The sequence below is a fragment of the Amborella trichopoda genome, chromosome 10 (genome assembly GCF_054954075.1).
Source record: "Amborella trichopoda isolate Santa Cruz 75 chromosome 10, AtrichopodaSantaCruz75HAP2 v2.0, whole genome shotgun sequence".
In the NCBI taxonomy this organism is placed as follows: Eukaryota; Viridiplantae; Streptophyta; class Magnoliopsida; order Amborellales; family Amborellaceae; genus Amborella; species Amborella trichopoda.
Genome location: NC_142345.1, coordinates 38,573,159 through 38,861,516, shown reverse-complemented (window position 1 = coordinate 38,861,516; position 288,358 = coordinate 38,573,159). Strand labels below are relative to the sequence as shown.

The 288,358-nt window shown below is 35.0% G+C and overlaps 10 protein-coding genes, 2 long non-coding RNA genes, 2 other non-coding genes and 1 pseudogene across 33 annotated transcripts; 11 read left to right on the top strand and 4 right to left on the bottom strand.

The window, feature by feature from the left end:
- The first annotated feature begins 17,772 nt into the window (after positions 1-17,772).
- LOC18434085 (splicing factor PWI domain-containing protein / RNA recognition motif (RRM)-containing protein) lies at positions 17,773-31,698 on the top strand. Of its 9 annotated transcripts, none has more exons than XM_088849561.1 (9): positions 17,773-18,335; positions 18,432-18,530; positions 18,810-18,898; positions 19,747-20,003; positions 20,149-20,301; positions 27,673-28,096; positions 28,699-29,379; positions 30,075-30,655; positions 31,053-31,698. In XM_088849561.1, exons 4-9 carry the CDS (start codon positions 19,779-19,781, stop codon positions 31,302-31,304), a joined length of 2,316 nt encoding a protein of 771 aa, XP_088705687.1. In that variant the 5' UTR covers positions 17,773-18,335; positions 18,432-18,530; positions 18,810-18,898; positions 19,747-19,778; the 3' UTR covers positions 31,305-31,698. The 9 variants fall into 9 exon arrangements, with proteins under 9 accessions (XP_088705687.1, XP_088705689.1, XP_020522646.1 ...); XM_088849563.1 differs by having other exon boundaries at positions 18,810-19,602; positions 28,714-29,379; XM_020666987.2 differs by having other exon boundaries at positions 18,810-19,602.
- A 12,210-nt stretch (positions 31,699-43,908) lies between these two features.
- Positions 43,909-45,199, top strand: LOC18434086 (protein HYPER-SENSITIVITY-RELATED 4). The gene is made up of 2 exons (XR_016043451.1): positions 43,909-44,324; positions 44,479-45,199. It is a non-coding gene; the product is annotated as a protein HYPER-SENSITIVITY-RELATED 4 (transcript).
- A 10,168-nt stretch (positions 45,200-55,367) lies between these two features.
- On the top strand, positions 55,368-67,352 carry LOC148780217 (uncharacterized). Its single transcript, XR_016042617.1, has 2 exons — positions 55,368-55,692; positions 66,480-67,352. It is a non-coding gene; the product is annotated as an uncharacterized LOC148780217 (long non-coding RNA).
- Positions 57,484-60,498, bottom strand: LOC18434087 (transcription factor MYB8). Its single transcript, XM_088849559.1, has 3 exons — positions 60,258-60,498; positions 59,975-60,109; positions 57,484-58,180 (listed from the first exon to the last, which is right to left on the bottom strand). The coding sequence occupies exons 1-3, from the start codon at positions 60,383-60,385 to the stop codon at positions 57,667-57,669; spliced, it is 777 nt and encodes a 258-aa protein (XP_088705685.1). The 5' UTR covers positions 60,386-60,498; the 3' UTR covers positions 57,484-57,666.
- A 7,904-nt stretch (positions 67,353-75,256) lies between the features above and the next one.
- LOC18434088 (glycosyl hydrolase family 81 protein) lies at positions 75,257-82,218 on the top strand. Its single transcript, XM_006844163.4, has 2 exons — positions 75,257-75,379; positions 80,256-82,218. Exons 1-2 carry the CDS (start codon positions 75,268-75,270, stop codon positions 81,917-81,919), a joined length of 1,776 nt encoding a protein of 591 aa, XP_006844226.4. The 5' UTR covers positions 75,257-75,267; the 3' UTR covers positions 81,920-82,218.
- Positions 82,219-90,806: 8,588 nt separating this feature from the next.
- LOC110007228 (disease resistance protein RPM1-like) lies at positions 90,807-92,943 on the top strand (annotated as a pseudogene).
- A 2,556-nt stretch (positions 92,944-95,499) lies between these two features.
- LOC148780216 (uncharacterized) lies at positions 95,500-96,489 on the top strand. Its single transcript, XR_016042616.1, has 2 exons — positions 95,500-96,120; positions 96,216-96,489. It is a non-coding gene; the product is annotated as an uncharacterized LOC148780216 (long non-coding RNA).
- An 18,959-nt stretch (positions 96,490-115,448) lies between these two features.
- Positions 115,449-118,601, top strand: HB-1 (homeobox 1). Its single transcript, XM_006844166.4, has 3 exons — positions 115,449-116,232; positions 116,736-117,046; positions 117,922-118,601. Exons 1-3 carry the CDS (start codon positions 116,154-116,156, stop codon positions 118,282-118,284), a joined length of 753 nt encoding a protein of 250 aa, XP_006844229.1. The 5' UTR covers positions 115,449-116,153; the 3' UTR covers positions 118,285-118,601.
- Positions 118,602-141,597: 22,996 nt separating this feature from the next.
- Positions 141,598-173,049, bottom strand: MBD9 (methyl-CPG-binding domain 9). Of its 3 annotated transcripts, none has more exons than XM_020667034.2 (10): positions 171,812-173,049; positions 163,134-163,896; positions 161,810-162,925; positions 160,774-161,457; positions 159,277-159,582; positions 155,124-155,459; positions 153,146-153,244; positions 150,245-150,679; positions 146,036-148,428; positions 141,598-142,879 (listed from the first exon to the last, which is right to left on the bottom strand). In XM_020667034.2, the coding sequence occupies exons 1-10, from the start codon at positions 172,294-172,296 to the stop codon at positions 142,876-142,878; spliced, it is 6,621 nt and encodes a 2,206-aa protein (XP_020522693.2). In that variant the 5' UTR covers positions 172,297-173,049; the 3' UTR covers positions 141,598-142,875. The 3 variants fall into 3 exon arrangements, with proteins under 3 accessions (XP_020522693.2, XP_020522692.2, XP_088705684.1); XM_020667033.2 differs by having other exon boundaries at positions 146,071-148,428; XM_088849558.1 differs by lacking the exon at positions 171,812-173,049 and having other exon boundaries at positions 146,071-148,428; positions 159,277-159,572; positions 163,134-163,778.
- Positions 173,050-195,636: 22,587 nt separating this feature from the next.
- Positions 195,637-209,989, top strand: LOC18434093 (uncharacterized). Its single transcript, XM_006844168.4, has 6 exons — positions 195,637-195,802; positions 200,659-200,936; positions 201,061-201,167; positions 201,357-201,489; positions 201,638-201,832; positions 209,321-209,989. Exons 1-6 carry the CDS (start codon positions 195,796-195,798, stop codon positions 209,609-209,611), a joined length of 1,011 nt encoding a protein of 336 aa, XP_006844231.2. The 5' UTR covers positions 195,637-195,795; the 3' UTR covers positions 209,612-209,989.
- Positions 209,990-213,873: 3,884 nt separating this feature from the next.
- On the top strand, positions 213,874-215,583 carry LOC18434094 (E3 ubiquitin-protein ligase ATL6). The gene has a single exon (XM_011624992.3). It carries the CDS (start codon positions 214,527-214,529, stop codon positions 215,133-215,135), a length of 609 nt encoding a protein of 202 aa, XP_011623294.2. The 5' UTR covers positions 213,874-214,526; the 3' UTR covers positions 215,136-215,583.
- A 4,288-nt stretch (positions 215,584-219,871) lies between these two features.
- Positions 219,872-228,239, top strand: LOC18434096 (putative receptor-like protein kinase At4g39110). 10 transcript variants are annotated; one of them, XM_020667113.2, is made up of 9 exons: positions 219,872-219,992; positions 224,131-224,881; positions 225,079-225,123; positions 225,406-225,516; positions 225,605-225,718; positions 225,955-226,188; positions 226,308-226,423; positions 226,976-227,236; positions 227,897-228,239. In XM_020667113.2, exons 2-9 carry the CDS (start codon positions 224,242-224,244, stop codon positions 228,125-228,127), a joined length of 1,752 nt encoding a protein of 583 aa, XP_020522772.2. In that variant the 5' UTR covers positions 219,872-219,992; positions 224,131-224,241; the 3' UTR covers positions 228,128-228,239. The 10 variants fall into 10 exon arrangements, 3 of the variants coding, with proteins under 3 accessions (XP_020522772.2, XP_020522773.2, XP_088705683.1); XR_016042615.1 differs by lacking the exon at positions 219,872-219,992 and having other exon boundaries at positions 222,166-224,881; positions 225,975-226,188; positions 226,995-227,236; XR_016042614.1 differs by lacking the exon at positions 219,872-219,992 and having other exon boundaries at positions 222,166-224,881; positions 225,975-226,215.
- Positions 228,240-228,293: 54 nt separating this feature from the next.
- LOC18434097 (U-box domain-containing protein 19) lies at positions 228,294-230,861 on the bottom strand. The gene has a single exon (XM_006844172.4). The coding sequence runs from the start codon at positions 230,614-230,616 to the stop codon at positions 228,523-228,525; it is 2,094 nt and encodes a 697-aa protein (XP_006844235.2). The 5' UTR covers positions 230,617-230,861; the 3' UTR covers positions 228,294-228,522.
- A 15,122-nt stretch (positions 230,862-245,983) lies between these two features.
- On the bottom strand, positions 245,984-256,181 carry LOC18434098 (aldehyde dehydrogenase family 2 member B7, mitochondrial). Its single transcript, XM_006844173.4, has 11 exons — positions 256,001-256,181; positions 251,404-251,535; positions 250,624-250,766; positions 250,341-250,494; positions 249,785-250,014; positions 248,667-248,756; positions 247,683-247,856; positions 247,472-247,609; positions 246,696-246,833; positions 246,519-246,580; positions 245,984-246,437 (listed from the first exon to the last, which is right to left on the bottom strand). The coding sequence occupies exons 1-11, from the start codon at positions 256,071-256,073 to the stop codon at positions 246,164-246,166; spliced, it is 1,608 nt and encodes a 535-aa protein (XP_006844236.2). The 5' UTR covers positions 256,074-256,181; the 3' UTR covers positions 245,984-246,163.
- Positions 256,182-267,729: 11,548 nt separating this feature from the next.
- LOC148780215 (U6 spliceosomal RNA) lies at positions 267,730-267,837 on the top strand. The gene has a single exon (XR_016043470.1). It is a non-coding gene; the product is annotated as a U6 spliceosomal RNA (small nuclear RNA).
- The last annotated feature ends 20,521 nt before the right edge of the window (positions 267,838-288,358 follow it).

Genomic DNA, 288,358 nt, shown 5'->3' with positions numbered 1-288,358 from the left:
AAAATCCATACAATAGAAATACTTGTGCGTTGGCTATAATGATCACAAGGCATTTGTGCTGATCCTAACTAGGGTAAACCCCTCTTAATATGATCCCTTATACACTCACCTCACAATTCGGAGTTTTGTGACTTTATGGAAACCAACTCCAAACACATGGTGCTCTTGTTCACTCCTACCATGAAAATGACGGTGTCAAGGCTTTATAAGGCTATAATACTATCATTTGAAAGCTCTTAATCATGGTGAGTCCATGTCCCCTTTATGTTAACTGCGAATGAGATTCTAGCCAATTATTGGGTCAGGCAAATATTATGTCTATCAAATAAGCCGAAGTTGAGCCTTCTCAATTAACTAGAACCATTAGTCATAGTTCATGGTACGCGACTGAGCCTTCCTTGCAAATTGCTAATAAAGGATGACATTGCAGCTTTTGAAATTTTTTAGTTGTGTTTTGACAAGATTCGAAGTCATGGGATGTTCACACTTTCTTTGAAGTATTAGACATCTTTCGGATAAAATATCTTTGTGAAGCAATCGAGTATCAATTGAATATCCTCCCAGGAACAAAACTTCTCAGAATGAAACATTCATTAAATAACTCTTAAAATTTCGTAATTTAGGAAGCCTTCTGGGGCTACAAAACCGTTAACTGAATTTCCATATGATCGAAACTAATAGTTAGTTTGCTGAAGATCTTAAAGAAAGAATTATTGATGAAAATAGTTGAGAATACACTAAGAAATCTCGGTTTCTTAGTTAACCATGCCAAATACTCACAGAGCAGATTTCTGCCTATTTGAGTAAATTTTCATCCAAATTTTACTCTAAAATGGGTTTTATATACATTTGAAGTTTATTATTTGTGCAATATGGATAAAATAAAGCAGGTGGGAGTGGTTAGGAAGAACGACGATATGTCACAATCTAAAAACATGAAGTATAGAGTAAGTATAGTAAAATTGCCATAACTGCAGTTAATGATCACATGCTTCTTCATAACTGTGATGAATAGCCGCTAGGGAATCTGTCATTCTAAATTGTTCCTAAACAATTTTAGGCATGAAATTTGAATTATTTTAATCCAAACATTCATCTTTGTTGATCAAGCATAGGTTAACCTATGATTATTCACGATTCTTGCCCAAACATTGGAAACTATGGTACGTTGGTTCGAAACTCCTAATAATTCAGTTTTAAGTTCATTTGAAACTAATCATAACCACTCTCCACATGTTTCAAAACTACTTTAAAAATGAAGTGACAAATCAACAAAGATAATGCTTCCTTGAAAATGTCTGAGAAACTTAAATTTTCATGTAGTTCAATGCTGTGTCTCATCCAGTACAGTGAATGATGAACCTAAAATTATGCCCTTTAATGAGTTAACCTGCCGCATAGAACGCATTCCCTTTCTGGCTCTAAAATCATTCTCTATCTACTTGTATGTGCCGATAAGACGTGTATCATATCCCAATTTTCATGAGCTAACTCTAGGAAAGCCTATTTCTTTAAAAATAAAACATTACCGGACAATCATAATCGCGCGATGAAATTTGGATGGTGATGAGGATAGACGCAATCACTATTCATTTTTGCCTATAGATGTTGGAAAGACTATTCCTATATATATATATTCAAAATATTAATTATATACACGATTTATTTAAAGAGTAATGATCTTATGAGACCCTCCCACACCTATGTGTGTAGGATCTCAAAGGATCACCATTAAATTTGGCACAGATCTATAGAAAAGTCAAGTCTCACACCCATGTGATAACTTTTCTAGAAATCAGTGCCAAATTTATAGCTGATCCTTTGGGGTCCTACACACATGGGTGTGGGAGGGTCTCATTGGATCATTACTTTTATTTAAATTTTATAACTTAAAATATTTAATTACATTTAGTTAAATATTATTAAAATATTATATATATTAAATATTATTTAAATTATAACACTATTCGGGTCGGGTCTACATGGACCTGGACCTAACCCACCAAGTCTAATTTGAAGACTCATACCCAGACCCAGGTCGGATCCGATCGTCGGATCCGGGTCCACTACCACCCCTACAACCAAGCAAATGATTACTTTATCTATGTAAATGGACTAAACCAAGCAACCCACCTAGGATAACTTTATGTATGTAAATGGACTAAAGGGTTAAAGATTGATGTCCTAACAAGATTATGTCTATGCGGCATCACAGCTAAGGATGCGGCAAGGAATAATAATATCCTCCAAAATAAGATATTATAGTGGTGCTATCACAGGTGACTTATTATCATCCATTGAATTTGGAAATTAGGATCATGCTAACTTCAAGATTTACTTTTAGGGGCCATTTCGGTACCTGAAAATCTATTACGTGACAATAGATTACAAGGAAATATGACATTTCCACTGTTTAGTACACTTTAAGGGGTCGTTTGGGTACATGTAAATCTATTACGTGACAATAGATTATAAGGAAATATGACATTTACACTCTTTGGGTACACTTTAATAGTAATGAAATAGGCCGTTTAGGTAGATGGAAATATATTATGTGACAATAGATTATAAGGAAATATGACATTTACACTCTTTGGGTACACTTTAATAGCAATTAAATGGAAAGACATTACCGAGATTACTGATATTTCCCCAAACATCACGAAATCCATTACGCGCGGTGAGGGGTGAAAAATCTATTACAAAGTTGACGGGTAATCTTTGGAAATCTTTCACATGCATCTCTTTGCTCTATCCCCGCTTAAAAAAAACATTTCCCTCTCTCAAGTATACGCTATATTGTATAATTATTAAGGTAAGTAGAAAGTGAAAGTAGGGGATATGAAAAGGGGAATCTAAATTGATTTGAACAGGTGTACGAAAAAAAACATTTCCCTCTCTCAAGTATACACTGTATTGTATAATTATTAAGGGAAGTAGCAAGTGAAAGTAGGGGATATGAAAAGGGGAATCTAGTATTGTATAATTATTAAGGTAAGTAGCAAGTGAAAGTAGGGGATATGAAAAGGGGAATCTAGTATTGTATAATTATTAAGGTAAGTAGCAAGTGAAAGTAGGGGATATGAAAAGGGGAATCTAAATTGATTTGAACAGGCGTAGGGGATTTGGGTTGTAGCCCTCATCTGACTCTCATTTAAAAACAAAAAAGTTTAATAATTGGTAAGCGAAAGTAAGGGGAAATCTAAATTGATTTGAACAGTTGCACAACTTGATGAGGGATAATTTTTTACTGTAACGTTAATAAAAAAATTTCTACATCCCTCTATCCTCAATTTGGGTTGTAGTTGCCATCAGCTCTGGTATAAAAATAAAAATAATAAAAATAATAATTGGTAATTGATAAGAAATTACACAACACAATCATAATAAAAAATTTCACACAATATAATTCTCATAAGAGATTGGTAAAAGCTCAATTGAAATAAGATACATCTTTAGTCTCCTCCAATGCTTCAAAATTTTCTACTGCAATTACCAAACCTTCTAGTTTACTAATCAAACTTCTTCCCACTTTTGAACTTGTACCATAAATATTTTGATTTTGGTATTATAAATTATTGCTTATTTGAAATTATATATAGAGCGACCTTTGAAAGGCTTCTATAAAAAAAAAAAAAAAATAAGACTTATCACAATAAAAACATGTTATTCCAATAATATTATTCCAATGACTTATCATGTTGAAACCAAAGTCTAATCATGTTAGTCAAACATAGCCATATTTTTCATATTTGGATGATAATGCATTTTTCATATTTCTTCCAGACATAACTAAACAATAGTAATATATTTCCCAAGTTGCATCTAAATACTACCCAAACAGTGACAATCCATTTGCAGGTAATGTATTAAGCAGTAATGTATTACGCCGTAATATATTTCACAAACAATATATTTCCTGGTATCCAAACGGCCCATAATAGTAAGGAAATAGAATGAGATTACCGAGATTACTTGAGATTTCTCCAAAAATCACGAGATCGATTAAGCGGTGAGGGGTGAAAAATTGGGCCTTCACGGGTAATCTTTTAGGAACTCTTTCGCGCGTGTCTCACTGTGCCTTATCGGCCGCTTAAAAAAATGATAAACCGCCATTTTCCCTCTCTCAAACTCGTCTGAGTAACTTAGCAAAGCAATGCTTCTCTCTTTACTGGTAAGCCATACTCTCTCTTTTTTTTTTGACAAAGGTTCCAACTTTTATTAATGAGAAACTACTAAAAAAGGATTCTATCAGAGGAAAACAAAAGAGAAGGCAGGGAACCCCACCTTTGGCTAGAGAATTAGCTAAAGCATTAGCCTCCCTATAAACATGAGAGAAAGATATAGCTAAGGGGGTTAAAATGTCCATAATCTCCAACCAGATAGACCTGAGCTTCCAGGGAATGCACAATTCCTTCTTACACTAGTCAACAACATTAAGCGAATTACCTTCACAAATACAACAATTGCCAATGCCTTTGGAGATAAAGAGCTTAAGACATTGCAGCAATGAGGCAAGTTTCGGATGATTGACTGTAGCAGACCCTAACAGACCAGCATAAGAAAAGATAACCTGTCCCTGATCATTACGCAACACACCCCCAATTCCAACAAGGTCAGGATTACCTAAGGAACTACCATCAAAATTCAATTTAAAACGACCAGCCTTCGAAGGAGTCCAGAAGCATTTAGGTCACATCTTAACTTTCCCCACGATAAATAGGTTTTGCAAGTTAAATAAGACATCTGGTTGAGAGACGCCCCAGCCATCCTTAGTGATCGAAAACCAATGCCAAATGGAGAGCTTAACATTATCAAGCACACTATCTGTTGAAATATACACTTCCTCAGAAGTGTGCCTATTCCTTTCCTTTCACAGCTCCTAAAGCACTGCCCCTCTTGCAATTTGTCAAACCAAGATTCCCCCCGTATGTAAATGCCCAAAAGATAGCTGTGACACTAAGTCCGCTACCGAAAAAGGAATAGGAGCCTGAACCGTAAGAAGATCAAAAAACCAATACCAAATAAAAGAAGCAATCTTACAGTGAATGAAAAGGTGATTCCCAATTTCCTCATCTTTTTTGCACATCAAACAGATATTGGGTAGCATCTTACCCCTCTTAACCAAGTTGTCAATAGTTAATGTCTTGTTAAGAGCTGCTAACCAGAGAAAAGCTTGCACCTTGTGGGGAACAGGCCATTTCCATATCTTAGCCACAAGAGGTAATGACCATCTCCATCTGTCGTGGAAAAAATGCTTGTAATAGGACTTGACCGAGAAGACGCCATCATTCTCAAATTCCCAAATAAGTTCATTTGACGACCCCTGGGAAATATAAATTGAATCCAATAGCCTCAATAGTTCTAACCACTGAAGATAAGTGTCACCAGAAAGTCTATCTTAAGGAAAAGATATATTTCAAACAATACGTGAACCATTGAAATCCACTAAATCCGCTATCTTGGCGTCCGGGATAAGAACCTTTGCAAAAAGATCTGGAAAAGTAAGCTTAAGAGGGGTGTCAACCATCTACTTATGATGCCAAAAGGAAATGGAGGCATCATTCCCCACCAACCACCAAAAATGTGTCGCTATCATAGGATGACATCTAGAGATGGGCTTCCACAGAAAGGAGAAGTCACTAGAGCGATCAACACGTAGCCATAAATCATGCCGATCTCTCCCATATTTTGAAATTAAAACCTGACACCAAAGCTGATCCGTGCAATGGAAACTTCACCACCACCACTTAGAAAGCAAAGCTTCGTTCATAAATTTCAGCTTGTGAAGGCCCAAACCACCTTAACATATTGGGGTACAAACCCGATCCCATCTTAATAAATGATATTTCCTCTCTACTCTAAAGGAGTCCCAAAGAAAATTACACATCATCCTCTCAATTTCCTTAATTACAAAGACATGCATCAGAAGAAGTGATATGAGATAGATCAGTAAATTTGCTAAGCAAGAGCGTAGCAAAGTTACCCTACCCCCCAAAGAGAGATATTTGGGCTTCCATAAGTCCAACTTAACCGGCACACGTTGTAGTACATTGTCCCAAATCGCATTAGGTAGCCTAGAGTCAGAAATCGGAATGCCCAAATAGGAAAACAGGAAGGCGCCAACCGAACAACTCAACTAAAGAGCGAGGGAATGGCACAAGTTAGGATGGCAATTAACTCCAATTAAAAAAGTCTTAGAAAAGTTAACTTTGAGCCCCAAAGAAGCCTCACAACAATCAAGAAAGCAGGATATATTGGATAGCTGAGTCGAAGAAGCATCACATAAAATAAGGGTGTCATCAGCATATTGAAGATGCGAGACTCTCGGACCCGAATCAGCAACCTGAAAGCCAGAAAATCTGACACAAGCTTCTACTTTCTGAATTATAAGGCTAAAACATTCCGCATAAATAGAAAAAAGAAAGGATGACAGTGGATCTCCTTGATGAAAACCCCTAGTGGCTCTAAAGAAGCCAGAGGGGCTACCCTTAACCAGCACTGAGAAATGGGCCGAGGACAGGCAGTCTTAAATCCAACTCCTCTACTTCTCCCCAAAGCCTATATTTTTAAGAATCTCCAACAAGGCTCCCCATTCAACACGATCATAGACCTTCTCCAAATCTAACTTCACTACCACACCAGGAAGCTGACGTCTCAGTCTAGAATGTATACACTCTTGAGCCATCAAACTACTATCAGTAATCTAACGGTTTAGAATAAACGCAGATTGATTGGGGGAAATAATGCCGGGGAGAATGAGTTTGAGTTTCTTAGCCAAGACCTTTGCTACAATCTTATAGAGGCTTAAAAGAAGACTAATGGGTCTTATAACAGATAAATTTGCAATCACCAAATTTTTGGGGATAAGAGCCATATAAGTGGCATTAATCCTTTTGAAAATAGAGCCGCTTAACATAAACTCTCTGACCATCTCCAGCAGTTCGGACTTAACCAAGTTCCAAAATTTATGGAAGAACGAGAGAGGGAAACCATCAGGACTCGGAGCCTTATCTTCAGGTAATGCAAAAACAACCCTTTTAAGCTCTTCCATAGAGACCACACACTCCAAAGAATTATGCAACTCTACAGAGAGAGGTTTGAAAGGCAGTCCATGCAGAAGAGGTGTGAATTTGACTTATGAAGAAAAGGCATTTTTAAAATGGTCAACAATAGCCTTGGTCCACTCTTCACTATTATCATTATCGACCCCTAGGATGACGAGACCAGAGATATAATTTTGTCTTCTTCTCGCACTAGCAATAGAATTAAAGAATGTAGTATTCAGGTCTCTCTCCTTTAGCCACTTTACCCTAGATCTTTGCTTATAATATAACTTCTCCACCTTCCGAAGATCAAGGAGGTCTTTTAATTTAGATTTCCTAGCTGCCAGTAACTCCGGTGTCAAAACCCCATCAGCTTGAACCTGCTGGTCCAAAGCTTCGACTTCCCCTAAAAGCTATCAATTTTCAACTTAGCATTAACATTTCTTTCTTTCTTCCAAGCAATGAGCTTATGTTTGATATTGAGAAGCTTTTTATGAAGTTGAAAATCCAAAGAACCAAAAGAGATGGAATTCTGTCAAGTAGAATGAATGAGATCCAACACTTCACGGTTCTCAAGCCATCCAATTTCAAACCTAAAAGGTATCAGCCAAGTACTAGCCATGCAAGTACTCAAAAGAATGGGGGTATGGTCAAATGAAAGCCGTGGCAGAGCACGGATTGACACAAGAGGGAATGCATCTACTCAATTCGAAGAAACTAAGAATCTATCCAGTTTCGATATAGCAAGAGAGAAAACAATAGTGTTGGACCAAGTGAATTTAGTCCCCACAATTGGAAGGTCAAAAAGAGAATTCGACTCAATAAACCTGTTAAAGAGCCTCATTGAAGAATTAATGGCCGAGAGTGCAAGGCATTCACTTGGCCACCTAATGAGGTTAAAATCCCCACCAACACACACAGGAAAGCCGAAATTACTGATAACATCGTCCAACTCATTAAGGAAACCTTCTTTAGAGGCAAAGTCCACCGGATCATAAACATTCAACAACCCCCATGAGAAACCAGGATCCGGTACATGAAAACCAATAAGCATAAACCGTTTCTTAAATACAGTCATAAAATTATGAAAAATAAGAGGGTCCCACAGCACCCATAGTCCACCAGAGGCACCGATGACATCAATTTTAAAAAAAAGACATAGCACCTGAGCCTCAAACTTCCCTCACCCCATAGACATTAGGCCGAGGAAGTTTGGTATCTTGCAAGAGTAAAACCCAAGGTTTATATTTAGAAACTAAAAACAAGATATCCCTTTTACGATTGGGATTACCCATCCCCCTAACATTCCATGAAAGGATGTTCATTTTAAAAAAAGGAAGAAGAAGAACCTGAGCCATTAAGGCCTGCACCAAAATAAAGCTCCTCTAACATCATAGCCTCAGCTGCAGCCGCTGAATCTAGAGAATCCGAGGGTTCAGGGAAATCAACAGAGGGGTAGGAAAGGTCGATAAACATTGGTGCCTTCCCCGCCTCCTGGGAAGGCTTGGCCGTCTTCTTGATGATGTCTCGGGCCTCCAAGCGTGCAGAGGATCTGGACCCCACCTCAGGTATCCTCTTTAAAGAGGCTTCTTCGGATTTAGTCCAGTAGCACTCTGTGGCTCCTTAGCAACCTTCCCTGCCTCTTGTGCCACACTTGCAGTCTCAAGAGAACCTCTTGCAGACTCCAGACACTTTACTTCCTCAAAGAACACACCAATGGAAACGTTAAAATTCATTCTCGAAGCTACTTCTGTCTCCTCAAGAACCACATCAACAGTCTCCCGCTCAACACTAGTGGGAATAAACTCATTCACAGCAAAGGAAAGGTCCTCATCAGGCAGTTGAGGCTCCAACAATCGAACATGTTCAGAATTAGTTACCACAATTAGAGGGTCCACTCCCTCTGACCCAACTAAAGCAACAGAGGGATCGAAAGAAGGGACTCCAACCTGCAAATTGGGAACCTGATCAGGATAACCAGCGAAAGAAGGTGCTTCTTCATCAAGCACAGTCACCACCATTGTCAAGGGATCGATGGTCAGCGGATTAAACCGCTGCTTAGCCTTTGACACTTTAGGTTTTGCTCTAGCCATAGCTGCTCAGTATGGTAGTGGGTACATGGTCAGCCACACACACCAAATAAGGAACCAGGTCTAGACAACTGCCTCCACCCAGACATATTTCTTCACTGGAAGAGAAAAAAATCCCCTGGCTAGCAAGAAAGGAAGGGCAGTTGGTTTTTGGATAGAAAGGGATAGAGGCAGGGAAGGCGGCTAATGTAGAAGATCACCAAAGATCTTTGTACAGTGTGCAATCATAGCAGGCACACCCGTCGAGCAATTCTCGAAACACAACGAAAGTGGTCGCGCGGGACCACTTGAGCAGAGTGGATGCGCAGAAGAAGTCCCCGCTTCAACAGAAACATCAGCCGGAACAGAAAGGACGTCAGCCTAAAATCCCTTTGTACGAGCCTAAAAAAGGCCAATAGAAATCCACTGTTTGGAAATTTTCAAATTTGAAAAGCTAGGGGGTTGCGGAACTGGTGACCAGGCGTTACTCCGGGCTTGAAAACGATTTCAGGTCTGTTTATGAGGGTGCCGTAAAACACCAGGAGGAGCTACAACAACAGTTTTAGGTGGAGGAGAGGGTAAGTTCCTAAGAGAATTCACAGACCCTGCGATGTTAGGAACCATGGCTAGAACCTCATTTGGATTGACTTTCATTGCACAGAGCCACCATTACCCTCCACAGAGACTTTGATAGAGAAAGAAAGATTGTCAACTAAGATAAAAACATGATTAGGAATTGCAAAAGCAGGGAAAGTTGCAATCTGAACACGAACAAAGGTGCAATCCTGGCCCATAAAGGAACTCCAATCCAACTCACAAAAAGAGCCACAGAAAGAGGTAATCTTTTTAATAGCTTCCAATTTCCAGATGTGTAAAGGGATTCCCCACAACTTCATCCAAACCAAATTCTTAAGGGCCAGGGACCCATGATCTGAGGGTTTCCAACGATCAAGGGAAAGAAGCGAGCCACTAATTCGACAGAACCGAACATGCAAAGCACGAGAAACATCTTTAATCGACTGTATTTTCAAGACAATCTTAATACTTCCTATTACCTTAACATTAGGAGAGTAAGACAGCCCCCAAGCCCGCCTACTCTAGTCATCGAGGCCAAAGAAATCCGAAATGGGTGGAGAAAAAGAACTTGTAACAAAGAGCTTTAAAGGAACCTCAAACTGGTTCAAAGCAACCTTATAAAAAATTACGGCAGACCAGATAAGCCTTGGTCCATTATCCCAACCTCCACCAAGCATAGAATTTACCGCTCTCCTTCTCTCTGCACATTCTCTTCACCCTTCAAACTCCTCTCTTCTCTCTCTCTAGCATTATATTTAGTCCTGTAAACCCAAAATCTCTCACTCTCTCTCTCTCTAAAGCCTGTAAAAACCCTAATCCTCTAGCAGAGGCAAATATTAGAAAAAGCTCTTTCTCTCTCTTTAGCAGAGGCAAAAATCTCGCACTTCTCTCTCATTAGCAGAGGCCACTTTAAACCCCAACATTTTCTTCTTTCCTGTGGCTCTCTGCTGTCCTCCCAAAAGTTCCCCTCCTCTCAACAAACCCTAAATTTGTCTCTCTTTTCGTAGGCCTTACTTTCTCTCTTCTTGAGCCATAATAACTGGTTTGCATAGGTGCTCCTTCTCTCTCTAAGCACGCCCCTCTCTCTCTTGAGTCATAATAATTGATTTGCACACCCTCTCTCTAAGCCCGCCCCCTCTGTCTTCAGCCCTAATAACTGATCGATTGACAATTGGAGGGAGGATTCAACACCATTGTCTCCCACAATAAATATGATCCTGCCCTGCGCAATTTTGTGAGAAGAGGTGTGTCTCAATTTTGATTGACTCTAATTTTTAATTAATAGGTTTGATTCTTAGTTGATTTTATGATCGAAAAAGTTTATATAGAGCTGAGACTCTAAACAATTAAATTAGAGTCCACCCCAAAACTTTCACTAGAAGAGGTTGTTTTGATGCCCAAATACCCTCAAATTGATCATCTCGATATCAAGAAGCATGAATGTATGAAACAAATGGATTTCAAGTTTTGGAAATATTGCATCTTGTAATGCATTTGTGGACTGTCAATTTCAATATTTTCAAGTTTTTATAGATCTGCTCGAAATACACTATTTTTTAAGCTTTACTTTTTTTAATTGAAGATGAAAATATATTTTAAGGTTATCACAAAGATTTCCAATATTGAAACCACATTTCTCCACACTATTTGGAGGTGCACTGTACTTTGATTGTCTAGAGCCTCGGATCTATACAAGCCACATTCTTTTATGATATGCATCCTTTTTTATGTAATTTTGGGATTTGTTTTTGGGTAATTTGTGGGTTTTCTAGGAATTTGAAATTTTGCGGAATTTTGGATTTTTGTGGTTGTTTTTGGTATTTTTTTATTTGTTTTGGATTTTTGACCGGGGGTAATTTTAAGAATTTTAATTTGTTTGCCACACTAAGATTAGTCTCTCTCTCTTTAGCCCCTTACAAATAAGCCGTTGAGGGGTAATTATAGTAACACTCTTGGAGTATAAATAATAAAAATTTGCGCCGTCCTTTTCAAAATGGGCAAGTTAGTTGTGCCCAAAGTTTGGAAATTATTACCATTTGCCTTTGTAGAACTTGTGTTACTCTGTCTTCATCCAATCCTCCACTTATTTCATGGCTTTTTCACCAATTTCATGACTCCATAGATTTTTAGACGACTCTACTATGATTCTTTTGCATTAAAGTTGAGTTAGGATCATATCTCCAAAATTTCTACTTAAAACTCCTCATGGACTGGGAGTTATTGATAAAAAACGGATCTAGGTTGTATGGACTATTGCTCATGAACACATTTTTTATAGGGCTGTAGTCCTATCAAAATAAATAAAACGTTATCTCAAAAACTCATGAAAAATTGGAGTTTTGTAGGCATAAAATCTTAAAATCAATCATCTTGACCTTAATAATTCGGGTTATAAAAAAATAGGACTTCAAACCCTAGAAATAATATATATTATAACACATTATCTAGACCTTCCATTTTCAATTGTTCATGGATCCACAAGATCTGTACTATTTTTTGAGTTATAAATTTTATAATAGGTGGTGGAAATTGATTTTAGAGTCATCATAGAGATTTCTCATGCCCAAGTGTGAATGCAAAACAATCTGTGAGTCAATAATAACATACCAAAATTTCATCTCATTTGGATTTAGGGTTTAGGTGATATAATCAAAACTTCATAGTGAAATAAAATCTTCACTTTCTTGATTTTAGCCCACTATTGACAATCACAGCTACAGTGTAATCTTTTATGCTAAAAGATTGGTGGACCGTTCGTGTGCCATCGAAGACCACTTCCAAAAATTGTATTTCGGGAATTAGACTCAGCTCAAATTTGGCATAGGACCTTTACAGGGGACTGCCTACCTTCTCACAAAATTTTGGGTCCTTTAAACCCCAAGATTTAGGGGCTCCATTGTAAATTGGAAAATAGTTTCATGCAAGCTTGACCACACAACTACATATGCGGTTCAAAAAGTGTAAAGCATCCATCTTAAAGATGGATGCAAGTATGTGATTCATCTAAAAACAATGGAAACTATCCGTCCAAATGTTTTCTTGCTAGAATTATTATTTTTCATTTTTAAATTTTATTTATCTTTCATGTTCATGATCTTCATGTAGAGATTACATGTCCTTAAAAACTAAGTTTTAAAATCCATCTTAAAAATAGATTTATTAAGATGCCCACATTTCTACACATGCGGGCTTAGCGGCATGGAAACACGTCCTTGTAAATTTGCCCTCTTTTTTAGCCTACACTATACTCCCTCAATTTTGAGGGCCCATATCTTAGCCATCCAACACCAGAATGCCTTGATTTCTTAGAAGCACATTTATGGAAAGCTAGAATAAAGTTTACTACATTTAAACATATATTTTATTAGAAACTCAAAATACTGCAGAGAACTCCCTCTTTATTTAATAATAAAGAATATACAAGATCCCATATAAATATAAAGCCAGTAACAGCTAAAGATAAATACGGTTATAGATAATTACTAGCTAATCTTATCATAATCAAGACACACCGAATTAAGAGATATATACCCATAAAGATACGCATCATATGCATTCATAATGATGTATATAAATATAGATATCCATACGCTAACATATTTTTGTCCTTTTGATTCAGGTTTGACTCAACTCTATTTTGAGCCCTCTGTCATTCCGTTTGGATTCACAGTGGCTTCTACACTTTGATGTTTTCTGCAATGGGTCCGTTACCCCAAATTATGAGGATCACCAAGGTTTGTTACTACTTCGGTCATTTATGGTGGCTTCCGACTAGTGTTCGTAACTCGGAACTAGCCACGGCTCTATTCCACTTTTGGTGATTCGACCAAGTATTTAAAAAAAAATAAAAATATTATATAAAATTTTTAAAATAAGGGATTTGTTCGTAATGCAGTTTTTTTTTTTTTTAATCATTTTGACAAATATTGAAAAGTATTTTGGTCATGAATATTTATTTTTACATTTTCTTTTCATTTTTTTAAAATTTCAAAAATACCCCTGGGCGCAAATCTACTTTTTAAAATCCAATTTCAGCCCATTTGGATGTCTTTTATTTGATCATGCGTTAAATATACTTTTCATATTTTTTGAGATTTGTTTTTATTTTTTTCAATACTTTTTTGACTGCATAGGACTTGCCCGATTAGACCGGTTAAATCGGCTTATTTATCGATTACTAAGAATGGGCCCATGACCAGTTTTCGAGACCGGTTCGATTCCAAACACTGATTCCTACATATTTTCGTGCATTTCCATCCACCATTTTGGTGTGCCACCACATTGCCACGATGACGGTGCCATATAAAGGCTCTTAGGGTCCAAATCAATGTTCGTAAAATCGAACCAGAACGGTTAACCGGATTTGGGACCGGTAGTGGTTTGAACCGGAACCGAACTAACCGGGGTGGTTAACCGTTTTAACCGGTCAAGTAATTCTTTTTTTTTAAAAAAAAAGTAAAAAACATCCAAAAAAATTGAAAAAAAAAATTGAAAAAAAATAGAAAAACTTAGATTAAGTGTACTATTACATTACATACATTTATCTTACAAAAAAAATTGAAACAACTTTTTATATTAATTAATATTTGAATATTATGAAGATATGTAAGACAATTTAGAATTTGACATTAATTCAATTAATGAAGTTACAAATTCCAACTAACAATGCTAGTAATAATGAGAGTGGCGAGGGGGATTATGATATTGTTGTGTTTCACTATCAGGATTTACGGGGCGAAAAATCTGAGTAAGGCTTGGTGGAGTTTGTAATGCCGCAGTTGTACCCCCTCGCCAGTCGGGGCGAAAAATCTGAGTAAGACTTGGTGGAGTTTGTAATGCCGCAGTTGTACCCCCTCGCCAGTCAGGAATATATCTTGTGGTACCCCCTTGGCCAAAGTCTCATAGACTCGTCTAGCCTTCATGCTCTCCCCCACCCTGTTCTGTGTTACCCCCACCTTGTTCTGTGTTACTCGCATCTTGTTATGTGTTATCCCTACCCTGTTCTATGTTATGGCCCTCAACATCTTCAATATTGTCATCATCATGAATAACTAGGTTACGGTGACAGCTACGACTTCGTCTCTCTCTTGTTGAGTAACTGCTATGACTCAATGCCTGGACTTCCTCCCGAGCCAATCTCATTAAATCTTCCTGTTTATCAGGCACCGCATCATGTGCGCCCCTTCATATTCCTGGATGACTGGTTCTTGCCAATTGTTTTCCATTGTCCCATCTGTTTCATCATCATGTGCCTCATCTTCATCCTATGTATAATCATCATCCATGTCCATTATCATGTTTCCTTCATTGGATGCTACAACATTCACATTATCATCCATATTGATAACTGCCCCACTAAGAAAATATTGGTCTAGTAGTGAGGTCCTTAGTGACACCCACTCATCGGCAAGGTCCCTCCGAAAGATGTAATCAAGTTTGATCGGCGTGTAGTCTGTGGGGGTCTTCCTTATATGTTTCTCTCTCAATTTCAAATTATAATGAACGTACACTAAGTTGTGCAGCGTTTGTGTCTTTAACCTATTCCGCATCAGGGTGTGTATCCACTGAAATGTACTCCAATTTCTCTCACAGCCCGATGCAGTACATGTTTGACTCAAAATTCCAAAATTCTAACGGCAATCTTTTGCAATTGTTTTGTTCAAATTTATCATGCTTGGGATTGTAAAGATAATTGAAAATGCAAGAAATAAAAAGAAAACGCTGAATATTACCTCAACCGGTCTTATTACATCCCGCATCGAGTCACCACGGCACGAGTTCAACTATCAACCTTCAATCTCAATGGGAAAGCAACTTCAATCTCAATGGGAAAGCAAAGTTTCAAGACAACCTCTAATGAAACTATGAACTGCTATTGATCACAAAATTCGAACTTAAATACAAACCCACAATAGCATCTACTTGCTACTACCCAACATTTAGGTTCATCAAACCAATATGAATAGCATCTACTGGCTACTACCCATTCCTTAGGTTCATCAAACCAATATAAGAGAGATGTAACAACTTCTAGGGTGTGCCAAATAACATCCACTTCTAGGGCGTACAAACCCACAATAGCATCTACTTGCAACTACCCAACATTTAGGTTCATCAAACCAATATAAGAGAGATGTAACAACATCTAGGGCGTGCCAAATGGCACATACTTCTAGGGCATGCCACATCAACCTCGAGAGACAAAATCCAAGAGGTGGGGCATGCCCCCTATTGTTATCAAAGAGAGATAAATATTTAGAGATAAGAGAGATATATTTGTATGTAAAGAATTATGGGCAAGGCAAATAGAATAAGGTTTTTTAGTATTTTTATGGCTTGCAAATTCTTGTGGATTGAATATAAACCGTTGATCATGGGCGACTTATGAGGTGAGAGATTTGAATTGTCCATTCCATAGATGGGCCATCAAAAGGTGCTAGAACCTTTATCCTCTTTTTCGTTTTACCGAATTAAATAAGATAACATTAATTATGATATTGTACTTTTATCCAAAATACTTTTAAAAAATTCATTCAAATCTTCTTCGATATAAAACACTTATCAAAATCTCATAATAACTTGGCATCTAAGCGAAAGCTATTACTCTTATCAACTCAACCCTACAAAATACGAAAACCCCACAAATAAAAACCCCTTAGGCTTGCAGATAAAAAGTCTTAAAATTGGAGTGTGCGACCATGTGGTGGCTTTGTTGGGCCCACTAATTTAGGCCATAGTCAGCTCATATTCACAATGCCGCTAAAATTATTTTTTAAATATTTAAAAATTTTAATAAAAGATTTTAGAATTAATTTGAATATTTAAAATATTAAAAGATCAATATCTATATTTTTATAAATCCAAATTTTATAAATAAAATATTCAGATATCTAGAAAAATCAAATAATAATTCGAAAATCATATTATCATAAAATAAACACAATTAAATTTATTAGATGGGATAATGATCTATATGGTCTAGGAATAAACACAATTAAATTTATTAGTGGGTCACCAAAGTCTGGTTGATGAGCTAAGGGGTTATAATCCCAATATGTGGATTTTATATTGTGCCTAAAGACGTGCTAATGTCGTCTAGACTTGATGCGACAACAACTCCTATAACGGTATCTGTAGAAGATAGTACATAGATGATGTTTTCATTATCACACATAAAGGTTTCATAGTCCATCGCCTCACTCATCTAGACATACTCTAACCTTATCAACAAATGTTATTTGCTAGACCACACTCCCACTTAATTCATGTTCTATTATATCAAATATTTCATTACAAGCACTAATAAGGCTTTTAATGGCTACACTCACCCAACAATCTTCCCTCGCTTTTTCTTTTTCCAAATAGTTCCATTTAGAAATTTACAGCCAAACATGCACAAAAATATATATATCAAGATAACATATAATTCAAATATATTAATAGATTGACAATGTCTTTATTCATATTAAAAAAAAGAGAAAAAGTTTATATAAAGCCGAGGCTCTAAATAATCAAATTAGAGTCTACCTCAAAAATTTCACTAGAAGAGGTTGTTTTGATACTCAAATATCCTCAAATTGATCATCTCAACATCGACATGCATGGATATAAGAAAAAAATGAATCATAAGTTTTGAAAATAGTGTATCTTGTAACTCATTTTTGAATGGTCAATTTTCAAGATTTCCAAGTTTTCATAGATTTGCTCGATCTACACTATTTTTGAAGTTTTAAATTTTATAATTAAAGTTGAAAATATATTTTAAGGCTGTCATAAAGATTTTAAATATTGAAACCACATTCCACAACGCTATTTGAAGGTGCGCTTTACTTTGATTGTTTAGACCGCACCCTTTAAAAAATTTGATTGTTCATGCTCTATGTCAACCTGAAATTTTAGATCAACAAATTTTCCAAAAGCAGGTTTTTCAACCCGAGGGAGTAGATAAACAATCGCTCCCGCGTGAGCATAGTATACGTGCTCCTCTCTCTCTCATTCTCATGACTCTACTACCTCCCACGTATCCGTGGTAATCGTTTTCGGAAACATGTTTATACTCCCGTGTTCCAAAATCTGGCCTTACGCCATCGGACTTTAGGGCTACTTCCCCTCTGCAACCTAAAACCCGTAGAGCCAACAAAAACAAGAAGAAAACGGTAGAAACATTCATTTTACAGAGCTTTCATGGCTGTCTCCCCGTCTTCCCCCTCAATGGCGGGAGTAAAACCAGACCCTCAACCTGAATCACAAATCCCTCCTCTCTCAACAAATCCAGATCCCCTTCTTCCTACCCCTTCTTCCTCTTCTTCAATATCTGCAACTACCCCATTATTTCAGCAAAACCCTAACCCGAGCTCAACTCCAAACCCTAGCCCTATCCATTCTTCGATTCAGGCCGTTACCCCATCTCCTGCGGCCTCCGGTTCTCTTCCTGCTGTTTCTCCTTCTCCGCCTGTTCCTCCTGCTCCATCATTTCGCCCTATGACCCCTCAATTCTCGCCTATCAGGCCTCCTGGTATCTTCGCCATGACCGGTACCCCTCAGTTTCAGGCAAACCCTATGCCATTTGTGCAGGCACCTAACGGCTTTATGCCTATGCATGTTCCTGTTCCTGGTTCTTCGGCCCCAGCCATGGCTTCTGCAGGTGGGTTTTTCACTCTATCCATGTGGGTTAATGGGTCTCTGCTGCTTTCTTCTTCTAGTTTATTTGTTGCTTGTTTTTTCTCAAATGGAATTGCAGAGAGTCCATCTTTCTTGTGGTTTGGGATTTTGTTTTGATATGCCCGATCAATACTTGGATCACCGTGAGAATTCTTCGGCTTTGGGTTTTTGATTTCTGGTATGAGCTTGTTTTTGGATAGCCATTATTTATTTATTGTTTGTTGCAAATGTCAGCATAAATGATACAAAAAATTAGTAGTTTTGGTAATGGTTAGACTGATTTTGGTGGATTTGTTGAATAGTTCATGCTTGACGTTTGATTTCGTGGCGTGCCCAAGTTGTAAAAACTCTCTGCTTTTGAAAGAAAAATGAATTAGATTTCTAGGTTATTGTGTTGGAATGGAAACCGGTGTTTACTCGAAAGGAGTATGGTTACTGTGGATGTTTTCTCCTACAGTGTCTTCACTGGTTATGGTGAGAGCTCGGCTGCCTCCTTGTTGCGGTTCGTTTAGAAAAAAGTGCCCACTTCATCCTCTCTATGTATTGGTATGCTTGAATTTTTCGTAATTTGTGAGTATACATGCACATGAATATGATATGCAAGCTTACTTGTCAAATAAAAAAGAAAACATGTTGCTGATTTCTTCAATATTTCAAATTTTCAATTGAGAACTTCTCTAGAGTAGGGGTTGCTGCCCTTAGATTCGAATTCGTTCGACTAGTTAGTTCGTTATGATGGGGGAGGTTTAAGTATTCAAGTTGTGACATGGTTCCTTCAAGTAGGTCGATCTTCTGTAAGTTTTAAGATTGTTTTCACATTCATGGAATCTCAACTGAAGGCCATGCTAAGCAAAGTGAGTTTAGTTCTAGACTTTCAGTTTGTGCTTTGTGATATTTTGTTCTCCTTTTGTTTCATGCTTAATTTTCTTATATCCTTATGGCTTAAACATAAGGTGCCATTCAAAGTGTAGATTTTCTAATGTCATCACCTAAGATGAGATATTGGGTGTCTCTTGAATGCCATGTGTCACATAATAGCACTTGGTGTTCTGAAGCTTGATTTCAGAAGATGACTAAGGTAAGACGGGCTTATTCTACTATGATTCATGGTAGATGTTATTTTTGTTCTCTTAATTTGTGTTTTGTCTCTCTTCAGCATATCACAATTGTAATACCTTTTTAGGTTTTCTCTAATACATCTATACCCTTTTCTTGTGGCGTAAGTGGCAATGAATTGGAGAATCAAAGAGGTTATGTTATTTCCATCAATTTATTATTCAAACTTCACTTGTTGTTTGGAAGTCGATTGTCAATTGGCAGGGGAAATTTTGGCCCTTTGATTTTCTATGATCTGGTCTAACAAGCTTCCATAGCCATTGTGCCCATTTATGCAGGCATTCCTCGTTATCCTACTCCATTCGTGACTATGATTCGGCCTGGTTTCCCTCCACGCCCACCCACTGCAATGGGTGCTATGCCACCTCTTTCACGGCCCCCTATGCCAGGGATACGTGTTGTCCCTCCTATTATGAGCCCTCCAGTTAGGCCTGCCGTTCCGATTATACCCATGATGGAGAAGCCACAAACAACAGTTTATGTGGGCAAGATAGCGACCACTGTGGAAAACGACTTTTTACTCTCACTTCTTCGTGTAGGTAGCTTGACCTAGCTCGTTTATTTTTCTTTTTGGAACAGCTTGTACTATTTTCTATTTCAAGGTCGTCTATTTATCTTTTTGTTCATTGTTTTGATTCTTTGATTTATTGTATATAACATTATGTTTGTTTGCATCATAGCTTTGTGGGCCAGTCAAGAGTTGGAAACGTGCTCAAGATCCGTCCAATGGGGCTCCAAAGGGTTTTGGATTTTGCGAGTTTGAGTCTGCTGAAGGGGTGCTTCGTGCGCTGCGTCTGTTGAGTAAATTTAATGTCGACGGTCAAGAACTAGTGGTATGCTTTCTCTTTTAGTCTCTTTTTTTTTATGTTTTTTGTTCTCTTTGAAGAATTATTGGAAGTCAAATGTTACCATGGATTATGTTGTCAGTATTTTGGGGTAGCAGTCTATGCAGATTTGTAAGAAATGAGATTTTCAATTAAGTAGTGCAGCCGGTTCCTGGGCTTGGTACCAATGCATTTAATGACTGATTGACTTATCTATAATCATTGAGTTGCCTATTGTGTGTTTTCTATGTGCCAATAAATTATCATAAAGCATTGCATTCTAATATTAAGAAATATTCTCTTATATATTTCTGTATCTTGAAATTTGCAACTTATAGAATGATTGCGTTTTGCAAGAGGAAGAATTCCTATTGAGTTCATAGGCCATTAATTTCTTTCTACTTGACATTTTCTTGCAAGCTTTGTGGTTCTACTTAATTGTTTGGATCAATTTCCTTGTATTATCCATCAAAATAAAAAGTCTAACTAGATGATATTGATGTTGGTTTGGAAATTCCAATTGAGCTTTGAACTTTGCATGTCATGTTGTCCATGTGGTGATGCGGGTATGATAAGTTAGGGTACTTTCCATTATTTTATAGTCTATGTGTTCCTTAAAAACAAAGTAAACCGGCACTCTGTGTACTTTGTTTTGCTCTTTCCTCAACTTTGGGAAGCAAATGAGAATCATATGCCTACTATTATTAATTGTTATCTATTATATATGTGTTTTAACCAGTGTAGGAAAAATCGAGCCGGAATGGTTTACTGGACATGGGCCTAGGAGCCGTTCAACCGGCCTAACCGGTAAAGTGTCCGGTCCAACCATTCTAACCGGGCAAGTCTAGGGCGATCAAAAAAGTGTTTAAAAACATACAAAAAAACTCAAATAAAATATGAAAAGTATATTTAAAAAATTAAACAAAGTACTTCCAAATGAATTTGAAAATTAATGAAAAAATGGATTTTAAAGAATCGATTTGTGCCCAGGGGTATTTTTCAAAAAAGATGGGAAAATGTAAAAATAAGTATTAATGGCCAAAAAAATTTCCAATCTTTGTCATAATGATGAAAAACATTAAAAAATGCATTACAAACAAAATCCCTTATTTTTTCGGATTTTATATCATTTTTTTAAAAAATACCTACTCAATCACAAAAACTGGTCGAAATAAAAAACGACCGAAACTGGAACCGGCTTGTTCCGATCTAATCGGGTAGTTATTGGTTAGACCGCCCGTTTTTTCCTTCCATGGTTTTAACCAACCTTTCAATGGTTAGCAAAGTATAACACATTTTTGGTTTTGTTAAGATTTTTTTTTTTAATGAACTACTGGTATGCTATCAAATGATATTTTTAGTTACAAATTTAATGCCAGTATACGCAAAACTGGGCGATCTAACCACTAACCGCCCGTTTAGATTGGAATCGGCTAGCCGCCAGTTCCGGTTTTGGGTGGTTTTGGTTATCAATCGGTGTTTTAAACTCTAAATAGAATACTACGTGAAATTTCTTTCAGATGTATCAGAATGTTCTACTGGTTAGCTTGGGCATTTAAATTGTATCTTAATCATGGTTCGAATATCATGCTAGCTTATAACTTCAATGTTTTTTGTTTAAGACTTCATTTGGTTGGAGTTCTAAAAAATGCCTGTTCGCAAGAATCGAACTAGAAACTCTTTATAAAGTGTTCCTTTAGCATGATGCGCACTAACTAGTATGCTATTTACTACTTTCTTGACAAAAGAAGGGCCCATATTATGTATAACTTAGTTTTATCTTCATTTTCTTTTAAAAAAAATGAGTTGGACCCTAGCGAGTTACTCGGACTCGCCCGAGTAACTCGGCTTGGCCAGCTCCCGATAACCTTGGCCGAGTCAATATTTTTAACACTGTTTTAATATTATTTACATTATGGTAAAGATTAAAAATTGTTTTGGTCATTAATACCCACTGTCATATTTTCCCATCTTTTTCAGAAAATTTTAAAAATACCCCTAGGCACAAATCGATTCGTTAAAATCCATGTTTTTCATTAATTTGAAACTTCATTTGAGTGTGTTTTGTTTTAATCATTCTTTATATGCTTTTCATATTTTAGTAAATTTTTTTTATATCTTTTTTATTTTTTTCAACACTTTTTTGACCGCCTAGGACTTGCCCGGTTAGAGTGGTTGAATAGGCCGGTTTACCAGTTTGGCCGGTTAAACCGCTTTCGGGCCCATGTTCTATTAAGGTTCGATTTTGTGAACACTGTTTAATGCTACCAAAGATGTTGCCATCGTGTTAGATGTGAAATGTATTGGAGAAATATATGGGCCAATGTGTAGTGAGGTGTATATTTATACTTGAGAAGTGTGAGATGTTTTGTAGATCATTATCATCATCATCCGAGCCTTGTCGCCCACTATTTAAGGAGATTTTTTGTAGATAAAGTAGAAATATTAAAATCTATGCAGAGTGAGAAAATCAGTAATGGCAGTAAAGTGAGTAAAGAATAAGATGTGAGAAACAGAAAAAAAGGAAAGTTACGTATTAAGGAAGAGTTGTATTTTGCTATCATGTTATTTCATTTTGCAGCCATTTGTTATGTACAAGACTTCTTTTTCTATACTCTTGGGAAAAAAGGCTTGAGCATAAAGTTGTAAGCAGTTATGCGGGTTTTAGATTTTTCTAGTGATTCAAAATGCATTTTTTATTGAAATGTTTTTTTACTTTTGAATAATAAAGGAAAAAACTAATGTAGTACTTGTCCAGTCTGTAGACCTATTTTTTCATCTACATGCTCCGCCTACTAGAGCACTTCTCATGCACGAAATTGTGAGTGTATAACTAGAAATATTAAATCTTTGTATGCCCAAAATTGTTTTCTGTCAGGAAGTTCCCACACCAGCACATAGTTTATGCTACCCATCCTATGACAGCTTGATTCACTTATCTACACTTGCGTTGAATAAATTGCATGTTGAATCTAAGACTTTTATGTACACCTAATATGTCTGGTAACCGTCATTTTGAGATACCTTTCTTTAAATTGCAGTCTGATAGATCTAGATCATTCCTCCCATCACAAGGAGGGGCACCAAGTGCATGAGCTTCTCATGGAGAACTAGACTTGCAGATAGTCATTGAAACCTTTAACGAGTTAAGCAACATAATGTTATAGATCTTTGGGAATGAGTCATCAACTTAAAATCACGAGCGCATTGCTGTAGCATGGTAGTCAAATGTTGCAGGTTGCTTTTAACGTATCTATGAGATTATGTCTTCCCTTGGGATACAAAATTTTGCTCGTGGAAGGCATGTCGTCCTTACATTTATGCGCGTTGTCATCCAGGAAACTACAATACTTAAATTTAGATGATGTTCCGAAGCAACATACCCTCTGCCTTGCAACTTCATGATATTTCTTGAAATTTAAATAAAAACCATGAACTTTCTTGGAATTTCTTCATGCACTGAACTGCAATGTCTATGGGATCCTCATTGAATTAATTAACTTGACTTAAAACACCTGGTATCTCTGGTGCATTAGCATAGAAAAATACTTCCCAAGTTTCCTATAATTCTTGTTTCTTTAGTTGCCTTATGTCTTTAGATCAGAGCTTATGATTGAGTTCTTGTGGGCTATCAATTTATCTTGCATTTAACCTGTCAAAAAAATAAAAATAAAAAACAACAATGAAAATCATCCTATCTTGTACTAGGGGGACAGAAACTAGCAGGTACAGTTAAAATAGTTTATGGTATGAGGAAAGTTTGCATGTTTTATGCTTCAATGCCAAGACAGTATCTTTAGTTGCTCCACACTTTAAATGTGAATGAGTCTCTTAAGAAATAAATTAAAAAAGGTATCTTTTCACCATCTCCATTATCCTGGTGGTGTTTTCTTATTGGAGAAAAAGAAGGTCAACAATTAAGGTAGCATGAAGTCCCATGTTCTTAACCCCATTTACTCCACTTATCTAACCCCTCTGCAACGGTATTTACTTCCCTAGGAGTCAAAGATGCAAAATTCTGAAAATCTACCCTTCCCTAAGAGCTAGTGATATCTGTTTGGTCATTTAGTGACAGTCAAAGAATCGACCTCAATTATCCTCTTTGTATTTTAGTTAACACCTGAGATAGAATGATATACATTTAATTTCACTCATTATAGACAAATGCTGTTTTATATAATGTTGAAAATGAAAATGGCAATAGAAACATTCATGAATGAGCGAGGGAGAGGAGGTAGTGGAAGTGTAAGGACAAGAAACAATAAACAAAGGTGTCAGGATGCAAGAGAAGAATTGAGGGAGGGGACCGTTGAGGGGAGAAGAGGGATGGAGATGGGATGCTGGGGAACATGAGTCTGAGGTTGCCGCATGGTTTTGGGAATGACTCGTTAATCAATAAAAAAAAGGTTGTCCCCCCCACCCCCCCCAAAAAAAAAAAACAACCAATCATCTTGTTCCATTGGCCTTTGGATTGGTTTCATAAAGGGTGCATCAGAAAGAAATTAACCCTCGTCTGTCAATAAAGGAAAAGAGGGAATTGACCCTGTGTCTGCCTTTAACAGCCATATTTCCTTCCATGATATCTACCAGCCTCCACAGATATGGAGAAGTGTCTCTGGCCCTCTATCATCAAGGGCCCACTAATTCGTTAATCTTTTGCATGCCTTTTTTAGGTAGCTTTGGTCCATGTGGCATCTTCATGCCAAGAGATCGTGCATAATACTTTAGAATCTTTGATATGCGTTTTGTATGATGCCTCCAAAGCTTGTAAGGCCTTGGTTTTCGTCGGCCAGCTCCATTGAATTAAGTGTTACATGCCCCGTGGGGATGGCAACTAATTTACGTTATTGTGGTCTCATGCTCTAGCTGAGTACTATTCAATTCTAATAACCTTGTCGGTCCCGAACTCACACCATTACCGTGCTTTAATATTTCCAGGAGATACCAATCTTTTGAATAACCATAATCAAGAATAGGGATGCCTTCTACAGTCTTTAGAAAACTATGATATCTGTTTACTATTTGAAAAAGTGACTAGTGTATCAAACAATAAGGTGAGCTTTCATGAGAATTCCAATCTAATTTTTCATACCAATGGGAATTTTTAGTCGAGCATCCTATACTTCTCTAGAGTTATTCAATTTGCACAGAGTGGACTATGTGGCAAGCAAATGATTGAGAAAAATTTCTGTAAACTTTTGATGAGGTGGCTACAATTTACCTTACTTAGATCATGTGTTTCCCATTTCCATTTTAACTAATTGCATCATAGTGCATGTTTTCCTGTATCCCGGTGCTGAACTGGTGTGTTGAGATAAAATGTTTCAGGTTTGACTTAGTGAGAATTTACACTGGTAGGCATTTCTAATATTGATGAAAGGGTGCCATCCATCAGTATTTTGTTGTTTTTATCATTTTACCTTCCTGTGATTGTTCATGTGATTAATTGGTTGGTTTTCGACAATCTAATGGTGTCATTTTATATGCAATGTAACATTGAAAATAGTTGTATGGATACAAATACACATGAAGGATACCTAAAATGCAAATTGTAATCTGACACTGTGGAACAACTAATAATCGAGGAATATCCAGATAAGCTCTTGATTGAGTTGGTATGATCTCCAACTCTATAGATATTGCAGTCAGTGTTTAAAAATTTGGCCAATGGTCCCCTAGGCAGGCAGGCACAGCTATGATGGGCACCTATGTGGGCCAAGACACCCACGTAGTGCCATCCCCTTAAAAAACTTAAAAAAAAGATTAAAAAAATAAGGCATAAGCCCCCTTTTAAAAAAATGTTAAAATTATTAGAAAAAGTAGGTAAGCCTCTTTATCAGAAGAAAGTAAAAAATGTGAAAAAGGCAGAAGATGATGTAGAAGGCAGGTTCAAGAGAGAGAACAGTCTTGAGAACAAAAACACTAACTGCCATTGATGTTGAAGAGAGCCACTCCTCTCCTTTGCCCCTTCTCTTTTTCCTCTCTTCCATAAACAAGAGCAGGGTGTTGCAAAAACAGCAGGAGAATAGAGAGAGACAGTAAGAAAAACCATAATTGCCATTAAGATTTTAGAAATCGTCTCTCTCTCTTCCCCCCCCCCCCCCGCCCACCCCCACCCCCACCACCACCCCCACCCGGTCCTTTATTTTCTCTCTTGCCTGGCACCTTGAGACTGAAAATGTAACGTATGACTGACTATAAAATATTCCAAAGGTACCCTATTTTTGCTGGTGAAATTTCTAGTAGTACATTTCCATCTTCTCTTCACACTATTCTAATTTCCACTTTAGGGCCGCCTAGGTTTCTAGGCGGCAGCCCAGCCTCCTAAGTGGTAGGACCCTTGGCTGCCTGGGCAGCTGCATCCAACTTTTTAAACACTGATTGTAGTTGCTAATTGTATCCTAGTTACTTATATGTGTTACTAGTGTCTGTATGTGGAAATCTAATGAGTTTCTGACATTCTTTATTAACTGGTAGCTGGCAAGGGTTTTTAACATGGATGACGGAATTGCCATATAGATGGTACTTAGCTAGTTTTACCATCCCATGAAATGTTGCGTATGATTAATTATAGCTATTCTCCAATTAATTGGTTCCAATTTCTACACAATACAGTGTTAAACATAATAATCTGAGTGAAATGCACATTTAGAAACCAATAATATGCAGTTCACAAACTCAATAAATATTCATACCATATCTTATCCTCTATAAGCTTTGAAACGCCCCTCTGTGTCTTTCAAACACACTTGTCGTGAGGCTTGCCTCATCCAAAGTGGGGCAGCAAGCCGAATTTTGTCTTTAGTCATTCAGCTGTCTTAGCATTGTTTATTCGTGGCTTTTTTCTGTTTGCTTGTAAGAGCACCCGAAATGTGTGGCACAAGTATTTGATGTCATGTACACTTTGAATTGCTATACTTAATCCGAAGTGTCAATTTCTTCAAAAAGATAAGCTTTGAAATTCATCATGGTGATGAAATCAGCTGATACATTGAACTTGTCTAATGTATGCATCATATATGTACCTTATAAGAAAAAGAAAATGTAACTTTATTCATTGGCCATTTTGCATAGTACTTGAATTTTAGTAAATCATCACTTGTTAGGTGGGATGGCAGTTTTTTGAAATTGAGGCTTTCACAAAGAGTTTAAATGATGATTGTATTGACTGTGATGTGGTGTACCAACATGGTGGACAGTGGATACTGCTTTCTTTCGCTCTGTGTCTGTGCGGGTGTTTTATGTGTGTGTGTGTGTGTATTTGCTGACCAGAATTTACAAGTCTTAAACCTTAAAATATTTTTCCTCTGTCGACATGAACTGCTGATTAAAAGCCAAAAGAATTTTGCATGTTAAACTCTGACTTTGGTCTGTTGGCAGCTAAATGTGAATCAGGCGACTAGGGATTATCTCGAACGTTACGTCGAGAAGAAAATTGAGAGGGAGAAACAAACGAAGGAAGCTGGAAATGGAAATGCTGCAAAAGAGGAAGAGACTGCGCCTGGTGTTGAGAAGAACGATGAGCAGAAAACTTTGTCGGAAGAGCTAAACAAGGAAACTGATGAATCAAATGACAAAGCTAATAAGCAAGACACTGCCAACTTTGGTATTGTGACAGATGAGGATCGTGAAGGTGACAAGGATGCTCTCGAGAAGCTCGCAAATATGATGGAGGAGAGGTCCAAGACCAGACCCCTCCCCCCTCCACCCATTCCAGCTCCTGGAGATCCTTCTGGCAAGTCAAATTCCGAAGTGCCCACGAGGTCCCGGGATGGGGATTCTGATGTAGATATTGTGAAAAGTGGTGAGTTCTCTGAAAATTGAAAGGAAAAATTCCTTTTCTGGTGTACCCTTTGGTAAATATTATTTTCTTTAATAACTTTTTCTACCTATCAAAAAGAAAATTCTTTCGGCTTGATGACTCGAATATTCATATTTCAGGATGGTTTATCCTGGGTTGCATTAACTCTATGTTTAACATCATATTCGAGCAGAAAATCATTCGAATCTTTAACTTTGAAATGTTTCTTCATTTGGTTGTCAGTTGAGTTTGAAAGATTGGTTATGGTAGAAATATAATTATGTTTGGGTTTTCAACTATATATGAAAACTTAAAGCTTGAAGGAAATTGGGCATTTGAAGTTCTACTGGGAATTTAATCTAATGGGTTTTCTGAACTTTAGAAAGGAAAAGTTGCTGAAATTTGGGTTTTCAACTATTTTTGAAATGGGGGCTGAATTTGTCTTCCGAATCCAAACATAATTATAGGGAAAGCAAGCAAAAAGTTATATTTCAGATTTCGGGCAAAATCTGGTGGAAACTTACTCAGCTGAAGTTTACTGGAAATTTACCCTATTCATTTTTTGTTATTTTTATTTTTTTGCATGGCTTGTGATGTGTGTATAGTTGCTTCTGATGCAGATATGGCTGAAGACAAGAATGATGATGAGACAACTAGTGAAAACAAAACCCATGACCATGAAAGGCCTGAGACAAGCTCGTCAGATCGGGGTAGAAGGCATGATAGGGGCAGGGAGAGGGACAGGGAGCAGGACCTCAAGAGAGAAAAGGAGCGAGAATTGGAGAGGTATGAGAGGGAGAGGGAAAGGGAGAGGTTAAGAAGAGAGAGGGAGAGGGAGCAGAGGATCCGTGAGGCTGAGCGTATTTATAAGGAGCGAGTGAAGGAGTGGGAGTCTCGAGAGAGAGAGAAAGAATATCAACGGCTGCATGAGAAGGAGAGAGAAAAGGAAAGGGAGCGAGAGCGTCGAAGAGAAATTAAGGATCAAGAAGAAGAGAGTGATGAGGATGATACAAGGAAGCGGAGGCATAGGAGCAGTGTTTATGAGGAGAAACGTAAAAAGAGGCAGCGAGAAAGAGACGACGATATGGCCGATAGATTGAGAGAAGAGGAGGAGATTGCAGAAGCAAAAAGGAGAGCTTTAGAAGAGCAGGATAAGACAGAGGAACCTGTCTTAGTCAATGGTAGTGAGAATCTGCAGAAGCCTGTGGAAGAAAACAACATCAAGGTCAGAGGAAATTCTGCTGAGCCTGCTGAAGAGAACAGCTTGGGGGATGAAAATCGCACGGGTATGTAGTCTATGCTTCAATCTTTATACGTTTTTCTTATTCTTAAACTTGGTATTTTCCTCCTTTTTTTTTTTTTTTTTTTGAGAAGTGTAACTCTTTAAGCAAATAAAAACTTATTTGAATTAGAGTGTTAGTTTATACTATAAATATGTGTGTGAGCAGTTCATTGCAAAATAAGAGATGCACTATTTAACATTTCACGTATTTCTTCCCCCCTCCCCCCCATAATTTCAAGAAGCCCTCAAAGGACATGCCATAATGGATTGATAATGAATTAGAAACTTTTGGAGGGGTAGTGTTATAAGTTTTCCTCACCTTCAAAGCAGTAGTACTTTCTAGAAAACTGCCTCTTTGAGGTATTTCTGAATATCAATATCTCACTCTAAACACCCTATAAGATATTACGATTCTCTAACATCATACTATCCTTGAGCAACTTACCATGCTATTGGTATTTTCAGTACTGATATCTTAAGTAGTCAATCCTTTGAGTATTGGTGGTTTCTATCCAAACTCTGTGTTTTGATAAGCATAGATCAAAACGACCCATTAGAGATTCTCAAGAGAGCTAAATTATCAATGATCTTTGAACAAATTTCCTCGTGAATATTTCATGAGAATGAAATATATATATTTTTTGGTGACTAACTTTTTTCAATTATAATTATTGTCTTAAACTATTTTTTGTTTCCTAGGGGATGTGGCTCCGAGGAACGGAAATGTAAGTTTCTCCGGTGATGAACCGATTGTGGATTCCTCTAGTGCTTCAGATACAAGGCAGAATAGCATTGCTCCTACTCGAAAACTAGGGTTTGGGCTCATGGGTTCTGGTAAAAGGACGTTCGTTCCTTCTGTTTTCCATGAGGATGATGATGAGGAAACCCATAAGGAGAAGAAGATGAGGCCTTTAGTGCCCATTGACTACTCTACTGAGGAATTGGAGGCTGGTCAAGCATCAATGACATCAGGGCCATCCCCAAATTTGGCAGCCGCTGCTGAATTTGCTAAGAAAATCTCTAATGTAACCCCAAAAGAAGAGAGAGTAGACTATGAGAAGGACAGGACTCGACGTTCCAGTGATAGGTCAGGTCAGAGAGACAGGGAGCGAAATGAAGATGAGAGTAAGGAGAGGTCGCGTGACCGGGAAAATGGTCTTGACAAGCCGAAGCCAATTGAAAACCAGAAGCTATTGGATGCGAAGCAATTGATAGATATGATCCCTAAGACTAAAGAGGAGCTGTTCTCTTACGACATCAACTGGGAGGTTTATGACAAGGTGAGACTGCAGGTCTCTTTTATGCATGTCTGCTTGCATGTTTTTGTGTGTTAAAAAAAGGGGGGGGGGGGGGGGGTTGGTTATATGACATTGCACGTGTGTGTGTGTGAGAGAGAGAGAGAGATTGTATATGGTTATATACATGGTGGTGGTGCTTTTTCGTTTGTAATGTTTTATGTGCTGGTGTAATGTGCTGCAGGTCTCTTTTATGCATGTCTGCTTGCATGTTTTTGTGTGTTAAAAAAAGGGGGGGGGGGGGGGGGGTTATATGACATTGCACGTGTGTGTGTGTGTGAGAGAGAGAGAGAGAGATTGTATATGGTTATATACATGGTGGTGGTGCTTTTTCGTTTGTAATGTTTTATGTGCTGGTGTAATGTGTTATGTGATGGTGTAGCACGAGCTGCATCACAGAATGAGGCCATGGATCTCAAAGAAGATCACCGAGTTTCTTGGGGAAGAAGAAGCCACTTTGGTAGACTTTATTGTTTCAAGTACCAGGGACCACGTGAAGGCATCCCAAATGCTGGAGCTGCTTCAAGCCATCTTGGATGATGAGGCTGAGATGTTTGTACTAAAGATGTGGAGAATGCTCATATTTGAAATCAAGAAGGTTGAAACTGGCCTCTCCATGAAGACAAAGGCCTGAATTAGATACGAATATATGTTCCTTACCCAGCCTAACTCCATTGAGAAAGCCAAGACACCTTACCTGTAATTTCTTGCCACAAAATGAGGTAAACCAAGAAAAGCCTATGGCGAAAGTGTTCCTTGAATCAACAGTATGCTTTGGGGAAGGCTTCTCTTTTTTCTTTCCCCACTTTCCTTGTAAATTTAGATGCAAGAGAACCTCTTCCCTCTTGGTCTATCTTGCAGCACCAGCACATATGATGGAGAAGAAGTGAGGTGACTGGTCTACTCGAGTCTCGGAACAAAATGTATGTTTTGGAATTTTGAGTTATCCTACGAATGAGCAAAACATCAATAAGTACCTTCCTATTTTACAGTTGTGATAATGGAAATTGTAATTCATTTTGTTTTAATTGGATCCATGGTTTTTGTTTGGTGATTTGTTTGTTTTGTTTCGACAAATGTGATTTTGTATGGTAATAAGAATTAGATTACTGCAAGTTGTGCTCAGAGGCTTCATGCACGTAAGAGCCATCTCTATCTGCACTAGGCGGATGTCCTGTCCTTGAAGCCCAAAAAGGTCAAATGTTCAGTTTTGAAGATGGTTCTTGAACCATAAAGCCCAAAAAGGTCAAATGTTCAGTTTTGATGATGGTTCTTGGTTCTTGAAAAATAAGTATCCCTTTTGGAAATGATCATAGATGCGGGAATCTCGCTTTGATGATCCAAGAGCTAGAGCAGCATGCATGGAACTCGCTCCTTCCATTGAGGAAGCTCAATCTCTCGGGACCAAAATTGACCAAAAGGGATCTCGAATGTTCTCGAAGGGGATTGTAGCCTAGCTATAAATGGGGTGTAATCATAGTTTGAAAGGATCTTGATCCTAGGGAAAATTTCAAAGTTCCTTAAGTTTTAGTATTGGTGTCTTTGATTTGTGGTTATTTTTTTAATTTTTTAGCCGGTAACTGCCTGAAGAAGATTTCTATTTCCGTCTTCATGGCATGATTTGCATAAGTGGTTGGTGTCTTTGATTTGTGGTTATTTTATTATTTTTTTAGCCGGTAACTGCCTGCTGAAGATTTCTATTTCCGTTTTCATCGCATGATTTGCCGTAGTGGTCGAAAATCGGTGTGCAAGCTTTGAATCATTGTTTGCAAAATCGCCTGATCTAAATGTTAACTGCCCGGTTAGATCGGAACTGACCAGTGGACGGTTTCGGTTTTGGGCAGTAAGGGTGATCAACTGGTATTTTTTTTTAGATATATATATATATATATATAAATTCTCAAATAAGGAATTTGATTTGTTATGCATTTTTAAATATTCTTTACATAATGATAAGATTAAAAATTGTTTTACTCATTAATACTCACTTTTATATTTTTTTCATCTTTTTTATAAAATTTAAGAAATAGCCCTTGGAAAATATAAAATGGTTAAAATTCATTTTTTTTTATTAATTTTCAACTTTATTTGAATGTGTTTTGTTTTAATTATTTTTTATATGTTTTTCGTATTGTAGTAGATTTTTTTTGTATTTTTTTAAATAAATTTTCAACACTTTTTTACCGTTCAGAACTTGTCCGATTAGAACGGTTGAATCGGCCGATTTACCGGTTAGACCGGTTTACCGGTTAAGCCGGTTAAATCATTTCCAGGCCCATGTTCGGTTAATCGCTCCGGTTCGATTTTGGGAACACTGCTTTGAATAGCCCGAGTCGGCTGGAAACTAGGGGCTCAGTGATTGTTGATAGTCCCAAAGAGGGGAGTTGTCAAGGTTGTCGAACTTGGTGGCTATCACAATCGCACCATAGCGAATCGCCCTGTCTTGTTCAGTTAGGGATCTAGGCGAAGTTCGGTTCTTATCATGACCTTCCAATCTCTTGTTTTGTTTGGTTTTTGTTTTTGTTTTTGTTTAGGGAAGAAACTCTTTTGAAAATAAAAAACTACAAGTTTTTTTTTAAAAACTTGGAGTTCTAAACATATTTAAATAAGGGATTGTATATAATGAGACCATTTACCTTTATACATGCAAGTCACAATTACTTAGAGGAAAAAGTTTATAAAAGGATACCGCCTTTTAATGTACCTACGGATGCCCCTTAAAAATCCATTGAAAAAAGGTAGTTTTAATGTTGAAAAACCTTTTGATTGATCATCTCGACATCAAGATGTATGACTATGAAAAATAAAAAGATTTTAAGTTTCAGAAATAATGCATTTTACAACATATTATCTACACCGTCTATTTTCAAGATTTTCATATGTTTATAGATCTACTTGATTTTAACCATTTTTAAAATTTAAAATTTTATAATTAAATATAAAAATAGATTTTGAGATAATCTTAATAACATTTTACATCAAAATTATATACCATGATAAAATTTGAAGGGCGCCTTACCTCTACACCTCCAGAGGCGTCCGTAAGCCAATTGCACCCTTACTTATAACCATCCAATGGGAAATCTGATAGGTTGGATGTGTCCCAAAATTCAAGAAAAGGAAAAAGTTTATATAAGGTTGCAACCTTATATGTAGAACTACGGATGCACCTCAAAAATTCATCGGAAAAGGTGGTTTTAATGTTGAAAAACCCTTTGATTGATCATCTTGACATCGAGATGTTTGATCATAAAAAATAAAAAGATTTTAAGTTTCAGAAATAGTGTATTTTACAACATATTATCTACACCGTCCATTTTCAAGACTTTCATATGTTTATAGATCTACTTGATTTTAACTATTTTTGAAATTTAAAATTTTATAATTAGATATAAAAATAGATTTTGAGATAATCCTAAGAACATTTTACATCAAAATTATATACCATGATAAAATTTGAAGATGCACCTTACCTCTACAGTTACAGATGCATATGTATGTTAACTGCACCCTCGAGAAAATGTCTTTTCAAGTTTGAGCTTCATCAAAGGAATAAATGCAGCCATCTAATTTCACATCCAATGGTCAAGATTAATTGTGACCACATTGTACCTAAAATAAATTGTCTCATTGAATATTTTTCCTTTATAGAAGATTTTTTTATTACAAATTAAATTTCAATAAATCCCAACCGATTTGCTAAAAAGGTAGTACATATATTAAGTTGCTTCCCAAGCACCCTCAAGATAGGGAGCACCATGGTAATGAAAAACAATAATTAAGTGGACCATTTCATGCTTTCTTTTTTCTATGCCTTTCCTTCCAAGATTCTTGAAGTCCAATGTCTCATGCGTAGTCGTCTGTCACATGCTTCACTGGCATAACATGTAACTATTGAAATTAATGATGGTCCTTCAACTTGTTAGTGATGGTCTAAGTTAACTTCCCCTCAAATGCTCAAACTGTGTTTCACTTGTTTCTCAATTATCGGTCTTTTTTTTCTTTTTTTTTTCCTTTTTTATTTTCCACTGTAATATTGTACGCTATTCAATTTTTTCTCAATTGTTTTGTTCTTTTATCTATCTAAATTGTGAGTTGCATGTAAACATATTAACCTACATTATTATAATAAGGGTATTGTTTATGTAAGGTTGCACCTTAAACAATCCAATTAAGGTAGGGGCAAATATCCCATTACCAATTGTATCATAACATTTAATCGGTATTGTATCGTAACATTTAATCGGTGTAAAAAATTCTTAGGATTATCTCAAAATCTATTTTCATATCTAATTATAAAATTTTAAACTTCAAAAGTGGTAAAAATCAAGTAGATCAATAAAAATATGAAAGTCTTGAAAATGGATAGACTAGATAATGTGTTGTAAGATGCACTATTTTTAGGACTCAAAATCTTTTTTTCTTTTTCATATTCACTCATCTCGATGTTGAGATGATTAATTAGAGGGTTTTCCAACATTAAAACAAGCTTTTTAGATGGATTTTGGAAGTGCATCTTTAATTCTACATTTTAAGGTTGTAACTTTATATAAACTTTTTTTTATAATAATATTTGGACATAGTTGGTTGACAAAACATATTGCATTCTTTTTTTTTAGTCATTTTAAATGGAATTATTTTGGTTTAATGTGGTTTAAGTGGCTTAAAGAGATAAGTTATTGAGAGTTAATAGCTTGAAACATGTAGCCTATTTTTAGTTGGATACACACAGAAACAGAAACACAAACAGAAACATGGATACACACTCACTCACTAGGAAAATTCAAAGGCATTTTGAAAATTTTTAAATAAAAAAAATTCGAAGTTGGTGCTTGGGGTGCGAAGAAAGTGTATGGTGTGGTCTATAGAACCACCATACACCCACCCCTAACAGACATGCTTTTTGGATGCATTTAACTCTCAACTTAAAATCACATGTTTCAACATGTTAGGATTCGGAATAATATGTTTATTTTGTGATAATCCTTTTTTATTTTTATTTTTTTTATTTATGGTTACAAAGTCCTTTCAAACACCTCTCCACAAGATTATTGCGGGATAATTTGTGATCCCAAATTAAAATCGTAAAAAGATCGTTTAATTAATAGAGCATACACTTGGCTAATACATTCATCACGAGAAAATATGTTGGGGACGAGAAAATATGTTGGAGCATTGGAGGATATTGAAAAGATGTTAATTTAATTGATTTTTATTGATATCTTACTGTAATTATATCTTGTTTTTTTTTATTGATTAGTTGTGCAATTTTATTTAATTGTGTTTTTATTTTTATTTTTCTCTCTTATTATTTAAGTTGCTGTAGTAAATCAATAATAATTATTATGTATTCACCTTTTTTTTAGTAGAAAGAGACTCTTTTAAATGATTGATTTAAGATATGAGGAATTAATCATTGTTTGTTGTATCTATATTTATTTGTTATTGTTGTAACATTTTTGTAGTTTTGCACAAATTTCCCCCCTTAGGGTTATTTATTTATTTTTTTGTAAATATATTTATTTATATTATTTATCTTCTATAAATGCATTTATTCTTATTTTAATAGGATCAGTACTTAATATCATGTAATTCTTTTTTAACATAAAAAGAGTATCAAATAAAATATTTTTGTTTAATTTCAAGTAACATTTTTTAGTTTTGCACGAATTTCCCATCTCAGGGTTATTATTTATTTTTGTACATACATTTATTTATAGGGAAAACTTGATATAAACCCTTAATTCCTCATATTATTTCTCCTAATTCCGTTTTTCTTTCACCGTACCCTTTATCTCTTATCTCATTCTTTTATTGACTTTTGATTATAAAAATTAGCCATAATAAATCTTTTTATATCATTTCAATTCAAAAACTTTTTAATCATCTTTTTCACTTTATGCCCATTAAAAATGTATTTTGAATTAAAATAGTATAAAAAGATTTGTAGGGGCTAATTTTTATGGTAAAAAAGTCAATAAAAGAGGGAAAATAAGAAATGAAGGGGTACGGTGAAATCCTTAAAGTTCCTTATGCTGTTTGAAAAAAAAACAGAAGAAAAATTTACCATGAAATAACATGAAAAATTAGAGACCTATACGAAATTTTCCCTTATTTATATTATTTATCTTTTACAAACGTATTTATTTGTATTTTAATAGAGAAAAACACAATGATACCAAAGCTAACAAATCTCATGTATATAGACCCTAAACACAGCAAAAACTCGAAATTTATTTGTCTATAATTCGAAACAAGACATACCAATTCACACTTGCCCTTTTTCTCTTCAAGTTATAAGCGGCTCTTTCTATTTTTGTCACTAATATCGTTGTCATCGACTCTAACACACTGATTTACAAGCCTTTAATAAATTCATCAATAAACTCAAAAAACATAAACTGTGATTGAGTGCAATAATTACGGGAATTCTGAGAATAGGTGTTAAATAACCGTCTGTTAACGAAAATAGAAAAGGTGAGTTTCTAAAATACGACACCATCGTTATGGACAAATTAACATTTTGGGCAACATTTTTCCTATTTCTTATCTCTCTTTCCATTTTAAATTTAGAGGTAGAAGTTTACTTTCTGTTCTTGTTAGTCACAATCATTATGGACAAATTAACATTTTGGGCAATATTTTTCCTTTTTCTTATCCCTCTTTCCTTTTTAAATTTAGAGGTAAGAAGTTTACTTTCTCCTGTTGTTGGTGCCGCCCGAGTAGATGCTCTGCTCTATCTTGAATCAACAGATGATTGAGAGATGTAGAATGCAGCTTCAATAATTGCTCTATCTCCCCGCATCTATCTTGCACCACCAAATGTCTGATAAATAGGTTGCAGCATCTGGAAAATGGCCCGATCTGACCGTTAATCGCCTAGTTAGATCGGAACCGGCTGCTAGTTACTTCCGGTTTTGAGCGTTTAGGATGATCAACAAGTATTTATTTAAAAAAATTCAAAAATATATATATAAATTCTCAAAAATAAAGAATTTGATTTACAATACATTTTTACATATTCTTTGCATTATCGTAAATATTAAAAGTTGTTTTGGTCATTAATACTTATTTTTATATTTTTCTATCTTTTTTTAGAAAGTTTTTAAAATAGCCATAAAATTCATTTTTTTCATTAATTTACAACATTTGAATGTTTTTTTTTTAATAATTCTTTATATATTTTTCATATTTTAGTAGATTTTTTTGTAATTTTTATTTTTTTCAACACTTTTATGACCGTCCGGGACTTGCTCTTGCCCGGTTAGAGCGATTGAATAGGCCGGTTTATCGGTTAAGCCGGTTAAACTGCTTCCAAGCCCGTATCCGGCTAACCATTACGGTTCGATTTTGCGAACGCTGATTCGGCTATGAGTTTTGAGTTATTATATAAATGAGCAAAATGTTTAATTGGATGAATGAATTATTGAACTAAAGGGTGTGGTTTCCATAAGGGTTGCAATGGTAAACAATCCCATTATTGTGGACCTTCAAATTTTATCATAATATATAATTTTGATGTAAAATGTTCTTGAGATTATCTCAAAATCTATTTTTATATCTAATTACAAAATTTTAAATTTTAAAAATAGTTAAAATCAAGTAAATCTATAAACATATGAAAATCTTGAAAATGGACGGTGTAGATAATATGTTGTAAGATGCACCATTTTTGAGATTCAAAATATTTTTAATTTTCATAGTCATACATCTCGAGGTCGATATGATCAATCACAGGGTTTTTCAATATTAAAACAACCTTTTTCGATAGATTTTTGAGGTTCATATGTATAAGGTTGCAACCTTATATAAACTTTTTCTTTATATAAATGAGCAAAAGGTTTAATTGGGCAAAAAGTTTAATTGGATGCATGAATTATTATATAAATGAATAAGATCTAAGTGGGTTATAAAATGTTACGCTGCAAGTAAGACCTGTTGATAGATTTCTTTCCTCAAATACCAAAAAGTGTAAAGCTATTTTAGTATGATGTCTTCCGTAAAAGCCCATATCTTCCTGAAAACCCAAAAATTCAGGTTCTTCCTGAAAACCCAAAAATTCAGTTTTGAAGATGGTTCTTGATTATTGAAAAATAAGTATTCGCTGACTACTTATTGAGAAATAAGTATTGAAAATGGAATTAAAGGTTTTAGATGTGTTTAATCCTGCAGGCAATGATCATATATGTGGGGAGCACAGTTGGGGGATGGCGATCCCCTTGGATTCTCGCTCTGTTGATCCTGGAGCTGTCAATTCCCTGCGATTCTCACTCTCGTGACCCCAGAGCTGGCAATCCCCCTCGGATTCTCGCTCTGGTGATCCAGAGCTAGAGCGTGAACACGATCTTCACTCTGGTGACCCAGAGCTGGCAATCCCCCTCGGATTCTCGCTCTGGTGATCCAAAGCTAGAGCATGAAAGTTAGCAATTCCCCTTGGATTCTTGCTCTAATGATCTGGAGCTAGAGCACGAAGGTTCTCGCTCCTTCCATTAACAAAGTTTGATCCTTATAAGGATCTCACTCCCCCTCGGATTCTCGCTCTGGTGATCCAGAGCTAGAGCATGAAAGTTACTCGCTCCTTCCATCAAGGTAGGTCGATCCTGATAAGGATCTCGCTAAAAGGGGTCTTGAAGGGGTTTGCAGCTTCCCTAAAAATGGTGGAAGGGGATTGCAGCTTCGATAAAAATGGAGGGCAATCATGAAAGGAACTCGGGGGTAGTTTCAAAAGTTATTTGTATTTTAAAACTCGAGTATTTGATTTCTCGGGAAGTTTCAAAAGTTATTTATATTTTAAAGGGTGCGGTTTCTATAAGGTTTCAACCATAAACAATCCAATTAAGTTGCACCTCAAAATTTTATCATAACATATAATTTTGATGTAAGATTTTTTTTAGGATTATCTTAAAATCTCTTTCATATCTAACTATAAAATTTTAAATTCTAAACATGGTTAAAATCAAGTAGATCTATAAATATATGAAAATCTTGAAAATACATGGTGTAGATAATGTGTTGCAAGGTGCATTATTTCAAGGACTCAATTTTATTTTTCTTTTTTCATATTCATACATCTCGATATCGAGATGATCGATTAGAGGGTTTGTCAACATTAAAACAACATTTCCAATAAATTTTTGAGGTGTATTTGTGATTCTACATTTTAAGGTTGAAAATAGACAGTTTATTTTTTATTTTTTTTGAACTTTTTCAAAAGTTTTTAAATTTAGGCTTAGTTTGGTTCTTATGATAACCCTCCAATCTCTTTTTTCTAAATATTTGTGGGACTTTAAGGCGTGCATGTGTAATTGTGAGAACACTAAAGTTTCAAAGTCTAATAAAAATTAATTTTTTTATATTGAATATCTCATTTTAAATCATTTTTAACAAAAAAAATTCAAAGATATTAAATCAATAAAGAAAAGCGAAGTTTCAATAGAGTTGGAGGGAAGAAGTTTAGATAAATACAGTTTTTTGAAGATTGTTTTACAAACATGGAGTTCCTAACAGATTAAAATAAATAGGATATTTTTTTAAAAAAATTATATTTTTATTAGAGACTAATCGACTAAAGTGATCCCAACCGATTTAATATAAACGTACTACATAAATCAAGTCCTCCCAAGCACCCCAAGATAGGGAGCACCATCGTAATGATAAGCGACATGGGTCATTTCATGGCTTTTTTTTATGTGCCGTTTTTATTACATGTGTGAAGCCACATTAAGCATGTGATTTTTTTTACTTTTCATCTCGTGTTCGAGCCATTGGATTGTAACTAATCTAAAAGTTGTGATGTTGTAGGAACTTTAAAAATTGAACGATAGGGATTAAAACGGTATTGTTTAAAGAGAGATAAGGGAAAGCATTAAAACGCCATTGTTTAAAGAGAGAAAGAGTGAGAGAAAAACATTGAGAGATTAGGTTGCAATAAAAAATTTGAGAAAGGGCCTCCATATAGAATCACCTTATGAGTTCATTACAAGCATTAAATAATAATTTTGAGTACTTAAAGACTTAGATCCACCATTTTAGCAATTGGACAGCCGGGTTCCATTAGAGAACTGGTCGGTTCTAATTGAGAACGGCCCGATTCCCGATATATAGAGGGCCCTAAAATTAATTTGAATTAAGCGATTTTGATTCGGATCAATAAATTTTCAAACCGTAGTTGTGTTGGTGCTCTTTGCACTGGCCAATTAAATTGTGAAACACGTAGAATTGCACGTTTCACGCCTCTCTCTCATGGATCACCCAGACTCTGGTTCGAATAGAGTGCTCTACTGACCTGCAAAGGTTAGCACCGGTGTCATTCTGGGTTTATTTTATAGATGAAAGTATCATGCTGATGGAATCATTACAAGCTAGAGCTTTAGTATTTACTTCTGATTATATTCATCACTGCACCATCACGAACATGAAGGTTTGGACTAATTTCTGATACAACTTCCTAGCCAAACTACACTGTTGTTACCATCTGTAGAATGTTTATTTCTTGAAAATCTGTTTGAATTTGAAATAATCCGTACTGTTGAATTTGTTTGTCTCTTTAAATTTTGTTAATCTTGAAAACAGTTAATTTGTGTCTTTATATATTAATAGAATTGTCTTTATATTATTAATAGCATTTTAAATGCATAAAGCGGTTTTATCACTGAAGCATTCTTTGTCCCCTGTGCAGTTTGATATAAAGTACACCCTATGAATCTGGGATAGGAAACACTATATATTAGTTCTCTTTTAAAACTCCTCCATGTCCATGTGTTGGTCTGGAGGTTCCGTACTTATTGTAGCTTATCAGTTTATGAAGAGATAGAAGCATTTTGGCATTGGCTTTACCATTCTTTTTCGGAAATTTGCAATTTATTTTACCTTTAAAAGAAAAGATAATTAGAATTTATGTATTTTACTTTTAAAAGAAAACATAATTAGAATTTATGATAAACATCATAGGAAGAGGTTATTTAATGGGTCGACGAATCAGTACATGAGAAAGAGTTCCTATGAGCAGAAAAGGCTACCATTGGGAGACTGAAATTTTGAATCTGTTAAGTATGGGATATAAAGAAATCTGTAAATAATTTGGGCCTCTAGTCCAGCGTTTATAAAGATGATAGCTAAGATCCGAAAAGTATGAAATATTAAATAAATCTATTTTATCATTGATGAATCTTGCAGTAGCCACATGGTATGTTGCCACATGATCATTCCACTCTCTTGCATATGTGCATTCCTACATAGACACTGACTGATAATGGGGCCAAAATAGGGTCTACAAAATTCATCTTTGGCAGTACCTTCTTCCATTATTTAAAATTTTTTACAAATTCATGGCCTGGATGGGAATTGCATGGCTTTTTTTTTGTTTGGGTAAATAAAAAAGTTCCCCCGAAGAGAATGGAACTTGATATCTCTTGTGGAGAGGTTTTTTTAGGATTGTATGGTTTTAGTTTGACCTTGATAATATTTGTTTTGTTGCAGACAAATCATAGATAGATTTTGGTTTCTAACAAAATGCCTGACCACCATCAGGCCAACCCAAATGAGTGAATAGTTATATAAAGTGTTTGAAAACCCGGACTTGGGATTTGACTCTTCAGGTTCCTGAGCTCATGTCAGAGTCCAATTCTGCTGGGTTGAATCGCCCAATTCTGTAAGGTTGGGCTGTTGACTCGGCAGAGTTTCAATGAAAATATATAAGAAATTTTTGGCTCGGCTCCAACTCGCCTGGTATGGACCGGCATAATGCCAGTTCTGAGCAGCTCGGAAGAGTCTGAGCTTGAGTGATGATTTTCTAATTGCTGGTTCTATGTCAGACATTTCATATGCTGATAATTAACCATCTCATGATAATGTTCAATTGGATACACAGGGAGGGTTTGTTCAGAATTGTGCTACCTATCAAGCTTGAATATTTAGAGCATCCAATCAAGAGATTGATTTTTGTTCCTAAAACTGTGAGTACTTGAGATCTATATATCTCCTCTTTGGAAAAATGTTTATTCAGTAATTAGTACTTTGGGTATATGACACCACAGCCGCTAAACGTATTTGCTTTGAAGAAAGGGGAAGTGAAGAATGATCCAATGGTGAGAAATCTATGGTCCATTAGGTCATCACCATCTAGAAATGGAGTGATTTACGACATGTTTTAGGTCCTAAATCCATGGGAAACCATTAGACCGGGAGCTGCAAATTCATGATCGGATTGGACCAGCTCAACCGGTGCCTTGGCTGATATGTCCAAAGCAAAATCGGGTCCGATCGAAAACCAATAAAATCAATATTTGTCCAGTTTTTGGCCATCAAACTGCGTATTTTGAATGATTAGACCTGATAGGCAGAGTTTTACAACATTTTTTTGTAATATTTTAAATTATTGTCTTATCCTTTTTATCTTTCTAAAATTCAGTGGAACTATTTCAATCGACAATCCCATTGTTTTGACTGAACCAAATTCCTTACTAGTTCGAAAGCCAATCCGGTTTTGATAACTTTGCGATATATTATACCGGGGGGGGGGGAGAGTATAAGTATAATATGCTCCCTCCATCATGTTTTGAGCATATGCTTTTTGCTTTATTAATAGGAAAAAGTGTATATAAGGTTGCAACCTTAAAATGTAGAATTAAAGATGCACCTTAGAAATCCATTAGAAAAGGTTGTTAATGTTGGAAAACTCTCTAATTGATTCTCTCAACATTGAGATGCATGAATATGCAAAAAAAAAAAATTGAGTTTTTGAATCTAGACCGTCCATTTTCAAGATTTTCATATGTATATAGATCTATTGGATTTGCAACCCTATAAAAACCACACCCTTATTAAAAATAAAAAGAGCAAAAAAATTAAAAAAAAGGAAAATGTGTAACCTCCAAAGGAATCTTCGTACTGAGACATGCGGAACATCGAAGGTAATCTTCGTACTGAAGGAACATAGACATGGACATTGACCAAACTGTCACATAAAACAAATGGTATGGGTTAGGACCTCCACACAAAAATAATGTCCATCAAAAATAAATAAATAAAAAAATTCCCCTTCAAATAAGCCTCCACTTCCCTTTTGTTACATCCAGAAAGCAGCAGGCTTTGTTCCTCTTTTTCATCCACAAAGCAAAGCAATTGTTTGAGCAACAATGGAGTGGCAATCACTAGGCTCAGTCTTAGCTTCCATTGTCTTTCTAAGAGAGATTTTACGGAATTATCTCCCACCCCAAGTGAGAGATGCAATAAATGACATGGCCAAGAAGCTCTTCACCTTCTTCTTCCACCCCAATATCTCCATAATTGTTGTGGAACATGAATCAGACCACTCAAATAGGCCCTATGAGGCCATTCAAACCTACCTTGCACCAAAGTGCTATGCTTCAGCTAATGTGTTAAAGCTTTGGAAGGGTAAAAATTCTAAGTCCCATACCTTTTCAATGGATTCTCACCAAAAAATCACTGACCTTTATAAAGGTGTTCCCCTTCAATGGAGCTTTCACTGTACCCGGAAGAATAGTAGGGACCAAACATCTTCTAAGACCTATGAGAATCGGTGCTTCGAGCTCTCGTTCCATCGGAAGTATCGCGACTTCATGAATGATTCCTATATCCCTTATGTTATCACTGAGGCTGAGCAATTAGCCATGAAGAACAGAGAAATGAAGCTGTATGTCAACATGATCAGTGATTGCTTGTACTGGTCATGGTCCTCTGTGACTGTCTCATCCTTCTATGCTTGATACGTTAGCCATTGATCCCAAGCTCAAATCCGAAGTAAAGGATGATTTGACTAGGTTTGTTAACAGAAAAGTGTTCTATAGGGGAGTTGGACGGTCATGGAAACGGAGCTACTTGCTCTACAGGCCTCCGGGTACTGGTAAGACTAACTGGATTGCAGCCATAGACAATGTCTTGGGCTTTGACATATACGATCTCGAGTTGAGGACTGTGACGGACAACTTCCAGCTGAGGGAGCTCCTCATTTCCAGGAAGAGCAAATCGATCATTGTCGTTGAAGACATCGACTGTTCTCTGAAACTCATGAATAGGAGAGTGATGGAGAAGGAGACAAGAGACAAAAAGCCACGGCAAAGAGAGAAAACCAACACAAAGAGCAGGGTGAGCCTCTCGGGTGTTCTCGACTTTGTCGATGGGCTGTGGTCCTCCTGTGGAGGGGAGAGGATAATGATCTTCACCACTAACCATAAAGAGAACCTTGATCCAGTTCTGCTTAGGCCTGGTAGAATGGACAAGCATATACTGTTATCTTATTGTGGGTTTAAGGCATTTAAGATTTTAGCAAAGAATTATTGTGGTCTCAGTGGAGAGCACCCACTGATGAAGGAGGTGGAGGAGGCTTTAAGAGTTGTTCAAGTGACACCAGGTGAGATTGCAGAGTTGTTCATGGGCAGTTGCCATGATCCTGATTTGGCCATGGAGACTGTGTTAGAAGACTTGCTAAAGAGACAAGCTAGTAAAAATGAGAGCCCCAAGTTCATTGTCGAAACTATGACTGCCTCAAGTTCATTGTCGAAACTATGACTGCCCCAGAAATTATGTAAATCACTTATGAATTATGATTTAAGTTGCAGTGTCTTTCTCAGTAGGCAACTAAAATTTGCTTAACTGAGGTACTTATTTCTTGCCTTTTTTTTTTTTATTTCTTTCCTTTTCCCTTTGATGTCTTCTTTTTTTTTTATATCTTTTGGGGATTATGCCATATGCTTCATGACTAGATAAAAGCAATTAAATACTAACCCTAAGATGGATTTAGTTCTATTATCAGTATCCCTTCAGGAAAGTGTGATTGCTGCAAAAGATATTAATTTAAAACAATTATGATTTCTGTCTTGGTAGGCAACTAAGTCTAGCATAACTGAGGATTTATGATTCTACTTCTTTTATGGTGCATTTTATTCGTGAAAATGCGGCCCAAAAGTGGCAGCTTCTAATGGGTAACAAAGGAAGCCACGCTTTCTGTTTATTACACTATTTAGGAAGCTGCAGGGAGCAGCCACTTCCAAAATAACATAGCACTTCCGTTATGAAATGCACACTAATATCTTGCTTTTCTCTTTTGTCTACGAGATGCTTTTAGATGATCATCATCATTTGAACTTTTTTTTTCTGAACTATGCTTGATAGCTAAATAAATAAATTAAATCTAAAAGTTAATGGTGTATTTATGACCACAATATTATTGGTAGGATTTCTTGTGCATATTCAAATTCTATTGCCTTTTCCCCTAGGAAATTGATTATTATTACAAAATGATAGGCTGAAGGCATGACAAATAATGAAGTGGGAAGTTGGGTTTTGTGAAAGCATGTTGTCTTTTATTTACTTTTTCCTTTTGGAACAAAATCATGCTGTGGGATAGTTTCATTACCATGGTAAAAATATGTCCATTTTCTTGGAGTTTTAAAACAAATGTTTTAAATTCTCAAAAAGGTTTTCTTCATATTGAACTTGGTGGTTTTTCACTTTATTTGAAAATTTTCCTTGCCTAATTTGCTTACTACATTATTATGACCAAATCCAAATACCGGTTTGCGAGAAAATTACCCATTAGAAATTTATAGAGTAACAATAAAGAAATGTATATGCTTGTAGAAATCAGTTTTCCTTTATTTCAACTACTCATTTCAGTGTATTTGCTTGTAATCCTTTGAAAAATTCCCAAAAAACAACAATCTTTTTGTAATATTTCTAAGGAAAATATATAATAAAACCATTTATGCACGGTACAAATGATTCACATTTACTCTTAGCTATTATATGTGAAATTGGGCAGCCGGTGGGGTAGCATTGACCATGCTCAAACTTTAGATTTTGTTAAGGGTGCCCCAGCCACCCGATTTTACATCTAACAAATTGGAGTATTTATGACTTTTGTGTACAAATAATACTGGTCTCATTGTGCTTAATTCCAAAGTTATGGATTTGTTGATATCTATAAGATGGCAAGACTTGTTGCATTTGCCAAACGCTATTTAAATTAAGGTTCAATAAAATGTTAGTATTTTAGTTACAACTCTAGCTGAGGCCGTCCATTATCAGGGGCTAGTTTTAATTGATTGGTAGTTGACATTTACGACACTACATTTTAGGTTATATTCATACCACTGAATTACCACCCCCAATAAAATAAAAAAGAGGCCACTTGTTATCGCCAATATAACGCTACAGTCTAATTTTTGGATTGCCGAATCCAAACTATTGAAAATACTCATCTGGTGATTCTAAAGTGGATCCAAAACAATAAAATTCTTGTAAGTAGGTCATTTGCCTAACAAGAAAATGGATTGTTTGCGCCAGCCGAAGCACAATATACATGACAAAATAAAACCAAACCTTTTCTTTCAAATCAAGGATAAAGCAGGTGGGTATGTCACCATGACACGTCATAAACCACAGAAGCAACAAAAAAAAGCCACCATTAGAAGCCAAAAAGCAAGCTTGTGTGCCAAAACCCGAATTTAACTTTACAGTAGTATAATACTAGTTGAGAGAAAAAAATAAGAGAACCTCACCATTAAAAAGAGAAAAATCCACAATTAATGTTTTTGCTAACTGAACAATTTCGGTAATTTTATCAAAATACACTTGATATAAATAATTTAATTTTTTTTTATTTTTATTTAATGTCAAAAAGCCCTTCAAAAGATACATGATTATAAGTTGTAGCAGTTGAAAAATGGTAAAATTTCAAATAGTTGAAACTGTAGGTGCATTTTCTTAATTTTGCATAGTTTTATGCTCCCACGAGGTCCAGATCCACATTTTCAACCTAAGGCCAAACACTACTTAGGGGTTTGCTCCAAAATTTTGAGGACCTAAAATAATGATACAATCATCCGTTTAAATCTATCCAATATTTAGACAGTCAAATCTAGGTGTACAAGAGCACAAAATCCATCCAATTTCTTTTTTCAATATTAAATAAAATCATTTTTTTTTTTTAACTGATATAATGATTCAAAATACTTTTTTGTTTTTTGCTTTTCATATTTTGCTCTCTATCAATCTTTCATGGATTATATTCCAAGTCCCAAGGCATTCATATTTTTATTTTCCTTTATTTTTTCTTCCTTGACAACCTATTCTAAAGGGGTATAAACAGTTGGAAAACTACAATGAAATTAGGCTAACACAGTATGGTGAATGTAGTACCTAGTCAAGTTGTTTCATATATATGACATAGGATTTTACTGTCCATCAGTCATTTTCCCACGTCCTAGGCCCTTAGGGGTGGCAATGGACCCAGACCTGACCTGGGACCCAGTATGGGTTCAAAAATTAGACTTGGTAGGTGAGGTCAGGGTTCCACATTTCCCGATTTATAAAAATATATGAGAATATGTTTTATATACATAGATATTTTAATTTTTAGGTTTTGGGTATGGATCCGATGACTTCGGTCCCATAATAGTTTTCCAGGTCCGGATCCAACGTGACCCGTTGGCACCCATATATGCCTTCTTAGATTAAAATAACTCCCATGATTATTCAGTGATATTTGTCCACACCAAAATATCATCAAGGATGAGAAATTGAGAACTTCCTAGGACAATTGTCTATTGTGTTCCTACTAGGGCAAATTGTACATTTGCTCCTTCAAATAAAAGCCCTCAACGATTTTTAAGAGAGCCAATCTACAAGCCATGACTAGGAGTGGCGATGGGCTGGATGCTTCCGTCAAGTCCGGTCTACATGGCCGGAAAAAAAAACTAGGGCCAAGCCATCATGCCATGAAGTAGGGATGGACTGCCTTGGGCCAGGGCCTCTTTGGCCTGGTCAAGACCGCGCCTGGGACAGCCCCATGTGAATTAGAGCCAAGGGTGGGTTGGCCCAAGGGTTGAAAGAAAAAAATTAAAAAGGGAAAAAGAAACCCTTGAGAGGAAGGAGAAGTTAAGTAAGGTGTTCTACCTTTTGAAACAAATAGATTAAAATGGTGTATTAGTTGGGAAATATATGAAGGAATAAAAAAGCTACCAATCGTTTGCCTATAATAAATAGTAATATAAGTGGAATTATAGTCGTGTGATATTTATCGACTGAATCAAAATACATATAACTATCTGAATTTTAATATTTTATCTATAAATCGGATCGAGATGAAATTTTGGACATACGTACTAAAAAATAGGGCATACAAGAAAAATATAAAATAAATTTTTCTTAAAATATAGAATGACCTACATATCCCATAAAAATGATGGGGTAATTTGGTTATTTTAAATTATTAAAATATATGTTTTATATATTTTTTATATAGTGCAAGTTGGTGTCAAGTACATACACCAAAATTTCATCTCAATCAAATTTCTAAAAAATGATTAAAATTTAGATAGTGACGTATATTTTAAACTAATCGAATGAAGATATGATGGCTAGGATTCCACCTGTCCGAGCGTTCATTGCCACCTTTTGGACAGCATATACGAGTATTCATTGCCACCTTTTGGGCAGCATATATGAATAGTGCTATGATTAACAAACCTAAAGTTGGAAGCTTTGTCCAATATGAAAAATCAAGCTAGGTTTTTTCATATCGGGGACATTTATTGGTGTAGGGCCTCAAATCTCAACACCAAATTTCAACAATTATTATGAGCCTTCAAATTTTACAGTGAAAGAGATTGAAATAAAGTAGAAATTTCTGGCATGGGACCGCATTTTCGCAATGAGGTTCTAAATGGACTCTATTTTTTATCGTGAGCCCTAGGCCTTACCAGACCACCTTGCATGTCGCCGCTCTATTTATTGAAGCCAACAGATTTCATACTCCCATTTACTCCCCTCTTGTAAAGCCTAGGAGTAATTTTAGGACCCCAAATTTTGGGGATATAACCTGTTCAAACTATAGACAATTTTTTTTTTTAAAAAAATAATCTCAATTGTGCTCTTTATACACTTGAGAACAATTATGTCTAATACTTGAACAGAGACGGTCTAATTTTTAGAAGGTGAGATCTAAGTGTTAAAAAACTCAAAATCTAAATTATTATTATTAGAAAAATAAAAATCCATCTAATGATTCTCATATATTCAAAATTTCAGATCGAAAAAATCTTCCCAAACAGGTCCTCAACCGAAGAGAGTAGATATACAGTATATGCTCCCAATGGAGCATAGCATACACGTCATAAATTGAAATTGGAACCTAACTTTGGCCTGGAATATGGATTGGATATTTGGATTTTCCCATTCGTATTGAGGTGCGTGCCCCTTTATCTTAAGCCATTTTCCGTTTTTTCCTCTGGATTTTTATGAATTTTTTCTTTTAAAGCTATGCCTTTTAGTGTTTTGCATTAGCATACATATTTTACTCATAATTACAAAAATGCCTTCACATCCTCGTGGTTTATGTTGCTGCTTGCATGAAAAAATAAATAAAAAAGAACATGAAAGAAAGGGGAAGTATACTATATGAGTTACGATCATTTTTAAGCATCAGATGTGAAACCAGGTGGTTGTGTATATATTATTGATTGCACTCGAAATCTGACGAAACTTTTTATAAATTTTTTATAGCTTGGGGTATTTGTGATCTTTGAATATAAAAGTAACAATTTCATTATATAAAATTCCCAAAAGAAGAAACAAGCATTAAACGGACACAACAACCATACTTGCATTTCAATCAAAGGGGAGGATTTCATGTCACCATTAATATATAATGAGCGTGGTTTGTATAAGGTTGCGACCATAAATAATCCAAGTAAGGTGACTTCCAAATTTTATCATGAGATGTAATTTTAGTGCTGAAAATTCTTACAATGGCCTTTTTATTTATTTTCATCTCTAATTATGAATTTTTAAACTCCAAAAATGGTTTAGATCAAGAATATCTATAAACGTATGAAAATCTTGAAAATGGGTAATTTAGATACTGTATTGCAAGATGCACTGTTTTTAGGACTTGAAATGTTGAAAGTCCAATAATTTTTGTCTATATTTTTGTACAAAACAATGGCACATACCAGTTGTTTGTTTTCCAGATCTGACAGCTTGGAGTGTTCATAACTTGTGTGCAGAAATTAATAGTACCATTTTATAGACATGCCAAATTAAAATTTTCCATATCCATACAAACTATTTGTCTTTAAAAGAGAAAATTTATGGTAAATTGCAATTGGGAATTCATGAAATTTATGGAACTTAGATTGGATTAGATTTTAAAACTTTGAGCCCTACGATTATGTGAGAACAAGCCCCATTATCGGTTCTAACTGAGAACTGGCCTGTCAACAATTCTCAATCTGGATCAAGTGATTACAATCTGGATCGACATTTTTTAAAAACAATGATTTAGATGAATGATTTCATTCCAGTGTTAGACAATACTTTTATACTATTGCACTAGTCGTTAACAATTTTTATACTATATATCCGCTTAGATGGAATAACCTTTGATATCTCTTCGGTTTAAGATATATTTAAATTTTTATTTAAATCTTCGGTCTCATCGGTCCATTTTCACAAATTTTAATTCCTCCGGTACCCTTACCTTCTACCTTTTTGCAACGCGTAGAGAGAGAGATTGTGGAGCTGCTAATTATATCAGTAGTGATTGTGGACATGACAATTGAATAAGCTTGTCAAAATTTTGCTTGTTCCTCATCAAAATGTTAATGGATTTTTTCGTTGATAAATTTTCTTGCCATTTTTCTGATAATAAGGGGTCTAGATTTTGCAAGATCGATTCGTGTGACATTGATATGGAGTTTCCTAGGTCGATACTAGAGTTTGTACCGTCGATTCCGGTTTTTCAGAGCTTATAGCTTAGCCTCCATGCTTAAAGCTTCCTGTTCTCTTCTCTGTTAAAGGAAACACTTAGCTGAGGAGAGACAGAAACTTCATTGAAATCCAAACGCAAGTATACGCATCTTGTACAAGTTATTTTGCTGTCAAAAGTTACATGCACATGAAGTCATCCACTTAGCTTGAAAAAGAGAGAGAAAAGTTAGATATGGGATTCTTAAGAGAAAATATACAAGAAGATTGTTAATCTTGCTACAAAGAGACCACACGTGCACTGTGGCCGACGGATCTGAAATTGGTCCACTAGGGTATGATGTTGAGCATGTTCAAAGTTCCAAAAAAAAAAAAAAAAAAAAAAAAAAAGAAAGAGGCTTCTCGAACGTGTAAAGATAAATAATATACTCTTGTCTACCTGATTTCACATTGTAGAATAAAGGTACTATAACCTTTTTGTAACTAAATATTTTAATGGTATACAATCCCACTTTGCCCAGCCCTTAAAAAGTAGGGCTGGGCAACCATGACTGGAGGTTGAGGTTGGGTTGGGCCTGAGTATAGCCTGCCTGACCTGGCCCTCTTTTCTTTGTTTTCTATTTTAATTTTTGTTTGATTTTATTTACCCTCGCTTTGTCCAGTATAGGTAGGGTTGAGTTGGGCCTGGGCCGATCCTATGAGAACTAGGGCGGGGCTAGGGTCAGGCCCAGCCCCTTGCCACCCTTAATGAACATAAATCAATTGAAATCCAATTATTATGGGGGAGCTCTTTATATGTCTCCTTCACCTAATTTTTGCATTGAATGGTTGAAAGTAAGCTATCGCTTATTAATTAAGACATTACAAATTATTTTGAGCACGCTACTAGCCGTTTGATCAAAGATGAGATGCCTACAAATCACCAAACAAATGTAACATATATGTGTGGTGACATATAGAAAGGCTTTCCATTGTTTATGGGGGAATTTTTCTATAGAAATATTTCTTTTCGCTCAGGAAAGAGGGTAACCATACTTTTTAAAAAAGAAAAAAATTAATTTTGTTGGAAATTCATTTGATTACTTTGAAAGTACCCTCAAATCTTGGGATACGATCCGATGGGTGTAAACCACTCTTATAATAAACCTTGGCAAAATTGTCAAAATTCCCCATAGACAATCACGAATAATAATGCTGTATTAATGTCTTTTTCTTTAATTTAAAAAATTCCATCAATAATTATGAATAATAATGTTGTATTCATTTTTTTTTTATTTAATTTCAAAAATTCTACCAAACAATCATGAGTCCGAATAGTGGAAAAAAGAGTAAAATGTTAAATAATTGATAAATTAATTGTATTTAGTGGAAAAAAAGAGTAAAATGTTAAATAGTTCAAAATTAAGTGTATTTTGGTAAGTTTCTTGGAATATATATGCAACTCTCCTTTTCATTCGGATTCAGAATTTACCAAGCCGGATGGGGAATCAGTAGGAGTCGACTCGTTCTGAATTTAACAACTTGCTCAGTTCTATCAGAGAACCAAGCAAGTCTGTTGGGAAACAAGGTGATCCGGATTGTCATAGAATCGCCCAATCCCTTCCTTTTTTATTTTTTATTTCTCAAAATTGAAATTATTATTTAATTATTCTTTTGCATTGATTCTTATATTGGAGAGCCATTCCGATTACCATTATGGATCACCGGTTTGTCAAACCAAACTAGATTTTGGAAGGCCAGTTTTGTCGAGCTCATCCAATAGTTAAAACACGAGATTCAAATGCCAAAATATTTTAGGATTGTCTATAAAGAGAATTGTCTCAATTCAATTCTTGGTCTAGTAATTCCTGTTTGACGAAACGTACTTGTTTTTTCTTCCTTTTATATAAGAAAAATTGTTTCAGGCGAGCTGGACCGCATTTCTACATATGCAGTCCAAAAAGTGTGAAGCCCAAAAAGTGTGAAGCATCCATCTTAAAGATAGATGCAAGTAGGTGCTCTATCTAAAAACAATGAAAACTAATGGTCCAAATGTTTTCTTACTATAATTGTTATTTTTAGTTTTTGAAATTTATTTATTTATTTCATATTTATGATCTCCATGTTAGTGATTACATGTCTTAAAAATTAGGTCCTAAAATCCATCTCAAAATAGATTTATTAGGAGGCCCGCATTTCTACATATGTGGGCTTGCCCGCATAAAAACCAGGTCCTTTATATAAATGTGTGGTTTATAGAAGGTTGAGGCCATAAATGATCAAAATAAGGTGCACCTCAAATATTGTTGAAAGATGTTGTTTTAGTACTGAAAATCTTTGTTATGGCCTGAAAATTTATTTTCATATCAATAAAAGCTGAGATGTATTGTATAGATGGCTTTATACCTTAATGGCTGGAATTGTAGAGATTTTATGTTAAACAGTAATATTGTATACAATTTAAAATTTTAATTTGAGTTTTTCTCAATTGTTTTGTTCTTTTATCTTATCTAAAATTTGAGTTGTATGTACACATATTAACGTACATTATTATAATAATAATTGGATATAGTTTGTTGAAAAAACACTTTATTGCATTCTTTTTTAAGTAATTGTACATTGAATTCTATTTGGTTTAATGTGGAAATAAGTGGCTTAAGAGGTAAGTTATTGAGAGTCAATAGCTTCATGCATGTAGCCATATTCATATTCTTTTATAGATACACAGAGGAACAGATGCACACAGAATCATGCACACACACTCACTCTCTAGGCGAACTCGAAGACATTTTCAAAATTTTAGGTGTTTGGGTGTGAAGAAAGTGTATAGTATGGTCCATAGGATCACCATACACCAACCCCTAAGTAGACATACTTTTTGGATGTTAAGATTTGGAATAACATGTTTATGTTGTGATAAGATTTTTAGTTTTTATTTATTTATTGTTATAAAGGCCTTTGAAGGGCCTTTTGACAGGACATCCGTAGATAGTTTGTGATGCGAAATTAAAATCATAAAAAGCTGGAAATTTAGCTACTAAGTAACTCCATTCAATACATTTATCGAAGAGAAAAATATATTAGGGCATAAGAGGAAATTGAAGAGGTAACTTAATTTAATGAATTTTTATTAATATCTTATTGTTATTATACTGTTTAGTTTTTTTATTGATAGGTTGTGTAATTTGCGTTGACTTGTGTATTTAAATTGTTTTTCTTTTTATTATCTAAGTGGGTATAGTAAAGAGAAATCAATAATTATTTTTCATAAACGTTGTTTAGTTTTAAAATTAATATTTTAACAATTTTATTATCATTTTTTATGATTGATTTGGTATTTGATGAATTAATCATTGTGTGCTCTATCTATATTTATTATTTATTATCATTGCATATAGAATTAAAGTTTTATTTCTTTAGAAGCATAATGAAATTAATACAAGTGCATTCTACAAGGGGTTAGTATTAGAAATTGGTTTCGCTCTTGCGGATGCAGCTTCGTTTTAACACTTTGACTGGGACTTGTGTATACATTGTAAATTTTTATTTTGGTATTATTTAGTAAAAACACTATAAGTAAATTTTTTAGGATAGTTAGTGTAAGAAATTGGTCCCGCTCTTGCCGACGTAGCTACGTTAACACTTTGATTTGTACTTGTGTATACATTATAAATTTTTATTTTGCTATTATTATTCACTAAAGTATTTTAATTTTAAAATTTAAAAAAATATGTAATCATATAATTTAAAAAGTTAAAAAAATATGATATACATATAAAATGAAGCCATAGCCCAACTAGAAAAACAAATCAAAGCCGAACCACTGCAACAAAGCTAACGTCTTTCTTGCAGTAAAAATTCAATTCTTAATAAATAATTAAATAGATACATTAAAGTTCCTTCCACTCGTTGCTCGTATTACTACCAGAATTAAAGAAAATGGGACGATCGGTTAGCGATGAAAGTTGGCTCTTCATTTTATTTTATTTATTTATTTCTTGACCTTGGCTATAAAACTAAACATTTTTGAATTATAATTTTGCAAGTAATATGGTTTGAGTTGATTTTCTAAATTTTTTAATTACGTGCAAGTAATGTGATTTGATTTGATTTTGTTTTTTAGTCCGTGTGTTTCCTAATATTCAAGCTCCCACATTGGCAAAAAAGCTCCGCTAGAATTGCCCTCAATTCAAATAGAAGGAATCAAAGAACTAGAATTCAGGCCGGAGCTCAACTAAAATTACCCTCAATTCAAATAGAAGGAATCAAAGAGCTAGAATTCAGGAGAGTTCAAATAGTAGGAATCAAAGAAACTGGTATTATGTGAACTCTTCATTTTTTTTATTGACATGCTTAAAACTCAAAATTTTTGAATTACAATTTTAGAAGTGATGTGATTGAAGTATTACAATTTTAGAAGTGATGTGATTTGAGTTGATTTTCTTTTTCTGTAAAATTTGATGTGGGTTGAGTTGATTTTCTCACTTATGTATATTTATATATTTATAAATGTCTTTATTTATATTATTTATTTTTTATAAATATATTTATTTCAATTTTAATGCAAACAAATACAATGACACCAAAACTAACCGTTCTCATGTAAACACCGCAAAAACTCAAATTTTATTTGTCTATAGATCGAAACAAAAAATACCAATTTACACTCGCCAGCGGCTCTTTCTATTACTGTCACTGATCTTTAACATTGATTCCAACCACACTGATTTACAAGCCTTTAATAAATTCCTCAACAAACTCAAAAAAACATAAACCGTAATTGAAAATTGCAGGAATACAGGGAATAGGTGTCCAAATACGAGTAAGAGATGGTTCTTTGTAGTGGAAACAATAAAATAAAAAAGAAAAGGAAAGAAATGAAAGAAACTAGAAAACATCAATAGAAAAATAAAAAAAAGAAGCTGGGAAACATCAATTGAAATTGAAAGGGGATTGTCTAAGAAACTATTTAGTTTTAGAAAAAACTTATATAAGGGCGAGGCTCTAAACAAACAAATTAAGGCGCACCTCAAAAAATCACTAGAAGAGGTTGTTTCAATGTCCAAAAATGCTCAAATTGACCATCTCAACCTCAAGAAGAACATACATGACAAAAATGGATTTCGAGTATTGGAAATAGTGCATCTTATAATGCATTTTTTGAACGTCAATTTTTTAGATTTTCAAGTGCCTATAGATCTACTCGATTTACACTATTTTTAAGCTTTAAAATTTTTAACTAGATAAAAAAATAAACATCATCTTTTGACCCTATTTGATGGTGCACCTTACTTTGATGGTTTAGGGCTTGGGCCTTATACGAACCACACCATTTCTTTTTTGTACAAGGTCACATTCATTCTTGTCCTTTGAATTTTAAAATGGGTAGTTGTGAGAGTTTCATGGAGTAGACACAATTCCAACAAAATTCTTGGACTTTATGACTCAACCCAAGCCATCCACTTTGACATTTAATGAATGGGCATAGTTGTGAACTCAGTGTAATAAAGTTAAATAGACTCTTTGTAGACAATCCCATAGAAAGACTTCTTAAATTCCAAAGGGTGTGTTTCTATAAGGTTGCAACCTTAAACAATCCAATTAAGGCGCACCACCAAATTTTATCGTAACATCTAATTTTAGTGTAAAAACTTCTTAAGATTATCTGAAAATCTATTTTCATATCTAATTATAAAAGTTTAAACTCCGAAAATAGTTAAGATCAAGTAGATCTATAGACATACAAAAATCTTGAAAATGGACGGTCTAGATAATGTATTGCAAGATGCACTATTTCTGGGACTCAAAATCTTTTTTATTTTTCATATTCATACATTCCGATGTCGGTAGTGAGTCAATATAATATGTCGTCTTGGGTTCTATTCCTTCTATAGTTAGAGTACCCCCTTCCGCATTGAACTACCCAAAAACTTATAGGCATACGATAGTTTGAAATCTTGAACTATGATGCACAATTTACATCGGTTTTCATGGCAAGATTATACCTCGATTGCTAAACAAGATAATAATCTCACAAGAAGCATTCTTTGATATTTGGTCATTTATCAAAAATTTATTCAGCAAATGGGTTAATGAACACCCTGATCTTTTACTGACAAAAGAAAAGAGAGCCAAAACTCACACCATTTCATTAGGAAAAGAGAAGATAATAAACTTGAACAAAACCCCCCTAAACAAAAGTTAGTTAGCTTTGTGTCCTCAACAGTTGTTGTACATAGCACAATCCTTTGATCTTCAGGTTTTTGTGCCACAAGAGAGAGAGAGAGCAATCAAGTCTTCATGAAACCACCAGGCTTCATGACAGCTGCAACACACTTTAATAGGCCACTCCAATATTGACCCTTGCCTTCAATGCATCCATGCCCTATTCTCTCTCCATCTGTAGGCCAAACCTGCCCCATTGCTGTCTCACTCTCAAGTTCTTTACTCATGGAGCTGGCCATTGTCCCTAAGTAACAACCATGGCCTTCCATGAACTTACTCAATCCACTGTAATTGACTTGATCTCCATCATGTATTGGCTCTTGCAAGCAAAAACCTCCACTCATATTCATTGGCCTAACACTTTGTGAGCCAAAATGGTTAGTTGGAGTCCCAGCTTGGCTCATGATGGCTGAAAAAGATAACCCTTGGTCCATGTTTGGTGGGTCTGGACTTGCAATGGATTCATGGGTTAAAGGATCAATCCCCATTTTCAGAAGCCGTTTCTTTAGATGGGTGTTCCAATGGTTTTTTATCTCATTATCTGTTCTTCCGGGCAAACGAGCAGCAATGGCAGACCACCTAGCTAAGAAAAAACAGTTAAGAGAAAAGAGAGAGGAAAAATTATGAAGGAATCCATAGTCCTGTATACTTCATAATTCAAATGCAAAGGATTCTCTGATAAATATATTCTTTGATGTAATATACTATAGAAATACGGTTATAATTAACACTTTGATAATGTTAGTTTAGGGGTGGCAATGGACTGGGCTCGAATGGAACAGACCAAATCAAATTTAACTAGGCCAAGGTACGTAAAGAATTGCCTGGCCAAGCCCAACATTCCAGGACTAGATTAGCCGACCTTCGCCTACGAGCCCATTGGAACCTTTACAAGTTACTTCGAAATAATTTAATTTAATTGGTAAATAATCTGATTGGAAATCCTCATATCTCAAATGCAATTTCTTCCAAAAACATAACAAAATCGAAAATTTGTACTAAAAGAGTATTACAAGCTACTTTTTCTTTAATGTTAAAGTATTACAAGCTACTTATACTAGATTTCATAAAATCTACTTTTCTTGTTCTAAAAGCATTAATAATTTGTCAGGATTTACAATTTTTTTTCTATTGTTAACTTATAAAATACATTATATTATAAAGGACCCAGTTTCTATGGTATGCAGCCAAGCCTGCATATGTATAAATGCGGGTTTCTTAATAAATCTTTTTTTGAAATGGATTTTAAGCCTTAATTGTTATGGACATGTAATCTCTAGTATGGAGATCATGAATATCAATAAATAAAAAACTTTTAAAAACTAAAAATAATAATTCTTGTAAGAAAACATTTGGACCATCAGTTTCCATTGTTTTTAGATGGAAAGGACTGCATATGTAGAAATGTGATCCAGCCCGCATGAAACAATTTTCCTATCATAAAATACATTACATTATGTCACTAATATTACAAAACTACATGGTAATATGAACTTCAAATGAAAATATTTCCTATAGAATTATAAATCCATACAATGAGGATACAAATTATTATAATTTTTTTAGCATTTTGTTTTAGCAGAAAAATAAAGCCAATCTTTTAACATGAAAGAGAGCATAGGAGAACAATATTTTTTCGTCAATTTATATTACTTTAGTTGCTATTTAAAAAAGGGTTGAACTCATGAAAGTATATAAGAAGGACAAAATACCTAAGCCTCCTTTTTGAGGCTCTGAATTGCCCCCTATCTTAGGGAAGAACTTAGGTAAAAATAATCACCGATAAATATCTCCTCTTTCCTCTGCTCTCTATTTTTGCACACTACGAATAATTTCGAACATTTATAAATTTTTTTTTGGAAATTCAAGTAAGGAGAGAAAAACAAATATCGAATGAACCATAGTTTTTATTTATTTTACTCTTAAGATTTTTTTTGGTCATTTTTTAATTCAGTTTTGCCCAGTTAGATGTTGCAAACATTGAACGAGATCTTTCGTTAAAATTTTAAATTTTCAAAATTTTGAGGTAGTTTGATGCCCCGCCCATACTTGTACTTCTTTTAAGTATTTTTATCAAAGAATGGAGTGGGTTGCAGAGTTTGTGTTTGTGTGCGCGCATGTGTATGATTCTAAGCAGATATATATGGATATATGGGTAAAATATGTGTATCAGTGTGTCTATGAACACCTAGGCATATCAAGGCAGCAAACCTAACCGATACTTGTATTATTATTATAAGTATACGTTACTTATTATTTTATTTTTATTTTTTTAAGACTCGCTCCGGCCAAAATCCTTGTATAAAATATTTTTCTAATTAAAAAAGGAACAATTGAAAAAGAAAAATTCTGATTGTGTATGCATGTGCATACTTGTTTCCGAGGATGGAATGTAAAGTGATGATGGCGGTTTCCTCCTCTATCGAGAAATTGCCTCGTTTTATATCGGGCCTCAGATAGTTAGTCCATCTCAGTCTGCAACTCTTGCCGCATCGAAGCAAGCCTGTAACAATTCAAAAGGAAAAGAAAAAATAGAAAAAATGGAGAGAAAAACATTAGGAAAAGAATCCTATCTAACTTATTAAGAGACATAGGTGGATAGATAAATAGATTAATGAGTTAGAGAGAGATAGAGTGGTTTGGTTAGTTATCTGCTTTGTTGGGCAAGGCTCTCCAGCTGCCATGGCCATTCTGACGTATGTATTCAACCAGCTTCTGATCTTCTTCTGGTGTCCATGGCCCCTTCTTAGTTCCACTCTTATCACAACAAGGAGCTCTTGTCATCTCTCTCCCCTCTCTTTCTCTCTCTCAATGCTGCAAAACATCAGCATGGCCCCAAAAAATGAGCCCTCCCTTGCATCTAAAGAGAGATATAATTGTTATAACCGTGAAAAGGAAAAATAAAAAATAAAAAATCTAGCACTTGCAATAATAACGAACTGTTTTTTACTTTCACTCTTTTATTTTGACTTTTCTTTCGTTTTTTCCATTAATTTTGTCACGAGCGTAAATACAGTTCCGTATGCATAGGGTAGCCTGGTTCCAGCAGTGGGAATGTCGGTTACAAACTACGTGGATTCCTTCATTTGGTAATAATACAGCTTGGAATTTAGGAATTTTTGTAATATCCTTAGCTCAATGAAGATGCACTGGAGCCTCTCCGGACTAGTATTATCAAGATCGAACTTGACAATAAAGTATCGGGGTCTCGTCTAATTAAAATCTATTTCATCGTTGATTAAATCGATTGGATTAGATTTTTTAGAAAATAAAAAAATATCAATAATAATTATAAGAATAAACTATATTTAATAAAATATCCAACTTCGTTTAATTGGTTTAACTAGTCAAAATCCGTTGGTTTGACCCGTCCAACTGATCGAAAATTAGTTTTGACTAATTTTTTCCTATACCAAATTTTTTCTTTAGACCAAAGTGGCCGAGGCACCAAATACTAGTTTGACCAATCGAACTAGGCTGCCTAACCCAGCCCGACCCGGTCTGGTCGGGCACAATATTGATAATTTTGTTGTTGATTACTGTATAATTTGTAAGTCAATTGAAAAGTAGGAAAGATCATATAACCGTGATCGATTTTCACCCTCCATATTTTTTATGGAGGGTGATGGGGAGCGAACAGCACCTTCAGATCGGTCTGTCAATGTTCTAGTGCATCCACTCTCACTGCATCACCATCAATCACTTGATCGGACGATTTAGGGAGCGATTCTTTAAGCTCTTACATGATTCATGTCACACACAGGAAATAATTTGACTAATATTATGAATTTAAATTTGTTTAGTTAATTGCTAGTGCTTTCTTTATAATCATAATTATTGAGAAATTTTGGGACATAAAAATGTTTGGGCGGTTGAAGAAGTCAAAAGAAAAAGAGGGATCTTTTATTGATGGGGATAAAATGGAGAGAGGGGGGCACCGCCCAAGAGTATCAGTTGTCATTTTCTTTCTATTTTTAAAAGTTTATAAAGTAAATAAAATAGTTGTGTTTTACAAAGAGGTCCAGATCACATTCAAGAAAGTTATCCTAATCCCTTGTTTATTTAACTTGCCCAAAGGAATCAAGTTAATGCACACATTGATGAAATAATTCAGTCGTTCAGAGATATAGTAGGGCCGGTAATGGCCTAGGAAGTGATCTAGAACTTAAAAAATAAGGCATGTGTGACAAAATGCATTTTGAGGGTCGTGCTATATTGACAATGAATTTATTAAGTAGAATTAAAATGTCGTTTTAATTGGCAATAAGATGAGAGAAAGTAGACTTAAGTAAGCTGACCATGCGCAGACCCAGTACAACACCTATTAGGAGGTGCCAATTGGTTCAAGTGGAATGCTAAAAAAAAGACAAGAGGTAAGCACAAAAAGATATGGTTGGAAGTAGTAATAAAAGATTTAGGGACTTATGGCCACACTGAGGGTATGGTCATTGATAGAACAGAATCGAAAACTGTAATTCATAGAATCGACCCCAAATAGTTGGAAAAAAGCTCTGATGATGGCGATGATGATTGTGCTACATTCAAGCCAGGTCTGAAGTAGCCAAATCTAGATCACGGCCCCTTCGGCATACACTGAAAAGGCTAAATCTATCGCCTCTTGTGACCCAAGTAGGCATGTCAATGGGCCGGGTTGGGTCTGGGTCGGTCCTGAACCAAAAATACCCCAAATGGATCCAAACATGACTACGGTTCAAGTCATTTGGACCCGAACTCTGGTCTAGATGGTCTAGAAATAAAAAAATTAATTTTTGGATTTTACAATGTATTTTTTATATGTTTTATACTAGGTTGAGGCAATCCTGATCTGAACTCACCCCAAACCTATCGGGGGTCCAACCTAGACCCGGACCTGGTTTCATCTTGACTCAATTGCCACCCCTAGACCCAAACTAAGTTGGGCTACGCCCGGCCTGACCCGGCCCACGCCTGTTGTCAGCCATGGCCAACAGCTTGTCTAATGGCTTAAGAAAGGGAGGGACATGTCCAGGAGCTTGCATTGTATGAAGCACCTCTTGATATACATTCCCCCTACCTCCGTACATAAAAAAATATGGATTGTATACAATGAGACCATTTACCTTTGATACAAGAAAATCATAATTAGTTACAACTATCTGATATGAAATTTAATGGCTTGGGTATGTCACAAAATACGAGAAATTTCTTGTGAGGTTTGTGCTTAGTCAATAGATTAAATGCAGTCATTTAATTTCACATTCAATGGTCAAGATCAATTATATTTGTCTTGTACCAAAAGATAAATAGTCTTATTATTGAATATTTTTCTAAAAGATAATAACGAACAAAAAAAATTGGGAGTGGAACAAATAACATTATATTTATATAGTTTTTCGTTTGAAACCTTATAAATCATGATTAACTTTGTGACAAACAGATTCAATTAAAATTAACAAAAAGAAGTGAAAAAACTTTCTCGTGAAGGGAAGGTGCGTGAACCGCCGTTAATCTCGTGTGTGCTGTCCACATCGTCACATGCCCCTGGACCCACACGTCCCGTTATGTCTGTGCTTTTTGTGCAGAGCACCTCTATGCGCCTGCGAGAGCATAGAGTAGATCTACTCCCTCATCAATAGATCTGCGTGGGAAATATATATATATATATATATATATATATATATATATATATATATATATATATATATATATATATATATATATATATATATATATATATATTTCAATATTAAATTTGAACAACTGAAAGCACTAGATAACTATTTTCAAAACAAAAAAAAAATTGAATTTTAAATATGTTAGCACTTACATCTCACCATCCACAAATTAGACGATCTCTATTTGAGACATTTTATTTTTTGCTTCCCGAGAGAGCAATTTGCAAATTATTTTTAATGAATTTTGAGTCGCCATCCACAAATTAGTCAGTCTCTATTCCATCTTGACTTAGGGACCTGAAAGAGAATTTCTCATACCCACTATTCTAGAAGGATTGAAGAAAGGATGTCTAGTTTTTCAAAAGTTAGATCTAGTGTAAGAAATTCAAAGTTGATTTTTCCCTAAAATACTCATTAAGCACGTATCGAAACCATAGAACAGTAAAATCATCTAGGGAAAAATAATCAACATGAAAATTGATCTTTTCCATGTTTGTTTTATGGGAAAAAGGCCTTTCACCATAGCAGTTGAGATAATAGTTTCTCATCTCACTGTTGAGAGGCGGGCTACTCCTTGTGACCTACTCATTTCGTACCCTTTGCACGTACATAAACACGAGTTCATCTCTCGACATTTGTCACATATATGAGAGTAAAGAATAGTAATTTCGTTATCGGGTTTTCAATCACAACATGCATGTACTTCATTTACAAAAAAGAAAAGTTGGAATTTAGGTCCATTAATTAATTCCATCGTGATATTTTATCTCCTCCACTCATTTGTGTAGAAATTTAAAGGATCGTTTTTAAATTTGACTCAGGTAAATAGAAAAATCAAATCCCACACCCGTATGATAATTTTTTTAGAGATCCATGTCAACTTTAATGGTGATCCTTTGAAGTCCTACGCACATGAGTAGGAGAGGGTCCTATAGGATCATTACTCTTTTAACAATAACTAATAAGAATGGGAAAAATTTATATAAAGTTGCAACATTAAAATGTAGAATTACAAATGCACATCAAAAAACTATGTGAAAGGTTGTTTTAATGTTGAAAAACCCTCTATTTGATCATCTCGACATCGAGATATATGATATAAAAAAAAAAATTTGAGTATAAAAAATAGTGCATCTTGTAACACATTATCTAGGCCGTCCATTTTCAAGATTTCATATGTTTATAGATCTCCTTGATTTTAACTATTTTTTCAGTTTAAAATTTTCTAATTAGATATGAAAATAGATTTTAAGATAATTTTAAGAATTATTTACAAAAAAAATTACATGTTATGATAAAATTTGGATGCGTACTTTAATTGGATTGTTTAAGATTGCAACCTTATAGAAATTACATCCAATAACAATTAATGTCTAAGTTTTTAAAATGTCAGATATATCGTTATTTGAAAAAAACGAAAATACGCATGGCTATGTTACATAGCTCCCTTGCCACACGCATTTCCAATGCATTACCTTGCTCTCTCTCTCTCTCTCCACCGACGCTCCCTTGATTTGGTTCCCCATTCTCGCCTCTCTCCCCATCTTTGCAACCACTCTCCCTGCCCTTACCTACTGCTCTCTCTCTCTCTCTTCACTTCAATATCTACAATGATCCCAAAAATCTCTTTTATGTCAGACATTCGAAATGGAGGACCAAGAATCTGAATAACTCTATAACATACGATAGAGAACCAAGGAGAACTAAGGCATATTTTAAAACCATTTCAAATTTTCACTATTTTATTCAGTCATTCTGGTTGTAATGAGACAGGTTCTCCATCTTAGAACTTAGAAAATCATGGTTATCATATTTTGTCTTGTGAATTCAGGTTGTAAAGAGACGTGTTCTCTAGTGAGCTACTTTCTTTTGTGTACTTTTTTAGTTTTATGGATTTCTATGCTTGTTTTTTGTCGAGTACTCAACTAAAATAAAATAATAAATATGAAGAATAAAAGAAAAAAAATAAAAGGATAGAGACTACATTCTCTCTTAGGGTCTACAAGGGAGTCAAGAACCATAAAATAAATTCTTTCTTCCCTTCTTTATTGTTGTCCTAGCTCACTAATTACATGTTTATAGACGAAAACAACGCCAAAGATATTTTAACAAGATTCATAAATAAATTCTTTTTTCTCTTCTCTATAGTTTCTCTGGCCCACTGGTTACATATTTGTAGAAGGAAATAACTCTAAACCATAACTTTCACCCTAAGAAATATCAATCAATACTAAATTCTCCCTTCATCTACAATAAATAAATAATTAAACTCCCAATTCTTAAATCTCTAAAACTTAAAAAGATAAAAATAACTCTAAGCGAAACAAAAAAACTCAAATGAACCCATGCCTAAAATCTAGAAAACAACGAAATAAAAAAATTAAAGAATCCATTATATGATTCTCCCAAGGTTGGGAGAAGCTTGACTGAGAACTTCTTGAATCCTTTATAACCACTGAAGGCCATTAAATAATTGGTGATAGAGTTCCACCATTTGCTTGTTTACATTGTCTTATTCAATGACACAACTGACCAAGCACTTAATATCCAGCTTGTAATAGACCTTTGGAATACCCAACTTAATCTTGGGTTTTCCTTCACGCTCAAATGATTGTATTTTACATACCGTAACTGGCATATCTTGTTCTTCATAATTGATTCTTGAAATTTGTAGCACTTTTGGGATGTCAATATCTTTTGCATTGAGATTTACCTCTTCATGTTTTTGTTCCTCCTGTTGCACTTTACTAACTAGATCTTATAGACCTTATTGTGTTATTATGCCAAGAGCTTACTTAAGTCTCTCAAATACTTCATAATAATCTATCCTAGTGTATGGATTTCAAGGCTATGATACACTTCATGCATGGAGAAGAGAAGAAAGAAATTTGTTTGTATATCTTTTAAAAATATCTTTGGAGTAGATTCCCATATAAACCCTAAGAAAGGGTTATTCTTTTACCTTTTATTTTTCTTTTATTTTTTCTTTATTTTTCTTTTATTTTTGCAGGTTTATTATTTTCTTTCTCCCTACGCCCTACATTTCTTTTGCAACAGCGTGGTGTTGATATTGATTGTGTATGCCCTTTTTGTGCGAACAATGATGACAATCTTTGTCATCTATTGTTTGACTGTGGGTTCTCAAAGGGTATATGGAGATTTGCCACATGACGGTGTGGCAAGCGATTCAATGCTGATATTTCTATTCGTGTTATGTTACAAAGATGGTTAGGATTCAAATTTAAATCAGATGGCCTTCTTAATATGGGGACTTCTATTTTCTTCACAACAATTTAGTTTTTATGGGAGGAACGAAATAGGAGAATCTTTCAATCCAGGTCTACAATAAGGGATCAAATTGTTCGAGTTTCTTATCATATTATGGAGATGGCAGATGTGAAGAAGTGGGCTTTTCATTTGTCAAAGAAAGTAATTATTGATAATTTCCATATCACATGGCATCAGTAGAGACCCCGATCCACTATTCCAGTGGCCTCATCTTTTTTTGATCCCCAATATTTCAAATTGAATATCGATAGAGCCTCTTTGCAGAATCCAGGTTTAACAATGGTGGTGATGTTATCAGAGATAGTAATAGTGCTTTTGTCACTGCCTTTGCCAAGTCATTTGGTAATGCCTTTAACAATTATGCAGAGTTTCTTGCTCTTGAAGAAGACTCTGTCTCACAATCCAGCTCAATTGCTTTTCTCTCCAAGTATAAAGCAATTCATCTTTACTTGTGAATATCGTTCATAAGCGTTGACGTGCCATATGGAGTTTACATACAGTTGCAGCTAATTGTTGGAGCAGACTTTCCACTCACACATGGTCAATTTTTTATAGTTTTCTTTAGGCCAACATGATAACTGAGCTAAGAAAGTTTCTTTTAGTTCTGGAGCAACTATTTGGCGAGCGAGACTTTATTTCTCTGCTTTTATTTCATGATCTAGCGCAACTGCCCTATTATAGAGTTGTAAAATAATGAGCTTTTACTTCCTTCTTTTTCACTATAAAAGCATCTAATTGGTTGTTATACAACATACGATTCGTTCCCCTCCCTAAAACTTGTTTATCAATGAAGGCATTATTGTTTGTCCACTGCAAGAACAATAGGTGGGTTGATCACAGCATATGATATTCAATTGTTTAACGATGAACACAGTAAATGTGTCAAAGATGAATATGAGACATTTATAATGCAAGTGTAGCTTATCATTGAGTACCCTTTGTGTCAGGGCATTGATTAACTTATTATAATCGGTGTCGGGCATTGGTCCTCATTGGTCCTCTATAAGGCATTCCTAATTTGTGTATTTTCTTGTATTATTCATGCAAAGGAACCAAAAAAAAGTTGGAAGTCCTTTTGATATCTATGGATGATGCAATAGGAACATCTATTGTTATATGGACTCCAATATATGTGTCGGTGTCTAGTACGTGTCAAGGAGGTTAAAAAATCTCATACTTTAGGATGCATCCTCCTCATACTTTTTACTCTTTTATTTTTTCCTTATATATTCAAATTTGTTAAAGTCATGTGGCCCTACTAATGAAGTGTGCTTCACTTGAAGGACATAGGCACTAGTTAAAAACCAACAGGTGGGGGGGCTGCTCTTGGCGCTGCATATTATTGCTTCATGTTTTCATGTGGCAAATACATCCTATGTATATGAAAAAGTTTATAGAGAGCCAAGCCTCTAAACGATCAAATTAGAACCCACTTCAAAAATTTTACTAGAAGATGGTGTTTTGATGCCAAAATATCTTCAAGTTGATCATCTCGCAATCAAGATGTATGGACATGAGAAAAAAAAAAAAATGGATTTCAAGTTTTGGAAATAGTGCATCTTTAATATATTTTTGGACCGTCAATTTTCAAGATTTTTCAACTTTTTATATATTTGCTTGATCTACACCATGTTTAAAGCTTTAAATTTTATAATTAAATATCAAAATATATTTTAAGGCTATTTCTAAGATTTCCAATATTGAAACGTCATTTCTCGAGACTATTTGAAGATGTGCTTTACTTTGATTGTTTAGAGCCTCGGCTCTATACGAACCGTATATTTATTTATTCATAAACCATAATCTTTACAAGGTCTCATTGGTAGAGTAGAGATCACTCTATCAAGTCTAGATCTGAGTTGAAGAGAGGCAAAAATTTTGTTGGATGGAAGACATTAATTTGTTAGGAAAAGACTTTGACGATAATGATGATGCATTTATTATTACTTTTACTATTGCATTCTAACAAGACGTCGTGTCTTTTAATTGAGATTGTATATTATGAGACCATTTATTTATTTTACATGGAAGACACAATTACTTCTAGTATTGGATGGCTTGAGGTGTGTCGTGAAATTCACACAAGAATTTCTGAACTTTGAGTTTGGTCAATGATGTTTTTACAACCACCGGATTAGAAATCCGAGAGAGAAAAGTAATTGTGAACTCCTTATACTAAAAGTAAACCATCATTATGTGTATTTTTCCTTTTGGATTTATGCTCGCAATACCCTTGGTATTCCAATTTCATATTCTAAGGAAAATGAGATTGAGATCAAAATATTGTGTGTCAAAAGTGAATTTCTTTACCTTTTAGAGACAAATCGGTCTGCCCTTAACTAACCACTCTTATGTATTTTATCTACATCCCCTATCTCACAGTCGTCCGATTTAAATGGATGACTGAGAGAGGTTCCCTCCAAATGTCTTATAAAAAGTATGAAGAAACTGGCTACGGGCTCTCAACTGTTGACCTTAGCCCCGAAAATCAAAAGCCCACAAACAAATCTTAAGCGCACACCTCAAGACTACAGCGAAACTAGCGATCTGGATTGGGAGTCAACGCTAAACAACCCCATTTTTTGGTCACAATCGAGAATTGGACTGTTTTTTAGATAATTGTCCATTTTTGTCAAACTATGCTGTTCGGTAATAGGGGAATCCAGATACGCTGAACCGCCCAGTCCCTACCCATTTTATTTTTAATTATTTTCTCCTTTTTTTATTTTTTTCAAATTAAAAAATATAATGTAATCTTTTTTGGTCGGACTCTTAAACTGGAGAATTGGTCCAATCAGGCATGGACGGGCAATCCAGATCAATCCAGATTTGGCTTCCATACGGGGTTTTGAAACACTGACTCTTAAGTGCTTTTAGAGCGTGATAAGTGTGATAATGAAATGAGGGAAATGTTTCCATGCTTCCCCTACAACATAGAAGTTCTATCCTCTCTTTACAATCCAGCCGTTCAATTTTGATCAAGAGAGCCACTCACCGTTTGATCTTAGATCTAACGTCTCAAAGTATTTTATTTTTAGTTTTTTTTTATACAAATTATATGAATATGAAATTTGGTACGTGCCATCTTTTCATTGGGGCGGACCTAAAAAAAATATCAAAAATAATTTTTCGATAAAATATAATGATCAAAATACCTGTTGAAACTTTCATAGGTATTTTGCTCATTTAATTTTATTGAAAATATTTTTATATATATATTTTTCGCTAGTGCGAGTTTAATAGAAGCATGGACGTCCAAAATTTGGTGTCAAAATAATTTATAAAAAAAATTAAAAATAAAATAATGTAGATACGTGACATTGTGATTGGGGCAATCTTTGCCCTCCATTTAGAATGGACGGTTGGATAAAGGGGACGATAGAACTTCTATGTTGTAGGGGAAGCATAGAAAGCTTGCCCATGAAATAAAGCATGGGAGATCATGCGATCCAACAAATATTTATAAATATTTTGATTTAAGGAATTTAGAAAATAATTTGAGACAAAAATATTTTACTATTTATATTCAAATATACTAAAATCTATATTGTCTTGTACAAGGGAGAATATTTGTATTGCTTATATTGATATTGTCTCCAGTTCAATTTTATTTTTATTTTTTTATTATTTATTTATTTATTTATTTTTGTAGCTTGGCGTCTCTTGCCCAGTGTAGAAATGGAAGTTAAGATGGCATATTTGGCACCCCGCCACCCTAACCACTTAGGCCTAAGTTGTTATCAATGTTCAAAAGAACGATTAGTCGGACTGATTCCGACTAAATTAGCTGATTTTTTTTTGAAGAAAATTCTATAAATTTTATTCAATTATAAAAGTAATACAATATATTAGGAAATGAGAACATCATAAACCAACAAATTAGCAAGGGATCCGTCATGCCACTTTCCTCCCTAAAGACATGAACAAAGGAAAGGGCTAAAAGCCTAGAGAGATCCAACATTCCAACAAGAAAAATCTGAGTCCTCATGAGACTTTCTTCTCTCTTTTGCACTAGCTGATAATGTTCAAAGAGTCCCCTTCTACAATATACCTCGTCCCAAAATTCTTATCTTGAGATGAAGACCTTGAACAAGAGCATAAAATTCAGCAAAGTATGATGTTTACCCCTAACGACCCTACATAAGAAAACAAGATCTGACCCTCCCAATCCCTAACAGCACCTCCATAACTCGCAACCCCTGGGTTTTCATATGAACTCCCATCAAAATTCAATTTAAACACCCCTCTGACGGGTAGAGACCATCTTCCAATGGGTCTCACCGTGCGGCAACCTAACTGGAAAAAAGTAGTTAAATTGAACTTTGCATCAACCTCAACAATGTCTTTCCCCACCTTATGAACCGATAAGTACTGAAAGAAAGACCTATGTGATCTTTTACTGGGGAATACATTTTTTTTTTTTTTTTCACCCCTTTCTTTTGGCAAAAGATCACTTATAGGTGGTCTTTATTATAATAAGATAAATTTCAAATTAAAATCAACATAACAATAAAACCAAGATCTTAACAACTTGATGCCATTAAAATAACTATGCACTATGTTTGAGAATAAAAGATAAGATTGCAAGAAACAAATTGAAGAGTGCCGGAGATTACCTCAACCGGGCTAATTATACCCCACACCGAGTCACCACCATCCGATGGCACGAGATCAACGGTCTAGCTTCAATCTTGAACCGAGAAAGCAAATTTCGGCCAAGCCACACCAATGAAACATGAGCCCCTTTGATCACAAACTCAAACCCTAAGTGAATTCTTTTAGCAACCTAGTTTGAGAGAGATGGATTCTCTTTTTACTGAACCTTAAAACCCTTTGCCATAAATCCATATTTGAGAGATAGGAGAGAAGAACTCCATAACCTAAACTCTTAGGTTCTTTCATAATGTGGGAGAGAGAGATCAAACATGAGAGAGACAAACTTTCTTAAGAGAGAGAGATAGAAAGATAAGGTGTAGACATTTTTTGGTAGAGACAATCCATTTTTATAAGCTTTGGAAAAATTAGGGTTTCTTAGGGTTTTCTTTGGCTTGCCTCTTCTTGTGAGATTGAACATAGACCGTCGATCAATGGTGACTTATGGGGTGAGAGATCTGAGTTATCCAATCCATAGATGAGTCATCAACATTATAGAAAGTGCATGAACCATTATCCCCCTTTCTTAAACTATTTTCCCATCAATAGAAATTAAATAAATTAAATCTAATCAAAATATTGTACATACCATAAAATAGTACAAGTTTACTCAATCTTTGTACAAAATCTTTCAAATATATATCAAGTCAATATTTAGTCGATATCTTCCAACCATATGGCTATATGCCATATCACCAAAAAATAAGAAAGAGTATAAGGGTGGGGCGTGCCACCCAAGAGAGGCCCACCTTCTAAAAACATATGGCGGGCCCATGTGCACAATGAGCCCCTATGATATTTTTATATATTTAAAATTAATAAAAAGATTTTATAATATTATTTAAATATTTAAAAAATTATAAAATCAATATATTTAATTTTATAAATCCAAAAATTATAAATAAAATATTCAGGGGTTCAAAAAAATTCAAATAATAACCTTAAAATAATTTTCATCATAAAACAAACACAATTAAATTAATTTGATGGGAAAATGATCTATATGGTTTAGGAATCAACAATCATGGGGCACTCTACCTTTAACTGTGGACTACAGACCACACTTGCTTTATCAGACCGACCCAGTGTTTCTCATGACCCATAGTCCAAGCAGAGGCTCATTAGCGGGTCACCAAAGTCCGGTAGATGAGCCAATGGGTCGCAATCCCAGTCTGTGGATTACAGGTCATCCTCTAGAGACAAGTCAATGTCACCAAGACCTTATGTGACCATAACTCTATGGCACATAAGGGTATCTCTCGTACATGCATACGTTTCACCCTAAAAGGCGGATTTCTGGCTTTCCCGAATGATCTATCGATATGAATGCTTAATGGAATATGAATAAGGTTTTAACCCCCGTCTCAATAAGCCACCATCACACACAAGGGTCACACAGTCCCTCGGCTCACTCATCTGGGCATGTTCTCCGACCTCATCAAGGGCTAACCCATAAACCCTCATCGATTTGTTTTTTATGCCTAGTTAACATGGGTTTTTTCCAACCGACTGACCTAGATCGTTAAGCCCAGATCCGTATCAGCAAACCATCGTTTGCTTAGTATGGTCCACGAGGGACCACACTCCCACTGAGTTCATGTTTCACTATATTATTTCATTTTATAGTTACTCATAGGCCACATAAACCCAACAAGTACATCTAAACATTATGGAGGATCTTCTCCAACACGCTATTTCAAGGCAATGAGGGCCCCTCAAATACTCTTCGGTTCATTCATTCCAAAGTTCCCAAAGAATCACCCCTCGACCTATTTGCCAAATGATAACACACCAGTTTAAGGCAAAGAATGGACCGAAAGAGCATGCAAGACTCCCATAGCATCCACAGGTAAGACCAAAGGGGAGCCTAACTGTCGAAAAAACCAACACCAATTATCATGAGAGCAAGGGCAATGCAAAAAAAGATGGGAGCCGGTTTCCGCATCACTCTTACAAAGAAGACATATATCAGGTAAGATATGGCCTCTTTTGATAAGATTGTTGATATCAAGGACCTTATCGTGCATAACCAGCTAAAGGAAAGCTGGCACCTTTAAAGGACACTTAGTGCCCTGATTTTCATTGAGAAATATAATTTGGGTAAAACAAATCCCCAAAATTTTATAAAAAAATATTTAAAATTTACATGTACTATTTTTTTATATTGTTACATAAAAAAAGCAAAACAAAAAAAATATTATAGACGTAATTACGTTTCAAAAAAAAAAATTTAGGCACCAGAAGCAATACTTTTTCAGTGAACTAGTAATTGAAGGAGATTACATAATGGGAAGATTTATATAAAGCCAAGGCTCTAAACAATCAATTTAGAGTGCACCTCAAAGTATCACTAAAAGAGGTTGTTTTGAAGCCCAAAAATCCCATATTGATCATCTAGACGTCAAGATGTATGGACATGAGAAAAAATAGATTTCAAGACATGGTGTGTTTCTATACTTCCCCTATCAATTTTTCAAGCATTTTCGAACTATCAATTTTCTACACTATCAATTTCGGACTATCAATTTTCGGACTATCAATTTTCTCAAGCATTTTTTGGACTATCAATTTTCAAGATTTTCAAGATTTTCAAGTAGTATTCATTGATATGTTCGATCTACAATACTTTTGAAGTTTTAAATTTTATTAGCAAAGATGAAAAATAAAATTTCAGGCTATCACAATGATTTTTAGTATCGAAACAACGTCTTTCGATATTATTTGAAGGTGTGCTTTACTTTGATTATTTTAGAGCCTTGGCTCTAAACAAACAACACCCTTATAGACAAGTTTGATACCTACGGTTGAGCTACCCATGAAAAACGAAAATGGATTGACTTTATTTATTCAGCCAAAAGAAAAAAGGGTAGGACAACTTCAAAGCAATGGTTGCACTTTTTGTTTACTAGTAGAAATTAAATCCCGAATAAAGATGCCAACAATTGAATTGATTATATAAATTCAATAAAATGACTGACGCAAGCTAGTTGTTGCAAGGCCATCTATCTTTGATATAAGAATATTACCATCATCCCTAGCCGTTAGATGAGAAATCAGTAGGCTAAGGGTATGCAGTAATATTAAATAAAGTTTTTCTTTGACTTTGAGGATAGTTAAAGGTATGCCTCTTGATTATTCAATTTTGCATCTAATGGTTAAGGGTGATTGTTAATATACTGTACAAAAGTATACACTTTTATTATATATTTCAATAATAAGGGTGATGCGCTAAACAATCCAATCAAGGCACACCTCAAAATTCACTAGAAAGAGTCCTTTTGATGCTAAAAAATCTTCAAATTGATCATCTCTACCCCAAGATATATAACCATGAGAAAAACTCGATTTCTTGTCTCGAAAATAGCGTATCATGTAATGCATTTTCTGGACCGTTAATTTTCAAAATTTTCAAGCGTTTATAGATTTGCTCGATCTACATTATTTTTCAAGCTTTAAATTTTATAAATAGATATATAACAAATTTCATGCCATCACAAAGATTTCTAGTACAGAAATATCTTTCAACACTATTTGAAGGTGCATCGTACTTTGATTGTTTAGGGCCTCAGCCTTATACAAACCACAACCCTTAAAATCCATAAAGAAAAAAATTTATTTAAGGGTGAGACCCTTAATAATGAAATTAAGGCACACCTCAAAAATCCAATAGAAGATGTCATTTCGATGTCCAAAATCCTCAACTCGATCATCTCAGCCTCAAGATGTATGGACATGAGGAAGAATGGATTTCAAGTATTGAAAATAGTCGATCTTGTAATGTATTTTTAGACCGTCAATTTTCAAGATTTTTTAAGTGTTCATAGATTTATCACTGTAACAATACACAAATCGGGCGATCTTTACAACAAATCGCTGATTAGTGCACAAATCGGATGATTGTGCCGATTAGTACAATAAATCAGGTGATTAGGGCATTGTATGAAAATTTTAGAATATAAAACCTTTGGAATCGGGCTTATTCTGGAACAGGCGATGACCAATCCCGATTTAGTTGGCCCGTTTTTTGAAATATCGGCTGATCTTTTGATCACCGGTTATTATAAGCAGAATATGGGGGGGTATGTGCTTGTTAAGAAATTGGAGCAAGTTAAGGCAAGCAAAGACAAGGCAAATTTAACGCGCTCAAGGTATTGGAATGGTAACATGCACTGTTCCTTACAAGGTAAGAAAAGCATTCTTCCCATCCAAGCTTACAAGGCAAGTTAAAAGCATTCCATTCCTCCTCAATGAGAGAAAGAGAGAGAGATTTAAATTTTTGTTAAGACACGCTCTTTATGCAATGATATTGGAGAACGAATGAAGAATTAAATCTCTTTTTTTTAGATTATTTAAAAAAAAAAAAAAAAGAAGAAAAGGGGAACATGCTCTTTTGGTGACAATTTTGGTAGGGCCAGACGGTTTAAAATTCTTACCGTTCAAATGAAAGAAAAGAAATGGTGATTTAAAAATGAAAAATAATTATATAAAGTTGCAACCTTAAAATGTAGAATTACATATGCACCTAAACAATCCATTTGAGAATGTTATTTCAATGTTGAAAAATCCTCTAATAGAGCAGTTCAACATTGAGATGTATGAATATGTAAAAAAAGAAAAGAATTCAGAGTCTTAGAAATAGTGTATTTTGCAACACATTATCTAGACCGTCCATTTTCAAGATTTCTGTATGTTTATAGATCTACTTGATTTTAACCATTTTTGGAATTTAAAATTTTATCACCAGATATGAAAATAGATTTTTAGATAATCCTAATAATTTTTTACATCAAAATTGCATGTTATGATAAAATTTGGAGGTGCACCTTAATTGGATTGCTTAAAGTTACAACCTTATAGAAATCACACCCTTTAAAAATTACTAATTGGATTTAAAATTGCCCGAGTTAGTTCGGGAGGTGTGGCTTCCATTATATGTTTCCCATTTTTTCAGGTTTTTATTTTTTTTTTTAACTCTAGCCTGATTCAACTGGAGAATCGCCAAATTCAGACCGGACGAATCGGGATCAAGCCCAACGGTCCAAGACCCGAATCTGAGTTTTCTATCACAGCCAGGGTCCTAGAAAATAATAAGAAATCGTAGGCAGCCAACTCATTTGAGTCTTTAAAAAATGAAACTACTAATATTTTGCGAGGTATTTGGCCACGTCTTCCCAACCACGTAGTGTTGGGTCAACTGCGTCACACACTCTCTTGGGTCCTGAAAATAAATTAAAAAACTAAAATAATCGATTTTTTAGGAAAGAAAAAGATTGTTGCGAATATAGTTTTTGACCCAGTTGTGAGTATAGTTCTTCTACCTTCACAAAGAGAAAAATGATAATCGTTTGAGGCTAAGGGGACTCGGTTGCCTTTTAATTTTTGTAGACTGTCTAAATTTGAGTTCTTAAAGTTTTGGGTTGAGGTGCTTTTAAAGTGACTGTATACTAAATGGGGTCGAGGTCGTGGTCGTGGTGGTAGAACCACCTGAGCTTTTAGCTATCGGTTTAAGTTTCCATTCCCAATCATCCCGAAAAGACCACTTTATTATGGTTCGCAATTATCCCGAAAAAACCACTTTATTATGGTCACTTCATTGGGAATAAAAAGTAACGGATTTTGCCTTTACTCCCTCAAAAGAAAACTAATTTCGCAAAAGAAAAATTGATTCAAAATTTTGAAACCACCTAGAAATTACTAGGTGATTATATTCAAAAGAAAAATATATGCATTTTAATTTTTTTCACACTTAGATCTCCTTTATAAAAAAATTGGAGGATTTCTATTCAATCTTGATAATTTTTTTTAGGGAAAGTATAGAATGAGGCCATTTATTTACCTTTAGGTGGTCACAATAATCTTTACCATTAGATGTAAAGTTTGGTGGCTACAATTATTCTATTGACCAAACTCAAACTTGAAACGAAAATTTCTCGAACTTTATGACACATTCAAGCTATCAAGTTGTACTTCAAATGGTTGTAAGCAATTGTGACCACCTTGTACACGTAAATAGTAAAGAATCCCCATAGATAATGCAAATGGGATTTTTTTTTTTTTTTTATTGATTATAGCATATGGTGGGAATATATCAAATCCCTAAAATACAGGGTCAATGGGTTTTGCAAGGAGGAGTAAGTGGACTCCTTTTGGAGCATTTTTGGCCAGGAATTAATGCATTTACTAAAGAGTAGTAGTATATATTGTGCTCCCGTGGGGCCATGTATAACCTTACTCCGTCAAGTAGATGATCTATTTGGAAGGACATTTTAATAAGAAAAGTTTTTGAACCACACGTAAGAATTTATTTTTAAAATATAAAATATAAAATTTAAATTTTAAGTTTTTTAATACTTTGATCTCGTTTTTTAAAAATTAAATGGTGTTAATTCAATCTTGAGATATTATTTTTTCAATTGCATAGAAGATGAAATTTAATTTTTAATTTAAAATAGAGATTAATCTATGGATTAATTGCATCCCTAAAATTCAGTCCTATAATTACTCCTAGATTGTTTCATCTAAGAAAATAAATATATAATATGCTTCCGTAAGATAATGAAATCTTCAGGCTTTTACTAGAGATAACTTGTAGATAAGGCAAAATGTGAAGGTTCGAAGCATCTTCCTTGGCTTGACTTTATGGTCAATTTAATGAGTTTTCAGTTTTTCAATGTTCCAAGGTATCTCCCCATTTAGTTGCGCTTAAGACTCATTCAATTGCCAGGATTGTATCTAATGAAATTATTTATCTTTGGTATAAAGAGGTCACAATTATTTATAATCATCTGATAGTTTAGGTTTGTTACAAAGTTCAAGAAACTTTTTTTTGAGCTTTGAGCATGAACAATGAAATAAATGTAGCCACCCAATTTTAAAACCCATAGTCAAAATTAATTGTGATCGTCTTGTACCAAAGATAAATGGTTTCATTAGTTACTTTTCCTTAATTGTCTCAATGTTTATCTATATGGTCCAAGATGTGCATTCTCTCCATGCTCTCTCTCTTTTCTTTTCTTTTTCTTAAGCTCAAGTTCTTCTTGAACTTCTTGAGGGTAGAACCTTCATATTGCATTTGATCTAAGGTCTAAACAATTCCACTTTGTAAAACTCGTGTGGATTAGAATGATAAATCAAATTCTATCACTCTCCCATCCCTTTTTTCGATATTTTATTTTTTACTTTATAAGAATGGATTCATAGTAAGAGGACATATCACATTTCTGATAACAAAATAGAAGTATCTTTATTCATATCTGAACCAACCGATCGAGCTGGATCAGGAACTGGTCGACCAATTTGGTTCTTGTGAAATATCGAGAACTGGCCAGTTCTAGTTGGCAACAAGTTGCTTCTTGGCAACTCTCTAACATAACCTGATTCCGTCAGAAAACCGGCCATAACCAGTGCTACCTTTTATTTTCAAATTTTTGCAATGCTTTTTGTTGTGGACATTGTTTATTTTTAGCTTGAATCAGCCCTAGATTGTTATCCATACCTCTAATCTGTTGATTTGGATTGATTTTTGATTGGGGATCTAGGTCACTGATCCAGGATTTTCGGTATTTTCAATCGATAATCTATGAAAATAAAGAGATTGAGGAAGATGTCACACACAGAATTGGATTTGGGTGGGTGAAGCGGAGAAGTGTAACTGGAAATTTATGTGATCGCCGTATGCCAATGAAGCTGAAGAACAAGTTATAGGATAGTTGTGAGACCAGCTTTGCTCTATGGGGTTGAATGTTGGGAAGACAAAAAACGATATACCCATAGAAGGAATATAGCAGAGATGAAGATGTTGAGATGGATGAATGACAAGACAAGAAAGAATAAAATTCAAAATAAATTCATTTGGAAAAATTTAGGTATAACACGAATAGGTGATAAGATGATAAAAGAATAGATTTAGGTGAGCTAGCCATATGTGGTGCCGACCGAGTACAACACCGATTAGGAATTGTGAGTTACTTCAAGTACAATAATCGAAGAGGACAAGGGGTAAACTCAAAAAGATGTGATTGGAAGTAACACGAAAAGATATGGAGATTTATGGTCTCACCAAAGGTATGACATTTAATAAAGCAAAATGATAGATCCAGATTTGTATTGCTGACTCCAATTAATTGAAAAAAAATTATAATAATAAATGAAAATAAATAGATCTAGATGACTGATTTTTTGGTTAAGCGATTTAGATGACTGATATGGTTTTTAAACATCGATTGTTAAATGTCCCTACTAAAATCGGAGATTATTATTCTTTGCCTCAAGCAAACAAAACCAACAAATTGAGATTCGAACCCCATACCATTCTTTTCACTGACCACGCCAAGCAAACTACCTCTCTAAAGCCCCCCACCTTCCCCAACAACGCGTAAACCCCCCCGCTCCTCTCTCTCTCTCTCTCTCTCTCCTCCCAAATTTTACTCCCCCTTCTCTCTACCCTCTCTCCCCAATTCTACACCCCATCTTTCTCTAAAATGCTGAAACTCTGTTTCTCTCTCTAAAAAAATGTTGAAAAAATTTAAATCCCTAGCTCTCTCTCTCTAAAAAAATGTTGAAAAAACTAAAATCCCTAGCTCTCTCTCTCTATAAAATGATGAAAAAACTGGAATCCCTAGCCAGGCTCAAGCGTTTCCTCACTCGCAAAGGCAAAGGCAAAGGCAAAAGCAAAAGCAAATCCGAATCCGAAACCGAAACCGAAACCCCGATGGCGAAATTCCGGCCCTTTCTCTTCCCTGAAACCCAATCCGCTGTTCTTCCTGATCCCCCTCCCTTTTTCTCCCCCCAAATCCGAAACCCTCCTCTTCCCACAAACACCTTTTGGCAAAACTTTGCCCTCAAAAATGGCGACCAACCTGAATATATGCACCCTTATCTCGTCAAATCCTCAAATTCTTCTCTCTCTATCTCTTACCCTTCGCGCTTTGTCCAACCCAACTTCATATACCAGGTCTTCATACCCAATATCACAATCTCTTCTTCTTCTTCTCTCTCTCTCACTGTTCACCATGAAATCACTTCTTTTGATGACCTTTCTCTCTCTCTTGCCTTACCAGGAGGTCTGGTCTTTCCTCTGGTTCGTGGGTCGCCGTATATCACCTGTTTGATTCGTTCTTCGGATACCCAATTCACCATTTCCTCCTCAAATGCCATTTTGAGCGTCACCTCGTCGAATCATTCGACGAAACATGTAGTGAAGCTGAACAATAACCAGACATGGGTGATATACTCCTCTTCCTCTCTCTCTCTAGCCAATGATCTCACGGTCTGCAATTTCACAGGGATCATAAGGATCGCTCTCTTGCCTGACCCATCCAGCGAGCCGATCCTTGATAAGTTCAGCTCTTGCTATCCTCTTTCTGGAAAAGCTGTGTTCTCAAAACCATTTACTCTCTCTTATGAATGGAAGAAGAAGGGATGGGGTGAATTGCTCCTTCTCGCTCATCCCCTACACCTGCAACTTCTCTCCAATGAATGTAAAGCCACCGTTGAACCAGGGCTTTCTTATCGAAGCATCGATGGAGACCTAATTGGAGTCTCTGGTGATTCATGGGTGTTGAGAACCGATCCAATTCCAATCAACTGGCATTCAATTGGTGGTATCAAAAACCCTGAATCCTCAATCCCAGCTATAGTTTCAGCTCTGAAACAAGATGTCGAAGGCCTAAAACAAGGCTTGCCTGCGACTAGTTCCACATATTTCTATGGAAAAGCGATTGCTCGGACTGCTCGATTAGCATTGATTGCAGAGGAAGTTGAATTGCCTTCGGTGATTCCAACTATTCAACAATTCTTAAAAGACTCCATTACTCCGTGGCTCGAAGGTAACTTTGCAGGGAATTCATTCCTTTATGATCCGAAATGGGGTGGAATTGTTAGCAAAGTTGGGTCATCAGACTCTGGAGCTGATTTTGGATTTGGAATATACAATGACCACCATTACCATTTGGGCTACTTTCTTTATGCCATTGCTGTTCTTGCAAAGCTTGATCCAATTTGGGGTAGAAAGTTCAGGCCTCAAGCTTACTCAATTGTAGGTGATTTCATGAGCCTCTCACATCAATTTGGGTACCCAAAGCTTCGAAATTTCGATCTATGGAAGCTCCACTCTTGGGCAGGCGGGCTCACTGAATTCGCAGATGGCCGAAACCAAGAGAGCACAAGCGAAGCCATTAACGCTTATTACTCCGCTTCTCTTCTTGGATTGGCCTATGGAGATGGGCAATTGGCTTCAATCGGGTCGACCCTCACTGCCATGGAGATTCGAGCTGCTCAAACATGGTGGCATGTGAGAGAAAGAGGAGGAATGTATGAGAAGGAGTTTAATGAGAAAAACAGGGTTGTGGGTGTGTTGTGGTCTAATAAGAGAGATGCGGGTTTGTGGTTTGCACCACCAGAGTGGAGAGAGTGTAGGCTTGGGATTCAGGTGCTACCATTGTTGCCTGTGACTGAGGTGGTGTTCTCTGATGTTGGCTTTGTGAGAGAATTGGTGGACTGGGCAATGCCTGCTCTAGAGAGACAAGGGGTTGGAGAGGGGTGGAAGGGTTTTGTGTATGCTCTGGAAGGGGTTTATGAGAGAGAGAAGGCATTAGAGAAGATTGGGAAGTTGACGGGGCATGATGATGGGAATTCTCTCTCTAATTTGCTTTGGTGGGTTTATAGCAGGCAGGATGGGGAAGAGGGATCAGATGGGAGGTGGTGCTGGTGTTATACCCACTGATAGTATTGCTAGGCTTGTTTGAGTTTTGAAAACATATATAATAAAGATTTTATTTTTAGTACAAGGAGGTAGTGGTAATTCTTGGCCATTTGATGTGAAATCGGAGAGACTCGGGGAGATGGTATGTGTTATTTGTTAGAAATAATAGAAAATCTTTCGAACTTTGTAACATTTTTAATATTGGGTGAATTTCATATGTGATGGTCGAGGATGATAGAAAGGTGTGGGGATATTGTGTGTTACCCTAATGATGTTTTGTTTAGGATATAATTACTTAATATGAATGACCTGTTCTGAAAGTTGCAGTGAGAACCAATAATCTTGAAGGGAACCAGATCCAAAAGGTTATTTGAATTTCTTATCATTTCCTCTCTCTCTTGGTGGAATTGAACCACTTGAAAGTTGAAACTAATTGTTTAACCTGCATTTATCCTTTGAACTTTGAACTTTTGTGGTTAAAGGGCTCCAAAAGAGTATGAAGAAAAATCAGATATGAATGAATGACCTGGTGTGAAAGTTGCAGTGATAACCAGCAATCTTGAAGGGAACCAGATCCAAAAGGTTATTTGAATTTCTTATCATTTCCTCTCTCTCTTGGTGGATTTCAATCACTTGAAAGTTGAAACTAATTGTTTAACCTGCATTTATCCTTTGAACTTTGAACTTGTGTGGTTAAAGGGCTCCAAAAGAATATGAAAAAAAATCATATACTGGGAGTAAAGCGAAACAAAATTATAAATGGGTTACTGACAACTAAAATTGTAAATTTTTTATTGTGAAGTGCAAAATAATATATCTATGGCATGAAAAGCACATAAAAAAAATGGAGGAATTTATTATACGGTACCTATAGGTTGAGGTAATTTAACGTTCTAACTGGTGATGATAAATTTCAAAATTCCGATTGCTTTGTTTGAAATTTGATCAAAAGATTGATGAACTTACTTGGGAAATTGAATCAAATAAGATACATAATATGTTATGGTCCAACTGTCATGTAGATTTCAGCACCATGTTTTAAGGTTGTACATTTAATTGGTCCTAATCACTGATTAAGTCATTAAACCAATAACTAACCTCTATAAGCAGTCCCAACATGTCGAGATAGGCTCCTCCTTAATCTGGATTGAAAATCCAAGTTTACCACCCAAATCTTCTCTCTATATCTCTCATTTGAGAATTATTAACAGAAGGGTTATGTTAGGATACTCATAAGTGTTTCCTTAAAGCACTCAATATTTTTTAATATTTGATACCCTTATATATTATGTAGTAATTTTTTTATCTAAAGGTATTTTAGGTAATTACATGGGTACCTGTATTACCATTATGAGATAATGGATTACAAGGAGATTTACCATTTCTTACGTTTGGGTATGCATATAGTATACAGGAAATGAAAATGTGACTCGTTTCAAAAATCCTGAAATTGATTACACGTCTAGAGGCTAAGAAATCGATTACCCACGGACCAGCCTAAATTATAAACTCCACGTCATTCACTTAAGGCCTGCTTAAAAACACCCTTCCTCTCTCGATCTGCTAAAAATATCTGTCCCCTCTCATGCATACATTGGTATCTGTCCTCTCTCATGCATACATTGGGTCATTTTGTGTTTCACCAACCTTGGCATTTTGGGGTTTTCAACAAGGGGGCTAGATTGAAATGAGTGGGGTCATTGCTAACTGGCCCAGTTTTGTTATTGCACTATAAGAAGAATGTGGATTGAGATTGTAGGAACAGCAATGAACCCAGACCTGGTGCCAACCCGGAACTCAACGTTGACCTGGGTCTGGGTATGGGTTAAGAGTTGGACCCAGGGGGTCGGTTTCGGATCCAAATATTGGACCGATAACACTTCTTAGGTCCAGGTTTGGGTCCATGTGGACCCGACCCGGATCCGACCCAAATAATATTATTGTATAATATTTAATATACAATATTGTAATAATATTTAATTAATATTTAAATAAATATAATTATATATTTTTATTTATAATTTTGAAATAATACATGTGTATATTTAATATAACATTTAAATATTTTCATATTTACTTTTTTTTGGGCCAAGTCCAATCAAGTCTGGTGGAATTTGGGTCCCATTTCTTTTTCGGATCTAGGTCTAGGTCTAACCGGACCCAGACCCAACCTGACCCGTTGCCACCTCTATGGGATTTGTATCTGAATACAGTGGTTTAGTTTCAACTGATATTTTATCTTAAAAGATAAAATATTAAGAACTGTACAAAAAAAATCACATTATTATAGGAAAATTTTATGCAATATTTTCAAGCCAAAATTACAATAATATATTTCTCAAAATTTTTCTGGATGTAGCCAAACAATAGCAACGTACTTCACAAGATGTATCCAAATACTACCCAAATAACAACAATTCATTTCCAGGTAATGTATTATTCTAATAATATATTGTGCTAGTAATGTATTCCACAGATAATATGTATCCTAGTACCCAAATGACTCTTAAGAAAGTACTTAAAAGTATGAGTACCCTAACATAACTCCAAACATAAAATACTTAAACGTATGAGTACCCTAACATAACTCCAAACATAAAGAGATATTTGCTGGACTACAAAATTGTTGGGCTGACTCGTGACTCAACCAAATTAGCAGATTGGCCCTAGCAATTCTGAAGGTTAACTTAGGGATCGTCCCGAGTCTTTGTTGTTTTGCGAACAGATTTGGCCTCGCACAATGATTGGAAGGGTACGAAACAAAGCACCTTCATAAGCAATGTCTGGTGACTCGTCCGATTTACACTGCCTTGGCCTATAGCCAATTAGGGATGAGATGATCGTACGCCTCCCTGGAAAGAGGGAGGTGCACAATACTCAGGTAAGTATTTTAGGACTCGACCCAGTAGTAAGAAATTCGGGAGTCTTAGCAAGTCATATTCTTGGCATGCAATATTGCAGGCATCTTGGCAAGCAGAGCTACATTATTGGTTCGATTATTATTTTTAAATGGCATGCACCATGCATTACAAGGGTGCCCATTTATGAGGGGGTTACACCCACATAAGTGAGATGACCCTTTCTCTTTTATTATAAAAGCAGAAGAGGTGGAGGTCTCTACAAGACTACAACATACACAAGCAAATGTGAGATCTAAACTACTGAGAAAAGACAGAAAGAGTGAGAGAGGGTACAATACCTCTCTCATTTGAGATCTAAGGAGAGATCCAGCCTTGAGAGATAAAGAGTTATCAAAAACGTTGGGCTTGTACTACTTCTATCGCAGTTGTGAGAGTGTTCATGAGCTTCTACCACGTACGAGATTTATGGTGTGAAACAGATTTCGGCAGCTCTAGTAGTTATCAAACGTACATATATGAGTTGATCATTTATCTCCACATTCGTTCGTTAAAACTGTTGTATGAGTATTTAGGTATGATACCCAGCTTCCGATTGTTTTATTTTGCTTCCGCTTTGGCCGTTGGACTGTGTTTTTCCAACATTTAGAAAGGGTTTTGATGTTTGTAAAAACATACCAGATCACCAAATCAATCAATAGAAGCTTTGATTTGGATTAAATCCATCGCTTTTTTAGAGCTTTTTTGCAACAAACACTATGTCCTTGAGCCATTTCGGTCTTCTTCTAGACATCTCATAGTTTACTCATCCAAATCTCTTGAAATTAGGTCGTGAAGTTCTTTGAGTCCTCTAGGAATTCCTGAACTTGATTTATTCAACTATAGAAAAAAAAAACTGAAATATTTTGCTCTATAATGTTCCATATGTTGAAGAATATGATGCCCTTGTTCATATTTTTGAGTCATGTCTGCTTTCTTCTCGATTTTTTTCGTTTACTCATTCAATTGTTTAGAAATCAGGTTTAATATGTAGCTATATGAATCCTCTACACATTCTATATTTTGATTTGTTTGATTATAGCAATATTGATAGATGTGGCTCAAAAATCTCGGGCTTGTTGAAGAACATAGTTTTCTTGAACCCAATCTGCATTTTTCTTGATTTTTCATCATTTTCTCACTCAAATTTCATGAAATTGGACTCATTTTGAAGCTGTGTATGTTCTTTTTTGTATACACATTCTTTTTGCTCAATTTATCTTTTAATTCATTAATTTCACTTCACAATAAGAATTTTTTTAAAAAAAATTCCTTTTTCTTTTTGGATTTTTTATGTAGTTCAACCAAGCGCATTATTTGGCCTTGAATATGACTCAGGCAAGTCCACTCAAACTCGACCGAGTAACTCGCCTCATCTAAGGGCCAAATGCCTTGGCCGAGATGAGTCATGAGTCAAAGAATACTCTTCTTTAGGTCCATATCAAAAATCAACTATGGGTTCTATTGCAGGGTAGTTGGCATGCCTAAAGTGCCTCCTTTCCTCATCAAAATTTTGGTGTAGTATGATTCGAGCATTAACGCGAAAGTTAATGCCCCATTTACTTGTGCACTCTAAGACCCTATTTTAAAGCATAGAAATTGACCGTCCTTTCTATAGTGATGGGTTCGAATTTAAGAACCTTTAGATGTGGAAACAAAAATATCCAATGGGATTGTATACTTTTTGTACACGGAGGTTACAATTACTCACAACCATCTTATATAAATTTTGATAGCTTGGGTATATCATAAAGTTCGAAAAAATTTCTTTTGAACTTTGAGCTTGATCAAAAAAATAAATACAGCCACCTAATTTCACATCCAATAGTCATGATTAATTGTAACTACCTTGTTCCAAAGGTAAATGGTCTCATTATGTACTTTTTCATATCTAATAATGGGATCCTACAAGTATTGTCGACTTGATCAGCTAGGAGCAAAATAGGCAAGTACGAAGTAGAACATGAGCTTGAGAAATAAAGCCAAATCACACATTATAAGAAAATAAATATATACATGGTTTGTCTTAGAAAGATCCATAGCATGACAAACTGAAATCTACCATATTGCTAAGAGTTACATCACATATTTTAGGTTGTAGAGGTATCTTAGTAACCATTGACGAAACCTTTTTAGACCAGCTCTCCCAACCGATATTATCCATTAATCTCCCATATGTATTCCACACTTAAACCTTTATTTAGGAATAGAACCTTGAAAGGAATTAGGTTTTCTTTTACTAAAAGGCGGTACTACTAAGTTCTCTATGCAAATTGTTTTTTTTATAAAAAACCAACCTCTTATTCTGTAAAAAGCACAATTATATCAATTCTTTCCATAAGATGCTCATTTTTCTTTATATGAAAGCTTTGCTTTTTTATGCGCGAAGGTCCCTGCTTCTCCACTAGAAGAAGCCACATTTCTCAAATGGTGACTCCAAATAAAACGTACCTTCGTTTTTTTCTTTTTTTCCTTTAAGAATTGATTAATGAAATACCATGTTCTCTATGTCGATTTCATAAAGTTCATGTATATTGTTTTCATTGATACCCAAATCCCAATAACTACATGCCTCCAATTTATAATCGTCTTGCCTCCCCATCAGCAATCTTACATTGCTAGTGACAAAAGCCTTTTGGCCATTGTGGTTGTAGGCGGTTGCACTTCTCTTAATGAATAAAGGAGATTATGCTCTAGTTCCACCCTCTAAAACAAAGAAACTATTTTTTATTCTAAAACATTTTTATTTTTAAAATAAAATATCTCCATTGAACAATAGCTTTTTTTAAATAAAAAAAAAGTCAAAAAAAAACAGACATTCTTCTGGAAACTCAATGACAGACACCATATTCATTTTTAGAAGTGTTGCTTGTGTGCACATATCATCAAGTGTCAACACTTGATCTGACCCTCAAACACGTCTATCTGTATTTTAGTTTCAAATATAATTACATATTTGAAGAACAAGGACATGCATAAATCATATGTTGCAGAAAAACGTGCAAAATCCTAAATAAAACGATACAAGGCCAAGATGAAATTGAAAACCTGTAAGACTCACAAACAAAATGTAAGTGAAGAAGAAAAAAAATAAAGAAATAAATTATCCATCAAACATATATTAATGAGAAATGAAGTGAAATTTCAAGTTAGAAGGAAATCAATGAAATAATAGAAGATCTGGAAGAGAAGAATAACTACATAAAATTGTAAAAAAAAAGATGGCAAGAAACCAAATGAATAATATATCATTTTTTTATTTTACCTGCAGTCTGAGTTGTCCTATATTTTCAGGCAGAGACATATTTTTGTTTCTACAATGTATTTGAAAAAAAAAAAAAAAATCAAACTAAAATTTCATTTAGTTTTTTTAGATTTTTTTTTTTTTTTTTTTTAACTGTATTAGTTTAACGGCACGTTGGAAAAGATTTTTAAAAACATATTTTCAATAAAAAAAAAAGAGGGACACCTAAAGTAATATTTTATCAGTTCATACTCCGGCCTCTCCCTTTAACTTTGCCGATCTTCCTAAGGGAACGTTTACCCCCCTTGTGAAAGATTTTGAATGTCGTATTGGAGCCGATCTATCCAAAATCTTTCTTTTTTTTTTTTTAGAATTGTATACAATGAAATCATTTATCTTTTGTATAGGGAGGTCACAATTACTTACCACCATTCAATGTGAAATCTGATGGCTTGGGTGTGTAACAAAGTTCGAGAAAATTGTTTTTAAACTTTGACATTGATCAATGAAATAAATGCAGCCACCTTATTTTACATCCAACGGTCAAGATTAATTGTGACCACTTTGTAGCAAAGGTAAATGGTATGATTATATACTTTCCTTTTTTTTTGTTGGATCTTTAGCGTATCTAAAATTTTTTAGGAGAATTTCTACTTTAGATCCTTGAGATTTTTGTGGATTTATTGGGCCATGAAAAATTAAAATGAAACGCTAATTGATGATCCAAAATGGATTATTGGTACAGTTCAGTATTTTTTTTTTAGATGCCAATATTTGTAGTTGAAATCACTATACAAAAACTCACCTCGACCAGAGGGAAGGGGACTTGGCCCCTGCCGTATTGAGTTACTTGGTCTGTTCCAACAGAATGGCCTAAAAGATATAAGAAAAAAAAAAAAAGAGAATAAATTTTTGCAAAAATAAAAAACATATATATTCAAACCTAAAACGCTTTTAAAAAGTTAAAACATGGTTAAGAATGTAGAGAAAACATGGATTTTAAGTAAAATCTAATTACAGTTTTGGATATTTCTAAAAATTTTAAAAAAGAAAATTTTAAAAAGATGATTATGAAAAAAACACTCACTAATCTTTATAAAAACTATTTAAATAATGTAGGAAAAGCTTTATTTTTTACAATTTTTTCATTTTTTAAATCTTTTAAGTACCTTGAGTTGTCATACCACTGAAGGTACCCAGCCTCGCCCAGGGTTGTTTGACTCAACGGATTCCAAGTGGACTCCGCCGAGTCTTGATACACTAGTTGATATTATCGACCTGGTGAAATTTTATGGACAGAATGAGATGGATTTTCTGAAAAAGACAAAATTTAAGTAACTCCGGCTTACCGTCCAAAATCCTGTCCTGTAAAATCAAGGCAAACTCTTAATTACGGGATTTAGAAATCAGAGGATACCAATTTTATATAAGGAAGCAGTTTCTACAAGGTTAGGTCTTATGGAAAAAGGTAAAGCCTCACCTCATGACCACGTCCAGATAACACTTTTTTAGTGTAAAAAAACCATATGATGCTCTAAAATCTCTTTCCAGTTTCCACCATTGATAATAAAATTCATATCTCAAAAAGTGGTATAGATCTTGCAAATTCGTGAACATCTAAAAAATGGACGGTCTAGATAATGTTGAGATAATTATTTTCTAGGTTTTTGAAATCTTTATGGCCTAATCTCATACATTAAACATGGGCAAGTGGCAATGTTTTTTAACGCTTCCCCGGCCCTGCCACCAGGGAACTCAACTTGGTATACCCGGCCAAAAGGCACTAAATATTTTTTTTTTTTTAATTTATTTGAAAGTAAAATAAATATTAAAAATAGAACAAAATCAAAAGCATAAAAAAAAGTCCAAAAAGCTAAAAAAAGGTACCTAACACGTAATTTGAAAAGTGATTTATGGTTAGAGATATTTTAAAAAATTCTAATATACATAGATTACTATATATATATATATATATATATATATATATATATATATATATATATATATATATATATATATATATATATGGAGAATGATTTCATGCAACGTTTTTATAATAGTATAATGCAACGTTTTTTTGGCATTTGTATGACCTCAAAATTTGCACACTCATTCTCTTCATCTTCATAATCAATCGTACAGGAAACAAAAAAAAAACAAAAATCAATTTGCACCCTAGATATGGTCAAAATTGGTACCCTCCAACAATGACTCTCAACCATCCATTTAGTGAATTTCAAGTTCTAGGCCCTAAAAAATTCAAAATTATTTTTTTCTTTTTTAGTATTATTAATCTAATGATGATAGCGCTATATAAAAATTCTGGGAATAAAAAAATTCTTCTGATGCCTCTATCTAATTATCTAACTAAAATGGACGGCTTATATTAATTGGGATGGAAAAATACTTTCTATGCCAGTTTTTCAAAATTTTATTTTTTTGAGATTGTTCATTAGAATGAAAATAGTGTACATTTAAAAATCTATGTCAAACAAATGTCTCTAACATGATTTTTTAAGATGGTTGCATCATACTACTATACAACTGTTGCATCATATTATTATTTTATATATATATATATATATATATATATATATATATATATATGACAAAAAAAACACGTTAATAATTATATAAAATGCTAAATTACATACATAATTTTCATACATTGATTTGTATTTTTATGATTCTTTTAATCCCGAGGCGGCATGAAGATTAATCCAACCAACTCAGCCAAGTTTTCAAATATTGACAAATGATCGTACGGATGACAATCTAGCATATATGATTTAACAATAGGTGCTCAACAATTTCTTGAAGCACACCAGTTGGAATAGAAACATGTTTTCACAAACAACGTCCAATCCCTTTTATAATAGCCATCCTTTCAACTAGAACCACTACTTGCAGCCCAAAGGAAAACCTAATGGCTCTCTGACTATTTGACACAGTAACATATGCAACTTAATGGACTTCTGACTATTCGACACAATGACATATGCAACTTAATGGCTTTTTGAGTATTGGAAACTGTGACATATGCCTATGATTTCAATGGTGTCCACAAGACCTTTCTAGCTTTCTTTTGTTACAGTTTACTAGTATAAGGACCTCTCATTAAACCAGAAGCTAGCTTTCAGAGAGAGAGGTGAAAGTTCTGAGGAGCCAAGTAATGGCAGAATTTGCAGCAACATTTGCTTTGGAGAGATTGAACGATATTTTGGGAGAGAAAGTGCAGCTTTTATTTGGAGTGCGAAATGACACAATTTGGATCAGAAATGACCTTGAGAGCATGAAAGCATTCATAAAGAAGGCAGATAGAATACGAGAGGGAGACGAAGCATTGAAAGCATGGATGAAACAAGTGCGAGAAGTAGCCTATGATGCAGAGGATGCCCTCAACAAATTCTTTGTCGAAATTAATGGTTTACAGCGTCGCAGTAGACCTATGAGTGGATTGAATTTTGCGAGGAAATGGATAGTCCATCACAGGTTTGCAATTGAGATCCAAAATATTCAAAAGAGGGTACAAGAAATCTCGGATGCACAATCCAGGTACGGATTGGATGTGGAACCAGTTGAAGAGATGACACCAATTGATGGTTGGAAAGATCCTCGTCGATCTTTTTCGTATATTGAAGAAGCTGATATAGTGGGGATTGAGAAGCCTGCAGGTGAATTGAAATCTTTGTTATTAGAAGGAGAGCCGAAGCGTAGGGTACTTTCGGTGGTGGGGATGGGTTGGGTGGGGTGGGTAAGACCACTCTTGCTAAGAGGGTCTATAATTCTATAAAGAGCCATTTCAGTAGTTGCGCATGGGTCACTGTGTCACAAACGTTTAGAATTGTAGACTTACTTGAATCCATTCTGAAAGAATTTGGTGTTATAGGGACTGGCGCAGGGGCTTCAAATGAATCAGAAACTGATATTCAGTGCCGACTTCTAAACAATCTTAATGATCATGTACGGAACAAAAGCTTTCTTGTTGTATTTGATGATGTATGGCAGGAGAGAGTGCGGAATTTCATCAATGCTGCATTGCCAGAGAGTGAAAATGGAAGTCGAATAATCATCACCGCCCCGCAACAACCACATAGCAGTTATGGTAGATGGAGAGAGTTACACCCACTCACTTGAACAGCTGAAACAACCCGAAGCTTTTAATCTTTTTTGTATGAAGGCCTTCCGAAATAGGCCTGGCAGGAGGTGTCCTGATGAGCTCAACGATTTGGCAAATGGCATTGTGAGGAAATGTACTGGCTTGCCTCTTGCTATTGTGGCCATGGGAGGCATCATCTCAAGGAAGCGCATGACACCGATGGAATGGAGAAAGGTTCTGGATGATCCTCATTGGGAAGTTCGTGAAGGCGTTGCCGAAGTCTCTCGTGTCCTCTCACTCAGTTACAATTGTCTATCTCCCAACCTAAAATCTTGTTTCTTGTACTGTAGTCTATTTCCAGAGGACTATTTGATGGGAAGGAAGAGTGATAAGGTTGTGGGTTGCTGAAGGGTTTGTTGAAGATAGACAAGGGAAGATCATGGAGGATGTAGCCGATGAGTACTTCGAAGAGCTTCTTGACAGGATAATGTTGTTGGTAGGGACATTAGCGGATGATGGAGAAATATTTGCTTGTCGAATTCATGACGTTCTGCGTGAATTCGCAATCCCTTATTGCGAAGGAAGAAATATCAGGAGTATTCTACAATGGGGAAGATGACTTTGAGCCCTCAGAAATAACCCGTCGCCTCTTTCCCTTCCACAATGATGAAAAAATTCTTGCAAACATTTCTGAGAAGGCACCTCAGCGCTCCTTATTGGTTTTTTCAAGTGAGAATTTGAATCATTCTTCCTTACAGCAACTGCTTTCCAAATTCAATCTATTGAGAGTGTTATTTTAACAAACCTATTGTGAGAGCTTGTCCATTTAAAGTGCTTAGAAGAATGGGGATCTAATTTGGGGAAACTTCCACACCATTCAGAACCTCCATCAGCTGCAAACCTTGGATGTTCGTCGAATCGATAATCAAATTTTGCCTGAGGGAGCATCAAAGTTGCAAGGATTGAGGCATCTTCTATGCGATTATGGAGGCACGAGAATTATGGAACCTAAAGCAACCTCAACTTTTAAAAATCTTCATACCCTTAATTTGTAAGGGCAAGAGATGCGAGTTTAGTTGACAAGACTTCGCGAGGTAAAAGTTGAGTGGGTGACATCTGAGGTTACCTCAGAATTTTCTGCCTCAATTAGCAAGATGCCCCACCTGTTATCCTTGCATATTCTTGGAACAAACATCATAGTTTTTTAACTCGAAGAATTGCAGCTTCTGCAGTCTCAAATATCAATTGTATTAGTTGTGCCGCTAAAAGGATTTCCAAACAGTTTCTCTTACCACTTCAATATCACCAAGTTAACATTGAGGAGATCTTTCCTAGAAGAAGATCCAACCATTGTACTCCAATCCCTTCCTAATTTATCCTACCTCAATCTATATTTTGCTTATTGTGGGACCAAAATTGGAGGTTCTGGTCTGGGATCATTTACCTCACTCAAAACTCTCATTATCTTATGGTTAAGGAACTGGGAAGAGTGGTCCTCTGCCTTATATTCTTAAGTATCTCAGGTTGCCTAAAGTTGAAGAAGCTCCCTCACGGATTTCATCACCTTGTCGCTCTCCCTGACTCGCAAATTTGTGGTATGTCTGAGGCCTTCATGGATAGGATCAAATCTGAAAATGGTGAAGACTATTTCAAAATCTATCATATCCCCCGTGTCCTGTTGGACTAGTCTATTATTGATCATCTCTATAGAAGGCCATATAAGAGCAGTTCTTGCTTGACCACAGAAGTAGCTCGAAAACCAATGGCAGCATGTGTCGGTATTCTTCAAGCTCTCACTGCTGGAAATTCTCTCATCATACGATAGTTTTTGGGAATTTGTTGTGGAACATCTTCTGCATCACGAACAATGTCTCTCACACTTGAGACCAGATATTCAGTACCTCTTGCACGACAGGCTCTTCGATGATCAATTAGCTAGAAACATTTTCATGCTTTATAGCTCATTTCTATGTGACTGAACATCGTCGTGTACCCATACAGGAGCTTATCTTGTCTAAGCTGTTGATCTGATTTGTCCATCAAAAATAGTAACACTACCTCAACCATCTCAGTGTGTGTGTGTGGGTTACGGTATATTTTATATAATAGCAGTCACAAAAATCATTCAAACTCAATTGTCCAGTTGCTTTCCATTTACCCTTTTCCCATATATGCTCTTGAGCCCTTAGTCATTGTAGCAAACACTAAGTGCAGTTGTTGAGAACTTGAGAAGTATTTCTAACAGAGGATGAGGCCTATTGGTTAAATGATTACAATGGAGTTCTGCATAGATCGAAACGTAATATACCGGTTTATGCATTTGTATGATTGCCATGAATGCATGTGCCCTGCTCTCACATGACGAATAGTAGCTAATATCTTTTATTTTAATTTGCAGCCAAGCCCAAATAGTTGGGAAAGGCTAAAATTTTCTCCATATGCAGGGAAACAAAAAATCTAGAAACTATCACACTCCTTCAAATGCGCAAGGGCAACACAATGTACAATGAACCACAATCTCTTTAGAGTAAGAAAAATGAGTAAAAATGATTGTTTCGAAAATTCCATCTTTTGAATGAGAGATTCTTGTTGTTTATAAAGAAAAGGACCCTTTTATAGCGTGACTGTTGAATACAAACTGATTGTTAAATAATCACGTCTCTTGACTATTTAACGGTCAAAATGGTTAATCAGTTGCATTCATGAAATTTGGTTGTTAATAGTTGAGAAATTATAAAAAAAAATCTTTTTTTTCTCAAAAAGATTCTAGAAAAAAACACCAATTTTTTTTTGAAAACTAGGAAGTGCATTAGATCTTTGATGCATCACAAACCTCATAGGACGGTTATGCATTCTAGGAATTGTATTAGGCATCACCGTCCTATGAAGCGTATTAGGTTGCCTAATGCCTCTTTCTCTCTAAATCGCTTTGCAAGAAACCTTTCGGCAAGAGTAACAAAATAGATAGGTCAAGTGAGGAAGTAGTTTTGCTTTTAGTGCAGTGCCCTCCTCTCTCTAGCCCAGGTTTCACGGATACTGCTTTCTTCCCTCTCTAACGGGGATCGGTTAGAGTGTTTGTTTTCTCTTTAGATTCTGAAATTTTTGGGCTTCTTGATGTGGAAAATATAGAAATATGCATTTATATTTTGGTACAATATTTTTGTTCATTATGTATGTTAATTTCTTTTTTTTTTGTTTTTAGTAGTGTACTACTTTATAACCTTATAAATTAGAGCTCGCATATTCTATAAGTTCAATAAAACGACAATACATAAAGGCTCACATATTCTATAAGTTTAATAAAACAAATATATGGTCTTAAGTCTCAAATATGTTGAAATACAGTTTCAAACCTAACATCTTACTGGAGTTTGAACTCCATCGATTTTTTTTGTGAAATAATTTTCAAGAATCTACAATCTTGCAAAAATCTGGTTACTCAATATTCTCGACGTTTTGTGGTTGTTGGTGTTCGCAGCGGGTTGGAGATTCAACCATGGCTTGGCTTTCCTATCGATATCGAAACCCTTTTACATAGCTGACCCTTTTATTGCAAGATGGTTATTGAGTGCTTATTTTCTTGGACCGGATGGAAATGGTTATCGCTGCCAGTAAGTGATGGGCAGCGGGCATTCCTCAAGGTTTGGTGATCAGTCCTGCTACTTCCGGCCATATCCCTCCCGTCCCTTTTATCTTGGTGTCCATGAGGGGTACAGGGTATGTATACGAGTTTAGCCCTAGAGAGATATAGTTCATTATGAGACCAGCCCTTTTGTTTCTCTCTCTAAAGTGGCTATGGCTTTTAAGAATCTCCATGGCCTCTGCCTTCTTATGTGAAGGCACCTCATCTCATGGATCCTCATCGATCGCACCTCAAATTACGGATCCCTTCGCCTCTCCATTGAAGAAGCTCGAGACCATTAAAACCACCTCTGCAAAGAAGCCCAACTCCAAAAAGATGGATCGATTCGGAACCTCTCGAGTACAGAACTTCCTCTCTCTAAATTTAAGTATAGTGGGTTTGGGGCTTTGGCTTTTACCATGGTTTCTGAGCTATTGAATTCTCTCTTTGACAAGCCGCCGCAGACGAATCAGAGGCTCCAAGGCATGAGCCGAAGCTTCATACCAACATCTGTGGAAATGGATGGCGATCGGGGCTACTTCTGGGAATGGATGGCGATCAGTGCCCTTTAAGGGCCCTGCAACTTTTGAAACCCTCTTTCATTAGCTTGCCATCCTCTCTCTCCCTACTTCAGACTATGTGGGGGACTTTTGTTGGGCAAAGAGTACACATTGAAACAGTGTACGTCTAAGTTTTTTATTATCCCAAAAAGCATGTCTTTATTTGATAGATGGAAGCCTTATTTGGGTAAATAGTTTCTTTTGTTGGGCATCCTCTCCTTCATTCTACACGTGTGGAAGTGCACCTTGGGCAAGTATACTCTTAGGTTTTTTATTATTTTATAAAAGGTAAATCATTGTTGTTGTGCTCCATCTAATGTCGAACCCATGGTGATTTGGATCCAAACCTGTCTTTAAATCCACTTCTGAAAATGGCATTTGAAAACGGTTGATCTGTACTATCTGCAAAACAGCCATCGAATCGTATTTTGACTATCTGATTTGTATCTCTAGCAAGTCGTATTTCGACTCTTTGATCTGTCTCTCTGCTGAGTCGTGTTTCGACTCTTTGATCTGTTTTGGATCTTACTGTTCTCAACTCCGAATCCAAAGTCCAACTGTTTTTGCTTATCCACCGCTGACTTCTGTTGGCTCTTCCGAGTGCCTCATGATTGATGATCGAATTTCTCAATCCTGGTTGATAATCAAGTTTTCGTTACTTGATTATATTTAGTGATTGAGTTTTCTATTACTCAATCTTATTGAATGATGGAGTTTTTCGTTATTCCATCTTGAGTGATGATCATGTTTTTTTCGTTACTCGATCGTATTTGTTTCGGACCGGAAGCCTGATGTTTTGATGTTAATTTGCGACTGCTTTGTTCGTGGCGTCGGTTTCTGAGGATCGTTAATTTACAACTACCCAATTTTCTTCTGTTCCTGGTTTGGCCTACTTAATGTTTTGATGTTAATTTGCGACTGCTTTGTTCGCGACGTAAGTTTCTGAGGGTCGTTAATTTGCAACTACCCAATATTCCTTTGTTCCTGTGTTGGCCTGCCTTCAATTTTTCCAAACTCAAGTTGCCTCTCTTAACTCATTTGAGGGGGAGTGTGGAAAATATAGAAACCTACACTTATTTTTGGGTGCGTTTTGTATAGAGCCTTAGAACCTACCTTCAAATAGAGTCAAGAAATGTGGTTTCAATACTGGAAATATTTGTGATAACCTTAAAATACATTTTCATCTTTATTTATAAACTTCAAAGCTTCAAAAATAGTGTAGATCGACATATCTATGAAAACTTGAAAATCTTGAAAATTGATGAGTGAAAAATGCGTTTGAAAAGTACACTATTTCCAAAACTTGAAATCCATTTTTTTCTCATGTCCATGCATCTTGATGTCGAGATGATCAATTTGAAGATATTTGGGCATCAAAACATCCTCTTCTAGTGAAATTTTTGATGTATGCTCAAATTTGATTGTTTAGAGCCTCAGCTCTATATAAACTTTTCCCTTTATTTTTTGGTACAATATTTTCTTTCTTTTAATGTGTACCCATATAAAAAAGGTGGTTCATTACATATGTTAATTTTAATTTTTTTAGTAGTACACAACTTTGTAACCCTATAAATTGAGACTCTTGTTCACATATTCTATAAGCTTAATAATACATATGGGCTTAAGGTCCAAATATATTGAAATATAGATTCTAACGCTTGAAATATCATTCTTCTCTCTCTATGTTATGATTTTCTTGGGCTTTTCAAGTAACTATTTTGTGAGGAACTGGCCCTAAAAGATGGACGATCAAAGACGAGGGGGTATTACGGTTCTAAAAAAAACCATGGTGCCCCTTATTAAATCCATTAAGTTGATGCGACACAATCCTAAAGAGGATTGTGATGCATCAAAAATGATGGCGAGGGTTGAGGAGGTTTATGGGCATCACAGTCTTGGTAGAACGTGATGACCTTTCACGGCACTATTAGATCCATAAAGGGTATTTCAAGTAAAAATTAATGACCAATGAAAATGGGTATAGTGTAACTTTCAAAAAAGCCATGTTCTGTTCATATTTTTTGAAAATAAAATGATAGTTTTAATAAATTACCTTAATATTTTCACGACATGTTATTTTTAAACTTCCGAGTACAAAAATTGAATCTTTGCAAGGGAAAATTGCATTCAAAACTGCATGTTCAATATAGGTGATCCTTTTTCAGCCATATCATAATTTTCAGGGAAAATTTAATGAGTAGGAGTTAAATGTCCCACTTTTATATTTGATATTATCTTGTGGAAGCTGTAAAGTGGAAGAGCGACATTCCATACAGTTCTGTTTTAGTATTAAAATGAGTTTATTTTAAGAGACCTCCTTTCTATGGAAAAATAATCTTTATTATTAGTGGGAGAGTCCTTCGAGTCCCAAAAACTCCACGTGTCAAACACACCTTAAATGGGGCCAATCAGTACATAGCACTAATTGCATTCCAATGGACCAAAAATTGATATGATATGATATTTCTCGAAACTTATTCGAAAAATTTCATATCATATCGATTTTGGGTAAAAAAAGTAGTACCAGCATATTACCATGCAACTGCGTCCAAATGAGGCTATCCGTATGTCTTTTGCAGTCAAAATAGCAGTATCAGTATCAGTCTATTGTGCTGATTTGAGAAAGTGTAATGTATTGTTTTGCAGTTAAAAAAGTACTATGAGGACTTGGCTGAGGTTGGGGGAGTTTTAGGGCAACTTGCAAAGCCTAAAAAAAACCTAAAAAAGATACAAAAATATTAAAATATTAAAAAAATGGAAAACAACAGTTAGAAATATATTTGTTGATGATTTTTATGGTTCTTAAGATGGTTAGGGACCTTTCATAATTTTTCTCTTCTAAATTTTCTAAAAAATATTCAAGATCTAAATCAAAATTTTCAATAATCCATCGTTTAATATGTAGATCTCATCCTTCAAAAATTGGAGGGTCTCTATTCAATCTTGAGACTATTCTTTTAAGTGCGTCAAGGGTGCAATTGGGAAATTGTTTTTTCTGTGGTTAAGTTGTGGATTGAAGAGGTTATATCCTGAAAATTTGAGGTCCTGACATTTACCTAGTTGGTCTTATCCGAGGGAGTAAATAAATAGTATACCTTGAGGGAGTATAATATCTTTTGATTTAAATGGTTAGGGACCTTTCATAATTTTTCTCTTCTAAATTTTTTAAAAAATATTCAAGATCTAAATCAAAATTTTCAATAATCCAAATCGTTTAATATGTAGATCTCATCCTTCAAAAATTGGAGGGTCTCTATTCAATCTTGAGACTATTCTTTTAAGTGGGTCAAGGGTGCAATTGGGAAATTGTTTTTTCTGTGGTTAAGTTGTGGATTGAAGAGGTTATATCCTGAAAATTTGAGGTCCTGACATTTACCTAGTTGGTCTTATCCGAGGGAGTAAATAAATAGTATACCTTGAGGGAGTATAATATCTTTTGACTTAAATGGTTAGGGACCTTTCATAATTTTTCTCTTCTAAACTTTTTAAAAAATATTCAAGATCTAAATCAAAATTTTCAATAATCCATCGTTAAATCAAAATTTTCAATAATCCATCCTTTAATAAGTAGATCTCATCCTTCAAAAATTGGAGGGTCTCTATTCAATCTTGAGACTATTCTTTTAAGTGCGTCAAGGGTGCAATTGGGAAATTGTTTTTTCTGTGGTTAAGTTGTGGATTGAAGAGGTTATATCCTGAAAATTTGAGGTCCTGACATTTACCTAGTTGGTCTTATCCGAGGGAGTAAATAAATAGTATACCTTGAGGGAGTATAATATCTTTTGACTTAAATGGTAATGGGAGGGGAGGGGCTGTTTATATTTCCCTAAATTACATAAAAAGAAGATGAAAAAAACAAACACATCATCTACATCAAAATTATGTTCTATTACTTAAAAGGAAAAAATTTATAAAGATCCGAGGCTAATAACAATTGAATTAGAGGCCACTTAAAAAATTTCAGTAGAAGAGATTGATTTGATGCCTCATCTCAACATCAAGATGCATAGACATGACAAAAAAATGGATTTCAAGTTTTAGAAATAGTGTATCTTGTAACGTATTTTTGGACCGTCATTTTTCAATATTTTAAAGTTTTTATAGATATGTTGACCTATATTATTTTTTAAGCTTTAAATTCTATAATTAAATATGAAATATATTTTAAGGCTATTACAGAAATTTTCGGTATTGAAACCACATTTCTCGACATTACTTGAAGGTGCGTTTTACTTTGATTGTTATAACATATGTTATAACAAAAAATTTCAAAAATTCTATTATAATATTTAAAAAACTTTTGTATTTTTCAAAAAATTCATCAAGCAAACAGAGAACCTAGCAAAACAAAAAAAAAATGAAGTTCAAGAACTTCTTGCAAAAATAATATACCTGGTTTTGATCCATCCCCAAAGAAATTGTTGCTTGAACCTTCAAAAATTACCTTAAAAAATTATTGAACCTCAAATATGAAACAAATTTCAAAATTTTTTGTGGATATTTTAGGTTCAGAAAATACGATACAAAAACCTCACCAAAAAACCGAATTTTTGTTTAGATGGCCTTTCTTATGCATGTACAATGGATCCATTCATGATGAAATAGAACAATTGGGAAGGCTTTATAGTGGAGGGTCTCCGAAATGGGCAAAAATAAAGCTCAAAATTGGTTTTTCAAGTTCTATTTTTCCCCCAAAAATAAAGGTTATTGGGGCGACTTGCCTGAGTCTAGGTGAGAATTGGCCCAATAACCACTGGGTTCTGAACCGATTATGGTGATTCTAGATCAGCTCGCCGATTTTTAAAACATTGTTTATAATTATATGAGAAAATGATGTATTAGGTGAATGCACCATTTTTTCATATATTAAAATTGATTTTTCTTAAATGAATAAAACATATTATACCCTTTTTTACAATCTTGGGGAGAATTACGAGGATATAAATTGATATATTTTAAAAAATAAAAAAAAAGGAGGAAACAAAAAAGTTTATATAGAGTCGAGGCTCTAAACAATCAAATTAGAGCTCACCTAAAAAATTTCACTAGAACAGGTTATGGACAAGAGTAAAAAATGGATTTCAAGTTTTGAAAATAGTACATCTTGTACGCATATTTGGACCGTCAATTTTCAAGATTTGTCAAGTTTTCATAGATCTGCTCGATCTACACTATTTTTTAAGCTTTAAATTTTGTAATTAAAGATAAAAATATATTTTAAAGTTATCACAAAAATTTTCAATATTGAAACCACGTTTCTCGACACTATTTGAAGGTGCGCCTACTTTGATTGTTTGGAGCCTAAGCTGTGTGCAAACCACACCCTTAAAACGGCTTTTCTTTAGAATCAAAGGGGGAAATCTAGGTTTTCCAACTAAGCGAGTTAAACAGTGGAAATATAAACTCGTGGTTACATCTAAATGCTATCCAATGAGCATTTACCCATCTTCTAGGAGATGTATCACCCAGAAGATTCATTTCTAGATTTTGAATCAATTCTAGGAATCCATTGAATCAATTTTAGGAATTTAAACGGGCCCTTAGCTCATTGGACCAAGCTTCGTAGACCTTTATTTTATTTTATTTTTTTATTTTTTTATTTTTTATTTTTTTTTGGAGGAGGAGTTCAATGACAAAGGCTTTCTCAACTTGTGGTAAGAATAAAATTTAAAATGTCTAACATTATAGCCTTGCGCCTCCCTAACCGCCTAACCTTGAGCCTAATCCTAAATGAATTGCCATTGACTCATCGTTGTCATTTTCTCCTTGTCCAATTTTTATAGTTACTCTTACATTCAATCTTTCACGCCTGGTGTTCTTCACACTATCCAATTTAGCTTTCAATTAGTTTATTGAAGGAAAAGTATCCGTCTCTGGAAGGGTGCATAAACACCCTTCCGATCGTTGAGATCCCCATAGCCAAAGGCCAAAAATTATATCGTATTTTATTTTAGTTTTTATTTTTTATTTAAATAAGATACTTATTTGAATTTTGGATGAACATGGTTCAATCGAAACAGTTATGTACCCAAACCTTGGAGTCCTTTTTCTGTTACAGTAATTTATGGAATGAGTTTTATTAGTTAAAAGTAAAGGGATTGTATACAATTAGAATATTTAAGTTTGGAAAATGTTGAGATCACTAGCTCATATAAACATATGAGTCCAACGGTTCAGATTGAATCTAGGCCAATTTGACGGTCACAACTTTATTTCATATTTTAATTTTAATTTTTTTGTACAAATCCAAATAACTTGAAATTTTAAACGTCTATCCTTCTCATCAAAGTGCACCTAATAAAAATATTTTAAAAATAATTCGTAAAAAATAAATTGACCCAAATACCGTTGAAATGTTTTAGAGGTATTTTGGTCAATTTATTTTTTGTAAAAAAAATTTTGATATTTTTATTAGATTATCCTATTTTTAAAGAATACACACCTAAAATTTCAAATTACTTGAATTCGTAAAAAAAATTAAAATTCAAATACAAAATGAGGTTGTGACAGTCTGATCAGTCCAGATTTAATCTGGGCCGTTAGGCTCATATGAATACATATGTTCATATGAGCTAATGGGTTAATCTCAACATTTTCCTTTAAGTTTAGTACAGGGAGGTCACAATTACTTACAACTATCCGATGTGAAATTTAATAACTTGGGTGTGTCACAAAGTTAGAAAAAATTTCTTTCGAACTTTGATCTTGGTCAATGAAATAAATGCAGCCATCCAATTTCACATCTAATGGTCAAGATTAATTGTGACCACCTCTCCTCATATACTTTCCCTAAAGTAAAAAAGTCTTAATGATGATGATGTAGTATTCGAAAATTTTCTTTATTTTGCTTGTAATTTATTCGTTTAACTAATACACCATAGATAAATTCCACCAAAAACATACACATACATTTTATAAGTGCAAATATCCAAAGTAATCGCATCTTCTTTTCTGGGTATTTTTTAGAATTGCAATTTTTTTTTTTTTTTGTGACAACGTTAAATTATATTGATAAACAATTTTTCGATTTGTGCGTGTGCATGGAGCATAGTAAACTTCTCTGTATCATTCCAATTTTATTTGATGTCTCCGCACTGCAATTTTATCCCGCTTTCTGGATAGTACCGATTGTCTTGCACAGGGGTTAGTGATTAGCTGACTATGAGCATGACAGTATTAGGGCCAAAGCCATTTTTCAATTTTGCTAAGGAAAAGGTGGTCCCGTCTGTGAGGAGAAATGGATTGCCATGAATGAAACGTTCGGTGGAAGAAGTGGCCTCTTTTGAGGAAAGACCACGAAAGAAAGCTAAATGATGAGAGTCCAACACTAAAATAAAAGAGGGACTGGTGACTTTAGAAAGAGAAACCCTTAAAAAGAGTGGTTCATGAGAGAGACAGAGAGTGATTGGAAAGAGAGACAAAATAAACAGAGAAGACTCTTGAAAGACTGGTGTCCATGACACTGACCAAAGACAAAAGAAAGCTAGAGGAGTGCTTTATTTTAGAGAGATAGAGATAGAGAGAGAAGAGGAGAGAGAGTGACCAAAGATAAAAGTAGAACTTAACAAGAAAGCAAGAGTTCCATGAGAGAGAGAGAGGACAAACTGAAGAAAACAAGAGGAATGCCTCATTAGAGAGAGACAGACAGTAGAAAGAGTGGTGTCTAATGGAAAGAGACTACATTAAACTTAATACGAAAGGAAAGAGTCCTCCATGAGAGAGAAAGAAGTGAAAAGGAAGAGAGAGAAACCAAGGAAAGGCAATCAGCCTTCTTCAAGCATAAGGCTAGTATTTGTCATATGGGCAAAAGGACGTGGCACTATAAATAGCATCACATTACATTCAATGGTATGTTTATATTGTGGGATTGTATGTAATGAGGCCATTTATTTTTATTATAAGAAGGTCGCAATTGTTATTGGCTATTAAATGTCAAATTGGATAATTTGGAGTGTTTCATAAAATTAAAAAAAAAAAAAAAAAGTTTCAGTCTTATCAATGATATTCTCATAACCACACAACTTGAAATCTGACGAACAAATATGATTGTAACTTTCATATAAAAAGTAAATAATCTATTTGTATATTTTTCTTTATATTGTACGCATAAAGTATATTTTTTGAAAAGAGTTTATATAAGGGTTAGGCCATAAATATCAAATTAAAGCGCACCTCAATATTTCAATAGAAGGGGTTGTTTTGATGCTCAAAAACCTCAAATCGATCATCTCAACCTCAAGATGCATTGACACAAGAAAAAATAGAGCTCAAGTTTTGAAAAGAGGGCATCTTGTGATGCATCTTCTAGACCGTCAATTTTCAAGATTTTCAAGTATTCATATATATGCTCGATCTACACTATTTATGAAACTTTAAAATTTGATAGTTAAAGATAAAAATAAATTTCCAAGCTATCATAAAAGTATGGAAACAACATTTTTCGATACTATTTAAAGGTGTGCTTTACCTTGATTGTTTAGGGCATCAGACTTGTACAAACCACACCCATATCTACTCAATCATATCTTAAAGACATTGTTCCATCCCCATGGATATTTGAATCGCAACGAGGACGTGAATTACTACTACCCATACGCTTTTTTGAACTTTTTGAAAAGCAAATATACCAATATGGAGCACTACACTTCAAAAAATGGCTTCCTCTCACTAAAGCTATGCACAAAATTGTTTTGGCCTTTGGATAAGTGCACTTTATTCCTGTGATGACTCATTCCCTGTAAAGTATCACGCTCCATTTCCAGAAGAAACTTGCAAAGTAATTGTTCTACGCAGAAGAGAGAGGGACTAAAGCACTATTCTTTGATGAAAGAGAGAGAGAGAGAGCCCTACAGAAGACTGTACAGCACAATTTTTTTGATTTGGGGGAAATTATTATTTCAAAAGAGAGGGAAAAGGGGTGCGAGCTTTAGTGAAGATGTCGATGTTTATACAGGGCTCGGCCGAGTCAGTCTGCCGTATCTGAGTAGCCTCGGCCGAGTTAGTCTGGCGAATCTGAGTGGCCTCGGCCGAAGTCTCATAACACTGCTTTAGAGAGAGAAAAATTATTTAGAGAGAGAGTGCACTGTCCAACTGCTTCTAAAGTTGGCTTGGCTTGGCCCTCAGGCTACATTATTGGCTTAGGCTCATGTTTTTCAAGGCTGTGCCGTTGGGGCCTTGCCGGGTTCATTAACACCCAGATATGCTCATTCAAAAGTTGGACACTCTGTTTGATCTCAGGCCCTTCTTTTTTCAGGCATGTATAAATTACAGATTAAATTTTTTTTTAGTTGATTACTTGGTTAATGAGGTAACATCCCAAAAATAAGGTCCTCAATATGTAAATTGGTTGGGTTCGGTCCACGTTAACCCGGACCAAGATCCAACCCAGCCAGGCCTGACTTAGACCAAAACCTAAACCACCGAGGCTGAACGGGTCCAGATGTAGAAATAACACAAACTTATAAATTTATTTTATATATTTTATAGTGGGATGCTCTACAGAGACCATTTATCTCCGGAAAATTGCTTCATGTGGGCTGGACTGCAATTCTATCTCCGGAAAATTGCTTCATGTGGGCTGGACTGCAATTCTACATATGTGGTCCAAAAAGTGTAAAGCATCCATCTTGAAGATGGATGCAAGGTGTTCCATCCAAACACAATAAAAACTAAAGGTCCAAATGTTTTTTTATTAAAATTATTATTTTAAATTTTTAAAATTTATTTATTTATTCATATTCATGGTCTCCATATTAGAGATTACATGTCCTTAAAAATTAAGTCTTAGAACTCATCTTAAAAATAGATTTATTTATAGGCCCACATTTCTACATATGCGGGCTTGGCCGCATAGAGACCGGGTCCTTTATCTTTTGTGCATGGAGGTCACAATTTAAATACTCACCCTAAGCCATGGAACTAGACATTTAATGAGTGGGAATGATAGTGGCATCCATATACAAAAGATAAAGGAAAAAACTTATATAAAGTCGAGGCTCTAAACAATCAAATTAGAGTCGACCTCAAAAATTTTACCAAAAAAGGTTGTTTTGATGTCTAAATATCCTCAAATTGATCTTCTCGACATCTAGATGCATAGACATGAGAAAAAAATGGATTTCAAGTTTTGAAAATAGTGCATGCATTTGGGACCTCAATTTTCAAGATTTTTAAGTTTTTATAAATCTGCTCAATCTACACTATTTTTGAAGTTTTAAATTTTATAATTAAATATAAAAATATATTTTAAGTCTATCACAAAGATTTCCAATATTGAAACCATATTTTTTTCTCGACACAATTTGAAAGTTGGACTCATTGTTTAGAGCTTCAACTCTATACAAATCGCACCCAAAGATAAATGGTATCTTTGTAGACTATTCTTTTTATAATATATAATTAATACTATTTGTATGTATCTTCTATATGCTAGGTCAAGTCAGGTTGATCCAAGCCAAACCTAGACCCGAACCTGACCAGGGTCAGGTCGAGGTCAAGTAGAGCCAAACCAATCCATCAGGTCCAATTTTTTGGGTCCAAAACGGAACCCAGGTAGGTCGACAATGTCGGGTCCACAGATGGATCCGACCCATTTCCAACCCTTCCTACAAATACCCCTGACCCGGTTTTGCCGAGGGGGTCATTGGATGATATACTCCCGCAGGAGCATAGCAACAAGAAAATAAATGGGTACGGTGAGGGAAGTTGTTGGGTTGTTTCCATCATGGAAGAAGATTCCAAAAATGGGCAGCGATTGCATTTGCACAAACTCCCAAAAAAAAACACCCGCCCTTAAAAGACTTGCCCCCCCTCTGCATTATATGTTGGAGACAAAGCAGACCCATTACCATTACCATTACCATTACCATTACCATTTCTTAGAGAGAGAAATTCATTTCTTAGAGAGAGAAACTCCTATCTCTCCATTCAAAACCATAAATATTATTCTCTCTCATCCAAGCCCATGAGCTGACAACTGGCCTACACATGGAACCACTATTTCTCCAGATCCAAGACCCACATACTATATATTTCTTTTTTCAAATTAATGTTTGAGCATTTCCAATGGTACATTTGCCCTCTTTCTCTCTCTTCTAGCTTTATTTTCCCATTTCTCTCTCTTCTTAATTTTCAGTCTCCTTTTACTTCTGTTTTCCTTCATCTACTTCATGTTTGCCTCTCTTGTTTCTCTCTCTTTCTTCATGCTTTTTTATTCTCTCTCCTCTCTTTTTTAACGTTTTTTCTCTCCTTTGCATCTATGCTTTCTTTTCTTTTTTTTTCTTTTTTTTTTTTTTTATGGGATTATATACAATGAGATTAATTATCATTAGTTCGGGAAGATCACAATTACTTATAATAATCCGATGTGAAATTTGATAACTTGAGTGTGTCACAAGGTTGGAAAAAATTTCTTTTGAGCTTGGTCAGTAAAATAAATGCAGCCACCCAATTTCACATCCATTGGTCAAGATAAATTGTGACCACTTTATACCAAACATATATTATATACTTTCCTTTTATTGGTAACTTTATTTCTCTCTTTTTTTCAATTTTATACAATAACGTTATGGGCCAAAGGTAAATAATATCGTAATTTATTATCGTTTACTGGTTAAGGTTTGTGCAGGATTGCAACTTTAAACAATTAAAGCAATGCGAATATCTAAACTTTGTCATAAGATGCAATTTAGATATTAAAATTTTTAAGAGTGACAAAGAATTTATTTTCATATTTAATTATAGAATTTTAAATTTTAAAAATAGTTCAAATCAAGATGATATATAAATATATGAAAATCTTGAAAAATGGACTGTTCAAATAAATTATTGCAGTATATACTATTTTTTAGACTTAAAATCTGTTTTTGTTTTTTTTTTTCACATCTATACATCTTGATATCAAGATGATCAATTGGATGATCTTCCAACATCAATTTAGCTTTTTTCGATAAATTTTTAAATTGCATCTTAATTGTACAATATAAATATTTTCCTTGTGTATTTACCCACTATCCCTCTTGTTTCTCAATCTTCTCTCTTCATAATAATAATAATAATATTATTATTATTATTATTATTTTCTCTCTCTCTCTCTCTTCAAGGGGAGAGCTTTGATTCTCAGGTGTCCAGACAAATGCCACAACCAATGGACCCTACCCATATTCGAATATTATTAGAAAATATATAACAAAGTTTTATATTTAAAGTTTTAAACCAATTTGGGCCTACGAAAGCAAATTTTAAATAATGTTACGACTTTTATATCAACTATCAGCACTAACGCAAAGATGACCATTCCATATTGGAAAATAGTTTGATAGGGCTATAACCCTATCAAAATAGATAAAGCCTCAGCTAATAACTCATCGAAAATTGCCACTCAAGCATTGGAAGACTTTTATGTCTATCATCTCAGCTTTGATATTATGGTTGTAAAAAAAAAAAGATTTTAAGCTTTAAAAATAATATATATTGTAATAAATTATCCAGACTATTCATTTTGCTTTAAAAAATAAGTGTTCATAGATTCGCAAGATTTGTACAATTTATTGAGTTTTAAATGCCATTGTCGGTGTTAGAATTTATTTGACAACCATCATAGAGATTTTTATTGTCGAAAGTGCCTTTTAAACGAAGATTTGAAATGAGGTTTTATCTTGTTTTCATAAAACCTAGGCCTTATAAAAGATTTATCTACATCTCACGATGTTACTCTACGCGGAAGAAACGCTGGGGAAAGATGCTCTCCAAAGCAAGAGAGAGAGCGAAATATATCGAGGAAAAGTTTCCTAATATGCTCCCGCCGGAGCATATCAGCAGATCGTGCATTCACTAGGTTGTTTACGAGTATATTTTAAAACCTCAAATTTTTGTGATATAAACCTCAACTATCAAACTGACCGACTTGAAAAAGAAAAGAAAAAAAGATAGCTATGTTGCCTAAAATAAAACGGTGTGGTTTGTATAAGGTTGAGGCTCTGGACCATCAAAATAAGGCGCATCTTCAAATAGTGTTGAAAGATGTTTCAGTATTGAAAATTTTTATGATGGCTCATCTTTAATTATAAAATTTAAAGATGCAAAAATGGTATAGATTGAGAAGATCTAGGAACACTTAAAAAACTTGAAAATTGAAGGTTTAGAAAATGCATTATAAGGTGCAATATTTTCAATACTTGAAATCTATTTTTCTCATGTCCACATATCTTGAGGTCGAGATGATCGATTTGAGAATTTTTGCTCATCAAAACAACTTTTTTTAGTGAATTTTTAAAGTGTACCTTAATTTGATTGTTTGGGGCATCACCCTTATAAAAACATTTTTTAAAATAAAATAGGGGAATTTATATTAAATTTATATTTTATGTTTTAAGAATTAAAAATTGTTTCAATATTTCGTATTTTATGCTGAAATCCCTTTTTTGAGAGCATATAGTATATTTTAATTTAGTTTTTATACATGAGATTAAACTCGAATTTGAACTTTTATGCTTCTCATCATTATACATTTGCACAAAAGGATAATGAATCATCTAAAAGACATAAATTTACCAAAAATTCACGTTACTCTTGCTGGAGTATTTTGATCATTTTATTATTGAATATTTATTATTTGTAGGTGCGTGATGGCACGAAGTATAAGTGCCCTAATGTTTAGCTTAATATGATTTTAGGTAAAAATAAAATTAATACTACAGATGCTCTCAAAAATAAGACTTGAGTGCAAATATAAATTATAATGGGCTGCTTTTAAATTTTAGGAATAAAATTGGATTTTTAGGGAAAAAGATATATACCTGCTTTTTATAATTATAATCTCAAATAAACCTTCATGTCCATGAAAAGGCCACACCCTCAAGTTAAAAGAAAATGATGTTTAACTCTCTACCTATCTTTTTTTAAAGCCCGAATTATAAATATTTATCGTTTTTCTTTTCTTTTTTTCTATGATAACCTCATCATCCAAATGGATTTTGGATGCTACATTTCTTTGGTAAATTAGAGGGGAAAAGTGCCCCCTACCCGTTCTCATCAAGGAGAAAATTTATATAAGGTCGCCATCATACACTATGGAAATAAGGTGCGCATTAAAAATTCAGTAAAAAAATATGCTTTGAAGCTAGAAAACCTCCCAATTGATCATATTGACCTCGAGATGCATAGATATAAAGAAAAGAGAGAATTTCAAATCCTAAAAATAGGACATCTTGTAACAAGTTATCTAGATCATTTATTTTCAAAATTTCCATATGTTTATAGATCAACTCGATTTGCACTATTTTGGAATTTTAAACTTTATAATTCTGGTTGAAGATAGATTTCGAAGCCATCATAAAGTTTCCACTACCAAAACGATTCCTTCTTGCTAAATTCAAAGGTGTACCTTACTTGTTCAGTATAAGGTGGGCACCTTATGCAAAACTCACCCTTTCATTAATGTCTGTGGCTTCTATAAGGTTGCTACCTTAAACAATCCAAATAAGGCGCACCTCCAAATTTTGTCATAACATATAATTTTGTTGTAAAAAGTTATTGGGATCATCTTAAAATCGATTTTCATATCTAATTAGAAAATTTTAAACTCCAAAAAGGTTAAAATCAAGTAGATCTATAAATATATGAAAGTCTTGAAAATGGATGATCTAGATAACGTATTGCAAGATGCACTATTTTTAAGACTCAAAAAAAAAAATCCATATTCATATGTCTCGATATCAAGATTATCATTTAAAGAGCTTTTCAACACTAAAACAACCTTTCCGATATATTTTTAAGGTGCATATGTGATTCTACATTTTAAGGTTGCAACCTTATATAAACTTTTGCCTTAGTTGAATAAGAACATGTTACACTCGGATACAAAGAGACTTCATTTGAAGGGGAATATTTGCTGCATCAGAAATTAAAAGCAAAGTGATAAAATCTAGAGGTCAAGTGCGCCATACTGTAGCCACTGAAGCCCTAACCCTCTGTTTGGCCAGTAAGTCTGCAACCCAATTAGCTTCTCGAAACATGTGCATTAAGGATAGCAATAACCATGATGCGCCCAGAGACTGCTCTGGATAAAGTGTGTAAAAGCGCCACTTGGATTGAGAAAAAAGTCAAAAATTGATAGTATACTGTGAAGTAACCTATTTGTGAAGTTCATGCTTGTAACATGTGGACACATATAAGAGCAGTATATTGCATGAGGACACATATAGAAACTGGGTAAGTGTATACTGCATATACACCAATGGATATCTTTTCTATATATATATATATATATATATATATATAGGGGTGGCGTTGGACCCGAACCGACACGGGACCCACCAGGTATACCCGACACAAGTCGGATATGGGTCTAGCATTGGGACCCAGCTAGTCGGGTTTAGGTACAAAACTTGGACTCAAATACTATACGAGTCTGGATCTGGTTACAGTTGGACCCGTAGAGATAAAATATTTTACTCTAAGTCTTATTCATTTGGATGTATTAAAGATTGTATATAATTAGAACTAGTAGTCATTTTTAGACATTAAAAGACAAATCACACAGCTTGAAATCTAATAACAGGTAATTGTGACCTTGTTACCAATAATATAAGCATATGATGATAAAAAAAGGGCAAAAAAAAAGAAACTCATAGTGAGGGTGACAATGGACCTAAAGCCCAATGGGGTAGACCCAAGATCTGACTGGTATAAACATAGATCCAATTTTTGGACCCGATGGGTCGGGTCCGGGTCCAAAATCTTGATCCGAATCTATTCGAGTCTGGGTCTTCAACAGTATAAAGCATTTATTAAATACCAATTTAATAGGCAATAGAATATAATTCGGTATCAAAGTAATATATAGTTTCTATATATCAGTGTTCTGGGAGCTTGAGAGAGAGAGAGGAAGGGGTTCAAAAATGTTGGAGAGAGAGAAAGAGGCATAGTAGTTTTTTAGGGCCTTGGATGATTGGCTCATTAGAAAAAGAAAAATGACAAATATTGTCATTTGGACTATTAAAAATGTAGCGTGGGGTTCAATGTCTTCTTTTTCTTCTTTTAACTCGGAAGGGTTCATCGGCTTCCTACGGATCTAATAGATTATTTAGGGTTATAACCATTTTCTATTTTTTTAATGGATTTCCAAAAAAAAAAATTAATACCTTAAGATTGAATAGAGACAATGTATTTTTGTTTAACGGTCATATCTAAATGTTTAAGAACTCAAAATCTATTGTTGTTAAAAATAACCCCACTTGGTGATTCTAAATCCCTAGAATTCAAATAAACGATCCTCCTAAATGACAAAACAATCCCCTTAAATGACATCATTGTGCAAATACATGTGTTACAAAAGTATTGGCCAAATCAAATAGAGGGAGAGAAATTAAAAAATTTACTGAAGATCGTCAAGAGAATTATAGTGATTTTGCTATCCCGAAATAGGTTGTTAGGTTTGGTGATAGCTAAATCACTATACTCATATTTTCTTCTAAAGATTAAGAGTATTATAGTAAAAAACAAAAATTCTTTCTTGAAAGCAAAAAAATGATATCTATGTAAGAGAGTCATGAAAGACATAATACCCATCTTTCTGAAGGTCACCCCTTTGGGGTTATGGGAACAGATATCCAAGATGGAGATGGGTCTCCAAGAGAGAGAACGCCATCACCTCCAAGAGAGAGGCAGTAGTCCCATATCATTTTAGGTTAGTTAAGTTTTCACTTTTAGAGTAAAGTGTTTTGGTTGCTTTCAATGTGCTTTTTTCGATAGCGGTACAACAGTGGAAAAGATGTTGATCGATGTTGCTGCTTGGTTTGGAGAACAAGTTTAGAAGGAAAAAATCAATGAAGGTTTTTTTTAGAGGGATGCATTATCTTTTGTAATCCAAAATTGTAATCTTCATTCAAATAGTGGATTTCTAATTACGGAGGCCGTGGATGTAGCCCTATAGGCTGAACCATATAAATCGTGTGTGGTGATATGTTTTTTTATATTTTTTTTTATTTCTCACACTCGATTTATAGTTGTATTCATCTACTTCATATTTAACCAATCATGTATACGATCTTGGGTAGGATCTCGATATTTGAGATTCCTGGTTCTGCAAACTAGGGGTTCCCGAGAACCCTATGCTTCATTCTCTCTATCAATACACATACCCTCAGTATGACCAAATATAGGTTCAGAATTCACGATAAAATGTGGCAAAGTTTTACGTCGGATGCCTACCTAACACAACCCACTTACTTTAACCGGGTTTAGGAGAGGTTAAAAGAGAGTTTAATATCCTTACCCTTATTAGACCAAAACAATTATGTCTGTGAAACACCCTCACACACCCCGAGCTACCAAATTTTACAATGAACTCCTTGAACAGTCCTTATAGTAGTAACTGTAAAGAGCGTGTATACCATCCTCCCGCATAAGCATAGAATATACAATTACTCCCTCAAGGTGAAAACTAAATTGGGAAGAATTTTTCATCCAAGACTTTTAGAATCGTTCAAAAATCATTAGACGATTATCTAAAAGTTTAAATTTAAATTTTTTTAGTTTTCTAACACTTAGATCTCAGCCTTCAAATTTTTACACAATTTTGAGCCATTATTTTTATTTAATCCCATATAAAATACAATTTGAATTTTTTTTTTTTTTTATTGAGTATAGCATATGGTCGAAGATGTTACATATCCCAATTTTGAGGCCCGAAAAATACTTATAGACCAGGTTTTGGTCAAAGGAGTAAATATATTGTAAAGTCCCTCAGGATCATGAAATATTTTACCAAATGTAAATGCTCTAATAGTATATCTGGTTTATTTACTTACCCAAAAACAAAAACAAAAAAACCTCTCGGCCTTTGGTCGGTTGTGGGACACCCAAACTTGTATAAGAGATGCTAAGGTTTTTAAAATTGCAAATTCGTTTTCATGCGATCACCCGGGTGGACCACCTAGAGATAATTTTTATAAAAAATGCCGAGAGACCAAATTTTTAAAATTCAGAGAGAAAGATAGACGTGGACGCCTCTATATATTACACCGAAATGATTTACGCAGAAGAATACAAAATGGGCAAAATAAAGATAGATATGAATGAAATTGGTTGGGTCGATTGGAATTTATAAGTAGGAGAACGTATCTCTACCTTTCCTATAATAAATATTGGAAAATTGTTTCATACGGGGGCTGGACCGTATTTCTACAATATACGGTACCAAGGTATAAAGCATCCATCTTTATACCTTAAAACTAACGGTTCAAATGTTTTTTTTAATAGAATTATTATTTTTAGTTTTTTAAATTTATTTATTTATTCATATCCATATCTTCATGTTAGAGATTATATGTCCTTAAAAATCAAATCAAAAAATCCATCTCAAAAATAAATTTTTAAGAGGTGACTCATTTCTACATGGACTCAAGGAAGCTGTGTCGATAAATATCAGAGAGGTTGCAACTATGGGATTCTCTTCGAGAAACTACTGTCTCACTATACTTTATCCATCTTCCTTTTTTTGGGTAAATTAAATAGCAACTTTATTTTGTAAAACTAAAGTAGTGATGTTCTGCACAATCTATTTAGTTGGATAATTTAGATTTGAGAGATCCTTAAAATAATATTAAAAAGTAATGTACTTTTGAGATAATGTCAAATCCATACCATCTAAATAAAATTCGACCTAGTTTTTACGGGGGAGAGAGAAGCATCGAGTTATAATAATTCCATGGCAATATCTCCATGAATTAGAAAAAGGAAAATTGTTTCATGAGGGTTGGACTGTATTTCTAAAACATGCTGTCCAAGTGTATAAAGCATCCATCTTTAAAATGGATGCAAATTGCTTGTCCATCAAAAAACAGGTGTAACTAACTGTCCAAATATTTTTTTAATATAATTATTATTTTTAGTTTTCAAAAAAAAAAATCATATTCATGATATCCATGTTAAACATTATATATTCTCTAAAAATAAAGATCGAATCATATATAAAAAATGTATTTATCACAAAACCCACATTTCTACAATACGTGGACTGGCCGTGTCCTTAGAAAAATATCATATGGTATTGTTCCCACACTGAGATGAGATGCTGCGTTAAAGACGTGTTTTAGGATAAATAGTTATAGTGGGAGGAGAGATATTTTGCTCTGAACTTTTTTACCAGCCATAACTCCAGAATCTTTTCAAGAGAGAGAGAGAGAGAGAGGGGGAGAGTAGAGAGAGGGGACAGAGAAATATTTAGAGAGAGAGAGAGATAAGCGTAGATGGGTAGAGAGAGAAAGTTAGTGAGGGGCCCGACAAGCGCAGATGGGTGAGCGCATCTAGGGAGCAATTCCAAGCTATACCCACCGGAATCCAACTTTTGTTTTGCCAATCGGAACTCAGAATCCGGCGACTGAAAAATTACACCAAAATCGTCAATAAAAGCTGAGAGACTCGGTCTTTCTCCTTCCCTTTCAGACCATATCGCTCCAAACAAGTCTACTTTCTCTCTCTAACCCAGATCTTTCTCTCTCATACTCTTTCTCTATCACTTCACTCTGTCTCTTTCTCTCTCTCTACTGGTTGACTCCAAAACTCAAGCCCGGAAAGACCCAAATCTCGGATCAGACCTCGACGGCTGAAATACTTGAAAATTCGATTGAGTTTTGGGCGATGGGGTTCTCTCTCTCTCCTTTGCAAACCCCTACTCGCTTGCTCTGGAGTACTAGCTTCTTTCGCCACAAGATCATGATCTTCTAAGACCTGAGGAGAGAAATCGGGGGAGCTCACGAAAAGAAGAGAGAGAAAGAAGTCCGGTAAGCCGGAATTCTTTTTCGGGAGAAGTTTTCTTTATCTGATCTGTTCATGGCTTCGGGCCGTCTCATCTTTAATGCCTGTGGGGGCAATATGCTCTTCATGGGAGCCAATGACTCCCTTTACCATGGTAATAACAGGAAGTCCTCTCTCTCTCTCTCTCTGGCAAACATATTTCTTGTCGATCAGTTACAGAATTAGTTAACTTCAAGGCAGTGATGTGATCGTATCAATCAACAAACATGGTTGAAAAAATTATCATGGTATCATTTGTGCGTCTCCATTTCACTAATCATCATTTCACAAACAAAACTTCTTGATAAATAAAATGTTAGCGCCATTAACTGTCTTTCCAAAATTCTCTTTCATTAAGGTCTTATTGTTTGGTAGCTCTTTTCTCATCCCTCAAGCTCAAGTAGAAAAATTGCATAGAAAACTTATTCATAAATGTTTGACAAACTTCTTCTTTTTCCAAAAAATTTCAATGAACTTTTTTTTTTTTTTACTAAGATCTTAGCTATTAGCTTTTGATGCAGAGTTATTTGGCTTAATCTCCCCCAGTTTCAGGCTCAGGGATCCTGAGCATCCAGATTGATAGAACATAGTGAAATTATCGATTTGGTTGTTTGTCAGGAATGAATTTGGATGACGAGGTGTATGACGAGCACTTGCCGGAGAAGAAGCGGAGGCTGACTGCAGAGCAAGTGCACCTGCTAGAGAGGAGCTTTGAATCGGAGAACAAGCTGGAGCCGGAGAGGAAGTCCCAACTGGCAAAGAAACTGGGACTTCAGCCGCGCCAAGTAGCCGTCTGGTTCCAGAATCGCCGGGCTAGGTGGAAGACCAAGCAATTGGAGAGGGATTACGATCTCCTCAAGTCCTCCTACGACTCGTTGAGGTCGGATTACGAGACTCTCGTCAAGGAGAAAGAAAGGCTCAAATCTGAGGTACTCGTATATGAGTTTTCTTTTCTCCTTTTTTGTGACTTCGAATTTTCCATGTGTTTAATGAGAAAATTACTCTTTTTTGCCTTCTATTCTATTGATTTTTTTCATCTGTTTGATTCTCTTTCTGCTGGTTGCAGCAACTTCTTTGAAAAATTCAATATGTTGTGGGCTCTTATGAAGAGATCTATGAACCCTTGGTCATTAAGTACTTAAGCTTGCTTCAGAACTCCTTTGATATCATCATAAATATTGTTTTTGGGGTGCTTAAGTGAAGATTAGAATATGAATCCATAATGTTATGGCCCTTAATTAAGCCTCGAGACCTAATCCAAGAAGCCAAATGCAATAGGGGTTGACATTTAAATAGTGTTAGAGCATGTTTGTAAGCCTAAATTGGTTGAATTTATGTTAAATTTGGAGAAAGCTGATGAGACATTAATTTTGCTAATTTGGAAAAAAAAAAGGTGCGCAATTCTTTTCCCAATATTCAAATCCAAATTCCCATGGGTTTGCCCCCATTTACATTTTTTTTTTTTTTTGCTTTTTTTTTTTTCGGGTAACTCAGTGGAACAAACACGCCCCCCTACCCATTTTTTCAAATAGATTAGAGAGTAAGCTTCTTTTGAAAAAAATCAGTGGGTGGTGTCAAAAAATCAAGGGGTGTTATCAAGAATGGAAACCACAACATGGTAATTAGAGATGGGGTGCCACCACGACCCATAGTTTTGTACCACAACTGGAGCATTGACTAAATAAAATAATTATTTTATCCTCAAAGCGAAGTTGTGTAATCCTTATACTTTTGCCTCAAATAGAAATATGACCATAATTTAAGTTTACAGCTATCGATGTACTAAATCCTAATTATCAAACAGGTAGCTTCACTTGTAGAGAAGTTGCAAGCCAAGGAGATAGGAGAGAGCGACATAGGGTCCTCCTCTCCCCCTGAAGAAATGAAACCCATCATGAGCTTCAAGATTGAGGAAGGATTGAGCTGTGGGACAGGTGGCAGCGCCGTAGTGGACGATGACGGGGCTCACCTGATCGATAGTGGCAACTCTTGCTACCCCCCTCCGGACTATGACCGTTGCCCGAGCCTCGATGGCACACAGTCAGAGGAGGACGAGGAGGTGGCCGACGAGAAGAGGGGCCGACATGATCAAGACCTCTACTTCTCTGAGGTCTTCGGTATAGAGACCGAGCACCATGATCAGCTAGGCTGGTTGGTCTGGTCTTAACCAGGCTGGTTGGTCTGGTCTTAAGGGTCTCTCTCTCATTCTCTCTCTCTCACTTCCTATTTACTATATACTATACATTTGTGTATTTGTGCATGTGACTATATGTCCATTATATGGGACAAAGTGCTAGGTCCAAGAAATATAAGGTGTACGCAAGGTGAAAAACTAGAGTAAGAATATTGTGAATCTCTCGTCTCCCCCTTTATGTACTTACTATTATTAAGCAGGTCCTAGAGAATGTCACCATAGAATGTAAGTAAAGGGGAATGGGGAAGTGTACCCTCTTGTGTTCCATGAATAAAGTAAAACTTTTGGCATTTTTGTGGACCATAGGATTATTTTTTGTTTCCCATTTGGGTTATGATACTACCCATGTGTTTGTCAAGCGGTACTCTATTAAAAGCTTTTGAATTTTGGGGAAGGAAAAGGGAGTTTTTTAAAGGCATGTGAATAATGATGAATAAATGAAGCATTGCTTGAGTTAGGTATTGGTGAAAGGAGTCTTGCTTACAACTCTAGCAAGATTTGAGAGAGAATTGAGATAAACAAGGTTATTTTAGTCATTCCTAAATGTTATGCATAGTTTAGAGATGGTGGTGAGGAAAAATATTATTGGAAATGAGTGGAAATGGTGGTGAAATTGGTGTGGTTTTTAAACTTTTGGAATTTTAGGGATAATGGAATGAGAAGATGGGGATGGATAAAGGAGATCCAAGATGTTCTTTAAAGCTCCCCACCACCACCATGGACATGTCGGAGTGGGGCCCATGGTTTTGGTCTATTTTGTAATGAGTGATAAATATGTTCTCATTCTCTCTCCCTCACTATAGGGGTGGCAATGGGCCTGGCCCGACCCTAACCCAGCTTTAGGGCCGGCCTTCCCATCCCTGATCAGACCAAAAAGGCTATAGCCTATTAGGACCTGGTTCAGCGAGGCAAGGCCAAATAAAATTGAAAATAAAACAAAAGAAAAAAAAACAAAGAAAAGAGAGTACAACCTTGGCCCAGGCGCAGCCTGACCCTACCAATGGGATGTGGTTGTCTAGCCCGCCACATTTCGTGGCATTAAGCCTTAGTTTTTTAGGGCCGGACCGGGCCACCCAGCTCATTGCCACCCTTTCTCTCTCTGGTCTAATTTGTAATGAAGTGATTTATAGTGCTCTCTCTAGGTTCTTCTCCCAATGCTCTAAAGACCATGAAACTACCGACCTATATTTTGATTCTACGTGGAGACGTGTGCAAAAAATAAGATGCCTTTGTAGTGATTGATAAGAACAAAGTTCATTCCATAAAGCCATGGAAGGAACTGATTCGACTAAATAGAGAAAGGTTGTAAATGTGGAAAAGCTTTTATCCTTCAAAGGATTCGAACTTTGAATTTGGTAGAGCTTGCAGTGACCCCAGATGCCTGCCAACATTGTTAGATATGGTGGTGGGTGTGGGTCAACTGGGGCAGTAAAAAATCAGTCTTCTTTTTTTGCTTTTTTTTTAAAAAAAAAAATGAAATTAATTGAAAAAAAATTTTATATTTTCAGGCACATTATTCACCATCTTAATATAATAAATGCCCCCAACTTATAATTAACAGTTTGCATAAGAATTTATTAGAAAACTTGCCTTAAGATATCTGAAAAAGATCAAACAATTGTGAAGCCTCCTCAATGCACTACAATAACACGATCAGACAGCACGATAGTTGTCTTTACTTTTGATATAGAAAGTGAGTAGAACAGTAAGATCTTGAAAATAAATATTTAAGACTTATTTATAGAGTGACAAACTGTTATGTGAAGTTTGGGGTTGCAATGGGAAAGGAGCTCCCACGTTGTGGCTTACTTAAAAAATCATTAACTAAATTCTTGATTGTTTTAAGGAAAATTTATAGATGCTTTTAATTTCAACTTTCTACACATCTTACTCTCAATATTTTTTGTATTATACCTTAAACTGCATCACTTTTTTTTTTGTTATATATACCCTCAAACAAATAGTCAATGTATTTTTACACCAAATTGCCTCTTCTTTCTTTTCATTCCTTTTTTAACCACGTGTTCTCTACCCATTTCTCTCTCTCTCTACCATCCTTCACTCTTTCTCTCTACCCTCCCTCACCATTTCTCTTCCTCTCTCTCTACCCTCCGTCACTCGCTCTTTACCCTCTCTCTCATCCCGAACTCTCTCTATTTACCAAAAATTAGCAGTGCGGCCACCTCCCCTCTCCACCAAAATTAGCGCGCAACCAACTCCTCCACCAAAATTAGCGGTTCCCCAATTCCACTGCTACTTCTCCTCTCTAATATGGAGGCGCAGCTTAGTTCTCCACTATTTATTGTCTCATTTTCAATCAATCCACCATTTTTATGGCCACTGTACCTCGGATTTGTGGCCAATCTATCGTTTTTAGCGCTGCTGCTACTCTCAATGGAAGTGGATCGACCATTTTCCGGCCAATCTACTATTTTATTTGATATATATAAGAAAAAGTAATGTTGGGGTTCAAGGTATAATACAAAAAGTATTTAGAGATAAAATGTTTAGATAGTTAAAATTGAAAAATATCTATAAATTTCCCTTGTTTTAACAGTAATAAATTATTTATCATTTACAATTGATTTGGAATTGGGTAGAAAGCAATGTTTCAATAATGCAGGTCCTACAATGAGGAGCAAACACTAGTGATATCATGGCACATGCATTGGTTGTCACGCATGTCAGGGGTGGCAATGGACCTCAACCTAACCCAACCCATTGCCACACATGACTAAGTGCCACACATGAATATAAGTTAGAATAGTCAAAAATAGGTAAAATGTTGAATAGTTGATAATTAGATATATCTTGACAAATTTTCTTTCATTTTATATGCTCATAGGTGTTTAAATTTGTTGGATTTTGTGATACCCAAAATCAAAATCCTATATTATTAAGATTGGGATTAATATTAATGAGTTTTCATATTTATTAAGTTTTTTTATTTAATTTGATAATTCAAATTATGTAAAAAGTTATCTGTTGAACAAGTTCCATACGGTTTAAGATAGATTTGAGGACCAAAAAATGATAAAATTAAAATTTCCCATAACATTGGGGAAATATTGTAAGAGCCTCTCATATACCACTTTATGGGGTTATGCTTTTCTTTTTAAGTGATTATTGTAGAAAAATAAAATGTGGGCCCCATTTGGGTTACCTTATGAAAAAGTTGGACTTTAGATGTAATGGAATCCTACAAAAGAGGAGGAGCCTCTAAAAAAGCCTCGAAAGAGTGATATAGGATGGAACCTCTAGGGAGAGAAGTGAGATGGAGCCTCTAGGGAGAGAAATGAGCTTCTAGTGAGAAAAACGGTTTGTCTATGCTTCGCATTGAGATAGATGTTTGTTTCTTATAGAGAAGCGGTTCTCATGAAGATTTTTTGTGGTATCTCTTTGTAGAGAGAAAATTGGTTTCTCATTGCTCTCGCATATCTATCTGATGTTGTCCGTAATGGTTGTAGGTTTACAGGGTTGTTCGACTAATTTTTGTCAAAGTTTATTATGATATGTTTTGTATCACAAAATATGTATGTGATGTAACTCTCATAGGTATAGTAGATTTTAGTATACCATACCCATTGATGTAGTCACATCTAGGACAAATCACATAAATTATTGTGTTCTTTTTCTGTTATTTCTTTCCTGCTTTATTTTTCTTACTCGTAGATTGTTTGTTGTCAATTCTATTTTTTCTCACTCTTTAATCGCCAAAAAATCAACCCTTCATGTTTTAGAGCTTTCATGCACAACAAGGTTAAAACTTTACTAGAAGGATAACAAAAAGGTTTTCATGTCAACAAAAAAGAAATATTTTGAGAAAGCCAAAAAAAAAAAAAGGATGAAAGTCTTGTGTGGATTGCATAATTCGAATACATGGTCCTGGTCAAGTGTCAGATGGTGATATAAAAAACTCAAATGCCTTGTGATAAAACTTTGTTAGAGAGAAGGTTATCCATATACTTTTAAATGAAGTTGACATTACGTAACTCATTTTACTTTTATATGTCCATGAGATGGTTTTAACTTGCAAAGAGATGACTAAGACAGAATCCATAGTTCATTTTAGAGCAAAATTTTTGAAATGGGGGATCTTGGTCCCACAAAACAAATATTGGACAGTGGTTCTCCAGGATCCAGATCGGGAGGCCAGATTGGTCACCTTTTGGATTCACCCGGATTGCCGATTTGGGCTGAATTAGACTTATTCTCCGGTGTGATAATCAGGTTAAATTTTCAAAAAAATTGAAAAATAACAAAAAATAACATGGGTAGGAATTAGACAATTTTGCCAATTTAGATCGCCAGGTTCCAGATAGACTCACCTAGTTTTGGGCAGACCTAGTCTATCAAACTCGGATTGATTCCCAGAGTTGATTAGGAACTAGGTTGGTCCCAACTGACTCTCGATCCAAATCTGCTTTTTAAATTTCTACTTGAAATAGAAATCTAGCGGAATAAGTAAAGTGTGGTGCTCTTATTTGGCAATCCAGGTTTTTCAAGGTGCTCTTATTTAGAGAAAGAAAAAAAAAATAGTTTCTCCACTCTCTAAAATATAGTCCAAACAATGCTTTAAAGATGAGGAAGAAAATGAATTGTTATGACTTGATCACCAAATGCAAATGTTAAAAAGACGGTGGAATGGTTTGACAAGAACTATGGGTGGAATATGAATGATTTTTTCTTTTGCAAATTCAGAAATGTGTATGTTTCGAATGCAAGGATTATCACAAAATTAAAGGCTATTTATTCCGTAATCCAGAATTGGTATTCTAGGTAATGACAAATCACCAAATTCCTCTGAACTGGTATGCTTTGGCATTAATTATAAGGAAACCTTTTTACGCGGCTTCACCTGCTTATAAAATACATGTGACTACAATTTTCATTTATAAAATCGGTGATTTGGATTGGAGAATCGGCCAGTCTCAACCAAAAATATTTTCAAAAAATCACTATAATATCTCAAAAATTTAGGTTTTAAGATTTTTAAAAAAAAAATAGTGACCATTGCATTATGGTTGTTCATTATTGTATCAAAAATATGTAAATATTGAGATCCGTCTTATGTTAAGTGTTCTGTTTTTTTGGTAATTTTATGTTAAGTGTTTGTTGTCTACTAAGTACATTTTACAGTCAAAATGGCATTTAAAATATAACTCATGACAATAAAATGAATTTCTCTAACTCAAATTTTTTTATTATGTTAGGGTGCTCACACTATAGAGTAATTTATCATTGTACTCAACAATTTTGGATATTTTTAGACTCTTGTTTTGTACTTTTGGTCATTAAGAAGGTAAAACGTCATCCACATTGGGTGTGCCGCCATCCATATGGAGCATTAAATGCTACTAGTTTGCTTCATGTGGGTGTTGTCATACAACAGGTGAATGACTCATATCTTCCTAATGACCAAAAATACATTTGTTAAAAAAATACTCCATGTACAAAAAACAAGGATATTGAAGTGTCCAAAATTTTTTAGTACAATGATAAATTTTTTAGTGCCCTTTATATATAGCGCAATGATTTTATGCAACCATTGTATAGTAATATGATGCAACAACTTTAAAAAACTATCTTATGGCCATTTGTTTGATCCAAATTTTGAAATATACACTTTTCATCTAATGAACAATCACAAAAAAAAAAAAAAAAACACAACCTAGAAAGTATTTTTTTCGCTCAATTAATATAGGCCGTTCATTTTAGTGAGATGCTTAGATCTAGGCCTTAGAAGGATTTTGTATTTCCAATTTTTTTGGATGGCTTTATTATCATTAGATGAACAATATTAAAAAAGAAAAAACTATTTTGAATTTATAAAGTCTAAAATCTTGAAAATCACAAAATGAATGGTCTAGATTCGTTTTTGGAGGGGACTCATTTTGACCATATCTAGGGTTCAAATTGAACTTTTAGTTTTTGGGAGGATTGATTATTGAGATGAAGAGAGTGTGTGTGAAAAATTTAATGTCATACAAATACAAATTTAAGGCCATACAAATACCACAAACATGTTTTTCTAGAAGTGTGGTTGCATTATACTATGATACAACTGTTGCTTGAAATCACTGCCATATATATATGGCAGTGATTTCAAGCAACAGTTGTATCATAGTATAATGCAACCACACTTCTAGAAAAGCATATTTGTGGTATTTGTATGACCTCAAATTTTGCACGCACACTCTCTTCATCTCAATAATCAATCCTTAAAAAAAAAAAAGTTCAATTTGAACCCTAAATATAGTCAAAATTAGTCCCCTCCAACAATGAATATAGGTCATTCATTTGATGAATATCTTAGTAGTTACAAATTCAAAATCTTTTTTCTTTTTTTTTCCTTTTTTAACATTGTTCATCTAATGATGATAAAGTCATCAAAAAAAATGGAAAAGAAAAAATCCTTCTAAGGTCTAGATCTAAGCATGTTATCAAAATAGATGGCATATGTTAATTGGGCTAAAAAAAATACTTTCTAGATTCCAATTTCAAAAAGAAAAATTTTGTGATTGATCATTAGAATGAAAAGAATGTATATTTCAAAATTTGGATCAAACAAATGGCCTTAACGTGGTTTTGAAGATTGTTGCATTATACTATTATACAATCGTTGCATGAAATCATTTCCCATATATATATATAGAGGGAGAGAGAGAGAGAAATTTAACATAATTGATTGTTTCTGGAGAGAATTTTAACATAATTAATTGTTTGTAGAGAGAGAGAGATGCCAAGAGGGAAGAGAGAGAGAAGTATTTCATGTGGTAGAGTGAAGAAAGCAAAAAAAATCCCACATCATGCATTTAAATAAAAAAATTCTTTTATAAAAGGCTTAGCCACCAGCAATAGTATACCACATTAGTCGCATGCGCAGGCCTCCTATACAAATGCAAGTGTGAGAAATTATTAGCTAATGAATTGTGGTGATTTTGGAAAAGATAATAAATCAAAACCGGTCAATTTTAGAAAAGACAATAAATCAAAACCGGTCGATTGTTGACATAAACATAACCCATAAGCGGGAACCTAATCAGAGAAATGATTGGTGGCTAATGAATTGTGGTGACTTTGAAAAGACAATAAATCACATAAACATAACCCTTTGTTCAGGAGGGACGCAGTCAACGGGAACCTGATCAAATAAATGATTGGCGGCTAATGAATTGTGGTGACTTTGAAAAGACAATAAATCAAAACCCCTGTTCAAGGGAGATCCTGTTCAGTTCGGCCAATTATTGACATAACCCTTGTTCATGCGGATCGTTCGGCCCAATCTGTCAGTTCAGCCAGTTATTGACATAACCCCTGTTCATGGGGATCGTTCGGCCAATTATTGACGTAACCCCTGTTCATGGGGATCGTTCGGCCAATTATTGACATAACCCCTGTTCATGGGGATCGTTCGGCCCAGTCAGTTCAGTTCGGCCAATTATTGACATAACCCATGTTCATGGGGATCATTCGGCCCAATCAGTTCAGTTCGGCCAATTATTGACATAACCCCTGTTCATGGGGATCGTTCGGCCAATTATTGACATAACCCTTGTTCATGGGGAACGGTCAATTCCTGATATATGAATTCCAACTCAGGTCGTCGAATTTAACTCTCGGACCGGTCAGTTCAATCAGGTCGGATCTAGGGCTGGCAATGGACTCGAACCCGACTCGGATCAGAATATGGGTCCAATTTTTGGACCCGCGGGTCCAGAACAGTCCCAAGTCTGGGTCCAAGTCCGGGTCCGGGTCCAGTTATACCTGACCCATTTTCATTATATATATAGTTCAACCCCAACCCTAAGTCACTAACCCTAGAAAACCATTTCGAACGCTCTCTCTCACTCTCTCTGCAACTCCAAACCCCATCTTTCCCAAATGGCCTCCCTCTCTCTCTCCAATCTCTATATGCAAGACTGCCACTCTCCCTCCCTATGAGTCTCTCTACACCAAACGGCCCCATTGACAGAATGTCTCTGCAACCCCAAACGGCCCCATTGACAGAATGTCTCTGCAACCCCAAACGGCCCCATTGACAGAATGTTTCGCTCTCTTAATCTTAATGCCCCAAAAACCATTTCCTGCCAAGATATTTTATCATTTCTTTTCTGTCTTTTAGAAAGAAAAGAATTTGCGGCTGGGTTTCGGTTCTTAAGCTCGGGTAGGGGTCGGATCCAGGTCTTGGGTCCAAAGCGTTCACTCGGGTATGGGTACAGGTACAGGTAAGGGTATGCTAATTTTGGACCTGTCGGGCCCGAGTTTGGGTCCGGGTACACATGTTACATTTCGGGTCCAGGTCCAAGTCTGGATCTGGGTCTAGCAAGACCTGACCCATACCCGTCCCGTTGCCAGCCCTAGTCGGATCTTAGAATTGGCTTGATGTGGCCTTACAAAAATATCAAAAAATACTAAAAATCCCTATAAATATTATTTTTTGAGTTTCCAAACAAAAAAAAATGGAACAATGCATTCTATACTTTTCATTATTTTACAAAAATACATGAAATTGAGACATTGTTTCAGGTCTATTCATATTAATGTTTTATAATAATTTTGAAACAATATTTTTACAAAAAAAATTTTACTCATTTTGTGATTTTTAGTGAAAAAATGACGGAGGAAGTGGTTTAAAATTTTTTATTCTAATTTTGTTTCACTTTTTTATTATTTTTATATTGATTTTGTGATACTAATTACCTCTCTTTCTCTCTCTCTCTTTTAATTTTATCGAGTTGAGAAGAAAAAAACATTAATAACATAATCTACATGGAAAAGAAAATCAAAGAACAAATAAATAAATAGAAGAAAGACGGAAAAATAGGTAAAACTAGGTATAAAACAATGGAGTGCATGATGAAAGCAAAATGTTTTATAAATAGACCTTACATGACCCAAATACTTAAATTTTCATTTTGTATTTTCAATGGAGTATAGGACCCTAATGTTGGGTTTATGTGAGAGCATTAGTTTTCCTTTCACATAATGCTTAAATATTTATTTTCATTACATAGAACATGGATCTTAGTAATCATTATAATCCATCGTTCTATTTCATTGTATTTTTCAAATAACTTTTATCTTCAAAAGAAAATATTTCAAAGAAGTTATTAGCATGTATTGTTATCGATTCTCCTTGAGGAACGATTTGGTCCTTCATTTTGTTCAAATAAATTCTTTCATAGTTAGTAATTATTATAAACGGTGCAGTTGGCATACGGATGCATTCATAGCTGTAGAGGTAAGGTGCACCTTCAAATTTTATCATGGTATATAATTTTGAAGTAAAATATTTTTAGGATTATCTCAAAATTTATTTTTATTTCTAATTATAAAATTTTAAAATTCAAAAATAGTTAAAATCAAGTAGGTCTATAAACATACGAAAATCTTGAAAATGGACGGTGTAGATAATATGTTGTAAAATGTACTATTTTTTAGACTTAAAATCGTTTTATTTTTCATGGTCATACATCTCGATATCGAGATGATCAATCAAAATGGTTTTTCAACTTTAAAATTATTTTTTTCGATGGATTTTTTAGGTGCATCCGTAGTTTTACATTATACGGTTAAAAAATTTTTATTTATTATAAATGTCTATCAAATATTATAAAAAATAAATAATTAATTAATTAATTTATGTTAGGAGGCGAAGTAATGGGGTCAAATGTAGCTGCCCCCATTAAGGAGATGGTGGGCCCCTCCAAAAAGGCCGGCTTTATGTTAAAAAGTTGTCACGAATATCAAGGGGGGTGGTCTCACTGCCACCTTTCTCGCTAATAAAATCAAAGAAATCGTCAAAGAACCGGCTGATTTTACCAAAGAATCGATCAAGAAGGCTGGTTTTATTGTCATTGGGAGGAGCAGGACTGATATTTTTCTACAAAACTATATTATCATTTGTTATAGTTAATAAATATTTTTTTTTCTATCAAGAATCTAGACTTTATCTTTAATTAACTATTTAAAATACCTCTAGATAAAAAAATTACTATATGGTGGATTAAAGATATCAAGTGTCAAAAATATTGCGTACAACCTTTTATATATATATATATATATATATATATATATATATATATATATATATATATATATATATATATATATATATATATATATATAATATATATATATAAAAGGTACAGTTTCTATAAAGTTACAACTTTAAATAATCCAATTAAAATGCACCTCCAAATATTATCATAACATGTAATTTCGTTGTAAAAAAATCTTAAGATTATCTTAAAATCTATTTTCATATCGAATTAGAAAATTTTAAACTCCAAAAATGGTTAAAATCAAGGAGATCTATAAACATATGAAAATCTTGAAAATGGACGTGTCACACCCCAAGAATTTACAGTACTGTTATTCCTGAGATGTGACAGACAAAACATATATACATCTATTGATATGACAAATTTACAGTGGCGAGGTCTTACATAGTAAATAAAGAAAGCTAGCACAACAACAATATCTTCCAAAGTTGATCTTGACTAGCACTCAAAATGAATCCGTAGTTATCTTGAAAAAATGTTTACCATAGTTTGATGAGTTTGGCTACTCAGTAAGTGATCATCATAATCCTAAAAATAATCATGATTGAAAGATATCAATATTTTTCAAAATGAGATCTATTAACAGAAATGCATCAACAGTTTCACTTTCAATAAATGCATAATTAAGTATAATCCGAGTAATTATAATGCTTATAACACTTTTAACAGCAGTACATAATTCAAAGGATTTCACAAAATACCCTACCGGCGTCCCAAGTAGGTCACCTATATACCCCATCAGCGTCCTGATGGGTCCACTGAATCCCTATCGGCGTCTCAGATAGGTCCACTTAATCCCTGCAGGTCCACTTATACCTCAACGGCGTACTGGATGAGTCCACTTAATCCCTACCGGCGTCCCAGCCACTTATACCTCACCGACGAACCGGATGAGTCCACTTGCATACTTAAATTATTTTTAAATCTCTTTAAACATTCGAAAGCAACAATATCATGTACTCAACATATCACTGAAATCATTAATATGAATTTCACTTAAACCATTAATAACAGTCACTCTCTATAACATTTCAAAAATAACCAATCAAATATTTTGGGCTCAAATTTAGAAAGGTAGCAGTTTGTAAAGGCATTCTAGCATAATTGCCAATTTAATATGTATAGAAAAACTCTTATAGAAATTCAAGAATACGGAATTATCACAATTTATGGGATATCAATCCACAAATAAACATTTCACAACAATACTATAATCAATTGCAAAAATGTCAATTTTTAAATAATAAGGCAGACATTTGCACATGAATTTTACAATATCTAAATATTCAAAACAGTAGAAAGAAATATCATAATTTTACTAAAAGTAGAAATATCACATTTATTTCTAACAATAGGCAAGAAAAATAAATAAATTTATTTTTCTAATTTACGGCATTCAAAATTTCTAACATAGATAAAATATCACAATTTTTATTAGAAAGATTATTTTTCAAGATAATGAGGTCACGTGCCCATAAAATTTATCGCGCCTAAAATTCATGATAATAAGCAGAAATAATTATTTCATTTCATTTTTAAAAAGAATGGATTATTTTTCGAGACAATGAGGTCAATTACACATAAAACTTATAAAATAAAGATCCTGGACGGAAATATCACTATTTATTAAAAACAGACTATTTTTCAGGAAGACGATGTCACTTACTCACAAATATTTGAGAGGGAGCTTCCGATAAAAATTCAGTTCGAGAGAGGAGTTCACTATGTTTCGACCAGAGAGAGAGATCTCAAAAAAATTTTAGGGTGGGAGTGCTCACCTCCCCTATTTAAATTTTTATAACGTATTATTATATTAATTTATTACGCTCTACCTCATACCTGAAGTGTCGCGTTAAGAGTCTGCTTTTAACATACGAAAACCACGTCCACTAAAAGACGTGGCAAGCAGCAAGCAGCAGCAGGCAAAAGCAACAGGCAAAAGCAAAAGTTTAAACCAAAGTAAAAACTTTTGAAAATAGTAATGGTCCCCAAGGACCATCATACTCAAACAGACCATCACCTATTTAAAAACATCTTTTCTCCTTTTTTTTTTTTCTTTTTTTTAAATTTTAGGATTGTTACAGGACGGCTTAAATAATGTGTTGAAAATGAAACTCAAAAACTTTTTTTTTTATATTCATACATCTCGATGTCGAGATAATCAAATAGACAATTTTTAAATATTAAAACAATCTTTTCGATAGATTTTTGAAATGTATCTGTAATTTTATATTTTAAAGTTGTAACCTTCTATAAAAATTTTCCATTTATATATGTAGAAAGAGTAATTCACATTGAAAACTAAAATGTTGTGGAATATGTCATGGAATAGCGTGTATGAGAGAGAGGAGAGAGAGATAGGCTAATTCCCATCGTGAATTAAAATTGTCGTGGGATGTGGTATGGAAGAGAGAGAGAGAGCTACTGAAAATTAAAATTGTGGTGGTCCATGTGGAATATGTAATAGAGGACATGATCCACAATCGGAGGCTATCGACAATCTTTAAAAGACGTGTTACGCGGCACACCGTTGACAATAAGATTGGCAAAACTCCCACTCGCTCATTGGGGACACTTGGGGGTGGTAATGGACCACCCACCGAGTATACCGATGCGGCTCCGGGTAGTAGATCGGTGTTGGCTCTAAAATTTGGACTTGAACACTATTCGAGTTTGGGTCCGGTTGGACCCAACCCCTATCATGAATGGTTAGAGATAAAAAACTTCAAGCTGTATTTGTTTGGGTAAATTAAAGATCGTATATAATAAAAACTCGTAATTATCTTTAACTAGCTATTGAACAACAAATCAGACGGCTTAATGGCAGCGATTGTGACCTTGTTGTCAATAATATGGATATATGATCGTAAAAAAAAAAAAACATAAAAAAGAAAAAAGTTCGTAGTGATAGTGGCAATGGACCCGATCAGACCCGAGACCCGATGGGTACATGTTTGGATCCAACTTTTGGACCCGACGGATCTGGTCCAAATCCAAAACTCAGATCCGAGTACTATCCAAATCAGGGTCTGGATTCAGCCATACCCAACCGGGTGCCACCCCAGAGACACCACGCTCTCTCTCTCTCTCTCCATGCAATAAATACAGCTTTATATTTTAGGGAGAATTATATAAATCTCTCTTCATCGAATTTTCTAGCCAGCTGACACTTGCTATATTCTAACCACAAACATTGTTGCTAATTTCCTTTGCATTTACCTCTAAGCTGAAACTTTGAGATCATTTCAGATGAAATTGTCCCTCTTAATCAAATGCAGAAAATTTTAAGGTCGGTTCTAGGAGTGGTAAACTCGAATAGCTTTTCTCCAATTTCGGTTAGACCCTTGGTGATTGACTTTAAAAAATAAAACTAAATACTAGCTTTTAATGATCATTGCCCAATTATAAGAGAAAGTTCTAAAGCATACTACACCGCGTTCTTGCCTTCCAACCCAGAAAGATATACAGCCTTTTTGCCACACCATCTGCCACATTATTAGCCTCTTTATAAACATGTCTAAAAAAAATATCTAAGGAGCTTCCAATATCCATTATTTTTAAGTCAGCATGATTGGCCGCTGTAGAACCACACAGCCTAGAAAACGAGAGTATCAATTACCAATCACATTCCTAATCACTCCTCCAATTTCAGCTAGAATCCCCAATATAACTACCATTAAAATTTAATTTCAAGCATCCTAGCTTGGGAGGCTCCCATCTACCCTTCAGTCTTAGCTTAGGAATATATAACTTGACTAAGTGGGTTAGATTAAGCATAATATCCACTTTAGAGGGTCAGAACAACCTTGACTCAAATTTCTCCAATGTAGTTTGACCCTTTGAGCTGAGGTTGGTTCAGCCCATCAAAGGATAAACCGACCTCGAGGAGATTTGTGTCGTGGTTAACCTAATCCTCCAAGGCTTAAACCAACTGCCTAATATGGCTCCCTATCTCTCTCACCTATCCAAAAAAAAAAAAAAAGTCTCTCTCTCTTTCCCTTGACATGTATTTGATCGATTATGTCTCATCATTGAAGATAAAAGACAACTTGATGCTTTTTGTTTTCTAGCATCTCTATTTGCCACTTTAAGTTTTAAACTAGGAAAAAGTTTATATAGAGCCGAGGCTCTAAACAATCAAATTAGAGCTCACCTCAAAAATTCCACTAGAAGAGATTGTTTTGATGCCCAAATATCTTTAAATTGATCATCTCGACATCAAGATGCATGGATATAAGAAAAAAATAAATTTCAAGTTTTGGAAATAGTGCATCTGCTCAAGATTTTTGGACCGTCAATTTTTAAGATTTTCAAGTTTTCATAGATCTGCTACATGATTTTTTAAGCTTTAGATTTTATAATTAAAGATGAAAATGTGTTTTAAGGCTTTCACAAGGATTTTCAGTATTAAAACCACATTTCTCGACACTATTTAAATGTGTGTTTTACTTTGATTATTTAGAGTTTCGGCTCTATACAAACCACAACCTTTAAAATATGGGAAAGTATATAATGAGACCTTTAAATCGATCATAGTAGCTTGAACATTATGGTTGTGAGAAAAAAATAGGATTTCAAGTTTTAAAAATAGTGTATATTGCAACAAATCATTTAGACCATGCATTTCCCCCCTAAAATAAGTGTTAACATATCCAGATCCACAAGGTTTGTACTATTTTTTTAGTTTTAAATTTTATTGTCAATGTTGTAAATTGATTTTAAAGCCATCATGAATATTTTTTATGCCCAAAATGCCTTCCTGAGGATTTGAGGTGAGGATTTATTTTGTTTTTATAAAGCCTGGGCCTATAAAAACTACACCAGGAAAGGGGATGTTTTCATAGGGCCGCATATGTTTACAGCTACAATCAAACCCCACCGGAAAACTCGGATCTGGTACCACAAAGCCTTGTAAATCTATTTTCCCTTGTAGTTATGAACTTCGGAGCTCCTGCATATCTGACAGTTCTATAGAGATTTGAAATGGATGGTCCAAAGACCGTGCTGGAATATGGTCCATTTATTCGGCTTCAAATACTTCTTTTTTGGATCCGGATAAGTAGTCCCCGTATTGGGGGACGCATTCCATCCAAAGATGGATGTAAATGATAGTCCCTTTTAAAATAAAAATAAAATCAATGGCTCGAATATTTCCTTCTAAAAAAATGCCATTTTATTTTATTTTTTTTTATTTGTTTGCACACTAGTAATCTCGGTTCTAGGGATTATAAATTCCTTAAAAATCGGGGTGAAAATTTAGTTTTTAAAAAACTCAAGGGGGGGCACATTTCTACATGCGAGTGTCCAGCGACTCATAGAAAGTGTGTCCTATTTCAAAACCACCACAACAATCTTCTTGTTACAAATTAGTTCTTTAGAAGGATACATATGGTGTATTAGTGACAGTTTACTGTTAGACTTAAGCATCCATTTCTTTAAAGGCACGAGCAAAGAACGTGTTAATTATTTTAATCAGAATTTCAATGATCAACAATTACCTTGTACTTTTAAGAAATGCTGAACTATAAAAAATTAAAATTTTTGGCATAATCTATGTGACTTAACAATTGCTTATGACCAATTTTCAAATTTCTTGCAACAAATTTTTAATTCTTAGTAAAACATATGAAAAAATTTCTACAAAAAATTGGTAAAAAAGGAAACAAAACATCTATTTTATCCTTCGCAGTATTATAAAAAGAAAAAAAAAAAAAATTTCCACCTAACATGGTGGAGTTCAAAATATCCTTTTTATTACTTTGAGTCTTTGAATATTAGGAAAATTTTCAAAACGCACATAAGATAGTAAATTTTTACCTCTATATTTTTATTTAATTTTAAAACACATCGTGGTATTTATATATATGTTATGTTTATGCCTTTCTCTTTCTACTTTATTTATACTTTAACTTTAAGAGAAAGGAAATGTTTCTATACTTCCCCTACCATCCAGCCATCCAATTTTGGTCAAGAGAGCCACTCACCGTTTGATATAGATCCGAGATCTCAAAGTATTTTATTTTTAGTTTTTTTTTATACAAATTGTATGAATATAAAATTTGGTACATGTCGTCTTCTCATTGGGGCGCACCTATAAAAAAATATTAAAAATAATTTTTCTATAAAATATAATGGCCAAAATATCCCTTGAAACTTTTCAAGGGTATTTTGGTTATTTTATTTTATTTTTTGCTAGTGTGAGTTTAATAGAGGATGGATGTCCAAAATTTGGTGTCAAAATGGTTTATAATAAAAAATTAAAAATAAAATAGTGTAGAGACGTGACATTTTGATTGGGACAATCTTAACCTTCCATTCAGAATGGACAGTCGGATAAGGCGAAGGATATAAGTTTTATGCTATAGGGGAAGCATAGAAAGCTTGCCCTTAATAGAATAGATTCAACTTTCTAATTTAGAATAATCAAATATTTTATTCGTATATTGTATATTATATGATTACAACTATTTCTTCAACAAATTTGATTGATTGATAGGTTGATTTTTTGTTACGATGGATTGATGAAACAATAGCTGGGCCAATAGCTGCAATAGCTATAACGAAGATCGAGAAAATGTCTCCCTTTAATTGTCGACTATCAAATAAATTAGAAAATGTTACGAGCCTCATATTAATAGCATTCAGTATAAGCTCAAGACACATAAGTGCTCTAACCATGTTTCGACTTGTAATTAATCCATAGATACCCATAAATACATATGATTTTGACTTAGAATAGTGGAAAAAATGTAAAATGTTAAATTGTTAAAAAGTGAGTCGCAACTTGATTTTTCCCATAATTATTTTGTAATTCTTCTATATCACTGCATATTTAAGTGAACGCATATAAAAATCCACTAGTATAATATAAAATAGGGTGCGGCAACCCAGCATGCAGAACGACCTGTCGAAATCGTTCAAACCAAGCTCTTGAAGCTTGTTTTAAATAATACAATGACTTTTTCAAATGACGTACCATAGATTTATTATTACAATAAATAAGAGGAGGGTCGCATATATACTGTCTCTTCAAATGTCTATGGAGAAATGTATTTTTCACATCCATTTGAGATATAGTCCACTGACGAATAGCGAAGAGGCCAATTACGGTTCATACAGTAGTCATTTTAGCAACAGGAGCAAGCGTTTCATCATAGTCTATGTCATACGCCTGTTTGTAACATTGAACAACTAATCGTGCTTTATATCGCTCGATCCTTCTATCAAATTAAGCTTCACATAAAAAACTCATCTGCTACCAATAATAGATGTGTGAGGAGGACACGAACAATATCTCAGGTATCAATTTCCAACAAGGCACTGATTTCTGCATCCATTGCCTCTTTCCAACAAGGCATAGTCAAGGCTTGCTGGTAGGAGGGAGGAATATCCACTGAATCTAAAGGGACAAATAATAATCTAGAGAGTAAACAGATATCTAGGTCTTTAAAAAGAACCTCAATCGTATCAAGAGAAGTAAACAAAGCTCTAGGCTATAGTAAAAAGTCAAAATCATCAAGGGAAAAGTCATATCGATCAGGTTCATGAAGTATACGTGAAGAACGTCTTAACTGAGTAGAGCTATCAATAGAATTAAGAAAATAATCACTTACAGGTAGGGAGTGTACGCGAATTGGTGTTGTTGGTTTTGCTGTTGAGGCACTAAAAGGTGTGATGATCTATCAATGGAAAAATCTGGAAAGAAAAGAGCAGATGACCCTGATGATTTTGCAATTGAAGAGTAATAAAAGATGTTATGCTTTCCATAAAGACAACATTGCGAAAAATACGTATACGATGAGCTGCTGGATCATAACATAGAAACCCCTTTTGGTCAAGACAATAACCCACAAAAACACAAGTGACTGCTTGAATCGAAAATTTTGTTCGTTCATGCGGAGGAAGATGAATGAAACATAAACACCAAAAAATATGTAAGAGAGAATAATCAGGATAAACATGAAATAATGAATAATATGGATATTGTTTATGCAAAACCAAGGATGGGAGGCGATTTAGCTGTTGATGCAGCCTCAACCCAAAAACTATGAGGAATACAAGATCATGCATAAGGGTCCTCACAACTTTTAAGATATTGCGGTTTTTCCTTTCAGCTATGTCATTCTGTTGTGAAGTATATGGACAAGTTTTCTGTGATTGAATACCCTATATTTTCAAAACGTCTTGAAAATCATTTGATAAATATTCTCCCCCGGAGTCTGACAATAAGATTTTTATTTTGGTATTAAACTGAGTTGCAGCCATGGATAAAAATGTTTTAAAATGGGAGAACACTTCTGATTATGGAGCATAAAGTATATCCAGATATAGCGTGTACAATCAACAATGAACAAAACAAAATACTTATATCTCATTCTGGATAAAATTGGAGCAGGACCCCACACATCACTATGAATGAGATGGAAGGTACAGTTGTTTTATCTACTCGAGTCGAAAAGGTAAATTGGTGTTTTTATTCAAAGAACAACTAATACAAGATTTATTGAAAGAATTCAAATCCAGTGCTTTATTTGGCAATGAACCAGAACGAAATAAAGTATGTAATTTATTTGCATTCGGTTGACCAAGTCTCCAATGCCACATGTGCCAGTGTTTATTGGAAACGGAAAAATCAGAATTCGATGGAGAAAAGAAAGAAGTATAATGGTTTGGTTTCTCAAACTCCAAGGCAAACAAATGACCAATTCTACGCCCCTTCCCTGTCACTCTCTTAGTGTGTTGGCCCTGTATTAGACAAGCATCACGAGAAAATTGAACATTGTAACCATCATCAATTAGTTAGGCCACAAATACTACATTAGCAATTAATTTAGGAACGAAGAGGATATTGCGTAAATGAAAAGGTGTACCATGGGAGATAAAAAGTGAAAGATTATCAGTACCAATAATATTCCGTTTTTCCCCATTAACGATAAGAATCTGACTATCACCTTAGTATGGTTTAGTAGATGCTGGACTTGTGTGCACTCGAGTCATATGATTAGAGGCACCTGAGTCAATAAACTAAAGGGGACTTACACTAGGGGATAGGTGAGAGTTTATACCAGACAAGCCCATAACAAAGAAAACAGAAGAGATAGCCGTAGATACAGAGTTTTGTACCAACTGTCGGCTATCATCTGATGTCTGGGATATTGTCATATTTGGGTCATGAATAGTGCTGGATGAAAGGGTCTCTACTTTTAGTCCCTTGAAAGCATCATTAGCAGTTTGATATGCCCTATACAAAGGTCTTCGTGTATGTCCGATTGCCTCATCGAGAAAGATTTCGACAATCTGTGATAATATGCCCAACACGTTTACAATAAGCACAAATTTTTTTCTTCTTACACTAGGATGCTATATAACAATATTCTTTACACTCATAACATTGCAACAAATATGGAACCTTTTGCGATAGTGTTCCTCTAGCCCGTTGAGCTACAAGTACAGACTCTATATCCTTCTTTCCCTCAATGGTGGCTTGGGTCGTGATTCTTGTTTCCTCATGAAGTAATTCACCGAGAATAACATCCATATGTGCTACTTTTCGCAATTCAAAATATTGACTCAAACAATCTCATAGTCGAGGCGCAACTTCATCAAAAACTGCATCACCTTCCTATCACCATTTATATCCATTAAACTCTGAATGCAACAAGCACTAGTGATAGCCTTCAAGTTTACATATTCATATTTTGTCCAAAAATTCATGAAACTAACATAATATTTCTGAATGGTTTTCTCCCCTTGACTATAGGAAAACATATCATACTCGATTTAGAAACGTCTTGCAAGATTTGATTGTTGATAAATTTTTTCCAAATATTCCTGAATGGTTCTCCCCTTGACTATAGGAAAACATATCATACTCGATTTAGAAACGTCTTGCAAGATTTGATTGCTGATAAATTTTTTCCAAATATTCCTACATTTCTTTCGTAGTATGGAAGCCTCTCATTGGCCTTCCAATAATCAAATATACAGAGCCGAAGATCCATGAGATAATTTTTGCATTGTTGGGTATCTTTAGTATTGAGTGTAGCCAGTTCAGGTTCAGTGTCATTAACATACCTCCACAAACCTTTCCCTTCAACAAAAAATTGAAAATGAAACCGTCAATCGGGATAATTTTTCCCATCAAGTTTTATAGCCAATACATCTCTTTTTTCAGAAGCCAAGTGTAAGTTGTATTAGAACTCACGGGTAAAGAGATCCACCGAATAGAGCTTAACATAAACGAAGAGAGAGAAAGTACAGATCTGATTCCGAAAAAGGATGTACTTTTTTTTTTTTTTTTGGTGAGTTTTGCAAGCTCGCTGTGGTTTCTATGCGATAGCGAGGTTTCTACTTCTCCAGATCGTGATGGGGCGAAAGAGGAAACGGAGGCTTTGGAATTAGTGTTGTTTCATGTGAGCGAGTGCTATGCATATCTGATACCGCCAAAGAAGAGTGCAGCTTCTTACAGGGCTGACGATTGGAATGGAAATAAATAGGCTTGGGGGGGTTCATTGACAGTCATCAGCAAAGGAGAGGAATGTATAAGTAGACTTGAGGAAAGGGGAGCCACACCAAGTGGAGCCTGTAATAGACATCAATAGATACTTTGTTCTAAGAGTTGAAGAAAATTTTGGTGGTCGCGTGTGGCATGCATTCCTTGGAATAGGTTTTCGGGAAAGGCCTCAAGCTTATGACTTTCAAGCTGCTCTTCATGATCATACAAAATATTTGATGGTTGCAGGGCACAATGTGGGAGAGTGGACTTAAGGTGATTGGTATAACGAATCAGAGGGAGGCAACTTGGCCGAAACTTTGTGCCGGATAGTGGCTGATTTTAGGTTTGAAGCTTCTTCTTCTTGCGGTATGGCTTTGATACCATGTTAAACTTCTTAATCTGCCAGAAAAATTATTGCATATTGATTAATTATCAAGAATATACAAAGTCCCCTCTACATATAAGGCTAATCAGTTATCGATAATAATGAACTAATCCAATCTTATCAAGAGAGTGCTAATCAGTTATTGATAACTATCTATATCTACTCGACTATCTCTATCTCTACACGGCTTACATAAAGGAAAAAAGTTTATATAAGTGTGAGGCTCTAAACAATCAAATTAATTCTTCTTTTTCTTCTACACGCCCCTACCCATTTTTTCAAATGAATTAGGGAGTTAGCTTTTTGAAATATTAGTGGGGTGGTGTTAGTGGTGAGAATGAAAACCACAATGTGGTGACTTGGGCATGGGATGCTACCACCACGACATTTCAAAAGTGCACCTTAATTTTACATTTTAAGATGTCAACCTTAAGGAATCAGGCTTGGGTAAAGATGGCAGAGGTTGCGTTTTCATAACACAACATATCAAGTTCAATAAATTTCTTCCCTACTTAGAAAGTAAATCAATGGCATTAGACGAAGATTGGCAAGAAAGTCGATCATTGACAGGATAAAAGGTAAAATGTTCATTTTGGATCGAAGCTATTAAAAATTTTATGCGTATTTGCCATGCTACTGAATGATGGACTAGTATTTATGTTGCCAACCCCAATTAATTGAAAAAAATTGCTGATAATTATGATGATCTGCCACAATATTGCTGATAATTATGATGATCTGCCACAATATGAGACCTACCTAACCTAACCCGAGAAACAAACAAGCACATGACAAGCACCAGTTACTTCTTCCCATGTAAAGAAAGCACAAAGGTGAACCCCCTCTTCCTAATGGAAAGGTTGAAAGGACACGTAGCATCAGACTATCATTGACGCTTGGAGGGACAGGGAGTTACATGACTTGAAAGTTCTCATTATGGATTTTAAATTGCTTAAAAAACAAAGATTAGTGAGATGAAATAAAGTAGTGGAAATTGATCCATAATTAAGAGCTCATTATGAATATAAAACCATGACTAGATGGCTTAACTTATTTTGCCAAATCATCAAAGTGATCACAAGATCTTATTTATTATTGTAAGGTGCATCTCTTGAATTGCATTTTAGAAAAGGTACTTCCATAAAACATTTATTTAAAATCTTCCAAATAATCCCTAGTTAGGGTTGAAATCCTAAACAACAAGAAGGATTTGGATCATTTAATCCAGCTAAGTGGCTCAAATAAAATTACAAAACAACTCATGCTTGTCCATGATTGTGAAATTAAACTGCTATAGACCAAAATATCCAAGTCATTCACGATTAGAAATATGGAGCTAGGGACATTTTCACCATTGAGGGTCCTATACTCCTAATCCTGAACAACCAGGGGGTTTTCATAGTTGTTTAGATTTCAATTTCCCAACAGTAATTTAGAAATTTTGAAAAAAAAAATTAAAAGGAGGTACTTTTGTGAAATAAAATTTAAAAATAAACCTAATAAAATCGTTGGGCTTCAACCTCGTACAAACCACACCCCATCGAGTACAGCCAGCGTCCTATGCAATCTCAACCATTTAATTTGACACATTGTGGATCATCCCTAGGCCACATTATGTACAGATATATTTATCTACACCAGTTTTGCATGTTGCAGGTGAAGATCACAGCAGATAGCTTTGCCCTTCTCGACAGCCAATATTGTCAAATATGCCCGTTGTTTTGGTGATACTTGCATAACAGCCTATGGCCTCACTGCTACAACTTCACTAGCTTTACAACCGTTATAACAGTGAATAACACCATTTTTAAGATGTCATTTAGATGGTCCAATTTTGGAAACCAAGCCCATTTCTGTCCACGAATTCATAACTGGAAAACTAACCAGCTTGGTCTGCACTACCTTTCACCACTTATAAATTAAACCAAAAACACTGCTTATACGGCCAATAAAGGAAAAATGCTTTTCCCCACTTATTAATGGAGCAATATTTACTTTTCAGTACAAAAAGGTCAGGAATCATCTCCATCGTCAGATGAGAAAGCTTGCGGTTTTGCCATTAACTATGCTAAAAACCTAAGAAAATTTTCTCAACCTCCAGCAGAGAAATAACACTCCCCTAGCCTCCTGATCACCTTTTTGAACCAAAAAGGCAAGCAATCTTATTGTATACTTTTATATTTCATAAGTAATTCTCTCGACTTTGGAGTTGATCAGCAGTCCAAGCAAGCCCCAAGTTGAAGCATACGTAAGTATGATGTGGGAACCATATGCACTGGAAAACCCGATCCATTGGCTTGCAAAATAGAAAGTCAAACAAAACTAGGAAGGTTTCAATATGAGACCAAAATGTGCATTCCATTTAAATTGCACAAGAATGCCTAGATACGTGCATGCTTGCTTACAAGATGTATACCTCTGTCATATTGCGCTACCAAAACTACATAACATACAAAGAATGATGCCCCGCCTCATTTTGCTTTTTCTACAATGGAAAGACGTAAGGGCTCACCTGTTTGTCTATCTGATTAGTCCATCTATACTGAGTCATTTCAGGTCCTCTTCCATGAAAAAAGAACTCAGTTTAAGTCCTTCAGGTAGCCTTCCAAGACACAAAAAAATACCAGTTCCCATCTTAGCGTGTCATCCACATAAAAAACCCAGCTAACAGAAGCTTCTAAGAACATCCATGAAGAGCTGAGCCGCACCCTTATCAGAGACCAGTGTCTGAATCACTTCTAGGGTTCCAAGGTATTGAAGCCATATGCAAATTACATGGAGAAACCCACCACCCACCACGCACTTAACCAAAAATGCTTCCACTCCAGAAGTGCATCAAAATAAGGGCACCTCTCAACTCTGGGTGGTTAGGGGGTCAGTGTTTCATATATACACAAGATGCACAGATAATGGATAAATGATTCATGCGTGTCTCTTGAGGGTCTGAAAGCATATTTGCAAATTTCCTTCTATTCGTTTCCATCCCAACTGAGATGAAAACCACAGCCACAAGGTATAGCTGCAACAATCCCCTCCCATTAAAAGTATAGCTCAGAGCCATCACCAAAAGCACAAAAAGCTGATACCAATTTCACAGAATCATACGAAACTGACATACGATTAGTCTATGGCTGTTTCATCCAGGTTAAAGGGCTCTCTCTTTTGAGTGATGACCTCGAAAACTGGAGCGACAAGATAAATCACCAATATGTTTGTTCAGGTTGGAGCTTCGCCCGAACAGGAAGTAAAGGGCAGAATCGGTCTTCTCACTCATAAATCAGAGCCAAGATTCACAAGGAAAGCTAATATGACTCGTGCACTCTGCCCTAATTACAAGCTCCCCAAAGGGGGGAAAAAACAAATATGAGCTAAGCCAATTAATGTCGTTCAACCATCTGGATCTTTTCGCTTCTTGCTGGACTTGCAGGGCTTAGGGTTTTCACTTGGGTCAGGAGGGAGCCTCTGGTATATGATGGAAGCATCCAGTGAATATATTCGAAGAGCAAGAGACGAGATGGTGGATGTCTTTGCTGCAGCCGAAAGGGATGACCAATACCACCAACCACTTCTCAAGTGCTCCGTCTTGATCATGTCTTCTAGAATGATTGTAGCTTGGATCATCTGTGAAGAAGGCAATCAATTCAAAATCAAACTACATGGTCAAGCAAAAACATCAAGTCGTGGAGATCATTATCGTTAAGGTCCCATACTTTCCAGGTTTATGAAGTTCTCAGTAATACAGTAGAGGCCATACAAGTAGAGAAAAAAAGGTACAAAGAGAGAAAATACACAGGAGAGTAATAAATAAACACCTAGAAAAGAGAGAGAGAAAGAGAGAGAGAAGGGAAGGGAGAGTGGTCAATACACTATTCCTGAAAGGTTACTTTTCCTTTGGAAAATTAAACAACAAAGTCTACTATATTAGCACCCCAACAACATCCATTACAACACAAATTCTACTCAGAAGCAACATTTGCAGATAGAGAACTACATGTTTTTGGGCCCAAAGCCAAGACAAAAGACATGGCTTTCAAAGCAACAAGGAGACTTCACTTGGAACAAAAGCATCAGGAAGCTTTCTGTGAGTAAATAAGAATATACTCACATGGGTCTCATCTATAATTAATACGAAAGTTGAAACTTCAAATGCCCAAACAGTCTAAAATGAATTTCAATAAAAAGATGGAGAAACATGAGTCCTAATATTTGCCCGCTGATCGCCAATCTGAATGTGGTATTGGTCAGGACTGAACTGGTTCCGGAATGGTATGGCTCCCGGACCGGCTCCCCCATAAAACACCCCCCTTTCATTTTCTTTTTTCTTTTTTCATTAAGCTTATCTAGTGTTGTCCTTGGTTCCTTCCTAAATTCCCACCCAATAAACCCCAATTTTAATTTTTAGTTTATTTTTTTTATTTTTTTCGGGATCACCAATTTGGATGATCCAAAAACAATCCAGATCGCCAATCCAGCTGATCTGGATCGGAATCAGGGTTGGACGATCCATCCCACTGATTCGTTTCTTTTATGAACACTGGATGAAACCTAGTGTAGTGAAGTGGGTCAATAGAGAACATGGCTCACCAAATCTAGGACTCCCAACAAACAATTACGGATATATAAAGTGTAGTTATTCCATTTTATTGCCAAAGGTTACTTACACTCAAAATGTATGGCATACTGTTGGCTTCCCAATCTACAGCAGAGAAACACTAGATTAAGAGACCATGACCACCACTGCAAAAAAGTCCTCTATCCAAAATTTTCATGTTTTCATGGAGCCAGCAAAATATAAATTGTTTTCTTTCAACTATTGCAGGAACAGGCTATCTCTATTTTCCTGAATCTCTGTCATAGCAAACAAGTTTATACACCAATCAGGTAGTGCTTGCTGAAGACAAAAAGAAAAATCAGTTCATCTAAGTCGATCCTTAAGTGTCTAGGATTATTTTGAACAATATAGTCAATTCGTTAAAGTGACCTAAGGCTAAACAATAGACTTAATTCGTTACAGGGACCTAAGGCTAAATAGGTATTATGCTGTATGAATTTAAACCATGTAACCATAAACATCAGCTGGATACAGAGCATATTTCCATTATCAGTACATTACTGACCAGCACCAACTGCCAAACATGCAACTGACAGTTGCAGAAGACTCAAAAAACATGCACAATCAAGGGCAGGGTAGCCTCACCATGAAACCCAGAAAGTGCCCGGCTCACGTTCCTACATCGTCTTTAGGGGTGGCAACAGGTTAGATCAGGTCCGGGTCAAACCTGAACCGGAAAGTCAACACTTGGACCCGGACCCGGGTCATTTGGACTCGGACTTGAGCCGGGCCCGAGTTCAGAAATAAAAAAACAATAAGAAATTATTTTATATATTTAAGATATACATATTTCCTATATTTTATAGGGGTTGGTCAACCCCAACCCAACCCGATAGGGTCCAAGCCAGACCCAACCTGGGTGTCAGGTTCAACTACGTCTCATTTGGACCTGGACCAGCCTGGTCCAAACATGGACCAAGACCCGGTTCGGGTCAACCCCCCTGTCGGTGGGTCAATTGCTACCCCTGTCCATATTTATATCTATTACATATCAAGTGTGAAGAGAACCCTTCTTATTTTCGCAACAAGTGTCCTCTTCTCTTCCTCTTTTATCCTTTTATTTTTTAAGTAATCATGCTTCATCCTTAGTTATTTACTTTAATGACCCTCTCTCTTATTTAATACGATGACTCTCTCCAATTTTAATTTTTACAAATATAACACAATGTAGTCTCAAAATAGTTCTATTTCTTAAGATCACATTGTTTTAGTTCTAGTTCACATTAGAAATTGTAAACTTTATCAGTGTAGTCTTAATTTCTAGCATGATCCCAAAGGTTGGGAGAGAGATTCTCAAAAGGTTGAGATCAAGATACCTAAAAGGTTCGGATAGAATCCCTACATTATGCATTGTAAAGAGTATGCATTGTAAAGAGGACACTCCCAACCATAGGGATCTTCTAGGCTTTCATAATCCCCCACTTCCGATCCCTAAATCACTCTCAATCCTGCTCCCAACACAAACAATTGTGTGACAGACTGGTAGATCAAGAGCAATTGCGTGATATATGAGACTCAAATAATAATAAAATTTGAGTGAGGAGCCTTCCTCCTATAGAAATCATTTAAGTTCAAACCAATAGAGTAAATTAAAAACATAGAACAAATTCTCAGAAAAGTAATTCCATGTAATTTTCATAACAATTTCAAGAAGCTAAGCATCCATTGGACAGATGTCGTGACTCATTGGAGAAAATGGCTCAAATGAAATGCAATGAACCAATCAGGGTACTACTGGAATCTTTTTTTGAATGATGGCAATACTGGAATTAGTTAGAGTGGCGACAAAAATAGAACTTCAAAGCTCAGAATGTGTAATAAATGAAAACTAATCACAATGCCAATGGCAATCAGTTCATTCAATCTAATTTTTAATAGTTACTGAAATATTCTTTATCTTTTGTGGAGGTGTATGCATATTTCTCAAAATATGAAGCTTTTATACATGGAAAAAATAAGGTAAATAGAATTTTAAACAGATAAGTATACAAAGAGACCATTCACTTTTAATACAAGGAGGTCAAACTAATTCTTGTCCATCAGATTTCAAATTAGGTGGTTGTATGTTACTGACTAGACTCAAAGTTGACAACAAAAATTTCTCGAACTACTAGTAACTTTCACCTCCTTATAACAACGATAAATGGTCTCATAACATACAATACCTTTTAAATATGATAAGAGAAGAAGCAAATCCCACCTCATATATCGATTCTGAAGTTTTGACAAAAGAACGCCAGGCACACCGTCTCAATAAGTGTCCTCTTGATGGCTTTAGTGCCTCCTCTGGCAAGGCAGCATCCATATCAAGTAGGTTTATCTTGAGCCTTCTAAGAATCTGTGAAACCCTTCCCAGCATAGGCTTCAATGAAGAGTCAGGAACAGTAAACTTGTCAATTTGTACCAAGTTCGGGAAACTTGGAGCAACCTCTCCCTGGCAAGAAATATCAATTGAGTTCCCTTGAATTTTTGATGACCCCTCATTAACTGCACAGCTGAGAGGTGAATCTGAGGTACCCGGACTGGTTTCAACTGAAACACCAGTATGAGAGGCAGTAGCAATTTCTCCAGGTAAACCAAACAACGGTTCTTCAGAAATACAAATTCCATCTTCTTGAATATAAGATGGACCTGGTACAAGTGGTGGAACACCTTTTGAACCAATTAGACCAATTTCTTGCACCAATTCCCTGTTGGAATTTTTTGTGATGAACTTCCTGCTTATCTCTTCAAGGCTATAAGGACACTGTGACCCACTCTTATGATGGTTAAGCAAATTAGAGCTAAGTATCACTTTTCCACCTTTTGATGCCTCAGAAACATCTGCTTCATCATTTCCATTATTTTGCCGGGTAGATTCATGCCCGGTCCTCTTCGCTTTACATGGATCATCATTTTCCTTGCTTTCATCCGGAACAGGCACACTGGAATTGCAGCGCCCATCATCATGCCCCTCAAGTTCCAAATGAGTGCAAAATGTTTTGTGGCAAGAGTGGCAATGGCTTCGAGAAGGCCATATGGGTTCCAAGCACTCACACCGATACATCTTCTCCTCAAAATTTCCTTTTGACTTCCTTCCACGTTTTTTTGGAATATCTTGCTGCTCTGATTCCAAACATGGCCCATATTTTTTCTCCAAGATAATAGAAGCTCGTGTCAGTAACAAATGAGGAGCAATATTTTTTTCATTGTTTTTAAAGCACTTTGATGTTGTCATTTTGGAACTACTAGGAATTATATTCACGGGTGGCAAAGGGCGAAGCTTTTGCCACTGCAAGATGCATTCCTTCAAATCTCCATCACTTGGATAAAAAGTCCCCAACCAATCAATCAGACTCTGAATTTCTGATTCAGATTCATAGCAAACAAAAGGAAAATGAGGAACAAATGTAACATACTTTTGATATGAGTTACATCCAAGGGAATCACATGAGTAATTCCTCAGTTTTGATTGAGAGGGCAAATGTTTCTGGGGATACATCTCTTTACTAGAAAGAACAGAAAAATTCATAGGTAAACCATTTGAAGGGTTTGAAGAGGGCTCATAGCCCACATCAGGTCTCTTTCTCTTTCCTTGCAGCTCCATACTTCCATCAACAACCAATCGTGGAGATCTGTAAGGTCGCCCTAAAGCCCAGTACAACCGACCAATAGAATCCCTGCCCAAAAACTCCTTTCTTAGAGACATTTTTGAGCACTCTGACTCTACACTGGCAATTGTTTCCTGCAAAACCAGGAGGTCATGCTTTATAGGGTTCACTGGACTGGGCACAAGATTAACATCCATTCGAACATTTGAGGCATCCTCATGAACTTGTGACAGTGTTTCTAACATACCATTTGCTAACGGAACTGATTTCACAGATGCAGAATCAATGCCTTCAGCTGGAGTATGATCTGCTAGCTGTGACCTTCTAATCTCTGAAGAAAAACACGACATTTCTGGAACACCAACCATGTTTGGATGTATAGAATCATTCATAGGGGCATTTAAACCGATGACCTTGTCTATACTGCTCTGAACACTTCTTGGGGGATCTGATATTCCAGTAAATCTGACTACCCCGTGTCCCACATTGTAAACATTAATTCCTCCACCATTTGACAGCTCCAAGAGATCACAAGTGTGAGGGCCGTTTCCATTATAATTCGTATCAGCCATGTTGCTCAAGTATGGTGAACCAGTATCTGTAAACCCACTCTCTCTCTGGATACCCTCAGAATTAGGAGGAATTCCTTGCTGAGAATTCCCTAAAAGTGAGAAATCAAAGGCAGGTCCATTTACATATACTTGGTTATGTCCTGCCAATCTACTATTATTCCCAAGAAGAGAACCCTGTGCTTCCTCCTGAAATGCATCACAATTGAGTCTACCAGTGTATTTCTGTGAAGGTTTCATCAGCATTTCCTCTCTGTATTTTAGGTTTCTCCATTCTACAGCATGGGAGCGTAATTTCTGCTGCATATCGACAGATATATCAGCACATTGGTCAAGGTGTTCACGAATGACTGTAGAATTCAACACTTCATCACACAAGAACTTCAGCAGGAATATGCGCTGCATCAAAAGCCATACAAGTTAGATTATATCTTAATCTGTTTGAAGAGTGATACACATCTTAAATAAATATGAGGAACAGCGTACTTTTGCTGAAACATTGCAGGAGACCAGAAAACTAGTGTAAATGGCCCAAATATTCACCTTTAAGGCAAATTTTCTTATATCAATATGGCAATACCATTACGTTTGCATTTTTCGCCAACCAAACAATCATACACTCAATGGCAATTAAAAAACAACATGAGCTAAGAGAGAAAAATTTTCCTTTGCTGTAGAGACAACAAACGATGTCAAATATATGGGTGATATATAATTTTTCTTGATTAAATGGGTGATATATACTAACAAACCATTATCTTCAACAGTAGCAATCTGGTCTGAAAACCATAGATCACCATGAGAATAAACGAATATATTTCCAATTTATAAATTGCGAACACATTCCTATGTTAAATAGTTCATAGTTCACAGACCTAACCTGCTTAAAAAGATTCGACACAACATACAAAGGACAAACAGAATCTAACAGAAGACCCAACTAATAATTAAACTGGTAAACATGAAATATGAATCTATATTATACAAACTCTAGTTGGGAAAGAGAAATAAAGTGGGTGAGGGCATGTCACAGGGAAATTGGGGTTACACTTCGAAGATTGGATTTAACTTCCTGTGTCTGCAGGATGACAGCCTAGACAACTTTTTCTTTTTCTGATGAAATGACTACCTTGACAAGTAGAGATAATATTTAACAGTAGACAACCATAACTGGATGCAACCCAAAAATGAGAACTCAGAAGGTTAGCAAGATGTGAAGGAAACACAAACAAATGTTATCCATTAACAACTACCACCTTTTTGCACTATTGAATTTCATATACATCATTTCATCATTTCAGGTATCCAAAAAGAGGGAGCCAGAACACCCAACTTACCTTGTTCAGTATAGTTTGTGTAAAATTCCCAAAATTCTCCTTTGTTTCATATTTGTTTCCAGCTCTTGAAATTGACAATGCTTTGGATGAATTTCAACACATATTCTAACCAGATAAACTTAAAATTTTCGAGTCTTGAAACACAAATGTCAAGCCCTTCTCTGATATAACCTATTTCTTTGCAACTATACTTTGACAGTCTTTCCCACAAAAAAATAGATACATGAAGAAAAAATAAGATATGGCTATAACTTTGGTACATAAGACGAATGTCTATATGTAGTCTATAAAATGACATATTATCATGTCTAATACATATACTATTTAATGCATATAAAAGAATCCTAGATCTAGAGAATTTAGGTTTTATAAGGGAAGCAGATAGGTCTAGGATACAACACAGCCATACACAATATGACATCGGAGAGTCGAGTATGGTTGGTCTCAGTATCTGATAATTGAAGTCAACTCAAGCAGGTCACGTGCAGTCAAACAAAAACAATGCTTCACTATAACATTACACAAATTATTTTAGTTCATAAATCATCAGTATGCCATTCTTCAGTCTTTTTAATTGAATTAGAAACTTGATAAGTTAAATTACTGGATGTAACTTGACATCAAAGCAATGTTCACATTATTAATTTTAAAAGTTTTTATTTTCAAGTACTCTTTTTTTAAAAAGAAATGTTTACTGGTATTAAGAGCTAGGAATGAGTATATTTCAAGTACTCTTTTATTGATTGCACTAGTTGGATTGAGACCAAAAGGTGCAGATAGAGAAATCAACTCCAGATCAAAACAGACGTGACTAGTAGACAGGTACAGTAGATATCGTGTCAAATAAATCCTTTACCACACAATGCCCACGCACAAACCTTGTCTATGTCAAATTCCCAGTACTCTTTGTCTCTCATTGTGACTGCCAATTCATTCAATGCCTCTGAATAAGAACGGGCCTCCTCACTCTGAAACCTTCGCTTTAGTGGATACCCAAGTGACACTTGAGCAATTGACGCCATTTCTCGAGTATTTGATTGACCCGCAACACATGAAGGGCAGTACCAATTTCCATCTGGAATCTTGGCAAGTGGAGGATTCAAGCAATAAGTATGATACTCCGAATCACAACTGTCACATAATAACACACTATCATCATCCCTATCAATGCCACAAACTTTGCAAACACCCTCTTCCCAAGGAGCTTTAGTGATTTCACTCCCATGAGCACAAGAATCATCGTCTCTAACTTCAGCACCATTCAAACCACCAGCATCAGCCCCACTAACAATTTTCTTGACGAGGCTGACAACCTGCATCCAGAATGCATTATGGTAAAGGCAAACGCTACACAACTACATAAATAAATTAAAAACAGAAAGGAACATGAAGAGTCACAACAGAGCAACACAAACATATAAAGTCAAAATATATTATGAATGGCAAGAAACACAATCAGGTGTCTGAACATGTTACAGAGATTGAAAGGTACATCTTGGCTCATCATAAATAACAGAAAGTGGATTTAAGAATGGCAAGAAAAACCGATGTAACAAAACAGATGAAAACGATGTGATATCCACTAGGCTTAAGTTTAGGCATGGTGTAGATTTAGGCACCGGTCAAAACTATTCAATAGCCTAAGGCCTTTGACTCAGGTAAGCATTAAGAATTTCTCCCAGCATCCCAATATAAGACGGATTTATCAATATTGGCAGCATTAGCATCAGCTTAAACATCGCCAAATGATTAAAGTGCTATTGGCCCATGCAAATGGTCAAAGTTCATAAACTTGTCTGTTTGCTAAAGAGAAACCAAAATGACTGGAGGTTCAACTTATTGGGAGATACATTCACAAGATGCAGCAAGTCATACACACAGAAAAACTAAACAGGGGATGATAATGATGATCAAAGGAAATTTAGTCACTCAGAAAACCATGCATGGAAATATGTCAGATCCGCAAAATTAATCACACCAGCATCACACACATTTCATATGACCCAACATCGAGGATCAGCTGCAATCATCAAGAACTCATGAATGCAACTCCCAGGATCAGTTTCAAAAAAGGCAACAAAAAGCTCAAAAGTTTTGCATCTCTGACTAACATGCAAGAAGTAAAATGAGGTTACAAGAATGGAAAAAGAGACGCATGTTAGCCTGGCCTACGGCGTGCAACGCCTAGGAGGGTGCCCAAAACCTCAAGTGCCCTGAGGTGAAAGATTTTTAGAAATATACACATCTGCAATCCAAATGCACATATATGATATCTGTGTCCATTTCTTATTCTTTTGCATTTATATATATTCTAATTAACTATTTTATGCAAATATACATGCATGAACATTGAAACATGTTGAAAACCTCAAATCAATAAACAAGTTCATAGTGTATTAGTCTCCAACTCTCTGTACTCCATAATGGAGTACAATCATATCACACATAAACCTCACATCTCCAATACGACCAATACAAAATGACACAATATAAAAGAAAAATACAAAAGAAAAGAAAGAGGAGATAATTGTTTATCTTTTTCACCAAACAGTCTTCCAATACCCTCGCTATCACTCTTAAGAAAAATTCAAATAAGATGGTAAGCTTTTGGATGATTATTCAAACTTAAATTTTCTCAATTCGAAAAAATTTCCAAAAATAACAATTTTTGGGTGTTTTTTGTTAGGATTGAATTATTTTTCCCTTGGGGGTTTAGATAACCCCTAATAAGCCTTTTTTTGCCGTTTGATGGGTTAAAAAGACCCAAAATGCCCTTCACGGACAACCTTTTTCCGCCAAAATAAGGCCCAATTACTGGGCACCTGCCTAGACATCCTGGGCAGGTGTCCACGAACTGGCGCTCGTACATGCCTGCCCAGGCCTAGGCAGGCAGCCTAAGGCCCCTGGGCACCTAAGCGCCTGCTCAAGCACTAGGAAGGCGATTTTTTTAAACAATTAGAAGCATGGTAGAGGTTACCTCTGTATTCTAATTAGATACTATACCTAGCTTACCTATATTTTATAAAAAAAGCGCAGATAATTGTTTCTTACAGAACTCCAAGAAAGGGACTCAAAGAAACCATAATGGTAATGCAAGACCTCACTATAGCGACACTTCCAAACAAATGCAAAGAATTCACACCGAGGTTGACAAGAGTGTGGATAAAATTTTTGTTACAAGATCAAAAGGAAAAAGGGTTGACTTGTAAGACAGTAAACAGCTTAAGCTTCAAAACTGTGTCAGAATTCACAAGACTTCAACAAGATATTCCTGGATCGCTTCCAAAATTTTAGCAAAACTAGGACTAGAGTCCATAAAACAATCTTAATTAAGAAGCCCAGACTGAACTGTGAAGAAACCTCCCAAAGAGACAATTGACTGAAATGCATTTACCTTGAGGGTATCTAGAAATATGGAGAATCAAATATACAATGTGGAATCTATTCCTAAATGATCAGTGCATGGGGTTACGGACTTGTATCATAAATCATCAGTGATGTCCTTCACTAACCTACTCCAAATTGTGGGACCTAAAAGACCCAGTCTACTAGTGCCAATCATTTTCATGCAGGAGTGTTTTTCATCATTTGCCAAGGGCATTTCCTTTTCCCTCATTAACAGTTGCTCACATAAAGGGAGTGAGCATAGCAGTATTCATCAATACAGAGGTGGGGCTTCCTTACCAGGTCAAGAGTTAAAGGCTTCTGCATAACTGGCCTCTAATTACAAAATAAAACGTAAAACTGAATAAGAAGGAAATAAAATAAAATTGGTGTACCTCTTTTTCATACAATGACTCGAAATTTTGGGAGAGTGATTCAACCAATTGCATGAGCTGAGAACGGTCACCATAAACAGTGGCTATGTTATGCCAAACCTGCCAACAAAACTAACAATTAATATTTAATGATGCCTAGTGGGCAGGCAATAATAAAGGGGAACATAAGTTCTAGAATCAAGAGAAAAACATATATGCTTCAGAAGAAATAATTTATGAAAAAAATTACAAAGCCAAACATCTGACTGATCCTCCAAGCAAAAGTAAAAATGAGAACAAAATAAAAGAAAATTTTAAAGCAACCAGCACAAAGACTCAAATTCGGTATGACAGAAATTACATAAGTAGCTCCCCACTTGCCACAGCTAGCATATTTTTCTCTACTTAATGCAATATCATTATATCATAAAAAAGGAAGAGACTGTTATCCACCTCTACAAAGAACCATGAGCATTTCTTAGACTAAAGAAAATTCAGGTTATTTTTCTCTACTTAATGCAATATCATTATACCATAAGAAAGGAAGAAAACACTATCAGTATAATGTATCCACCTCTACAAAGAACCCTGTGCATTTCTTAGACTAAAGAAAATTCAATTTCCTCCAATTGATATCTACCAATGAAAAGATCGCTATTGAAACTCTAAGCAATTTAATTCAATAAGAAATGACTATAATAATAAAAGATGAATTATCTTAAGAACATAAATATGCAAAGCAGTAAGCAATCTGCAATTCCAGGAAGCATGCAGATTCAACAACCACCATACACAGATTTAGAAATTGATGCTTACAAGGGCTATCAATCTGGAGCAAGATACAGGCTATTCAAATTTACCCAGCATCTTCCTCATTCAGAATTTCAAATTTGCGTATTGAATTTAGTTGAGAATTGAGGACAGAACCTCTTTTTTGTCCTTTGTTTCTTATTTTTGAAGACTGAGAACAGTAACCAGTTTAACTAAAGGACTTACGTTGCACCATGCCCAACACCAACAAAAAACCTAGTCCAAAATATCTCACAGCTCCCAGAGAAAAAAAAGAGACCCCAAGCCTCAAGAGATCACAATTCGAAACCGAAGGGTCAACCCAGGTCTCATCCTAGTAAACCAGACAACAGCAATTCCTGCGCCAGGTTTTGAGAATAATCCAGCCATATTGGCCTTGTCCAATTGACCCCATTGAGTCAGACCAGGACTCACCTGACTGAGCCAGTCAAAGGCAGTCGAACAAGTCACAGCACATTACAGTACATAGCTAAAATTTTCCTTATTTCAACTTTTCTTTTTTTGAAGCTCTTTGTTTACTTTGTCATTAGTTTGCTCACATGAAGACCCCATGCACCTAATTTCCCATTTTCCCCTAGATTTCTTTTCTTTTCTTTTATTTCAAGGTTTTATTTTTTAATGTATTTTCTTAAAATGTTTATGCAAAGTGGCCTCCCAATTGACTTCCGAACTGTCAGATCAATGCATACCAACAACCAAGACTAAGTCTGAATCCCCGTATGAATTTTCAAGCAAGGCAAGGGCAAACAATGCCTTTAGCTACTCAATCAAGTTGAATTCAACTCCTACTCTAAATATTCCTTTTCACTTCCACATTCCTCTTCTGCTGTGCAAGCCTTTATTTGTGCGCATTTATGTGTAAAACTCAGTGCATACTTCTCCTCACGAACTTATGGTCACATATAAGAAAAAGGAAACCCTGTGGAAACCATATAAAGGAACTTGCCATGTGAGGAGAATACAGTCCTACAAATAAAAGCCAGATTTATTAAACAATCCAAGTAAAATATCCACAATGTGGAGCATATCGTAGATCGCAAGAAGAGTTACACAATTACAACAGTGGCACATTATCAAAGAATATTCTGCAACAAGAGTGCGTTTGTGTGTGTTTATAGACAATGTCATGCTCAACAATCTCAATTTTACTCATCTGGAAACAAATAAAAACAAGTGAAGGAGCACATGCCTCCCTAACATCTGCAAGAAATGCCTCATGGGAATAACCATAGGCACCTACAGCCAATCTTAAGTCAATGGTTCGGAAATCCAGAGGCCGAGACACCATAGCAGGAGGACCAAGGATGCCCTCTTCCCCATTGTCATTTCCATTTAGAAGTGTTGTCCCCAGTAAATTGCAGAAAGTCTTCTTTTCATCTGCAGCAACTGCAAGGCGTAGAACAATCCGGCATTTTTTCATAATCATCTCATATACAGAGGGCAATGGCCTTTCCTTCTTTTCCATATACCGTTTAGGGCGCACCCCTTCACCATACACCTCCTCCAGAACAGAGAGAACAGCTTTCTGCATTCAACCAACAAGATATCATAGCTTAAAGCAAAAGAGGTATAATTCTATGAATAAATAACTGCTACATACACAAAAATAACATGAAGAGCACGTATACTCCCCCAGTCAAAATACCTACTTGGGAGGATATTTTCAGTCTGAAATTTTGAGAACAACATAAGAATCACTAGATGATTATTTTCAATATAAAAAAAAATCAAATTTTGAGTTTTATGACATTTATATCTCGCCCTTCAAAGATTGAACAGTCTCTATTCAATCCTGAGACATTTTTTTTCCAGGACATAGAGAGCTCAATTCGGAAATTTTTCTTAGTGAGGTTAGTCTACAGGTTGAAGAGGTTACATCCCCATGGGGTACTAAAACTACTATATTGAGTTTTATCCGGGGGACTAAATGCACAGTGTACTCTGTGGGAGTATAAAATATTTTGGGTAACATGAATGACCAGATTGGGAACCATGTGTTAAATCCAGCAGACAAGACATCAGAAGGATCAAATGACACCTGAACACCAGAACTCACTAACCGAATGCATGCCCAATCCAAGAAAGGGCCAATGAAGTGCTTTTTGAGAAAGTCAACAAAGGGCCAATGAAGCATTAATGTGCATGAACATGAAAAACCTTGTAATATTTTAAGGCCTTAAATTTGTCCTGGAAAAAATACAAGTAAAAAAAGTGAAAAACAAGGTAAAATATCAGCTGGTATCCAAGAATGTGTTATTTTCGTCATATTCACATGCTTTTTTTTAGAATAATAACATAATATATACATGACATACATACATACAAATATATATATATATATATATATATATATATATATATATATATATATATATATATATATATATATATATATATATATATATATATATATATATATATATAATTGAATTACACAGGTGATATAGGTTATATTAGTAAATTACACCGGTGACTATTGCTATCCTCAGCACCACAATACTGTATTTGACCCTTTTTTAGGTTCTTCACTGCAACTTCTAGTTCAACACCTGCAACTCATCAACTCATGAAAATTGAAAACTATAGCATACAGCCCTACCACAGTTTTCCCATTTGACCGATTTACCAGCCATATGATAATGCCAAATAACTATTTCCGCGAACAGCTAAGAGAGAAAAAAATAAGCAGCACAGTTTGTAGCAGTGCAGATACTGATATCCGTAAAGCATGAGTAGACCCCTTCCAGCAAAAAACTAAAACAAATTTAAAAAATAAAAGCTAAAAGTAAAAAGGACAAAAACAGTATCTTGATAACAACTCCATGACAAACACATATCCAGTTCGAGAAGGTAACAGGTGAGAAGGATCAGACTGAATTTAGAGGTGACCTCAATGGCTCCCAAGACAATCAGAGAGGGAGGAGCAGGACCCCTAAAGGTACCACAGAGTGAAGAATCAATTAGGCAGATTGTCAAAGCAAATTTTCTTCTCTAGAAGTATACAAGCATTCATCAATTTAAGACAAATTAGAAAAGAAAAAAGAAAAAAGGAAACACAGTGATTTCACCATAACTCCGAAAACATAATTCATCCAGAATATTTATATAATAATCATGCAACAAAGAATATAACTTTTAACACAAATTCATTCATGAACACAACACAGGAACACATATGTCACATGCAATTTCAATATATACAAGTTTAGCAATAGAGACAGTGGAGCAACAAGGAAATCGTAATAGTAGAGCATGTCCTGCCCACATCCGTGAGCTTTCTTGTAATGTAATTGGTTCAAAGTCCAAAGAAGCTGGCATGCGAAGAACATGAGCTTCAATACTCTAGAAAGGAGAAAGTGCTGCATGATAGATCACCAGGCATGTTCATAGATATGAAGTATCTGGAGAATGATAAGATTTTCAGGAATTCAACAGAAACAAAGAGATCAGGTTATAGGTGGCACTAGGCACCCTCTGAATGCTAGAGAGTAGATTAAATCCCATGGGTAAAAGCTCTCGAACAGTAGAGGAGCAAAAGGAAGGGGGTTCAAATAAATAGAAAGTCTAGTTTGAATCGTGATTCTAACATATGGAATCGAGTTTCTAACATCTATGGAATCGAGTTTCTGACATATGTAGAACATAGATATGTTGTTGTTTCGAATCGTGATTCTAACATATTTGGAATCAAGTTTTTAAAGTACATAAATCAAAGATCCATGCCAGTTTGAGATCGAGATTTACAAGAATATGGACTACAGAACAAAAGACAAGTATTTCTAAATTGTGATTTTAACTTCATTATTATAAAGACAAAATAGGATTATGCCTACGCCATGGTTTTACTTTTAATTGTATGTGTTACAATTTACCAATTATATTTTAAATTTAAAGTAAAGGAGATCCAAGGTAGCACAAGTAAAATAATGAAAACCTGCAACCACTAGAAGCATTCGAAGGAAGATTTCTACTCCAATTGACATGGAATCAAGACTTAATCCTCACTAGAATCTTCGATATATTTGGAAACATCTACCCACAATGAATGGGTTCAAGTTTTTAAAGATGTGTTGGATCGATATTCTGAAATTAAGGAATCGAGTTTTCTTGGTTCCGATAAATAGTTTCTAAAGATGTGTTGAATCGAGATTCCGAAATTACGGAATTGAGTTTCCTTGTTTCCGAAAAAAGGTTTCTAAAGATGTGTCAAATCGAAATTCCGAAATTAAGGAATCAAGTTTCCTTGGTTACGAAAAACGGTTTCTGGGGAGATTCCTAACAGAAACGCAGAATCGGGTTTCGAAACTGGAAACGCAAGGTTGGTGGAGAGATTCCGGTAACTATGGCCCTTACTCCTTTACAGATGACTATGGACCATATGGAAGGACTAGAAGAGGACATCATCAAACTACGTGAGAACACACATAAAGGACTGCAATGAATTGGGGGAAGAAGCTCAAACGTAACTATCATGACTAAAGTGGGGCATAACACACATGGATGACCAAACTAGATTGATTCCCGATCTCGGGGGAATAGGAATCACCTTCCAAGATATATTTGATACAGCAAGCATTACCAAGATCTGTTTCAAATCACTGTCAGACTTTTGGATATTGAGCTGGGAAGAGAGGGGCAATGACCTGTTTGAAATTTTGTTGCTACACCATCCAGCATTTCGCAACAAGTTGAATGGCAGCAACAATGTAATGAAGGGGGCAAGACCAGTTTCAAAGGGGCCAGCAACCTTAACGAGATCGATTTTCAAAGCAAGGATTAGGGGATGTGTACAAGTATGAGGGTAGGACGAACAAGCATGCAGCTAGCATGCATTTACAGAAATGAGCATGTGCATACAGCTCATGTAGTAACTTGTAGATGTATGTATGTCTGTGTATCTGCAGTTTAGTATAAAATTTGTATTTCAAAACAGGAGAGATCTTATGTTAAGTTCAAAAACATTTTCTGATATTATAACCATAATAGCAGATACCCACATACATCTGCGTGCATGTGCATCTATACGGACACACACAATCAGAAACATTGCGAACGTATAATCATCCGAACTAGAAGAAAGTGCTATATTTCCATCTGCATTTCTTCAAGGTCAACCATCAAGTCCAACTCGTGACGCTACAGAGAGCTATGCCTCTCCATATAAAACATAAAACTCCAGAAACAGAGGTGTGTGGTTATCTATACTAGCATGATTATGGATAACAAATACCCTATATCCATATATATATATATATATTTTCTTCGCAACATGTTTCTGCATCTGACAATGACTTTCACCAAAAGCCTACAACTACAACATGAAACAGGGTATAACAGATTACCTTGGTTGGGCCAGATGCATTACCCTTGTAAACATCTTTGCTTATGGAGTGCTCCAAAATTCCTCTCGCCCACTGAGGGGGTTCTTTCTCCAGAGCATCATAGACACACTTTCTAATCCTGGTTCCCACATTGGTCGGAAGTTTTCTCACAGGCTCAAGCATTTTTGCCCACTCAGGGATGTCTGTCCCACTTGCCACTGACTTCTCCCCAGCAGTATCCACATCCATCACATGATAATCAATAAAATCAGCATCATTTTCTCTCCTAATTGAGCCAGAAATTTGTTTTTCAGCCTCTGCAAGCAGCTGAGAATCACATCAATTAGGGTAACCCAACCGTCAATTTTGTAAATAGAGTTAATCAAAAGTCCATTGTCAAGAAATGAGTGTAAATTCGGGTAATATTACAAAAGATGTTTTAAAAAGAAAATTCCTACACTACAGAAAACAATCTCTCTGCATGTCACTTGCTTTAAGGTTAATAGACATCAATGAGTAAAATGAGACCTCAGAAAATAAATTATTACATAAAAATAGACACTGCATAACCATAGGATAGTATGTGCAACCAATCAAAGTGACATGTTGAACTCAGATGTCAATAACAACCCATATACAATGTCCTTCCTTACCAGAAGGAGCTACGAATCAAATTTCCTAAGAAATAGGAGTTCTAGATCAGTAAATTTTACTTTTATATGAGAGCTTCAAAGCTAAGAACTCAATAATACCAAAACCAAATGAAGAACCAACTATACCCCAAATCTTTAACTCAAAAGAAGGAACTACAGAAGAAATAAGCTGATATACAAGATGCCTAAAGGCATTGTAAATCTACCACTTGCTCTAACTACTAGCAATTTGAGCCCTATCGCTACTTAATGCAGAGAGGATTTTACATGAAACTTGTTTCCAATACAGATAGGAGGTGAAGCATTCGCATGTCACACATGCACACACGCATGTGTACACATACTAAGAGAGGTGATGATTCTGCTCCAGGTAGGTAACAATGCTACCAACTGCACCAAGCAGCAGCAACCACAGGAGTGAACACCAACCATTGCAGCAAACATATATATATATATATATATATATATATATATAGAGAGAGAGAGAGAGAGAGGAGATCCTGCAGGTACATAAGTGCTATGCATAATAAGTAATTCGAGTCGTCCTCTGGGTTTACAGAAAAGTTTTCATTTTTTAGTGCCAGTTTAGTTTCGTATTCTTTCATGACCAATGCATTCGTGAAACAGTTTTTAACTTCCATGAGTGCACCATTACTGAAGTCCAGAATAATTTCATTATTCTAAAAGAACAGAAAAATGAAATGTCATTTTCATACTGTGTGAAGTTCTATAAAAACAACAAAGCAATCAAGGCAATGCAGATCATACATCGCAAATCATTCTCAGAATAAAATCTAATTCTCAGTAGAAAATGTAATTCTATATTGAATGGCAAAAGACAGAAAAAGTAGGGATCTCATCCTACCAAGGCATCCGCTTCCATGCCGGCCACTCCAGAAAGGGAACCACAGAGTACTCCTCCATCTCCTTGCAAGCAGCGCAAAAGCTTCACAGCCTCACGAATAGAAATCTCCCCAGAATCATGGCTGCTATCCATAGCTGAAACAGCTAAAATGTATCTATGAGCCAACTCTGGCCATGTTAGCTCATTAATGGGCAACAAATCCATCCTTGCTTTTTTCACAGTCATAGAGTTATCCAAATCTCTTTTCCTTCCTCGTTTAGACTTCATTTCTCCAGCATCGGAATTTGGATCCACAATGGCTGAAAGTTTAGACTGCAACTCACCAATAAGGACCTTCAACAGTGACACATGAGCCCTTGTCAAAGCTACACCAGTGCACCTGCCATATGTGCGTGACGCCACTTTAGCCAGAGAAGCCTCCTTCATGGCTCCTGATTCCAGGAGAATAAATGCATGCGGATCTTCTGATCTAAAATTTGAAACGGAAGAAAGGGGAGGGTGGCCCAGGTTTTCACTTCCACTCTGCTCAGATGAGTCTCTGGATTCCTGAAGCTCCTTTTCGAATTTTTCCAAGATATTGGTATCCTCAAACCATGGATCTATAAGCTCCTCCTCGAGTTCTTCAAAGGAAAGCGGCTCTTTCAAACCCAAAATATCATAGAAACGCACTAATAGTTCCCAGACCTAAATTTGTAAGGCAGAGTCAAAGATATGGTCAAGAAATGAAACCAATACTTTCGAGGAAAAGTATTCTATAATCCAATGGACTATGGCAAGTCTCCATTATCCATCACAATAATTGATGGTGACAATGAAAGAGTGGGATCCAACCAGAACAAGACATGCCCCGATACTCGGTCCCACATTCTCCATAACGGTCCACCGTTTCAATGAATGCTTATGGCCCAACGGAATATGGTTTTTCCATTGTTTTTTGTATTATGGTATACTACCTCCTTTCAAAATACAATGAAAGCAACTATACTCTTTTTTGTTTTATAGAATAAAAAACAGTATTTTCTAGATATGCACATACCTGAAAAACATCACCAACCAACTCTGGAGGAAGCTTGGTACTCAAAGGTCTACCGGGTGGAGGACTATGTTCATCAATTTCAAGGTCTTCAGCGGACTGATTCTTCCTAGATTTTTTTAGCTCCAGAGGTACATCAACCAAGGGTTCCCCCCCATCACATAAAAGCTCCCTCTTCCGTTTCACAAGAAGAAAACCACTTCCGACGGTTTGAGATGTTGAGTAGTTGCTCCTTGTGGAAAGAGGTTCATACTTAAAACAATCAAGGGCACCAGGAAGGCGTTCTATGTATTCCTGCACAAATTCAACATCAAGTCCAAATCTATCTCGATCAAGCCATTTCACAAGTTCAATGCATGCATCCTCTAGATCTTGTTCGCTATTGAAGACGCATGGGATCTTCAAAGGACCTCTATCACTGCAAAATTTGCTTAACATACCCTGACTGCCTGTAGTTGGGGAATATGATGGGGATACCTCTCCAGTGTCATGACAGCAAAAAAGCTGCAGGGAACCTTTATGCCTGAGAGCTTCATAGCATGCATCAATAAGGGTCTGACACACCAAGTTCCATACTGAAGATGATGTTCTCCCTTCAACAAAAAATTCACCAATTTCATCCCTCAAATCATTTTTAACTTGGGGTGATGACAAAGTTCTCTCTCCACGTGTATCAAGGCAGGCTTCTTGCAAGCGCAGAGGAGCACAAAAATCATGGTCCTGAAGGGGATATAAACAGGAAGAAACTGAATCACTCGGATCTGAGAGAAGCATGTGAAGATCATCATCCATGTCGCATTCCCCCTCGACAGTAGGGTGTTCACTTTCTAATTTCCCTTGGTCATTTGCAATATCAAGGTCAGCTTTTGCATGCACAAGGATGCTTGACCCAATTGGCATAGAAGTTTTACAGCAAGGACATCTTCTGACCTTGAACACTGGTCCAGTATCACCCCCATCAGACACCTCACAGGTAAATAGTGACCCAGTTATTCTGTCATGCCAGCTAGACTTATAACCAGCAGGCCAAATTTGAGTAGCATTGTGATATGACGGTCGAGCATCAATGCCCCCCAGAGAATGAAGAAAGAAATCTCCATATTGCACTGGGAAATCAACCTTAAAATGCAGTAAAGAATTATCAGCCCAAAGAACAAAATGTGTACATATGCTGAAGGATATATTAAGGCACGAAGCCAACGTGGATCTTTTGCTAAGCATGAAGCCAATACCAAAGCAGAATTCCAATACATAAACAGAAGAAAAATGAATATTAAGCAGGCAAATGTTACGAAGACAATAGACAGACAACCAGACCAATACTTACATTGAGATGATGAGAACTTCCAAGTGAGCCACACTCCTCCACCACACCCTCTGAAGTTCTTCGATCATCACACTTCTCCGCCATACCCTCTGAAGTTCGATCATCACACTTTAAATTATAAGCACTGGGATCTGTATCAATATCAGATGGAACTTCTACAGTCTCCCTCATTCCAGCTTCCTCATTCTCCATCAAATATTTACTTCTGGATGAATCTTGATCAGCATACTTCAGTCTAGCCAATGCCTTTCTCTTTCTCCGCAAAGGTAAACCCTTCTGGCCCGAAGTTGAGTTTTCAAGCCTTTCTATAGCATCCAGATGAGAATTGCTGTCCAAAACTCCAATATAATGAGCAACATCAAACATTGACTGAAACTTGTGACCATCTGGAGCACAAAAGACAGCATAGACTTCATTATCGCTGAATGGTTTGAACTCAATATGCCAACCTTCTCCTAAAACCCCATTTCTTTCTAGAATAAATTTTTTCAGTTCTTGCAAAAAAATCTCTTCTCGTGCTGAATTCAGCGTATTGATACTTAGAGGATTCTCAAGAGTTGGAGTGCATGGAACATCAGTGTTTGAAGCATTGCCTTTCTCAAGTCCATGTTGCAGTTTTCCAATGGACACAGATTTCATCATGTTATTTGGTACACCTAAGTGTTTTAAAAGGAAACCATTTGATTCATTTCCCAAATGAGAAGACGGCATAAATGATTCCAGAGTAGCGCCTTTGTCAAAGTCCATGCAAAGTTTGTGCATCCTACACAAACAAAAACCTTTGTCAATTGGAGCATTGGGTATCTTTCCAATCAATAGACAGTACAAGTGTACTTAAAGAGAGCCGGAAAATGGTTTTAACCATTGTTAACTTCTTCTCATTTTCATTGATTTTATGGAATATTACTAGTAGTGTTGCCTCTGATGGCATTTACATAAATTATACAGAAGAAAGCAGAAAACAAAAATAAAATATGGAAAGACTGCACAAAAATGGCAACAAGCGCACAAAAATATTACTCACTAAGTTTAGGATGTCCTTTATTCTTGAAATTGTCAAACAGTATTTCTTTGTATTTTTGCTAATTAAATTTGTTCATTATCAAAATAAATGAAAATTTAGAATGCAAGTGACATGCGATAGAATTACATAGGGTACACGATTACTGAAAACTGCTACAAGACAGAGGGACCTAGTAATATTGGACACACAAATCCTTGACAGCATAAATGTATGGCAGGAGGAGATGGCTATAAAAGAACATAAAACAATGATTACCATCTCATGGTTCCTAAACAAAAGGATTTGATGGGCATCCAGGTGGAAGATCTAGTTTGAGAACACGAGACTAGATGGTACATCCAAAAAACAGGAGATATATATTTTCTTTAATAGTTAAAATGGGGACATGTAATCATCAAGTTGCACTTTAGTTAAAGAGCACAGAAATGAAGAGCAATGGGGATTTACCACCCAAGCTCACTCAGTGAACCAAAAGCAAATACCCCTCATACACACACCAATTTTCACCATTCACAACCCTCTCATATCCCTCGTAACAAGTCCCACTGGTCTAACAAAAGTGGCCCTCATACCACAAAAATTTCCTGAACTGTCCGTCCACCCAATTACCCTACAAATGCTTCCATTGAGCCCCCAAAAGGACCCACTCATCCCTAAAGATCCATCCATTTTCCTTACAACCCAATGACCTATCATAGATGCATTCTGTCAACATTTTTCCGATAGGAAATTAAATATATCCCAGAATTTGCCCTTATTTGATCAACCCATTTCCCCTATAGCACCACCCAACGACTAACCTAAAAGATACCATGACCTTGGAAACACCTCCCAATGCCCCTCATTTGCCATCATCCTTTTGTTGTTAATAATAAGTAACCTTGCTTTCATCACTTCATGCCCAAAATAACCCAATTTCAATTTTCTACCAAGCACCCCACCAAGTAGCCAAACAGCAATCACGCTCTTACCTCAAAAATTTGTGCAACCTCCCATGATTCCCACCTAAATACAAACTTGACCTCCTCCAGATTTTTATGCACCAAACCTTTCTTGTTCCTCACATCTTGAGTCCCTCCTACTTACAAAATAGTAACCCAGATCATTTCAAATATATTTCCAATTACCTAACAAATCAGTCCTTGCCACTGATTACATCCCCCATGTGGCCCCTTTCCTCACGCCAAAATCCTGTCTGTCCCTCACTTCCTTCTAATCATATTCTTCTAAACCCCAACATATCAAACCATCCCATTTAATAATTAAACTTCAAACCATTACCCTACTAATTAACCTTCAACAAAATTACTCCCAACTAGAGGACCTTAGGATTCTTTCTATCAATAAACACTCCCAACTCCATAAGCCACATTACTCCACGAGCTGCTTTACCAAATATAATTAGTTCAGTTTCCCCATGTGCAACCAAAACGTAATCACTTATCCGCTCAAACATCATGTATTTCCCACATCCTTTAACCCCATCATCGTCATATTGCACAATACAACAACACAGTTGGCATAAACCATAGTTGAAAAAATGAAGACATAGGTTCAGCTCGGCCTACATATTTGTCAACCCTTGACACCTCCCAAATGACTCGGTGTACATATCTACATGGTACTCGCTTCCATCATTGAATACTATAAATGCGATAAGCATATGGATAACTACATGAAAACTCTCTCTCTCTCATCCATTAAAAAAAAAAAAAAACTCCCTCCCTCCCTACAAGTTTGTAATTATGTCATAGACGAATTCGAAGTATTCATCATCATCATGATCGTCATTTCAGCTTTTCTTTTTCTTTTTCTGGCTTGTTTAGGTTTTGTATAACATATATTACATATCACACAAAAAAATGAAATGAACTTTCAAAAAACATAAAAATTTTGAAAGCCACTTGATAAAATAGAATAATAATAGAAAAAGCTCTAGAGGAAAATGTAAGGAGTAGCCTTTTTGTGCAGTCTAATAAGCGCACACACACACACCACATTATTAAGTCATAGTTAAAGGGTGGACACGTGTCGCAAAAAATAAGAAGGGCCTCTATGCCTAAAGAGGACTTAGGGCATGTGACTTTTAAAAAAAAGTGATCTTTGAAAGGTGGGTGCCCCCTTCCAAAAAAAACTACCCCTTAGAAAGGTATGTGGCTTCAAAAATATGAAAAGGTGCGTGACCCAAATGTTTTCCAAATTTATAAATCCATGTACCATCCTTTCAAAACTCCACAAAAAGAAATAAAATTCTCTCTATTCCTCCTCACTTCTCTCTATTTCCTCATCCTCCCTACTATCAGTCATTCACTCTCTCTCTATACTCCCCGTCATCCTCTCTTTTTCTACTCTTTGCTCTCTCCATCTAAACCCAATTTCAAATCCCTACAAAGTTTTGATAGTGCAAAGTCCAGTGAGGAAGAGGACTGCTAAAATAAAGTGCCAATAGAAATTGTTCAAAAACGTTTATGTAAGTATTGTGCTCTTGATTATTGTATAATTGTGCACACACACACACACACACACATATATATATATATATGGGCAATGATTTCATGCAACAGTTGTATAGTAATATGACGCAACAACCTTCAAAAACCATATTATGGCCATTTGTTTGATCCAAATTTTGACATATACACTCTTTTCATTCTAATGAACAATCACAATTCACAAAAAGAAAAATTTGAAAACACAACCTAGAAAGTATTTTTCAGCCTGATTAACATAGGCCGTTCATTTTGGTGAGATGCTTAGATCTAGGCCTTAGAAGAATTTTTTCATTTCTAATTTTTTTGGATGGCTTTATTACCATTAGATGAACAATGTGAAAAAAGAAAAAAAATGATTTTGAGTTTATAAAGGCTTAAGATCTTGAAATTCACCAAATGAATGGTCTAGATTCGTTTTTGGAGGGGGACTCATTTTGACCATATTTAGAGTTCAAATTGAAGAACTTTTTTTTTTTTGGGATTGATTATTGTGATGAAGAGAGTGTGTGAGCTAAATTTTGGGTCATACATACCACAAACATGGTTTTCTAGACGTGTTGTTGCATTATACTATGATACAATGCATGAAATCATTGCCCTATATATATATATATATATATATATATATATACACACACACACACACACACACATTGAAATACATGATATGAGAGACAGAAATGGAGAGAGCATGTGCTATTAATGGGTACATATCTTTTCCTAAAAGAGAAGAGAGAGATTGACATAAAACTAGGACGGGATAAGATAGAGGAAGACAAGCTTTGATTCCAAAATAGGAATCATAATCTTAGATTTTCCCAATGTGATAGGTGTTGAATCTCTCTTAAATCACCGAATTGTGTGAAAACTCTCCATGCGATACTTGACATCCTCTCTATCTCTAATGTGTGGAGAATTGAACAGGAAACTATTGTAATTAGGTGCACGTGTTTATCTACAAACCTAATTCCAAGCGTTCCATCTCTTCTCACTATCTCTCAAAACTATCCCATTTACAATACAATTGTAGTTTGGTTTACACATCAAAATATCGAGATAATCAATCACCCCAAGCATTTGTCAACTTTCATCACTGCAAGGTGCACCATCACCTAAATCATCCAAAGTAAAATCCAACTGGGTTTTCTGCGATTTCTTATGACAGAGAAGCTTTTTTCTTATGGTTGGGAGCGTGTTTCTTCTCTCTCATCATCTGAGCAGAGAGCCCTGAATCTTTCATAGTGGGGTCCCGGGTGTTTCTTCTCTCTCAATGTGGTATAGAGAGAAGAGGAAGGGTTTCTATCATGACTACGATATGGCTGTCTCCCTCTCCTCACGAGGGTAGAGAGAGGAAAAAAAAAAAAGAAATTATTTGCTTGAGCACTTCCATAGAGTCTAATCAGATGGGTGGTGGCTCTCTCTTTCCGATGAGATAGGAGATCTTGCCAATGTTGCCAACCCTAAAAATGTCAGAGTCTAAGGTGTTTCAGACTGAGACATGGGTTAGGGGACTTTGGGGGTGAGGATTAAAGACAAAGCGAGAGTTTGATGAGTCCTTTTTGAAGACAGAAGGCATGTTTGTCAACTGACAGTGGGTATAAAAAGAGTGGAGTTTGCAATGGGGGTTGGGCTGAGAGTTCCACCACTTTGAAATGCCCGTACCTAGGTTTTGCATCGAGAGAAAGAGAAAGTAATTTGGTACTAGGGTAAGTGATACAGGGGGAGCTAGAAAGACAGTAAAGTTAGAGCTCATTCAGTGAAAAGAAAATAAAATAAAAATAAAAACACTGGCGCATGTGACAATAACCCTTGACTGAGACTTTAAAAAGGTTTTACACTACAATGCCCTGCATGTTTCCCAACTAAACTTGGGTAGCACATGGTATACAATTTACACGGGTCCCAATATTTTTATTTTTATGCTATAAATTTAGCTATTGTGTTCGTTTTTTTAATTCAGCCCGGGCCAAACTTTTACACTTATTTTGGATGAAAATGCCCCGCTCAAGCAAACACAAAACATTTTAGGCTAGTTTTGACTCATGGAGGGGCAAACCGGCCTCAGCTCCAAGAACATTCTACAAGGTATTTTAGGCCAGTTTTATGTTCATTTATTTTAATTCTAAGTGCATATCTTTGTACTTTACCATTGCAAAATCATGCGATTATTTAGTGCCTATCAAAGTACTATTTACGTGGCATGTTTACAAAATTACTTACATAAACATTATTGCATATCTACGTACCCTCCATTTCATATTATTGCGATCAGTTACGTGATTCCTTATTTCATCTCTATGTGCAACGCACGTAATCACACAAGTATATATTACATCAAATATCAGGTATTATCATAATGATTTAATGCCAGCAAGAAACAGTAGTGAAAGATAATGTTTCCCAAATTAAAAAAGCCCAACAGTAGCATTGGACAAATAAGGGACAAAACACCTAAGCATTGGCTTTAAGTCAGTAAGCATATTCAAAGATTCTATTTTTACTATGGGAGAAAAGTCAGAAACCTTTGTCCAAGTATTACATAACCAGGTGAATGGGCAATCCACTTGGCGAAATGGTAAGTCAGGTCAACTAGGGCAAGTTTGGGGCTGGTCCACTACACTTTGGAACCATGGAGTAAACTGACAAAAATAATTCTTATATTTTTTTTCTTTGCAAGTCAACGATGGAAAGCTCGTACTAAAAGACAATTCTCCTCACAAAGTGATATTTTTACACCCCTCATTCTATAACAACCCTTGACCAAATCCTCTTGATAGCAACTATCCTCAACATCAATCTCAGCTTCACACATTCTCCAATTTCTTCATCAATCTATTGGACTTCACTACCCATCGATCCCCTCAACATTCAACCAAAACCATTATGGTTAAGCAATAACTTTTGGCATAGCCCTACCCTAACCTAGCAAAATCAAAAAGCTTCAGCATGAAGTCAATCTGCTCCCTTGAAGGAGCCAAATGGATTAGCAGCTGCATATACAGCAATCTGATGGTAAAATTCTGATGTAAGGAAAAAAAAAGGTATCCGTTTCAGCACCACAATGGAAATCCATTTTGTATCCATGCTTCATCAGTCCTTTATGCAAGTTACACGTTTAGCAACACTTCCCACCAACCTTTTCTGATACGGATCTCCAAATCTTCCAAATCTGCAAATTGAACAGAATATATCCTCACTCAATCCCCATACTCACCGAGTTCCCTGCATTTTCATGATTTCATCAATGATCAACATGTCCACCAATGCATTAATTACCACAATGCATGTTCCATGACCCTTCTGGGTTAAAGTTCTCTTTAGTGTCTTCTATCTCATCAACTGAAGGTCATTGTAAACTGCCAAGACAATGTTAGTATGCCCTCTTGATTGCCACTTCTGTGTGACATTCAGTGAAAACTAGCTATGAAAAATACGTCTTCCTAGGGATCTCAATAACGTTTTCTCTAAGCAAAGACACTTGGTTTTAGACCATCTAGTACAACTTCCATTACCACCTGAGACATTTTATGACTGCAAGAAGCGACCAATAGCTAGCTTAAGGAAAATGATACCTTGTAACACTTGGAGCTATTGACAGGTTTGATGGACTACTGGCTACTTGTAAAATACTCTAAGGCATTGTTTCTTGTTTGTGGATGATAGATTCGTCATAAAAAAAATTACCAGTGCACAAGAAGCACCTGGTGTATCTCATTCACATGAAAGATATAGGACATCTATGTGAATAATGAGGTTGCATGTTGCATGTCCTCTCCTAATATAACTTAGTACGGTACCTAAATGATGTATGTCAATCTCATGAATATCAAAAGCTTATGCATCTATCATCTGTCTTCAAATGTCCAGAAAAGATGGAACAGATTATTTCTCTTCTGCAGTAATCCCTTTACTTTAAAGCTTCTTGAAACTCGAATGGTTTCAATTTAAAGTCCAGATGCACAACATTTTAAAAATTGCAACTATGTTTATTTCCCCTGAACATCTCTCATTTTTGCTACAAGAAAAATCAGGAGATGGTTTCCGAAACAATGGCGGAGCCAAAATTTCAAATGCACTAGTATGAGCATTTGGGTCATAAAGATTGCAATGAAACCAAGGATTCATAAGATAGCAGAGGGAATTGAACTGCATTCAAGTGAATAGTCACATCACTAAACCAGAATAACTGCAAGTTAATTTATTTCCTATACATGTCCCCCAAAGGCAACTTGTTCGCCGAGTCCATGACTTAGGTAAGCCATGGACACAACACAGAATCTCCATACTTATCCTTTGTAAAACTTTCCCATACATGTCCCCCAAAGGCAACTTGTTCGCCGAGTCCATGACTTAGGTAAGCCATGAACACAACACAGAATCTCCATGCTTATCCTTTGTAAAAGATGCAAACGTTCAGGTCGGGCAAATATCCATAATGCAATTAATTTTCTTAAAAGCATCTTGCATTTGGTTATCACATTGACTGATAATAAATTCTCTCCATAAGTTCAACAAAAACTACTTTCCAAACTATTCACTAGCAAAATGCCCATGTTAACAGAAAAGTGTTTCATGTATACTCTTATTATAGATGAGAGTCTTCCCCTATAAATGTTTTCACACTAAACCCCAATTAAACTCTGTATAATGTCCCTAACTACTTCCCCTGATATCTGCTCAGTTGTTGTCTGCCAAAAAAAAGGTAGAATAGTCTAATGGAACATGGTACATGACACTCCACGTACCAGTGAGCCCCACCCAACTTGGCTCACCCGACTTAATCAAGATTCATTCATGAGGAAAAACACACCGTTTATGAAGCCTCATACTACCATACAAGTACCATATAAGCATGCATCCTATTTCACTGAACCATAACATACTTTCCCATCAAAAAATTCAGAACAAATAGAAAGCAGGAGAGAGAGATAGAAAGAGCATACACCCTAGTCAATTGAATTAAGCACACTCATCGAAGAAAAAAAATTTGAACATAATGTGGGACAGAAAGAGACAGAGAGACAGACAGAATCTTCCCTACTCCATTGGACCATAATTCAACCACCCATCATCTTCCCTACTCCATTGGATCATAATTTGACCACCCATCAAAAAAATTCAGATAAAAATGAAGGCGAAAAAGAGGGAGATAGGGAGCACACCTCGAAACCCCATCAATGTCCTCAAACTCGCCCTCACTCTCATTGGGCGGGGGAGCATTCATATCAATCATCCTCGCAGGCTCCCTCTGCCACCCAAGTGCCCATCGACGGCTTCGGGCCCCACAGCCCAGGCAATTAGGACAAATCCAATCTTCGAGCAAGGAAGCACTCCTAACCCTAAGCTTGACGCACCCCAAATGGAAGCCACTCTCACAAGCGTCACAAATTACTGTTCCACCCCTGGACTCCAACCTCCCGCAAATAGGACACAAACCGACCCCGGTTTCACCAGGTGACTCTGCAGGACCACGCACGGGTTCAATCCTGGGCTTGTGGATCTGGCACACAAGCTCATAGGTCTCGGGGGAAGTGGGCTCAAGCCCACTGTTACTACCACTACTGGTTGGGATCTCATTGAGGTCAATAAAGAGAAGAGATATGCCACTTCTAGGGCCCATTTCCTTCTTCTCTGAGCCCTCATCCATGGTTTTTCTATACTTTTTTGCCAAAAGAGGGAGTTGCAGAGCTCATGGTGGTTAGGACAATATGGGAATTTCGGTATTTGTTAAGGGTACAAGGTGGTTTTAGTTGCGCTAGTGATCGGAATGGAGCGAGTATTGTGGCTTTAGGGCGAGGAGGAGTTGCAGAGCTCAAAGCTTGTGGGCATATAGGGGACTCAGGTGATTCTCAAGGGTATAAACCACATTTTTAGGTGATTGTTGCGACAATGGAGTGGTTTCTCTGGTTCCCGGGCAACAAGGAGCCATCGCTAGAGGAAAGAACGCGTCTTTCGATGATCTTCAGGCTCAATAAGTGGATTATCTCGTTCTGAGGAAACAAGGAGTTGCAGAGCTAATGGCTTTGGTATTAACAGGAGATATAACCGATTGTGAAGGGCAAGAAGCGGTTCTCTTGTTCTAGGGCAAGGGGAAGAAACTAGAGCGAGCCATGGCCGTGAACTAGAGGGGAAGGTCGAGAAATGGCGAGGGCAGAAAGAGGGAAACAGGAGGGGGAAAGCTAGGGTTTTCGAGAAAGGATTTTGCAGCTTCTGGCGGGGAGAAGACGACGACCAGAAAATGCACGGGTTTCGATACGTGAGAATTTATACAAGGACGGGACGGTTACAAAAGGCCTAGAGTGTTTTCAATTGACCAGCATACCCTTTTTATTACTCCTTTAGAAGGACAAATATTTTAAGAATAATAGGCTTCTTTAGAATTAAAGAAAAAAAAAAAAAAAAAAGAGGAATTACTATATAGTACAAAATCTTTAGTGATGAGATATAAAATCAAACAATTGTACGAATGTCACGGTTCGACCAATTTTATTTTGATTTTTTTTGTACACAATCAATTACTCACCCTCACATTTAATATTCACTAGGTTCATTTCTTTCGAAACAATGTTGAGTGAAGTTTAATTCGTCATCGAATTATCTATTTTAGGAATGGATTTAAGATTTAAACAACATCTTAGGTTAATCTAGATTCATTTTCGCTTTAACCATATTTTGCGGATCAAATATTTGTGCATATCTAATGATCTACGAGGTACAGGTAATTAAAATGAGCCGTCCAAAAAGAAGTTCAATTCGACCTGTAAATTTTTTAAGTACCTTTCTCAAAAAATTTCTCATTATTGAATACTATTTTTAAGAAGTTTAAACAATGTTTTATTCAAATGCAGTCTCCTTCCAAAAGTCTATATTGGAGATGGATTCAAGATTTAAAACACATACTATGTCACTCTTAATGCATGTCCCATTTGGATCCATGATTATATAGTTCGAGTAATATTATAAGTATTACTCGAACTACATAATCACATACGTTAAGAGTGATCGATCGACTAGTGGGATCGGAATCCGGTGGCGGTGGGAGTGGGGAGTCCGCGGCTATGCAACTATTAAGTCAGGTGGTGGGGATCAATCGATTTAATGCCAAACTTATCCATCCTTCCCGATCTTAAACACATACTAAGTCACTCTTAATGCACGTCCATTTCGGATCCATGATTGTGTAGTTCGAGTAATACTGCAAGTCCAACAATCCGTAAATAATTAAAATTAATGGCCCAAATAAAATTTTAATAATCTATTTTTAGGGTTCAATAGTCATTTTTTTGATAAATCAATGGGGAAGAAGGCCCCTATCCGTTTTCATTAACAGTAATGAAATAAAGTATGACTCATAATTTTATAATCCTATAGCAGTGTATCCTAAAGTAAGGGAAAAGAGATAAAATCCGACTCTCTAGAGCATCAAATTATAGCAGTAAAGTTTTTAAGCATGAAAGAAAGTTGCGTTCAAGATTCTTTCTTCTTTAATGTTTCCAAAAAAAATTAAAAAATATTTCTTCCTAGATTTTATGTTGTATCTGTCAAAAGTAAAATTTGAAGCCTAAAGTGTATCTTTGAGCGGATTTTAAAAGGACATCCAGTTGAATTGGTGCATCAGCTCGCACCCCAAAGCATGTCCATTTTTCCATCATTCCTTCATCTTCTAATATTGGATATTTCAACCACAACTTTTCTTGAATTTTTTTGAATTTTATTTAGGAGAATGTTAACATGTGCGCTTTTTCTTGTTGGGGGTATTTGATCAATTTATCTTTTGTGTATTGTTTTTTATATTTTTATTAAATTATCTTATTTTTAAATAATAGACATTCAAAATTTCAAGTGATTTTAATTTGTAGAAAAAAAATAAAAATTCAAATACAAAACGAGATCGCGACCATTAGATTGGACCCAGATCCAATCTGGCCCATTAGCTGATACTGTACCTATTTGCCTATGGGCTAACAATGCATATCCATTGTTTTATATATATATATATAAAAGATTGTTTTCATATCCAAAAAGATTCTCCATCCAAGCATTATAACTATTCTCACTCTCTATAACCTCTCTCAATGCATGCACTCCCCACTCTCACGCTCAATCTCTCTCATTAGTTAGGGGTTTTGATGTTATAGAAGTTTGAAGACCCTAAAAGGACTTTTCATTTATTATTGAAATGGTCATGTTTGACAGCTGTTTGTTTGGTACTTCCAATTGATATTGAGAACCCATTAGGTCAAAACAATGGAGCTCTTTATCGACCAAACCAACATGGCCACAAGCACCAAGGACACCCATAAATATCACCCAATTGGGCTTCAATCCTTAATTTCTTCATCTCTCATGCATCTCTTAGAAGACCATTAAAGCTAGCTCTAATCTCCCACACTTCGAATATGTCTCTAAGATGACGTGCCCAAGAGAATGCTATTCCATGCTCACCCATTAAAAAATGTACCCATCATCCTAACTCTAAAGCACCCATATGAGCATAAATCGATGTGATAGACATCCACTCTCTTAACCACCCCATATGCATGCATCCTCAAAACCCAACCCACCAAACTCCTCTCAGGCATATCATAAAAAACTAGCATTCCTTTCTCAATGCATCCACACTTTCCATACATGCCTAAAAGAGAATGTCCCTCTTTGCTGCATACATCTTCTTTATTCTCAATAACATATGTTCATGAAATCAAATAATATATGTTCGTTTTTATGTAGTACACCTTATAAATAAATATTATTATTATTATTTTATTATCGTCATGCATGTTATACCTCCATAAAATCAAATCAAATAACATATATTCACTGTTATGTATTGCAATATTTATCTACGATTATAAATGTTTTTCTTTGTTGTCAACAAATGTTAAAATATTATCTTAATGTATAAAATCACTATTCTAATAACTATATTTATATCATGTAAATACCTGGCAAAATATGTTAGACCTCGAGACAGGTCATATTGTCGTATACATTCGGCAAATGTTCAAAATATGTAATGACATTACGTAATAGGAAATAGATCATAACTCTAGAAACCACTCATATCTTATTCGTTGTATGATTTACTGAAATAATGTTCAATGCATATTGCAAATTTGTAATAACCATGACGTAGCCCTAGAAAGCATTCAATTCGTTAGAGTTCTTTGAACAAAGATCAACGTAGAGATGCACGTTAACGTTATATATTTATATGATTAATGATCATTCTATTCTACGTGCAACATAAGTAATCCAACTAGTTTTTTATCAAGAATGTGTAGAGCTTATTTCTAAGGCTAGCTTTAAAATGTTGTTTTCATTTTTTTATTGGAATGATATTTAATATCCAAATGTTGTACATCTTTTCGGTCTAAGCTATAGTCATCAGTAAGTAATGAAATATTTTATAGGAGAATGATCATGTATATTAAACCGGGGGAAAGCTTTCTATGTTCTTTCTACAATATAGAAGTTCTATCCTCCCTCTTATCCAACCGTCCATTTTTTAATGGAGGGCTAAGATTGCCCAATCACAATGCCACATCTCTACATTGTTTTATTTTTAATTATTTTTTATATAAAATGTTTTGACGTCAAATTTTGGGCATCTATTCCTCTATTAAACTCACACTAACGAAAAATATAAAAAAAAATATTTTCAATAAAATAAAATGACCAAAATACCATGAAAATTCAAGAAGTATTTTGGTCATTATTTTTTATCGAAAAATTATTGTTAATATTTTTCATAGGTGCGCCCCAATGAGAAGATGGCACATGCCAAATTTCATATTCAAAAAAATTGTATTAAAAAAACTAAACATAAAATACTTGAAGACATCGGATCTAAAATCAAACGACGAATGGGTCTCTTGATAAAAAATGGACGGCTAGATGGTAAGGGAAGGATAGATCTTCTTTGTGGTCGAGGCAACTTTCCCTTATCTCGGAGTGCTTGGAGCCTTTCCTACATTAAATATTATTTTAGTCTTGTTTAACCGTACTGGGCTCTCTCTCTCTCTCTCTATGTGCGCATGCTCCATTGGCACAAACCACTATCTTTACGAGCTTCTCTCTCTCTCTCTGACAACCCATGAAATCTCTCTCCCCCCTTTCTCTCCAACAGCAACAAAAACACTATTCATGAGTTTCATCTCTCTCTAAGAGCAAAGCCCATGAACTACATCTCTCTTTTTCTCTCTCGAGCAACAAAAACCCATAACTTTCAGTTTATGTTTTTTTTCTTGTACAATTTCACAGTTCTTGTTGAAGAACAGAAAAAACTCCCCCCATGAATTTCAATACATTTTTTCTCTTTCATAATTTCATAGTTCATATTGAGATTTATTTCCAGGAGAAGACAACAATGGTTGTCATCTCCATTAGAGTGAGAAAGTCATATCCCTTAAAGTGAGACAAGGGTGGAGGGATCCACCAATGACATGAAAAAAGCAAAAGGATTAAACCTATTTTACCTATTTGAACTAAGACTTAACCATCAAATTTTTTAGAGAGAAAGAGAGAGAGTTAGGTTTTGAGCCAATCCTCAACATAATAAGATACAAGAGATAGAGGAAGGAGCTGGGTATAGAGATCTCTTCAACCAGGTAAAGATGTAGTGTCATAAAGAAACAAAAGCCGTTGATCTGAGTTGTTCACAGAAAGTTTGATGAATCAATGGTGTGGTTATTGAAGCCGTGAAGTGAGAAAAAGGAAAGAAAGAGAATAATCGGTTGGTGGGGAAGAGGAAGATGATAGAGAGAAAAGTAGAGAAAAAGCAGGGAAAAATAATTTGTGGAGAGAGAATGAATTGTTTCGATGAGAAAGAGGAATAACAAAATAGTAAAATAGAATATTAGTTAGAAATAAGTAAAAGTTAATGGTAGTTTTTTTTTTTTTTAGATGAGAGAAGATTTAAGATGTACACAACAACTGGTTGTACTAAAAAAACACAAGATCATTTTCCTATTTTATATGAAAATCTAACTACACTTGGCCTTTTGTCTTGTTCCAGTGGACAACTGTGATTTCTAGCACAACTTTTGGCAGTCCCCAAAGGGCCATTGTGTAGATATGCCTCCATTGTATTCCTAGAATTTGGTGTCTCATGCTGAATCTGCTCTACTTTGTCATGGAAATAGCTTATTCATCATAAAACTTCCTGTTTAGGGGCATGTTCTGAATCTTCTGGACATTACGTTTTCATTCTTTTGTTTCTTTCTTGGGTTTATTAAAACAAAAGCAAATGGTTATCCATCACAAATTACTAACTTCTTGTAAATGCTTTATGGGTATTTATTTTCTTAATGATTGTTATGTTCTATGCTCCCACAGTAGTGAAGTTGCAATCTTAAGTCGTCCATTTTTTTTTTGGAAAAAATCAACTTGTCCAATAGAAGGCAGGAACATTTTGAAAAGTTTCAAGAGAAGGTGGTTTTTGGTTACATTTGCAGCTTCTCTTGGCGCCACCGCTATGTTTTAGCGGTGTGCCAATGAGCTTTTGAAAGGAAACATGGATAATTGAGTACAAATTACCATCCTACGATTGTCAAGACTAATGATGTAGATTGTCACAATCAGGTTCGAATGAGTCAAGTAATATTCTTAGAGAGAAAAAGGGTACTTAGGTGATACAAGCGGTGTCTGGATAAACAATTAGGAGGTGTTTGGGTACCTGGAAAATATATTACTAATATAATAGATTATTGACGTAATACATTATCTGCAAATATATTGTTGTTGTTTGGGTAGTATCTAGATTCAACTTGGGAAATACATTACTATTGTTTGTCTATGCCCGAAAAAATCTGGAAAATACATTACGGACATTTTGATTAGGAAATATTGTGTTAACTTTATATGTAGTAATGTGGTTTTCAATATTTTTTTCCTTTTTAGTATAAAATATCAATTAAAACTACTTTGTTTTCTAATATGTGAAGGTAGCATCTGGTTTAATTTTATCCGATAACAGTTACCCGACAAGTTTGAATTTACATAAAAAAAAAAAACATTAAAATGCAAACCCATAATAACCCAATAAAATTCCCACCCTACTATTACTACACTAAACTTTATTCAAAGAATCACATATTCCCATTCCCAATACTTCCACCGCCTGTACCTCTTCTCTCTCCTCCTCTACTTCCAATATTTCCACCGCCAAGTCCTATTCTCCGTTGTCCACCACTGCGTGACCTACCACCCCACCCCTCCCCTAGTGCATGTTCTCTCTCCTCCCCCACTCCCACCACCTGCACCTCTTCTCTCTCCTCCAGTGCTACCTCGCCAATGACTGTAATACCACCTCCACCAGCAGTGCTAATCCCTTAGCCCCCACAAATTTCATATTTTTCCTTGAAAAAATGTATGATTTTAGGCATGATTTCCTTGCTTTATTTATTGTCCCCCTAAAAACAAGCGATGATATCAATAAAGGTTGTAAATTTTGAGCAATTACGATTGGAAAGACAGATGCATCAACATAACCAGTCTCCAAGCTAGAGAGAGAGAGCGATAGTTTTAGAGAGACAAAGAAATGGAGAGCGAGACCTTCAATGGGCTAGGATCTACTTTGAATATGTGGATTCTAGAAATCTGACTAAGAAACCACCAGAAAATGAAAATCCGAGTAGTTCGAGTTGAAAAACTAGGGTTTCAAGCCAAAATGGGCAACCACCGAGGTGCGAAGTTGAGGGATGTAGTGCGAAGCCATATTATTGCAGGCACAATGAGCAGAGTTTTTCAGCGAGAGAGAGATGGAAGATGGCATGATGTGGACCTCAAATTTATGGAGTGTACTTAATATTTTCTAGCAGGTCTATTAGAGGGGCTTTGATGTTACCCATCGTTTTTTCGTAATGCATTTTTTAGCTATTGGGGTGGATAATCGCTTTCATGATTTTGGAGGAAATGTTAGGTAATGTGTTTCATTTCTTGCCCACTGCGTAGGTACTCAAACACTAGAAATGACATATTTCCTCATAATTTTATTTTTCCGTAAAAGAAATACAGGTACCCAAACAGAGTTTTAGTGATATTCCTGCACATTCTAAACCACAATATGAAGAATAAAAAAGATTAGCCACAAATTTGGTCATTCTTAGGAGACTATTAGCCGACACTTTAACCGGTAGGAGTCGGCCAAAAGACTATAAAGAGTTGTTCAAAAAACGATATTCATCATTGAGAAATGTCATAGAGCATGCATTCATAGTTTTGAAAGCACGTTTCTCTATCCTTATACAACCCAATCAAGAAATAAGTCAAGATAGTAATAGCGTGTTGCATCCTATACAATTTCATCATGGGTGAGGATGGTGTTGACAACGTAAAAATTCCTGATGAGATCAGGAATCATGATCCACTTGATGATTACAATCCAAATGTTCCAGGATTTGATGTGTTTGGGTGAAGGCAAAGGGGGAAAGATGATTGGTCTAAATATCATGATGACATTGCAATGAAAATGTGGAGAAATTATGTATCTAATCGTAAGTCTTAGCGTTTATTAATCCAAAACCAAACTATGATATTAATGTAACTTATTGTAATTCTTAGTGTTCATCATTCCATAATCAAGTTGTTTGAGATAAATAGTAATTTGTGCATTGTGTTTAGCAGCGGAAGTCTCTATTGCTGCTGAATTGCGGAGTCTTATTGATATTCTCCCTCTCTTCTCTCTCTATCTCTCTCATATCATGCCATCCATCCTTTCTGTCTCTTTTTTGTATGATTATTCTCTTTTCATAGTATGAGGGCAATTTTGACGCTCGTTTTCATTAATTGCGATAAGAGTGAGATTATTGTATCTGATTTAATTAAGGAATACAAACGTGAGTTGAAATCTTTGACTCATAGATCTGGCTATATTTGGGTAATATGTTAAATTATGGAGTTTTCATTTTGATTTGCGATCCATATATCCACAAAAAAAAAAAAAATGTGCTTTTAAGTATTATATTGATTATTGTCGGTTGTTAATATTTTATTTTATGAACCTAGTACTTGATCATTCTTTTACGGTGCATGACTTTGTAATTATATCCATTAGCGTGATTTCCTATATAGCTTTTTGGTTTTACAAGATCTTGGGCCAAAATTTGGATGCTTTACATTTAGGTTTTGACTTTCTTGAGAAGAGAAGTAGATGTATGGCATGACCTAATATTGTTTTAGAAAGAAAAAAACAAGACAATGACCAATTAACATGTTTCTTTACTTTTCTTTTCCATATGTTCCTCACATGCTCGTAAATGTTTTGTTGTTTCTTTTAGGTATATCTCTCTCTTTGGTGCAATACATGACATATATGACAATCCCCTCATATGTTTAGCTAATTAAATGTCAAGCTCAATCTATTAGATATGGATAATGCAAGGCAACCAAAAGGTACATGGAAGAAAGTAAAATGAACATCCGTGATGGAAGCTACCATGTTAAAATTGCTTATTGAGCAAGTTCTCTTATGTAAAAAAGCAGAAAAGGATTTCAAGAATGCGCAATGGCTTAAGATAGAGGATTTTTTTTTTTTGCCAAAATTGGAATGCCCCCTAAAAAAGGATGCTTTCAAAAACAAATTGAGAACAATGAAGGGACACTAAAAGACAGTGTGTGATTTAAAAAATGAAAGTGGTAAAGGATGGGATGAGGTAAAGCAAATGTTTGTTGCTAACAATGCAGTTTGGGATGATAAATGCAAGGTATATATATCTTCTTAGTTTTCTATTTTGTCATTTGATGTACCATGCTGGGTCTCTTCGATTTGTGCATAGTACTCTTGCAGAGACATCACGATGCAGGACTATTTCAAGACAAAGCCTATAAATATTGGACGGAGATAAGCATAATTGTTAGCAATGATGTGGCCGAAGGGGCCGAGGCCAGGACGACGGTCATGCTAGAAGAAAATAATGAGGAAGCCAATAAAGAGGGTCAGGGTGACACAAGAGACTGTGGATTTGGACGTCGATGTAGAAGAAGATGTGGAAGTATCGGCGACACCTACACAGTCTAGAACAACCGGAAGGTATACTACAACCGTTGCTAGACAATCATCTTCTAAAACATCAAAAAAAAAAAAAAAAAAACTTTGTTTGACACAGATGACTCAATTGCCGAGGCTTTAACATCTATTAGGGGAGCAACTCAGTTGGGGAGGGATCCAACACATATGTAGGCTGTCTTGGATGCTCTTTCTCAGATTGAAGGCCTCGATCAGAAGCTCTTTTTGCGAGCATACAAGGAGCTCCCAGACAACATCAATGTCAGTGTGCATTTCTTGAAATTGTCTCCGGCCGACCAAGCTCTCTTTGTCAAATTTATGTTTGATGAAAGTAGTTAAAATTTTGGTGGTTTTAATCATGCATATTTGAAACAATGTACTTATACTATGGACTCTCTTTCCCCCCTCTCTCTCTCATACCATAGACTCTCTCTCTCTGGTGTGGATTGTGTTTTTTGGTTTGACGGACCTAAGACCAAATGTGTTTTTGCTACATGAGCTATTCTAGTTGATATCCATATGCTTATGCTAATATATTCATTATTATCATATAGTAAAAATCAAGATGGATTTGTGGTAGTATTGATGTATGTAAATCTCTGCATATTCTTTTTTGACCTTGATCTCATTACATAGTGTTTCATGATGATATGAATTTTTTAATCCCAATTAAATACAAATTATTTTGGCCTTTGGCATATATTTTATTTTTGGTTTTTGGATGCTTTTGTGCCATCTAATCTTAAGAACATTGGTGTGAAGTGACCTATCAACAATGAAAAATATTTGGGTAACAATGCATTAAAAAAGTCATTAATATAATAACAACTAGTAGGATCACATGCGTTGTACGTAAAAATATAAAAGAGATGAGAAAAAATAGAAATATACAGAAAAATACTAATATTGGAAAAGAAAAAGATGGCTTTCTCAAAGCACTCGAATTTTGTAATTAAAAATAAAAAAATTAAAATTTCATATAATACATGATATTTTAAAGCATTTATCATTAGATATTAAAAAAAATAAGAGTTCTTTAAAAATGTACATTTATTTAGATATTTGTAAAAATAATAAATATGGATGCCCATTAGTTATAGCTTTTGTGAAGCATTTAGGAGTGCATTATACAAACTTGTGAAAGTGGTCAGAAACTCAATGCACAAAAATTTTACTATGAAAAGAAAATTTTACATTTCAAAATTCATTGAGAACCATATTAACGAGTCATCGATGAAATTAAAAATATTAAAATGTAAAAATAGAAAACGTTTCATAAAAATTCCTAGTTTAAATTTATAATTAGAGAGTTCAAAAAATATACTGAAAATACATACCAAGAGGCACATAAATTTTAAAATATTTAAACAGTTATTTTGAAAAAAAGAAAAAGAAATTTCACTCATAAACTATTATCTTATACTTCAAATGTAAAGAATTAACCTTGCATGTATTTGTAGTCAAGATAACATAGTTTTTATTTTTTTAATTTAACATTTAAATATGGTGATAATTAAAAGTGCTTATGAAGGTTTGGTAAAAATCTAAGACATGTGTACACACCAAATTTTGTCTACAATTATATTGAGTTATAAAAAATAAAATAAAAAAAATGAAAGAAACCACTTCATATAAAAATAAGCATTTTTAAGCAATCGATCTCTCTTGAGCGAAAAATGGTAATAAAAAAAAAAAATGCATGTCGTGTGAATTCCAATGTGAACCATGAAATAATAAGAATTGCATCACCAAATATGAGAGCATCCACATTATTTAGTAACAAAAACTACAACCAGGAGAAGGCAAAGTAAAAATTATAGAAAACCAACAAAAAAAAAAAAAAAACCCCAATAATACACAATTCGAATAAGCACAACTATCGCATTCCAAAACCTAAAAGATCCATAAAATCCACATAATTGCATACCTAAAAAGGAAGGGAATATCATCACTTACATCATCAAATAAGTGATCGTAATTATGGCTGCAAGGCCTAGCCACATTTCTCCTAAGAAAACCCCAATTGAAACCCCACCAAACTCGAGGTCTCATGATATGGCCTTCTGTAAAATTAGTTTCATACTCTATCTCTGTCTTCACTTAAAGAGGATAATGTATCCTATAATCTCTATAGAATTAGGGCACTTTCTTATTTTTGTAACACTTCTCCACCTCTTAACTCTGGTTTAATAATATCGTATAGATACAAAAAAATTTCATTTAAAATTTAATAATATAATAACAATACAGCCAAAAGAAATTGATAAAAAGTTAAAAAAAAAAAAAAAAAAAAAAAAAAAGAAAAGAAAGAAAGAAAAAAAGATATTGCAATGTTATGATGTAGTATGATAAATTTATCCTAATAAGTACGTTTGAGGACAATTACAAGCAAAAATAATGTTAGGAATTCATTAGAGAAATGTTTCTTCTACATGATCTAAAAGTTGGAATATATCTTCCAAGTTGCATCCATATGCTATCCAAACAACATAAATCTTTTTTCAATAAATTACTTTTCAAAAGAAATATATTTCGCAATAAATAGATTTTCCCAGACAATGTATTTCAAGGGATCCAAACAGCATAAATCTATTTCGCAGGATATAGATTTCCCAAAAATATAATTTAATGCAACTATTAGAATAATCTATTTTGCAAACATGAACTTCTAGGATCAAGATTTTAGTCTTTTTTTTTACTCCCTTTTCTCTCCAAATCGAAAGTGATTTTTTATGTAAGATAGAACCATTATTTTTATTCTCAAATGGAAATAACAAAACTTCCTCGGAAATAATAGCATAATTGTTATTATTGTTGCCTCATAGACGTAGCTGGGAATTGCAATGGATAATGTAGATTAATATGTACACAACTAACCTTATACATCATCCATTATAGATTACTTAAATCTCGAACCTTATACATCATCCACTATAGATTATAGATTATTTAAATCAGAGAGAGAGATGCCAAATTTGGGTTATGCAAGGTTGAGAGAGAAGCTAAAAAATGCACTTAGAACCCCTGAAAAATATGCAAATATATTATGAATCAACAAATGGAAGTGCAAAAAGAGAATTGAAGACAAACCTGATCAAGCATTTATCAGATTGAAGCAAGTCTTACTAAAGCTCAGTTCTCCATTTTCAAGGGTTTGCCTCCATTTCTTCATCAATCGTGTCATTAATTTGTCTATCCGAGTGTTCAAAATATCGAACCGCCTTCGGAAACTGGCCAAGGGTTGGGTCCGAGTAACCGATAAACTGACTGGTTCAACCGGCCTAACCGGGCAAGTCCCGGGCATTCAACAATTGTTAAAGAAAAATAAAAAATACAAACAAATTCCAAAAATATATATTTAAAGTATGATTAAATAAAGCACATCCAAATGAAGTTGAAAAGTAGTGAAAAAATAGATTTTAAAAAATCGATTTGTGACCAAAGGTTTCTTTAAAAAATTTCAAAAGAGATGAGAAAATGTTATTCCTGGCTAAAACATTTTTTAATCTTTGCCAAAATGATAAAAATAAAAAAAATCAAAAACACATTACAAACAAATCACTTGTTTTTTGAGATTTTATAAAAATAAAAAAAAAATGATTTTTTTTTTTAAATACTCGACCGGACCACCAAAATTGGCCAAAACCGGATCGGCTAGTGCCCAGTTCCGATTTGACCGGCTGGTTCCAAGTTGGACCGACTGAGTTTGCGAACACTAATCTATCCTCAATCACTTCTTCCACCAATCTCTCCTCTCGGATCTCAACTTAAGTGATCTTATATCATTTTATGTGCCACTTGTATTTCTTGTTCAATTTGATTGTTGAACATAATCTCTTGCTCAATGATGTTTTATATTTCTTGTTCAACTTGAAGAATTTGATCTCTTGCTCGTTTTTTTGTGTTTCACATTGAACAAGAAATACAAAAGCTCAGGGAGCAACTTGCTATCTCTTTCGCCTTCCCCCTTGAATTTCAAACAAGCTCTTATTCTCTACTCGCTTTCAAGCAAGGTGCATATTAGCCTAGAGCCTCATTTTGCATGAAATGAAAACAGGGTGCATAGTAGGTTAGAGACCCATTTTGTGTAAGAGAAAGATAATCTTTCCTCTTTTTTTTTTGGTAATTCAGTGGTGACGACAAGCTCCTACTTGTTTAGGTTAGGGAGTTAGCTTTTTTTTAAGGTTCCAGTAGGTAGTATCAACAGAATTGGAAACCACAACATAGTAACTAAGGTAGGGAGGTGCTACTACCACGACCTGCCCCTTTCTTGAGATTAGACTCAATTTATGTGAAAGAAAAAGTGGGTGCATGTTAATTTAGGGCATCATTGTTTGTGAAAGAAAATAAGTTTTCCAAGTCGCTTTATTTTACAACATTGTATTACAAAATCGTATGAAATAGATTATTGACAAAAAATAAAAGGGAAGTATAGAGAAACATACTAAATCCATCATTAAAAAAAAAGAAAAAAAAAAGGACATGGAATATGACAAAATATGGAAAACATGATTTTTTAAAAAAAACAAAAGCAACTATGGTTCTTTAAAAATTTGAGATATAATATAGAGACAAACATGACTCCTTGAAAATTTATTTAAGGGAAATTTATAAAAAGCACTAAAGGGATGAAGTATTTAATATCTCACCCATTTTTGTAGTTCATTTCCAAAATCTCATTAGGGGACACATAATCATCATAATCATGAGTTAAAATAGTTGATATTATATGCGTGTTTCTTTATGACTGGATGACGTTTATTCGAAAGAAAATATATATATATATAGAAATAGGTTGACATCATGAGAGAAGGAGAATAATTGCTTACTGTTTCTTTAGAAAATAGAAAAACTTCACAAGAAAACTTTGCAAAGTTTCATCGAGTATTACTTGAGTTTCAATGAATTTTAATTTTTAAGTGAATTTTAAATGGGTTTTGAGTGAGAGCTAACCACTAGGCAAAAATGGCAGGCCAACAACCCTCAACCACATATTAATTGAATGCAATTTGTGAAAATAAAGCATATGACCATCTACATTTGAATTAATTTTCATTTTCATTTACAACTAAAAAAGGCCTCGGTTGACTTCAATTTTTAGTTTCCATAAATTTTGTAATTTTTCTCTTTTTGGTGGGTAGTCGTGGATATGATTAGCATGCTATTGGGTCCACCCGACTCGATTGACAACTTTCGTATTTTTTTCTTGGGAAAACATTTTTAAATAAATATTAAAACAGAAAAGGGTCTTTTGACAACAAAAAATATTATAGTTTAAATCAATAAATAAAGGACATAGTTTCTATGCTGCCAGACCGCATATTGTAGAAATGCGGGCTTGGCAATAACTATAATTTTTAAATATAATTTGATCCTAATTTTTTGAAAATATATAATTTCTAACATGGAGATCGTGAATATATATATATATATAATAATTATATTAAAAATAAATTTGGACGGTTAGTTACACTTATTTTTAGATGGACCACCTGCTTTATACCTCTAGACCGCATATTATAAAAATGCAATTCAACCCCACATGAAACAATTTTTCATAAATAAAATAGTCACCAAGCGATGAGTAGTAACTTGTTTGATCTTGGATAGGTGTTCAGTGATGAAGCTAATGGATTGGCGCTAGATCCATGATGCTGAAAAGAAAAAAAGCCAGCAAAAGGCCAAGGGGAAAAGGGACCCCTTTTCAAATAGAATTGTACATTTTGCATTTTGCATTTTGCATTTTTTTTATAATTACACATTTTGTATGATTGAACATATTCAGTTGAGCAAATTTGCCGATTCAAATTGGGAATTGTCAATCTGGAGAGGAAATTTGTTGGAATTGACATGGTTCCTAATCAGAGCTGAAAATTGGTATGATTTTGATAGACTATCCCAGTTCCATCAAAGAATTGGGTGAGTACATTAGAGACCAAGGTGATCCAGATTGGTTGAATCGTCGGGTTCGCTTCCATTTTATTTTTTTATTTTAAATTTTTATTTTATTTTTTTGGATTGATTCTCTCAATGGATAATCGGTTTGATTGTCAAATTGCTTGTTGGTTGACTCTTACCAAGTTTTCAAAAGGCCAATTTGCGCCGTTTGTCCGGTTTTTGAAACATTGGTTGCGACATGCACAAAAATGTATTCACGAAGAAGAGTGTCTTTTTTTTTTCTTTTTTATACTTATTTATTTTATTAAGAAAAACCATGCACAAAAATGTATTCCCAAATGAAGCCAACAATTGTGGTATTGGGTTTTTTTGAGATCATTGTCTTGAACGATCACAAACACCCCAAACCGTTGGATATTGTATGGGTATCATTTTATTTTATAGAGTCTAAAAGAAGTTGCCTCACATTGAGGCGGTCAAAGACACACACCAAGCTGCCTCATTTACATATGGGCAACCTTTCTATGCTTCTCCTACAGCATAAAATTTATATGCTTCTCCTTATCCAACCTTTCATTTTGAATGAAGGGCTAAGATTGCCCCAATCACAATGTCATGCCTCTACATTATTTTAATATTTTTTTTTAAAAAAACTATTTTGACACCAAATTTTGGACGTCCAGTCCTCTATTAAACTCGCACTAGCGAAAAATATAAAAAAAAATATTTCCAATAAAATAAAATGATCAAAATACCCTTGAAATTTTTAAGGGGTATTTTGATCATTATATTTTATAAAAAATTTATTTTCAATATTTTTTATAGGTGCATCCCAATGAGAAGATGGCACGTACCAAATTTCATATTCATGCAATTTTGTATAAAAAAAAACTAAAAATAAAATACTTTGACACGTTGGATCTAAGATCAAATAGTGAGTGGCTCTCTTGATCAAAATTGAATGGTTGGATGGTATGAGAAGCATGGATCTTCTATATTCTAGGCGAAGTATAGAAATCTTTCCCTTTTATATATACGGTGGATAGTGGTTGTCAACTTTTTTATTAAATTTTTCTTTGTACAATTTCCCTTTAAATGATGCCATGCAAGTAGTATCCTTCATTATATTAGAAAAAGAGAAAAAGGATTTTGTGCTCTTGGGGAGCATACTTTTTATTTACTCCCTACTCAATCTAAGAGCACAAGTAGTCATTTTATAATAAATCAACTTCAAACTAAATAAAAGAAATAAATATACGATCTCAAAATTTGCTAGCACTCTAAATTTTTCTTTTAATAACCAAAGAAAGACACAAACTATGCTTGGGAATAATAAAAGACACAAGAAGTAAATATGGCACGAAACAATAAAGAGAGTGTCTCAATCGGCTTCTTACACCTCACACCGAGTAACCACCTTTCGATGGTGCAGAATCAATAGTCAACCTTCAATTTTAATATTGTGAAAGCAAGTTTAAGTCAAACCCTCTAATGGAACAATAACTTCTTTTCAACCAAAATCTCAGACTTAAGTTGAACCCCTTTATAACCTAATTGAGAGAGATAACATCTTACTTCACCCTAAACCATTTAGCCATATCACAACAAGATGGAAGAGAGACATCAAGCTACTATGAATGCGGCATGCCCTTTTTTTCTTAGTATAAGAGAGAGAGTTTATATTAAGAGAGAGTTTCTATGAGTGGCGTGCCCCTATGTGAGCTTATGTGTGTGAGAGAGACAAGAAATATGGTGTGTAGACAATGTGGGTATGGGCCACCCCTTTTATAGTGCTTCAAGGGGTTTTAGGGCTTCTTGAGGTTTTTCATGGCTTGTCTATTTTTGTGAGGTTGCGGGGTGAGAGATATGAGCCCTCAATTCCATAGATAGGCTATCATCATATGGAATGTGTTAGAACCTTTATCCTCTATTTCTTAAACCATTTTTCCATCAATTAAAATAATAATAAAATATCAACTATAATATTGTGCTTACTATACTCATGCACAAGCATCCTCACACTTTCTTTATTATATTTCAAAGCTTCCTCAAAATCATAGTTTGCAAGTCTCCGATTTAAAATAGATTTTTTTTCAAAAAGTCTATGTTTTTTTAAATACATTTATAACTCTGATTTTTTCAAACTTCTTCAAAAAATCAATACTTGTTAATGGAACGATTTAAATCCGTATTTTATCTTTTTCAATAAAATTCTTCCCTATAACTTTATTTTTTCATTAACATAATATTATTGAATTTTGATTTAAAGATAAATACATTAACAGTGGGAGTAAATTAAGATTCTTGATTTAACAAAAAATTCCATAAAAAATGTCACCAATGAGTTATCTTTAAAAATATATATATAAAATGCAAGCAATATATTCTTAAAAAAAGTGGTTAAAACAATCGTATATCTTAAAATAATAGGTAAAATTAGAAGAACAACAACCTAATAGAAAATCTTTTATTTTCTTCTTTAAACCCATAGCATCCTTGTAAAGAGTAGGAGAGATTCAATTATACTAAGGATTTAGGTAGCTATTCAGTGCGAGATTCAAATGTTTTTGAGCATTTTGTTTATTTTTTTTATGCATAAAGAAGTTTGATTAATTTTATTTTTTATTTTTTATTTTTTATATTTTATTGATGTATACAACATAGTATTTTTTAGCACTATTTTACATATTTTCTTTACGTTTTTTTTTAGCTAGTTGCAATCCTATATTTAGGGCGTTTTTTTATTTTTTGTGAGAAATAATCCTATACCTTGGTATACAATTATTGTTATTTACTAATTAGTGCTTATGTTTAGTATTATTAAGTATTATTCTAATGACACTGCTAGGCTATAAAATTATTGTTTAGTGGTCTTAATATATACAATAGCTGCAAATCATAATCCTATAATTTATCATCTTTATATATTTTATTTTTTCATTACTTTTTTTTTAACCAAATTCGAAATATTGACGATTCTATAGCTTACCTTATTTTTTGGCGATCCATATTTTTTATTTGATTTTTTCCTCTGACTTTTTGAAATAACCAATGTATTGGTTTGCCGATATTTTTTTGAAATAACTGATGTTTTGGTCCATCCGACTTTTTGAAATAACCGATGTTTTGGTTTGCCGATATTTTATTATCCCCCGACTTGATTCGTATTTTTTATCTGATTTTTTCTGCCGACTTTTTGAAATAACTGATGTTTTAGTTTGTCGATATTTCTTTGAAATAACTAATGTTTTGGTTTGCCTATATTTTATTATCCCCGACTTGCTAAAACCAATGTTTGAAAACATATTTTTTATCCGATTGTCTCCTCCAACTTTTTGAAATAACCGATGTTTTGGCTTGCTAATATTTTTTTGAAATAACCAATGCTTTGGTTTGCCGATATTTTATTATCCTTGAATTGCTAAAACCAATGTTTGAAAAATTGGTGACATAATCTGGAATCGGGTATCGGCTCAACCTTTCCGGGTTTAGATCTAAGCAAAAATCATGATTCGACGATTTTCCCGTACGGACTTGAATGCTAATGTCATGACATGGCAAGCGTCAGGTGTGTCTTATAAGAGAACTGGACACATCACCATTTCACTAGGGTACTCTTGAAATTTCTTTAAAAATAATGGACACAAGCCCACTGTTCAATACACGCACGCACAACACTCCATTTAACGCACTGGTTAAGTAGATTCTTTGATGCGGGACAGAGTCCCATTTACTACCATCGTCGAATATTCATGCTAGCTATTATCTTCCTCTTCTTTTTTTTTTTAATATTAACGTATGACTTATCATTAATTCATATGTAAAATACAACATGTTTAAGCAAAGATACAAGATCACAGAAATGAAGTAACCAACAGAGAGGGAGTAAGGACTCCTCCTTTGACAAGAACATTGGCAACTTCATTCTCCTCTTTATAACAATGTTGGACTATTGCCATAAAGGTTGATAAAATATCCCAAATTTGATGAAAAATAATCCTTAATCTCCCAGGAATATGGGCATTTCTCTTACTCCAAGCAATGACATTTGTCGAATCTCATTCTATAATCCTGCCCCCTTCCAAAATGCATAGCAATTTCAAACCTTCTAATAAACCTCGTGTTTCCGCCTTAATTGCTATTGTGATACCACAAGGATCCGAGTAAGAAAATATAATGTGGCCCAAATTATTTCTGATGAGTCTACCATAGCCAGCTGGTCATCGATTGCCAAGTGAACTTCCATCAAAATTAAGTTTGAAGAAATTCACTGGTTGTGGTATCCAAACAACCTCATTATATGAGTGTTGGTGGTAATACCCATAGTCGCCACTGCCAGGGATAGCTAATGATAAGACTTTTAGGAATAAATCCATTATCCTTATGTGCAAGGAACCAATCAGTTGCAACTGCCAAAATATTCAATTTTAATGTAGACAGATCTATACTTATACTATCAAATACTATTTTATTTATTTCTTTCCACAAATTCCAAAGAAGGCTAACCAAAATAGATCTCCAAAGAATAGTTCCCATCTTTGAAATATCTAGTGTGATCCATTGGTTAAGAATAGCTCTGACATTTTGGGGCAAAGGTAATGACATATTGAGGCACTACGGAGTCCAATCCTAAAAATATGCAACAAAGAGGCATAAGAGGAAAAGATGCTATGAAGTTTCATAAGTGGCTTTGCATAGGATACATACATTGGTGATAATAGACCCCTACTTTCTCAAGTTGTCAACAATTGTCAATTTATCTTGACACATGATCCATAAGAATAGTTGTACTTTAAGAGGCACATGCGGTTTCTTAATCTTGAATAAACCAACATCTAAGTCTCTTCAACGTTCATAAAATAATATATTGTAGGTTGATTTAACTGAAAAATCTTTCAAAATGGTAAGATCCCAAATAAAGCTATCATCCATATTTAGAGTCAAATATGTATCATTCAATAATTATAACAATATATGATACTCCTCAATAAATCCGTATGTACCTCTCATGTACCTACAAGGAATGGACCAAACAATATTAGTATAAACACCCCTACTAACCTCCTTGAAAGATGGTAGTGGGTTTAAAGCTTTTGAGAAAACTTCAGGGAAAATGCATCTCAACCAATCATCTCCAATCCATTTGTCAAAACAAAAGAGAGTAGATTATCCATTCCCCACTATTTTTCAAAATTGTTGTAGATACACAGCTAGCTATTGTCTTCCTCTTTCCCTTACACCGCCCAATTCGCGTCTCCCTCTCTCTCCCTAGCAACCCGCTATTAGCGTTCTCTCTCTCTAATATAACTTTTTTAGTTATCATATTGACTATCTTTTCTTTTTTTTTTTACAATCATCATATCTATCTTTTTTTTTTTTTTTTACAATCATCATATTTACTGCATTAATATATGATGCTTTTTATTAAGATGGATCACTTAGATATAAGAAATAGTACATTAACATATTATCATTATATATAAATAACATAAATATTGTAAACTAGTAATTAATTATCTATATGTTGATTATGCTGATTTGTTTTCTTAAAAAAAATTTATCTTAATGATAGTACATTAAAAATTATACATTAATAGCCTTGTCATTGGTCATCTATGGTTTGTGATGAGTAATCACGACACTAATAGTGCGGTGGTGCCATGGCCATCAATTGGAACATCACGATTATAATAGCACTATAAATGGCTCTATGGGGAAAAAATATAAATCATAGTCTAAGTGGGTATGGACATAAATTTTAAAAAATTTGGATATGTTTCAAATTGTTTGGAAAAAAAAAATTATTTTGATAATTAGCCTTGTTATATGACTGAGATATTAATTCAAATTTTCCCAAAATTCCACTTGATATTCTACGAAAGTCCTACATAATTTAAAATGGCAACTAAAAAGAGTATATACCTCTCATTATAATATTAGTAAGTTCCTAATTTCATTGAATTCCTTGATCTCTTGATTTAAATCACTTTCTTCCACAACTTTTCCGATGAACCCATCCATTACTTTTTTTCGTGGAACCCTTTTGTATCGGCAGCTGACAACATCCGCTCCCAAAACACCAAATCAAAAGCAAAAGTTAAGAAAAAAGGAATCGTTGGGAAAATATTATCTTTATCATTTGTTTGAAAATTGGATCATTTCAAATTTTTTTTGGTGATTCCCAAGTCGGGTCGAGCTACGATTAATAATCTTTTTTTCAAAAAATATAAAATTGGGAGAATCGTGTCGATTCTGGAGTTCCACGGACCGAAAACATCTAATACCATCTGAATACCACTCGAGAGATATAGAGTTAGGGTTGTCAATGGGCTAGGTGGCCCAACCTGGCATGGTCGGCCAAACACTAAAAATCTAGGATCTGGACCATGCTTGAAGGCTAGGCCTAGGCCGCGATTATGTTATATTTAATTTGCTCTTGATTTATTTATATTTCATCTGCCCTGCCCATCCTAACATTGATAGGGCAAGGGCTTTTTTGTCCCGTCAGTCTAGATGGGCCGGTCCTATAGAGACTAGGCTAGCCTAGGGCTACCTTAGGCTTAGGCTGCAGGCCTACATCCTCCCATATATGTTTGCAAGTGAGATAGTTATCTATTCAACATTGTCGCATATCTTTTCTGGAGGCCATTAAATCGACCGTTTTGCTCCCAAGTCCTTGAACTTATGACATCTTGTTTCTATAGTGGACAAATTCATTGATATACTACCAAGCCATTTTTTATTGACATAATAGCACCGAGCCTTTATTGCAACTTATGCTACTGGGTTAGCTGATTTATCTTTCATACCTACTATAAGAAGTGCTTTCCTCTACTTGCCCTATAAAAACTAAAGGAAAAAGTTTATATAAGGATGCAACCTTATAATGTAGAACTTCAGATGCACCTCAAAAATCAATTGAAAAAGGTAGTTTTAATGTTGAAAAACCCTTTGATTGATCATGATGTATGACCATGAAAAATAGAAAGATTTTAGGTCTCAGAAATAGTGCATTTTATCTACACCGTCAAATTTTAAAATTTTCATATGTTTATAGATCTACTTGATTTTAACCATTTTTAAAATTTAAAATTTTATAATTAGATATAAAAATAGATAATGAGATAATCCTAAAAACATTTTACATCAAAATTATATACCATGATAAATTTTGAAGGTGCATCTTACCTCTGCAGCTACGGATGCATCTGTATGCAAACTGCATCGAAAACTAAATCGCATGTTTCTGATAAAGAATAAGCAGTTTTAGCAAGATTTAGAATATGAATGCCTTTATGCTTTCCAGATATATAAGGTGCCATTTTAGAATTCAATTTCTTAATACTATGACCAACAATGAACCCTTTGCTTATCATTGATTCAAAATTCAAAATGCTGTCACATGAGAATTTCGTTTGAGGTTTGCATTAAAGGAGACATCAAGTTTTGATATTGTCCCCAAAGGGTGCTGTTTGTATAGAGCCGAGCCTCTAAATAATCAAAATGGGGCGAACTTCAAATAGTATTGAGAAATAAAGTTTCAATATTGAAAATCTTTGTAATAGGCTTAAAATATATCGTTATCTTTAATTATAAAATTTAAAGTTTAAAAAATAATGTAGATCGAGCGGATCTATAAAAGCTTGAAAATCTTGAAAATTGAAGATCCAAAATGGGTTACAAGATGCATTATTTCTAAAACTTGAAATCCATCTTTTTCTCATGTCCATGTATCTTGATGTGGAAATCCATTTCTTAGTACCATGAATCATTCATTCAAAATTCAAAATTCAAAATCCTCTCACCTTAGAATTTCTTTTGAGGTTTGCATTAAATTCATTCAAAGAGGAGACATCAATTTTTGATATTTTCCCAAAAAGACTACAATCTTACCAAAAAAATAATGTCGTACAAAGCCGGTGGCATTTTGGTAATTCATCCCGTTATTTATTTCCTCCCTACAGGGGCTCACATGCACACCGGCCGTTTCGCCGGCCAAAACATGTGTGAAGGCGGCGATTTATAACTGTTCCGCTCCTCTCCTCTCCTCGCATCGCCCGTTACTCTCTCTCTCTACAGCAAGTGCACAAACTCTTTCTCTCTCTAAAATTTATCGCCTCTTATGTCTCAAATTTCCTCCACACTTTCTCACTCTACTTCCCATTCTCTCTCATCTGTGCACTGAAAGCGATGCTACAACTCCTTGAGCTCTCTCTCTAGCGGATCCAGATTCCCCCCTCCATGTTCAGTGAGTTCTCTTCTCCATTGTTGCTTCCCATTGCATTTACTTGTAGAAGACTGCCTTTTGCGGTTGGGTTTTCTCGCTTAATGGTGGACAAATGCTACCCTAAATGCTCTCCCCATTTGATGCGATCCTTGCCGTTTTTGGGTGGAGTTTGTGCTTTAGTGTTTTCTCTTGTTGTGGGTTTTGTTTCAGTAGTTATTGATGGTGGATTTGTGCTAAAATGATCTAGAATGCTTTGGTTTGTACTGATCAATTGAGGAGGAAAGAGAAAAGGAGTGCTTTTTTGGGTTTGATTTTCTTGGGCAGCTCTGTGATTTGATATCTGTTCATTGTGCATTTGGTAGGTTTGTGCACTATGCGATCTGATGTTTGTATTTGTGTTTGATATTTATATCGGGCTTTAGGATTCTTTTTGTTTACCTGAATGTTCTGTATTGACCGTACTATTCTACATTTTTGATGGGCGTGATTTGATCTTGTAGCTTATTTAAGTTTATGATTGATTTGAAATTTTTAGATGCCACTTGCTATGTGTTCCTACTGTTTAATTCAATTGGGGATATTTTTTCTTGAGCTAAAAATTCTGTGTTATTATTTGTTTTTTCTTTTTGTAGAAAGTATTCATACTTGTTTTGTGGGATGGTGTTGTGAACTATGTTGTGACACTTCATGGAGAAGGTAATTTTCCCGAAAAGAAAAAAATTGCAACCTTATTGGTGCAAGCATACAACTTTTAATGAGTTTAAATGAAATTAGACATTAATGGAGGAGACAATGTATCCATGATAATTATGCATTGGGATGACCATGATGCTGACAGTGATCTATGCTGACCTTTGAGCACAAGAATTAGGCATCTCATGCGCCACTCGCTGCAATGCCTAACAGCTAAAAGCCATGGCATCTTCCAGGGGGTGATTGTGTTGCCTATCCTTTCAGCATCCACACTAAGCCTCAGTTGAAGATTGAAGATTTAAGAAACCCTCTTTTGACTTGCAAACCTGGGGTTGGGGGTCTTTTTGAAGATGGTTCATCTCGGACTCTGGTCCCTACTTGGGCCCAACCAGAGCAGCAAATTCCACTGTGGCAGAGGCCATAGCCCTGTTAGAAGGTGTCAAATTGTTTGAAAGTGGCTAAGGCCACTCTCTTCTTGTGGAAAGGGGATCGCGTAACATCACTATCTGGTTAAAAAGCCTTTCCCTTCTACCTGGAGGTTATTCCACCAAATTTTTGCAACGATGAACTCCTTACATGCCACTTTTTAGCACGTGTAGAGCGAGGCAAATGCTGCGGCAGATGCATTAGCAAAGGAGGGTATAGCCGTCCAAAATGTTATATTTAGTGTTTCAAAAGTGCTAGGCGGTTGGGGGTCCAGGCCACCCAGCTCGTAGGTGGGTGCCCAAAACTTGGGCGGCCTAGTAGAATTTTTTTTTTTTTTTTTTGAGTTTTTTCCTTCTAAAATAGTATCTAATTGACCTAAAACCCACAATTTTACCCTTTTAGTATTAAAAAATGCCCTCATGGAGCCACATTTCCTCCCTTGGGTGGGGCGCAGGCCCTGGGTGGCCGCCTAGACGGGCTCAGGCGGAGGCCCAGGCCCTGGGCGGTCCGCTTTTTGAAACAGTGGTTATATTAAACTCAACATAGCTTGGGCTTTGATGTGGAATGTTTGGTTTGTTTTCGTACACACTGTCTGTATTTTTGTATGGGGGACACAGTCATGTAATACCTTAGTACTTTAATACAATGTAATCATTAACTCTCTTTTAGAAAAAAAAAAAGAAAAAGAAAAAGAGAGAGAAAGAAACACTCTGTTTTTACTTTTTCCTATGAGACACTGCATTTGGGTCTAAGAGAAGGGCTCCAATCAAACCACCTTTCATTATTAAACAGTTCCTCAGTTCTGTAGTTGAAGAAAGAGGTTGATCAATGAAGTCTCTGATGTGTTCCCTTAGTCTCTTTTACTTACTCCGCAAAGGTGCCACAGAAAAATCTTTACTCTGCAGTTGAAAAATTCTCTGAAGTTATGGTCAATGGGCTATTTTTTGCCAGTAGCTTTTACAATCAAGCAGATAATGAAAATAATGCGCCCCACATGTTTTTATAGTAGAAATGAGATGACCTCATGAGGTATTTTCTTTTCTGTTGTACCCTTTGCAATGATATGTCATGCCCATAGATTTAGAGTAAGGACTAATGCCACTGGCAAACAATGCCTCATAGAAGATATAGAATCCTATTTGAATATCTTTCTTTGCATTTGAAAGAATTCTTGCCATTCTTAGTATCTTAACCTTCAGGGGATCTTTGTGAAGGAAAATTTTGAATGGCGTGGTCTCGTCCATCACCCATAAACCACTATGCTGCTCTGCAAGGCTAAAATGCCTAGAATTTTGATGAAGTTGGACCATGAAAATGTGCGTGCTTGTTTTGGTTGGAATGTGCTGATGGGGATTATGGCTTTTGCTCAAGAAGAGAGGGGAATCTGATCGTGTATCCCAATGGCATCTTTCTCGGTCCTTGGAGATGGATTATCATCTATGTGCAAACTTTATTATTCTTTTGACATCCGTCATTCCATCACTTCTGACATTATCTATCTGTTTGCTGGGTTGAGTTTCTTAGTAGGTTTTCTGAATTGTCAACTAGTTCAATTACTAAATTCTTTGAGTCAATAAAGCATGCCGCTGGATTATGTTGTTTCTTGGGAAGCTTCAATGAGAAGTTTGTTGACAACTTGACATTGGTCTATTGGTTTGATAAGAAGTGTTATAGGCGAAGGCTGAGAGGGGTATGTTTCAGCATGCATATTGACCTATTGTAAGATAACCTCCCAACTATGTATCTTGGGTTGTGTTGGGAAGGGGCAACCTGAATAAGCACCTGTCTTGTCCTTGATAATCATATCCGTAATATGCCATTCCAAATTAATGACACATGGAAGTCATTTCCACTTTACTATTTGCCTAACCTTCCATATTATGTCTTTATTGCTTGACTGATACATATTCTGAGTGTTCTTGATAATTTTGTACCACTTGTCTGCCACTGTTGAAGTGCAGGGACTGTTTCTGAATTTATTGTGATCAAAATTTAAATCTCATATTTTCCAAATTCTGGCTTATGGTGGAGACATTTTAATGTCTACGTTCTCTAGGCAGAGGTGGTGGGTGCCACAATGTGATATCTAGAGTTCCGTTCTCACTAGGTTCCAAGCTAACAAATAAAAAAAAAAAAAAAAAAAAAAAAAAAAAAGAAGACCATCTTTACTTTTTACACACGTATATTGTTGTTTCATCTTACAGTATGGAAAATGATATAAATATTACCCATGTAAGCTAACATGGAAGTGATACTTTGACTCATTGTTTTTGATATTTTGACCATGTTTTTGTGCTATATGACATTTTTACTCTTTGTTAAATGTGGAGAATAATGTTGATGAATTTATTTATTTTGGGTAATTATGTTGATGAATTTATTTCATTGAGTAATAGTGCATGTTCACTATAAGCCTCTAGTGGCATGAGCCAGAATATGTTATCAATGAGTATGGTACTACGAATTTTCACAAAAAATTTGAATTTTGAGTTTTGCAACACTTAGATCTAGCCTTTCAAAAATTGGACGGCCCCTGTTCAATCTTGACCCATTTTGATTTCTGTACATTGGGAGTTTATTTCGGAAATTAATTTTATGGGTTATAGAGATTACATCCCCAAAATTTGAGATCTAAACAACATCCCTAACATCTGTTTTACCCGAGGCAGTAAAATGGATATTATACTCCTGCAGGAATAGGAAATCTTTCAGGATATATATGTGTGTGTGTGATCTATATATATATATATATATATTTCAAAACTTTTGGCCACAAAATGCCCTTATATGAGAAAACAAACTTTTAACTATAAACAATTTATGTATTTTAGGAAGGGTATTTTTGTTGGTTCAAAATCCCTACCAAACTCAATTTCAAATTTAAAAATATTCCTTTGAGTTCTTGAATGATGATTGGATTTTTAAAATAATTTAAATTACAAGTTTACCCTTTCAAATTTTTTAAATAAGCTATTGTTAATGTAATTTTTATATTTTGAAAGGTATTTTGTTGTTAAAATTTCGGAGTAGGATATTCTAATTTAACCATTAGTGTAGTGTATTCTAGAATAGCTCGATACACACACACATATAGATATACACACACATACATGTACATAATATGTACATATGCATAATATATACATGCACACATACATATACATACCTACAGACACATACACACTGACATACATAAATACATACATATATATTAAGTTGAAAGTCACCTATAGTCCAATACATTCTCTTCCAATGTGGTAGCATCGTGATGTGCCTTAGTTTAAGAGTTGTTTTGTAATTATTCACGCAAAGATATGAAGAATTCAAAAAGTTTTTCTTGGTTACCCCTGTTTTGGCAGTGTCCAAGTTGGCCATGAAATTTGAGTTTTTGGACACCGCTGGAAAGAATACCTTAAATGAACTGGTTATATTCTGGGGCCACCGTCTTGTGTTGTTATTAAGTGATAAAATTACTCTGTTAATTGCTCAAATTGAATTTGCAATATTACAGCAAACAATATGCTTTTAGAGATGAACTGTCTGTGGTTGTGTTTATTCTTTCTTGTTTGGGGTCATTGGGTTCTGCACCAATCTTGCTTACATGAATCTCAGATTCACTTTTGCTGTATGTTTCTCACTGTAGCTGTTACTTTACCTTGCATATTTCTTTCACATCTCTACTTTTTGCCTGTCATTGTTGAGTCCTTATTCTTGTCGTTGATTGTCTTTGGTTTCTGTTTTTGATTTCTTGTGCTTAGCAATGTCGGCGAAGGCCCTCAGAGATCTCAACACATTTCCTGGATCTGAGAAGAAAACTGAGGGCTCTAGCAAAGGTTGCTTCATGAAGCCTTTTACCGAGAATGAAACCGAGAATATTGACAAGTGGCAGAAATGTATACCTACTTCTGTGACCTGCAATGCTTCAACGGCAGAAGTTGAAATTGGGAATACCGGATTAGAGGCAGCAGGCTCTGAAATAGAGTATATAGAATCTGAAAATTTGAACGATCTTCAAGATGTAGATACAAATCTAAATGTATGAGTTGTTTCCATTTCAATTGCTTGCTACCCCTTAGTATTTTCTTGCTAATTTGTCGTAAAATTTTGAAACTGATTTTCTTTAAAGTTTAGTTGTTAAAGGGATACTTTTTTTGCATTAGACATTGTTATCAAGGCTGGATTCAAAGGACTGGGTTTCAGTATGTGAGGCCCTGAATCACGTGCGTCAATTATCAATCTTTCACAAGGAAACTATGGTTCCGATGTTGTAAGCGTTCTGATACTTCAAAATTTATTTTCTTCAAGGTTCGATTGTCTCTTTTGAGAAAAATTATAGCAGTGAGATTGAATGTGTAGATGATCTCCTGCAGTTTGAAGGTTATGTATATTTATTACTTTAATTATTGTCATTTTTCATTTTGTTATGTTTATGTCTTCCACAATTTTCGGGGAACAGAGGAAATGTGGTGTCACTCACAGTCAAATCTCTGAAAAATCCTAGAAGTGCTGTATGTAAAACTGCAATCATGACGTCTGCAGACATCTTCAAGGTTTACAAGGATGGCATAATTGATTCATTTGAGCCTTTGGTAAGTAAATGAATGCATGATGTATATAGTATCTAGTATCCATACCAATTTGGCATTTTCTTTGTGCTCTCACATGTCGACCGTTTGTGCAAATTTTTAAAGAGAAAGGTTATGCCTATGATAATAATTTCCTATGGTATGGCTACAGCTTATGCAACTTCTTCTCAAGTCTTCCCAAGATAAACGTTTTGTATGTGAAGCTGCTGAAAAAGCTTTGACAACGATGACCATTTCAATCTCTCCCACTTTACTATTACCAAAGTTGCAGCCACATTTGAAGCATCGGAATCCTCGTATTCGGGCAAAAGCATCGATGTGTGTATGTAGAAGTGTGCTAGCACTGGTAAGTTACTTTTTTCATCAATTTAGTTATTAGCAATTCGCGTTCCATTTCTTTCAACAAGTTTTGCAAATGGTCTGCCGAATTATGTATATGGCACTAGCAACAGATAGCTTAACGAGGGGGCCTGCTTTGAATGTGCAATCCAGATGATAACATAGGACACAACCTTTTGCAATTGTTCTTTACTTTATAATACAATGTAGTTTTGATGTAGATCTTATATTGTACAGCATGCACAGTCATTGTTGCAGTCAATTTATTGTCACTTAAAAACTGTTATATGTATGGGACCTAAGCGCAGTCCAGTTATTTGTATGTCACTTGAAACAGTTTGTATGGGACAAACTGTTATTTATTGCAGTCCATTTAGATAAGTTACTTTTTTCATCAATTTAGTTATTAGCAATTCACGTTCCATTTCTTTCAACAAGTTTTGCAAATGGTCTGCCGAATTATGTATGTGGCACTAGCAATAGATAGCTTAACGAGGGGGCCAGCTTTGAATGTGCAATCCAGATGATAACAAAGGACACGACCTTTTGCAATTATTCTTTACTTTATAATACAATGTAGTTTTGATGTAGATCTTATATTGTACAGCATGCACAGTCATTGTCGCAGTCCATTTATTGTCACTTGAAACTGTTTTTTGTATGGGACATAAAATTTATATTAGTTGTGACTTGCCTAATATGTATCTTACGATAATATCAATTTATACTTCGTAGATATTCCAATTTCTTTGTAAATTTTCAGTACTCTATTGAGCAAATCTGGTTAATGAAGGAACTTTTAACTGGCTTAATGGCCATATGTTAACATCTTGTGTTTGAAAGTAAATATCCAACTCGTGTCTGAATGTTTCATAGTGGTTAAGTAGTTGGAGACACATTGGTTTGCAATTAGGAGAATGCTTATTATATTATCACAGTCTTTTCAAATGAGAACTTTAGTTTATCAATAAATTAAAACATGGTACAAGAAGACATGCTACAAGAAAGGAAACTTTAGTTTATCAATAAATTAAAACATGCTACAAGAAAGAAAAAAAAGAAAAGAAACTTTAGTTTATCAATGAATTAAAAAATGCTACAAGAGAAAAAAAGAAAATGTAATTAGAACAAAGCACAAATGGTTGATGAGAAATCATCATCAAACATGGTACAAGAAGACATGCTACAAGAAAAGAAACTTTAGTTTATCAATAAATTAAAACATGCTACAAGAAAAGAAAAAAAAGAAAAGAAACTTTAGTTTATCAATAAATTAAAACATGTTACAAGAAAAGTAAAAAAAGGAAATGTAATTAGAACAAAGCACAAATGGTTGATGAGAAATCATCATCTTAGAACCACTAACTACTACCATTGGATATAAAGCCTCCCGCACCCTTAACCAACACATTGATAGTCTCATCCGATAACATTAAGTCAATCACCATCTACTCCTAAGGGGGACCAAAAGCGACGGGCCTTGGAGGAGGCTTTTGTTCCAGGAACACTAAAATCACAGACTGGTCAAGGGCCTGAAAAGACATCAAGATCTTTCCCATACAATACTGAGCTGGGCCACGTACTCTAGCTGGACCCAAGTTGCCCCAAGAACAGTAGTCGATGTTGATCTCCACTGACCTAGATGGGGACCTTTGGTGCTCCATACTCGAGCCGGGATGGAGAACAGATAATAGTGCCTACTCTTTTATGCTATTGAAAAAGTCTCAGTCTTGAGAGGCATTGGAAATCCACATGGAAAGTAGCATGATTTGATAAAGATACCTGTACATATATGCAAGAATGCCAAGTTGGGGATATTAGAGGTGAGATGTGGTCTGTATATTATGTTACTTCTCACTAAAGCAGATGATAGTACCAGCTTGTTCAGGCTATAAAAATTCCCAGTCTTGAGGCCATGAAGATACAAAAAAGGAAAGTAGTGTAGTTGGTAATCAGGCGTGTATGTAAAAGTTTGGACACTGCATGCCTGTATGTAAAAGTATGGACATTGCATTGGAGATATTGATTGAAAGTCATGATTTGTTCATTGTTTTATTTCTCACTGCACTCCACGATGTCTATTTATGATTAGAATCTTCATAATATGTGACTGAAGGAATTGCAAACTGAGTAACTCTCAGGTCCTGGTTCATATTGATAATAAATTGGTACCTGCGCTGCTTGTTCTCTGGTCTATTCTTATCTTTCCCATGCGTTTCACCACTTTTTTGTTTGTTCTCATTTCTTATTTGAATCTATTCTCTCTCCTCTTTTTCTTGTCTGCCTGCTGCTGAAATGGATGTGGTAAGGCTTAGGTCTTCAACGTTGCCATTGCTGAAGTTAGTTAGAGTGAGAACTTGTGTTGACACTATCACTGACTTTGATCTCACCCTCGTCATTCTCTCTCTTACATTTTTGCTAAGAGTAATGGAGAGGGTTTAGAATAGGAGCAGAACAAAGGGTTTAAAGGAGAAAGCAGATGTAAAATAAAGGGCAGAAGGGAGTGAAAAATTTCTGAAAGAAGGTTTCAAAGAAAGGAAGGTTAAGAGAGAGAAAAATGAAAGAATGAGGTTAATTTGTTGAAGCTCTTGATGGTTATGGAATTTCTTAATTTGATCAAATTTTTAGGTAGTTTGGAACTTTTGTATCTTGTACGTGGTACTTTTCTGTCTACGATCTTGTAGATTGAGAACCTTTTTAGTTCACTTATGATTTCTTTTATCCTTTAATCCAATCTATGTTAAGTATTTAGTGGTAGTTTCAGTTATGTGTACCGTTTTCTCGTTAACCGATTTTCTTGATAGCTATATTGTCGTGTACCTTCTTAGCTAAACCCTGTCTGAATAATCCATATTTGTATTTCTTCCCTTCATGTTGATCAAGTGGTGATTTGTTAATGCTTCTTGATATGTTGTTCTGATTGTCTTATGGACTAAGAAATTGTTGAATTTATGCATGTCCTTTTTCTTAGGTGGTACTCAGTTGTGTGAAAATCTAATATTGTTTCTTGATATGTTGTTGTGATTGTGTCTCATGGTCTAAAATATTGGTTGAATTGATGTTGTTGGTGTGTGTCTCATGGTCTAGAATATTGATTGAATTTATGCAAGTCCTTTTTCTTAGGTGGTACTCAGTTGTGTGACAGTATGATATTGTCCCATACCTTTTTGCAAGATCTTGTTGGAACAACGAGGTCCTCATGTATCGTCCAATATCTCACTATATACTGGATAGGTATTTTATCTCTGCTAATTCATGGGAGACCAAGACAGAGAGCTATGGTTAGCTGTTTTCGCTTTGCTCCTCTTGGTCATTAAGCTCAGTTATACTTTTGTGGACAAGTTTATGTTATCAAAAGCCGGGTTCTCTTTCTATGTGCTGCCTCAAACTTCTGTAGTCTTTGCCAACAGTTTGGTCTTGGATTAGTAGGACTTCACATTTTTCGGACTCTTTGCATGTCACTCAGGTAGTTATTAACAAAAGATGCTATTACTAAAAAATATATAGTTTTCACAGGGCCACTTTTATTAGTTTTATTTGAAATTTGGTGTTTTTCTTTTTTCAAGTTGACACTGTCAAACCACATCTCCTAATGATGAGAAATTTAGTAATCTGAGCTTCTCTCATTTTGTGGGAGATCGGTGCTCCCTCTGTGTTTTCTGGAGGTTGAGGAACTGTTATCTTCTGCAAGGTTGAAAATAGGCATTCTGAGGGATGTTGTGGACTTTAGTTTGTCAATTAGTCACACATTCAAACACACAATATATGTGTGTGCACACCGTATGTCTATGAGCAACCAATGCACATTTTTAAGGGGGATTTTTTTTCCTATTTGTTTGTTAAGGATGCTTTGTGTCTGAAAATTTTCAGCTCGTCTTTGGTTCACCTCTTAAATAAGTTCACTATGAAAAAAGGATTAGGAGTGCCTTTTTTTTTTGAAAAGTAGGATTAGGAGTTCCCTTAAAATCCTAGATATGATTCTTCCTCAAATGGACGTTCAGTCAATCCTTGAGTGAGATTTCTTTGAAGAATTTTTTTAGATCCATTTTTTTAAAAAAATTGATACAGGAGATGAGTAAAAAGATAATCTGAAAATTTCCAGATAAACACCAACCTCGTGTTTTTGGGTGAGCGAATGTGTTGGTAGCGCTCTTGCAAGAGTACCAAATATTTTTCCTTTATGTATGTATGCATGCGTGCGTGCATGTTTAAGAATTAGGTAAGCTGATGAAGTTTGAAATGCTGGCTTATGTCATACAAAGTGGGTTGATTCTGTTCGACCAAAGGCCACTGGGCTTTAACTTCTTTCATCTTCCAATATTCAATTCAATATTTCTTATAGTATGTGCCAAGGTTTATTAATCCTCATGTGTGGGAAATCTCCACTTTTTCTCTTGTTGCGAGTCATATGTATTGTTGCTGCTATTACCTGCATTGATTTGTTTACTCAGCTTTGTGCATGTGGAACAAACTCTGAAATTCTGGCTTTCTTCATCCAAATGGGACCATTCTTTTGGGCCAGAGGCATGGGTGCTTCTGTCTGCTGCTTTCAGATTTCCATGTATGTTAGTGGTTTTGATCTGTTTTACTAGTCCTTTAATTTTGGATAATTCGCTATCCTTCGGGTTGTGAGTGTTTGCTGCTATTACCAGTAATCATTTTTACCTCAGCTTTGCTCAATCTTTTTGTCTTCTGTTTGAAGTGTGTCCATGTGTGGGTGTCATGTTGACTTATGACCCATTTGCCTTAGGTTTTCCTTATTAAGAGCTATTGTCTGCTCCATTATGGTGGTTTCTGAAATATCTGTTCCACTATCCCTAAATTTTACTTTTGAGATACATTTTTGGTTTGCTGTGAGTATTGCGGATATTCCTCTTATTTTTCATATTGCCTTTCATCCAATTCTATTCTTGACAACAGAATCCTTCTTTTATGATAGCTATCAATCTGTTACTTTCAGATTAGAGAGAATGTGCAGATCATTATCAGACTTGTGGTGCCTTGCATGTAAGATGACACTGCCATGGCAATGTGGCCACTTAATTTATGATGCTTGACGAATTTGGCAGGTTGAGACACTGTATGCTAGTTATTAAGAGTGAGAGTTTTCAGATGCATTGGCTTTCTTGTGGGATGTAAGTCATGACAATCTGCTCTGTCCTTGGCTATTAAATGGAGCAGTATAGAACTCAACTTGCTCTGGTGATTTTGTACCTCTGCAAGATGTAGATCTGGCTGGCTTCAATAGAGGTCCAATGTGAATATGTGAGTAGTACTTATGAGCTCTTCTGTAGATTTTCTTTTGGAATGATCTCAGATTCATCTATTCTTGTGGGAGTTGTGCATGTCGATGTGGTTGAAGGTGTAAGGAGTTGATCAGTAGCTTACTGGAAATGTGGTTTGGGAAGGATTACAGGACCTTATGGAGTAAAATTGCTGGGGGGACTTTTAGTAGGTTTGCTAGTGCTTCGAGAGTGATAGAGGAGAATCAGATTGACTTCCAAAAGGCAGTTAGATATATGCTTGGGAATGATTGGGCAAGTAATTTGAGGTGATACATGGTGTGCAAACAGAAAGTCTAGCTTTGAGCTTTCGGGGACTTATAGATCAGCGATAAGCGACAATGGTTGTGTGGGTTATTGTTTTGTTAGAATTTATTGAGAGTTAAGTGGTTGAAAAATTAAGAGAAAAAGATATAAACTCCCCTCTCAAAAATTATAATCCCAAATAACTCCCTGGTTCTATAAATATCCCATATCCCCCAAGTTAAACAAAAAAGGATGTTTAAACCCCTCATTACCTTTTCCATTGTCCAAATTATAGAATTTACCCTTCTTTTCTTAGTCACCCTATTATCAAAATCCTGTAAAAGCTCTCCTCTCTCTTTCTTCCTCACCCATGGACTTCCTCCCTCTCTCTCGAGCAACCTTCTATGAGTACTTATCTCTCTCTCATCTTGTGAATCTCACTTATCATCATCATCATAGCCTTTTCCCAATTATTTGGGGTCGGCTACATGAATCGTGATCCGCCATTATGCTCTATTAAGGGCCATACCCTTGGTGAGGCCCATAAGTCTTCTCACTAATAAGTTAAAAGAGGCATCACAAACTTGATTTTTATGATGAGGTTATTAGAAAAAAAAGGTATTGGACAATGAAAAAGGTAAGGAGGGGGTTAAACATCATTTTTGTTTAACTTGAGGGGTTCCATGGGCTTTTTATGGGATTGGGGGGTTATTTGGAATAATAGTTTTGGGGAGGGGTTATTCGTCTTTTTCCCAAAAATTAAATACATTTTAGTAGTCTTTAAGTTGTCTCATCTTGCGAGAGCATTGGAGCTTTGTAAGGAGCTATTGTAACTTGAGGGTGTGGATGAATAAGTTGGGACAAGCCATAAGGTGGAATTATCTAAGATATTTCTACCTTGCCATCTGTGGCAGCATCCATGGAGTACTTTCATGGAATTTGGTCTGGATGCTTGTGGTCTTCCACAGTGAGCTGCCTTTGGACCAAATTCTCCTGGGTAATTATTTTTCAAATTGGAGTTTTCATTTAGTGAATTTCTTTCGTGGTGCATAAAGCCTATGAAGATGGTAATTAACCTCTTTGTGTGGGGCTAGTACATGACTTCATTGGAAGCTTGGATTATTTCTTGGGTTCCTTTTTGTATTTTGTAGATGAATAAATGGCCACACATGCACATCAATGGTAGTTCCATTAGATCAGATCGAAATCTCAGTGTGGTATTGGAGCAGATCAGATGTTGAAATTGCATATCCCCATTTTGTTTGCTTGTTTGCTCATGGGCATGTGTGTGTGACACGAGAATACGTGAAACCGTATATTTCAGGTTTGCTTAGGTGACAAATGGTTCAGAAGAAATCCTTAAAACTGGGTCATGGGGTCGTTTGAGATTTTCAGCAGGCTTGGGCGGCGAGTGATCTGCTAACTCAGTATTGACTAGTCTGAGTTTGTGATGAGTAACTTTCTCGATTATCTGTGGCTTAAGGCTTTCCATTTGTCTGAGTTGATACAGTCTAGTCAAGAGTCCGTTGACGTAGTCTTAGTGCTATATCCTAGTACCTTATAAAACGATCTTTTTTGTGAGTGGAAAACATTACATAACTATGAAAATGACAACTTAATAAATTTATAGGAAAGAACTCACGGTGGCCTGGATTCCTGTAAAGCTGTATTAACTGAACATCCTGGCTCTGTATTATCTTCCCATTCTACTGTGGACAAAGATCCGTATAAGGTCCTCATGTTTCTGAGGAAATTAAATTCCTTTCAATTCATGGAGATTTGACAATGCCTCTTGAGGCCATCTTAATGACATTTCAAGGCCATCTCTCACTATTTTTTTTCTCGTAGTATTATCTCATTATAACTGCAGCCATTTTATGCTTATTCTTGTGTTAAATTTTTATCTTGAATGCACAATGTGGATTCTTGCACAAAATAATCTGAGGTCAATACGTTTTGCATATTAGGGTTCAGAAGGAATCAAAGCATATGGGATTGATAAGCTGATCCAAGTAGCGGCTTCCCAACTCAGCGATCAACTTCCCGAATCGAGAGAGGCTGCTCGTATCCTCACGTTGGAACTGCAAAGTGTTTACGAGAAATCCTACCTTCCTCTCATTCAAACCACTGAATCTGAAAACTTGAAGAGTGAATCTTGGGAAAGCTTCTGCCAAGCCAAGCTCTCACCATTGAGTGCACAGGCAATCCTTCGAGTCACAGCTTCAGCAAGGGAAGAAAACCTCATTTTGGGTTGCTAACAGTGGGCTTCATACTGTTGCAATGAAATGAGGTAGAACTTTTGATTTCAGAGTATTAGTTTGGCTCTTTAAAATTGATTTCATATAAATTTTTTTATATAGGTATGTAAATTTGAGTCTCTGGTGAAAAGTCGTGCAAGTATGACCCTTGGGTAGTAATGAAAGCTTTTGATCATTTTCTTATGGTTTTATTTTTTGGTGTGTAGCATAGTACAAACTTTTGGGTTGTTATGTATTCCCGGACTATTGTCTTTTATTTATCTTCACTGCAAATTTTCTCGAGAGAAGTATGTATCATTTGCGTACACGAGCTGCAAATTATCAATGTAATGGGTGCTAAACTGGGGCTGATAAATGTGAGAATGATTGGTATTTAAAGTGGTGCATATTCCAAATAAGGTATTTTCTTTTAGCAAGGGTCTTTATTTCTGGAATGCAATGCTTGATGCAATAATTAGGACATTAAGGAATGTGTGTGTGTGTGCTCATGTTTAAGGCACTTGACTGTGCTCTTTGTGGCGTAATGGATGACCTGCCCATGTTTGAATGGCAATAGAATAGCCTCCTTCAAAGGTTGTATAGGGTCTCTAAGTAGGCAATGTTTGATGAAATGCATGAGCTTGACATTTCAGTTTGAAAAAGAAATCTGACATTCGAGTTAAAAAATTCACCTGAAATTGGGAGAACCCAACTTTGTACTATGATCCTGTGAGGCATAATAAGCTCTGGTGTTGAACACACTAAAATTCAATCTTGGTTCTTCGAAAATAAGCCTAGATAACTGTTTGTCCTTCTCCAAGACTAAGACGACGTTGGGATCATGGCTGCTAGCCTAATTTTTGGGATAAGGAGCTTACTCATGTTTATAAAGTGACTGATATGGATTAAACCCACATTTAGAGAGAATAATCCAAAGGACGTTGCCTTTGTAGATTAGGGTGCTTGCTAAATAAAAAAGTGTAAAATAAGGTTTTATTTTGTTGGAGGGTTATGGTGAATTTAAAAAGGCGTTAGATTAGCTTAAAAAAAGATTCATCAGTGGCAATTGGTGATCTAGATCGGTAGGCTTCAAAACATTGGTTTTGCTGACAAATATTAGTGAAGGGTTCAGTTTCTTCATCTTCTTTTATTTTTAATTTTAATTTGAATTTTATTAATGTTAATGAAATGAATCAAAATTGACATTAATTTGGTTCTTGTCGATCTCACAAGGACCTAACTAGTTTCAATGTCCACACCTTAACCAATCAAGCAAGCCAGAGCTAATCCTGGATAGAGCTTGCGCCTACTTTCTTTGACCTGAAAATTACTTTTTATTTTTTGGAGTGTTTAATTACTAGTATTTTATTAAATCAAACATAATTAGATACAATGCTAAAGGGCAAAAAGTTAACAAAAGTAGAAGCCTTTACCTACTTAAAAAATGGTATATAATATTAAACTGGAGACGTGTCAGAGATAAAAACATTGGCATTGACCACGAGGTGGTTGGCCACAATCTACAAAATGGGTTTTGCAACGAACCGTCAATGGTGCGAATCCACTTTATAAGAAAATAAAAACATGGTTATAACCAGTTATTTGCTTTTGTAGTTAATCAAAACATGGTGATAATAATTTATTTGCATTTGCAGTTGCTTTCCTTCCTACGTAAATAGAAGGGGTTAAATTCTTTCAAATTTTTTATTACATATATTGAAATAAAGATCCAATTGGAAGGTTTTTCAGCATTCGAAACAACCTTTTTTTGGTGTAATTTTGCTGTACATATAAAGTTGGCACCTCATGTACAATTTTTCGTATGCTAATAACTATGGAAAATTGTTTCATGCAGGCTTTTTAGTGTAATTTTGCTGTACATATAAAGTTGGCACCTCATGTACAATTTTTTGAATGCTAATAAATATGGGAAATTGTTTCATGCAGGCTGGACGACATTTTTACTTATGCGGTCCGGAAAGTGTAAAGCATCTATCTTAAAGGTGGATGCACGTAGGTGTTTTATTTAAAAACAATAGAAACTAACGGTCCAAATGTTTTCTTACTATAATTATTATTTTTAGTTTTTAAAATTTATTCATTTTTTCATATTCATGATCTCCATGTTAGAGATTACATGTCCTTAAAACCTCAGTCTTAAAATGCATCTAAAGCATAGATTTATTAAGAAGCTCGCAATCTACATATGGGGCTTGGTAGCATAGAAACCGGGTCCAAAAAATATTATATTCATTTAGCATTATACTGTCTAATACTCCCTCGGGTACAACACCATCTAGGATTAATTTTAGGACCACTCCAAATTTTGGGGTGTAACCTCTTCAACTGATAGAATAATTTCAAAATTTTTCCGTTCAATTTTTTGATAGTGAGATCTAAGTATTAGAAAGCTCAAAATGCAGGTTTCTTCTTTTGAGAATAATCATCTGGTGATTTTTAAATTGATTTGCAAAGTTTCAGATTGAAAAAATACTCACAAGTAGGTCTTCCGATCGAGGGAGTAGACGTACACCATCCTCCTTTGAGCAAAATTTATATATAGGAGAGAGAGAGAGGGGTGGTAAAGACAAACGTCGGCATTTTTCCTGGCAAAAGGTTTGAGATTCGTTTGCTATGAGAATTCTCAGCATTTTTCAGAGAAGGGATTCTTGAGTTTGAATACTAATATATAATAAATTAATAATAAAGGAAAAAAAAAAAAGAGTGGGTTTGGAGAGTGATAAACTGGAGTATGTTTTTTGACATTATTTACTATTCGGATTTTGTAAGTTGAAGTGAGAGATATCAGTATTGGTACAATGCTAAAGAAACCCAAAGGTGCAACCCCAAAAGGTGCAGTTGGCTTTAGAATTTTTTACTTTCCCAAAAGAGAATAAACATAAATAGTTTCAAAAGTTATGTGGAACATTTTTCATATTGGAAAAGCAAACCACTCTCCTGGACCTTTTAAGGATCTGCCCATGTCACCTGCGAAAAAGTTTAAAGTATAGGGCATGTACCTTTAAGCCACTCAGAATATGAGTAGACACGTTAAAAGGTCCTCTTAAATGCTTCTTAACAAAACATTGAGAACTAGCAATCCACATGCTTGCACCCCCTGCTCTATTTTTTTGAGAAAACTGTGGATTTCTTATTTTAATTTCACATTAAATAAATGTAGGTTGAGTTTGGATGCAGGGGTGGCAATAGACCTGACCCCGACCCGAGACCTGAAGGTAGACCCGTAGGTCCGGGTATGGGTCCAAAAATTGAATCCGGCGGGTGGGGTTTGGGTCCAATCGGGTCTAGGTCCCACTCATATTTTCCGATCTTAATTTATGAAAAAAGTTAAATATATTTAAGTACATATACATTTTAATTTTTGGGTTAGGTTTAGGTTTGGGTCTAAGCCCCACATTATATTTTCGGGTCCGTGTCTGGGTCCTGTAGCTTTGGGTCCAGTCGGATCCGGGTCCCATAATACTTTGCCACCCCGATTTGAAGATATGGCACTAATGGCAATAAGACAAGAGCACAAAGGCCATGACCAACCACACACTTCTCAACATTGCTCATTCGTGGGGCAAGACAACAGACAACATTGGATTTGGACCCCCCTAGAATCCTAGCTTATGGGTACAAATATCATGATATTGCTCACATGTTGCCTGTAACTTTTCTTCTTTCCAAGGCATGTTATATTTAATATTAAGGGCAGGCAGTTTGGAAGTGGACTCTAGCTTGTAAGGGTCCCTTCCAATTTGACCTGTACGGTTTAGATGATTCTCAAGTCAGATTGGGTTATATTTAACAATTAAGTTCAAAAAAAGAAGAATCTAGAAATTCGATAATTGGGGCCATTCAATTGTTCCATAAGACCATACCCACTTGCCTAGTTATGATCCCGATCGGACTTGAGTGAGGTCGAGATGATCAATTTGAGGATTTTTGAGCATCGAAACAACTTCTTATCTTAAATTTTTGCGGTGCGCCTTAATTTGATTATTTGGAGCCTCACCCTTGTATAAACATTTTCCTTATCATAATAGATAATTTATCTTTTTCTCCATGTGTTGTGGACCTAAAAGCTAACCCATCTATCTACCTTGACACTGATTTCTCATCCTCTCCATAAGCATTTTTCTATTCATCAATCCTTGTTTAATATGTAAAAGATAGCATGACCATGACCATGACCATGACCCTTCCCTTGTAAGCTATCTATTTTTACCTATTCCTCTTCTTTGTCAGGTCATGGCATGAGTACGACCTCTCCACTATATAAATTCCTATTCTAATCCTTTCACAATTTCTCCATCTATATAAATTCCAATTCTAATCCTTTAATTATGCAAATTCTCCATCAACCCCAATCATAGGGTTTTTGGCCTTTATTGCCTCACCAATTACCCTAAAATTATTTTTTTGGGTTGGTGATCTTGGGACCCTTGGCTTTTCTCATCCACTCTATAAAGGTAAAGAAAATTAAATACCCACCACTTCAAAACTAATAAATACATCTGATCTTAGAGAGAGAAAGCCCAACATCCTAAGACCATTAAATGCCCCCCATTGCATAGTTCCAATGCAATCTTAATCACCCTAATCAGAATAGTCAGGTATGGAAGCATGAAATCTAACATATCCAGAGAACCTGGCCAAAACATTTCTCCGTCAGTACAAATTCTCTCTCCAAATTTGAATCTCGTTTCATGAAGCGCACTTTAAATTTGGCTGACCCACATGCAACACTTGCTCCCCATTCAAAAAATCAAACATGGGTGTTCCCCAAATTCTCTCTCATATTTTTCTCTCTCATCTTTATTGCTAGCAAACTGCAGTTTGTCTTCTCTGGAATGTCCTTTCTTTCTAATGTGGTTTTTGATTGCCTCATGGGGTCCGTTATTCTAGGGCCTTGGACTCTTATGTAAAAAGGATGAACAATAACAGGGTCCTCCCCTTTGTTGCACAGATCATGGTCATGGCTATTGTGATCTCTGTGATTTTGCTCTTTGTGGGAATTGGGGTTCTTGTTTTGATCCACGTTTGCATAGTGGGTAGGGCTCTTAGGAGAGGTATGATCATTGCAAGGTCTAATGTTAACTCAGGTAACAGCAGTGGCATATCTCGAGAAGATTTGCAGAGGCTCCCCTGTTTTGACTACAAAACAGGTGATAAGGAGAAGGGGCCAATTGATTGTGCTGTTTGCTTGGATGGTTTTCAAGGGGGTGATAAGTGCAGGTTGTTGCCTATTTGTAAGCACAGCTTCCATGCTCAATGTGTCGATTCATGGCTTTTGAAGGCACCAATTTGCCCCATTTGTCGAACCAGCGTTTGCCTGTCGAAAGTTGCAGAAGGTGGGTGCAGCCATTTGGGTGAGGTTGGGTTTGAATTGAGGGTTACCCAACCTGTTACAGTTGGGTTTCCGGTTATACCAGATGTGTTGACACCCACTTCACCTATGGATAGGTCTCATGGCGCCATTAGTCCTGCACATGTGGGGGTTCAGAGTAGCTCAGCTGTTGAAATGGCTTCTGGGTCTTGACTCTATGCATTGAATCAGACATCTTCTTCTTCTGGTGAAGTGGTTTTTGGGTTTCTCGGTTTGATGATGAAGGAGAGAAAGGGCGAAATTGTTCCTTATCGGGCTGTAAGTCTGTCTTAGAGGCATGCATGCTTTGGTTTTGTTTGGTTTTATCTACTTCATGCATTAGAAGATAAAAGTACATGCTTCCTTCTGTTTTCCTCATGTAAATATTGTGATTAATGGAGGTTTTATTGCCCTATATCCCATAACCTGATTTTACACTTCTTGTTTGATTTCATTAGAGGGGGTAAAGGTTTGTGAGTGTTTCTAGAATTGGAGTTTTGTGAAGATTCCCTAGATTGTGAATTTATGGATGAGATAAACATAGGGTCCCCATGTGGGGATGGACCTCACAAAATGTAATTATAGAATTCTTAAAGGAAGCTTTAAATTTGGTTTTTATAAATTGAAATTTATGACTTCTTCGATGGAAGTTTCCGAATTGGCTTCCTCTTCTCCCCGTGTTCTTGATTTGGCTCTGTTGAATAAATTGCTGGCTCTTCTGATTCTTTTTGAGCTGATTGACTAAGGAACCCTGGATTTCTCTCCAGGAATCGTCTGGTCACTGTTTATTTTGGCTGGTAAATTGAAAAACTCACGGGGTTTTCCCTCTCCTGACCGCTTACTGTAAATTTTACAGTTATGATCCCTTGTACATTATAAAAAGGATTAAATTATTATTTATAATTTTTTTTACCGTAAGTGTGGTAATTAAAATAATTCATTGATCACTACTTTTTGGAACTGTAGCTCATTTGAAATGCTGAAACATGTCCCTGCCTCTTATCACTTGGTGGTGGTTTTGAGTTAATTTTAGGTGTAAGAAATATTTTGGAACACAGTCCTGCCTTGGTCCTTAATTTTGAGCTTCTTTATAGGACATGTCTTTTCAATTCTTTTTATTTTTAGTGTTTCTTTATGGCCTGTATCAGATTTTAATTAACATGGTTTGATTGAAAATGCTTGAAGCCAATATTTTAATACATTTACTTTCTCTTGCACAAATGTGTATCTGTGTTCCTTAATTATTATTTTTTGTATCCAAAGTTTCTTTTCTCTTTTCAATTTATATATTTTTTTATATTTCCTAGTTTCTCCTTTTTGATATTTTTAGATTAGTAAAATGTGATTTAGTCAATCCAGTTATGAATTGGGGATTCTCATTTCTTAGGTTAACTCAGTGGTTATGCTGTTGAGTTTTGACTAGTTAATAGGCTCCTGTTACAGTTATCTTTACCCTACTAATATTTGACATGGATTTCAGTAGTTTACCTGTTTTTCTCATGTGGTGGAACTTGTATTGAGACCATTGGCCCATTGGCTGGTAAGGGCACCAAATAAAGTTTGCCATTTAGAAACACACTGGAAGCTGTTCAAACGCCCATAAACTCAAAGTTCCGTAATGAAACTGTTAGTGAAAAATTCTGTTTGGGTTTGTTTAAAACAATGAATTCTTCTAATCCCATTCATCCTTTGATTTTGTCATGCTGCTTTGTGCTATTTATTTTCGTCAATGTTGTTTCCCAACTTGATTTGTGATTGTGCTCCAAAATCTGATTTCTGCTGCCTCTTATGACAAAAAATGGCACCAAAGCTTTATTGGCTTCTCTAAGATTGTTAATTGACTACGGGTTGTTTGAAATGACACTACTTTGTCTATTAAGATGTAGATTAATTCTCTATAATCGTTCTACCTTTGCATTACTGACTATTCAAACAGCTTTCCTTATTGAACTTTATGTCTATTTTGCTTGGTGCTTTCGTTTCTTGCATGTACCTGCAAAACAATCGCTTAAGCTCTATTTTTCATACTTCCCTATGGCATATTCAACTAACATATAGTGCATTACATAGTGTTGGTAATGTTCAAAGTACTTCTAACATTGTTAGCCTCTCCACTTTTTCTGGTATCATCTGTCATCCATGATACATATGCCACCGGTATTCCTGACACATACAAAATATGGGTGCTGTCGTGCCTTGTGGCATAGTTGCTTTCAGCAATTTTTATTTCTTCTTTCTCTTTAATAAATTCAGTTTGCTAGCGTTCATGAGCTAGTGAATACCTTGTTTTCCTTTGTTAGAAAAATGTTTTTTTTTTCCTACTCTGTAATGTCCCAAAATTTAAAGTTTTCTAAATAGGAATCCATTTCATTTGTTTGAACCTTTCCTTGCTTTTGACACAGCATCAGACCTTTTTTTGTTGGTTTCTTAATGGGAGGATTTTGAAGGATTCTAGAGTTTTGACTTTCAATGCAATGGTATGGGAATTGATGAATAGTTGTTTCCCAAACTTAATTTGAAATTTTGGTGCCTAAGGCATGTGAATTTGTCTGCCCTCTAGGCTTTTCCTTCTGGTAACTTGTGAAATTTGTAATTTGTTTCTCTAGGAATGTTACTAACTGTTGGCAATAGATATTCAAATTACAATTATGAATACTGGAAATTCCACATGGTCGTGTGTCTTGAAATCATGAAATATTGCGATTGAAATAGAAGATTCTTCATCCCACAAACATTGGAAAAGGTCCACGATCTGCATTCTGTCTTGTTGAAATAGAAGATTCTTCATCCCATAAACATTGCAATTGAAATAGAAGATTCTTCATCCCATAAACATGGTAAAAGGTCCACAATCTGCATTGGATGAAAAGCTAGGAGAAAATCATATGCATTCCCAAGTCTTGGTTAACTTCCGACGTAATGGTAGTGGCATAAAAGCAATACAGAGTGGAAAGTACTTGGAGGTGTTTTCACTATGAAATATGAGAATCTTCTTCTCAATGGAGACGTAAGTTGAGATTTTTGCTAATATCAAAGACTTGTGTAATGGAATTCGAAGCCTTGACTTTTTGTGGTGTTTGCCTTTTCCTCTGTGTGTGTGACGTTTATTGTATTTCTTGTGCTAATGTTCATCATTAGTGGATAAGATAAAATGGCTTAGAGGAAGTCATAGTCCTACATGAACGACTCATATTCACTTGTAATGATTCTCTGAGTTTGTCATGTTGTAAATGTACACTAGTTTATATAGCTTTCTAAATTAGCTGATGTGTTCATAAAACCATTGTTTAGGAAAATTTGTAATAAAAGACTAACAATTTAGAACATAATTATTAGTGCCAATCATTTAGAGACCTGTTCTAGAGTGTTACCTCCCAGTTGTATAAAAATTGATGCTCTCATTTTTAAAAACCATAAAAATGAATGTTTGCTCCAACAATGAACACAAAGTTTCCATATGGTGCCCTAAACTGATCCAAATGAATGACCGCTCCAATGGTGAACAAATACCAAATGGATATTAGATCTAGGTTTTTAAGAGCTCAAACCATTTTCCAGATTATCAATTGTTTATCTTTTAATTACAAAATATTTTACAAACTTTCAGATAGGGTGTTTACCTGTTGGAGAAAGTCTGCAATTTACCACTGCTGTAGTGCGCCTATGCACATGGAACTTCCCTTCGGAAACCACGAAGAAATTTGTAGCGAATCTTTTAAGAAATCCCATGTAATTGACCAAAATTATTCTCTCCATTTAGCTGCATTACTGTTATCTAACCTCCCAGTGCTTCTAATACCACTTTTAACCAATCCAAAGCTCGATTATACCAAAGAACAGGAGGTGTGCTATAGTGGAATTTGCAGTTGAAGTCTCCTTCAGCTACTTTCTAGTCTCTTGATCCTTATTATAAATTCCTCTTAAGTTTCCATTAATTCAATGGTTTTATTAATGGATATCTGCTATTTGCTTGAGTCGACATAACTTATTACTACTAGATTTTTCGAAACATTAACTTTGTGCAACTTGAAATTTTGCAGGGATTTGGTACTTAAAATTAATGGAGACTTATGTTAACCTAGCCTTTTCTTTTTGCTTAGTTTTTTTTCTCTGTTTTGTTGGTTGAATTCTCCTTTTGAAGTTTCTATGGTTTCTTTTAAAAATAAATATTGACTCGATACAGTTCCTTCTGTGAGCCCGATTTCTCTCATTTAGTGTTAAAATTGGGTATAAGTTCACGAGGTAGAATCATTTTCTTCATTAAGGTTTAGACTTAGGGACACAAAGCTAGATTACCCTCTTGTAACCTCTAATTGTTATGAGTGGTATCCTGTCCTGTGGTTTGCTTGTTTTATAATTTTTCAGTATTGCGACTTGCAAGCCATATATAGCAGACAATATATGCGTATTTTCTTTATTTTTGAGTTGCTACAGGTCCTGTTTCGATCGATTCCCTCAGCTTGTGTGTGTTTCTGTGTGTGTGTATGAGAGAGAGAGAGAGAGAGAGAGAGAGAGATTTGGTCTGGCGTGCAGCATACTATTCGAGAGATTTGGGGTGGCATGCAACAGTAGACTAGGTTTTTATTAGGCACCCATATTGTTTATTAGGCACCCTTCAACAAGTAGCTTGAACTTTGAAACTGGCCTACGGAGTCCTGAATTTGTGCTAAAAATTGACTGAAATTTATACAGAAACTGAAATATTTCGAATTTTAAAGAATATTATAGCCCTAATGACAGTTGAAAACACAATCATGATTGTAACGTCCCTCGTGACCATGGAAATTCCATTGTCATGACTACTATGGTATTACTTTCTTGGGGAAATGCATGATATGTATGACTGTTATGTATGTTGTGGTGTATGGTACAACCCTAGGACACTCACCGTCTCATTCCAATGACTGATGGTTGAGATGAACTTCTGACGGCAGAAATCCCCCTTGGGTACAACTAATCTCCACCTTCCACACTGCGAATCGACTGCAATGCCCCCGAGGTGTACCATATATCAGATATCATAGAACAGAGGTTTGGACCATGCCCCTAAGACTATTCTTACTATTACTATTATGGAGTTAGGGAAAAGGAATTCTTTTTTTCTCCCCCAGCTATTAAGAAATAATCATATTATTTAGAGGTTGTTTTCTACAGATGTGGGGTTCAAAAGTAGTTGCTGTAGTGGACCAGCACAGGTAGTGTAGAAAATAGTGTAATCCTATTTAGTGGTCCACCCAAGCATACGCCCTTACAGTATTTATTGCATTTTGTCTCCATCTTTTTGGGCAAAATTTGGTTGAAATCTGTCCAGCTTTCCAACAGTAACAGTAGTAAAAACCCAAAAAGTATGGAATAAATAATAGAAATCACAAGAGTTTCAAGGTAATTCTATAAAGATTCCCCTCAAAATTTGACTCTTTTGATCCCAATAACAATTAAGGCCATGCAGGCCCATGGCAATTATTGAACTCCCAGTTCCATATTTAGTGCCAAGTCCTAGGTTCTAATACAGGTTACTGCCAAGGGTAAGGTAAAAGCCCAATTTGGAAGCCCAATGGGCTCAGCACAGAAGTGGAGATAGAACTAGAGCTTAAACCCAAGCTCATCTCTATTCGTTGTGAGCTATAAGGCAAGAACAACGAAAATCGCCAAAATGGTAAAATTTTTATCAGTTAATAGACTAAATAATTAAGAGTGTTTATATACTTCAGGAGGAAAAATACTTGAGTTATTTAAAAATTATATTATTTTCAAAAGCTTTATTTTTGAAAGATATCTTTTTATGTGTTTAGCATGTGTAGCAAGCTTCTACTTACTTCCTCAAGCAAACGAGCCTTTGGGTGATTTTTTGATCCATTTAAGTATAACTAAATGATTATTTAAAAAGAAAAAAAAACTGAGTTCTTTAGCACCTTGATCTTAATTGTTCAAATGGTCCTTGTTCAATCTTGGAATGTTATTTTCTTCAGGCCATTTGAATTTAATTTTTCGACACTCGTCACTAAGTTTAAGGTGTAAAGTCTTAAAATTTTGGCTTGGGTTAGTCATGAAGTCCAATAATTTTTTTTGGGAATTTTGTATCTATTTAATGATGCACTTACATCCACTCATTTTAAAATTTAAGGGACAAAAATGGTTATGATCTCCATGTACAAAAGATAGATAAATGATCGTTTTTATAGACACTCCCCTCCATAAATACTTAGGGCAGAGATGGACATTATGTTCCTCCCATGGGGCCAATAAATCATTTTGCTTTTGTCTTGTCCTAGAGTCAAATGAGTGTTTGTGAGGAGAGAGGACCTATACAGAGTCTGTGGTCACTTGTGTGTTTGAAGTGCACTTCGTATGTTTGCATCGGTGTCTTTGGCCTACGTAAAAATGAACCTATATGGCTATTGAGAAAATACTTTTGTGGTTTCCATTCCCATTAACCCCAACCCGCTAACACCTTCATAAAGCTATTCTTAAACTATTTGAAAAAACAGGTAGGGGCTGTAATCCCGACAGATTTACCCAAAAAAAAATAAAAAAAAACAGTGTTTTGGTTGTTAGCATTTCAAGTATGCGACTCACATGAGGAGCGACACAGGCGTGTGGGAGCTTAAGGTGCATTTTGCATTTCGTACACTCGCATCGGTGCAGAGGCACCTATAGTCAATCAGTGGACGTATTTATTTACGTTTTGCGTATGTTTTAAGTGTGGCTAACACAGTTGGGCCAGGCTACTGCTCTAGAGCAACGTGATCTTTGGCTTTAGATAAGGCGAAGGTTAACCACACTTAGTGCAACACGCATGAGACCGAGTTTTAAGATGCAGGTGGAGTTGATTGTGGTTAGGATCATGTGCCCTTTGGGGAAAAAAGCGGTATTTTGAAAATTTTGGATCTCGAAATCGCCTTTCTAACAAAAAATTTTTTTTCCTTTTTTTATCTTTTCTGGTTTTTGATATGTTAACTATTGGAATAGAGGATGAGACATTATTGAGACATCCGGTCCCTTAACCACTATGCCCTAACCCCACCTTAAAAAAAAAAAAAAAAAAAAAAAAGCTAAAATAAAATTCCGTTGCATCTTCAAATTGGTTTTTAATTTGAGCAAAAAAAGTTAAGTTTAAGATATCGACCAATGTAAAACTAAGTTGAAAGAAAAACGTGGAAAATTTTAGACCTAAATGATGAAATGTATAAAATGGAAGGTGTGGTTTGTATAAGGCTGAGGCCCTGAACAATCAAGGTAAGGTGCATATTCAAATCATGTTAAAAGATGTTATTTTAGTACTGAAAATCTTTGTGATGGTTCAAAACTTTATTTTCATGTCCAATTATAGAATTTCAAGTTTAAAAAATAATGTAGATCGAACAGATCTATGAACACTTGATAATCTCGAAATTTGATAGTCCAAAAAACACATTACAAGACGCACTATTTTCAAATTTGAAATCTAATTTTTTCATGTCCATATATATATCTAGAGGCCAAGATGATAAATTGTGCGTTTTCAACATATCGAAATAATCTCTTATAGTGAAATCTTGAGGTGCGCTTTAATTTGATTGTTTAGAGCCTCACCCTTATATAAATATTTTCCTTCTTTAATTCAAAAAAAAATATTTTGCAGCCCATAAACTCTTATTTTTCTTCTTTTTTGGCTTGTTAAATATGAAAGTTTTGAGGGTGGCTAAAAGCCAATAGGAGCATACCTGATAAATGCCATGTGGTTTTAAGCGACGGCTTCTCCAATAAATGAAATGTTTTCATCTATCATCATATTAAAGCCCTGCCTTGTCATCCAAAACACTTGACGACATTCTAAAAAAACAACATTAACCACCAAAGCAACTCTTTCAATCATTTTTCCAACTGTCGTTTCCCTTTGTTATCATCCCATCAACAATGGCCGGCACCCCCTCTCTCTCTCTCTCTCTCTCTCTCTCTCTCTCTCTCACAGAGGTCAATTTTCCAATTCCTCTCTCTCTATTTCTCATTTCTCCAAGTGATCCAGTGTTGAGTGACTCAGGCGAGTCGACTTGGACTCGGCTAAGTTTCTTGGACTAAGCCCTGTTGTTGCTGACTCAAGTACTTGGATAAAATTTGGGGTCAGTATCCTCGGACTTAAGATTTGGTTGTGTACCTCAACCTCGCCCTATGGGTAAAGCGAGTTCGTGGTGAGTTAGGTGTAGATCTTGCCAGGCCCAAACATATGCAAGAAAATTTGTATAAAAAATTTAAAAAATAAGACACAATAGCATAATGGTTAGAAATACTTCTTTAGAAGACTTTATTAATTTTTAAGATTATTTGGGTGCTTTTGTTTATTTTTTTTAAATTATTCTAAAATATTTTATGTATAAATTCACTTCTTCAATAACCCATCTTTTATAGCTTTTTTCAATGCAATTTAGTCTCCTAATGATTCAAATAATCCTTTCAACTTTCTTTATTTTTAAAGATTTTTTACCCCTTTTTAAGCTTCTTTCACTGTTTTTGGGGAGTAACAAAATTGGATGAGTCCACTCGGCTCAGCCAAGGGCCAAGGACCAAGGACCTTGGCCAAGTCGATTTTCCCTACACTGCTCGGGGTTATATATAAAAAAAAATCGTAAAAACCATATAAAATTGTAAATAATTATATATGTAATTTTAATGTTCGTTTATGATAATTTTGAGTGTTTCTTGTCATATGCCCGATTTTATATTTGAGTGTGTATAGCATGCTCGTGCAGGAGCATACGGTACAGAAACTCCTTCAGGAAAAATGGTTTTTTGGAAGCCCACTATTGGCTTGAAATTTTGGGAACTATCTAAGTATCACTAAACAACTATTTGCAAAGAAAAAAAAAAAAAAAGATCTATCTAAGTATCACTAAACTTCTTTCATTTATTTTATTTTTTTATTTTTACATTTTTTTATTTTTTATTTTTAAGGTGATTTCCAGTACATTACTCTGCGAGTCCCGAGTTACTCAGATTGGGCCGGGCTGAGTCCCAAGCCTGAGCCAAGTTCTTGAGCTTTGGATTTATCAGTAGACCAATCTCACTCTGCAAAAGATTCAGCTAAGCGCAACAAGGACCATCATAGAAAGGTTCTGGGTATTAATATAATACCATATTTAATACATAATTTTAATCTCTCTCTCACACACATACACATTTCCCATTTTTACAGTCATCTTCATTGCTAAGAGAAGATAGAGCCAAATCCAACAACAAAGGAGCCTCACATGCCAAATCTTTCCACAGAGCAAAAGGAAAAGAACCCATTCCAAATTCTTCCTCCATGGCTCAAACCCACCTCTCCTTATCACTCCCCCTTCTTCTAATCTCCATATTCTTCCCAACCTCTAATTCACAGGCCTACAATTCCAATGTTTGCTCCTTAAATTTTACAGTTTCCACTTTTGGAAATTCTCCAAATTGTGAAGGTGGAAATTGGGATGGTTTCTTGCCCAACAATTGTTGTTCAGGGCCATTAGAAGATTATCTCTTTGCCTTGGCTTTGAAATCAAACCAAACTAGTGGTAGAATATTTCCTCATCCAAGAGAGGAGAGAGCATGCCTCAACCTTCTGAAGGATTTGACTGGCATAGAAGCGGCGAATTGTGGGCTCCAAAGATTGGCATGGGGTGATGACAATTGCTCTGGTTTTACAGTTGAAGATGTTTGGAAGAATCTTGGAGCTCAGTTAGGCTCCTTGAGAGAGAATTGCAAGTTGACGAGAGAGAATAAGCTTTGCCCACTGTGCTTAAAGAGTTGGGATCAGATAGGGGAATTGGTTTCTATTGATGTGGGGTTGGTTAATAGTAGCAGTCATGTTTGCAAGTTTGCAGTTCTGGTTTCAATGGTAAGCACTAAAATTGAGGACTCTGAATGGATCTCGGGAGTTTTTGAATGCCTCTCTCAACAAAGTGATGTTCGAGGTACGTGAATCATCTCTTTCTCTCTTTGAGTTCATAAATTCAGATCGTTGGAGCAAATCTCTTCAAAATGTCTCTTAGCCTTCAATGCTGGACTCCGAGAGTTGGAATCCAGAGACCTAGATTGAATTTAACTATTTGGTTCCTGAATTTGAGGATATTGTAATGCTTTGAGTGAGATGGTATGCTTATTTTTGCAGTGGAAGTGAAAAGTAAGGACACAAAGGAGGACAAGGCATACAAAGGTAGAATCCCCCACCAAGAGTGCTGTTTTCTGATCTCCGTCTTCCTTTTTCTTTATTTTTTCGCCAAGAATTGGCAATCATTATGCAAAGATGGTCAAACGGTTTATGTGATCATTGTAATCGTCACATAACACAATGACTATAAAAATGCATTCCAAGATAAATTATGATGAATTGAGCATCACTAGGTGATCGAAAGCAGATGCTTTCCTGCTTCAGAGTAATGAGAGAGCGAGAGAGAGAGAGAGAGAGGAAACTGAAGAATTGCTGGTGAAAATACAGGGGTGTTAACAGCGATGGGGATCCTTATAGGGATATCAGTGGCAATTCTCTTCATGGGATACGTCTATCTCAAAAGAAAGAGGATACAGAGTACCCATAAAGAAACAGAAGGTACTTGCTTCATCTATTTCTCTCTTTAACCCAATTTCTCACTCATATAACCCATATAACCACTTTTCTCTCTCCTGCATCCAATTAGCTTTGGAAGAACTACCGCCTAAGGTGTCTACATGTAAAAAACTCTCAGTGAAAGAGGTATATGCAGCAACAAATGATCTCAGTGATCTGAACTTCATTGGTCAAGGGAGTGCTGGTTAGTGGTTCCTCTTGTTTCTCAACCTAATTTACATGGTGTTGGAGGGAATTTTTCTTTTTCTTTTGAAGGTCAGAGAGACATACAGTCTTTCTGATTCTTTGTGGCTACAAGTTGGATTTTTCCAAGGTTAATGGAATCTTTGTTTTCTACATCAACATGTTAAGAGAGGGAAATTCCGCTTCTTTTTTGAAAGTTGAGAGAGTGAATTATTTGTAATTCTTGATAGTTTACAGTGTTTGAAATGCTAGGAAAGGTGTACAAAGGTGTCCTCATGAATGGCACAAGAGTTGCAGTGAAGCACATTTTTAAGGAAGGACAGGGAGAAACCTTCGTGAGAGAAGTTACAAGTCTCTCGCATGTTAGGAACCCGAATCTTGTCTCTCTTTTGGGCTATTGTGAGGAAGAGGAAGAGTTCTTCCTCGTCTATGAGCTTTGTTGTAATGGAAGTCTCTCAGAGTGGCTCTTTGGTAATTCCTAAATTCTTTTGAGAATTGGTATGTTACTAGTTAGTCACTTAGTCTCTCAGTTTCCCAGTGTGGCTCTTTCATAATTCCTAAATCCTTTTGGTAATGATGGATCTTACCAGGCAAGGACAGAGTATTGTCATGGACACAGAGGCTGGAGATAGCAATAGATAGTGCTAGAGGGCTTTGGTTCCTCCATACATATCCAGAAGGATGCATTGTCCACCGCGATGTTAAGGTTGGCATTCTATATCTCCCCCCTTCCCCCCCACCCACCCCACCAAAAAAAAGGGGAAAAAAAAGAAAAAGAAAGAGCTGTTAACTAGCTCTGTTAAACTCCCAAATTCATAGCAGCATCCCTCTACTTTCTGGTATCAACCACATTAGGCTTATGAAAATAAAGCCCCTGTATTTCCTCTTCTTCTGTTCTCTCTCAGCTTTTCAGTCATTATTCAACCATGTTCCCTCTCTCTTCTGTTTTCTTTCTCATCTCAACCAAATCACTATTGCAAATAAATATACAGCCAACCTGGACCCCGTCCCCTCCCCCCTCTCATTTGTCTCTCTTCTTAATCTTTATATTGAGCATGGTTTTCGTAATGTCTCTCTTAATGAACCTTCAAAATGAACACCATCTTTATATATTTCACTATTTTCACCTCTACAGAACCTAGAAATTTATCATGGATCCCTATGATTTATTTCTGCTGAACATTCACTTAAGTCATGCTTAAATTTTGTGTCTCTACTGAACTTTTGATTCGATCATGTTTTCTGCTCCTTAACAAAGCCTGCCAACATCCTCCTAGGAGATGATTTTGAAGCCAAAGTCTCGGACTTTGGTCTTTCCAAATTGATAGACATTGGGCGATCACATGTGAGCTCTGAAGTGAGAGGAACACTGGGTTATGTGGACCCTGAATATCAGAGAAACCACCAAGTCAAAGCTTCAGGTGATGTGTATAGCTTTGGGGTCATGCTTCTCCAAATCCTTTCAGGGAAGAGAGCAATCAACCTGAAATTGAGAAGACCAATGCCTTTAGAGAGAATGGTAAGATATTAAATTCTTCTTGAGGGGGTTCTTGGATTCTTCTCTCTCTATTGAATTTGCAGCAGAAAGGAAGTTGGTTTTATTCCTGGTCCAAAGTTTCAGATTTTCAATTGGATTTAGGCTAGTTTTAAATGGATGATTTTGACCCAAATTTGATTAAGCTCAACTGAATGTTTGGAGGGTTCATCTCTTCCTTTTGAAATGGAGAGAGAGAGAGAGAGAGAGAGAGAGAGAGAGAGAGAGAGAGAGAGAGAGAGCTTGACTGTTGGCCCAACACTTCTACCAAAGTTTTAATTCCAGGCTTAGATTCAGCTAAATTTTGAATCAAAATCTCAAGATCAAAAGAACCTATTGTTTTTGTGAACCAAATTTTGTTGATTTTGCCCCTAAATTTCGTAGAATTTATACGAATTTCATCAAAATATCAAAAGCAGAACACCCTTTTCAATTGGCTGAATTCATCTGACTTCGCCACTAAATTTGGTGGGCTCTACCTCATTTTAATCTCATATGAAGAAGAACTCATTTTTTCTGAGAACCATATTCCACTGGTTTTACCATTAAATCTTGAGAAACTGGTTCAAATTTTTGTTACTCACAAAGTAGATTGAATCAACAAACTTAAGAAGTCACAAATAATTTGTTAAAAATTTTGTTCAGGCTAAGGAGCTTACTAAAGGAGGCAACATATCAGAGTTTGCAGATCCAAAAATGAAGGGGAATTATTCAGCAGAGGCCTTTGATCTCACGTTAAAGATTGCACTCTCGTGCACAGGGTATAAGGTTCAGAGGCCATCAATGGAGGAGGTGGTGGTGGGATTGGAGAAGGCATGGTATATATCAACGGCAGGGACCCAAGATCCTCCTCCTCATGAATTCTCCTATTCTTGAACCCATAATACAAGAACCAATTAATGTATGCATATATGAAATGTATCTGAAATTTAGTGTTGTTGCTACAGAATAAATTGTCTTCAAAGAAACAAAGAGATTCAGTGTCAAATCTCTCTCACTCTCTCTCTCAAAGACAAACATATCCACAAGAAACCATCTTAAATTGCGAAATCTATCTCTTCTCATTTTCATATCAAAACAATATTATCATAGAGAACCTTTTAAAACTGCATACAAAACTTTATAACGCCGCAACATTTATCTTCTAGCTTTGACATCAAAATCAAAATATAATATCATACAAATGAGACTAGGGCTCCCCAAATGTATTTACAGGCGAACACCCTCCAAATCACACAAAAGAAAGAATCAAAGAATTAGAGTTGGGGTTTTTACAGAGCATGAACAACCTGCATCCCTGGTCGAGCTTCCTGGTTAAAAAAATTAGGGCTCGAGGGATAGAAATCATGGAGAAATTTCAGAAGAGCACTCGCCTTTTTACTAGGACGAGCGCTCCCACTTGTTTGAAGAGAATACAGAGAAGCCATTATCGATGGCTCCCTTCTAAGCTCAGCAACTACTTCAGGCCCTCCATTAACACACAGAGAGAGTAAACTGGCAACACAATACTCCTTTATAGATCTCGGAGCTTCATTGCTCAAAATTCTGGCTAAAATGGTCATGGCTCCCGCCTGTATCAAAGCAGCAGACCCCTCTGGTTTCTCTGCCAAAGTCACGACTACAGCTAGCACGTCGGCCAAAAGCTCTTTTTTTTTATCTAGGGCAAGGAGGTGAAGTAGAGCGGGAATTATTCCAGCTGAAATTGCCTTTTTATGGTTACCTGGATACAGGATCAACCCCAAAAGAGCCGCTACTGCATTTTTCTTGCCCCTAGTTGTTCCTTCCCATATCAGCTGAACCAGTGCTGGAATAGTAGAAGGAATTTCGCCAATAATTGGTCGGAGTTCTCGATTTCCAGCCAAATAGAAAAGGGTGGCAGCCGCAAATTCACGTGTTTCTTGCCGGATTCCAGCAACTAATACATTTGAAATCCCGCAAATCCCACCGGAATTTGCGATATCTGTCCGGTTTTCTGGCAACTTGGCTAGGCTCAATAACGAAGCCATGGCATTCTCTTGTGTCGAGGGGCAATTGATGTTGGCGATGATAGCTGGAATGACGCTGGATTCTGGCAAAGTTTGCCGAAAATCAGGGTCAGATTTCACCAACTGGCGGATTATTTGCAAAGCGATGTCATTTTCTGGTGAGATTCCAGCAACGAGTTTAGTGACTAAAAACTCAGAAAGAATCTGCTTCCCTTTCTTAGCTGCTTTACCAGCTGGAATCGGTGGAAGAATTTGTTTCTGACTGGTAGAGGTCGCTGGGAATTCTTTGCCAATGAGGCGGAGGACCTTGTGTGTCAGATTATGAACAGCGTTGTTGGGAAAAATGTGTGAGTGGGTCAGTGTCACGCCGGTTTTAGGGCATGTTGTGTTTCCGGCAGAGAGCCACTGCAATATCGAAATCCTGTCGTAAGTGTGCCCTGTCGAGATGGTAACCGGGTCTGTCATGATCTCGAGCGAGATCGGGCACCGGAAGTCTGTCAGGTTCATGCCAGAAATCTTTAAAAACTCGCCTGAAAAGCTTGTGGAGTCGCCAGAAAATGTCCATCTCTCACCAAAAGGACTAATTGAGTTACTACAAAATCTTGATTTATTGCTGGAGGAGATCTTTTCAGAAGAGCTTGTGGAATTGCCGGAAAAATCGAATACCAGACTCTGCGAATACTGAAGAAATGCTATGAGCCCACTAACGAGGTCTGTATCCCTGCTTCCCTCTCCACCACTGACTTCCTCTTTAAGGAAACAAATCTCATCTGCACATTCTGTGGAGCTCGTGATCCTCAGACGACTAAGAATCCGTCTAAGATCGCCGGTGTCAGGAGAGATGCCCCTCTCGAACCCCGACAAAACTGCAATAACATCTCTGGCAGCCCATTCCTCCAAAGGCTCGGGCATAAATTGGACCCTCCGAGCCTGCTCCAACAGCAGGGCGACGTGCTCTCTAACGTCCGGCGAGATTTCGAAGTCATAGAGGGGAAGCACATCGAGGGCAACAGAGATGTCACGAGAGAGAGATCGACACTCATGGGAGAGTCGTCTGGAGTTGAGGGCGAGCCAGAGGCGGGCCCCAGGGCGGCAACAGTCATGGAGGAGGAAGTTGAGCTTTTGGAGGGTGAAATGCAGCTCGGAGAGGGCAAGGAGGGCGGTGGACGAGAAGTGGTGGTCCGACAATTCGTCAAATAGGAGAAGAAGGGTGGTGGTCTGTCTGATGAGCTCGCGAGCATCACGACGGTGGGTGGGGAGATAGGTGGTGCATATGGTGCGGGAGAGACGAATCAGAGATGAGAGGAGGGCCGCAGGGTCGATATCCGGGCAGGGAGCAACCGCAGGGAGCGTGAGAAACCGTCGTCTGGCCAAGGCCATGAGAAAGAGAGAGGATGATCGAGAGAGAGGCTTGTTGTAGTTCGCTGAAGCTGAATTTTGAGATAGAGAGAGATTGGTTTTGCAGATGAACAATTTATAAATGCAAGAAGGAAGGATGACCCAATTACAGATGGGGAGACAGAGATTTGCAGGTGATGAATGAAGAGAGAGATGGGAAGAAATCACCAGAAATAACTTTTTGATTACCGGCAAAAATAGGGACAAAAAAAAAAAAAAAAAGGATAAAAATGTTAGATATATTTTGGAGCTGAAGACAAATTGGGAAGTTTAAGAGAAAAAGAGTTTGCAGCAGAAAAGAGACAAGAGTTAGAGAGAGAAAGAAGAGAGAGAGAGTGGAGTTAGATTTTGCAGGTAGAGAATTCGTTGGATCCCTGACTTAGGGGAAAACTATCCACGAGCACGAGACTCTTAATATAGGGAAGCTCACGGGACACGTGTCAGTCGGATAGCACGGCTTCATTTTCCTCGATCGAGATCGCCCTTTCTCTGCTGGGGCTCGTCAGACGTGGACACGTGTACATAGGCGGAGGCGTGTCCAATCCGAGGAAGCTTATTGGTTTCTTCGTAGCATCGTGGGCTATTCAAATGTAGGTATGTACGGTAATACAAATTTTGACTCGCTTTCTACTTACGTGGCGGGACGCGGGTGGATGCCGACGGTTGGGTGGGACCCAGAGATTCGAAGGTCAGATTCGGAATGATGTGGAATAATTGAGGGTAGAATAGTCATTTACAGTGGATAGTTGGATTCTTGGTATTTTGGTAACTTTTAGTGGAGGAGATTGTCATATGTGTCATCCGTGTGATCGTGAAAAGCCTAGGTCACTATGCTATGAGCCTGTGAAAGATGGGCGGTGACGATGGACCCATGAAAAATGACACGATCCAAATGATCTATATGCTCATTCCATCACCATCCATTGGTTGATTGGACGTAGGTGGTTCATGGTTTACTTTCCCTTGTGGGGAAAGGGTAGATCCCATGTTTTATCTTTGGGAAACGCTTATATAGAGCCTAGGCTCTAAATAATCAAATTAGAGCCGACCTCAAAACTAGAAGAGGTTATTTTGATGTTCAAATATCATCAAATTAATCATCAAGATGCATGGATATAAGAAAAAAATAGATTTCAAATTATAGAAATAGTTCATCTTGTAACTAATTTTTAGACTGTCAATTTTTAAGATTTTTAAATTTTTATAGATCTGTTCGATCTACACTATTTTTGAAGCTTTAAATTTTATAACTTAAGATAAAAATATAATTTAAGGCTTTTACAAAACTTTTCAGTATTGAAACCATATTTACCGACACTATATGAAGGTGGGCTCTAATTTGATTGTTTAGAGCCTTGGGTCTATACAAACCGCACCCTTTATCTTTTATATGGGAAGCATTTTTTAAGTCGTGAAAAAAATAAAATAAAATAAAATATGAGATTAATTTTCGGCTATTGGACATGGCCATATAAAATCTCAACCATTGGGTGCATCCCCATAAATATCTAGTTTAGCAAACACCACAAACTTTGCAAGGTTTTAGAGAAAGTGGAATCATGTTAGGGGTGACAACTGGTCGGGTTGGGTCTGGCCCGAAAAATGATATGGGACCCAGACCCAAATTCGGGCCGCACCCGAATGCATCCGATGTGGACCCAGACCCGCATCCGATCGGACCCGACCTAAAAATTTAAATATATATATATATATAATTATATTTTTTATACTGGGACTCGAAAAATATTACGAGACCCAGACCTGGATCCGGATCCAAATAGTATTGAGGTCCAACATTTAGACCCGGATCCAACCAAATGGTTCCAATTTTTAAACCCTTACCCAGATGAGATCCAATACCCCTTGGGTCCCAAATGAGGTCGAGATCCAGGTCCATTGCCACCCCTACTCATGTATGTTATTTGTCGATCTTGTACGTGTGCTTAAAATTAAAACTAATAGTAGTCAATATTTAAATCAAAGCGCCCCAATGGACCCACCAGATTCATAAACTAGACTTGTCCAAGACAAATAGCCCAGTTGCTGTGGCAGTAGCTAGACTCCCTTTGAGTTTCGTTCAAAGACGAAAACATTGACAATTGACATAATTACCACTTTTCGGTGGTTTCAACTTTCGGGAGCATAGCAGAATTACCATCTTTTCATAACTGCAGCTCTTTTAAGGTTCTTCTTTTTGGCATAGCATAACGGAAAAATGGTTTGATACTGCAATACTATAAAAAAGAAGTAAAGTCTCATCTCATTATTCATTGAAAATTGCAATTAAAGCATTGAAAAACCTTTACATTGGTCACCTTTGCTCGAATATTATGGCTGTGAAAAGAATTATGATTTCAAGCCTAAAAATAGTATATATTGTCATAAATTATCTAAACCGCCTATTTCACCCTAGAAATAAGTGTTCATAGATCCGCAAAGATCTGTACAAGTTTTTGAGTTTCAGATTTTATTGTCAGGGTTGAAAATTGATTTTAGAGCCATAATGGAGATTCATGTTGACGAAAGTATTTTTTGATGAAAATTTAAGGTGAGGCTTTATTTTGTTTTCATAAAGTCTTGGCCTTATAAAAACTTCATTCTAATGGTATTATTGCTGTTTCTATTTTTTATTTTAAAAAATATTTCGATAGGGTCACAACCCTATCGAAATAAGTAAAACCTCACCGCAAAACTCACAGGAAATAATAGTTCTTGCATCAAAAAACCGTCAAATTGATCATCTCAGCCTTGACTATTATATATATATATATATATATATATATATTTTTTTTTTTTAATTTATTTTTTAAATTTTTAATTTTTTTTTTTTTGAGCCCTAAAGATAAGTGTTCATATATCCACATGACTTATATTATTTTTTGAACTTCAAATTTCATAGTCAGTATTGGAAATTGATTTTAGAACTATGGTGGAGATTTCCAATGCTCAAAGTGCTTTCGGAATGAGAATTTAAGTAAGGCTTTATTTTATTTTCATAAAGCCTGGTCTTATATGTAGAGAAAAATAACTGTCACAATATCAGAATAATCCGCTTCTCAATTAGTGTAACAATGTTATACTAGCTCAAAACTCATAACCAAAGAGATAGAAGAAGAACAAACAAGATGATGTGGAAGAAAACCTTTCATTCAAATATGAAAAATGGGGTACATAAAGGCATTACAATCTTGATACCCAAGATTGACCTTAAAATATGTGACCCAAGGGTACATAGAGGCATTAAAATCTGGACACCGAAGATTAACCTTAAAACATGTGACCCAGGGGTACATAAAAGCATTACAATCTTGACACCCAAGATTAACTTTAATACATGTAACCCAAATTTCTCACCACACATCTCTCTTTAAATAGAGGTCCTCACAACCATATTTACTACAATAACTCTCCACTCACAATAATAACTACTAACTTACAACAATAACTACTAACCACCTGATAGTTTCATAACTTCTTATTACATAAAAATACAAATTACAACCTCACTACATAGCTTATAATAAAATAAAATACAAACTAACATAATTTCTAGAAAATACACTTTAACAATTTTAACATTATAGAAACTGCATCCTCTTTATTTTTTTTATCAAAAAGACCTGTAGACATTATCACTTAAGGTTCTTTTTTTGCACTAATTTTTGGTGCCGAACCATAAAAAGTCAGTCTGAGCTAAAACGTATCAGCACTCAACAGTTTCGTGTGGTTCCTTCACCTATTTGAGTCACTATAAATTACAAGTATCCGGTTTCTATGCAGCTAAGCCTGCATATGTAAAAATGTGGGCTTCTTAATAAATCTATTTTGAGATGAATTTTAAGACTTAATTTTTAAGGACATGTAATCTTTAACATGGAGATCATGAATATGAAAAAAACAAATAAATTTTAAAAACTAGAAATAATAAATCTGGTAAGAAAACATTTGGACCGCTAGTTTTCATTGTTTGTTGATGGAACACCTACTTGCATCCATCTTAAAGATGGATGCTTTATATTTTCTGGATCACATGTAGAAACGCAGTCCAGCCCGTATACAACAATTTTCTAAATTTAAAATATAATAAATAAAGAGAAAAAAAAGCTTTGATAATGATAATAATGATGATGATGGGGAATTTAAACAATACATATCCGTTTATTATATATGAAAATATTGTGGAAACTTGTCTTAGAATAGAAGTGTAATGCAGTAGTTTTATAACATGTGTTAAAACAATTGTGTTCAAGCTGGATTGAAAGCATTTGCTTTGCGTCCAAACTCTGATTTACTTGTCGTTGTAATCTTCTAATAAAGAAATAAGGAAGAGAAGAAGGAGACCCCAGGTGAAAGCGATCTCATGCATTTTCAATAAGTTTTTTTTTTAATTCTATCTCTCTCTCTCAATAGAGTTTGAATTTTAATATTTGTCTTTTTTTTCTACAAATCTGATTAACTTAAAAATTTGTGGGTGTGTATGCCTTAGCGAGATGCACTTAAATACATTCTAAAAAAATAATTCAAATGATAAAAAAGACCAAATTACCCCATGAATATTTGAAGAGTATTTTATCATTTTATTTATCGATAATTATTTTTAATAGTTTAGTTAGATGGGAAAAGATTAGATATACACACGTCCAAAATTTTAAATTAATCAGACTTTTGAAAGAAATCAATATTCAAATACTATTGGATAATCATGACCTTTTAATAGATTTTAGATACTGATGAACCATGAATGAAATACTGTACAAATTCACTCATAAGAGTTTGCAATAAAAAAGTTATATGCGAGTCAAAAAATGCTCCATTGACTCAAGAACATCCATCATTAAAATAAACATAAGAGAAAAGAGCACGAGGACCTAGTTTCTTTGCCAAAATCTCATGCCTATGCAAAGGGGCTATTATGATGCGCTCCAGCATGCTGCAACTCATTTATGATCCTTCATTCCAAGTGCAAATGCATCACAATGTACCTGTGGGTCCCACACTAGTTTGAACCTTGATATCCATGAGATCCTTTGGAAATAATGTCCATGATATAAATACACCATGGCCTGGTCTAAGTCTTTGTTTGCTTACCAACACAAATAAAAAAGACAAAGTTAACAATGCATCACATCCCAAATAATTTACTTTGTTCTATGGCCCACACTCATCAAAGCTTACACCTGTGACACCATGTCGGCGACGTGTCGCATTTCGCCGACATAAAAACCTAAGATGTGCCAAAAGCCAATAGGTCCACGTGTACTCGTCCACCATATTGACACGAAGCATTGCACGTGTCGCCGTCGAGCACATTAATGCATATTAGATGAGTGAAGCAATTGTCATTAGCTTGAGGATTATCTAGAAACATCCATTTCATCATCTTCTGAATCATAAAGAATTGGACAAGGAGTGTCCAACTTTAGTTTGTGGCCCCCTCCGATATTCTGGTTCTGATGCGACTCATATTGGTGTAGAAAGGGTCCAAGATTTGAGTTAAGCAATGTAGAGAGCTCAGGACCTTCAATATGTGCTACAATTAGGAATCACCACGGCTTGTGAATTCAGTGCAAGTATATTTGACTCTTTTTGGGTAGGTGTCTTATTCCATTTGATCCTCCCACTAATTCCTCTTTATTACAAATTTTAGGAGGGAAAAACTTAAAATTTATTTTACATCGTTTTTTTTTTGCATCTCCATTTTTAACTTTTCTCTTTTTAAGCTGGAATTTTGTAAATTAAGAGATCTAAAAATTATCCTGTTTTCAATTATGAGTGTGGTATTTGTTAATTGAATAAGATTTCAAAATCATAGCTCATTAATGGTAGGTCTAACAAACATGATTTGCTAGATCACATAAAAAGAGAAACTTTTTAGAGAGTATTGCCCAAGTCTTTCAATTTTATTTTATTTTTATCATCCAGATGAAGTATAAATTTTGGTGCAGTTTGTATAGAGCTTAGGCTCTAAACAATCAAATTAGAGCCTACCTTCAAATAGTGTCGAGAAATGTAGTTTTAATATTGAAAATATTTGTGATAGCCTTAAAATATATTTTCATCTTTATTTATAAAGTTTAAAGGTTCAAAAAATAGTGTAGATCGATAGATCTATTAAAACTTGAAAATCTTAGAAATTGACGGTCCAAAAATGCATTACAAAATACACTATTTCCAAAACTTGAAATCCATTTTTTTCTCATGTCCATGCATCTTGATGTTGAGATGACCAATTTGAGTATATTTGGGCAACAAAACAACTTCTTTTAGTGAAATTTTCGAGGTAGGCTCATTTTTGATTATTTAGAGCCTCGGTTCTATATAAACTTTTCCCTATAATTTTTTATAATTATGCTTAACAATAGAATGACCAAAATATCCTCACAGATTGTTGAGAGCATGAATGATTTTTTCAATTTAATTTTTTTTTACAGTTTGACCAAAGATTTTGGTGGTTTATATTTCTCATCTTATGCACTTGGAAAAATAAAAAAATAATATTTTGTAAAAAAATAAAAAATACCTGAAATTTTAAGGAATATTTTGGTTATTTTATTTTATTTGAATTGATTTTAATTTTTTTTATAGATGTGCCTAATAAGTGCACACGTATTGAGAGTTTCATCTTCATTCAAAAATTGGAAATGTAATGATATTTGAAACGTGACATCTAGTGGTCCAGTCCTATAGAGGTCCAAAAAGGTTTTAGAACTTACTAGATCTAGATTTTAGATGAAATCAAAATGTGATTAGATTTAAAATTTTGGAATTGCTATCAAGATCGAAAAATATTCTAGAACCTACTAGATGTAGATTTTAGGTGAAATCAAAATGTTATAAGATTTAAAATTTTGGAGGTATCTTATAATCATATCACAATAGCAATTGATGAAGGAAATCCTAAGATCTGTAATATTAAGTAGTCGTAGTCATATAAAAAAAGTCTCTTTTATAAAATCTGATGGCAAAAAAGTATCTTTTATAAAAGAGTCCGGGTCCGGTTTGTATAGAGCCCAGGCTCTAAATAATCAAAATAAAGTACACTTTTAAATAGTGCCAAGAAATATGGTTTCAATAATGAAAATCTTTGTGATAACTTTAAAATATATTTTTATTTTTAATATAAATTTAAAGTTTAAAAAATAGTGTAGGTCGAGCAAATCCATGAAAACTTGAAAATCTTGAAAATTGACAGCCCAAAATTACATTACAAGATGCACTATTTTCAAAACTTGAAATCCATTTTTTTTTCGTGTCCATGCATCTTGATGTCAAGATGATCAATTTGAGGATATTTGGGCATCCAAACAACATCTTCTAGTAAACTTTTTGAGGTAAGCTCTAGTTTTATTATTTATAGCATTGACTCTATATAAACTTTTTCCTTTATAAAAATTGTTCTTTGAATCAGCCATTCATACCCATTTCGTACATATCCGAACCCCACTTAAATCTATCTTAAATTTGATTTTTAATCCAAAAGATTTATTATCTAGGTTAAGATGATCATGAAAATAAAAAATTAAATTAAATTTTAATATGTAAAATGTGACTTTTTTTAAGATAATTCTACATCGTCTAAATTCATTTTAACCTCGGGGGTTTCATATATCGTCCACCTTAGAGATGGACGGCAGTGAGCTAACGGGCTCTTGCACCCACTTACTCATGAATGACTTTTTGTATATAAATAGGACATTTTTCTTTTATTTTGTCCGTTTTATTATGGCTATTCTTGAACGTTGAAGTTTCTATAGGGCCTAGGCTTTAGGAAAACAAAATAAAGCGTCACCTTAAATCCTCATTTGGAAAGCACTTTCAGCAACAAAAATCTCCATGATAGATCTAAATCAATTCCAAACACGGACAATAAAATTTGAAACTCAAAAAATCGTACAAATCTTGTGGATCCATGAACACTTAAATTTAGGGTGAAATGGACGGTCTAGCTAATTTGTTATAATATTAGAGCTTAAAATTTTTTAATGTTTGAATTGTATAAAGACTTTTTTATACAACTAATATGTTCAAGCCGAGATGATCGATATAAATATTTTTTAATGCTTGAGTTATAATTTTTTATGAATTATGAGATGAAGCTTTTCTTATTTTGAAAGGGCTGCAGGCCTATCAAACCATTTTCCATTCTTGAAAGGACGAAGTTTCAATAAGGCCTAGGATTTATGAAAGCAATATAAATCCTCAATTCAAATCCCCATCCGAAAAGCACTTTCAGCAAAGGATATTTTCATGATGGCTCTAAAATCAATTTTTAACACTAACAATAAAATTTAAAACTAAAAAAATAATACAGATTTTGCGGATCTATAAACATTTAATTATAGGGAGAAATAGACAGTCTAACTAATTTATTATAAATAAACTATTTTTAGAGCTTAAAATATAATTTTTTTTGTAATCATAAAGTTTAAGCCTAGATGATCCATGTAAAGGTTATCCAATGCTTGAATTACAATTTTTAATGAGTTATGAGATGAGGCTTTACTTATTTTGAATGGGTTGCAGCCCTATCAAACCATTTTCCTTCGTGAAATGTGTAGGGTCATATAAATTAGGCACCAGCTGACCACGTTGGGACACTTGTGACTCCTAAATGGGGCGGAAAAATAAAATAAAATAATCAAAATATTCATAAAAGATAAGCCACTTAAAGTTTTACCTATTTATAACTAGTCTAACTCAAGATTATGTAGTTTTAGATAGGTATTTTGAAATTAAATAAAAAAATATGGATACAACGATAAAAGATGTGCGCCCGGTGCCCTAGATTGTATTGATGAGGCACCAATGAGGCACAAACGTCGCAAAAAGATATGTGAAACAGGGTTGTACCTTCTTCTTCTTTTTTTTTCTCATGTTCAAGGGGTCGTATATCCCATAATTATCTATAAGAGAAATTTGCACGCATTTCCTTCAGAATTTCTGTTATTTTAAAATTCCCTTGAAAATTTTCATTATTAGGTTTATACCTTTTTTTTTTTTTTTAAATGACTAAATGGTTCGAACTTCCGACCTTCAACATCCAAAGTTTATAATTTTTATTAAAAACAAACTTTGAAAAAGCTAAACTTTCGACCTTGATCCAAATTTATTTTTTAACTTCACAAAAAACACATTGTGAACGTTTGACTTCAAAACTTCATGGTCTGAATTTTAAGTTTTCTGCATTAGTTCAACCAAAATACTTCAAAAGCAAAACTTCAAACCTCAAGGTACCAAAATTTATTTTTAATTGTTATAAAAAGTTAGAATACTACGAAGGTTCGGAAATAAATAGTAAATCTTATTCCAATAGTTTTTTTATTAGAACATATCCTTGTCTATAGATCTTTCTGGAATTAAAGAAGAAGTAATATAAAAAAAAGAAATTTTTAAATAAGGTTGCAACCTTAAAATGTTGAATTAAATATGCACTTCAAAAATCCATCATAAAAGGTTGCTTGGATGTTGGAAAACCCTCTAATTGATTATCATGACGTCGAGATGTATGAATATGAAAAGAAAAAAATATTTCGAGTCCGCAAAATAGTGTATCTTGCAATACATTATCTGAACCGCCAATTTTCAAGATTTTCATGTGTTTATAGATCTACTTGATTTGAGCCATTTTTAGAGTTCAAAATTTTATAATTAGAGATGAACATAGATTCTCAAACCATCCTAATAATTTTTTATATTAAAATTATATTTATGATAAAATTTGGCAGTGCGCCTTAATTGGATTGTTTAAGGTTGTAACCTTATGCAAACGAAACTCTATAAAAAAAAAGAACCAATAGTACTGGACAATGATTTCATGCAATGGTTGTATCATAGTTTAATGCAACGACACTTCTAGAAAACCTTGTTTGTGGTAATTGTATGACCCAAAATTTTGTAATACACTCTTTTCATCTAAATAATCAATCCCCAAAATAAAAAGTTTCAATTTGAACCCTACATATGGTCAAAATGAGTCTCCTCCAACAACAAATCTAGACCATACATTTGGTGAATTTCAAATTTTTACCCTTTACATACTCAAAATCACTTTTATCTTTTTTAACATTGTTCATCTAATCATAATAAAGCCATCTAAAAAATTCGTAAAGAAAAAACTCTTATAAGGCTTAGGTCTAAGCATCTCACAAAAATGGGTGACCTATGTTAATTGAGTTAAAAAAATACTTTTTAAGTTGAGTTTTCAAAATTTTCTTTTTTGTAATTGTTAATTAGAATGAAAAGAGTGTATGTTTCAAAATTTGAATCAAATAAATAACCCTAACATAGCTTTTGAAGTTTATTGCATCATATTACTATACAACCATTGCATGAAATCACTACCCAGTATTACTTGCTTTTCTGCATAGGGTGTGGTTTCCATAAGGTTGCAACTTTAAACAATCCAACTAAGGCGCACATTCAAATTTTATCATAATATATAATTTTGATGTAAAATGTTCTTAGGACTATTTCAATATCTATTTTTATATCTAATTATAAAATTTTAAATTTCAAAATAGTTAAAATCAAGTAAATCTATAAACATATGAAAATCTTGAAAATGGATAGTGTAGATAATATGTTATAAGATGCACTGTTTTTTAGACTCAAAATCTTCTTATTTTTCATAGTCATACATCTTGATGTTGAGATGATCAATTATAGGGTTTTTCAACATTAAAATAACCTTTTCTGATAGATTTTTTAGGTGCATATGTAGTTCTACGTTTTAAGGTTGCAACCTTATATAAACTTTTTCCTTTTGGAAAATAGGTGACATCAGTCATTGTTTGATGGTAAAACTATACATACACACGGTGCTTTATATTGCACAATACAAATCGTTAATCTCCTCCATACGTCATTGAGAATGGACGGTGGATGACTCCGAAGTCAGCTATATTCTATATAGACTGCTTATAAATGGGTCCCAACATTACGGACAATTATTGTTGAATTTATCTTTTTTTATCACAATAAATTCTACGGCATATGATAACTCTTATTATACGTTGGTAAAATGAGTTTATCACGATATTTTGAGGTTTCCTTCTATTATTTCAAAAAGAAAAAAAAAAAAAACAGATGCAATATGCATGCAGTCTAATAGCAAATTTAGCTTATCAAGCTTTAAAAAACACCATACTTGAAAATAGCTTTAAAATCCAAAGCATATCGATGAGAAATTCAATATATACATTAAATCTACTAAGTTGTATAGGTATATTTTGTTGGTTAATTTTATTATGCATTAGACATAATTATATTACTTATAAAAATTTCAACATATTTTACTAAATATCATAAGAATTTTATTCAATAAGGATATTATATTAAATAAATATATTAAAGTTATAATAATTATCCATCAATTTTTTTGGATAATTTAGGGAGAATGCAAATGTTCGTTTTTTATGATGTCAAACTGTCAGTGAGAATAAAAGCCATGACGTGCAATTAATAGAAGTCACCACGTGCAATTAAAGTATTAACGTGCAATTAATAGAAGTCACCACGTGCAAATAAAGTATTAAGCGTGCTACCAATTACCCATCAAATTCTTGATTAAAAAGACAAACGTCGTAATATCCTAATAAAACTTCCGACAAACAACGATCATGACAATGGTAATTGTCATTAAGATTCAATCACTTACCATTAAATTTCTCTCTGTCTCTCTCGGGTTGATTCAATGAGAAGTTTAATTATTTTTTGTTTTACTTGCTCTTATTGAGTCGGCGCATCATGCCCGGGTTGAGTCTACAAAAGGTCACACCCCTGGCCTTTAGATAAGAAATATCTAAAGCAGATTTAGGTTATCTTTCATTTCTCCTTATAAAATTAAAAAAAAAAAAAAATCAAAATTTGACCATTATCAATAGCACATCCTAAGCTATCTAATTTCACATGTGACACATTGATTGTCTTATTTTAATACTATAGAGGCATATTTTTATATTCTTGTTATCCAATAGTTCGCCATTTAAATAGATTCTCAAGTCATCTTAAGAATTTTGACACCAAAACTATATTTATAATAAAATATGGAGGTGTGCTTGACTTTAATTGTTTAAATTTACAACCTTAGACAAATCACACCCTAAATAGAATTAATCCTAATAATTCATCATAAGTTGTTTGGTTATAACCATCATAAAGTATTTTGAGAACAAACTGGGAGGGCCGGAGGCAGTCTTACATATTAAGTTTTATCTTTTTGAAAAGCTGTTTGGAATTTGTTCAATGTAATTTGCTGATTATCACATTTTTTTAGCAAAAATAGCTAAAATCAGTTGGGAATCACAAAAAACATAGAAGGATAAGTTTATATAAAGTTGGCATCTTACATTGTAAAATTAAGGTGCACTTCAAAATCCATAAAAAAGAATGTTCACAAATATAGTAGATCTTGCAATGCATTATCTGGACTGTCCAGTTTCAAAATTTACATCCATTTATATATCTACTTTATTTGAACCATTTTTGGAGCTTAAAATTTTATAATTAGTGATGAAAATAGATTTTCAAGCCATCTTAAGAATTTTCGACACTCAAATTACATCTTATGATAAGTTTGGAGGTGCACCTTTGATTGTTTAAGGTTGCAACCTTATGCAAACCACCCGCAAACTTAAATAATTAAACCATAAAAAAAAATTACATAAGGTTGACGCCTCAAATTATAATATTAAGGTGCACCCCAAAAATCCATCGGACAAGGCTATTTTGACGTTGGAGAACATCTAATTGATCATCTTGACATCAAGATGCATGGATATGAAAAAAAGAAGAAGAAGATTTCAAGTCTTAAAAATAGAAAATCTTGCAACACATTACCTGAACCATCCATTTCCAAGATTTTCATATATATATATATATATATATATATATATATATATATATATATATATATATATATATATATATATATATATATATATATATATATATATATATATATATATATATATATATATATATTAAATGGAAGATGCTTTGATTTGAACTAATATTGGGAGTTTAAATCTCTGTAATTAGAGATGAAAATAGATTCTTGGCCATACCAAAAAAAAAATATAGTAAAATTGCATCTTATGACAGTTTGGTGGTGCGCCTTAGTTTGACTGTTGAAGTTTGCAACCCTATGCAAACTTCACATTTAAATGATACTTTATATAATACGAAATATATAGCAATACCTAACAAAACAATATTATCCTCAGTATATCAATTTTAGATAAAGTAGTTTGTTCTGGATAACATTAAATATCATCCGTAATAGACCCTAGGTATACATAATTACGTACCAACGTTTTAAAGAAAACAAAATGAATGATAAATATTGATTGTAAGAATAATAAAAAAGGTACAACATGCATATTTGGATGTGCTTCGGGTAAATAGGTTTGATGTTTACCCTTTGGAAATCAAGAAGATAAAAATCATGTCTCAAGTATCAAACATCAAACAAAAAAATTGAAATTAAGACTCGTGGCAAGTGTATCAGGGTTGTCAAGATGACTAGTGTGCAGGTCTTTTATGGAAGTTAAGGAATCAACTTAGGTCTCAAGTTTAAAGATAGACAAATTTTTTGTTGTTGTTTAAGTAGTAAGTTCAAAGAAGCGATAGATCCAAGAAGACACAGAGATTTAAAGCCTCACTAAGGGTATGACCTTTGATAAAGTATAATGACAAATCAAGATTCATACAGCCGATTCCAAATAGTCGAAAAAATGTATGATGATGATGACGACAGTGTAGAAGTCTTATGTGGAGTTTGAGGAATCAACTTCAGTCTCAAGTTCAAAGATGGGACAAAATGTTTTTTAGCTGCATGAGAATCCTACCGCGAAAGGGTCCTCCCTTAAAGTTTAAAGAAAATTAGGGCAAACAAGTACTGCCACATGATCGTTGTTAACTATAAAGTAAATTGCTTCTTTAGTTTTCATTATTTTAAAAAAGAGACCAAACTAAATGCCTAGATAAACTAAGGAAACAATCGAGAGTTGAAATAAATATCATTCATCAAAGAAAAAAGTTTCTAAACAAGCAAATGATAGTGTACTTCAAAAAATCAATCATTATAAGAGATTGTTTTGATGCTGATAAACCCTCAATGCGATCATCTCGACCGCAATATGTATAGACATAAGAAAAATAGATTTCAAGTCTTGAAAAGAATGCATCTTGTGATGTAGCATCTAGACAGCCAGTTTTCTAGATTTCAAGTGGTCATAGATCTGCTCGATCTACACTGTTTTTGAATCTTTAAATTTTATAATTGGATATAAAAATAAATTGTCCGCCATCACAAAGACTTTTTATTCTAAAACAACATGTCTAGGCACTATTTGAAGGTGCACCTTACTTTGATTGTTTAAGGCCTCAGCCTCCTATAAACCGCACCCTTGATGAATAAAAAATAGTCATGGGAATGGCTGGGCTTTATGCTCCGTCTCGTGTTGGGCAACTCTCCCCAAGCAAAATAGTGATGATACGCCCCTCTGAGAACACATATATTTTGTTGTGATAATTATTTTGTTATACAAATTTGAATATTTTACAATATAATGCTTCTATTTTGGGACAGGGTTTTGGCGCGTCAACAGTCAACTTCAAAAATCCCATCTTAGAGATGAATTTTGAACCTGAAATTTTACAGGTTGACAATCTCTATCACCAAGTTCATGAATTTGGAAAAGAACATATCTTAAAAAACATATAATTTTCATTTAATGACGATCTCCACTTTTTTTTATTGAACTTCAAAAGTATAGATATGGAGTGACTTTTAAGATATGTTTTAGATCCTAAATTGGAACTGGGGTTTTATAAAAAGTGGTTGCAGGAAAACTCAAATTGCCTGCCTACAAATCGAATATGGATGAGCGATTCCTGATCCGGGGTTGGCCAATATTTTTTTTTGGGTGAATAGGTTGGCCAATATTAAAATCTTGGTTTGACGCAAATTGTCACGATACATGACGACATTGAATCCCACCAGAACATATAATCAGTTCCATTTCATACCCCCACTGATACTCCACCAGGTAAGACTTTAACATTTTTGACAAGATTATAAGTGTTTCCAGATTCCAAATCCCTTATTTTATTTTTATTTTTTTGAGGAATATGATAACATTAAAAATCTAACTTATTTATTTGTTAAATACTCATACGACAATCATAAAGTGGACTCCAATATTTCAGATGAAGAAACCCTGTCAAGTCCTTTTGCTCAAGGGAATAGATGTATAGAGGGTTCCCGCAGGTGTATGCTACATTCACCCATAGCAAAAGAAAACAAAAAAAAAAAACCAAAGTTACCTCTATCATGACTCTTAATCTATGGTGGAAAGATGAAAGTAAATTACTTAGTAAATTACTGAAAATACAAAAGAGAACAGCCCAAATGACTTACAAACCAAAGGAAAGCATAGTGCGCTTGTATTATTACTCGATATATTATTTCAGTCCCAGTGGAAAGTTCCCATAACACGAGCTGTGTGGAGGGAGAAGGCCTAAGAGATTATAGCCATGCAGGATTTCTCAAGTGCTGGACTACAGCCTTGACTTGCAAGTAGTTACTCAGGCTCTGAATTCCCTTTTCTCTCCCCACCCCACTCATCTTATACCCACCAAAGGGAATGGCAGCATCAAACACATCAAAGCAATTGACCCATACTGTACCCACTCTCAGTGCTCGCGATAGGGTGTTGGCTGTGTCAATATTCTTCGTGAAAACCCCGGCAGCCAAACCGTAGCGTGATGCGTTTGCTCTTTGGATCACCTCATTGAGGTCCCTGGAGTGAAAGAGAGAGAGAATTAGAAAAAGTAATTAAAATGGAAAAGAGCACAAAAGTCAGTATTGGGAAGTTTCCTACTTGAACTTGAACACCGTCTGAACTGGGCCAAATATTTCATCAGTGGCTATCGGCATGCTATCCTGTAACAAATAAGCAATAGATGTTAAAAACTCAACTTTATTTAAGAAACATATTTGTAAAATTGTAAACTCAGAAGAAAATAAAAAAGTTGTTAGGAATGATGGTTGATAGTACCTTGGTGTTCGAGAAAATCGTGGGCTGGATATAGTAGCCCTTGGTACCGATTCTCTCTCCCCCCAATTCGAGTGTGGCCCCACTATCAACACCAGACTTTATGTAACCCATGATCTTGTTGAATTGTTCCAAGTCGATCTATGATATAAGCATGGAAGGTATAATTACTAACAACTCCAACAAGATATAACTCTTTGAAGAAAACAAAAACATTCGGGCACATATCATAGTGGCAAGCTAAGGAAAAAGAAAATATTTTTTTTCTCTTCAAAGAAACCGCTAAAATGTACACAGCATAATCACTTCAGCTTGGGAAAGGGTATCATCTATCCACTGTTTTGGGGGAATGGATGGCTATTATGGTATGTGTCGTCTGTAAATAAGGGGACAAATGACTATCATAATCAAATTAAAAAAAATCGTATGAGGACTTTTCTGAGTGGGAAGGAACCCGAATGTTATGGAATAGCACCAGCCCACTGCTGGATCGGAAAACAAGACGATCACTAATGCCCAAATTGCAGAGCTGTTGACCGGCTCTGACTTGGACCATAGATAGATCACCATGCCGCCTACTCAACATTAGGACTAAACTACCAGAACAATGGAAAGAAAATTCCACAACCCTTAATATACAATTAATGATCCTGATCTTTCACATATTAACATTTTATATTGGAATAAAGAACTCAATAACTAAATTAAACCACACTAATGTAAAAGATAAAGTTCCTCATTCACTTCCGCCATAAGTGTTGAGTATGAGCCAGAATTACCTGCGGACCCTGTTCAACACCCTTCTTGAAAGGATCACCCACAACACGTTTCATAGCACGTGCTTTTGCCTTCTCCAAAAATTCATCATAAATGCGCTCATGTACAAAAGTTCGGGACCCAGCACAGCAACATTGTCCCTACATATATGAAAGCATCTTTTTTAAACATATTTGGCTATATCGGATACCTGATAAAGTTATGGGTATATACCTGATTAAAGAACAATGCAAAATGGGCAAGTTCAACAGCCTGATCAACATCAGCATCCTCGCATATAATAAAAGGGGATTTTCCCCCAAGCTCTAAAGTCACTGGCTTAAGGTTGCTTTTTGATGCCAAGTTAAGTACAGCCTGACCAGTGACTGTTGATCCAGTGAAAGCAAGCTGCAAAGCCAAGAAAATTAGAAAGGAGGCAAGGAAAAATAATGCGCATGTCTTAAAATCCAGATTTAAGTTATTTTCTTGAGATCAAATTGAAATCCTTTTATGCTTGCCAAGATTAATTGGTCCAATTAAGCATGATGTTTTCCAAAAGAGACATAGAGATGAAACCCTAAATTCATAAGTGGTTTTCCTCGATTAGTTTCTGATGTCAGTTTGAAGTTTTTTATGCCTTAAAGACAGTTAAACTGCCGATTCCAATAAAGTGCAAATTGCTTCATGAGTAAGAGAGAGTTATAGATTCCATCATTGACACAATAGCTGTCCATATATAAAAGATACCATTACAGGTATATGAATGCTTTTTTTTTTTTTTTTAATAATTTACACATGATATGTAAATAGTAAATGAAAAGCAGCATCAAACCACATGATAATTTCAAAGCAGAGAACAACAAACTGAGTACTGGTGTAAGTCCTGATAAGTATAAACATTTGATTAAACACAAAACAGAAAAAATTTCAAGAATAAAAAAACACATCTAGTTAGTTGAGGAATCTTAAGAATTGTCAAAGAAAGAGATTTATCTTAGATGCCCAAACACTAATCAAGTGGTCTAACATTTCCGGATCTAATTGGTTTTTACTTTCTCAGATATAGTCCACAGTATTCACCTGTATATTCTTTAATGATTTCAGCTTTTCTGATTTATATAATTTTTTGAGCTTCATTCTGTTCTAATTCTTAAGCAAAACAATCAAAATGCTCCCGGTACCAACATTTCAGGAAGACCAAGAATGCATAATGGATACCTTGTCCACATCCATGTGGCTAGCAAGAGCTGCTCCAGCAGTTGGACCATACCCAGAAATCACATTCAGTACACCTGCAGGAAGCCCAGCCTGCCGAACAGAAATGTCAAGAAGCAATAAAAACTCTATAGCAGAATGTAAAATTTGAGATATGAAACTAATGGCAGCATTCTGTATTCATAAAAAAATCCAATCTAACCTCCATGGATCATAGTCTAAACTGAAGCCAAAGAGGAACTGAATCACTACTTATCAGGATCCTTTTGTAGTCAACTAATATATTCTATTCAAATTTGACAATGCCAGTGATTACCATAAATTCGACAAGAGCAAAACTGATATCCAGCTTAAATTGATTATTCAGCTTCCTTTCACCTCTCTGGAATAGGGAAACTACCGAACAATTTTTAGTTTGACAATATTTCGGTGCTTTGCTCAAATGGATTTATGAGTAATAAATATAGAACTTATAATAATAAAATAAAAGGGAAGAACATCCCAAAATATTTGAATCATCCGTCCAGTCATGTCAATAGACAATTTCACCATGTGCACTTACATAACCCATAAAACAATTTTAAGTTTAAATAACAGTAAAAAGCATCGCGTAAGAGATAAGCAATTATGAAGCTAAAAATTCATGTCTAAATACAAAAAAGAGAATCATTGTTCAAGAATAAGGTGCAAAAGTCCTGGACCTTCAAGTGTTCAGTGGCAGACACTTCAAATTCGTAGAATTTGATTTCGTCGAATTTGATAACAGAAACAAAGGTACAAATAACTGGTTTATGATATCCATATCATAAGGTACAAATGATGCCTAGTTCCATAGGTCTGCCTATATGGTCTAATATAACTGGAATAAACAAATATAAGACCCTTCTTGTCTGTGCAGGTACACACATGTATATATACATATCAAAGGCCCAATGACTTGGTGATGATGGCAAAGATGGCAGTAATGACGACACAGTGAGACTAAAACCGTATGGAACAATCCCATCCTTTGTGTTATTAAAATACCACATCTTTATCAAATGCAACTAAAAACTAGAGATCAAAGAAACATCCAACAAAGACTGCAATGAGGTTTAGTGACGATGGTCAAGCACAGGTACCTCAAGGAACAATTTAGATACGAGTAAGGCCGATAAAGGTGTTTGCTCTGCAGTCTTCAAGACGACAGTGTTTCCACAAGCCAACGCCGGCCCCACCTTCCAAGCATACATAAGAAGTGGAAAATTCCAAGGAATGATTTGCCCAGCAACTCCAATGGGTTCATGTAAGACTTGCACATGGTGGGGTCCATCAGCTGGAACTACAAGCCCGTGTATCTTATCCGCCCAACCTGCAATGAAGTGTCAGAAAAATAATGAGAACATCTTAACATGGTGTGAAAATTTACTGAAGTAGAAAGGAAAAATGAGAGATGGATACTATGATCCAAAGGACTATGGGATATGCTAATAGGTTAATGGGTCGTCACCATCTAATAAAATGGATGGTGATGGAATGGGACCCACCAAAACAGGACACGATACCACAGTAGTCTCACTCTCTCTCAACCATCCATCATTTCTTGGACAGTGATGACCCCATTGGACTACAGTTTTCCACGATCCAATGGAGGCAAATAATGCTTTGAATGTGTCTAGAAATTCAAATTTCACCTACCAGCATAATATCGCATAAGCCGTACAAACATTGGAATTTCAGCTAAGGAAGCCTGCTCATAAGGCTTTCCATTATCCCATGTTTCAAGTGCCGCAAGCTCATCATTGTGCTTTTCAACCAAATCTGCAAAACGGTATAGTATCCTTGATCTTTCCTGAAAGATTAATAAAACAATGACAATGTATCATTATTTCTCATCTCCAGAAAAGAAGTACATTCTAAAAGTACTCTTTGTAAACAGTGTTCTTTGGAAGACAAATACAATCATGGAGGGGTTCATTACATAAGCAGTCATCCTTGGCCATGGTCCATCGTCAAATGCCTTGCGAGCAGCAGAGACAGCCCTATTGATGTCTTCTGCATCTCCTTCTGCTACGTGGGCTATCACCTCTCCTGTCCTAGGATCCAAGGTTGGAAATGTCTTGCCTGAAACAAATGGCATCCTATTATGCACCAGCACCTCTCAATACAGCCATTCGAAATAAGATATTGATGCTACGCGCTAAACCTTATACACTTCAACAGTCTCAAATCATAGCTCTAAAAGGCTTTACAAACATGTGAAGCCCATCATGGCTTACATGGTGTCAATGAAAAGGGAATGCATATAAGGTGCTATGGAAAAAGGTATACGGTACTTCAAAGCTATATATGGTACTTCAAAGCTACATCCACCTTCCCTTCCCATTAATGGATGATTCGATGTTTAACTGAGTCAATGTGCATGAAGGGCCCCACTCCAGTTAACTGCAACGTTCCCTCAGTGGGAATGGATGGTGAAGTAGCCAAAGTACCATATAGTAGAGTCACACCAGCCTATAGCATACGTTTCTTATAGGATTTCAATTTTCAGTTAAAGCAATTTATTTAGCCAAGTTCACCAGGAAGCCTATGATGCAGAAGATTTCTACTCAAGATACTCACACTAAAGGAATAGGGGGTTTGGTTGATCAAAGGGCAAGTAGTTGTCCTTTATCCTAGAAAAGGACATATTAATCATATTTAATCCAATCCTGAAAGATATTTAAATTTTAATAGTTAAGAGTAATCATTCATAGTTAACCTGATGCTGAATCGACATATTTTCCACCAATAAGAAGCTGTGTGTATTCAACTTGAACAGGCGGAGTGATTGGCTCTTCTGCTGCAACTGCAGAGCTGAACATACGGATGTGCCTGTTATTAAGATTTCTTCCTGGTAATATATACATAAAGCAAATTAAGGTCAGTACTAACCCAACAATTACAGAGTGCAAAAGTAATACAAATCAGAATTTCAAGTTGTTGGCATGCAAGCAGCCCAAGATATTCAATAACCAAAATATTTCTTGCTCCCGCAGGAGTATATATCTATTTACTCTCTTAGGTAAAATTCATATCAAGAGTAATTCAAGGACGCCAATTTTGGGGATATAACCTCTTCCAAACATAGACTAACCTTAATAAAAGAAATTTCCAAATCATGCACTCTATGCACATGAGAAAAATAATATTTCAAGACTGAAGAAAGGCTGTCCAAAATTTTTTAGGGTTAGATCTAATGGTTTAAAAACTTAACATTCAAACTTTATTTTTTGAAAACAATCATCTAGTGATTCTAAGGTGGTCAAAATTTCCAATTGAAAGAATCCTTCTAAATAGGTCATCTGCCTGAGGGAGTGGATGTATTGTGTGCTCCCACATGAGCATATAATATGCACGCTCTATTCAATAATAACACCATGAGAAGACAAAATAAAGCAAGCAAGATCTTGAATGATAACATCCTAGGGAGAAAAAATAAAATTCACACGCCTACTAGTGTTTTGGTCCCACATTAACATTCAACATGATATGCAGGGACCACATCTTCTTTGAAGCAAATAGAATACCATAGTTCTAAACCTTCAGGGTAAAGGCGTATAAGAGGACGTGTATATATATATATATATATATATATATATATATATATATATATATATATATATATATATATATATAGGGAATGATTTCATATTTCATGCAACCATTGTATAATAATATAATGAAACAATATTTAAAAAACCATGCTAGTAACATTTGTTTGACCCCCCTTTTAAATATATACTTCTGTCATTCCAATGACTAATTACAAAAAACAAAAGTTGAAAACATACCTTAGAAAGTATTTTTCTAGCCGGCTAACATAAGCTGTCCATTTTGTTAAGATGCTTAGATCTAGGCATTAGAAGTATGTTTCCCTTTTCAAATTTTTTAGATATCTTTGTTATCATTAGATGAACAATGTTGAAAAGAAAAAAATGGTTTCGAGTTTGTAAAGGCTTAGATCTTGAAAGTCACCAAATGGATATTCTAGATTCATTATTAGAGAGGACTCATTTTAACCATATCTAGGATACAACTTGAATTTTATTTTTTTAAATATTAACTATTAGGATGAAGAGAGGGTATGTGCAATTTTGGGGGTCTTGCAAATGCTACAAACATGGTTTTTTAGAAATGTGGTGTCGTTATATTTCTATACAACCGTTACATGAACTAAGGGTAGTTTCTGAACATTACATATATAACTCAGATGGACAAGGAAAATAAGGTAGTTTCTGAACATTACATGCTCGATTTGGCAAACTTTATGACCTTTCAAAAGATGGAGCATGCAGCTTGACAGCATTGATTCACAAGGAACCCAAACATTCCAGGTCATAAGATATCTTTGGTCATTCCTAATAGGATTAATAATTAATTTTTTTTTTTTTAAAGAGTACTCAAAAGCATTGTTAATATTTCGAAACAAGCAATCAGGTGGAGACAAGAAATGGAGTCAAAGCACATAAGAAATGCCACAGGACATGTTGAATTCTCCTACATTTTCAGATACTATAATCTGAAAACAAGTAAATGATATAGTAAAAGAGAGGAACAAAAATAATTCGCAGAGAGAATCAACCATACACCACATCAACTGCATAATACTGTCAATTACATGTATGTGTGTATGCATGTATGGATGTGTGAGTGTGTGTCTATGTGTGTGTGTGCATATATATATATATATATATAATGTCTTTATGTATGTAAATTTGTATATGTAAGTATATATGCACATCTTTATGTATGTCTATTTCTATATATGTATGCATATGTGTGTTTGTATGTATGTATGCATGTAGGGGAATACATATATCTTTAAAAATATTTGTGGTTTTCGCACATGTGCATTCTTGGGGAATATTTTAGAATCAATATATAACAAGTGTCTTGGCTCATTTTACAGAGAAAAAAAAGGAACAAAGGGAAAAAGAAAGAAGAAGAAGCACCTTGGGTCACATTTTACAGACTAAGATCTCGTATTTGCCCAATACCTTGAGAAAAGACATACAGTCCCTCATCTAGTGGATGCATGATCATTTGAAGAAAATAGTCACAGGAGGTAAGATTTTTATATTTTTAAAATTGTTGAGTCATGCACTTGCATGATTAAGCCACAGACCTACAACTCGACACAACCCATTAACTAATTTTATAAGCTCAGATTGAGACCCAAGTCTCTATTCTATGGTGATGCAGTCCCAAAATGCGAAGCGGACTTATTCAAACCCCCACCCTTAATTTCCAAAAAAATTTATCTTCACACAACAGTCTAGTTCCCAACAAAAGATTTAAAGGAGTGTTCCACAAAACCATGCACATTTCATAAAACCACCTCTTACCATGTAAACGAAAAAAGCTTTCTCAAGAAAACTGTAAAGGAAAAAACCCTTGATCAAATAGCATGGTTAGCTCATAAAGTAATTACTTCGGTTAAATTCGTTTTGCCCATCACCAGGTAGGAAGACATCAACTCAAATGCAAACTCAGAAGGCTTATTTCCTTGGAATGTGCCAGGCTCACTGGCAGTTAGATGAGCATGGGAATACCAAACAATAGCTGTACTGAATTTAGTGCATTTTTAACTGGTTGATACTTCCAAGGAAATGATCCTGTAAGACCAGTTCCTAATGCATTTTTACAAGTCCTGATCCCGATTTAAAAAAAAAAAAGATTTCAAGAAAGGGTCCTGACCTCCACTCTCCATCCCCCACTATCACAGCCGGTCAATAACCTAAATGCGAATTAGCTTGGCTCATTGGATCATTATCCAATTTCATTGTTATTTTGCTGATTCATAGAAGCTGGATGAACCATAAGCACACTATATCAAAGGGTCATGCGCTTTAGTCAGTCACTGTGCTAACCCTCATGATACTTCTTAAGAACCTCAAAATTTTCCCCTTAATTTGAGCTAAAGATTGTTGGGTCAATCTTTTTTTTTTTTTTGGGGGGAGGGGGGAAGAGATCCAAAACCCATTAGGTGGCTGGTGTAAGAAGCATGAGCAACCCAATGTAAAATGCATGATAAAACTGATAATTTGGGTAGTTTGGAAACTTCAAATCAATATTTTTTAACTCGGACTCGGCCCCTGGCCCACTCCACCGAGTCTGACTGAGTAGAGTACAGGGCCAAAAAGACCCTAAAAGATAAAAATTAAAAATTTATTTAAAAATAAAATAAAAATTATAAAATTAAAACAAAACCAAATTCAACATAAAAAGTCCAAAAAAGCTTAAAGAAATTTTTGATTTATGGTATGAGACATTCCAGAAAAATCCAAAAAAAAAAAAAGATAAATATAAAAGTAGGCCATGTAACAAGAAAAATTCACAAACCATTGTAAAAGCTACAAAAACCCAAACTATGTATATAATTTTTATAGATGGAAAAGGTTTATACAAAATTACAGCTTTATACTATTAAAGTAAGATGCACCTCAAAAATCTGCAAAGAAGAGAGTGTTTTGACAATGGAAGACCCTCCAATCCATTATCATCTCGACCTCGAGATGCTTGGATACCAAACATAAGAATTTTCAAAATCCTAAAAATAGTGGATCTTATACAACAAGTATTTATAGATATATTTGATTTGTATTATTTTAAAATTTTTAAATTTTATAAATAGGAATACAAATAGAATTTCAAGCCATAAAGTTTCCTACACGGGAACTACATCTAAAAGCAAATTTTAGACATGTGTCTTACTTCTACAATATAAGGAGGGCAGCTTATACAAAACTTACTCACTATACATTGATTTGGCTTTTTTTTTTTTTTTAAGTGGCCGGACCTCCGAGCTCAGCAAATAGTGAAGTCCTGGTAACTCGACCGAGTTCTTCGATCATTGCTCTTTGGATGCTAAAGAGTATTGATCAAATCGGAAAATAAAGAATGAGAATATAATAAAATCTAACAAAACTTAAATGACAGGTGAAGAATTAGTAATTTTAAGAGTCAGCCAAACCCATGAAAAAATACTATAATCAAATAAAAGAAAAAAAGAAGAAGAAATGGGGACCAAATAACAGAGCTGTAGCTGAAATTCGAACATCTCTCTCTCTCAAGCATCGCCATCGACCCACACCCACAAACTTTTCTTTTTACTCATCAGAAAATTTAATCTTTTTTCGTTTTCATTAAAGAGACCCATTATGCATAAACAGCAATTTAATCTTTTTTATTCAGAAAGTAGAAGACATTCATGCACAAATACTAGAAACACAGTGAAAGTTCACATGAAAGTCAAACACAATGAAAGCTCACATGAAAACAAAGATCCAACGGTCCAAAAATGATTGAGCGCATACCATGAGGATAGATAAAGGATGATCGGACGGCTCTCATTAGGAGAGAGGACAGTCCACGGGTACAGATCACCATAACTTGAGAAATAAAGGCCGGGAGGAAGGTGGTATTTTTGGGGGCGCAAAAAGACGAGTTTTCAGAGCATCGCCATTAACGGTTGATGCTGCGACCCTGCACTCTCTCTTGTGTACCACTGCGTGAGCTAATATAAATAGAAGAAGAGGTAATGAATGGGGAGAAGGGATAAGATTCCACGATTAGAGCGACTGACCAACTTTGAAAAAGGCCGGTAGAGAGAGAGAGTAAATTTGCTAGTGAGACTAAAATACCCCTGCATCGGTCAAAGGCAAGGACTTCAAACGTCCCAAAGACGGGTTGGGTTAAAAGAATGTGGTCCGTCGAAGATGGTAGGTGTGAAATTTTACTAAATTTTTTCATGAATCTTGAATTTGTTCTGCTCGGATTTACAGCCGAACCCAAATAATTTTTTTTAAAAAAAACTATAATGATAATACCCTTTTTTTTGTGGGGGCTGAGAGAAATGGTAAATCTATAATTTCAAGGAAACCCCATCCCAGAAATACACTTCGGCAAGAATTAGTATTTTTTTATCTATTTTTAAGGAAAAAATATTGCCCCCTCTTGTTCATGATGGTACCCCCTTGAGTAATTTAGAGAGAATGAGTGGAATGGGCGTGAGAAGAGACTGAAAGGGCATGTATAAAGCTGGAAATGGGTCAGGCCGACCCAACACAGACCTAGAGGCCACGCTTGGTTTGGATGCGGTGAAGAAGCCCGTTATCTAAGCTATGGGCTTTTAAATGAACAAGGCTGGGGTGGGTTTGGAATGGGCCCAAAGCTGGGCAGTTAGTGTGGTAGCGCGCCACCGTATGGTGGTATTTAGGTCTATTCCTATCACGGATAGAAGATCTCTTCCCCCTTCAATGACTCGAAAACAGTTCGGGGGGCGACCTATTAAAATATATCTTACTCTTAATGTTCAACTATTTAACGTTTGTTTTTTTCCTACATCAAAATCATAAGCATTTGATTGGGCATTTTGAAATTACATTGAGGGTAAATAACAAGGGAGGGGTTTGTATAGAGCCTAGGCTCTAAGCAATCAAATTAGAGCCTACTTTCAAATAGTATCGAGAAATATAGTTTTAATAATGGAAATCTTTGTGATAGCTTTAAAATATATTTTTATTTTTATTTATAAAAATTAAAACTTAAAAAATATTGTAAATTGATCGATTTATGAAAATCTTGAAAATTGACGGTCCAAAAATTCTCTACAAAATACATTTCTTTCAATACTTGAAATTTATTTTTTTCTCATGTCCATCTATCTTGATGTCGAGATGATCAATTTGAAGATCAAAACAACATCTTCTAGTAAAATTTGTGAGGTAGGCTCTAATTTGATTGTTTAGAGCCTCGACTCTATATAAACTTTTCCAAATAATAAATATGCCCCAAATTGGACTTTTTAGGCATGCCCCTTCCAACATTTTTGAAATATATTATTTATTTTTACAACCACTCTCGTCCACTCTCGTAAGTAAAATAATTAATTTTTATTGATCAAAATACCGTCTATTTTCTAGATAACACTATCTGACATTGTTTATTTTTTCATCCACTCAGTTAATAAAAGAGTTGACCGTTATTGACCATAATACCATCATTTTAACCCATGCTTCTCCCTTTTTCTCTCCAGGACAAAATTTCAATATCAAAAGCTGTTTCGACACATTCACAAGGCAAATACATTTTTGTGTCGGTTCGGAACATGTTGGGCATCAAATTTAAAAAACATGAGATAAAATGGAAAATATTTTAATAAAAAAAAATCGACTTTTTGGTTTGGAAGAATGGTTTAAAAAATAAACACTTAATATTGTTAATATTGTGGTGTCTAATGGATAAATAGTTCACACATTCGCAACTATTCGATTTGATATTTGAAAGACAAGAATGATTTTGACCTATACGTACTAAAATATGTATTTTCCTAAAAATAATGATTGAACCAACCACCGGGCCAAGAATTCACGCCCAAAAGCCCTACGATTCAAAAAAGAGATGACATTCGTACACTACTGAAAACACAGTGAAAGTTTACTTCAAAAAATCAAAATATCCAACGATCAAGAAATGCTACGCAACCATGAAGATAGATTGAGGACGATCGGACGGATCTTATGAGGAGAGAGCGGGTCCCCATGGCCATAGCTTGAAGAGAGAGCATCACCATTAACGCTCTATCCTGCAACTCTGTACTCTCTCTTTGACCTTAGTGTCTGCCCTATAAACAGAAGAAGCAATGAATGGGGAGAAGGGATCAGGGTTAGATTTCAGATTAATCACCAAATTTAAGGTGTAGAGAGAGAATAATTTTTCAAGTGAGATTAAAATACCCCTGAATTATTTTCGAACAAATAATATATTATATGCTTTTTTTTTTTATAGTCCTGCCCCTAAATATTGGTGAATTTATACTGTCACCGTTTTTTTTTTTTTTTTTGCTGAAGCAGGTAAAAGCTATAAATCCATCCCATGGAGTTTAGTCAAAGTTTGCAATTTTTTACCTATTTAAGCGGAACTATAAGAGCTACGCATGTGGCAACTCCTGCTCACGACATTATTTCCTTATCAATTGAGAGAGAATGGGGAGACATGAGAAAGAGAGAATCAAGAAAAGAAGTATATATTGTGTACTGGATTAATATAAAAGGTATATATTTATATTATGTATATTTAGGAAAGATATGAATAATATCTTGTATTTATATTAAATTTAGTATATTATAGGAAATTATATCAATTGAGAGAGAGTGGGGAGACATGAGAAAGAGAATCAAGAAAAGAAGTATATATTGTGTACTTGATTAATATAAAAGGTATATATTTATATTATGTATATTTAGGAAAGATATGAATAATATCTTGTATTTATATTAAATTTAGTATATTATAGGAAATTATAATTTATTTCTTTATTTTCTCATCCGTAATTTATCTATGGTGTAGTTGGCATACGGATGCATCCGTAGATGTAGAGGTAAGGTGCACCTTCAAATTTTATCATGGTATATAATTTTGATATAAAATGTTTTTAGGATTATCTCAAAAATCTAGTTTTATATCTAATTATAAACTTTAAAATTTCAAAAATAGTTAAAATCAAGTAGATCTATAGACATATGAAAATATTGAAAATGGACGGTGTAGATAATATGTTGTAAAATGCACTATTTTTTAGACTTAATATCTTTTTATTTTTCATAGTCATACATCTCGATGTCGAGATGATCAATCAAATGGTTTTTGAACATTAAGACTATTTTTTTCGATGGATTTTTGAGTTGCATCCGTAGTTCTACATTATAAGGTTGCATCATTATACAAACTTTTTTCTTTATCTATAAAAAACAAGTCTGCGTATTCATACGATTAATGGACACTGAGTCTCTTAAAAAAAACTTGAGACTCTTCACAAGAATGATGTGGATAAAGCTGGCAATCGGTTGGGCCGGGTTGGGGTGAACCAGAACCTAGAGGCCCAACCAAGGAAACCCATAATCTTAGATATTGGCTTTTAATGATCAAGGCTGAGGTGGGGTAGCCTAAAAAAAATTGGGGAAATCTAATAAAAAAATTATTATTTTTCAACTATTTTAACATTGTACTCTTTATCCTCTTTTACGACCATATTAATGGGTATTTTGAAATTAAACTTCCATAGAAATTATTTCTTTTAAATATGTATAACATAAAAAATGGTTGAGCCAAAGGGCCTTGGCCCCACCCAACCAGGGCGGCCAAGAATTTCGGCCCAAAAGCCCCCCTACTCTCGAACCAAATGAGGTGGTTTTAAGTGAGGTCGTTCAGACTCGAGACCAAATCTAGCGGTATGAATTGAGGCTATTCCTAGGTGGGCCGGGCCAAGTCGTGTAGCCCACGACCACGGTACTCTTTTTTTTTTTTTTGACAATATTGGACATTTTATTACAATAAATGGGGGGGCCATCTGAAACAACCCAAGAAACATAGTCGCTCTTTTTTTAGCCAACGCATCTGCTAAATCATTGCCCTCCCTGTATGTATGTTGGAAAGAAGCACTAATCATATTGCGTCACCCCTTCTTATCCTGTGTGAAGTGCACCCCTTGGTTTAGCTAAGAGCCAAAGCCGATGCTCTAAACAATCAAGAGAGAGGGAGAAGGGTGAAAAGAGAGAGCAAAATAAAAGATCTCCAAAAAAATCGTTCTCACTTTTTTTAAAATGTTAATAAATAAATTTTTTTTAAAAAAACTTCTTTTAAAATATTAATAAATAAATAAATAAATAAGTAAAAAAGAAGAACGAAGAAAAGATGGGAGAGAGAGAAACCATTACCACAGGGACCCACTTTCTTTTTCAGTATCACGTGGCTTCGATGCCCATCAATTGTGAGGGAAGACAGTCCAATAAAATTTTTCAAAGTGTTGATTTGTGGATTTTTGAGTGGTGGGCACTCAATTTTTATAAGGGTCCTTGGATCAATAAATGGCATCACACTAAGCTCAGGCCTTGTTTATGCGTCAATTTCTTGGGAGGGCTATCCTATAAAATAACACCCAAGTCCCAAAACAATTGGTTTCTATTTAGTTTATGCTTTTGTAGCCTTGCATATCCGCAATAGAAAACGGGGCCACGTGATACTGAAAAAGAAAGTGCGTCCCTCTCTCTCTCTCTATGATAGAGTATGATGTCTCTTTCTATCTCTTCCTCTTTTTTCTCTCATTTATGTTCAAGGATAATGCAACACACGCCTTTTTCTCTCTCTAAAATAGGGCTTTGGCGGTAGTATTTGCCCTATTGGAAGACCTCTTAGTCCATTCTCACTAAAGGGTACAGCCCCATATCTCTACTGACATGCCATTATTTGGGGAAATGGCTTAGGGTTGTGGTGGTAGCACCCCCAATCACCACGTTGTGGTTTTCATTCACATCACTAGCACCACCCCACTAGCACTTTCAAAATATAGCTCCTAATCTATTTGAAAAAATGGGTAGGGGCTTGACTTCCCCACTGAATTACTCAAAAAAAAAAAGAAAAGGAAGTACTAAGGGGGAAATTCATGACGAGTCAATGATACCCATTCTTTGGGGATACAGAGGCATTCCTTTTGGGAACGGGGTTGAGTTCATGGTGGTAGCACTATTTGAGCCTAGCCAACAATCCAAATTTTTATTTCCATTGACGCATTCGGAAACTAACTATTTCTAAAATGGGTGGGCCTATATTCCAATTCATCTACCCAAAAAAAGAAGCATGCATTTAGCCTATGATTTGCTTTTGTATATTTTAGAGCCCAAAACTTCAATGTAGAATTTAATGAAGGAAAAAGTTTATATAATGTTGCAACCTTTTTTTTTTTTTTTTTTGACAAATATTACTATTTTTATTAAATCTACGAAAAGGAAATTACATCATTAGAGATAACAAGAGAAGGTTCAACAGGATCCCCCTTAGACAACTCATCAGCAATCGAGTTAGCTTAGCGGTAAATATGAGTAAAACCGTGATGGGAATAGACAGGTCCATAAATGCGTAACCATAGAGGACGAAGTTTCCAAGGAATCCATTGCTCCTTATTATACCAGTTAATGACATTTAGTGAATCCCCTTCAATCCAACACATATCCTCACTCAAACCATGATAAAAGCGCACACATATCAGTGTAGTTTGCAGTTGCACATCCAATTGGCCCCGCAAAGGAAAGAGGGTATTACCAAAACAATCCCTTACCACTTCGTCAATACCAGCTCTTCCAGGATTACCAAGAGAACTGCCAACGAAATTGAGTTTCAAAGGTCGTTATATAAGGTTGCAATCTTGAAATGAAGAATTAAGGTGCACTTCAAAAATCCATCATAAACTGTTGTTTTGATGTTGGAAAACCCTCTAATTGATCATCTTAGCATCGAGATGAATGAATATAAAAAGAAAAAAATATTTCGAGTTCTAAACATAATTTATCTTACAACACACTATCTGGAATGTTCGTTTTCAAGATTTTCAAGTGTTTATAGATCTATTTGTTTTGAGCCATTTTTGGAGTTAAGATTTTATAATTAAAAATGAAAATAGATTCTTAATGTTGGGTTTTTGTGGCATTTAAAAGCCTTATGAGTGCTGGTAAAATGAAATGATATAGTGGAACATGAACTCAGTGAGAGTGTGGTCCCTCATAGATCATACTATGCAAATGATGTTTGCGGATACCGGACTGTGTTTGACGATCTAGGCCAGTCGGTTGGAAAAAACCCATGTTACATGGGCATGAAGAACAAACCGACGAGGGTTTATGGGTTAGCCCTTGACGAGGTCGGAGAACATGCCTGGATGAGTGAGCCGAGGGACTGTGTGACCCTTGTATGTGATGGTGGCCTACAGAGACGGGGGCCGAAACCTCATCCATGTGCCATCACACAACATGCATATCGATAGATGGTTGGGGAAAGCCAAAAATCCACTTTTTAAGGTGAAGTATATGCATATGCAAGAGATCCACCTATGCATCATAGAGCTGTAGTCGCATCAGGTTTTGATAACCTGGACTCGTCTCTAGGGGAGGATATGCATTATGAACTGCATGATGAAGATCCGACAGTGCTCATTCTACCTATATTACTATTCATTCTAGCAGGCCAGCTATTTTAGCTTTTTCCTATATATATATATATATATATATATATATATATATATATATATATATATATATATATATATATATATATATATATATATATATATATATATATATAAGATGCTACGGTACGCCAATTCGTGTACTGCTACAGTAAACGCCAAACTGCCCAGATCGAATCTGGGTCGATCTGACGATCACGGATGTCCAGTAGTGTTTCATTTTTCATTCTTTTATATACAAATCAGAATGATTTGAACTTTGGAACGTGTATTTATAAAAAATAGATGAATCTACAAAAAATATAAAAACAAATATTTTTCATAAAATAAATTGATCAAAATACCCCCAAAGTGTTTTAGGTGTATTTTGGTTAATTGTATTTTTACGAATTATTTTTATTTTTATGTTTATTAGGTACATCTCACTAAGATTTACACACAATCCATATTTCAGATAATTTTGATTTATAGAAAACAAATTAAAATTCAAACACTCTTGGACAATCATGACCGTCAGATCAGCCCAAATTCAATTTGGGCCGTTGGGCGTTTACTGTAGCAGTACGCACATGGGCGTACATGAACTTTTTCATATATATATATATATATATATATATATATATATATATATATATATATATATATATATATATATATATATATATATATATATATATATATATATATATATATATATATATATATATATATATATATATATATATATATACACACACACACACACACATACACACACACACACACACCAATGTTTCTAATTATTTAGAATCATTGATTACCTAAGACCTTGAACCATAAGAAATTTTGAAGGAATGTCATCTTGTTGGGCTTCCTTGACATATGTTGTATTGATTTTATAACTTGGTTTGTATGGATTTACTACCAAGATGACTAGTGTGGCTGAATATATGTGGTTCAAGAAGGTTTTGCATATTGTGAAACCAACGGGCACTAAATTACATATAGCATGAAACTTGCTATGCTACCTCATGATATAGGCATAAGAATGTTGAGAATATATATATATATATATATATATATATATATATATATGTTATTTGTGTAATAATTGAGTGGGAGCTACTACAGTCCCACGTTTCTTTTAGTTACTTGGATATTCATGTATACATGTGTAAGCTATCTCATACATCTATATGATGCGAACTCTACATCTAGATATGTATTCACGCTTGGAGGGGGTACAGTTTCCTGGAACTAAAAAAAACAGGATGTGGTAGAATTGTTCACCATGGAGGCAAAGTACGTGGCGTGCTGTTTGGTTACCAACGAGGCTGTAATTTCTTAATCGACTTGAACTTCACCTTGTGAGTTGTGAAGCAGTAAGGATTTTCTACGACAACACAACGGTGATATGTGCATCAAAAGCGCTACGATTCCATAAGAGCTCCAAACATATAAAACTATGTTTCTATCACCCGATGAATGAAGTGAGTTTGAGAAAGATCGAGATCTCGATAAACTAAATATTTCAGTGAGAGTACATTCTAGTATTTTGCAGGACAACTGGAACAACACATTATAATGTTGTTCACCCATGGAACCCAGATGTATGGCGCTAGTTGTATGGCTACAAAAGGGAGTAGTTTATTTGAAGAATTCATTTGAGCCTATGAACATATGATCCTATGCGGTTATGGTACATAATGATCTTCTACGACAATAGGTCCACGATTCATAATGCGATATGAAAGATGGACTACAACCATTTTTTGGATGAGATCTGAGCAGCAAAGAGAAAAAAAATCGTTACCTTTATAAATTCTTTTGTGAAATGATTGATAGTGAAAATCATGATTAATTTATTGAGAGAGAATAAGTGAAAAATGCTTGAGAGAGATATTGTAATTGGGAGAGAGAGATGGGGATGAGAGAAAGTGAGGAAAAGAGAATGTAAAGCCTTCAAAGGCCAAGTGGGAGATGTTAGGTTTATATGGCCTTTAAAAGCCTTATGAGTGCTTGTAAAATGAAATGATATAGTAGAACATGAACTCAGTAGGAGTGTGGTTCCTCGTGGACTATAACAAGCAAAATATGTTTGCAGATACCAAATTGTGCTTAACGATCTAGGCCAATCGGTTGGAAAAAACTCATGTTACCTGGGCATGAAGAACAAACCGAAGAAGGTTTATGGGTTAGCCCTTGATGAGATTGGAGAACATGCACGGATGAGTGAGTCGATGGACTGTGTGACCTTTATGTACGTAGAGACGGGGGCTAAACCTCATCTATGTGTCATCACACAGCATGCATATCGATGATCGTTCGTAAAAGCCAGAAATTCACCTTTTATGGTGAAGCATATGCATGTACAAGATATCACCCTATGCGCCATAAAGCTGTGGTCACATCAGGTCTTGGTGACCTGGACTCGTCTCTAGGGGAAGACTTGTAATCAACACACTGGGATTGTAACCCTTTGGCTTATTGACCAGACTTTGGTGACATATTAATGAGTCACTACTTGGACTATAGGTCATGGGAAACACTAGGTCGGTCTGATAAAGCAAGTGTGGTCCGTAGTCCACAGTTAAAGGTGGAGTGCCCCATGATTGTTGCTTCAATTCCTAAATTATATGGATCAATTTCACATCAAATTAATTTAATTGTATTTATTTTATGATAATAATTATTATAGAATTTTTATTTGAAGTTTTATGAACATTTAGATATTTTATTTATAATTTTTGGATTTATAAAATTGAAGATATTGATTTTACAATGTTTTAATATTCACTATAAATTATTTTGTTAATTTTAAATGCATAAAAATAATAATCATGGGGGCCCATTGTACACATAAACCCACCATGTTTCTAGAAGGTGGGGCCCAAATGTGCCTCCCATGACGCCCCACCTCTTACTATTTTCTATTTTATGGAAAGTTTTGTTTTGTGGTCCATGTGACCTTATGTTTTGGTAACTTTAAATTGTAACATGTGGTCAAATTATGCATTGAGTATGTATTGACCATATATTGACTTAATATAGAAGTAGATATTGACTTGATATATCTTTGATAGATTTTATGGAAAATATGTATAGAGATGTGCTATTTTTATGGAATGCACAATATTTAATTAAAATTAATTTAACTTATTTTTTATTGATGGGAAAATGGTTTAAGAAAGGGGGATAATGGTTCATGCACTTTCTATAATGTTGATGACCCATCTATGGAATGGATGTACTCATATCCCTCGCCCCACAAGTCACCTTTGATCGACGGTCCGTGTTCAATCTCATAAGAAAATGCAAGCCAAAAAAAACCCTAAGAAACCCTAATCTTGTTCAAGCCTATAAAAAAAAATTTGTCTCTACCTAAAATCTCTACACTTTATCTTTCTATCTCTCTCATGTTTGATCTCTCTCTTCCACGTTGTGAAATGGGGCTAAGGGATTAGGCTATGAAGTTCTTCTCTCTTCCATCTCTTAACTATGGATTTATGATTAAGGGTTAGCAAAATGAGAATCAATCTCTCTTAACCTAAGTTGCTAAGGGAATGCATTTAGGTTTGGAGTTTGTGAGCAAAAGGGTTTTATGTTCCATTGGTGTGGTTTGGCCTAATCTTGCTTTCTCAGTTTGAGATTGAAGCAAGCTTGTCGATCTCGTGCCATTGGATAGTGGTGATTCGGTGTGGGGCTAATAAGCCCGATTTAGGTAATCTCCGACACTCTTCTCTTTTATTTCTTGCAATCTTATTTTTTTATTCTCAAGTATAGTTCATAGTTATTTCAATGGCATCAAGTTTTAAGATCTTAGTTTTATTGTCATGTTGATTTTATTTTGAAGTATATGTTGTTATAATAAGACCACCTGCAAGTGATCTTTTGCCAAAACAAAAGTGGTGATATATATATATATATATATATATATATATATATATATATATATATATATATATATATATAATTTATTGGTAAAAGATTACATAGGTCATTCTATCACTCAATTCATCCTAAGAATTTTTTCATCAAAATTATATTTATAATAAAATTTAGAGGTGCGACTTAATTTGATTGTTTTAGGTTGCAACCTTATACAAATCACACCCTTTAATGAAATGGAATCCGTAACTTTAGTGAATACAACCCTTTTGTTTTGGAAAGGAAATATATATATATATATATATATACCTCAAGGGCAAATAAAATCCTTTGACCCTTTGTGAATCGCCTCATCTTTGCTATCGAAATACTTAAAGAAATAAATTCTTAGTCTTTAAAAGGCTAGCAATCCATAAAATAAATAAATTATGAGAAAGTCTCCTGGACGTTGGATGTGTACCCTTGCAATGGATTAGATTAAATGTGGTCACTTTTAATGGTTATGAAAGTATTTCGTGTTTTATTTATTTATAGTAGTTATTGCATAGAATGAGACCATTTATCTTTTATACAAGGAGGTGACAAGTACTTATAACCATTGGATGTGAAATTTGATAGCTTGAGTGTGTGACATCGTTCGAGAAAATTCATTTTGAAGTTTGAGCTTAGTTAATAGAATAAAGGCAACCATCAAATTTTACATCCAATGCTCAAGATTAATTGTGACCACTCTGTACTAAACATATGATCTTATTGTATACTTTTTCTTATTAAAATTTACGATATAGATGTATCACTAAGTGGCATGCCAAATAAAAATAATAAAAAATATTTTAAACCAAAACTTAACCGATGTATTCTTAAAAGAATTTAAAGGTATTTTTGTCAACCTTTTTATTAAATTTATTTTTATTTAATGCATCATATAAAAATTCATCCGTATAACAAATAAGGTATACTAGGTTCATTCTATAGCATCAGGGGTGCATGTGCCCCGTCCAAGGATGCCATGCCAAACCACAAATTATTTGTCAACTTTATCATGCGGTTATTTATGGGTCTTAGAAAAAGTGCAGAACTCGCTTAAGGCCCCATAATGGGGTTGGGCGGCCCTATGTACCAGTACACCGAAATGCTTTTTGAACTATTTCGGTGTACCAAATCTATTAAGAGGTATTCGATAAAATTGGAACGATACAGAGAAGATTAGTATAGCCCCTAAACAAAAACGACACGCACATATCGAGAGATAGTCTAAAAAAAATCTTTATCTTTATCCCAAACATAACCAGCATCTCCCTCTAGGAAACAAAGGGGTGGGTCTGATTTGGCTGAGGAATTGTACTCCACATTGCTGCTTTCATATATGTATGGTAGGTATGTGTTTGTTATAATTTGAGAGGTAAAGAAGAACTATGGGAAAGCTTAAACCAAAAAATTGACGTATTCCTACAATAGACCTAATCATAGACACGTTTCCGCCAACCGTACGTTGAAATTTTGAAGCGAAGAGATGAATCTGCCAAAGTTGTGTTTCAAGAATCAAAGGCAATGTCCAAGAAACGTAACTCTTTTTTTTGAGAGGTAGGTTCTATCTCTTATCCATTGGATTAAATGATTTTTTAGTAATAAATATTAAAATATATGATAAAAATAAAGAAAAAAAAATATGATATGTTTAAGAGCCTATGGCCACCTATACGTTCCGACACCATATAGGTTTCTTCCAAATCATGGGGCTTGAGTTTTGAAAACCATAACTATGTATAGGTTCAATAGTGCAGTTTAACATCATCGTAATCGCCTCTCTCTCTCTTTCTATCTCCCCAAGTGATCTTTCGTTTTAGCACAATGATACTTATTTTGAAAGTATCCTGTACTCCTTCGGAAGCATAGTTTAAATTTACTTCCTCGGTCACAAGAAGTACTTGAGAGGGTTTTTTTTCAATCTGAAATGGTGGGCATAAGAACCACTAGATGATTATAGACAAAAGAAAAAATTTAAATTTGAATTTTCTAACACTTAGATCTAACATTCTAAAAATTGAATTGTTTCTATTCAACCTTGAGATATTATTTTTTTAAAGAATATAAAAGGTACAATGAAAAAATATTTTTTATCGACGTTATATCTCCGCAATTTTGGGATCCTAAAATTAATCTTACTTATGGTTTTACCTAAAGGAGTAAATAAATAGTATACTACTGAGGGAGTATAACATACTTTTACAAGGTCAACTTTCATTGCGAATATCGCTCTTTATTCACATCTAATAACTTTAAAACGCCAACTCCTAAAAATATCGGGTACGGCCCTCTCTTCCGCACTAGATTACAAAAAAAACATAAAAACAACTTTATCAAGTCCATCAATAATTTCGTATTAGCTCTTTATCAAAAGTATAGAGGAACACTTTATTATCAACATCCAAGCTTTATTTCAATTATTTGGAGTCGGTTAAAAAATGTATGACTAAAAAAAATATTGAGGGTAGCCTACTAGCTAACAACTACCATGCTAATTCTACAGCCTATATTGAATATAGGCTGATCCAATGATCACGATTATATTTTGTATTTAAATTTTAATTTTTTTCTATAAATTCAAATTACTTGAATTTTTGAACCAATATTCGTTAAATACAAGAGAATCTAATAAAAATATAAAAAAACCATTTGTAAAAAATAAAATGACTAAACTATCCCTAAGACTTTTCAGAAATATTATAATCAATTTATTTTTGTGAATTATGCTTTAAATATTTTAAAAGATTTATACAATGAGACTATTTACCATTGGTACGTAGAGGTCACAATTACTTGCAACCATCAAATATGAAATCTGATAGCTTAGGTGTGTTATAAAGTTCGAGAAAATTTCTATTGAACTTTGAGCTTGATCAATGAAATAAATGCAACCACCTAATTTCACATCCAATGGTCAAGATTAATTGTGACCACCTTGTACAAAAGGTAAAATAATCTCATTATATACTTTCTCATATTTTTATAAGAAGCGCCTTGATGAAGAGAATTGATGTCTAAAATTTCATATGATTTGAATTTTGTATAAAGAATATTAAAATATCAATACGAAATGAGATCGTGACTGTTAGATCGGCGAAGATTCAATCTGAACCGTTGACTAACATTGTAGCTGTTAGCTAGTAGGCTCACTTTTGCTTTCCTTTATAACTAAACACTTGAAGGCACATAATAAGTTATAGAAAAATATATAATCATTTACCTTTAGTACAAAGTGGTCACAATTAATCTTGACAATTGGATGTGAAATTGGATGGCTATATTTATTTCATTGATCAAGCTCAAAGTTCAATTTTTTTTTTTTTAAACTTTATAACATACAATTAAGCTATCAAATTTCACATCAAATAATTATAAATAATTATGATATGCCAGTAGTAAAGATAAATTTTCTCATTATATACAATCCCATAAGTTATTTGAAAATGCAAACTAAACGGATTTGTTGGTGATTAGTGACGGGGATTCGTACGTCTATAAAATACAATAATAATTTTATATTTGTTTTATCACCCTTCATCCCAACGTCATCCCCACGTCAACTTATGAAAAAACAAAAACAAAAACAAAAAAAATGTATTTTTTTTTTTGAGAATATTGAATTAAGGAGGTTAAGACTGAAGTCAAAGGGAAAAATCAAGCTAATCCCTTCAAATTGGAAGGACAGCTAGATTGGCCTCTTTACTTGAGAGTTTACAAGTTTGAATGCAACAAGCACGAGGCTGAAATAATTTATGGTTTGTAGTTGAATTTTAGAACTTATAAACAATTTTTTTTGTTTTTTATTTATTTAAGAGATTTAGGGACGAATAAATGTGGTTCTCCTTTGTTAAAAAATTCTATGCTCCCACGAGAGCATGTTGTCTATTTACTCCCTTGAGTAAAATTCAGTCAAGGATTTCAAATTTTGGGTTGTAATTTCATCAACCTATCAATTACTTAAAAAAAAAAAAGTTTCGAGTCACACCATTTATGTGCTTGAAAGAATGACATCTCAAGATAGAACATAGGCAATCCAATTTTAGAAGGTGAGATCTTAGTATGGATGAACTCAATATTCATTTTTTTTTCCTTAAAATAACTGTCTGATAATTTTTAAGCAATTCCAAAACTTTTAGACCAAAAAAACCAAAAAATAAATAAATTCCAAGGATCATTTTTCATCAAGGGACTTGGTGCATATATGCCCTTGCGGGAGGACACTACTGGTTCTCCCTAGATAAATAGTTGTTTTTCTTTTATTTTCTAACTTTATTTATTTTTGCCATGATATTTCTAGTCTGTCTATAGTCTATACTCTATAGCAGCTCGCCAGTGTCCAAGTGGACTCGGGCGAGTATGGGCAAGGCCGAGTTACCACGAGTTGTGTGTACAAATTTGGGTGCATAAAAAAGTTAAAATAATATGTAAAAAATATGGGTTCGCTTAGGCATATGATCCTTCCGGTAAAAATCTTTTCTAAATACTAAAAAAATTAACTTTCTTTTTCTCAAAACTCATATGATTTTCAATAGGGCCCAAATTTTTAGATCAATAAATTATTCGTAAGAATTTTAACCCAAGGGAACATGTGTAGAGTATCATGTTGCCGGATCACCCAACACCATCTCCTATCCCACTCTTTGATTCTTTTGGGACCATTGTACCTAAAAGTCTCCTTGGTGATTGGCTAAAATTATGTGCTTCCGCATGGACTTTTATATTTGGAAAAATATCTTCATACTCTTTATTTTTAGGTTTCATTTCATAATAGATTCAAGGTTTTAAAAGATATTTTAAAGCATAAAACTTGTAGATTTTATTTCTTCTAATACTCTTAGCTAATTTAAAACTGTTTTTTAGGCCAAAGAAATTTAAAAAGACATGTCTTTTTTAAAATTCATCTTTCCAAACTTCTCTATTTCTCTCTCTCTCTCTCCGCACCTACCTTTTTTCTTTCTCTCCATCTTTCTCATCTCTCTCTCGTCCCAAATACACAATATACAGAGAGAAATAGAACAACGAATATAGAGAAACAAGAGAGTGAGGAGAAAGCTACTCCCGTATAAACTCGTTTAGCATTCCATTACTCCCTGAATCTTATGGATCAGAGCTTCTTCAATCGTACCCAGAGCCTCTCTCATGAAATATGTGCTTAATCTCATCGTTCAACCACAATACTCTTGCCAATTCAAAGCTCCATCATGGTCCTTGTCTCCCTCTCTAACCATGGCCATGAGTTCTCTATCATTGAGATAATCTCATACCAAAATAGTAGAATTTTTCTTCAAGCTCTCAAATGTTATCGAACCCTTAGATGGGTCTGCCAAAAACTTGAATCCATTGAGTTTCACTTGGAAAGCATCGGCTTCGAGCTTTTCGGCCATGACAAGAAGCAAATCTTCGTACTCCATTGCCTAGTTTTGGCCCATTTTTGTCGTTTTTTTGGTATTTTTTTAACTTTTGTTTTGTTGGAGAAAAAATGAGGCTGTTGATGGTATCGGTTGACAAAGAGGTTTGGAGAGAGGAATTATAGAAGAGGGAGAGTATTTTATTGGGGATTTGGGCTAATTTGACCTTGATTTGTGTAGAGAGGTATTATGGAGATATTTTCCCAAAAAATGTTCCTGCTTAAATTGGTGTTATGTAGAGGACTTTCATGGATTTCACGGAGGTGAGAGGCTACCGAGAGAAGAGATAAACACGGGAGGAGAGACAGTGAGACGTAGGAAGAGAGAAAGAGAGAAGTTTGGGGTATGTAAATAAATAGAGAAAAAATATTGGGTTGGATCTCACGGAGGTGAGAGGTTATAGGGAGGAGAGAGAGAACGGGAGGAGAACGAGTGAGAGATACATGAAGAGATACAAATAAAGAACTTTGGGGTACATAAGTGAAGAGTGAGAAAAAATTAAGTTTAAAAAGAGCATGTCTTTCTGACATTTGTTTAGATTTAAAAAATTAGGTTTAAAATGGCCGAGGGGTTAAAGTATATATTTTAAAACCTTAGGTTTATTAAGAAATGAAACTTAAAAATAGGGAATATGGAGCGAAATGACAAAATATCTCTACCAACATAGATGAGGTTAGCATGCGGCCAAGCTCGCACATATACAAATATGAGCTTGGTAATAAATATATTTTTAAAACATAATTTGATCCTAATTTTTAGAGAATACATAATCTTTAACATGGAGATCATGGATATGAAAAAATATATAACTTTTGAAAACTAAAAATAATAATGGAAAAATATCTCTATAGACTCTATTTTCAACTTTCATTTCTTCATTGACCTAAGGTTGCAAAACCTATCTTACTACATAAAAATTCGCTCTATTAGATCTCCTAACCCCTAAACATATTTTATTCATTTTTTACTAATTTTTTTGACCCAATAAATTTAAAAAAGATATTGTTTTCTAAACCTCTCTCTCTCTCTTGAGACGATTCCCTTTCACTCTCCCCTTATGAACCTCCCAAACCATTCATCTCTCGATTTTTTCCAAAATCCCGTCCTATCACCAACCCTGAACAGGCCATCTCATATCAAGATCAGGCCTCCATGACCACTTTCTCTTCTCTTTCTCTCTCATCTCCTTCACAACTGAAACTTCCTTTCTCTCTCCCCTACCGAAACTCGAAAAGAAACGGCTCAGAAATGAGCCTGAAGACGGTTTCCTGTGACTGCTACTGATTTCTCCTACTTCGAATCCCATTGATTTTGAGAGCCTCTCATAGCTGGTAAACCTTGCACTCTCTGAAGGGATCGATACAAAGAATAGGATAATGATCTTTGATTTCCCCATTCTAGAGGTGGATCTCTCAATGCTGAAGCTCCTGCACCTCATTTCCTTCAATTTTTTGGCCCTCTAAAATTTTCTCTCTTAGTTCCAAGGATGACCTGTACGCGTGGTGCTCTCTCTCTCTCTAAACCCCTCTGTCTTGACATGATTCCCTTTAGTTGCTCTGATTTGGGATGAGAGAGACTGTTATTTAGAGAGAGATTCAGGGAATCACAGGAGAGAGACAGATGGGGATAGAGAAAATGGATGGAAAAAAAGAAGAGAGAAGGATATTGGGAAGTAGAGAGAGAAAGGTTGGGGAGATTTACATGGAGAGAGATTGAAACACGTCAAGAGAGTTAGAAAAAGACGTATTTTTAATTTTGTTTGGGTTAAAAGTTAGAATGAAAATAAATAAAGTTATTTGGAAGTTAAAAAGATAGATTTTGGAATTTTGAATTTAGAAAAAAATGTAAGTTGAATATAAAGAGATATTTTTCCAATAATAATTATATTTAGAAAAAATTTGGATGGCTCATTACAATTATTTTAAATGAACCACTTATTTACATCCATATTTAAGATGTATGCTTTATATCTTTGGATCGCATATTGTACAAATGCGGTCAAGCCTACACGAAACAATTATTCTTACTTTAATAAAGTATCTTTCTAATTCTATATTTAAGTCTTACTAACTTTAAGAAATTAATTTCTTACAAATTCAAAATTATGATTAGAATAATTTCAAACATCAAACAAATATGAGGCAATATTAAATATGTTAGTTTTAATCATTTAAATTATAATTATCTCCTAAATGGGTATTATATCTAGGAGGTTAAGTGAGAGTAACTAATACTATTTTTTTGCCTTATATCTAATATTAATCCAGATGAAGCTTAAAGTGCACTAGCTTCCTTAGGTAAAGAAGATTTTATGGAATTTAAATTTAGGATCCACTTAAGAATCACACATGATTATTTTCCACACAAAAAATTTCAGGTGGTCAAATATAAGTGTTTGGAAACTCAAAATCTAATTTATTTTTAAAAAATATTCATTTGGTTATTTTAAAGTTGATCCAAAAATTTAGACCAAGAATCTACTCCTAATGGATCACAAAACAGATGGGGTAAGTGCACAATGCAATCCCTCAAAAAAGTACTGTACTATTTTTCACCTATAGACGTATTTTTTTCTTATATTATATATTAATACATACGCTATGTTCCTGCTAGAACATAAAGTTCATTTGCTCCCTTGGGTGAAAAAAATTATTAGAAAGAATTTTTAGATCTAGATCCACTTGAGAATCACCAGATAATTATTTAAACAAAAGGGCACATGATTTTGTGCTCTTTGACACTTAAAGTGGAAACCCCAAAAATTGTATTATATCTATTCAGTATTAGGATGCACTCTCTCTATAACATTTATTACTTGTATCTAAGTTTGGAACTCAAATTTTTGTGGATATAACCTTTCTTAACCCAGCAATGGACCTTTAAAAAAAATAAAATAAGGGTGAGACATTGCCTGGACCTTTAAAAAAATGATAATAAAGGATGGAACATGGGCTGTCTATCTAAACAACAATGTCCAAATATTAATCGGAGATAATACAATATTTCGACAATTAGGTCTAGGTTTTCAAAAAGTCAAAATCCACTTTCTTAAAAAATTATTCATTGGGTGATTTTATAAGTGGATCCCGAAAGTTAGATCAAGAAAATAGACTTAAACAGGTCTTCTACCAGGGTAGGGGTGGCAACAGGTGGGGTTAGGTCTAGTCTAGGTCCAGCCGGACCCGGACTCGATTGGACCCGGATTTGGACCTAAACCTAACACGATGCAACGAAAAAATATATTTATTTAAATATATTTAAACATTATATTATATTATATTATATATATATATATTTTATTTAAATATTATAATTAAAAATATATTTACATTTAATTCAATGTTATTAAATTATTACATATTAAATACTATTTATATAACAACACTATTCAGGTCAAGTCTGCATGATCTCATACCTGAATAATGTTCGGGTCCAGTATTTGGACCCAGACACGCTAGATCCAATTTCTTGGACCTATACCTAAACCCAAATCAAGTCCTTGATTAGGTCTGGGTCCATTGCCACCCCTATACCAGAGAAATAAGCGCTGCCCTCTCCTTTTTTAGGAAGGAAAATAAAGCTATCAATTAAATTAGATGCACAATCTTGACAATAACTTGTTACTTCTAGTTTTGAGGAAAGGACCAACATTTTATAAGAACATGGCAGTAGATTAACATAATGTGTCCTTTATTTCATAACTTCCTAACAAGAAGTGCCATATCAAAAGTAAATCCGAGATTCATAATGCAACAATAAATCCAATTTAAGTAAAATTCACGCGGCATGTTATTTCCCAATATTCATTGTAAAAATATAAAATTTATAAGGATTATATGCTAAGATGTATAACCGAGGATATGACAGAGCAGAATGGAGAATTAAGATCCATGTAGCCGACCGCAATTAATTAGAAAAATGTTAAAATGATGATGATAATGATATATCTGCCAACTAAAACCATCTGATGTGAAGTTTGACACTTTGGTTGTACCACAAAGTCCGAAACAAATTGGGTGTGCCATAATTTTCTTTAAACTTTGAGTTTGGTAATCCACTGGTCAATATTAGTTGTGACCTCGATGTAGCAAATATAAATGGACTTTACTGTATATTTTTCCTTTTATTGTAATTTTGAAAACCAATACCCTATTCAATGGACGAAACACATTAAAACTTAAAATATTTGTATTAATAAATAAGTGTCAAAGAGAAAATGAATAGTAAGAATTTGAGGAAGGAAAATTATTTCATGCGGGCTGAACCGCATTTCTGCATAAGCGGTCCAGAAAGTATGACGCCTCTATCTTAAAGATGGATGCAAGTAGGTGTTCCATCTAAAAACACTAGAAACTAACGGTTCAAATGTTTTCTTACTAGAATTATTATTTCTAGTTTTTAAAACTTATTTAGTTTTTCATATTCATGATCTCCATGTTAGAGATTACATATCTTTGAAAATTAAGTCTTAAAATCCATCTCAAAAATAGATTTATTAAAAAGCCCGCATTTCCACATATGCGGGCTTGGCTGCGTAGAAACCGGGTCTTTTGAAGAATTGGCTTAGGGTTTGGCTAGGAGTAGCGCATTTTTTTGACAAAAATAACATAAATGCCCATAGGAGGGGTCTGGACATAAAATTCACTTGCATAAATGAACTTTATAACTTTGAAAGCATCTTTTTTTTAACTCTCTACAATTTTCAAAACTTAAATATAACAATGCATGCAAGTTAAAAAGAATAGTTCTCCATCTTTTAGTTTTAAAACCTGAATTCAATGTGTTTCTCAATATGGTTTGCGACCTAATAATCCTCACAAATTATAGTTTAAAATACAACGTTTTTTTTGACATGTCAACACCCGGGGGATGAGGGGTGAGACGTTACGTTGGAGGGCAGTGGGGATGAAGGGTGGGACGTTATGATGAAGGGCAGTGGGGATGAAGGGTGGGACGTTATGTTGAGGCATTAGCCCCCCAACCACCGATGTCCCAATACCATTCTCTTTTTAAAATACAATTTGTCTCATAAATCTATATGAAACATTTAATTATTAGGTTGGTATTGTGTCCACGTGCAGCATGAAAGGAAGACCTATGTAATCTTTTGCGGAAAAAATACAAATTTTTTTTTTAATAATAATCACCTCTTATAATTTTGGCAACAAGATCACTCAGATGGTCTTATTACAAACAATAAAAATTCCAAAAATAAATAATACATCAATAAAATAAACCTCAACTACTTGATATCATTCATACAACCTAATATTGTGCTTGAGAATATAAAATAAAAGAATATACAATTAAAAGAAAAGATGCCGGAGATTACCTCAACCGAATTTTTTACACCCCACACCGAGTCACCACATCCAATAGTGCGGGATCAACGGTCTAGCTTCAATCTTGAACCGGAAAAGCTAATTTCGGCCAAACTAGGTAACCACCATTAAATCTCTACAAAATCCGAACTAAAAATTAATTAGGCTCAAATCCTAATTTTTCCAACCATTAGATTAGATCATGAGATAGAGAGAGTCTCTATATTGGGGTGTGCCCCCTAGGGTCTTTTTAGGAGAGAGAGAGAGAGTAGAGAGAGAAAATCAGAGAGTAGAGAGAGGGGTGTGGCCCCTACGAAAGAAAGAGAGAGAGAGGTGTATAGAGATGGGGGAGAGCGCCCCTATTTATAATGAAATTTAAGTCTAGGGTTTCTTATAGTTTGCCTCTTTTTTAGATTAAATATGGACTGTTGATCAAGGTGACTTGTAGGGTGAGAGATCTGATACATCCATTCCACAGATGGGTTATCAACATTATGGAAAGTGCATGAACCATTATCCCCATTTTCTTAAACCATTTTCCCATCAATATATTTAAATAAATTAAGTCCATTAAAGATATAGTGCGTACCATAAATTGCATATTCCATCTTATATTTTCCATAAGAATATTTCAATAATATCAAGTCAAGATATTCTTTCAAGATAAGATATGGTCAATATTTGCTAATCAATATTTGACCATATGCTACAAGAAATAGTTACCATATTTAACAAACTTGAAGACAAAGCAACAAGAGAAGGTATCCAAGGGTGGGGCGTGCCACCCATGTATAGTATGTGAGTCCCCACCTAATACCCACATGGTGGGCCCATGTGCACCATAGGCCCCATGTATTTTTTTTTATAAATATGTTAAAATTAAATAAGATGAATTTTAAAACATTATAACTTTGTAAATTAATGACTTCATTTTTATAAGTCCAAAAATAAAAAATAAAATATCAAATGACTTATAAAAATTCAAATAATAAATCTAAAATAATTTAATAATAAAATAAACACAATTAAATTAATATGATGGGAAGTGGATACATGTGGTTCAGGAATTGAATCAACGATCATGGGGTACTCTACTTTCAACTGTGGACTACAGACCACATTTGCTTTATCGAACCGACCCAGTGTTTCCCGTGACCCATAGTTCACGCAGGGGCTCATTAGCGGGTCACCAAAGTCTGGTCGATGAGCCAAGGAGTCTCAATCCCAGTCTGTAGATTACAGGTCCTCCCTTAGAGACAAGGCAATGTCACCACGACCTGATGCGACCACAGCTCTATGGCGCATAGGGGTATCTTTCGCACATGCATATGCTTCACCCAAATGTGGATATCTAGCTTTCTCGAACGATCTATCTATATGCATGCCATGTGATGGAACATGAATGAGGTTTTGACTCCCGTCTCTATAGGCCTACCATCACACACAAGGGTCACACAGTCCCTCGGCTCACTCATTTAGGCATAAGCTCCGACCTCATCAAGGGCTAACCCAAAAATCCTTATCAGTTTATTTTTTTTATGCCCAGGACCTTGGGTTTTCCAATCGACTGGCTTAGATCATCAAACACAGTATGGTATCCGTAAATATCATTTGCTTAGTATGGTCTTCGAGGGACCACACGCCCACTGAGTTTATGTTCTACTATGATAAATATTTTTCATTACGCACTCATACGGCCTTTAAAGGCCACATAAACCCAACATAGCATACGCGTAAAAGATGCACAAGCACCTTTTAATAGTTCAGATCAATGGTTTAAAAAGCAGATCGGTGATCCAGATCAGCGAATTGGCGATCCGGATCGGAAATCGACTGAATCGGTTCGATTAAACTTTAAAAAAAATTCGAAAAAATGATTAAAATTCATTATAAATGTTTTTTTTAAGAATTCAATAAAAAATGAGGGTACTCCATTAAGAATTTTCATTTCTTTGCATGAATATGCGAATATTGATATGTTTTTTCCCTGCATGAACTACTATTTACCATTTAATTTAAATCACACAAAAGGATAAACATAGAATTATCATGGATTAAGTATATCATCATACATGAACTACAATAACGCATATAATTCGTAACATACGATCTAAAATAAAATGACAGACGACGTCGTTCTTCATCTTGGTCACGCTGATGTCATTGATTGAATTTGCGTGACAATTCATTGACTCGATCTAAAAACGAATCATTCGAATTAGTGGGCACCTGACTATACCCAAATCCCTGAGTGTTAGTGTTTTGTTGTGGTTCTAATCCAAAATCCCCGAAGCTTGTCTATTCTTCATGCTCACTTACATTATCGTGCTCATCCCTACCCTCTTATTGTTGGGACTCGATATGTGAATAATTTGGCTGGGATTGGGTAGCCTTAGAATCGTCATCTCTCTCATTTTCCCTTAGACCTCATTCCCACTCTCCTTCATTTGGTGCAATATCACCGATATCTCCGATGAATTATGGTACGCTGGCGGGCTGCTTCCTCTTTCATGCTGCTCATCACCTTCTTCAAGGTCGTTCTCACCGATAGCCTCAAGGAACGCTTTCTTGTGTGACACTGGCTCCTCGTCTTCTACTACCCATTGTTCTGCTGTGTCTGTGACAAATATTGTGTCCAAGTCTATCGGCCCATAGTCTTCAAGCTTCCTTATTATTTATTTAAGCTTCTCCGACGGGAGTTGATTCCTTCTAGTATTGTGCAACCATTGGAACGTACTCCAGTTTCGCTCATAACGACTAGCAGAACATGTCTGGGAGAGCACCTTGATTGCTATCCTCTTTAGGCGAGGTGCATCACTACTATATATCTCCCACTATTCAGTTGGATTAAAATGCAAAAAGCATTATAAGGGCAAGAACAATTCATAAGATTAAATATATGAATGAACAAAATATTAGATAGAGGATAACCTGGATTCATCTTAGTTCGAGAATTACTATCAAGTCTAGTTTCGAATGATCCTATAGCATCCCTATACATAGCAAGCTAAAACAAAATATTTCATTTTAGTGTATTATTCCTCACAAATATAACAATTCCATCAAGTTCTTACCAAAATATTAAATAATACCTCTTGTATTGCTGCAACCTGGTTTTGATGGCTTCTCTCCAACCTAGCAATAATGTATCTGACCCCTTCCATAATCTAGTGGGGATGTTCAGGTGTTAAATAGAAAAATTTTGGGTTGAAGTAGTAACCTGAAAAATATATAGATAGAAAAATGGCATTTAAAATTTCATAAAAAAAGTAATTTAGAATGAAACATTCTAATGATATAAATATATATTTACCTACATAATGAATTGGACGTCCAAATTTGGTGTTCTACTTTTTTTCTATATTCTCGATCACTTTACTAGCAAAACTACACTTCTCCCCAATAGCTGATTTGACCCTCTCGATACCTTTATAAAGGATGCCTATGGTAGCGTTCTTGTCAGCATCCACCATTCTTAATACAGTGACCAAAGGGGCAGTGGCCTCTACAATACTAGAACATCGAGAACATAACCTCCTATTTGAGACTATGTCGTCCACTTTTAGCCCAGTACTGGACTTCGAGAGGTGGTCATTTAACCACTATTTACTGGTTAACAATCTCTTTATTGCACCTTCAGATTCCCGAATGGAGTCCACCGCCAGGTAATTTGTCGCAAAGCGGGTTATGGCATGCCGGATTATCTCTTTTTTCTTAGACTGTTCTCTGAACAAAAATAAAATTTTAGAATGGTTATATATAAATCTTGACACCAACCTCGTTTCCTGTAGAGTCTCCTTCATAATATTGATCTCACCAATCTCCTCTAACATCATATCGATGTTGTGTGCAGCACACGGGGTCCATACTAGATGATTCATCTTATCTATCAACTTGCTGCCCGCAGAAACACATGCACGCGCATTGTCCATAATAAACTAGACTACATGCTTATCTCTCACCTCCTCCACTATCTGATCATATAGCTGTACGTAGAAGTTTGCATCCTTCTTCGTCCCTAATACGTCTTTGCTAGACAAAAAAGTTATACTTTTTGGGGAATAGGCCAAGAAGTTTACAAACTCCTTTTGCTAACTTTATTCAACCAACCATCACTCATGAGAGTAATGTCTGTTCTTGGCCAACTCTGTTTATATTCTTCAATTCACTTTCTAACTTCCTCCACCTCTTCATCCAATATTGGCCCACTGAGCTCATATGTCGTCGAGGATTTTACCCCAAGCCCGGCTCCCTGGATTGCGTTGACCATAGGTGGAAAATATGGGCTATTGACTGCATCAAAGGGGATCCTTTTATCGTAGAAGCATTTTCCTATATATTTGCCCAACATGTTTCTCGTACCTTTCACCATGCCGTTGAGGGTCATCTGTTTTGACTTAAGCTTTGAGAGAAATGGGTCTATACGATCATGACTTGCAATACTGGTACTCCTAGGTAAGCTAGAAACAATTTTTTCATCGTCTGATTCCTCTTGATACATATTGCTACCAACCCCTCCATACATATTTGAGCTGAACCTACCATACATGTTCAAGTTGGGCCCGCCGTGCATGTCTGAGCTAGGCCCACCATGCATGCCCATATCATAACCACCAGGCATTTTAAACCCGCATTCCCTCTAGCATGTTTCATGTAAGGTCATCTCCAAGTCATTATTATATTGCTCTTCTAGATCATTCCCCCTTGAAGGCGTATATAAACTAGCTATCTCCTCATCCATCCTCTGCTTTACAATTTTTTTACCTTTGCTAGCCTTAAGAAATGTCGACATATGATTTCTTACATTATTAGGGACACTATTACACGCAAAAACATCTCCCTTAACTCTTGCCAAGTGTTGTTTAAACCTATGTACCCCACTACTTATCACTCTTTAGTAGTAATTACAAATAATTTTGTTTTTTTTTGTTGGGATCAAGTCTGACACCATGTTGCTATGCAGGGTCTTCTGCAGATCTTGCCATGGTTCAACTTTAAAATGTAAAAGGTTAAAAATTAACCTGATAGTTGAACATGAAAAATAATCACCATGTGTAGTGATAATATGCAGGAGTAGTTCATGAAGTTATATTTATTGTTAATGCAAAATTCTTCTATTGACAAAAATATTTTAATTCCTACTGGGAAAAATAATTTATTTATGCAACATTATAGATAACATAGCTTATATCCGCCACTACATATAGAATAATAAATTTACATTGATATAGTATCAATAAAAAATATATTTACAATGGTATAGTAATTCACAATGCCAATACATATGGACTTGTCAGAAATCTTCATTTCGACAAACATGAATTAGTTCCTACTGAGAAAAAATATATATTTATGTAACATTATAGAAAAAAAAAAGTCTGTAAAAGTCACACATGCCAAATATTCATACATCTCAATTACAAATATGCAAGATAATATAATAAAAAAAGCAAGCTCCAAACATGGCTACAACTCAAATATCAAGAACATGCATTTTTTGTATTAAAAATTTAACAACAAAGTTGAAAATTGCAAGATAATATAATTATCATACATGCCATGATTTTTTTACAATGATATTCACTTTAATTCCTCATGATAATACAGTTTAACAACATGTATTTTTTGCATTAAAAATTTAAAAAATTAAAAATACTTTTTTAATGCAAAACTGCATTAAAAATATAATACAGTTTAACAGCAGGTATTTGTTAATGTATTTTTTGCATTAACAACAAATTAAAAAATAGAGTTATGTATTAAAAATATAATAACATGCCACGATTTTTTTACAATGATATTCACTTTAATTTCTCATAATAATACAGTTTAACAACATGTATTTTTTGCATTAAAAATTTTAAAAAATTAAAAATATAATACAGTTTAACAACATGTATATGTTAATGTATTTTTTTGCATTAACAACAAATTAAAAAATACAGTTTTGCATTAAAACTATAATAACATGCCACGAGTTTTTTACAATGATATTCACTTTAATTCCTCATGATAATACAATTTAACAATATGTATTTTTTGCATTAAAAATTTAAAAAATTAAAAATATTTTTTTAATACAAAACTGCATTAAAAATATAATACAGTTTAACAACATGTATTTGTTAATGTATTTTTTGTATTAACAATAAATTAAAAAATACAGTTTTGCATTAAAAATATAATAACATGCCACGATTTTTTTACAATGATATTCAATTTAATTCCTCATGATAATACAGTTTAACAACATGTATTTTTTGCATTAAAATTTTAAAAAAATTAAAAATACTTTTTTAATGCAAAACTGCATTAAAAATAAAATACACTTTAACAACATGTATTTGTTAATGTATTTTTTTGCATTAACAAAAAATTTAAAAATACAGTTTTGCATTAAAAATATAATAACATGTTTTTTTTTTGCATAAATAATCTATCAACATGCAATTTTTTGAACTAAAAATTTAACAATAAAAATTAAAAATATTATTTAATTCCTTATAATAATCAAAAACAATTTTTTGAAAAATCATGATTTCTCAAAAAAATTGATCATGAATAATAATAATAAAAAACCCCAGCTCTTCACAGACCAACCTAACATCAGTCATTCCAACTCAAAAATCCACTTCAAATCGAATAAATTATATCAAATTGAATACATGTTTTGATAAACAGCACTATAAGGAATCAAAGCCCTATAATATTGACACATTATTATCAAAATATTAAATAAAATGGATTGAATTTAGGGAAAAAAAAAAAAAACGCAGTTCTTCACAGACATCAGTAAAAAATCAATCTCAAATTGAATAAATCAAATAAAATTGAATACATGAGATGATAAACAACATTATAACGAATCAAAACCCTATAAATTCAACACATTCTTTGAAAAATATTTACTGAAATTGAGAAATTGGCGGGAAAAAAAAAAAATCCATTTTTTTTAACAGACATCTCTCTTATTTTCTATAAAATCCAACTCAAATTGAATAAATATAATCAAATTGAATACATGTAATGGTAAACAACACTACAACGAATAAAAACCCTATAAATTTAATACATGATTTACAAAATATTGACTGAATTTGATCGCATGGAGGAAAAAAAAAAAAAGCACAGTTCTTACCTATTCTTCGTGCACCTGTGCCTTCAAACTCAAAATTGATATGTATTCCTCCAAGATAATCACAAATTATGAACACAAAATTCTGACCAACACTCTTACAATCACTCGGCCTGAAATTTTACAAAAAATAAAGCATTCTTTCTATTGAAATCACTGAAATGGCGGAAACCCTAAAACTCACTCTTCGATCCAAATTTGTTGATAAAAAACGACGGTTTTTAATTCGTTTTATTGAGTGAAAATGATGCGAAATTTGAATTAAAGCCTGCAAGATTCATTCATAAGGCTGAAAAAGTTGAAAATCGATCACAAAATGACAAAAAAAATCGAAATCCCGTGAAGAATACTATGCAGCCCATGTTCTTCAGGGTGACTCGAACTGAATCGCCAGTCACTATTGGGAATCACCCGGTTCTCTCTGGACATGGGCGATTCCCGTTTTATGCGTGGAACCGACTTGTTCTGTGGCGATTCTCGAGTCGAACCGGGCGAGTCCGGCTCGACTCGACGATTTGTTAAACCTGGCTTAGTTTGAACTAGCCTTATCCAATGACAGGTTAAATATGTGCACAACTTTCCATCAACTAGAGAGTGATTCATTGACAGATTGGAAAGCCTTTTCATATTTTCCTCTTGTTATTTTCAAAGTGTGCGGTCTATATGGAGCATCAACCTCAAACAATCAAAGCAACATATGCCTCCATAACTTGTTAGAAGATACTGCTGTGGTATCAGGAACCCTGTAATGACATAAAAATGAAAAGTCTATCTTTACCTATAATTTGAAATTTAAAGCTAAAAAAATAGTACTTATTAAACTGATCTATAAACACTTTAAAATATTAAAAATATATGACATTAATAATATGTTACAAAACAAACTGCATTTTCTACGTAAATGGAGTTCCAAAAGTAACAGAAATATAATTTATGATAATATCTTAATCTGAAATGCACAAAAATACTAGTAGCTACCCGTAACATATGTAATAATTATAATATATAATAATAATAATGATGATGATGTTAATGATGATGATGATAATAATAATAATAATAATAATAATAATAATAATAATAATAATGTTACCCACAGAACGACGTCAATATTTTTGGATAAACATTCCCACCTTCATTATGTTCTTCCTACGAAAACAAAACTCGTATCTCATAAGGCACCACCATTTTTGGTAAATGATGGGACAACGCAACCGTTATTTTACTCTTGTGACTTGAATGTATGATATATATTTACCACAAAGAAATAAAAACAAAATCGGTTTCTTATTCCTGTGTACACTAAACGCCCGTTTGTACATGAATTTTTCAATCTTACAACTAAGATTTATTGGAATTGATATTTCTTAAAAATATGGTGTATGCTGTTTGGATCGTATTCGGTAGAAATCAAAAAAATTTCTGTTTATATTGTCTAGAATATTTTTTTTTGGAAATGCAAATCCTTTCTCTCTCTCTAAAATTTTTGAAATAGTTTCTCTCTTTAAAATTTTCATGGAGTTTATCTCTCTAGAATTTTAATATACTTTCGCTATCTAAAATTTAAAATTTGAGATAGTTTTTCTATCTATAACTTTTTAAATAATTTCTATCTTTAAAAATTTCACCTACTTTCTCTATCTGAAATTTGATATAGTTTATCACTCTAAAATTTTAAAATATTTTCTCTCTCTAAAATTTAAAATTTGAGATAGTTTCTCTCTCCAAAAATTTTCAAGTAGTTTCCCTTCCTAAAATTTGATATAGTTTCTAATCTCTAAAATTTTAGTATGCTCTCTCTCTCTCTAAAACTTAAAGTTTGAGATACTTTCTCTCTCGAAATGTTTTGAGATATTTTTCTCTAAATTTTTTTAAGTAGTTCCTCTCTCTAAAATTTAATGTAGTTTCTCTCTCTAAAATTTTAAGATACTTTCTCTCTCTAAAACTTAAGATTTGAGATAGTTTCTCTCTTTAAAATTTTAATGTCTCTCTAAAACTTTAAATTTGATATATTTTCTCTCTATAAAAATTTGAGATAGTTCATCTCTCTAAAAAATCATATATTTTTTCTCTCTAAAAATTTTATATACTTTCTCCCTCTAAAATTTGATATAGTTTCCATCTCTAAAATTTTAATATGTTTTTTCTCTGTAAAATTTGATGTATATATTTTTTATATCGGCTAAGTGTTAAATTATTCATCTCTCATAAGTAATTTGGTAAATTTTTCCGCATCTTTTTATTGAGACTTGAAAGTTGTCGCAGATTATTACAGGCGCCATAAGAAATAACATCATTTTAATATTTTAATATTCGACACACCATAAGAAATAAATGCATAAGAAATAAATTCCATTCAATATTTTAATATTTCTGAATAACATCATAAGAAATAAATACAATATATTATAATGGTCAAATTCCATTGGATATTTTAATATTTCAGATTTTATTTATTATAATGGTCAAATTTCATTTTAATATTTAAATTTAATGGCGATCTTTTGAGGTCCTAGAGAGATAAGATCACTTTTCATTTCTTTTTAAATAACATCATAAGAAATAAATGCAATAAATTATAATGGTGATATTGCATTCAATATATTAATATTTCTGAATAACATCTCAGGAAATAAATGCAATAAATTATAAGGGTAATATATTGTGTACCACACACCATTGGAGTATGGCACACATTTACCTTGCACTATTTATGCATAAGCCATTTTGTTTTATTCTCCATTTTTATAGGTAGTTTTATTCTTCATTTTTATCGGTTCGCATGATCCTTCTCCATTGTCCGCACATTCCATTAAATCGTTATTCCCTCAAATTATGTCTTGATCGCTCGCCTCTTTAATAAAATATTGATTTTGTTATAATAATCTTTTCACATATTCAAATTAGAAAAATTCTCATTTCAGAGCAAATCCTGTGCAACCATTGCGCTTTTATTCCCCTTGGCTGAGGATTTGAGTAGGAAATGAAATGATGGTTTATCTTTTCACGTAACGGGGTGATGTCCAAATAAAAAACAAAGACATTGTTCCTTGTTGTGAGTAGCCAAGAGACCTGATACAGAGCAGAAGACTCTTCTGCGTTTTCATCTTAACGTTGGATCAGCACTTGTCCATCTTTATCATTTCCTCACCCTTCACCAAGCGGCCAGCCAATTTTAGATGACTCCCAGAGGAGGCTGATAGCATTGTTTTTCTTTCACAATTCAATTCCTTTTAGTTCTTCTAAAAATCTATCTATTATCAGGGAATGGTGGATGCTATAGCTAATTGTGGTGTTGGGTATAGAACTCCTAGTTATGACAGATTTGAAAAAAGTGAAAGTAGAGATAACCGAATACAGCAAAGAATCTGATGCACAAGCAGTTAGATCATTGATGTACTTTGGAAATCAGCTCAAGAGGTAGTCAATTTATCATTGAAGTTTTAAGGATTGCAGATGGAGACATGCCATATACGAGGGCATAGAAAGAGCAAAGGTGGCTATTACGGCTTACTACAATGTGGGAGATAATTGATAGGAGATGGAATCTACAGCCGTTTTCCTCAACCCTGCTATTTTCTACAACCCCAGTTTCAAGATTCATTCCAAGCTTTCATGATGAAGATGGTTCTCAATGACAAAGATAAGATGGAACTTACTAAGGAATGTATATAAATGCCCATGGAGCTTTGGGCAATGACTTTGTTATAATGGCAAGGACATCGAATGCCCCAGGTATGCTGGCCTCAATTATGGAATATTCTGAGATCAGTTGTTTCATCTGTGCAGTTATTTATTTGTTGGTTGGTTATTTTGGCATGACATCTCTTATTTACACCAGGTGATTGGTGTGCTGGTTATGGATATGAGCTCCTTGTATTGCAGAGGGCTACCATTCG

Bases quoted from the DNA above. Each gene is read 5' to 3' on its own strand.
- LOC18434085 (XM_020666984.2), top strand. From the start codon at position 17,876: ATGGCTGTCTCCCCGTCTTCCCCCTCAATGGCGGGAGTAAAACCAGAC. The intron at 20,004-20,148 runs GTAGGTAGCTTG...TTTGCATCATAG, and splicing joins TTTTACTCTCACTTCTTCGT to CTTTGTGGGCCAGTCAAGAG. The intron at 30,656-31,052 runs GTGAGACTGCAG...GTGATGGTGTAG, and splicing joins ACTGGGAGGTTTATGACAAG to CACGAGCTGCATCACAGAAT.
- LOC18434087 (XM_088849559.1), bottom strand. From the start codon at position 60,385: ATGACAAGAGCTCCTTGTTGTGATAAGAGTGGAACTAAGAAGGGGCCA. The intron at 60,110-60,257 runs AGCAGATAACTA...CTTTTGAATTGT, and splicing joins TGGAGAGCCTTGCCCAACAA to TACAGGCTTGCTTCGATGCG. The intron at 58,181-59,974 runs GTATGCACATGC...TTTCTTAGCTAG, and splicing joins CATTCCATCCTCGGAAACAA to GTGGTCTGCCATTGCTGCTC.
- LOC18434088 (XM_006844163.4), top strand. From the start codon at position 75,268: ATGGGGGGGTATGTGCTTGTTAAGAAATTGGAGCAAGTTAAGGCAAGC. The intron at 75,380-80,255 runs GTAAGAAAAGCA...TTGCCTTACCAG, and splicing joins CATGCACTGTTCCTTACAAG to GAGGTCTGGTCTTTCCTCTG.
- HB-1 (XM_006844166.4), top strand. From the start codon at position 116,154: ATGGCTTCGGGCCGTCTCATCTTTAATGCCTGTGGGGGCAATATGCTC. The intron at 116,233-116,735 runs GTAATAACAGGA...GTTGTTTGTCAG, and splicing joins CAATGACTCCCTTTACCATG to GAATGAATTTGGATGACGAG. The intron at 117,047-117,921 runs GTACTCGTATAT...ATTATCAAACAG, and splicing joins AAGAAAGGCTCAAATCTGAG to GTAGCTTCACTTGTAGAGAA.
- MBD9 (XM_020667033.2), bottom strand. From the start codon at position 172,296: ATGGATGAGGGCTCAGAGAAGAAGGAAATGGGCCCTAGAAGTGGCATA. The intron at 159,583-160,773 runs GTAGGATGAGAT...TGTGATTCTCAG, and splicing joins GCATGGAAGCGGATGCCTTG to CTGCTTGCAGAGGCTGAAAA. The intron at 150,680-153,145 runs GTACACCAATTT...TTCTGGATGCAG, and splicing joins AGTCATTGTATGAAAAAGAG to GTTGTCAGCCTCGTCAAGAA.
- LOC18434093 (XM_006844168.4), top strand. The intron at 200,937-201,060 runs GTATGAGTTGTT...TTTTTGCATTAG, and splicing joins ATGTAGATACAAATCTAAAT to ACATTGTTATCAAGGCTGGA. The intron at 201,490-201,637 runs GTAAGTAAATGA...GTATGGCTACAG, and splicing joins TTGATTCATTTGAGCCTTTG to CTTATGCAACTTCTTCTCAA.
- LOC18434094 (XM_011624992.3), top strand. From the start codon at position 214,527: ATGAACAATAACAGGGTCCTCCCCTTTGTTGCACAGATCATGGTCATG.
- LOC18434096 (XM_020667113.2), top strand. From the start codon at position 224,242: ATGGCTCAAACCCACCTCTCCTTATCACTCCCCCTTCTTCTAATCTCC. The intron at 226,189-226,307 runs GTAATTCCTAAA...GGATCTTACCAG, and splicing joins TCTCTCAGAGTGGCTCTTTG to GCAAGGACAGAGTATTGTCA. The intron at 227,237-227,896 runs GTAAGATATTAA...AATTTTGTTCAG, and splicing joins CAATGCCTTTAGAGAGAATG to GCTAAGGAGCTTACTAAAGG.
- LOC18434097 (XM_006844172.4), bottom strand. From the start codon at position 230,616: ATGGCCTTGGCCAGACGACGGTTTCTCACGCTCCCTGCGGTTGCTCCC.
- LOC18434098 (XM_006844173.4), bottom strand. From the start codon at position 256,073: ATGGTGATCTGTACCCGTGGACTGTCCTCTCTCCTAATGAGAGCCGTC. The intron at 251,536-256,000 runs GTATGCGCTCAA...ATATATTACCAG, and splicing joins ATCCTTTATCTATCCTCATG to GAAGAAATCTTAATAACAGG. The intron at 250,495-250,623 runs GTAATGAACCCC...TTAATCTTTCAG, and splicing joins GGCCAAGGATGACTGCTTAT to GAAAGATCAAGGATACTATA.